Source organism: Aythya ferina, assembly GCF_964211825.1.
Source record: "Aythya ferina genome assembly, chromosome: 1".
Classification (NCBI taxonomy): Eukaryota; Metazoa; Chordata; class Aves; order Anseriformes; family Anatidae; genus Aythya; species Aythya ferina.
This window is the reverse complement of record NC_140296.1, coordinates 182951668-183234936: the sequence shown is the minus strand read 5'-3', so window position 1 is coordinate 183234936 and position 283269 is coordinate 182951668. Positions and strand designations below refer to the sequence as shown.

At 39.0% G+C, this 283269-nt stretch overlaps 4 protein-coding genes and 1 long non-coding RNA gene across 25 annotated transcripts in view; 3 read left to right on the top strand and 2 right to left on the bottom strand.

The window, feature by feature from the left end:
* Positions 1–3605, top strand: part of CADPS2 (calcium dependent secretion activator 2) — a 314451-nt gene extending 310846 nt beyond the window's left edge. For all 10 annotated transcript variants that reach the window (XM_084507238.1, XM_084507237.1, XM_084507234.1 and 7 more), the window contains one exon: positions 2644–3605. In XM_084507238.1, coding sequence (XP_084363364.1) covers positions 2644–2814 — 171 coding nt within the window. In that variant the 3' untranslated portion in view covers positions 2815–3605. The remainder of the gene's footprint in view (positions 1–2643) is intronic.
* Positions 3606–10080: 6475 nt separating this feature from the next.
* On the top strand, positions 10081–12482 carry FEZF1 (FEZ family zinc finger 1; the record flags this gene model as incomplete). The annotated part of the gene is made up of 4 exons (XM_084506446.1): positions 10081–10878; positions 11025–11159; positions 11464–11596; positions 12196–12482. The coding sequence occupies 4 exons, from the start codon at positions 10081–10083 to the stop codon at positions 12480–12482; spliced, it is 1353 nt and encodes a 450-aa protein (XP_084362572.1).
* A 496-nt stretch (positions 12483–12978) lies between these two features.
* On the bottom strand, positions 12979–15204 carry LOC311426709. Its single transcript, XR_014686977.1, has 2 exons — positions 14731–15204; positions 12979–14409 (listed from the first exon to the last, which is right to left on the bottom strand). It is a non-coding gene; the product is annotated as an uncharacterized lncRNA (long non-coding RNA).
* A 28472-nt stretch (positions 15205–43676) lies between these two features.
* Positions 43677–74267, top strand: AASS (aminoadipate-semialdehyde synthase). 5 transcript variants are annotated; one of them, XM_084512057.1, is made up of 25 exons: positions 43677–43739; positions 44453–44579; positions 45700–45920; positions 47062–47238; positions 47853–47937; positions 48590–48657; positions 48771–48917; positions 49896–49974; positions 50064–50191; positions 50364–50512; positions 51684–51806; positions 51958–52069; positions 52578–52637; positions 52731–52798; positions 56428–56549; positions 60339–60468; positions 61427–61537; positions 62830–62938; positions 63364–63504; positions 65367–65534; positions 67119–67214; positions 69394–69509; positions 69675–69763; positions 70087–70263; positions 71783–74267. In XM_084512057.1, the coding sequence occupies exons 3-25, from the start codon at positions 45708–45710 to the stop codon at positions 71899–71901; spliced, it is 2787 nt and encodes a 928-aa protein (XP_084368183.1). In that variant the 5' UTR covers positions 43677–43739; positions 44453–44579; positions 45700–45707; the 3' UTR covers positions 71902–74267. The 5 variants fall into 5 exon arrangements, with proteins under 5 accessions (XP_084368183.1, XP_084368186.1, XP_084368184.1 ...); XM_084512058.1 differs by lacking the exon at positions 43677–43739 and adding an exon at positions 43921–43946; XM_084512060.1 differs by lacking the exon at positions 63364–63504.
* A 4395-nt stretch (positions 74268–78662) lies between these two features.
* PTPRZ1 (protein tyrosine phosphatase receptor type Z1) lies at positions 78663–217495 on the bottom strand. Of its 8 annotated transcripts, none has more exons than XM_084505616.1 (31): positions 217191–217495; positions 179104–179169; positions 141013–141192; positions 136412–136563; positions 134945–135040; positions 134623–134689; positions 131659–131816; positions 130907–131057; positions 127087–127271; positions 126178–126304; positions 119554–119597; positions 113255–116825; positions 109428–109572; positions 102200–102291; positions 98827–98912; positions 96406–96426; positions 96146–96242; positions 94357–94439; positions 93474–93608; positions 92051–92185; positions 89857–90020; positions 89050–89133; positions 87376–87511; positions 86208–86354; positions 85197–85290; positions 84932–85005; positions 83798–83926; positions 82544–82690; positions 82119–82261; positions 81287–81422; positions 78663–79695 (listed from the first exon to the last, which is right to left on the bottom strand). In XM_084505616.1, the coding sequence occupies exons 1-31, from the start codon at positions 217246–217248 to the stop codon at positions 79555–79557; spliced, it is 7044 nt and encodes a 2347-aa protein (XP_084361742.1). In that variant the 5' UTR covers positions 217249–217495; the 3' UTR covers positions 78663–79554. The 8 variants fall into 8 exon arrangements, with proteins under 8 accessions (XP_084361742.1, XP_084361745.1, XP_084361747.1 ...); XM_084505619.1 differs by having other exon boundaries at positions 113345–116825; XM_084505621.1 differs by having other exon boundaries at positions 115862–116825; positions 217191–217464.
* Positions 217496–283269: the final 65774 nt, after the last annotated feature.

The following is a 283269-nucleotide window of genomic DNA, read 5'->3' as shown; positions in this document are numbered from 1 at the left end:
GGCAATGGGAACACACTGGGTACAGTGGTAGCTTTTCTGTGCCTGTACACAGGCTCACTTTGCACGTATATTCCAAGTGTGTTATACTATAATAGCTTCTGTGGATACAGGAGATGGAACAAAGTTATTTCAGTCATAGATGTTCTGGTCAATGTACCGGAGGGTAGAAAGTCTTGACCACTTCTGTTTTGGTGGGTGAGGAAGGCAGGACTGGGAAATCTAGCTCATCATAGCTCCACTGGGAAATGAGAAAAAATGGTTCAAGTAGAGTATTATAAGAAGTTTTCACTCAGAAGAGGCAGTGTTCCTCCAAACCATGGAGTCAATGGAGGCAATTTTCTGTTTGCCTTTGGCAAAACTGTGAATCCATGTTGCCTCCATCTCCTGAAAATATTCAAAAAAAAAAAAAAGTAGGAGATCATTTTTAAGGGTCAAAAAATGAGTAAGGAATAGATGATTGTTCCATGTTTGGGCAAGGTAGAGGTGGTGGCATTACCAAGAATGACCAGAAGAAAATTGCTCGTTCCTATTAGAGGTGGAAGATAAAAGTACAATGGCATAAAGGTATTGTCTCAGACATCTGTCTGAGACACATGCAGAGGAACATGACTAAAGAAGGGTCAAGGACCAAGAGGAAAGTTAGAGAGAAATGAAAAATTAAGCTTGGAAGTGAACATTATTATCCTGCAAAAGTATGTCAAGAGAAGAGCACTGACTGAACCCAGGAGTGCTGGACTGAGAATGGAAGGAATACAATGTAAAACTGAAAGAAATTGCTTTAGGACCTGTTAACAGCATAAAAGGAAATTGAAAGCACAGTGTTATAAAAAGGGAATGCAATGGTGACACTTGAAAAAGACCAGGCAGTTTACTCAGAGGAGTGTGTGAGCTAAACACAAGCTGCATCCATTGACTCTGAAGATGACCTAGGAAAGTCAAATAAATCTCAGTTGCAATGATTCATACAGGGTTTAAATAATCATCATAGACGGTGGCAGAGAAAAATTCTACCCGCTGAATGTTACCCATTTTGAGAGGTGTCTTTTGCAGTTCTTTGAAACATGAGTAAAAGAAGATCAGTTCTTTTCTCTTTTCTTCTTCTAGGGGTTGTGCACAGTCTCCTCCTGTAGAGGAATGGGCCTGATAGCCCTTACTTATTTTCCATTTTCTCTTTTCCTCTAGTCTCTTCCATACACATTGAGAACTCATAGTGTACAAAAAATAAGGAACTAGTTAGATGAACTTGTCCTTAAACTTTTTAGGTGAACTTAGGAAAGGTTATTTCAAATATATTACCACTTAAAAATAAGCATGATTTTCCATATGCTTACTTGAACGTCTAATCAACAAATAAAACAATTTTATTTATAATTCTTACTGAAAAAAAAAAAAAAGAAAAAAGAAAAAAAGTCATGTCTTCTGGTTCATAGGAAGGCTGTTTACCAAGGAAACAAAACTTTGTCAAACAGAAAAAAAAAAAGAGATAGATATGTCTCAAAATGTAGATGACTTAGAATGTGAATTAATCTTGCCTGAAGTAGTCACCTGAGAAATTTTTACTTCATAGAATATAGATCATAATCCAAAATGTAATTTATTTTGTTCATGTTTGGTCAATCAATGTAGAGATAAAGGTAAATAAAATTATAGTTTGGGGAAAGAGTCAAACATTTATTTTTTCTGTGAAACGAGAGAGCTACACATTGCAATATGCAGTTGGAAAAATTATTTGTTGGCTTCTCATTGAATAAATAAGACAAACAGAAATTACTAATAGATCTGCATGCAGCTATAGAGGAGTAGTACAACATACAATCTCAAAGAAATTGCCATCAAAGTGTGGCTTGTGGACTCTCTTCTTGGTATTCTTAGGGTAAAACAAGGTGATCTTGTTTACACTGTTGTTTTGTTTTGTTTTTGCAAAATTACATCTGCAAAATATTATGATCTGACCCCATCAAATAACAGCATTTCCACCATTGCTAGATCAATGTGTAGGAAAAGTCCATGAGGGACTGGCCTATGCAGGGAAAAGTTGACTTCCAAGAAAGATCTCTTTTCTCAAAGAAAGAAAGAAAGAAAGAAAGAAAGAAAGAAAGAAAGAAAGAAAGAAAGAAAGAAAGAAAGAAAGAAAGAAAGAAAAAGAAAGAAAAGATGATGAACAATTGCCAGAAAGGGGGAAAAATAAAAAGAAAAAAAGATTGTTTACATATTCATGATCTTGAGGAGCTTGAGCACTCAAACAAAACTGTTTAGCACCACATCTATCTAAGCTTGACAAATATATTTAATAGAAAGCTATTTTCCTTTCCTATGAAAATTGTCAATGATTAATCATAACTGGAATTGTTTTATGTGGATCCAGAACCACTGTCACTGACTGCTACATTTTCAAGTTAGAGAAGTCACTTTGAGTCTATCGTTTTCACAGAGTTCAAACAATTTTTTAAATGAAGCTTATAGAAACCTCACATGGCCCAGAGTCTAAAAACCACAAAATCTTTAGCAAGTTTTAGATGATAAATCCGTAACTGTAGGAAGAATGAAGCTGCTCAGCTGGCATGCTCGAAATAGCCAGTGTATAGTAGAAGATGGCTTGAGGCTTTTCCAAGTCCAACCCAGGATGTTTTGTTTCTACTGCAGAAAACCTACCGGGACTTCAGATTGCAAGGCGTGATGGAAGGAACGCTGAACAGTAAAACCTACGATACTGTCCACAGCCGTCTAACCATGGAGGAAGCCACGGTCTCAGTCACGGATGCAGGAGGACTTCAGGGCATTACAATGAAAGACAGTGATGAAGAGGAAGGATGATACTAATTCACCAGATATTTGGAGCTCTGGGGTGGTGGTTTGAGGGTGGGGGGTGGTGGGGTAACTTGTCCTTGTAGTTGCTTTTATAGTTTTGCCTTATGATGTAGGTGCAGAAATGTAATTTGCTCCATTTTTAAAAAAACTGAAAGTAGGATTATCAGAGGAAAAGTGCCAAGAACTTTTTGAGAACAATGGTTGTAGCATATTGTAATGTATAGCTTTGCTTAGGGCTGTGAGAGCACTGGCATGGAGTTTGAGTTCCAGTTGTGATTATGTTTCTTCCCCTTCTGTTTGTTACCATTCGTTCTTGTATCTCCATCGAATATTGATGTCCTGTTCATAAAGCAAAATGTATGGCTCACTTAAAACACAACTATACAGGAAATCATTCTCAGAATAAGTCAGTGCCCTAGGTAAAAAAAGAAAAAGAAAAAAAAAGAAGTGTATTTTCCGATTTAGACTTTGTTTACTTTTTTGTGCTTAATTTTACATTATTATGTGCCGTGCATTAAAAATTTTAATCTTGGTTCTTTGTATTTTGAAGTTGGTATTTAAGTGGTAGGACTTCAAGGTCAGTCAAACACATGCAAACTACTTATGAGTGTTGTTGTGTCTATTCATTTTGCAAGTTTAAAGATATCTCATCATGTTGGATGTCAGTAAGCTTGCCATCAATGTTTCTATTTCTGTGAAAAATTTCAGGCAATAAGAACATTTTGTCGTGACCACTTCTGTATCTATCCAAGTTTGTATAGAATTCTACAATTAAAAGATGTTTTCAATATTTCAAACCATTTGAACTGTTGTATGATTCCTCATGAGAACCAGCTTTTTTGAAAGAATGCATTCAGTTTATGTGGTGATTACAGTGAGTATATTGGTTTATAGAGCAGATTTATACAAATAATGTATAAAAAGCCTACAAATATCCAAGGGCATAACGCCTTTGTAAAACAAAAATAAACAAAACAAAAACAAGAACCTTACTGACAGATGAACAGACAGTGCCCACTGCCCATTTTCCTATGCCTTCAATGTGAGTTAGTAAGAACCCAAATTTTCCTAAGTTAAAACTCACAACTTACAAAAAATTGAGTTGTGTTTTGTGTTTTTTTTTTTTTTTTCTTTTTTTCTTTTTTTAGAGCGAGATAGAACATGGCTAGTTCCTGGATGTGTGTAGACAAAATCTGAGGGAACACAGAACAGAAGCATTATACCTGAAGAAGAAAGAAAGGGTGCTGAGCTCCTTATCGAGCCCTGGTGTTACACTTGAAGTGAAGGGCTTTGCTGCTGGACTTCCTGAGGATCTGAGAGGTGCACATGAAGTTTTCCTGCAAGAACAGGCTGTAGGACTTCAGGGTGTTCTCCAGTAGAGGTATTAGGAGACCTTTAAGTCTCACAAGAAGTGGAAGTGGTATCAAAACTGGGTGCTGCTGTCTTTAGCAAGTTGCTAACAGCATCTGGGTCTGGAGTGGAAACTAGAAATGCTGGGATAGAAGTGGCTGTTGTCAGCACAGCCCAGGAGGTTGTGGGTGCAGCTCTTCTCCAGCTGAGGGCTGACCTGGCAGTAACCCAGCTGTCCAGCCCTGACCACAGTGTGGGAAGTGAGATGGGTTTGTCCTCTGTCCCAGGCTGTAGCTCAGCTACAATTCTGTGTCTGCTTGCCCATGGACCCAGATGATCAAGATCCTGCCTCTGTGGATTGCCTTCAGAGATGCCCAACCATAACAAACCTGATGGTGGTCTGAAATCAGGGTTGCCACCAGCAACCCTGCTGCCTGCCTGAGGGCGGTGGGGTCCTGCTCAGACAGCCTGGGGAGTCCCCCAGCTCCCTGTCCCTCAAGTTTCAGCTGCCCCTCTCTGTGCCTTGACACCATCTTCAGGAAAAAAAATAAAATAAAAAAAAATCCATGAATTTTGTGTTTTGCAGTGGGTGGCTCAGATTTCATGGTACATGCTGCATGTATGACCCAGACGTCCAGCACTTTCGTATACAATTTCATCTGCATGCGGTATTTACATGATGTGTCTGTCAGTTAGATAGAGGTGAGTGAAGAAATGGAGGGGGAGAGAAAAAAAGAGAGAAGGAGAGAAGGAGAGAGAAAGAAAGAGAGAAAGAGAGAAAGAGAGAAAGAGAGAAAGAGAGAAAGAGGGGAAGGAAGGAAGGAAGGAAGGAAGGAAGGAAGGAAGGAAGGAAGGAAGGAAGGAAGGAAGGAAGGAAGGAAGGAAGGAAGGAAGGAAGGAAGGAAGGAAGGAAGGAAGGAAGGAAGGAAGGAAGGAAGGAAGGAAGGAAGGAAGGTAAAGAAACCAAAGATGCTGTAACCAGGAGGAAGTTACAAGATGTTTGCAGTTTTGGATTAACTAACTCAGAGGTGAAGTCCAGGGTAAAACACCATTAGCAGGGCAGCGCAGCAGCCATGGCAGTAGGGCAGGTACTGAAATGGCAGCACTCCAGAGGTCGTTCCCCTCCTTATTAATGCACACACCTCACTAACCAGCTGCGTGAGGCCGCGGACCGAGGCCAGGCGTGGGGAGGTCGGTGCGCACCCCCGCGGCAGGGCTTTTCCCACGGTTTTAGGGGGGCGTCGAAATCCCCCGCACCCCCCCCCCCCCCCCGAGGTGTGCGGCCGTCGGAGGGGAGGGGAGGGAAACGGAGGGAGCCCGGGGGGAGGCCAGGGGAACCTCCGCGGGTTTTGGGGCGGCTGACGGCAAACGTGGCCCCATCAGCCGGCGGGACCCGGCGGGTAGCAGCGGGGCCCCAAAGGGAGAGGGGAACTCGTTTCGTGCCAACCACAGGAGCTGCCCGCTGGGACACCCGCTGGCACTGCGCCCCTCGGCCTCCCACCGGCAAAACCAGAGGCTAAAAGCCCCGAAGCGCTCGGCTTCAGGGGCAGCACCGCTCCCCCGAGGGCTGCCCCCGTGGCAGCCGGGCACTGGGGAGCCCCGCCGGGCGCAGGGGCGGCGATGGGGCGTTTTTATTACTATTATTATTTTATTTTTAAAAATTTTTGTATGTGTCCCCATACTTTTGTAATTCTTTCCTCGTTTCTCCCTCCCTGTCGTCTACCGGGCCCGGCATCCCAGCAGAGTTTTGCCTTGCTCCGGGCAGAAAAAATAAATAAATAAAAGAAACAAAACCTAAAGGAATCGCTGCCGCTCCTCTCCAGGAATCTTAAAAACAAATCTCTTCCCCCCTCCAAACCAAAGGGCGCCAGGCGCTCATTTAGCGGGAGCGGGGCTGGCCGTTTGATGAACTGGGAAAGGAACAAGCACCAAGGTGTCACTCATGGTTCCAGCTGCCGCTGGCCCCTCCCAGCCACTTTCGCCAAGGGCCCTTTGGAGCTGCTGACACCGCTGGGTCCCCCCCCCCCGGGCGGGATGATGAGATTAGGGGCAGCGCTGCGCTCCGCAGCCCCAGCGCCCGCACCAGCTCCAGAGGGGCACTTGTCACCTCGAGTCCCGGCTTTTAAAAGCTTTTTTTCCTTTTTTTTTTTTTTTTTTCTTCATTTGCACCAGTTCGCTTGTCGGTTTCGAGGGGGTCCGTGCAAGAAGTAGTGTCAAAGTTTTGGGTTTTACCTCCACCAGCACTCGTGTCTGGCAGCTCGGTGTCAGCCGATTCATTTTGTGATGGAGTTGGTTAAAAAGGAGAAGGCTCTGTCCTCTTCCTTTCGGGGGTCTCGTACGGGGGGAAACCGACACGAGCTCACTGCCTGACAAGGCTGTGCATGCTTCCAGAAAGTATATATATAGCATATATATTATATACTAATATACCAATATGAGTATATAATACCAACTATATACTAATATATAGGAATAGCATATTAAATATATACCATATATATATAATATATATGTGTTTATATATTTATATTACGTATATCTCGTTATTTTCTTCTGGAAGACAATGTCGGGAGCCCCGGCGGCGGCAGGCTGCCAGCGGCGAGGATGTCACCAGCGCAGGGACGGCAGGGACGGAGCTGGCTGGCCCCGCTCTGCTGGCCTCCCCCCGGGTCTGCTCCGCTCCCCCTCCACCCCCCCCACTCCGCCCCAAATCGGCTCACGTTTTGGTTTCCCTTGCAAAGACAACCCTGGGTGAAGTGGAGGGCTGGAGGCGGCTCTCCCCGTCGCGAAGCCGGCTGCTGGAGGACGGGATTTTTTGGGCACAACGAGCCCCGGCTTCTGAAACGGGCCCCGGTGGTAGGAGGGCCGCGGGGCGTTTTTAGGGGAAGGGCACTAACATAGAGTCGGGTCACCCGAAACCGTCCCCAAACTCGGCCGGAGGCCGGAGGGCTGCGCTAAACGCTCCCAGGGAAAAGCTTAATACACGCAGCAGAAGGTTAGCGAAGTTATTATCCTTTTCAATTCATTTTTTACTTAGAAACGCAATGGAATTATTCATTTTATTAAGGGGGAAGAAATTAAAGATTAGGCTTTAGGCGGTGTTTTACCTCCCTCTAATCGCCTCTGGGATCGGATTGGAGTAATCCTGACGAAGAGATGAATTCGCCGGTGCCTCGGATTTTGAGTGCTTGCAGAGATCCGTTATGATCATAATGCAAGTGAGCAATATCAAGAACATAGCTTAGGAGCGAATGAAACGCAAAACCGATTACGGGGAAAAAGAGAACAGCAGCTTTCCCGGGCGGAACGCGAAATCAACTCGAGGCCAAAGTTTTGCCCTTAATTCCTCCGGGGCTCGGGCACTCGGGCCCGCTCCTTCCCCCCTCGGAGCCCGCATCCTGCATCCCGCATCCCTCATCCCGCGTCCTGCATCCCACAACCCGCAGCCCTTTTCTTGCAGAAAGCCAGCGGCCGCGGGTTGCTTTCGGCCCGGCCCCGGGAGCATCTCCCCGCACCAGCAAAGCCGCAGAGAGCCGCGGCTCGGCAGCTTCATCACGGAGCCTAAAATAAAATAACGAGGTCCCAAAGTGCCACGGAGTGCTCGGGACGGGACGGAAAATATGGATTGGCATTGATTTGCTGTGCTGCGGGCAGCTCCAGCACGGGCAAAACGCCTTTTCTGAGAGGGAGACTTCAGAAAAAAAAATAAATAAAAAGGAAAAAAAAATGGTCTTTTAGATCGTTATTTAATAACCAGTTAGGAAGATAAGTTTTCCCGTGTGCTACGGAAAGCAAGCGAAGCGTACCCGTAAGGAAGCAACGAATAACCGCGCTCCCGCTTCTCCAAGAGCGTGTCTCCGTTATTAAGGAGGCCGGTGTAATTGTAATGGCAGGGCTGTAATTGCTGCTGTGGGATATTTACCCTGCTCAAATGACACTACATATTTTACTTTCAAACACATGTCAAAAAGTCAATCCCAAAAAGACCAGTTAAGAGCAAGCTGTTAACGTATTAAGTATATGGGATTTGAAGCCTCTAAAACCCACTCAACAATAATTCCCTTCTTCAGCACCAATCGAGAGGAAATTTGCCTAGATTGAATTAAACGCAAATTGCTCTGAAGGGGAAAACTCTCCTTCGGCAGGCACCACGAAGGAGATGCGGGATGCTCGGACGCGGCTCAGGTGCCCCCCCGGTCCCCCGGCCCGGGGACAGCGGCCTCGCCGGGGGGCAGCAGGTAAGGGGCTGCGGCACCCCGACTCCCCCAAGCCCCCCAGCTCCAAGGCACCCGTTGCGGTCCCGACCCAGCTACCGTGGGATACCGGGGGCTCGGCGGGTGATGCTGGGGACTGGGAGCACTTCTGCCGTGTGCCCCAGCTTCGTTTTGGGGGGTGGGATTGGGGTGAAAGTACAAAGCCCCTCTGCTCTCGGCTGTCCTTGTTCTTTCCCTCGACCGCCCCGCTTCGCTGTCCCCATAAACAGCTGGGGCCCGTCCGGAACAGGGCCGTCAGGGCTGGCCTAAATGCGTGGGGAGTACGCCTGTTTAGGTGTATACACACATAGAGAGTTGTATACATGCGCATATATAAATATATACAGTGTTATATACATATGCAGTGTTATATATATATATATGTATATGAATATAAAAGGATGTGTATTTCTTTTTATACCCATACCCATCCGAAGCTTTCGGTATTTGTGTTGTGCGTTATTTGTGGACTGATAAACTATACCTAGCGTATATGAGGGTTACTTTATAGATACATATATACATACATATTTTTTTCCGAATTTAGAAGCACTCCCTCCTCGTTCCTCCTTTTCCCTCTCTCCCCCATCCCTGGTCCCGTTTCACCCCTTCTCTCCCCCGCTCCGGGTTTGGCCCGGGTGGCTCCTGCACCCCCGCTCGCTGCTTTCGCCGTCTGGCTGCCGCAAGCCCCCGGCTCGTGTTGTGTGCTGTGTGCTGTGTGCTGTGTGCTGTGTGCTGTGTGCTGTGTGCTGTGTGCTGTGTGCTGTGTTTTCCTAAAGCTCGCCGCCACCTGACCTCGTTCTCGAAAGCGGCGAGCAGCCCGGGAGCTGTCCCAGGAGCAGGGCAGCCTTCTCCTCCCTCCCGCTCTCAGACACGCACCCGCACACCCACGCACAAAGAGAGCCCGGGCTGGGAAGTGGCGAGGAAGCAAACGGTTTCCCCTCCAGCCGCCGCCGCTGCTGCACCTTGTTTGACAAACACCCCGGCGCTTGCCCTTGAATCGGGTTTCACATCCCTGCTTAGCGCTTGGACAATGATTTCAGATGATGTCACTTAAAGCCAAACAAGAAAATTGATCTCGGATTTGCTTGGCCTCTAAAGCCTGGTTAAGCAGATTGCAAATAATAATAATAATAATAATAAAAAGAAAAAAAAACTACGAGGGGGGAGCGAGAGAGAGGGAGGCAGAGGGGAGAGGCGAGGAGCGGAGAGCCGCCTCCTTCCCTGGGCGGGGGAGGCGCGGGCGCCAATGAAAAGTAGCCGCTTACTGGGGGGGAAAAAACTTTTCCTGTTGCCTGTTGGAAGCGAATTGAGCAATTATCTAGTTTACCTTCTCCTCTTGGAAGTTAACGATTGGCGAGATCTTGGCTGCGTTATTGACACAACACTTTCTATTGATAGAAATAAGTAGCGATTGTCCCGAGTCATTGGTGCGCCAAAGTAAACTGTGATGGGCTGGCATGAGTCCACTGGACTGAGAAGGCTGGTTCCGCCGGCGGAGGCTGTGGCGATGGTGGCGGCGGCGATGCTGCTCTCCTTCCTTGCAGCTCAGTGACAAGAAAAGGGGGAGAGAGAGAGTGAGAGGCACGGAGAGAGAGAGAGAGAGGGGGGAAAAAAAAGAGGCGTCTACCAAAGCGGCTCAAAGCGGGCGAACAAATGCAATCCAGCCATGGACAATAGTGGCCACCACACGGCGACCAAAATCCTAGCGACTCCTCCGGCCAGAGAAAGCCTGTCTGCGAGGAGCACCATGATCAGCACGCCCAAGCCCCTCGCCTTCTCCATTGAGCGCATCATGGCGCGGACGCCCGAGCCCCGCTCCATCCCCGTCCCGCAGCTCCTCCACGGCTCCGCGGCCAAAGGCGACCCCAAGCACCCGCTGCACCTCAACTCCTCCATCCCCTGCATGATCCCCTTTGTCCCGGTGGCGTACGACCCCCTGCCCAAGGCGGCCGTGGCCGGAGCGGACCCCAGGAAGGCTCACTTAGACTCCTCTTCCTCGCCCTCCTTTAGCTGCGGCGATCTCTTGAACTGTGCCCTGAGCTTGAAAGGAGATTTCCCCCGCGACGCCCTGCCCTTGCAGCAGTACAAACTGGTAAGACCCCGAGTGGTCAATCACTCCTCCTTCCACGCCATGGGAGCCCTGTGCTATTTCAACCGAGGCGACAGCCCTTGTCACCCGTCCTCCGGTGTCAACATCCACCCGGTGGCTTCTTATTTCCTCAGCTCTCCCTTGCACCCGCAGCCCAAGGCGTACCTGGCGGAGCGGAACAAGCTGGTGCTGCCGGCCGCCGACAAGTTCCCGGCGGGGGCAGCTTTCAAGGACCTGTCGCAGGCTCAGCTGCAGCATTACATGAAGGAGAGCGCTCAGATCCTCTCGGAGAAAATCGCCTACAAGACCTCGGACTTCAGCCGCGGCTCGCCGAGCAGCAAGCCCAAAGTTTTCACCTGCGAAGTTTGTGGAAAGGCAAGTAGCGACCCTGTCCCCCCCTCCCCGGCTCCTCCTTTCGGTCCTTTTGCTGGCTCGGTTGGTTTGCAAACGACGGCTCGGGCTCTAACCGCAATTTTGTTTATTTTTGTTTTGTTGTGTTTTTGTCTGCTTTGACTTTCAAGGTATTTAACGCACATTATAACTTAACTCGCCACATGCCGGTGCACACGGGAGCCAGACCCTTTGTTTGCAAAGTTTGCGGGAAGGGCTTCAGGCAGGCGAGCACGCTGTGCCGGCACAAGATCATCCACACCCAGGTGAACATTACCCCCTTCCCGTACACCGAATCGGGCCCCGTCACTTTTTTTGGGGGGGAGCTCGGCGGCGCCCGACCCCTCCGCAACCGCAGAGCCCGGCCGGGGTGGCTTAGCCCCCGCTTTTGGGGTGATTTCGTTTGCTTTCTGCGACGTGGGGCTGAGAGCCGTGAGCCCTCAGGGCGAACTCCCAGCACTCAGATCAGCACCCCAACATCCAGCACCCCAACACCCAGCACCCCTACCCCCACCCAGCACCCCGACCCCCCAAAAACCGCCGCGCCTCGCGTTTCTCTCCCCCCCTTAGGAAAAACCCCACAAGTGTAACCAGTGCGGCAAAGCCTTCAACCGCAGCTCGACCCTGAACACCCACACGCGGATACACGCCGGCTACAAACCTTTTGTCTGTGAATTTTGTGGCAAAGGATTTCACCAGAAAGGTACCGGCCGCCGGCCCCCTCGCCCTTCGCTCCCTCCCGGCCGGCCGGGAGCAAGCGGCGGGACAGTTTTCGGCGGGGAGAGGGTGGGAAGAACTTTTGGTTTTTAATTCCCCTTAGCAGAGACGTGGGCTTATTGGGAAGCATCGCTAGCCTTTTTCTTGTGGCCTCGGAGTAGGGAAGAGAGTAGTTTTTGGGGAGCGGGGGGCAGCAACACGGGGCATTCCCGGGCAGCTTCGCTCCCTGCCCTGCCCGGCAGTGGCAGCCCTCGGGGCTCCTCGCCGAGATACTGGGAAGGCTAAAGCCGTTTTTTAGGCTTTTATTTTTGGTGATTTCTTTATTTCACCTTTGGTGCCATTTTGGCTTATTCGCTAATTCCCTCCGTGTTTGTAAAAAGAGTGGGGAGGAGAGGAAGGGGGCGGCTGTTTGCTCAGAGGCTCGCCAGCATTTTCTGCTGAAGCCGGGCGCAGGGGATGGAGTAGGGCTGCTTTTTTGGTTTTCTTTTTTTCCTTTTTTTTTTTTTTTTTTTTCTTTTTCCTCCATTTCGTAGCACCCAGTTCTCAGCGCCGGCTCCCTTTTGCCCTTCTTGTCTCGCCCTGCAGGCAATTACAAAAACCACAAGCTGACCCACAGCGGCGAGAAGCAGTTCAAGTGCAATATCTGCAACAAGGCTTTCCACCAGGTGTACAACCTCACCTTCCACATGCACACCCACAACGACAAGAAACCCTTCACGTGCCCCACCTGCGGCAAAGGCTTCTGCAGGAACTTTGACCTCAAGAAGCACGTCCGAAAGCTGCACGACAGCGCCCTGGGACTGCCCCGGCCCCCCACCGAGCTGGGGGGCCCCGACCCGCCGCCCCCTCCCGGGCCGCTGCTGCAGCCGTAAGGGCCCCGCGTCCGCCCCTTTGCATGCACCTGTTAAGCGGTTTTTGTGTATTATTGCTCTATATCGCCACTGTTTTACGGGACTGGTTGGTTCCTCTTTTATTTTTTATTTTTTAAAGACTTTTTTTCGTTGTCGTTGTCGCATCTCAGGTGGAGAGATGGTTTAAAAAGAGAAAAAGAAAAGCGCCAAGCCAATTTCTGCGGTATTTATTTGGGATCTGTATTACCCGAGCCGGGAATGCTGCACCACTTTAATTATTTCGATGTATATATATTTCCAGTGTGTTGCTCCTGCCCCGTCTCCGCTGCCTGCCGGTTATCCCCTCACCTTCTTGGTTTTCTCCTCTCCCTCTCCCCTTGAATATCGTATCTATATGGACAGAGCGGGTTCGCTGTGTACGGATTTGAAATTTCGGTTTAACTCTTGCACGTGAGAACAAAAAAAAAAAAAAAAGAAAAAAAAAGAAAAAAAAATCTTCTTGACCTGGTGGCAATAAATCCTTGCACCCGAGTGCGCCCGGCGGTGGGGAGTGTGGTGCGGGGGCCAGGTCCCCGAGTGCTGTTCCCTCCCGCCGCCCTGCCAAAACACTGAAACAACCGCTAAAGGCTTTAATTAAGAGGGGTAATTAGTTCGGATTGATCAAAGCCGGGTTGTTATGTTATTAGCTGCTCAGCGGACTCTGCCAAGCCGAGCCCTGAAAGCAGAGCCCACCCGCCAGAGGCAGGAGGGGGCGGCCGGGTTTGTGGCTCCCTCAGGGTGGGACGCGAGAGGGGCACAGAAAATGGATGCCCCCCAGGATGAGCATCAGCATGGAAGGTTTGGGGGCCCGAGGACAGCGGGGGGTGGTCCCGTCGGGAGTCCCTGGGGTGTCCTCGGAATCCTGCTGTTGCAGCACCCTCAGCCCTGTTCAGGTTTGGGCTGTAGAGTAAGGAGCAGGATGAGGTGGTTGTGAGCACCCTTCAAGCGTTAAATCCATTGAGGGAAGGGTGGAGGGACCCTCTTGCACCCCTCTCTCTAGGCTGCCCCTTGCAGGGGTGTTTGCAGCATGTGGGTCCAGCCCTTGGGTTCAGGCCAGAGGCACCTGTCTGCCCGTGTGGGTTTGAAGGAGGCTGAGATGGGGGGTGAGCCTTCCTCCTTTCACCAAGCTCGGGTTACTGAAGTAACCCTTCCAGTACAGGGCTGTACCCATGAAAAAGCAAGTCAGCCAGATCCCCACAGCATCCCAAACTGGTGAAGCTGGGAAGACCTGAGGGGGTGCACCAGAGCCCCAGCTCTTGGTCTGTTTCCTTCTGAGCTCCTGGGGAGAGGAAGCCAGAGTAGAGCTCATATGACTGGGCTAGGGGTGGCGGTGACTTGGGCAGAGGGATATCGGTGTGGCCGACCACGGCCACCTGGCCTTGTGCTGTGTTAGGGCAAAACCTTTCCTGGGCGAAAAGTGGCCAACCTGCTTCAGGGGTGGCTTTGGGGGTGGCAACAGCCTACCTGTACTGAGGGTGCCCTTGTGGCTGCTCCCTGACATGCCCCCATGGCCCAGCCCAAATCCATGGGGCAGCTCCAGAGGCCTCAGGGCAACGAGACTCAGGTGAACCTGGGTACCCCCAGGGCTCCTCCACTCTGCCCAGATCTGGCTTTTGCTGCTGGAGGAAAGGAAGGGATGGAGGATTGGCAAAGGCAAGGGCGGTCTGTGGACTGCCATGTCCAGCTCTCACCCAGTCATGTCTCTTCATAGCAAGTTCACAAGAAGGATTGTGTGTGTTCTAGCGGGGACAAATTCCTTCCAAAACAGCTCAGTGACTGCGGCACTACTGGATCCTCTTCCTTCCGTGGTTGCCAAGGCAAACTTCTGCAGTGTGCAGTGAGAGGTAAGGTGTCCCGAAGGTCCCACTGAAATTACGTGGGTGTACCATTTCTGTGAGCCTCTGCTTGTCTGAAAGAAATCAAAGTTGCAGTAAGACTTACTTTTCTAATTGCTCAGCAAATGTCATGGTACAAGATACCGCAACTAAATCGATAAGGTGTTAAGTATCTTTATTTACAGCTTTTTTTAAAAAGAGTTCAAAGCTACCCAAGTGCTAAAGGTGTACTGTAACTCTCACAAAAGTATTTCATTTCATGATGAAAGAATATACATGTAAATATAAATATGTGATAAAACCTGACCACCTTCAGAAAAGCATGTAACATCTGTCTCAAATGAAATGTCTACATTAAGTCTCAAAACACCAAGAAGGCTGTGTGCTCTGCTTACCCAAATGCCTGGCAATTCTTCGCTCCACCTTGTTTCTTTAGGCTATTTGCGAAATGCTGGGAGAAACGAGGGCTCAGGCTTCCTCGGGCAGTGCCAGTTTGTTTATCCCTTTTGTATGATTACAACTGCTGGAGAAGGAGAGAGAATTTCTGATGTTGCCTGACCATAGGCATTTTGCAGGTTTATACTCAGCAGTCATTATTTTCCCTTCCCTTATGAAAAAGATCTCCAGCCACCTCATAATCTGAGTTTTTCCGTGTCTTCCTGATGCAAAATGCTATGTCGCCGAGGAACTCACGTGCATTACTGACCCCATTTTGAAATGGAGTGGAAATGAGGTACTCTAGTTTTATTCCAAGGTGAAGTAGAAAAAGTCAGTGATGGGCATGGATAAGTGTTTCTCCTTCCTAGATTTCTTGAGGTAAACACTGCTGATGTGGGACTTCGCAGGCAGATGAGGATAGCTCATTTGTTATTTTGCTATACAGAACCATGCCTGTGTCAAAGGCTGGGATTAAAACATGTCTCAGAAGGCCTGCTCAGCATTACCTTTCATTTCCTGTCTTTCAAGATTAATCTCAGGTTAAGTGAATTTCTAGTTAATGGTCAAAGGCAATTCAACGCTGGTGAAATCATCCTGAGAGACAAAAGCTGTAATTTCATATACATCCAAAGCTCACAGCTGTTAACAGCATACCTTACTGAGGGGACTGATATTTTTGTTTTCTCTCTCTTTTTAAAAAATTGTGAATAATTTTGACAGAAGAAATGGAGTCACCTGTACCTAGATAAAAGGCTATATTTCCTGGTGCCAGCTTGCCAGCCAGCACTATTGCTGTGATGTCTGCACCCTGCGTGATAACTGGTCACCTTCATCCTGCAATTAGTGCTGGGAGGACGAGGGCACTGATAGATCTGGATCTGATAAAAACAGGGCTGTAGAGCTGAGCATTAGCATCCTCTAGACACTGTAGCCCACCCAACCTGTTAATCACAGTAACTTCACTTTCACACTGAATAAAACAGAGACAAAGCTGGTGCCTGTGGATCTCTGTAGCTGAGAACCCTTGTAGAGGAAGAGCCATTGCCCTCTATCCCATGCCCATGATTTCTCAAATGGGACTGAGCAGAGAATTCCTTCTGTGCTTGTCAAATGCTACAGTTAACGTGTCAATACTGAAAGTACCCTGTTTCTGAAAGAGCAACCAGAATTACTGAAGCAGCCAAATGTCCATCATGTTAAAACAAAATACAGCAACAGCAGGGTCTTCTTGCAGAGTCAGGTACAAAGTTCTTTCTGAAGAAGAAATGGTACTGGCTTTGCCTTTCCACTGCTTCATTGGTGATCAACCCCTTCGCTTCCTCTGCAAAGACCTTTGTTTTTTTGTAAAAAAAAAAAATCCATGCATATCAAAAAGTAAACTAAGCACAAAGCTACTCAAAGTCATGTTCCCATTCACAGGCAGATGAATAGAAATCCAGTGTATCCCAAGACTGCCCAAATTGGTATGGGACAATATCTAGCTAAGGGAATATATATATATTTTTTCCTTCTTTATTACCACAGTGATGGTAATAGAGAGACTAAGCAAAGCATGTGAGTCCGCCTGGAGCCAGCTGGCATGGAGGTGTGCTGATCATAGCTTAGTTCCAGAACAGTTCATTCAGTCAGTGCTTGAAAACCAGATATGAGAAAGCTCCTGCCACTAAAAGCAGCAGTGGCTTCAGCTCCTGTAAAAGCAGTGGTGGTTCTAGCTCCATACCAGGGCTGTTCCCCAGGCTGGATCACTTCTGGTCCATTACTCGGGGGTCACACAGCACAGTGCAACCAGTGCTGAGTGGCTGGATGCCTGTTGGAGCTGCTGAGTGCAGAATGCAGCCTGAGCTAGGCTCTGTGTGTGTCAGAAAGCTGTCATTTTGCTCCAGTAATCTGGGGCTCTTTAAACCATACAAAACTTCTAGTTTTAAAATGTGTCGCGGTGTTATAAAGGGCGAGTTGTGTCTATTTTTTGTCTTCCTTTGAAGCTTTTATAGAAGTTATTTAATGTCTCTACTGTTCAGTCCCTGTTGTAATTGAATCCTTGCATATTTGATTAGGCACAGTATTAAATCTGATAACCATGACTGTGGAAATAAAAAAAACCCTCCTAACTTTCTGCCCTTGAGATGGCTCATATTTCACCACCATCATTATGCGATTTCTAAGAAATCATCTTCAGTTACCAATCAATTTAAACATATAGAGAAGCTGTTTCTATGGGCTTAAATCTATGAAAAAATAATACATAATAAGTTTGATTCTGTGTGGAAAGTTGAAGTGATATGTTGAATATGTAAGCATGAGCAGCTTACCCAACTGCATGGGTAGAATAAATGTTTATTTTCAGGCATGGAACTGCTGGATTCAGTTACAGACTGACACGGCATGTGAGAGAAACCTTGATTTATGGTACTTCAACTCAGAGGGATTAAATACAACTGATGACACTAAATAAACCTTTTCAAAAAAAATTCTAAAATATCTCTTAACCTCTCGGTATTACCAGGAAACATCTGAAGAGTTTATAGATCTATATGAAATGTTGCCTAACTCAACTTGGAAAGAAATAATCTTGAACAAGAACTTTCTAAATAACAGTAATGAAAAACTCTTGGATGATAAATACTTTTAGATTTTTTTTTTTTTTTTTCTGAACAAGCAAGAATTTGTATGAGAAATTAATTTCTGAAGTTAAACAAAATCTGAACCACAACATGTCAGAAAAAAAAAAAGGCTTTATAACTAGAGCAGGTTTTGATCCTTTCTTTTTCTATATTCACCAGAAAATACAAAAGATTATTTTGTTTTTAACCTACTAGATTTTAAAGGAATAATACATTGACTCCTTAAATAAGTGATCAAAAATATTTATGAGGAGTGCAAGAATCACTTTTTTTTTTTTTTTCTTTTTCTTTTAAGCTTGCCAGGAAATACATTAGTCTACACACCGTAAATAAGGATACATCTTAAAAAAATATTTCAGGCTGCTGTAATTGAATACTAAAAGCTAGGGGCCAATGCTTTTTTATATCTAGCAATGCTCTTGCATCCAATGAAACTGGAAAAATAAGAAATGAATTTGATGACATTTTTCTGTTTATGAGAACATTTGACTCCAGTTTGAAGAGATACATTAGCAAAGGCTAGAAAAGTTAGGTAAAGACCAAAACAAATTGATAAATACATTTGTGGACAACCTATAAACCTTGCGGTTTCACATAATGAACTCATGGACTTCTTGATTTGCTAGTCCTAAGAAGCAGAGACACCCCCCCTACAAACAGTATTTCTTCTGTACTTGCGGAGTGTGCTGCTTTTCTAGGTATTTTCTTCTCAGATGTCTTTGGAAATACAGTGTACAGCTACAATTAATATGAAAATGTTAACTTATGTAAGCATTATAATTAGAGCAAAGACCAAATTACCTGAAAATGGTAACTCAGTCTCTGCTCTAGTTATACACTTTTCAGTTTTCTTGAAAAAGCAGCCAGAAAAATTGCTCTAAATCCTCCCTGATGCTGAATATTATTGCACATCATGCTGAACTGTAGTGAAAGTTAGAGCGGCCAAAGAGCTACTTTAATTTATGCAAGTGAAGGAGTACATTGCAGCTGAGTTACGTTTACTATATTTAACTTATGTCTGCCTCTGTGCTAATTACAGAGGCTGCTACTTTGTAAGACACTTTGATGATTTTTTTTTTTTTTTTGTAGAAATGATTTTGGCCAATTGATGTTTATAGATCTGCGTAGAAGCTTACAAGTAGACTTTGATAAAACATTAATATGAGAAAAAATTGTTGCTTTGGAAGGAATTTTCCTGAAACCAGAGATAGCCAGCTGAGGTAAGGGAGAGTCTGCAGGGCTGGGTTCTTGTGTGGAAGGTCAGACTCACACGGAGCCATCCCTTCTACTTCATGTCCTTCCAAGCACTTCAGTGCTTCTGTTCCATAGCAGAAACCAGGTGCTGCAGAGGCAGCGTGCCTGTTTGGGTCTTTCTTGCTCTGTCTGCTTCTGTTCATGTAAATGACAGTCATAGCACCAAGGAGTGGATGAGGGGGTTTGCCATGGACCCTAGGTCTCTGTCTAGTTGTCTAGTTGTTCCAATTACAAGTGTTTGGTATCAATATTTTGTAAGAGAAACATCCATTTTAACTTGGATTAAATAAAAATGATCTAAGTATGGTTAAGCAAGTCACAGTCAGAAATTATTTAAACATGGGTATCAGGAATCTCAGGAGTATTCTCCAGTCCACAGGCTGTTTGCTATTTTAGATTCTGGGAATAAATTTTTCATTCTGTGTGATTCAGAAAAGGATTTTTTTTTTTCACAGTACTTTTGAAAGATGTTTCTTTCACCCCAGTGCAAAACGAAAATAAGCTCTGTAATTATGTGATTGTTCGCTATCTGGCATTCCTGTTTTCCCAGCCAGTTTTTCTGGTCATGCTCTTTTTACGGGCAGTCTGCTTTTTTTACAGAGTTCCTAGCTGGGAATTTTTCATTTCCTAAGGAGTGTGAAGCACCAACTTGTAACGTGTCCAAGGACACGGTCTTGCCCAAGGTTTCGATATGGTAATTCTCTCTCTCTCTCTCTCTTTTTTTTTTTTTTTTTTTTTTTAATCAAGTGTTTGCCAAACACCACATGGAGTAATTAGGTTATGAATCATTTATTTTCTCTACTTTTGATTTCTTTTTAGCAAAGTTCCATTCAGAGTAATCTTGTTCAAGGCACTGCAAGTCCAATCAGCCCATCAGCCTTGGGCAATGCCTACACATACCTTGGGACGTCTTAACAGGGAGCAAATGAACGTGAATATCTACCTTTTGTATGCCGTCAAAGGAGAGACATAGGTGTTGTAAACAGCATGAAAAAGGGATTCAGTCTCTCTCATGTCAGGTATTTCCTTCCTTGCAGGTAGTTTGCTGTTCTTGGAGCAACCTTTTGAAGAAATACAGTTTATGAAGTCTTTTTTTCTTCCCTTATTAATGCTGGGAGAACAAGAGTGAATCCCAGAAAATGGTGCTAGTGGCCACTTATGTAAAAATTTGGTGGTGAAGTTGCTTGTTCACACAGCAGGAGAGTGGAGAGCTGTACTCTGCTTGGCTGGATTGATTCACAGCCCCAGTGTCATCATCCTAGGAGAGAATCCTAGTTCCCAGCCCATGGATCACACTGAGTGAAAGCACTCCGCATGCCTACTGCTTTGCATCTGATGTGAAAAAATTGATGGGACCAGCAGGACAGTAAGCCATGATGACTCCTCATCTGCTGTCCTGGATCAGGCTTTCAGAGGGGACCAAACTGCTATTCCAGCTCAGTGTCCTGACACAGATGTGCTGTTTTCAAACAGCCGTGGAGGCAGGCATGGAATCCGTTTCTGCTGCTTCACGGGCGCATGTTGGAGTCACTGGTTGCTCTGTGTTGTTCATACCTGGCTGCAAAGTCTCAGCCTAAAGAAGGGAGATGAAAGATGTTCTCATTTATGGTAGGCTGGCCTGCTTGTTTTTGACTTTCTCCGTGGATTTGGGCACAGTTTATCATGTGATATGTAGGCTAAGGGTTTTATATGCTGGGTGAGATGAATTCTGACAATTGTTAGGTTTTATGAGTAGGCTTAATTCTCGTTTGAACCCAGTAACTTTTAAGACCTCTTAGTGCAAGCTGGAATGACTCTGAAGCCTCTGGTTTCATCTATATACTTGTGGTGGTTTTACTCAGGTGGGCAGCCGAGCTCCACCACAACCGCTCTCTCACTCCCCCTCTCCTCAAAGAGGAAGGGGGAGAAAATACAACACAGAGAACTCGAGGTTTGAGATAAGAAAGGCTTAATTAAAGGGAAAGGGAATGAGAGGAAAAAAACAGAGACACAAGAAGCAATCAGTCCGCGCGGAAGCACAGAGAGAGGAAAAATTATTCTCTACTTCCCATCAGCGAGCGGTGTTCGGCCACGTCCTGGGAAGCAGGGCCTCAAAACGCGTAGTGGTTGTTCAGGAGGAACAGCCCCCTCCCCCACGAGAGCCCCCCCTTTTATTGCTGAGTGTGACATCAGGTGTTATGGAATATCCCTTTGGTTGGTTTAGGTCAGCTGCCCCAGCAATGTCCCCTCCCCATCACTTGCCCACCCCCAGCCTTCTGGCTCTTGGGGGCTTGGAAGGAGTCCTGATGCTGTGCCAGCACTATGCAGCAATAGACACAACACTGGAGTGGTATCAGTGCTGTTCCAGCTACGAGTGCAGAGTACAGCACTGTGTGGGCTGCTGCAGGGAAAAGGTGACTCCAGCTCAGACAGACCCAACACAATACTGATGAGAAGACTTTACACCTTATCAAAGTGCCTGGGCAGATTGTCCAGAAAACTGTAACTGTTACAGGCAATGCCAATGCAGTTCCTGTTTCCAGTAGCTAGCACAGCTGAGGGAACAGAAAAGTTCTGGTTTCCATGGTGAAAAAAAACTAAACTCCTAGGAGACTTCTGCTGTATCTTCCAAAAAAAAAACAACAACAAACAAACAAACAAACAAAAAAAACCAAAAAAACTCAGAATTATTTTGATTTTATTGAATTTTTACAACAGCAATTGCTTGGAATAATCAAGAAACCTGTCCTTCATTTGTTTGTGAAAATAAAAAGCTCTTCCTTTAGGTGGAATTTATGTTCAATAATTGCACCTTTCAGGAAAATACTATTTGAAAATACAGTCCCTGGAAAACAAGTAAATAAGTAAATTTATCTAGTCAAGGCTATTGTAAGCTAATTTGGCTATATAAACCTTCACATATTTTCCACTCACATACAATACTTTGGGTTGTGTGAAGTTGCATAACAGGGAACGCTTCTTGCTTTATCTGTGAAACATCTGCAACAAGTGCAGACAACCTTCTTGACACTTGGATACCTACCAACCTCTTCAAATGTTTGAGAGCCATCGTACCCCTACCTTATCGTTGGGAAGCCAAGAGGAGAGGAAGCATTAGGAGTAGTCTCATTGGTCTCGATGGGGCTGGATCAGGGTTGAAGCTGAGACCTAGAAGAGCTGGTGGCAATGACTGCAGGCACCCTTCTCTGCTTTCTTTGCCTCTTCCCACCACTGGCAAACTGAATTAACCAGCAGCCCATGTACCAGCACAGACTCACTCTAAATCATTTGACATCTTCTCAGTGTGGCAGCTCTACCTGTAAAGGCTGTGATCCACTTGCCATGAAGAACCATAATTTGGCGACCCTTGATCTCGAGCACTGGGGTTTCTGGCAGGTTGAAATATTGAAAAGCTACTGTAAAACTATAGTAATTATAATGTTTTAATAACAATGATGGTCTCTGGAGTGTTTTAGGTAATTTTTTTTTTTTTTTTTTTTTTTTAGAAAGTGCTGTCTTACTGAGAATGGAATTGGCATCTTATTTAAGTGAATGGAAGAAACTCTCTCCTTTGAGTCAGACTGATCAGATAAGACAGTTTCGTAGGTGATTGTCTTGTGTTATCAGAAATCTAAAAAAGTAAAATATGGTTTATGGTCCCTTAGCTTTAACAAATGATTTTGCATTCCAATGGGGTTGTTATAGCCATCAGGAACACCATATCCCAATCGATCTTTGCTCTCCAGTATCATATGATTTTACCTTATTACTGTTTTAAAAAATCCAGTTATACACCACAGTATTCTTCTTTCTTGTAAGAATGACTTATTCATCATAAAGAGCAGAAAATCTTTGCCATTTAGATAAATATTTTAATTGCCTTCTCAGGGTTCATCTAATATTGAAAAGCACTCTGTTATTTTTATTAAAATAGCTTATTTTCATGTAGAGATCAGGCAGGAGTTCCTTAAAACTTAGAATTTGCCACCAACTGAAGGTGGCACCAGCATGAAATATGGGTATTTGAAAGCTCATAGTACAAATATGCTGAAATATTATTTGCATTGCCACTAAATATACATTCATCAACATTCATCACACGATCTTCACAAACCTCACATCAGCCAAAAGAATTCTCCACACCAAAATCAACATAACATCACAATGTCTACAAAGGTGAACAATTTACACACGCTCCACACCTCGTTCCTTCACAACGTGACGATGACCCAAGTTCTCCACAATTATTATCTTCTGCTTTGTGGTAATGTTGTGCTAGAATCCAAGTATAAGAATTCTAAAGATAGAGGAAGATAGAAGATAGAAATGTATCAGACACACACAAAAATAAATATAAATATATATATATTGTAAAAGTGTTTGGATCTCAAAAATACTGGGTATAAAAAGTAATGCACACAATATTTTCCACCCACAAAATGCTACCATGCTATGGTCCACTTCAAAATATGTTGCTGAATAAATATTTGCAGATAAATCTGTATTTTTTGAGTTAGTAGTCTGATCTCTTCAATAGAAGTCTTTGCAGTGTCATTCTGCTCTAGATGTATAGCATGTAATCAGCCTTATATTCACAGTGGGATGCTTCTGCTAATTGCAACAGTTGTAGCACAGAATAAGGTAGCAGCTTCTCAGTGAGATCTAAACAAATTAAGGTTAAATTTAAATTAATCAATTGGGGAAAAAAAACCCTGTCTGTTGCTTCTATAGTTCATTAGCTATTAACACTAATAGCAGTGTAAAGGGATTGCCAAGTTTCTTGTCATGTATTGTATAGGCTATTAACCAGTAAAAGGGAATAAGCTTCAGACGTGACTCGGTGGCCTAAGGATCTAACTCAGGTCTCCTCTGAGCCTTCCAAAGCTAGGTCCCTCAGCATGCAGATTTTGTGATGGGCACAGTCAAGGCTGAGCTCTAATGGGATCTCTGTGTGGGAGTATCATGTCCTGGTCTGCTTTGTTCTTTTGTTTTACCAGGCCAGGAGGTTTTCCTGATCTCAACACAAAAAAAAAAAAAAAAAAAAAAAAAAAAAAAAAAAAACAAACAAACATGCAAGGGTTCAGTATCTACTAGCTGGGAAAATATTCTGGTATTGGCTCTTTCTGTCCTGAACCATTTTCACACCGCTGGAGGAACTTGTTGTCAAGGAAGACAGATGGAATCCCAAATTGTGTGGTTTGTTGTTGTTATTTTCTTAAATCCCAGTCTGACCACTAATGTCATCATCTTATACTTGTCCATATTAAATACAAAAGTGGGTCATAACAAGATATCCTTGACTTTTATACTCAATTAAGAGGAGTATGCTCCTCATAATGATTAGGTGCGTAACTAGAGCACCTGTTCTGGCTGTGAACTCTAATATGCAACAGATCCCACCCTGCACTGATGAAACAGTCTTGAGATAGACTTCTGCATTGGAATTACACTGATTGTGTCTGAGACGGTGGCGAAGCACAAAGAAACTTGGCGTGTAAAACCAGACATAGGGGAAAATCTTCATTGTTAAAGCCACTGACAGATCCTGTCATCTCTGTGAAATCCAATTGAACTAAGTCTTTGCTTGATGATTCAGTTGTGAAGGGCAGAGATTTAAGCAATTGTTTTTTTGTGACTGGTAATTGAAAGCGAACAGCTGAAATTCAGTAGGAGGTTTGGGGAAAACCCAAGATTATTAACTTGTTTTTCCCTGTAATTTTGTTTTGCATAAGTAGTTAATTCTTCCCTCTCCCCTGACACAAAAAACTAAGAGGAAAAACAAAACAAAACACAAAAACATGTATATTTATTCAAACCTGAAACATGATACTCGTTTGTTTCTGGGGCTTTATGAATTCCTGTAAAGGGCAGGGAACTCTATCTTATAACCACCCCAGCCTGAATCCCTGGTTCTGTCAAGGACCACTGCACATCGGCTCTTGGCTTGCAGGAAGTCCTCAGCATCAGAGTGGAAGCTGTTCATAAATAACATCATGATAGAGACACAGACTCAGAATTATCAATGTAAAACTCTGTGCAGATCCTGTCCTAGGCAGGTGAGTGGTTGTACTGGCTACTTCCAAAATTGCTTATTAAATAGAGCCAGGGAACCCTCTTAGGCACTGAAGCTCACTTGGCCACACTACCTAATTCTTAGCCTAGTCACTGGCTTACTCTGCCTGGTTTACTGCGTGCCAACCAAAACAATTCCCAGGCGTGGTTACAGGACTAGTATTGGCCAGAGACCTTTCCCACTAGGCAACTTGGATGCAGCCACCCTATTTTTGGAAAGCAGGATTTAGAAGTTTGTTAAATGTATTTTTCTATATTCTTAATGCTGCCAATTCCCAGTATTTAGTGTCTAATTCTATAAAAACTGATGAGTTTGACTTAACATATTTTCTTGGGTCAAAGTGCTCACAGCCAAAGAAAATGCGAACAAAGCAAGTGGTACAAACAAGACTTTAAAATACATGCATTTTCCTCAGCAAGTCAGTCCAACAGATACTAAGAATAATTGGAAAGCAACATCTCTGGGGGCTTTGTAAAACATTAATCTTCCCTAATAGAAGATGTTCACAGTTCAATTGTCTACCAATTAATTACCAATGTCCAGAATCCCATTACAGTCAGTGGAGAGAAACAAACATTTCTGGAGTATGATTCATCTCTTCTAAAGTTGGTTGCAAGATCTATTCTTCTAAAGTTGGTTGTATGATCTATGCATTAGATGTGCCTTTGTATTTATGTATTTATTTATTTTTCATTGACTGTTGAAGGAATAGTGATTACCAGCTCGGAATACGTGCCCATAGTTGTAAGCACCCAATGGTAAGTAAGTTAGCTGAATAAGAGCTTCCTATGCCTAGCTTGAAGGCACATGGCCACATATACCAGTTACCTAATGCCACCCACATATTACATGTTTCCCAGAAAACTGATGACATTCAAAAATGCCATGACTACTTATTCTTCCTAATAAAAACAACACCCTCTCTTTTCAATAACTTTTTTTTTTTTTTTTTTCCCTCAGCTGTGAGACATCCTTTGATATATTCCTTTGCTGCTAAAAGTTTTAGCAAAAGTATCAGCTTTCATATGGCGTGTTTGTAGGCAAGTCCTTCTGCATGGAAAAACAGCCTGATGCATTTCCTCTGGTGGTGCTGTTAGGATTTTCTTTCTGTGCCAGCTATATGCTGATGTTAATTGTGTTTTCCAAAAGATAATAGTCTCATGGTATGGGATAAACTTTACTTTCTTTCTCAAGAGATGTAGCTTATTTTCATTGTAATATCCATTTTAAAAGTCATAAGATTTTTTTTTTTTTTCTGAATCTGTTTAGATATTTACTTATACTCTACTACAGTGCAGTTCGTGGTAATGTTTTACCACAAAGCAGTTGTACACTTTGTATTGTAGCCAAAAGGGATTTAGTTTCAGTTGTTGCATGACTCTTTTTGATGTTGTTCTTCAGTTACGTGCTCCCTATGATCTGTGTTTTTTCTCTTTGTCAATGTGGGATGCTCATGTAAGATGCTTTGCCTTGTGTCACTTTGTACATAGCGCTGCACATTCCTTTCTTGCATGGTCTTATCCACATCTGTAAAACATGCCCTGTAATGTCTCTATTAAATACTTCTGTTTCTAATCTGGTGAGTCTGGTGACATACTGATGCATTTTGTATGTGCGTAAGTACTTGCTGGTCATACTTTTCTGCTATATTATTATAGCAGAATATAACATAACATAACATAACATAACATAACATAACATAACATAACATAACATAACATAACATAAATTGCTGGTGCTAGTAAGTATTTCTGGCATCTCTTCTGAATAGCTTCTTCAGGTTTTCTAATGTTTTGTTTGTTTGTTTGTTTGTTTTTTGAATGTATAGAGGTCCTGTGTTAGTGATTTCTTCTATATTTCGAGTTTCATCTTCTTGTGGTCTTAGTCACCATCATGTCACATTTACCAGTGGAATCGGTATAACTGGGTTACTCGCTTACTGAGCTGCCTCTGTGGGTTCCTGATTTCTCTTACAGAAAGCCCTTCTTTGCATGAAGGGTCTTTTTCTTGACAAAATGCTGACTCAAGTAGCACAAACAGCCTATCTGGATTTTTCCTCTCTGCTTCAGTGAGCTTGCCACTTGAGACCCTTGCTCCGCTGATATCTCTGTCTTTTTGCCCAATACCATTCGGAAATGAACAGCTTCCTGGATTGCCGTCCACTTAGCTGTTTCAGATCCTGCACAGATTAACACCATTAACTTCTTCCACTTAGTTCAGCTCTCTTCAGCGGCTTCTGTTCTTTAAAGTCCTTGCAGAACACATTTCTGGCATTAGTCTGCACAAAAGCCAGTGCTGGTTAATTTATTTCTGCTTGTACTCTAGCATCTCAGAGAGACTGCTTACGGCAAAGGAGGTCTGTTGGTGGGTACACTGAAATGCCTGTTAACAAACAGTGGTTGGAGGAAGCAGGTCTGTGCCCTGGCCATGCCCAATGTGTTACCCCAGGGCTTCAGTCCTAAGTGGAGCCCAGCTCCCAGATTGTCTGTGTTGCCCTCATGTCAGGCTTCTTCTGCACCAGCTGCGGAGAAGATCATCTGGTTTCCCACATGGGAAAGGTAGGACATTCCAGGGTGCTGGACCAAGCTTGGCTCCTGCCACTATAATTAATACAGATGCAAAAAGGATACAGACATCCCACCTCTGAGAACTTAGTCCAGCTCTCCACCTGGGCTTGAGTGGGGCAACTACAACCAGGGCAGAAATATCCTTACACAGCTAGTGAGCCAAGCAATATATCACAGACAGAATCATCCAGAATCTAGGCACAGAGACAGCAAGTTCCTGACGGCTTCATAACACCAGCCGTAATTTCACATAATGTCCTTGTTTCACACAAAAAAGAAGCAGCAGTATACAGATGGGTTGGATGCCTGCAGAATCATTTAGTATTGACATGTTTTTTTTATCCTTGCTTCATGACTCTATTTCTAATTTAAAATAATTTTCAATAATAAAAATGAGAGGTTGAAGAATTTGTGTGGAACAGAAGTAAATGATTGCTAAAATATGACAGCATCATGGATATGTTGTCAGGATGTGCAATAACTCAGCAAAAGTAGGTGTTGGAACACAGGAGGGGAAAAAGTAATTAAAAGAGAGATTTTTTTTTCTGGGATTAGTAACTTCTGGTTTAATTGTGATTTAAGACTAACATGACTAACCTCTATTGTATGGGGAAAATTAAGGGTTTAAATGAGATTAACTTGCCCATGAAAAATGAGTTTGGCTGTCAGATCTCTATCCTAGAGGAAGTGCAGCTGTTAATTGAGCCCCATGTAGTCCAGCAGGGAGGCACAAGTGGGGCTGTGCTGGGGCTGGAGCACGTTGGAGGAGTTCCGCAGGTGCAGGAGTAGCTTCAGGCTGGACTCTGGATACCCAAAGTGGCTTGGGCAGAAGCTGTGGTGCCAGGTGCTTTTCCTCTGAGGAAAAGACAAACATTGCTTCCAGATGATATTTTTCATCTCTAATAAATCTCTGGCTAGTAATGATTGCTCTTCACATTTTCCAGTCTGTCTACAAGCCAGAAAGGAGGCTCATGCTCTTTTTACAGCCTCTTGGATTTCTTCATCATTTTTTTTTTCAGCTTCTAACAGAAAATGAAACACCACAAATGCCATGTAGTAATTGAATTGAACAGAAATTTGCAGGGAAGAACTGATAGAACAAGAGCATAAAGTCAAATGAAAAGCTTTTTTATTTTTATTTTTATTTTTTTTTATTTTTTTTTTCTTTTTATATAGTTAACCACAATGAATGATATTAAGCAGAAATGATAAAAGGTGAATTGTTTAAAACAATAACCGGATTTCCATGAAAAGTGCTGTCCTTCCATGTTTGCAGGATTAGGCTTTTTTCCATGCTGTTTCTCTAAGGATGAAAGCCAGTCTATGTGGCAAACTAACCTCTGACTGAGTTTGGGTGCTGGTCCGAGAACCATGGCTACATGAAATGTTCACATCCTCAAAGAGAGGGTTCTGACAGCAAGACCAGGTCTCAAGTGGAGTGATTGTGTAAAAGCCTTCCTGGTGAGAAGCAGGGTTAGGGTTAGGGTTAGGGCAAGAGCTAGGTTTAGGGCTAACTTTCTTACGGAGCAGGGAGAAACTTTGTGGAAATTAGGTTTGAAAGATGCTTCTGAAGACAGGAAATCATTCTGATCATAGATTTGTGAGCTGGAGCAAGATGAAGGGGTTGCACTGAAAAATCCTTTAAAGTTCAGGGGCCAGAAGAATCCTTTAGAGGTGGACTCAGGATTGAACTGGGAAGAGTTTGGACCTTGAGGGCTGGAAAAGACAGCAGGTGGCAGAAGGGGAGGGGAACTCCTGGATGAAGCTTTCCCAAAAAGTCCTCTTTCCTGTAAACTCGGTGAGATTTTTGGACATCTGGCTGCCTGGTCATGGCTGTAACAACAGGTCCAACCGTGCTGCATATCTGGACAGCTAAGTGACCATGCATGGGCATGCGCAGGACAGCTCTGTAATAGACACAGTAACCGTGACATAGCTGGGAAATTTCTGCCTAGCTTTGCACACACAGAGCACTTGATTTGGACCAGCACAGTAAGAACAGCACATCCTAAGTGCATTGTCCGCTGCACACATGCACATCTGTACAGAAGGTGCATGGCAGACTCTATTCATAAAAGACCCAGAGAAAAATACAGTCTGTAGCAGAAGACCTTTGGGATTATCTTTTGCCTTTGAAACCCTTAACAGGTAAACTAATTTTGGATGAGGACATGCACAGGACTCTGATCTGTCCCTACCTCCCTATCCTCATCCTGGCCAGGACTCCCCCCTTCATCCTTTCCAATCCCAGTGATGCACTGCATTCTTTCTTTTGCTGGCAGGAACATGACAGATCATGTTAAACGTGGCTAAAATGCTATTTTGCAGTTGCAGAACCTTAGCAGATGGTTCTGTGCATTGTTTGTGTCACTGCTGTATCTGGGATGACAAACCAGGTCGTCCTCCCTCCCCCATGCAGGTACCTCACAGACACAGGACTCAGCTCTGCCTTACATGGCTTATTGCTGAAAGACGAGATGAGAAACAATAAATGGATATTTACTGTAATCTAATATTATCCTGTACATAATCTATTATTATCTGGTGCGTTGTACATGATGCTGACCATTGTCTAAAGCTTGCAAAACCTCCAAGGACTGGACAACTATTTAAACTACAGTTTTGCTTGTTTGCACCTCTACTGCCTAAATATAAAGTACAAGCTAAGTTTATAAAAGTTGTTTTTAATGTAGTTAAACAACTGGAGAATTGCTCATCAGTGATTACTGCTAATAAGATTCAGATTATTCAGGAAGAATCAAAATTTATATTCAGCCCTTCAAAAATGCCTTTTATTTTGCTATAATCTCTGTGAGTGCCTTTCATTTTTAAGATAAGCAGATGATGAGCTTTAGAGATAGGGCTAAAACCAAAATTTATTTTAAAATGTACGATTCATCCACATTCAGGAGCTGACTCTTACAACAATACGATAACACAACCTTCTTTGAATGGAGATATTCTCTAAATGGTGAAAAATAATAGGTAGCTTGAATGATTGCGTGGTCATGGTCAAATAAAAGAGACAAAGCCACTGTAACAAATTCACTCTATTCCTTATAAACAACTCCAGATTTTTAAGAAAAGAAATGTACTCAGAAAGAAAAGCATGTGTTTGTCCTGATTATCTCCTCGCAATTCAGTTTCTCTTTTGTTAGAGAATTGTTTGGAGTTGAGGTTGAAAAAAAATAAAATTTGGTGCCATCAAGTGGAAATACTCTGTATTGCTGACAAGAGCTGGCAAAGGGACAGTGCACTGATTTCTCTAGATTCAGTGGCACTATATATATCTCATTGTACTGGTAATTTTTTTTTCCCAATTACTTATATTATTTTCTATTCTTAAATTGTCAATGTATCCCACCTGTTGACACGTTTTAGGAACTGTCATCCTCCCCTATTACACAAGACAAAAATCCTGTGGCTTTTTGTGAGTTCATGCATGGCTGTTATTATGTAACTACTCTTCCTTTCTGATTCTCTTCCCTACAGTTCGCGTTCCTTTGCATTTCCAAGTTTCTCATGGCAAACCCTTTTTAGGCAGCATCACCTGGCGGAGGGAGCCTCACTCTAGGATGTCCCCTTGCAGCAGCCCAAGGAGAATATCTGCCTTTCTCCTCAGTCCTGGAAGCAACTTACTTTTGTACTGGACTTGGCATACCGTGGAGGTAGGTGGGTGATGTTTCCCGCTGCCTCAGCTGCCTGCTCTCTGGCTGTTGACCCAGTCCCCCAGATTTATGTTAGGGAAGAGTTGCACAAGATAAACTTCACCATGCCAGTAAGAGCAGTCACGGGTTTCAGAGGCAGTCTCTCATGACTGGAACACCTGTGCCCCTTAAAATACACATTTTCTGCCCTCTTGAGGCTTCTTTTTCAATATAAACATGCCTGGGTTAACCTAAATATTATAAAGCTTTGTGTTATTTTAACTGAGTTTTACCACGGATATCCCAAATGTTTCAAAAACAGATGTTTAGATATTTATTATTTTCAAAGCACTTGTTTATAAACTGAATTACGTTTATTTTGAAACGTTGATAATAGTTCAAAATAAAAGAAACTATTTCATTTTTGCTGATCTGAAATTATTCACTTTGAACAGAATGATCCAGATCTTTGAAATAGCCGGTTAAGTGAAATGTTGAAAAAAAACCACATCACTTTGGTCACTACTACTACTACTTATTATTAGTAGTAGTATAAATAATAATAATATATTTTAATTTCCAAATTGCTATTACACCAAATTGTGTTATATTCTGTGTTATATTCTGTGTTATATTCTTGTGTTATATTCCTTATATTCCTTATATTCTTGCAATCAGTTATCCTGAATAACATCAATATCAACTACAGCACTTTTTTTTTTTTTTTTTTCCTAGGAAAGCAGAATTGATGTATTTGTATTATTTTAATTTGTTTCAGAAGTTGAACTCGCTGTATGCATGCACATATACATATGTATGCATGTGTGTTTATAAAAACTTTCTCTCCATGCTTTGGCATTTCTTACAAAATACTCTCCTGAAGTATTATAACATGGTCAGATACAGACTGAAATACCCTGCTTTGGAAAACAAAACAAAACAAAAAAAAGCAGCTTCCCCCGCCCAAATTTATGAAAATTCCTAGTGAACAGTTGACATGTTTTCATCCCCTCAGGAATACAGCAAAAGGTTCAAACTTCAGAATAAAGCACCACGGATGCTTTTTTAACTGTAAGGTATGCCTTCTGCCTTTTTTTTTTTTAATTTAAATTTATTTTTTTTTATTTCTTAATGAACTTTAAGGATGCTGTAAATTTAAAAAACGGTCTGCACGGGGACTGGAAACTAAATAATATTTCTTGATCATTTCACTCTGGATGGATTACTGGCTGAGACCTGTGCCTCCTGACACATGCCTGTCTCTCACGATGAGCTGTGGGAAGAGGGATGCTCTGGGCCTTGTCCTGGTCCTTCTCCAGGAAAAGAAACTCCTTTGACAAAGGTCATTCTTGGAAGGAGGTGGGGATTGGTGCTGTTCATACACAATTGAATGGTTTTAGAAGCCCATTGCATTGCGAAGGGGTTAAACTAAATATATAACTATAACTGAGAGTCAGACCCCTTGGATCTCAAGGGAGCAGTGTGACTGTACTTGAAATGCTAATTTACTTCAGCATTTTCAAGTGTTGTAGACAGATGGGAGACTAAGTATAATACCTATGTCGGTATTTTCGGAAAAAGAGCAGATAAGAGATGACCAAATGCTGCGAGGTTCTCACATGAGATGTATTTAACTATGTATTTATTGCAAATCTTTGCTTTCAATGTCCTAACTCTCAAATCTCTGGGGACGTTGCTGTGAGGAAAGCAGGTAGTTGTTTTTTATGCTTATGGGAACTAATATGTAACTGTAAGAACTTGCATCAGAAAAACAGTGTACTCTTGTTAAAAGGCACAGTTTGTTATTTAATTCTTTAGAAATGTGGATTTGTTTCTAGTATTTGAGAAAGACAAAGTGTTTCTAAAATCACTTTGAGTTAAAAGGAGAATTTTTCTTTGTTTCCTACTGGCCACTATAAACTGAGCTGCATCACATGCCTTGATTTTGATAGCTTATTAGAATCTCTTTTAGTAGCAAAAACCCTTTCTTTTCAGTCAGTTAACACATGCTGCTGCTCTCCATCTTGATCTCCCTCACGGCTGAACCCTTCCTTGTATTTTGCTGGATAGTGTTAGAGACATTAGTAATTCGTACTCTACATCAATGTTAAAGAAATACCCTGATCACTAAAAATTGTTGAGGTGGCTCAAAGACTTTATAATTGCTTAAATGGTATTTAAATTGTGAGCCTCAGGACAGCATTACTTGATTCATTATAATGTCCTTCTTTTCAATGATAAAATGATAAACATTTTAATTTTCTGATTAAAAAAGTACTCTGTACCAGCCTATTTAAATCATTGCTATTATCTGAAGTTTAGAACTGGTATTCTGTTTTGTGTGTTCTTTCTGCCCAAGAATTGAAATCAAGGTAATGGTTTAGTGGTAGACTTTTGTTGCTATGGAACTATTCATTATCTTATGATCTGGGATGCGCAGAGCAGAGACAAAAAGATTGGATTTCATAAACACAATATGAAGCTTTTAATCCTTTCACTCCTACTGAACATTTCATGTGACACACTAGTTTTCTGTACATTTTTTTTATTCTCCAGATGCGTGCAGTGGATGTATTTGAAATGCTTTCATGAAGATGAAGACATAGAGCATGAGTGTGCATGTGTTTGCACGTGTGTATGTGCATATAAGATGTGTTCACATACACTGATATGGTGGGTCTATAATTTCTCCTATCATGCTTTTTGACATACCAGATTTTAAAACTATTATAAATACATAAATATTGCAAGTCACATAGAAATATAATATGCCTTGCTTAATTATATGATGTTTTATGAGTTATTTATGGGGTACACAATTATTTTTAAAAAGGTAGCACAGAAAAGAGTTTCACGTGCCAGGCAACTAGCCAAATTCCTGGGTAGGTGGCATTGGCTGCAAGAAGAAGGAGCCAGGTCCTAGAATTCACATAATGAAAGAAGAGCATGAAGAAGCTGGTAAAATCTTTATGGCATTAGATTTTCTACTCCAAGTCCTGTTCGTGGTCCTCATATCCCCTCTGTGAAGAGCTGCTTTTCATCTGCACTGCACGCTTCTAGATGGTGGAGTGAAAGGAATCTCCATAGCTACATGGATGGGAAGGCAGAGCAGGCATTGTCCCATTTACAAGACTATTCAGGCTCTTACCCTAATGTACCACAGCTTACAGTTAACAATCCTATAAGAACACTTCATATTTTGGAGAAGAACAAGGCAAAAAAAATTCATTGCAGACTTCATCAGCTAACAAATTTGGAGGTGGAAAGTTCATGCTATGAAGAAAGACGATGAGATTAGTAAGATTTCTTTCTTTATTTATGTCAGTATCAACCTTAGCTTGAAAATACCGCTCTGGGAAATAAAAGCAGACTGTGAGGCATTGCATGGAAGAAGCAGAACAATGACAGGGATAAGATCTCTCTAGGGGAAATACTAAGAGCCTTTAGGGGATAATGGAGGAGTTATTAATTGGAAAGCCAAGCCTGCTCCTGGAGAGGGAGTGTGTGCGCATGTTTGCGTGTGGACTAAAGTGTGATCTAAAGTGAAACTTGCTATTCAAGTGCAAGTGGGTGGGGACACCAAGCTTGAGACAAAAGAGTTTTAGTAAAAGGAAACTACTGCTCCAAACTGGCAAGGACAGCTGGGGAGCTCTCTGCATAGAGAAAGAGAACAGTCAAAAAAGACAATTTATGAAAGCAGTCCATATAGATGTGAGAAGAAACAGGGGATAGACTCAAAAAATCTAAAAAATACTCAAAAGATCACTGTGCTGTATTGAGGTGAGTGAACATTAGACAAGGACAAAGACCAAAGCTTGTTGATGAGAAAGTATAGATGGGACATGCTAGACATTGGTAACAGAGGAAGAACTTGTGAAAGCAACGGTAGTAGTATCCTCCTGGGACATTGTAGCTGGGCTTACCTCTGAGAGTTTTCCCTAAATTAGACCCCAATCTGGAAAAACAAAACTAAGCAAACAAACAAAAAACATACCCACAACTCTTTTGCTTGAGTCAGAAAATCTGTTATTGCGGTGGCTGAATATGAAAGAGAAGCAGCTTGACATCTGGGACAAACCACAAGAAATTAAAACTGAAAGACCAAGGGCCAAAAGGTAGATAGATGAAAGCACTAAACTGCATAAGTACTTTCCAAATTGTGTATTGTAGGAAGGATAGAGGGAGACAGTACCCTACTTAATCTGATAGCATAGATACTAGGCAAACACTTCAATGGCCCTTTGATAGCTAATCTGAAAATGTAATTCTTGAACAAGCAGAGAAATACCATGGTGGTCTCCCACTGACAGACAGCTGAGCTTCACCATGCTGCTCTCTTGCTCTCCTCAAATGGATAGGGGAAGAAAAGATAATGAAAAGGGTCTCATGGCTGGTGATAAAGAGCAGTCTAATTAAAGGGAAAAAAATAAAAGGCAAAGTCTGTGTCGAATTAAAAAGGGAAAACGACTATTCTCTTCTTCTCATCAGCAAGCTATACGCAGCCATGTCTTGGGAAGTAGGGCCTCAGCACATGTAGCAGTTGCTCAGGATGTTTTCACAACTAGAGCTACCCTACTTCTTCCCCCTCCTTGCTTTCTTGGCAGGGTGTGTTGTCACAAGGTAAGGAATGTCCCCTTGGCCAGGGCAGTTTGGCTGTCCTGGCCCTGTCCCCTCCCTACCTCCTGACCACCCCTCCTGGCATTTTGGGGTGAGGGGTTGGAGACAGCCTTGGTGTTGTGCCGGCACTGCACAGCCACAGCCAAAACATCACTGTGGTGTCGCTGCTGTTCTAGCCACACGTGCACGGAGCTGTACGGGATGCTGTGGGGAAAGTTACCTCCATCCCAGCCAGACACAGTACAATATTCAGCTTCCTGAAGATCATCTTCTAGTGGGGCTGCAGTGTTCTGTCTCTCTATGGAAAACTGCAGATCTTCCAGATTTGCCACTGGAATAACAGACAAGGGGTGCTGACAGAGTTACAGATGGGCAAAACGCATGCACCTTTCCACACCTGATATTACAGAGGTACGAAGAGGGACAAGCAGGCAGGCTTCAAGCAGTATTCCACTCTTCTGAAGGACTTTCTGAATTCTCTATTTACTTCTGTGGATCCCACTGTGTATGTTGAGGATTTGCACAGGAAAACTGTGAAGCAAGAAAAACAATGCTGTTACCAGAAATATTTTTCCAAACGGTTAACATCATAAATGTTGAAAGCATTTAAATTAGAGCAAAAATTATTGTGCATCTTATCTATCACTGTTTCCAGCAAATAAGAGGGTGCAATATAAAGCTGCTGAAGTGGAGTTTTGTCTTCCATAATTCTAGCATGAAGATGATTCCAGTATACCCATCATGATCATGATCTGCCCATGTTTCCCACATGTCCCACATGAAGGGACTAAACTCTCTGCACTTTCTTTACTCTTTTGGTTCTTTTCATAAACAGGAGAGTGTGGTACTTCATTACTTTTAGGACTGTCAGATCTTCTTCCTCTTAGTAGGTTGATTCTACTTGACTGTACAGAGTTACGAGCTGTTATGGATCTTAGAGGAAACAAAGGCAATGAAAGTAAGTAATCCCCAAGACAAATCTGTCACTCCTTAAAGAAGCACTAATAATAGAACTATGCACTGTGAAATGGCAATTAACGTACCTGCATCCCACATAGCAAGTCTGTTTTCTCACTACTCCTCTGCAATGCCAGAACTGAGGATCAAAATGACATAAACTTGGTATTTACCTCCTCTGCAGACAGTGTCAGGTAGCAGATGCTGGAGGTGACATCGTGACCAGAAGAACAGAATCATCATCAGGCGTTTGGCCTTCCTGCTAAAGGTGTAAGTAGCTGCCTGCGTGGAGGTTAGCAAAACCTGGGAAAAAAGTTTAATTAGATATGAGTATTTGTAACCAATCTATGCTTGATATGCACCTTTGCTTGAAAAACCACATTACATTTAGAGAATCAATTCTCACTTTAAACAACCATGGACAACCATAAACAAATTTTGTTGTATAGGCCAAAATGTGCTCCTCATGTTACAGGGAAGCTGCCCTTCTGAAACCAAGGGGAAATGTGAAAAGAGTAGCTTCTTCCCTTGAAGAGCTGAAGGTACTCTGTTATGTGTAGCTGATAATCTCTGTTGGTTCAGTGTGGAGTGCTTTTGATCTCAAAGAATTTTGATCCGAGTACAGGAAAATCTGGTGCCAACTGAACCATGAACATGAACATGAACTCCATATTCAGATAACACACCATCTAGCTAAAATAAACCTTGTTGTTTATATACAACACACTCTTATGTTTTGGTGGGCTGTCATGACAAACCATAATCAGCGAAATCCATTTATTATACATGGTCATATTGTATAAAGTGATCTGCACATTTAATTTATATAGCTGAGGTCACTATTAGCTTCACTACACACAGGCCGACAACTGGAATGGTTTTATTTACATGTGTAATCAAAAAGGAAACATCTTTCGGTATTTTTCTTACTACACTGGAAAAAAATGGAAACACGATAATTCTCTATATGCCTCTTCATCTATTTATGTCCGTGTTAGCTCTTTTTTAGTGCACCATAGAAATTAGGAATGCAAAATACTCGTTAAATCATGTCCTGTTTTTTACCCACAGCTTCTGGTGATTTGGGAATTTCCCTTCCAATTTAACCACAGTTACGTTACAGCTAAACCACTGAACAAAACAGAAAACTAGATTAAAGAGTAATTTCTGTGTTTTGCAATGCACACAAATTGGGTCAAAATACATGTTCCTTCTAAGAAATGAATCAACTATTCTTTTCCAAAGACATTCCAGCATTGCCATGTTATGACATCTAGGAATCACCCTGATCAATGTGCAGGGGCACATTGGAGACCTAGTCTGGGGACAGCTGGTTGTTATTCTTGGATAAAATTTTGGTTACAGCTCATGCTTCAGGACCTGCTTCAACATGTACTCCTCAATGGTGAAGCTGAACCCTGGGATATTAAGGCAACAGTCCAACGTGCATTCTTGTTCTTTTCATTAGCAGTAGTGGCTTAAGCAGACTTCTTCTTTCCCTCCTCCCATCCCTGCCCCACTCAGTACCCATGCCTGCACACACCTTCAGTTGTGTAGGATGCTGCCTGCTGAGTTGTACTGCAATATGAAAAGTTGATCCCATTAATTTTTATTTTTTTTTTCTCCTCTAGTCTGTTCAGTTCTATATTACTACATGGCTACACAGAAGGTTGTGCCAGCATAGAACCTGTCAGCATTCATTATACATGCTTCTTACTATTTTCAAGGTTTTGCTGAAATCATATTTAAGTCATCAGTGATTTAAAGGATGATAAACAATCAAGAAGGTTTGCAAAAAAATATGACTCAGGAATCCCTGAACTTCTGTTTCAACACTGATCTGAATGCAAATCAGGAGCCAAAACATAATTTTTGTATCAGTTTTCCCAGCTTTGAAAAGGACGCAATTCACTTTCTCATGCTGCTGAATTGATAAAGACATTAGTGGTACAAAAGTGGAAAGTGCTAAATAAATGCAAAAGGCTGTTGTTTTTCTGTCACCTTTTTTTGCCTTTTTTGTTTTGTTTTGTTTTGTTTTGTTTTGTTTTTGTTTTGTTTTGTTTCTATGTAAGGTCAGCACTTTCCGACAGAGACCAACTGCTCCTGGAGGAGATAAGGCAGGGACAACCATTATTTGCTAAAGGAGCTTCAGAAGCAAGGTTGCGCTTTTAATGCAGCTATGGCATAATTGCCTTAATGGCCTCTTTAAGCACTAAACCCTGATTCTTTCAAAAGAAGGCCCAGGTTTTGGTTTTATTCACACTACGGATCCATACTTAGTGGAGGATTGCTATTGACTTGAAAGCCCTGCTAATGTGAGCAACGGTAAGTCTAATTAATAGACTCAATGAAGATTCTTATGGATGTATATTTCTGATGGATTATTTTAGCTAAGCGGCTGCAGGTTCCTGCAATGAACCTAGTACTTGTCTTCGAGTGAGCCACTTCTCTGATCTGATAGTGCAGGCTGGCGTTTTCTGTGTTTGGGTGTATTAGCATGGCAATTTAAAAATACTTATGTAAGGTATGAGGAATTAAGAGAATGACTGAAAAGGGCATCTCAGTTTGAATCAGCAGTCCTAGTATGCACTGGAAATGCAAAAGTAGTAATTTGTCTGGTGGATATAGCCACTATTGTGAATTCCAGTGGGTACAAATGTGACCAGATATAACCTTAAGAGTTACTAAAAGCAGAAGGTCTTTATGCAGGGGTGCTGTAAGCCCTGAGAGATGGCAATTTCCCCTCGTGGGCAATAGGAATTTAAATATATTCTCTATGTGGTTGTAAAGAATACAACACTGTGCTGTTCAGTGATGTCTAGTACTCTGCTGCGAGGTCAGCATTCACAGTGGCAGTCAACAGCCACTGCAGGTAGTGGCTTTTGAATAAAAGGTCATGTTTTTCAATAGCCTCATTCTGACTGAAAGCCTGAAAGCTTCTTGGAACTTCTTGATCTCTGCAGTATAAAACCAGAATTAAATGGGAAACAGAGTTTGACAGGTAGAGACACAGTCTGCAAAAATCTCTTCAGGATGCCAATTCCCCTGTTCATTTGAGACCTAGGGAGAAATCCTAGCCCAGCAGAAGTTAGTGCGAGTTCTTCATTGACTTCAATGGATTCAAGGTTTATCCTTGATACTCTAAGAATAAAATTTCTGAAGCCCACCTCTCTCTAGGTGCTCTGGGAGTTTATTGTTACCGTAATGGAAGTCAGCACTCCCCCCACAGTGCTGAGTAAAAAGCGTTCCAGCTGGGTAAGAGTCAGACCTTATAATTAGGGATCGTCAGACAGATGGAATCACAGTCAAAACGAAACAGGAGGCATTTATTATAGAAAGCAGCCCCAATTACACACTAGCATGTTTTGTAAAACCTCAGTTCCAATTTTGCTTTATTCATTTTAAGCAATTCTGCCTTCCCTTTCCGGAACACAGTACACAGGTGGAGTCCATCTCACCTGGCTTTACACTGGCACAGTGTCAGAGCCCTCTGGTCACCTAGGTTGCCTTTTTCTCTATGGAGCACAATGGGAACTTTTGGAGTGCAGTTCACCTGGCCTATCTGAGATGAAGGAAAAGACTTAAACGACTGCTTTAAAGTTGGGTGCCATTAAAATTCTCAATCTCCATTCAGAGTGAGAGGAAATCTGTAGTGGAATTTGAGTCTCCCAGAGGCATTTTGGTAGAGAACCTTGTTCAAGTTCTTACTTGCTCTACTCCTTCTGCTTGCACTTCCATTTCTGCTGGATATAGCCACAGTCACCCACGTATAACTCTGAGAACAGAAATGGATGGATCATTGGTTTATATATTGGTATATATATAGTGGAAAAGAGTCATATTTTTGGAATACAGTCATATTTTGGCCCAGCCTTAGCACAAGATATGAAAAGGATCAGTAAACCAAAATGTAGAAAACCCAATGTTTTCCATTTTTATTTGTTGTAAAGAATACAACAGAAGTGTTTTGAAAGGGAAATACTCTAGTGTTAAAAAATGGTTTTAACCTCTGCTTTTTTAAAATCCACTACTGTGTCTAGATGTTGCTCCTGCTGAGCTCACTGGAGCTTCAGCGCTGCTTATATCCAAGCAATATCCTCAAATTAGGAATCAGCCTACCTTTCTTACCTACAGGAGCCAATCCAGTAGGTAGGTGTCTTGTCTCTAAATCATATCATGATCCCTCAAAGGACAGTGGGGACTTGTAAACAAATTTTTCATTACCATCACACGCAAAGGTGACTCAGATATATAAAACCCTTCAGTTATAAGCAGCAATTTATAAAAACAATCTTCCAGTGCAAAAACCTAAAAGAGGCTCACTGTACAAACCCCAGTGTTCTAGTGCTTGTGCTACAGTTGTATGCTTTTAAGATGATGTTTTCAATGACACTGCAGGTTTCAGAAATGCCCCTGGCCTCTCAGTGGAGTGCTCTAAGCATTTGGCTAGCGGCCAGACCAGAGAACGGGGCATAAGGGAGAACATGTGCATGTCGTTTCCATTAGAAAGGCTAACCTGGCCTGGCAAGGATGCTGAACTCCTGTAGAGAGCTCACAACTGACAGCTCCTGGAAAAAGCAGACAGATCCTTTCTGGGCAGCGTTAGGTTCAGGAGCCTTCTCCTGGCATGCTCTGCCCAGGTCTGTACATAGCTTTCTCCATGGATTTCCTTGTAGCACAAGGCTGGGCTCCCAGCTGAAGCCTGGGGAGCTCCAGTGTGAGGCAGAAAACTTTGTGGGCTTAATCCTTTATTTCTCTGGGTTTGGATTCCTATCTGCGAGACTTGGAAGAGTACTGAGAAATAATGAGGTGCTAAACCCAGTAAAGAAATACTGCAGAAAGTCTCTGAATAACATCTTACTCAAAGAAAGAACCTCCAATTTTTTTTGAAGCTTACAAAGTAATAATAAAAAACCTCTTCAGTATATTCATTGAGGCCTACCTATTGCAATAAATGCAGTACTCCCTCCCCCCCCCCCCCCCCCCCCTGCAATTCATTCAACAGCCAAAGCAGCTTCCAAAATGCTCTCAATAATTTAATCAAAGCCAGACTATGCAGGAATATAATGGTGTATTCATCTGTGCCCTTTCTACTAGTTTTCAGTATGAAGTGATCAGTATGATGAATTGACACAAAATGATAAGGGATCATGAGTATTGCAAACAGTGTCCTGGTTGAATTAAATTCTGCATCCACCAAATAACTGCATGTTTTTGCAGATAGAACAGTCATATTTCATTGAATTTTGTGAATGAAAAAGGACAAGGAAATTTGCACATGGCAACATTGCCTTCCTTAGCAAACTCCGTATTTTTCTTTCATCCTAAACTGAAGAAAAAAATAAGAAAATCATTTCTTATGAGTAGTTTGGAATCATTGAGTAGGAAGACCAAAGAATGACATAATTCTTATAATTCACTATATAATTTACACTTTCTGCAGTTCAACTGAATTTTCCTCCAAATAAGCAATTTTTACCAATAAAACAGGAAAAAAAAAACACAGATGCGTTTTCTAAAAGGCATTATATTTTAGACATATAACTTACAGACCTATATGTGTTTTATTAAGTCCTCAAAGTGGAAATTAGACATTGGGAACACATAGACAACACCCTTGTGCAACAACAATATTTCCTAGAGTAAAATCTTTGGGATCAAGTGAAAACTCATCCTGTCTCACTGTTTCTTGGGCTCCAAGGAAACATAGGACTGTTCATTTCTCTTACTGCTTGACTGCCAAACCTATCCTTGTAGGTTTGTATCCTTACTGCCTGTATCAGGAATAGTGTAGCCAGCAGGACCAGGGAGGTGATCGTCCCCCTGTACTCTGCTGTGGTGAGGCCGCACCTTGAGTCCTGTGGGGCTTTGGGCCCCTTTTGGTGGTTTTACTCAGGTGGGCAGCCGAGTTCCACCACAACTGCTCTCTCACTCCCCTTCCTCAAAGGGGAAGGGGGAGAAAATGTGATGCTAAGGGCTAAAGGGTTGAGATAAGGACAGGGAGATCACTCAACAATTACTGTGATGGGCAAAACAGACTCAGAGTAGGGAAAGTCCATATTCTATGATTGCTTCATGGAGAAAGGGTTATATGATCAGGAGTCTGGAAGCTCCACAACATGTCATAGGCTTGTGGATTATTTAATGCATGCACAGTGCTCAGTGGCACATCCCAAAACAACTATGCAGTTTAAAGACTGATGGAAACTTGTGCAACTTGAAGACTGACAGAAACTTGACCCACTTCAGTAAAGCTGTTCTGAGTAATGACATGGATAGCATGTACTCCTTCAGGGCTTACTGGCTTAGGGCTTGCTTTCGTCATGGGTACACTGACCACCCTTCCAGTAGGGAAACTGGAAAGGAAGTGCAGGGAAAGTGTAGTTTGTAGGGAAGCCAGCTACATGCACACCTTGGTATAGTTTTAATTAATTCTCGACAGAATAAAACATGCCAGGCCCAGGATTTCTGAATCACTGTCAGTGCTAGGGTTTTAGTTAGCATAACAACTACCTGAAAGGAAGTTGTGGGGAGCTGGGGGTCTGCCTCTTCTCTCAGGTAGCTAGTGGCAGGATTGGAGGGAATGGCCTCAAGCTGCACCAGGGGAGGATAAGCTTATAAATTAGGAGCCATTTCTTCTCAGAAAGAGCAGTCGGGCATTGGAGCGGGTTGCCCGGGGAGGTGGTGGCATCACTGTCCCTGGGGGTGTTCAAGGAAAGGTTGGACCTGGCGCTTAGGGACGTGGGTTAGTGAGTGACATTGGTGGTAGACGGATGGTTGGACCAGACGATCTGGAGGTCTCTTCCAGCCTTAATGCTTCTGTGATTACATGACTTACACAAAACAGGGAAAAACAGCCCATGTGCCAGTTTAAATACGAGAAGCTGCGGCTGAAAAAAGGCACGCTTTACAGAAGAGCGAGCAAACTGCGCAGAAAGCCGCCTCCGAAGGGCCACCTGCCCTCGGGCCGGGCAGCGGGCAGCGAGGCGGGGGTGCTCCAACCCCCCCCCCCCCCCTTCCAGGAACCGAGGGGGCGTTGGGGAGGCGTTGCCGGCGCCCGCCATGACGCCACGCCGCGGGCGCTCCCCATTGGCGGCCGGCGGAGGGTGTAGCCGGAGGGCGGTCGGTGGTTGGCTGGCGCCCCGGGGCGGCGGCGGGGCCGGGGCAGCGGCAGCGGCGGCGGCGGCGGGCGGAGGGAAGGGAGGGGAGGGGGGGGGCAGCGCCGCCGTGCCCCCGCCCGGCCGGTCCGAGGTAGGTTCAGCGCTGCCCGGGGCCGCCGCCGCCTCCGCCCTCCGCGGCCCTCCAGGGGCCGGGGCAGGGCAGGGCACGGCGGCAGCGCCCGGGGCACGCTTCGGGGTGGCGGCGGTGGGTGAACGGGGCTCCAGCGGGAAAATCCGCCCGGGGAAGGGCGGCCGGCCCGCTCCGCAGCCGTGTGCTGCCGCCCCGTGCGTCCCTGCTGTGTGTTTACTCATAATTTTATATCGTCTTTAATATGCATTACTATTTTTAACATACACTATTATTATTTTTAATGTATGCCTGTATATTTTAACATATTATATTTATTTTTAACGTCTATCTATATTTTTAACGTATCATTTTTAATGTATATATCTATATTTTTAACCTACTATTGTTATTTTAAGTGTAAACTTCTCTATTTTTAACATATTGGTATTATTTTTAATATATATCCGTGTTTTCCCCCTGCCCCGTTGCCCGGTGCTGCTGCAGTGTCGGCGCCAGCCCCGGCCCTGTGGCCCCACTGGGTCAGCCTGGGCACGCACCGGGAGGCCCCGCTGCGAGCTTTGGGCCTGCCAGAGGTCACGGCGAGTGTTTGCCTGCCGGCCCCGTTCCCCTGTCCAGCTCCCTCTTGGGAGCCGTGTTTTTCTCCCCGTAGGTCTGCAGGGTTGGGTGCGGGCAGCCAGCTCTCCATGCTGACCGCTCTCGCCATCATATTACAGGGTAGCAGTGAGCAACCAGCTTTCCTCGAGCTCCACGAGGCACCGACAGGCTCCCCGAGGACCCTCTGAGCGTGCTGATCTGCAGCAGGATCATACAGCCCCAGCCTCTGGACATCAACTTGTGCAGGTGGACGAGCGTGGTGACAGTAGGAGTGCCCCCGCAGAGCTTGCATGGAGGACTGTGTGCTCCTGCTTATACTTTCTTTAGCACACTGGTTTTTCTCCTTAAGCAAGCCTGGAGTTAGATAGGACCTTTAAAGGCTTAGATACAGATTTTTTTACAAGATTGAGGCGTGAGGACAAACAGGATTTTCCAAGTGACTGGAATATTAGAGGTTTAATTAGTTATTTCCATCAGTTAAAATTGCTGTGAATAGGAAATTCACGTCTTAAAAGGCCCTGTGTTTGAGATCCCCATCTTTTAATCACATGAACACCTGAAGTCCTTAGACTCCCAGGTATGTGGTGCTGACACCTTGCCATTCACAGCAGAGCTGAGCAGTGGTATGTAGGAGTGAAGAAGAGGAGAGAAGAAATAAAAGGAATAATCCTCTGCTATGGAATCTCTCCTAAGGAAGCTTTTTCACTTTGCATAATGTTTTAATTAGGAAGAAAACATTCCATTCCTGACCACATATACAATCTCTGCTAAGCAAATGGCTGTGGTCTCTTCCTTATCTTCCACGGTTTTCGACTTGTGTAAGACTTAGTTATGTACACATACTTAGCATTGGTTTCACATGTTGGACTTTCTCTTCTTTCTCTTCTGCTTGCATTACAGCCTGTGCTCTACTTTTTTTTTTTTTTTTTCTTCAATGTATTTATTGCTTGGTTGTTGCTTCTTTTGATGCAAGCTTTGAGAAGCGGTTGGTCTTTGCATGTTTATGCTGGCAAATGTATTGGTATCTTTAGGTTTCCACTTAAAAAAAAAAAAAAAAAGTAGCACAATTAAAAAAAAAAGTTGTTATGATGAACACATTGAAAGCCTTTGTTTACAGTAGAACAAACAGCTTGTTTCTGTAAGGCCACCCCCCCAATCTGAGATGCACCAAAGTACCCGCTGGCTTAGTGCCATTTAGGAATGAGAGCAAATTCCTGTCTCACAGAAGTAGGGTGTAACTAGAGTATAAAATACCTGGTTTGTGTTATACAGCAGATGTTAAAGGAGACCAGAACTTTTGCACAAATTATGTTTGAAGTATCTGTGTGGCAGGGTTATTTTACTCCTTTGTCTTTGCTGCCATCAGGCTTTACCATGCTCCGAGCCTTCAGTCACACAAACGGTAAGTGTGCGTTCCGTCATGCCAAGTGTCGGCACCATCACAAGTCTGTGCTGGCAATCAGGAGAGAAGACGTTAATGCATGGGAAAGGAGAGCACCCCTAGCACCAAAGCATGTTAAGGAACTGACACAGATGGGGTACAAAGTCCTGGTGCAGCCGTCAAACCGGAGAGCCATCCACGAGAAGGTAAGGTCCCATTCTGAGTTAGATGAGCAAACCAATAGCTTGACTGTTAAGCATAGTGCAGGAAAAGTAGTACTCGAAGGATGCACGTGAGAAAACCTATCACTCATTTTATTAAATGAGAAGTTGTTGTGTCCTGGTGTAAGGAAAAAGGACTAGTTTGTTTAGCCTTTTAATGTAATTAATATTGACACATCAGTGGGTTTTTGGAGCTGTTCTTAATGATTACTCTCCCTTTCACCTGTCTCTGAAGAAGTGCAAGGTGCTTTTGAAGTAGAGACATGGGGATTAATTTAAAAGTGATGGGTTTTTCTCTTCTGTTTTTATAGAGGCAATACTAAAAAATAAGCATTTTTTTTTTTAAATAATGAATTATGCATCTTCCAATTGTGAATCCCACTCCTGCTTGAATCCCATTCCGTGTGTAAAATCAGAAGAAAAGTTTCTTTAATGCTGTGGGCTTCAGGACTGAGAGCTTTTACAATTCTTGTAGCAGCGGTAACACTGCTCTAAGGTATCTGAGCCAACAGATGAAAACTGAAACATAAGTAGGGAATTAGTGATCACTTGGGCTATCACCCTTCAGTTAAGACACAATGCTGGTTTTCACCAAAGCATGTATCACATTAGATACACAAGTACAATGTTGAAGGCTGGAATTTTAATAATGTTTTTGAGTTAAGGGGGATCAAAAATATATTTTCATATGGATAAACATTCTTTTAGAAGTTGGTCTTCAGCGTGGACTTACACAGTTTTATAAAATCGTACATCATCAGACTCATTTGTCAGATTTCTCTAAACTTATTTCCAAGTGTTTCAACACATTACAAAGGGCTGTTCATTACTGTAATACTATAATTAACTGTAATAAAATGTTCTCTTTGTAGTCTGTGAATTTAAGATGAATGATTTTGCTAATATGTAACTATGTTTTAGCCTCATATAATAGTATATTAGCATAGAAATTCAGTTTGATGTTTGATACCCCTTTTGAAAATGAGACTTAGGAATTTATCACATGCAGTAACTGGTTTCTACTTTGTAGAATTTTCTGTTTGTTCTCTGCTTGAGTTGCTTTTGTGCTTAGAGCTATGAATATGGAAAGAAACAGAAACATATACTTGATTTTTGTCTTTTATAGGACTATGTCAAAGCAGGTGGCATTATTCAGGAAGACATTTCTGAAGCTTCTCTGATAGTGGGTGTGAAGAGACCTCCAGAGGACAAATTAATTCCTAAAAAGAACTATGCCTTCTTTTCTCATACTATTAAAGCCCAGGAGGCAAACATGCCCCTTTTGGATGAGATTCTAAGACAGGTAAATGCTGTCAGAACAAGGAGCAGCGTGGAGCTCAAACTGAACTTGGTCCTGGTAGAAAGCTTGCTGCCTTGTATGGTTGCTTCCAATATGTATATGCGTAGATAGCTGATGAGGACCATTTTCAGTATCCCTGCCTGGAGCTGAGTATTTTTTGCCCAGCAGATCTCTTGCTTGCAGTGCTACTGTGTGTATGTGCGTAAGGCAGATGAGCTGTGAGCATGGTGTGTGCTCAGGAGATGTTTATGCTGCGTGAACACAGGCTTGTGGGGAGTATTGGCCCTGACTGAAGGATGCAGCCAATTTGCACAAAACAAGCAAACCAAGCAAAAGCAACCTCTTGGCCAGAGATGTGGCCTGCAGAGGTTGGAGTGGCCTATGGGGGTGCTCTGTGCCAAGGGTGAACAGGCAAGGCAGAGACTAATGTAGTTTTTATGTTTTAATTTTTATACATAAATCTTGTTCTGAATTATTTGCCTTCCTCATATCTTCCTATCAGTCTCTATCGGGAAGGATGACAAAGGCATATGAAAAGGCGGTTCCTAGGAAAGCAGTGTGCCACTGACTGTGCATTCACGGGAAATTTTAATATTCAATTTGCTATGTATTTTCAGGAAATTCGACTGTTTGACTATGAAAAAATGGTTGATCATAAAGGAATGCGAGTTGTGGCCTTTGGAAAGTGGGCTGGTGTAGCAGGTATAGTGCATAAAGTAAAGGCAGGCTTGCACCAAGTAACTTCCTGTAATACTTCTGGTTCTGTATGTCTCCTGAACGCTGGGGCTTTGCAATGCATTTTTAATTGTTGTGTTGCTTTTAAGAGCTTTTTTGCTTTCTGTTTTGTGCTGCCCGCTTTTGATCAGACTATGTGTCAAACAGTCCCATGGATTCCTGGCAAATCTAGTATTTTATGTTGTTTTGAAGTCCCATTCATCTGTTCAGCTAACCTGAGGTAGACTTCATGTCAAGGTCAACTGAAGAGAGTTTTGAAGGATATTGTTGCTGACTGTCCTGTGGTTTGAAACAGCTTCTGTTGTTTCTTCAGGAAGCTCTATGTATTATCTCCTTCTTTGGAATCTGGTGATGTGTTTGCATCTGATAAAAGGATATCCAAGTATTAAATAGTGTTGGAATGAATAATGTAGGTCAACAGCAGGCTTAAGGTTATGGCCTGCTATTGAATTTCTCCTTCCCTGGTGTTGTATAGACTTTCTTTATAAGTAACAATATTATATCACAAGCAAAAATATCCAGGATGATGTTAGACTTCAGTAAGTCTCTGCAGTTTCTAACTGTGTATATTCGTAATTAACACTGATGGTGTGATTTTTCTTTTTTTTTTAACCTGTAGGAATGATCAACATTTTGCATGGATTGGGATTACGGTTTTTAGCCCTGGGACATCACACTCCCTTCATGGTAAGAGTATATGTATATTGTTCTTCAGCAAAATGATGTACAGGTTTTGAATAATCGTCAGTATTTGGATGTGGCAAATATCCCATCTAATGACTCTGTGCCTTTGATTTCAGCACATTGGGATGGCACATAACTACAGAAATAGCAGTCAGGCCGTGCAGGCAGTACGTGATGCCGGGTATGAAATTTCTCTGGGACTGATGCCAAAGTCAGTTGGGCCCTTGACATTCGTGTTTACAGGCACTGGTAATGTTTCTAAGGTAAGAATTCTGTCTTCAGGGTGAAATACTATATTACTTTTAATAGAACTTCTTGGCATTTTATGCGTCAGGTTAAATGGGTTAAGATAGGTTCATTTTGTTTGCTTGCACTTCAGGTTTTTCAATGCCATAAGAATTTTTAAGTACCCTAAGCAAATGCCTTTAATGTGAGATCATGCCTGACAAGGCTGACTATGCTAACTTCTAACCATGACAAATGGGTTAAGACTTACTCCTCCTGTCTCTTTTCCCACCTGTGTGATTTTTGTCTCCCTCTCTCCCCTCTGGGCTCACAAGGTGTGTTGAATCAGTCTGGTAAATTACGGGGAAAGAATTACCTTTCTAATACTTGAGGATTTTTCTCTTTTTCAGTAACATTGATGTGGCTTACAAATGCCAGACTTTGGAGCTGTTGTCTAGGAGGTAGGGAAAAGACACGTGCTTCTGGCAACAAAGACCAGTTAACAAGCCTCCAGCTCTAAAGAGAAAGCATTGTCATGTAAATGAGTGCCTTCTGGAAAAATGGATGGCTTGTCTGAAAGGCCCATGTTTTACAGTCACGGCTCTTTGGGAAAGTCATTTTGAAGTTCTTTGCCTTTAGAACATCCTGGTTGGTGAGGAGTGGTTTCAGGGGTCTTCCCTAAAGAGAAACTGCTCCTCAGAAGGCAGCAAAGCTGTCTATTGTGGCTGAGTTGAGGCCTTTCAGCTCTGCTGTTGGAAATACAAAACAGATGTTAGATCGTGGGCCAGGCATTCTGCAGTAGTGGGGAGTGATGTAAATTCCTTGTGTGTAGAGTCCAGGCAGCTTTATTTTGGAGAGCAGGGGTGTGTGTGAAACAGGATCTACGTCTGTGAAGATGTTCTTGGGCAGGACTGTCGAGCTGTATGTGGCATTTTTGTACCTGTTTTCACAGACCAAATGAGCAATGTTACACTCTTTGTTCTCTGCTCATTCGGAATCCTACTTTCGCTTTACAGGGTGCCCAAGAAATGTTCAATGCTCTGCCATGTGAATTTGTGGAACCACATGAGTTAAAGGAAGTTTCCCAATCTGGAGGTATGCTGTGATTATAAATGTGATTAAAAACATTGGAACCCTTTTTCTCCAAGTATAACAGCTAATTATTATTATTATTTTTTCTTCAGACCTCAGAAAAGTTTATGGGACGGTGTTAAGTCGGCACCATCATCTTGTGAGGAAGCACGATGGAATGTATGATCCTGTAGACTATGATAAACATCCAGAACTTTACACTTCTCGCTTCAACACTGATGTGAGCATCTCTTTTGTTCTTTTATGAAAGGTTTTCCACGGAGCATTGGTAGTTAGTATTCCTTTGCGTATCTGTTGATTGAGAGAGCATTCATGTAAAATATTAGACCCGGAGCTTTCAACTTTGTAAAGTGCTAGATGGGAACATTGGGCATCTGTACTTTTCTTTGCAGATTGCACCCTACACGACTTGTTTAATTAATGGCATATACTGGGAACAACATACTCCTCGCTTGTTAAGTCGACAGGATGCTCAGAAGCTGCTCATGCCAGTTAGATCTGCTGCAGGTGCACCGGAGGGCTGTCCTGAGCTACCGCACAAGTAAGGCACCTCGTTTCACTAGTAGCAATTCTGCAGCATCGAGTCATAATGCTAAGCAGTTTCATGATAGTGTCTGGCAATTGATTTTGTTTCTTAATGTTGTTCTTACATGCTGTGAAACGTCTTGTTGCTCCCGCTTTTGTTCTGTGATTGGCAGTGTTGTTTTCACAGTTCAGAGTTTCTGAAAACATCACAGTAGAAACAATTAAGAGGTATCTGTCTTTCTGCAAAGGTAGTTCTGCATTTGACCCTTGTGCAGAATGCAATGCAAACATTTTCTGACATCTGGGATGTGTGCCTACTGCACCATTACTGCTAGAAATTTCTATGCATGAACAGAGTTTCAGAGTGGACAAGTTCTTTTTTTCCTCTTGACTTGTACAAGTCAGTAACTGTTTCTTACCAGCTCTGATGTCTGCAGCGGGTAGCTGGAATACTTCTCAACCCTAAATAGCTTTCAATATGGAATGCAGGGTGAAAATCCAGGGTTAGGCTCCTTTCAGTGTGGGTAGGAGCCCACCCTTTCTTTAATAGCCTGGCCAATACTGTAATAGGTCTCTGGTAGACTGTCCTGAAGATACATCTTGGGAGGATATGGATATGTATCCTGGTAAGGAAGCAGGCCGTTGTCTCTTTGCCCACTTGTGACACATTTATTTATGGTACCTAACAAATAGAGACTTTAAGAGTTAACGTTGAGTAGAGCCAGAGATTGTGAGTTAGGCTCATGAACACTCCACCAGTGCCAGCTGTCTGGGAGGCAGCCATCTCGTTCAATGGTGAAGTCATTCTGGCACAGGACTGCTCACTGGTAGGTTGGGGGAATTGGAGGTGTTGACAGCACAGGAAGTACAGAGAAAAGATGGTGAATGAGTGGATTCTTCTGGTCTTTGAGAAGTTATGGATGAAATTTGGATCCTGTTGATGTGAACGGAAGTTTTATGACTAAAACAGGTCTAGATTTCCTTTGCATTTATGTAGGTCATTGTGGTGTGTTGACTTCTACGTTGGTTAAGTAGGATGAAACTACAAGGTTCGAAATTCTTCTCATGTTTCTCTCTTTTTTTTCTTTTTTTTTTTTTCCCCTGGTGTTGACTTGTGATCTGTTATATGTTTGTTTGTAATTTGGATAATGCTGTGTTCTGTTCTTTTTTTTATTTGATTGCTTTAGACTTCTGGCAATATGTGACATTTCGGCAGACACTGGAGGATCTATAGAATTTATGACGGAGTGTACAACAATTGACAGCCCATTTTGTATGTATGATGCTGACCAGCATATTATTCATGACAGGTGGGATAGCCTTTAGTTTGTATTGCTTTCCCCTGTAATTTGTACAGTGAAATATTATATTGAAAATCATGAGCTGAAAACACTTGTGAAACGTGGTGCCTTTCAAATACCATGGAGAAATTGTTCAGAAGAGCTGTGTTCTCTCTTCCAGTGTTGAAGGCTCTGGGATTCTGATGTGTTCCATCGACAATCTGCCAGCACAGCTTCCTATAGAAGCAACAGAGTACTTTGGTGATATGCTTTTCCCATATATTGAGGAGATGGTAAGATCTTACGTATGCAACAAGGAGGTGAAAGCTTGGGCAGTCTGCTTGTTTGTTGCTTTTCTGGTCTCCTATATATTTTTAAAACGAATCTGCTGTAGAACATAACAGACTTTGTATTTTTAAAAACAAGCTTTCTATGTCTTGAGGCAATACTTTCAAAAAGCAACATGTGAACAAGATGTTAGGGACTTGGATATCTTAGGGAAGAACCAAAAACTTTCTGTAGGCAGGAAGGAGTCTCTGGAAGGTAGCCTACTGCTGATGAAGCTTGCAAAAGGTATTAAAATCCAAGTTTTTTTTGGGTACTCAACAATCACAGTAAGACTGCTGTTTGAATTCCTATTTTTTCAAAAAAGTCAAAGGACACTGATCAGGGGCAGGATAATTTTACATCTAAAAGATGCCGTTGTTGCATGCATTTAAATGCTATTAAAAAACTTGGTATTTTACTCTGAAAGAAATACGTGAAATAAAATGATTGATTTTCAATAACTTATCTCCCTAGCTGTTATCTGAAGGCTCAGAACCTCTTGAAAACCAGAATTACTCATCTGTTGTTCGAGATGTAAGTTTTGCAGTTTGCCTGTCTGCTTGTTTCCCTCTGCTTTAAAACATACAGGTGCAAAAACCCCTCAGACTTTGTTTCATGTATTTCTAGGCAGTGATTGCATCCAATGGCTCACTGACAGCTAAGTATGAATATATCCAGAAATTGAGGGAGAGCAGGTAATGCATACTTTCTTAAAGTCCAGTTCAGGACTGTAAATAAACTTCTCTGCATTCTGTTTCCCCTTTTGCATTTATTTTATCTTCTGTTTTGGTGGGCTGCTGCTATTTTGCACTGTATCTAACTTACTCCTAGCTTGCTGATTATCTTCTTCCTTCATGCACACTGTTTAAATCATTAGCATGTATTGTTACTAACTTATACTGAAGTTAGAAAGTAGCCATTTTTCTCTTCCTTATGTTAGCAAGACTAACCAGAGACAGCAAATAACCACATGCCAATATTATGTTCTTCCTGGCTCATTTAAAATGGATGTAACATACAGTCCTTTGAAAGGAATGGCTGAAAAGGCTGTCTAATGTAGCTTGAGTCTAGTTTCTTCAAGTATTGCTCAAGTGCATTGTTCAGTAGGTGGATGTATCCAGGAGCCTCTGTGAGACTCTGACTTTTCATTATACTCCTTTAGCTACAGCTTTAGCTGCTGCTTCATCCTGACCCTGTCTCAGTAGTTATCTGCCAGTGGTAACATGAAAGAAGTAGCACTGAGTGGTTTAAACTAACAGAAGTATAAATAACCTGGATATCCCTTCCCTTCCCTCTCCTCCCTGTTATTAACAAACACTATAGTTTAGCTATGAAAGATGTTAATTTGACAGTAAGTGGATACTTCTGGCTTCACGTTCATGATCGGTGCCAGCTGTAGTATGCATCGCGTAAAAATTGAAATTGGTCTGACCACAAGTGCTGCATGCACTAGTGGATGCTAAAAGCATGGTATGTTGACTTCTCAGATTTCCTTCGGGAACTTTAAGAAGTCTGGTTATGAATTTGTGCATGATGAATTATATATGGGTGCTTTTTCCACTCAAAGTAACATGCTGTTTGCTTCTCAAAGATGACAGCTTACAGTTGTTTTTATCTTGTGCTATTTAGTAGACCACCTCAAGAGGCTGTCTCAGTAACAAATTTTCTTGTTCCTCACACAGCACAGTAATCTGTTTTTTTTGGCTTTCTCCATAATCATTTGCATGGTCTTGTGTGAACTACCCTGAGAATCTGGAGACTTCCTTCCCAAGGGTTTTTTTGTGGGTAGATTTTTGATATTTCTGCAGACCTGTGTATTGCATGTGATGTTCAGTTGTTCATTGGTGTTGCTCACTTAGCTATGAGAAAAACAAGACCTGCTAACACTACCCTCCCTTTACTTGTGAAGTTGGGAAATAATGCATATGAAAGTGGGGAGATAACTGCGTAAAGTGTAATGGTTTAGTTAAAGATAGGCTCTTGTTTAGAGCCTGCAAGAATTATGTGGCTTCTGGTATTACTCTAACAAAGTAGTGCTGTGTCTAGTTCAGTACCTGAGGGCTCTATTTAGACTAATTGTGTATTCTCTTTGAATGTCTGTGAACATTTCAAACTTATGCTAGCCCGGTTACATCAGCTGAACTGTCCTGGTTGCCATCAGAATGCAGGAGTGGGTTGATTTACTGAACTTTTTTCCATCCTTTCACTTTCACTTGCCTCAAACCTGCTACCAGTTCCTCATCCACAGCTGCATGTCCCATGAACACTGTGGATGTCTCAGAGGCTGATGTAACTGGATTATTTAAATTTGTAGGTAGAGAGTTGGCAATAATCTGAGATGTTCTTTTTTGGAATTCTGTTCCCACTCTTGGAGGATCATTTGGCAGCTCATGTTTGTGCCTGTCCCAGATAGGCGTGCTGCATTTCATCCAAGTGGTATCTAATTATGGACAGTGGAAAAGTTTAAAATAAGTGTGATAAGATGTTTGACTGCAAAATCCAGCTTTCTTTTATTTGGGAAGTCTCCCCTTTGTCAACACTGTTGCTTCAAGCTCCTGCATACCACTGCTGCTTCCTATAAATGAAGGGTGGAGTGGAGCTCACTCTTTTCCTTTGCTCAAGAAGGTGTCCTATTAGAATAGGTAGTAGGTGAAGGAAGGTCCTAGGGTTTGTCATATGAAAGGAGATGATGGGCTTAGGAGGCCTTCTGTGAATGGATTAAATCATGGCTCAACTTTTTTTTAAAAAAATAAGATCTATAAAACTTGTGTGAAGGTCAAAATGTACAGTAACCTATAATAATAATTTAGATAGATTAGACAGGTGATATGCTGGTATGTCCCTTTCAGATGTAATGTTGAAAAAAGTTACTTAAAAACAAAACCAAAAAATCCCTCTGAAAGTACAGGAATGGAGAATGGGACATTGGAATTTCGGAGATTAATTCAACCTTCCCAAATTCTCAGACAGAGGAGACGGGAATGTGCTTCAGAGAGATGGATTTGGTATTGATTTAACTCTGTCTACTCAGGATAGTCTTTCAATACTATTGTTCGAGGCTTTGCACCCCCAGATACCCATTTGTACTTCATGCCATGCCTTGGGTCATGTAGTACCCCTGTTCTTATGCACTTTAGGCGTTGCTCTGGCCAGCTGCAACACTGTCCTTCATTATTTTGGTAGTTTTTGAACTGAAAAAACAACAAAAAATTGAGTTTACAGGTGCCATGTAGAGCTCCCCAAAAGTCTGAGACAACCATTATTTAGTGGAAATGTGGTTAATCCTCTTCCGAGGGCAGGAGCTTTACACAAAGTTTGTCAGCTAGAGGTCAGAGTTCTCCCTATGCCTATCCACAATGCAGGGTATGCCTGTGTAAACTCTTGGTAGATAAAAGGGAGATTGAGGAACTTGTGTATACACTTCGGAAGTTTCTCTTAAATCTTATCTTTGAAGGCCCTAACTATTAGTTGAAATTTGTTCTCAGGATATGGGGTAGGAAAAACAAAACCTCAAATAACACTGTTAATTTTGTTAAACAATAGGGCAATAAAGAACTTCCTTTTCTTCAACAATAAAAAAGTGCTATAAAAACATTTTATTTACAGCAGTTTTATTTATTGCAGTTTTTAACTGCATGGTGATGAAAATATTTTAAATGAACATTTTTACAATATTAGTTTTAACAACATAAATTTTAAGGTAAAAGGAAAGCTATAATGAGATAAAATGCATTTTCTTGCTATAGTTTATGCATTTCCGAGAGCATATTAAGTAATTGCTGATCTATGTTGTTCTGACTGACAAAATGAAATGCAGAATCTGATGTGAACACTTTATATTATAAGTCAACAGAAGAGCTTTTTTTTTTGATTTTATTTTATGTAATTCAGCAGTTCCATGATGTAAAGTAAGCAAGACAGGGACTGGAATCCCTTGACAAGTCATGGCAGCCCAACATGACATAGGCAGCTTGGTGGTCCTCAAGTGATCTGGTTACAGTCATTTGGCCATTGAGGAAAACATAATGACAACTGAGGAAAAAAAATGTTCGAAATCCAGTAGCAATTGGAGAAGCAGTGGAGACATTGATGGATTTGATCTTGGTTATATTAGAGGAAGGAAACTAGAAGTTATGCAGCAGGACAGTAGCAGTACTTGACAGCTATTGACCAGTTTTGGGCTAGCTAGCCACAAATTTGACTGTTGGTCTGAATAGAGCTCTTGGTTTGTAGACTTACTAAAACATACTTATTCTGTTAGCTTTATCAGCATGCAATTTATTTCTTCTGTGTGGCTTTTAATTTTCCCTGTAACACCTCCTAGGGAGTACGCCCAGATGTTGAACATGGATAACAAGAAGAGGGTTTTAGTACTTGGCTCTGGCTACGTTTCTGGCCCTGTACTTGAATATCTCACTAGGGATTCCAACGTTGACATCACAATTGGTATGTAAGACTTCTCTCATTTATCACGTAAAAAAACGTCTTCTATGTATAGTATGGACTTATTCCAACCAACTTGTGTGGCAGAGCCTTTCTCATAAGTACTAAACGGATCTTGTTCTGAGAGCTGATAAAGAAAACCTTTACTGTTATGCACTGCAGAAAAGGATTTCATAGCTTTCTGAGAATTTTGAGTTTATATAACTGATTTGAAAATGACATAGCCTCATGGAAAGTTTATTGTTTGCATATGTAACCTATAGGGAGATTAGAAAGAAGTATTTTTCCTTCTAACCTGCTTTGGACTTGAGATTGATGTTGTTGATAGTCAGTCTCTTTTATTGTTTCTCAGTTATGTTTTCCTCCTCACACAAGATGAAATTAGTTTTATAGACGTCTGTATGAGTAAAGTCTCCTCTGTTGTTAAAACCAGTACTGTGGTGGTAAACATTCTTCATGCTGTAACCCAGGTTTGTTTATTGCTCTGTTTAGGTTTTATCTGTAGCATATTTCAGGCTGGATATCTCCAAAACACTTCTCTGTATGCTCATAGATGATTTTACCCTAATTCTGCAATTTCAGAATTAAAACCCAGGCTGTATTGCCTGAAAGATACTTTGCTAGGAAGAGATTTATTTTGAAACAACATATTTCTGTATTGTTTTAATTGTTGCTAGTTTTATTTTTATAAGTATATATTATATAAATTTTCTATTATTATTATTTTTTCTTTCATACTACTTTCACGCTGTGCTGCTTTTGTTACCTTTTGCAGTGGTAACAATAATACTTTTAACTCCTGGGAAAAGACTTACTAGGAAGAAGAGAGGCACTCTAAGGAAGCTGTACACTTTTATTAGACCTGCCTGATGTGGAGGACAGGGAAGGATTACAGCAATGTGCAGCATCCATTGCCTCACCAGTAGGGAGGCTGCATCAAGTCCCTTCAATCCAGTAGTGGTAAGGGAAACCAGGTGAACTGGAAGATCTGATTTGCCAGGCTCTGTGCAAACATAGCAGGTGCCTCTTATCTGGGTAGCTTAAAAACATGCAGTTTCTATAGCACACACACACACCACCAGAGCGGAAAAAAAAAAAAAAAAAAAAAAAAGCTTGGAAGGAAAGAGACACAAAGATGTTACTTAGGCTAATATTTAACAGCAGGCAGGTAGATACGGAAAGCATAAAATGCACCTCACAGTGCCACATTTGGCTCCCTACTGCTAGGCTAGACCGCTTTAAATCCAAATGATTGAAGACTTTGAATAAAATCTTTAATTAGGAAACCTTCATGTAATCATCTTTTTTTGTTTTGAATTGTAGACTGCTTTGCCCAGTGCTGTTTCCTCAGCACAAGTTGATTAGTAGGATAGGGAGAATCACCCTCTAGCAATATTTATTTCCCTTTGACTTTGGAAAGGCCATAAGGAAATAAGGCCTTAACTTAGAGGCACAGATGCTTTTAATTCTCTATAAGCCTCTGCCCCACCTGCTGCCTTCATTGCCCGCTCCTTTCTCCTGGCTGCGTTCCCATTGCCTTCCTTGCACAGGCTGCGTGGTGAGCAAGGATGGGGGACCAATTCATTTTAAGTCAGATGTAGCAAATACTGGCTGCTTTTAACCTGGATTGCTTTTTCAGTTCCACTTTCCTTATAATGGTAAGTGCTGATGGCAGTGCAAGCAAAATAATAGGAAAAGAACAAGTGGAGGCAGGAGGGAGGTGGAGATTGTTTTTTTTTTTTTTCCCTTTTAGTGATAATATCAGCACACGCAGGGCTGGTAGGACTAAGCCCTAGGTAAATATTGAAACCAGTCAGATTGGATGTGGGCCTTTTAGTTATATTTTGCCTAAGCAAAAGCTGAACATTTTTAGCTTATTATGTTAGAAGCAGCGAATGGTGAAGTGGTGAATTGTTTTTATTTATGCTATTAAGCTGGTGTTGGCTACAAATATGAATTCTGTTAAAAATATACTGAAACAGTGTTTTGAAATACTTTTTTTTTTTTTTTTTTTAAGGAGATTTATCCATAAGTATAGTGGCTATGTGAAATGAAGGATAGGGTGGGCTTTTCTGGACATACGTTTTTTTTTTTTGCCTCCTAAATCTCTTAGTGAACTGTGTTGAACCTACATGTTTGGCAAGGCCTTAAAACTAGCAAAGGTTTTCCTTTCTCGTTTAAACTGAACATAGCCTGAAAATGACAAGCAAGTTGTTTTCTCTGGAGTTGTTCTCCTCCAGGACTGTTCTCTCCAGGACTTCCTTGCTTTTCAGTGAAATAGTCTATGCATTTGTGGAAATGGCTGTTTAAAAATGTTTAAATGTTTAAAAATGGCTGTTCAAAAGCTGTTTAAATACTTAAATCTGTTTGTCTGGGTTAGAAATGTGACCATATTTTAAACCAGAAAAAAAGACGCGGTACTGTGTAGTGGCTTAAAATGCTTTAGGCCTCAAGATAAGTTGTTGCTCTAATTGAAAATAGTTGTTTATTAACAAGATGCTGCTAGTCTAAAGCCAGTTGTGGCACACAATTTTTTTTCCATGACAATCTTCTGTCAGGAGTCAGCACAATGCAATATTTCGTTAAATTGGAAAGCACCAGGCCTGGTTTTTCCGTGTTTCTGTGTGAAAGTCAAAACAAGAACAAAAACTGCACCTGTTTCAAGGAATTTGATTAGTGTGTTTCACTTGAGGGTGTAAACCTTCAAGAAAAGGTGTTTTTGGGGAGGAGGTATTTGCTCTCTGTCCCTGCACTGCCCTTCCTAGTTGTACATTGCTTCTCCAGCAAATTGGTGAGCTCATGTATGCCTATAGAAATTTAATATGGCTAGGGCCCCGAAGTGAGTTTCTGGCATTCTGGTTTACAATCCTACACCTTTCTATGTCAAGCAGACCAGTAGATGACTCGTTTAGGTAAAAGGGTCTGTCCCTAAGTAAAGGTTAGGGGCTGACATCCCTCCCAGATCAAAGCATGAAGATCAAGTCTGTTGTGTGATTGTCCACCGAATAAATAGGGAGAAGAAGAATTACTGCTTAGTTTTGTAGTGCTGAATGTGGGATGTCATTAAGTTCCTGCTTGTTACTACTCCTACTTTGGTTTTATCTCCGTTTTTTTCAAGTTCTTTTTTTGTATGTTCCTTTTGACTCCCGCTCCCAACTATTTTTCCATTAATATTCTGGACATCTCCAGAGAAGTAGACACACCTATTGAGAAGGCAGCAGCTAATCTGGACTAAAATAATAATTACCATGTGAGGTCTTGGAAAATAAAATAAAGATGATCAGCAGAAAAACATAGCAGGTCTACTATGCTCAACCAGAAGTACCACCAGCCCCTTCAGGCATACTTGTGCTTTTTTGGAGAACCTACTTCTTCATCAGCATCAAAGCAGGATGATGACTTCTAGTTTTGCATAAATAATTTGTGTTGACCTAGTCTACTGACAGGAGGAAGATTGCAGCTTAAACTTTGTTTTAAGTAAACCCATAATGGTGCTAATTGTGGGTGTTTGTTAGTAAAGAGCAGCCTGGGGCTCTTCTGAGAGTAAACGTTCTTAGGTTATTGTTCTTGAGTTATAGCAGCCATGGCTTGACACTGGAAATCGATTATAATATTGACTACTTCAGATGAAGTAAAGTGCTTTATGCTTAATTTTTCTTCAACTGCTAGTAAAAAAGTATCTGTGCAACTGATTCTCTTTGGAAAGAAGCAGGCATATGTACAGCAGTTATACCTGGGCACGCTTTGGACTTGTTCATACTTAGGTAACGGTGTGTTTTATTTTTAAAACAGCATCTGTCATGGAGGAACAACTTGAACAACTGACAAAAAAATTCAGCAATGTCACTTCAGTTCATATGGATGTCCTTAAGCATGAGGAAAAGCTGTCCTCTTTGGTGAAGAAACACGATCTTGTGATCAGGTCAGAACTCCGAGTAAAACATGATAGGCTCAACTCAAAGTCATGCTGCTTCTTTCTCCTAGTTCACGGCCTAAATCAGCATTGTAACTGTGTAAAGGACCTTATGTGACTGCCCTCAGTTTGCTAGACCTTTTGATGGAGCCTAGATGGCCACTTTTATTCTTTCTTAATGCCCAAGAACTGGGGTCATATTTGTATATGTAAATAGTTGTAACTGGCCACTGCCCTCTTGTGTAGAGAGGTGTCAGGGATAGATTTTGAAAGGAACTTTGAATGCAGCTTCTCTTTTTAAGTGTTCACCAATTACTTGGATAACTTTAGTAAGAGGGGCCAGTTGTGTCTACCAGCTTATGTGTGCCTAGGACCAAGTTTGCATGTTTTCAGGAGGAGTAAAAATTCTGACATATTGGTGATTTCACTTGAATATCCAGTTAAGAAAGATCTCTTTCCAGTTATTGAAATGGGAGGAAATGACCTTACCATTTTGTCTGTTTTGCAATGGAAGTCATGAGTGTTGTTTCTTTTCTAGCTAGAACATGCTTTTTGTGAAGTATATCAGCTGGATTGTTGTAATGAAAGGATTCTCAAGGATGGTTTTACAGTTCTGTATCTTCTAAACCTTCAGCATGCCTGTTTAGAAGATGGTATTGAAAAGAGGTCTATGTTTTTTTTGTTCTGTATTTTTCCCTCCAAGGAAAAATATGACAGAAACGTTGTCTAAAGAATGACTCTCATATTGTTTTGCACCCTGTTCTGAGTGCATCTGACAGTGACCTCTGATAGGGTGGGTGACATTTCACTTGTGTAGGTATGAAGCAACCTGGAGCAAGGCAGATGTGATGGGTGCATTTAGTTGAGCTTTTCTGTAGGCACACAAAACCATCAGTGAGAGTCTTTTCAGTGATGGCATAAGTAATGGATTGGATTTTGATGTTGTGTAATTCTCTTTCATTTGCAGTTTGCTGCCTTACTCAGCACATCCTTTGGTTGCTAAGAAATGTATTAACAACAAAGTGAACTTGGTAACAGCAAGCTACTTAACACCCGCTATGAAAGAACTCCAGAAGAGGTAGGTGTGAGAGTCTCTTTCTGGTATTGCTTCCTTCTTTGGTGTATATTTGGTGTGAACGTTTTGTAGTGTTTTACATCTGCAACCTTTAATTAGTGTTTTCTGCATTCTGTCCCTTTCCCTTCCTTTAAACGAGGACCAGATACGTTTCCCCAAAGTTGCGCACAGAGACTGTAACAGAACAGAGTGAAGGATGCATGCTGCAACCTGCTCAGGCTACTGCTCTGGAAACTGAAGTATACTGTTCTGCGTGCCCCAGCTTATTTCATGTTAATGTGCCTTGTCTTCCCCCTTCAAACTTGTTTAGATGTTTGAAGGAGAAGCTGGGCTGTCCTGTTCTACCAGTGGCAGAAAGCTTAATTGTCTTCGTCTTCCCCTTATGAAAACTCATTCTTGGCTTATTCTACATTAGTCTCAAACTGGTTACAATTCTAATTACTCTAATGTTTCTGTTGTCTACTTATTTTATATGATTTAAAATGGTTTTTGGCCTGTGGCTTCATTTAGGTGATTCTCTGAGTCGCAGTACTAGAATCTCTGGAGTCAATTCAAGTGAGTGAGATAGGAATCTGACATTCAGTGTCTCTGAAAATGATAAAATGGAGAAAGCTAGACAGGTAAAGAACCAGGGCAGCAGGAATGAGAGAGGTTTATGAACTTCTCCTCATATTGCTGTGATGTCAAGAGGTCATACTGCTTTTGCCAAAATAAAAACTCCAAAAAAAACAAAACCCTAAGCCAGAAGAAATCCCCTTCTCATTTGTCAATATAAAAAGTGTTTTTTTATTAATAAACTTTTATTTTAAAATAAATCACCCTCATTTGTGGTGATGTGAGCTGCTTTGGAAGCTAGGCAATTGTTTTTATTAAAAAAATAAATAAATAAATTGCTTACAGCTTGGGAAAAAAGACCTTTCGATCTCTCTCCTTCTGTAGGATCTGTTACGGGCTATTACAACCAACCTTGTTTTGTCTTCTACATTGATGCAGGAAGGCAGTAAAGCACTGTCCAGGAGAACATAGGATACAGTGTACCTTGTAGAAATTTATTTTTTCACCAGCCCATAGATGTTGCATCAAAGTAAGAGAAATCAAGGCTACAGTGACTTTTAGCACAATTGTACGCTTGGGGTTTTAACATCTGTTTGTATTGTTGTTTTTTTTTTTTCTCCCACAAGCTGCAGACAGAATGCAGAATTTACTGTGTTGGGGAAAGTTTGTTGGGCCTCCTTTGGACAGATTTCATGAACAAAAGTGAAATTCTGACGCTTCTCCATTTCTGCTATTTTTAGTGTAGAAGCTGCTGGTATTACAGTTATCAGTGAAGTGGGCTTGGATCCTGGTCTTGACCATATGTTGGCAATGGAATGTATTGACAAGGCAAAAGAAGTTGGTGCCACGGTAAGGTTGTCAGGCTGCATGTGATTCTGCCAGGATTTTATTAGTAAAGCCATTCCTTTAACACTAGCCAGCTTTTGGGCATGTCACTGATATGTGATGGGTTCTGGACACCTTATTTTTTTCTGATGCTGGGAATTTGGTGCCAGCTAAACCGATTGGTGAGAGTCTGTTACCTAAGATGGGCTTGCTCCAGTGTATGTTTTGGTTTCCTCTCCTTTACAGACAGTGCCTGCATTGTGGCAGATTGATGCAGTTGTTCAGTGAAGTTCTTCTGTTTCCCTCACTGCAGGTGATTTGGCCTGTTTGGGGGTAATGTCATCAGGAAGTTTAACAACTAGCAGGGATTCCGCAGGGTAGCTCTGTACTGTTTCCATCTTGTGTCTGTCATCCATTCATTGTTTCTTCGCTGTGGACAAATCTGACAGGTTGTATCCTACACTTCTTTCTGTGGTGGCCTACCAGCTCCAGAGCACTCTGACAATCCTCTGAGATACAAGTTCAGTTGGAGCCCACAAGGAGTCTTGCTGAATACAGTTCAGTCTGCTACATATTTAAAAAATGGAGAGGTGAAGTAATCCTAGTATTTCCATTTAAATACCAAGAAGGTGATGTTGGGAACTGGGCTTTGTGCTGTTTGCTTTTAAGCCTAAGCACCATGGTACCTTCTAGTATCATGGTGCCTGGCTGCTGGTGGCTTTTTATTCTTACTGTATGGAATCTGATAGCAAAGGAGAAACGTGCTAATGACTAAGGCGCTAACTTGAGGTTAATGTTCTGGGTTCAGCTTCCATCAGCTTGCATGTATTGCTTTTGCTGCTTAATTGCCCTGTGTCTGTCTCTTTGAAACAAAAATGAATGTGTATCCTACTAGCTTTTCTTTCTAGTCACGTTTGCAACCCAAACAGCTTCATTTTGTACTTGCTTGGTGCTTAGCAGAATTCTCGAATTGTTTTCCTTTGGTGCAGTGTGTAATGCTAACTGGCCTTTGTGGAAGCGAACAGGGCTTTCTAACAAGGTTTATATATAAGCTCTGGTCTGCTGTTTGTGCAGAAGACGGTGGAGTAGATCTAACCCAGCAAATGTCATTACCTCTGTTTTATGGAAGGATTGCAACTGATTTCTGCAAAGCTATTGCAAGCTATTGTCACATTTCTGCTTTCCGCTCCTGTTTGTTTGATCAGTCCCACTTGCTCAGAGTAGTTACTGAGCAGGGACTCTTCAAATGTCAAGGAGACTGTCGTGTATAACCACCCTAAAGTTTGGCTAATTACCTAAACCTTTCGATCTGCAAAACTGAGAAATCGTTTGAGATGCTTTGTCATGACATTTTGGTTCTCTAGTGTTCTTACTGCAGTAAGAAAAAATAGAAATTCAGGACTTGTGCATTGGATCTTTTTAAGTAAAGCAGCAACACTTAGTTGTAAGTTTCAGATGAAAGAGTCTCTTGGAGAATGTGAAAATGTTTCTTCTTTAATTCTGACCTGGTTCACCTGTTGCTAGGAAAAATTAGATCATGCATGTGAGTGATTCATTATGAGAGCACTTATTGGTAAATTGTGCAATTTTTCCTCCTTGCCACTAAATCTGTAGCAATCTCTGACTTGCGTAGGTTTCTTCCACACAAGTGTCTTGCTTCACAAACACAGTAAGATCTTAGGGCATTGGTGTGAGTTGGTTGCTTTAGTCTTTGTGCTAGAAGGAAGCCTTGCCCCTTTGGTCAGAAACCACAAAATTAATTTGTATTGGTGCTGTACAGCAGATCTGTGCATCTGCTGCTTGCAGGAAGCAGAGTTCAAGGCTTTATTTGGTAGTGATAATGGAATTAGTCAACCTTATTTTTGTTTTCCTTCAACATTGCATTCTCTCTGTGCTTTGTAACCCCAAGTGAAGATGCACATGGGAAGCAATTTTTATCAGTATATAATCTATCTTTTTTTTTGTATCTTAAAAAAAACATGATAATAGTAAATAACAAAACAAACAAAATCCACTACCATCCTCCTCTTTACATTTACATTTTCCTTTTTCTAAAAAAGGGAAAGAAAAAAATTGATCAAAAAGCAAGGAGCCGATGGGAAGAATCTCCCTGCATAATGGTGTAGTTTGGGGGTTGCTCCAAAGTTACAGTAGTGTAAGTGAAATGGGAATCTGCAACCTCAATATAGATGCTAAAGGAATTAAAATTACTAGGGTGTGTTAGAAGGGTGTGGATTATCTGAGTCCTTTGATTAGTAATGGCTGATATAGCGCATGCTCCTTGTTCATATGCTTAATGGCTTGTGCAACTGCTTTACTTAGATTGAGCCTTTGTTTGCAGCAGAAACACTAAACGTAATGTTCCTACTTTGAGCACACTTCATCTTTTCTGTTGCAAAGTAAATCAAATTACTCCACCAAAATAATCTTGCTGTTCTTTTGCGGAATTCAGGTTATCAATATTCCTGCTGGAGGAGCGTTGCTTGATTCTGTTACTTCGATGGATTTTTTCCCAGGATTAAATTTGGAAGGTTTCCCCAACAGAGACAGTACCAAATACGCTGAGCCGTATGGTATTCAAACAGCTCACACTTTGTTAAGAGGCACCTTAAGATACAAAGTAAGATTTTATTGTTCTGTTGTTGTTCTTATTTGCCTCAAGAGATTGAATGCTGTCATTTCAACAAAGCTCTGTATTTTGTGGATGTCTGTCTTCTGAGTTAAGGTTTTTGTCAAGGCTTAAATTGTTTTGTTTTGTACATGGCATGAGAAATGGCTTATCTTTTTCCCTCTTAATACCTCTGTTTCAATAGAACAGGATTTTTTCTTTATTTCTGGGAGGGAGGGAGGCTTGCTTCGTAAAAGAAGACTGAAGGCCAATGTAGAGATATAAGGGCTACAAATTGCAATAGCTCTCTCTTTGTCAGTCTAGATCTTGTTCTGATCTCTTGATCAGAAGCTAGAAATATGCAGAAGGCATCTTATCTCCTCATGAAGTCTTAATATGACAGTATCTGCTCTTCCCTTTGGTGCCTGGTAAAACTCTCTTCTTCTGTATAATTGTTAGCACAAAGGAAAAAAGATGTCAGTGTGTCATAAAAGAGGTGTTATTGGCTGTGCTGCAAGAAGTATGTTTCTATGGTTAGTGTTGTCTTCTTAATCACCGAAGGAGGTCAGTTGCCTTGGGTTGGGGTGATGTTGGTAGGGATGTGTGGAAGAGCACAGCATAGCCCTAGCCATGTGGTATCCCTGCTGGGATGTGATGCTGAGCATGGCAGAAGTTAACGCTGGCCCTTCATGCACTGCTCTGTCATGGAGCAAAAAGCGATCCACTGAATGCAGAGGCTGATATCTCGTTGCAGTGCCTTTTAGAGATCAAGTTGAGATGGCTAATGGAGTCAATTTAAAAAGAGGTGTCACAGAGGGATCTGACTGCAAGGCCATCTGAGCTAATAACCTTGTGCTGGTGGAGGTGGCTCCTAATTATAATTAGCCCTCTCCAAGGGTGCTTTATTTCCACCGTTCTGTTTTGTTTTTTTTTTTTAACAGTGTTTCTAGTCACTGGTATTTGAGTGTTTTTTTTAGGTATCCAGCAGCTGTGTGGGAGTTGTCCTTGTTACTGTTAATGGGAAAAAAACAAAAATGAGCAGAAGCCAGTTGAGACTTACTTTATCATGCAGCCTATTGTCCTTTGCAGTTCCTTTTAAATGCCATTCCACTCCACTCATTGTCTCTATTATTCCTGAAGAAAGATGTAAACACACAGGGTTTTTAGCTTAAAAATTAGTTTATTTGATGTCAGTACAATTAAACAATGTACAGCTGTGCTGAGCTGAATTCAGTCATGGGCTCTCTGTGGCCAGCTGGCTGATACTACCCTGTCTGTAATGATGTGCTGGCCAGCTTGGCCTTTCACTCTTATGAACCAATTCTACTTACCACAGAAAGATTGATGGCAGAACAATAATAAATCACTAAAGATGATACTGGACAATTAGGGGGAGAGGTGGAGAGGTACTGAAGGTTCTGAGGTACCAATCTGTTGTTGTAACCCCATTGGCATCATGTTATTGTAGCTGCTTTCCCATGGGCATAATGCTTAACACAAGCATTGTTGCTTCCATAACTACATTTGAATCAAAGTAAATACTCACCTCAGTTTCAAGTGGTTACTATTTTTAACTATGTCATTCTTTTATTGCAGGGATACTCTAAAACTATGGGAGGCTTTGTGAAATTGGGATTAATTAACCCAGATCCTTATCCTTTGTTAAACTCAGATGCACCACGTCTAACCTGGGTGAGTTAGTTCAATTCTTCTGCCTTCTTTTCTCTATTTTATTAACCTTTTTCTTTCTAGGATTGGGTGCCCATAGCAATGGGAATCTTGTATTGCATCCTGCTCTTCTCTGCTTTTTATTCTTAGTCACTAGGAAGATTTTCTTCAGCAGGAACACAGCACAATGCTGGAACGGGTTACCCAGGAAGGCTCTGGAGTCCCTGGCCGTGGCAGCTTTCTGGGCTCAGCTAGACATGGCATGCTATGGCTGATATGAGTGCTAGCAGAAGTCCTGCTTCAAGCAGGGCGTTGGGCTAGGTGACTGTCAGAAGTAGTCCCCTCCAGTGTTTCTCTGAATTGTCTTAAATTTTCTGCTAGTAAGACCCCAGCCCTCAGTGCTAAGTTTGCAGTGTCTATATTGGTATTGGCCTGTGGTCTTCAGTGTAAAAATTTTTTTTAGAGCATTAAGAAGTAAGAATTTAAGCCTAAAGGAGTATATGAAAATCTTTTTGTCTGTTAAAACTCTATACAGAGTTTTGTGGTTTTGTGCTTCTATACAGAGGCTTGTGTTTTTTTTGTTGTCTTCTGTTAACTTGCTTTTCTGTCTATCTTACTCATGTCTCCATGCACTTTAACTCATCAATTTTGCAAAATCTTTGCTGTTTCTTTCTCAGACATATTTTTCACTGATTTTACAAAGGCACATCTGGGGATATATATAAGTCAAGGAAAAATTTGACACTATAATGAAATATCAGATGTACCAGCTAAGGAACTTTTCCAAGGTGTGCTTTCTGGTCCATTTAGGGTTACCTGCAAGGGACGCTTTGATGGAGATGCTCTTAGTGATGCATTAAGTGCAGTTAGAGGATAAAACTGACTTAAGCTTTTTCAATAGTACTGGCATTGGTTGCTTCCTTTGCCATCAGAAGGCATTTATATGTGGGAAGTAGTTTTACTCATTTTCCATGGCAGTGGAAAGTACAGTAACTTTGAAATCTGATTTGCTTTTGTTTCGTGAGAGCTGAATACATCTAGAGTTTTGTAACATATGGATTTCTAAAAGAATTTAATTTGACCAGAGAGTATAGTTAGTAGAAAAGAATGATAAAAGGAGGCAGCCAAGGTATGACTCTTATGATATGCTGCTGTTGCACTTGACAGTCCATGTGTTGGTTCTCTGTGGGCAAAGCAGGGAATTTCCTATCTCAGTATGGTGTAGAGTGAGCTATATTTACAGAGAGCTTATTACTTGTCAGGTCTGCATGTATGTCATGTGAAATTTTTCTTGTTTTGCAAACCCCTGAGACAATAACTTTATTACCCAGATGAACAAAATTCAGATTTGTCTCCTGTGTCCTTTGTGCTTTTATCCGCGTTAATCTGGAAAAATGCACCAGGCTTACACTGTGTGAAAGGAGAGCACAGTATTTTTCTGATGATGCTGTTATTTCAAGTAATGAATGTCTTGAATATTCTCAAAACCAAAGAACTAACAAGGTGAAAAGGCTGAGTCTGACTATAATAGAGCACTGCTCATCTTCCCAAACTCCAGAGAGTTTTTTAGGCTGCAATTTCAGCAGTGTGTTCATTTCAGTGATTGGAAAACAGCCCATCAGCAATGGGCTAGATGTGACTTATTTTTTGAGATGATTTTTGTCCACTTTCAGTTGTAGGGTCGGTATCTTCAAGCTTTCTTTGCAAGGATGGCTAGAATTTCTAATCCTCCTATCCTTCAGTCTCATTGCAAGCTCTGTCTCAGCAATGTAGTTACATCTTAGTACTTTTATCTTGAAATGGATGTTCACTGTTTATAGACCAGCTGAGAGAGATCCTTAAGTTCCTGACTTACTAGCTGTCTCAAGGTAGCTTCCCTTTCACCTAAATATCTTCACAGTGTTTATGCAGATTTCTACATTCCTTCTTCACTGCTGAAGAAAGGGATAAGACAAGAGATAGGCAAGGTAGCAGGAAACAGCTGAGTGGTGGGATACAAACTGTTTTAGGAAAAAAAACAACCCCTATTTTCATTTGCTGTGATTAAAAAAATCTCAAACTATCTCACTTTCCCTATTTGTACAATCTGTCTTTTCAGATGTCCTGGGTATTAGCTGAGCTTAGGTTCTGGAAACCTTGACTGGAAAGCAGTGGGAACAGATATCAGGCCTTCAGGAACTTTTTCTTTTTTATTTTAATACAGAAACAACTCATGTGCAAACTCGTTGGAATTCAGCCTCCTGTTGAATACTCTGTTCTCAGAGAAGCTGTGTTTAACAAACTGGAAAGAGACAAAAGTCAGCTTGAGGCTGTGGAATGGTATGTTTCAGTGCTTTCATTATTTTTATTTTTTAAGTAAAAAGTTCTACCAATTTTGGTCCATGTTGGGACTGTTAAATTGATGTGCTGAGCAACCTGGAAATTACAAAACAGACTGTTAAATTGATATGCAATGGCATCACTCTATTTTACTACTTCTGGCAGGCTAGGATTACTGGGAGATGAACCCGTTCCAACAGCAGATTCCATTGTGGGGGCTCTTGCAAAGCACATGGAGATGAATCTGCCTTTTGGTATGTGAGAAATCTTCTTTGTGGTTATGACTGGAACAAGTCAGTATCTCTTACCAGCATTAATTATTAATTCTTATTAAGGTTTCTTAATGTCTTGAAATGAAAAATGTAACAGGGAGTGAAGAGAGTAACTGGGGGAGTAGGGAACATTACGTCTTAATAAAAACATTACATCTTTCTGTCCTCCTTTATAGCCCATATCCTAAGTGTATTTCACTTCCCTAATGTAAATGATATGTATGCACAGTGCCTTGCTTGTCAGGAAACTCATCATGTTATGACTGGGAGACAGTTAATGAATAGTTCGTGTGCTTTTCTTTTAGGCACCGGAGAGAGAGATATGATTGTTATGAGAAATGAAATAGGTCTCAGGCATCCTTCTGGTCATTTGGAAGACAAATTTATTGATCTGGTTGTCTATGGTGATAACAAAGGATATTCTGCCATGGCTAAAACTGTAGGATACCCCACAGCTATTGCTGCTAAAATGGTTCTAGATGGTAAGTGACAGATCAGCCTTCAGTGAATGTATTTCAACCTCTGTATCTCTCTTCCTATAGAAAGCAGTATGTGTAGTGTTCCTCAAGTATATATGTGTATTATTATTATTTTTAACTTACCAAACTTCTCGTCTACTTTACAGGAGTGTTTAATCTGCATGTTTGGATCTTCCGATGGCACTTCTTAATTTACTTCTAAATCTGTAGAGATGTTTATTCGTTTATTCTTCAGTGTTTCACTGGTGTAAAGAAGACCTTTGTGATAAAAATTATTTGTTTCCTTGGGAGACTGTGCCACAGTGAAACAGGCTAAAATATACTTGTGTTGAGCAAACTAGCAACTTCCACTGCTACTTTACAGATTGACTAAATTTGAGGTTTGGGGCATATTACCTGATCATGGCATGTGCTTTTATATAAACAGCCACACTCTGCCTAGTCATCACCATGTAAACATGAAATGGTGTCATTTTTCCCCCTTGCTTGTTCTTAATCTTTGGATCTCTGCTCCCCTCCTGGCTAGCTGAAATGAACAAAAACTTTTTTTTTCCTCAGGACTTTAAAAGTTCATCTGAACTTTTCACCTAGCCAATTTCACAGCTGTAAGAATCAAGTTCAATCTGTGTGTGATACTGTTTTCAAATGTTTTTTCTTTATTTTTGATTCAGTACTGATGCTATTAGAGAACCTGACACCAGTCATTAAAATTGCAGATATACGTAAAATTTATGTAATTGCAATTTGATATTTGAACTTGTGAGTTGACTTTGGCTGGCTGGCAGACACCCACCCAGCCACTCTGTTAATCCCTCTTCTCAATAGGGTTGGGAGAGAAAATGCAGTGAAAAAGCTTGTAGGTAGAGATGAACACAGGGAGGTCACCTACCAGTTACCATCACAGGTAAAACACATTGGATTTGGAGAAAATTAGTTTATTTCCAGATAAAATAGTTTTGGACAATGAAATACAAAGACAAAATGACATCTTCCCCCCTTCCTTTTTTTTCTAGGCTGAACTTCATGTCTCTGTGCCCAATTCCTCAACTCTTTTCCCTGGTCCTGAGTGGTGCAGGGGAATGGGTTGCGGTTGGTCCATAACAGTTTGTCCCTGTTGCTTCTACCTCCTCAGATTTTTCCACTGCTCCAGTGTGGGCTCTCCCCAGGCTGTACTGGGAGGCTCTGCTGCAGCACCTGGAACACCTGCTCCTCTCCCTCCCTCTTTCTCTGATGTTGTTGCTCACAGAGTTTTTTTTTCTCATACTTTGTTCCTCACTCTCCACTGCCATGCAGCATTTTGAACCTTTCTCAAATATGTTCCCCCGAGGTGCTCCATTTTGGGTGCTGGGCCCAGCCGTGCCCCATGTTGGGCCTGTTGGAGCTGGCTGGAACTGGCTGTGTCCAGCATGGGGCAACCCTGGCCTCGCCTCACAGAGGAGCCAGCCAGTCCCACTGCCAGCACCTGGGCATGGACACACAACTTTAACACATAACACTATTTTTTTTTCCTCTTTTATTTCAGGTGAAATAGATGTCAAAGGCATGGTTATACCATTGACGAAGAACATTTATGGACCAATACTTGAACGTGTTAGGGCAGAAGGTATTGTGTACAGTACTCATAGTGTTATCAGACAGTAACTGGAAGCAATGGATTGAATCTGGTTTTGGCTTTGTTTGCTTTCCCACCACAACGTGAAGAATCTAAATTTGGACCAGTTAAAGACAGTATCTGGTATTTCAGACCCAAATGGTGCCTTCCATAAAATCAGTTGCCTGACTTTGATGTAGAAACTTTAGATGCCCAGATGCATGTGTTAGTGTTTTCCTTTCAAAGCTGTAACACTTTCATGCACGTTTCAGCATCAATGAAATCTTTCCTTATATCTTTCCTAAATATCTTTTTTTTAAATAGAATTTATCTCCTAAATGTGTAGGGTTATTATTGAGTCAAAACTCAGCTGAAAGGAAAATCCACAAGTGGCTTTTGTGAAGGAAAAGTCTGCTTAATGAGTTCCCTTTATTAGTTTGAGTTTATTTTATTTTTTTTATGTGCTGTAAACAATTCAGTAGAGATAGAAGTTATACTCAAATTTTAAGTCTTCTCCTGTTCCCTTTGACAGTATTTTTGAACTTTTTCACAATAACAATACGCAAGAAATAGTTTAGAAGTTCTGCACTACTAGCAAATAAAATCCTGTTAAATCTTGAAGATATCCAGCTGTTTGAACCTAGATCTTAATATTTGTGAAATCCATCTGTTACAAATGTAAACTTAACTCCTGCTGTCCACCAAATTAATTTTAAAACAACTTACCCTCCATTCCCTTTCCTGTTACAGAGCGGAAGCTCTTTGTGATACATCAAAATAACTGTTACGTGCTGTTTTTGCTGTTAGGAGAGCACATTAGCATTTAGCTCTGCAGCTAGGAAGGGTATTCTTAAATACACCACAGTTAATGTGTTCACAAGCTGCTCTAAATGACATGTTTACTCTTTCCACTTATCCCACGTGCCTCGTCCAGGTTAAGTACTGTTACAAAGGGAATGGTCTGTCTAATATAAGCAGCTTTGAAATGCAGTAGGCTTAGAGGCTTAAATCATTACTTTTTTGAGTTAGCTTCTGTCCTTTTGCTATCATGCTTTTGAATTGTTGCTTTGGGAGCCTATCCATACTACTCAATTCATTGCCACTTCACACTGATGAGGGTTTACCAGTGCACCAGCTTATTTGATGCTGAGTGCTGTGCTGCACAGCTGTGCCAGCTCAGCTCTAGCAGCAGTGTCACTGCACCAGCCCAGAACTGAACTTCAGTCTGAGTTCAGCTTCTCTCTGACTAAACAGCAGCTGCTTCCTTCCCGTTCAGGGCTGTTTCTGTACTTTAGCTCAGGGATTTCTACACCACCTTGCAATGCAAGTATGGATTAGACTTCTACCAGTTAGGTCTGTGCAAAGCTGTGTGCAGATGCCAGCTGCAGCTGTATCTGTGCAGCTGTCTGGAACTCCCCTTCTCTAAAGCTGAATACTGATTCTGGAGCTGTCACCTTTGACTTTGCTCACAAATGCACTTTGCTGATGAACGCACAGTCTTTTATCTCCTGAGCATCATAGTTCTATTACCACGGTCCTGAGGGGCTAGAGTTCCCAGTGTTGCTCTGTCTGGTAGGAAAAACATAGTATAACAAAGTATAGCTGAAGTTTTAATCTCCAAGACTTGCTACTCAAGATTTGGAATTTCTTTTTGCATATTTGGTGAAATAGCACCAGCAACAAAGAGGAAGGTGAAAGGAGCCAAAGAGAGAAAGAATAATGAAGGACATAATTATAGTAATGTTGTCAAAGAGGAGGGCTTTTTACATTGAATCAGTGAATGCCTTTGTGCTGTTGAATTTGGAGTCTGTTACATTGCCATGCATTTTCTGAGTATTGGATAAAATCGTGGCTCCACTGAGTTGCTGGACTTAATGTTCTGATCACTGTTGCTGCCTCTGTCCCCCAGGCAGGTTAGAGGCCTAAATCTAAGGTTTAAAATTAAATTTGTATTTGTTGGTCTCTTCCATTCTGATGCTGGGTGAGACCATGATTTCACTTGAGAATTCTCTTTCTCTTTTACGCCACAAATACACAACCATGGAGTTATGACTCTCTCTACATATACCTTGGTTTCTCTCTATATATACCTTGTTTTTTTTTTTTATTTTTTTGACCCAAAAATACAATATTTAAAGAAAATTGGATTTATTTTTTAATGTCTGAAATGACTTTGGAACATAAAAGGAATGAGCACTACAATGTGTTTTCTTCAAGAAACACTGTTACTATGGTTGAAAAATTTTGTATCAGAATGTTATTTCCCAGTGCAATGCTTTTTGTTTTCTGAGTTAGGCTTAAATGTATTGTTCAGCTTTTGTATGAAGATTAGACTTCTTGGTCCTCTTTGCATCCTGTTGGAAAGATAATTGTATCTTATACATAAGATTGCCTGAAAAATAAATCCAGAAACCTACGTGTCATTGCCATGTCATCTTTACTGTCTGATGAGATGTAAATGAATGGGATTTGTTTATTACATAGGTGGTGTGTCAACACATGTACTTCCCGATGTACGTCAAATACCTTTTCATACTTCTTACCAGATTCACAAGAGAAGACTCTTCAATGATTGTTTAAGTATCCATATTTAACTCTACAGCTATTACTGTATCATGACATCTTCATCTATAGTCTTAAGATACACAAATGGTTTTAGCACGTCTTGTAGCTGTCCTTGTGCCTAAGCACTTTAGTGGAAAGCTACAGAACAATAGATGTATAATGTCTTCCTGTGCCCCAGAAAGCAATGAAAGCTTGGTCTCTCACTACCCATCTCAGCTTGAGGGCATTTCTTTCCAAATAAGCAGCTGAATACGTGGTTTGGTTTCTGTTATCGCTGCCTGGGCTCTTAAGCTGCTTGTTCACATCAGGCTGCAAAGAACAGATTGTTTGTCACCATGCCTCTCAGTTTTTCATTTTGGAATTTGTTTTAGTGCCAGCTCTCTGTGACAGATAAGATCCCACTTTCTGAGACAGGTACACAAGACAGGTCATGCACAGCCTCTCTCTCCTTTGCCTTGGTGTTTGACTCTCAGCCTCAGATATTCCTATAGACCACTGGGGCACAAATGTATGCCTGCCAGACAAATGACATAAACCTATAGTGGAACATCTGTTGAAGGAGGGAAAAATCTGGGGTAAACTGGTTGTGACAAGGCTGGAGAAATAATAAGAGGAGGGGAGAAAAAAAAATTAGCTTTGAGTTTCCAGAAGAATTTATGAAAGCAGATCAGACCATCTCAAATGCACTGTGACCAGTTACAGGGTTATGGGATCTGACTTCCCTGATACAGAGGAATGAACTGAATAAGGCAAAGAGGCTTTTTTGTTGTTGTTGTTGGTCTCAGAAAATATTGTGGCAAAATGTCCCAAGAGAGGGCATTCTATTCCTCCTTGTGCATTTGAAAGTGTTTAACACACCAAAGCATAAACATGTGAAACAGAAATGGATGGTCAGACCTTAGCCTTGCTCCAGGGAAGTAGACAAACTAAGCCTGCAAGCTTTTCCTTGTGCCATCTGTTCCATTTTTCCTCCCCTCTCACATTTTTAATGTTAAGTATACTTTTCTAGCCTGGACATCAGTTGGCCTTCCCTTTCCTTTGTTTGAAAAACTGAAAGAAACTGGCTGTGTCCTACCCCAGCCTCTAGCGGGCTGAGTGTTTGGGTGGCAGCAGCCAAGTGGAAGTGGAGGTGCTCCAACCAAGGCTGGAGGGAGGGAGATGTGCTGGGCTGGATTGCACCCACAGTTGGAGCAACACTGCTAGAAAATATGTTCCAGATGCTTCATCCCCTTCCCCGCTACAGCATGTAAAATTCATGTGGTACTACCTGGCACGTCACCAATGAACTATTGTCTCATACACTAGAGAAAAGGAAACTCAAATAGCTGCTGTGCAGCATTAAGTGCTCAGGCTGCAGCACTCTGATCTCCAAAATGCCTGCTTGCAACTTGATGGCTGGAGGGACAGCTCTAGGAAAGTCTTCTCATGGCCTGAGGATCCAGCATGGACCATGGCCACTGGTGGTGGAACCTTCAACTCACTGGGTTTTGCCTTGATGGATCTCTTGAGCAGAGTGGGGTGCTCCATTTGGAAGATCACCAAGGCTGAGCGTCCTGTGTTGACACATCTGCACAGCATCAAACCTCAAGTTCTGGTACCAGCGCCAGGGGACTGGGACATCTCAGGCTTCCTGTATTATCTGGGTATCTGTTTCTGTTTTAACCTCAAAGTGGCAACAAAACTCCTCCACACCCCTGCTTCACTTATACTTCAGATGCACTAGAAAGAGAAATGAGTTTAAACTTGTTAAACTCATCTTGGTGTAAGCATTTACCAAAGAAAATTTCAGCCCATCTGATATTTTATACGTTATCCTAGGGTGTCATAATGAACAGACAAAGCATTGTTATAAAACTGGTAGCTAGCTTAGTCAACTGGTTTTCAAAGTCCTTACCAAGGTCTTTAACTAATGCGCTATTGTGCTGGTAGCCATGAATTCTACTCATCATTCGTTGATGACTTTTATAAAGCTTTTCTGTAGGTGTTAAATCACAACACTATGATCTGGAAAAGTTGGTGATGATAGCAAATTAGTGTTTTTTTAACTCTCAAAGTTTCCTAAGCATACATGATGGTTGTAACTTTGTTAACAAAAATCTTAAGTGGACATGTTTATTAATATCCTGCTTCTTGCAGGAGATACATAACATCTTTTCCACACTTGACCCAGTTTGTAAAGGCAGGCTATACGTCTTCTGAGTCTGCAGCTTGGATTACAAGAAAAAAATAATTAGAATATGGCCTTTGTCTGAGATAGGAACTGACACGCATTTATTAAAATCTGTAATCCATCACAGTTGAAGATTATAGAAGATTTTTTTTTATGATTCTTATTTTTTTTTCTAGATCAGAACCAATATGTATGAGTAAAGAGATTATCCTAAGCACTTATGTTTTAAATAACTTGTCAGCATGCTAAGATGATGAATGTGATTACAAACATCTCTGGAAGAAACCTCAAACAACAGCTGATTCCTTGGATTATCATTTTAAAATGTCTGCAAAACAGTTTAGGTTGAAAGGAACAGTTATATCAAGATGGGATTTTAGAAAGGAGGATTCCTTTTTTCCTTTTGTTCCGTACAGGCTTGAAAACTGTAGTAGAATTTATTGGCCTAAAAACTACTTTGTATTTACAACTATATGCAATTGCAAACACGTTAATAGAAGATATCAAAAGTAAAAGCACAAAGTTATGTAAGGCTGCAAGCCAGATTTCCTTAAGAAAAGGCTGGAGGAGTAGCAGACAAGCATTACAGGCTCTTACGTTGTGTGCTAATATGGCGAAGAGGAGAAGTATAAGGTAAGAAGATTATGGAATAAGGTTTGGAAATGACCATAAGATCACAATTAACCTCTTTCATACATGTACGCTTGGTGATTAAGAGAGGAAAAATTGTGTCTGAGTGCATCCTATGTTTCTGGGATGAGAGGGGGGAATTACATAATAGAGCTGTCCTCATTAACCTAGATGTGTATGTTCAGGGTTTCAGTCAACCTAAGTACTTTAGAGGAAGTAGTAAGCAACCCTCAGGCCACCTGGAAAAAGAGTATATTGCCTTTCTTTAGGTGAAAATGTTACACACCTTTATGTCTACTACACACATACACACACACACATATATATATACATGTATACTTTGTGCCTGAATGCTGTGAAGAATGCGATAGAGATGTTTATATTTTGGGACAAGGAGCAGATTCTGTATGTTTGTAACTCTTATCACCCGCAAAACAACACAAATATAATAATAATAATAACAAAAACCTAAGATCCTATTTTTCAAAGTGTTTAACTTGTCTAGGGATACATTGTAAATTATCTTGCACATAGAAACCAAACCTCCCTCCCATTCTTCCTGGATTTCAACATTAGCAATGATGGAAGCATGACCAGGGCCACAGGAAAAACAAACAAACAAAAAAAAAACTGTAAAACTTGAAGGCAAATATCTTGGCTCAGCAAAACACATCCACTCATTTCTGAATGAATCAATCAATTTGTTATGGTTTTGAACGACAGAGGTGGGTATGGATATCTGCAGGCACAAGACCTGAAGTTGAGCTACCTGCACAGATCCTGAGCAACTACTGGGCATTACAAGGGGAACAGCTGAACACTGCCAGTGAGAGACAAATGTTATGAGTCTTGCCATTAATTCAGGCTGGATTTCACAGGTGGTTAATGGGGAGTTATCTCATATAATTTATTTTTTTTTAAAAAAGATCTATTTTTCTTCGGGCTCTTCTACCCTCATAAATGCCACAACCTTTTGTACAATCAGCATCTTCTCCTGCCAGTTCAGAAGACTGCAGAAAACAGATGAGTGGCCAAACTGAAACATTTTGCTTTTGTTCTTGCAGAGGTAACTCATTTAATTGCTTGCTGGAGTTTGGCTTTTGCTTTGCAAAAGGAGGCAGCAAATTGCTCAGCACCTGAATGAAGGATCTGAGCCAAAGACAGGAAGGAGAAATCTTGTGAAGGGGCAATGAAGGTGATTAGGAAACCTGGGACAAGCCATTAATTAACCTGTGGGTGACCAGGCTAAGAGACCTGCAAGGAGAGGCTAAAAGAGTTGACTTGGAAACCATAAAAGTGTTCCAAAACTGGCTTCTGAGCTTGCGGATTCTGCAGCAGCTGCAGCAGCTGTTTCCAGGTCAGTCTCGAGTCATTCTTGTAAGCAAAATCTGTCCCATGTTACAATGCAGACTGTTTACTGTGTGTGGAAGACTGATAGGCACAGACTGGAATATTTATATTTATTTTTGCAATGCCATAGGTAAAAACAATTTAACAATGCCAAGTACAGGTGTTATTCTCATAAAAACTTTTCCTTTCAAAACAAATGATTTCTATTCCCCACAAAAAGTTAAAATCACATGCAGCTATATGAGGTTAATTCCTTAAGATGCACAATTATATATCAGAAGACTTTGTTAAAATAAGAACATACTGGACTACGTCATTTTAACAAGGCAATTACACAGAACTAGAAAACTGACTCTGTAGTAAAATATAAAAATCTACAATTATAAATATAAATTTGGTCCATGGAGTCACTATAGAAGTAGCAGTATTTACAGTAAGTATCAGATTACTATTCTAAATGTCTAATTGAAATCTTAAAATGTTGAATGTTATGGAGAACAGTATTTTATTTACATTCTACTATATTAAAAGTTATATTTCTAGCAAATGTAAATTGTTATAAATACAGCAAATAAATCAAATCCTAAAACCATAACATGTTTGTTTGTAATTGAGAATCCCCTAACATCTATAAATATGATATTTTTAAGTTAAAAGTAAAGCCAGATAAATCAAAACTAATACTGAAAAAACATACCACAATTCAATTCTTAGAAACACTGTAAAAGTCAATCAAGTTAGTCTGGACATAACAATGTATTACAAGAAATCTTTCAAGAAAAGGCACACATTGTTAATGATAAAAGTTCCACAGTAAAGTTGTGTCACAGGAATGACTCTGTTGGAACGAAGGTTGGGAACTGATTATACATACAGTAGCTGGACAGATTTCCCCCTCACAAAGTATAAAACTGAAAATAATAATGGTAAACTCCAGGTGTGACCGATGTGGTTCAAGTGTGTGTGTGTGTTTAATTTGCTTTGTTATTTAAACTAAGGATTCTAAACTTTCAGCTGCGTTTCCGTCAGGTAAAGCTGAGCCATTACTGTCCATAGATGCTGAAGGGTTTTCTTCTTGCCTTGTGCTGACAAGGCTTAGAATAGCTTTGTACAGAAACTGGTACTGTTCCTGAAGGAGAAAAGAGGAAAAGTTCAGTACTTTGTCATAAATAATAGCACTAGAATACCCGGTAATGCTGTCACTCAGAAGTAATTAACACTTTATGTGTCAGTCTGTTAATGTATTGTGCTCCACAATTTGTTGTGTTACTTAGCAGCTTTATTAATTTTCAGACAAATGACTCCCCCTGCACACAATGCAGACAACGACATTAAAGAGCACAAGTTCCCACTGACTGAATGGAGTCAGGATTAGGGCTTCAATTTAGCTGTTAGCTTTTTTTTTTTTTTTTTTCCTTAAACATGGTTTATTCTTTTTCTTTCTCTCTCTCTCTCTCTTTTTCTTTTTTTATTTATTTTTTATTTTTTTATTTATTTTCCTTCTGGTGGTACTTTTGGTTCCTGCTTCTGTTTTTGAAGACCTTGTGAAGTGTAGGAGGAGAGATTGCAATTTTTTTGAGAAGATTTGCTGAGGAGACCACTGCCTAGAGGGAAAGGGATCCCAGGCAGGTGCAGTGTGAAATGGGGAGTGCCAGAAATCACACGGACTACAGAAAAACAGCTGGGTGCTCTGTGTAGGGCAGCATCTTGGGACAGCAGGCACCAGGTAACAGTGGATGCTGTGAAAGGGTACAGTTGTGTTGGGTACTAGGATGGATATATGAGGATAAAGAGCTCCTGTGGTGGAAGGTGAACAGTAGGATAGACTAAATAGGTTGGGAGTATTAGGGTGGACAGAGCAGTGAGTAGGAAATGGTGGCAGGAGCATGGGAAATCTGAATTCTGAGATTAAGGGCCTAGGTCTTTGCGGGAGGCTTATAGGGCCAGGATAGTGAAGGACTTGATGGTGCCGCTAGGTGAGACGGGTCCCCATGTTCACTGTGCCATCTGCCAGGCACCTCAGTCTGTGCTATCTGGACAAGGGAAGGGGCAGCTGCACCTTACAACCATCTGTCAGTCCTGCGTCATGTCCTGTTTATGCTGCCAGGAATGTTGTAGCCCTAACCCTAACACTGCACTCTGAAGTGTTCTCCTTACTATGTCCAGTGTAACTACAGTGTTTGGATTTGTAGCTCTATGAACAAGGGCAGGGTTCATAGCTTTTTATTTCTGTAATGATTTTTCATCTGTCTGATGCTGACTTAGTAGGTAATTGTAGTTTGTTACAGTTTTCAAGTCTTTTCTTCCTGTAAGCACAGTGACAATTGTGTCAAGTGACCCTTCAACAGATCACGAAAGATGAGAGCCCATCCTGGAATGGGAAAATAGGGTAACTACTTCAGGGTCTATTTAGAGTAGAAATGTATTCCTTGATGGATTAAAGCCATTATTTACATGAAACAGTGCAGATTTTATTAGGACTGTGGCAGCTCTGCACATTTAGAATAAGCTCACTTGATAATTGCATAACAGTTTCATGGGAAATTCCAGATTTTGGAATAAACACCAGGTCCACTACAGCATCCCTAGAGGATAGTTTTGATTAACTCATGCAGAAACTAACACACTGATGGTGCAATAATGTTGCCCTAACATGTAAGCATGCTAATAATACCACACATATTAGAAAAAAAAATGCACACATTTTGGTTTTTACTTACAATGTCTGTAAAGACTCCAGGCCTCATCAAATTTATCATCTTTGCTACCTGGTAAACATCCACTGAGTTCTCATTTTCCAGCTGGTGCATGAGTGTTGTTAGTGCACAGAAAGTGCCTGCTGTCACCCCTCCATGCCTTTGTAAAGTGAAAACAAAACAAAACAACAGTAACAACAAAACAAAAGAATGAAGCAAAAAACACAACACAAAGAAAAGTCTCTAGAAACTGGGTCAAGTTTCAACATGGAGAAAATACAGAAGCCAGGATAAATCGATAAAATGAATTTCTGTGATGTGATGTCTACATCTTCCTAAAACAGGACTGCACAGCAGCGCCTTAACACAATCTTCACAGCTTTTGGCTACAACTTCTGGAAAGTCTTTAACAGCCTGTCTCAGACATAGTTTCCATATGTCTCAGACATATGACATATGTCTCAGACATAGTCCTCTACTAACCAAATCCCAGAGGCCTCAGGGCCCTTTTACATTTCAGTATTTATGACCACTGCTAAACAGCTGGCAGAGGGTAGGATGCCTCATCTCAATAGTCTTACTTCCCTCAGTAACACGCAATGAAGCCCTGATAGATTTCTTCTCCAGTGCCCAACTCGGCAATTACCTGGACTATAAAAATGATAGAGCTGAATTGAGAACATTCAGAGCGGGATAAATACAAAATGTTTCTCTTGTTGATGCAACTGAAACAGAAGCAGCAGCACTGTTGTTAGGTGCAGACTTTGTGGCTTGTTTCAGTGGCTTTCACTGTAAATGAGATAATAAATGGCTCTACACAAAAGCATGAAAAACAACTGTAGGCTGCAATGCTTACTCATCATGTACAATCATGGGTCCATCGCGGTTGGAAGCTTCCTCTTTGATGATGCTGATCAGTTCAAAGGTTTTGCTAATAGGACTGTCAGGATTTGGCCATTTTGGACACTGAAAATGCCTCACTTCAAGTACATAGTCATCCTAAAAGAGTGAAAAAAGCATAAATCTATTTGGTGAAAGATTCACTGAATTCTTATCCTTGCCTCTGCTACAGTCTGGCTCCAGTCTCCAGATACAAAACCATACCCCTGTGGAAGTTGGACTGTCTTATTCCCCGTGTCCCCACATTGCCTACAGAGATTACTCCCTATTTGGGTGTTTCAAGGGTGTGGGATTTTACCACTCATTTACCATAGAAAATGTGGCAAAAGCATAGGCATTACCTTTAACAAACCAAATCCTGAGAGTTTATGACAGCGTTACCTGTGTAGCTTCTAAAATAAAATCTTGGATTATAAGCTTTTCCTCATTAGACAGACACTTGTGTTCTTCAGCAATCATAGTGACTTTGAAACTCTCACAGTTTATAGGCTCATCTTTGTTTGGCCAATAGACAAATTCATCTTCAGCCTCCAGGAAAAAACAAAAGCCATAAAAATAAGTACTGTTCAGCTCTTAAAATAAAAATTAATTGAACATAAAAATGTACCATGTACGCAATCAATGCAGATGCCTAGATTTAGATTGGTTACTCAAAATCTGAATGGGATGACAACTGTGATGGTTTTCAGACACCTTTGTAGTGACCCTGACCAGAACATGGTATGCCTTGGAGTTAGCCAGCCACAGAACAGCCAACATGTGCTGTGCTGCTCTGTGCCACACAGACAGACTGGATATGTGCTATCCTCTCCTGTAAAGCTTTACTTCTAAGAAAGACCATTTAACAGAGTCTGACTTTATACTTTACTTATACTTAATACTTTACAGAGTCTGAGAGCCTTTCTTACAGGGCTTATAATGAACCAGCACCTCTTGGTGCAAAACATCCTCCCTTATTACAAAGGCAAACTTAGAAATTCACCTGTTTTGTAGGACGTGTAACATTCATAAAATATTTGATGAGGAAAAAAACACCAAAAACATATATTGCCTTCGTGTGACATGGTTTTCCACTCATGCAAGACTCTCCAAAGCATATGCATGGCTTTCATCCAAACTCATTACCAAACATGATGCCCTTTCATGCTCAAAGTACTAAGCTAAAAGCTCTCAGATATTCCTAAAATACATTTCTAGTAACAGAAATCCATATTCATTTGTTATTAAATTACACATAAAAGATGAACACCTGAGCTTCTTTCACTGTTTATAGAGTCAAATAGATGAACTAGAGAAACGATCTCCTATTTCTCCCATACTTAATAATGGCTTAGGGAGCCATATTACACCTCAATTAAAAGTCCTGGAGCAAAGCTAAACTTGCAAAAAGGTGGCTTCTGCTGTTTGTCTCTTTTTTTTATAAATTATGCAGGAATGATAAAATACCTTATCATCTCAACTGTAATTTGCCAGGGTAGGGATCTGCAGGTTAAGCTAGATGATTTGGGGGGAGTTTTACACTCAGTATAGTATTATTACCTTTTAATTGATTTTTGGGAAAATCCTGCATATTATAATATGGTAATACTACTACAATTCATACATAAAACCACAACAATCAGCCATTAATCTTACCATATTCTGGCTATCAGGAAGCATGACTATTAGCTGGGCATTATGATCCCATATCATTCTCCAGAAATCCTTGATAGTGTGTAGTAAGGGATGCTGGGTAATAATGAATTCATTACTTTGATAATAACCCTGCAAAATAAAACCATCACAGTAGGAATTGATACCCATCTCTTAACATTTACAGGAGTCTTCTTCTGGACAGAAACAGAAACCTGAAAAGTTAATTCCAGAGTTTGTGCCTTTTTGGCTTCCTGCAAATATTAGAAGAATAAAAAACTTTAACCACTGTATTTTCCAGGTGAAAAGCATAAAATCAATTACTCTGAAACAATTTGTAAAACTTTGAAAAATTTGAATAAGAAAATACAAAAGAAATCAGGAGGTACTTGAACAGCCATCTCAGAATGAAAATGCATTAGCTCAGACACACATGCTGATTGTTCTACATTAGCCTGACTTCTAAAGTTGTTGGACACCTGAAAACAAATGACAGAATGTTTGGAAGATCTGCAAAAATCCCAAATAGTGTATTAAACTGCATAGATGTCTCAGACTATCTGCTTACCACAAAAGCCAGCTATGTTGAACTAATGCATAAACACCGTAGGGAGCTTGCCCTTCTCTTTACTGAATGTCCAGGAAGCATTTATTTCTCACTCTCAGTTAATGAAGGGGAAAAGGGTTGAAGGAAATTCAGGGAACAGAAAGCTAATGAAAAGCTGTTGAGTTATGCTGCTTTGGGCTATGCCAACTGCAAAAGCTGGCATAACATGCCAGTAAGATGAGCAGGCAGGAAAGCAAAACACAGTACAACCATTAAAAGCCAACTTATTAGTTAATACTTTAGAAAACCTCAAAAGAATCTTCCATATTCAGATTTACTATTTTTTAAAACTATGATGGGATTTCTGGTCCTACTGATAGTCAAAATGCAATGCATTTAACTGAATTTAAAATAGTAACAATGGTAATAGTACACCCTGGTGGAGGTAACTTTTTCACTGAAAGACTTAATAATGGAAGAAAGGAGCTTTCAAAATCAGGATTGCACCACTAAAATGTGGACACCTGGCAGCTTCACAAACAGCTATACAATGGGGCACTATTTTTAAGCAGTGCAGTTAGCTGACTTACCATAATATAGGAAGCATTTATGTAGTCTGTCCCTTCACCAGACAGTGATGAGATACCCACTCTAGATCTTTCCACTGTAAGAAAAAAAAAAGCCCTGGACATCTTGAATTGATTCATATATTACTGTAATTATCCCATATATTTAACAGTATGATAACAACACTAAAACCCACCAGTCAGGATAAAGTGTTATCCAGATGTCTATTTTGTTTTCCTACGTGTAGTACATTTTGCCACCCAGAGAAGCCAATCTGAACAAGCTTACCAGGAATGATGGATGAAGTTCGGTTCTTTTCTCTGTTACACTGCTTGAGTGCAGTTGAATAATCACACTGCTGTGTGTTAGACTGGCTCAACAACTGAAAAAATGAAGTTAAAAAAAATCAGGTCCCTGTGCAAGAGTCATTATTTCATTAGCTGCATTAAACAGAGAGGTGCACATATGGCAGGTTAGCTGTATCTCTTAAGACATTTAGTTATCTGGCTAAACTAGTTGGCAAGTTATCAGAGACTTATCTCTTCACTATTTTCAATGGTTCAAATGTTTCTTGAGCCCTAAACATATCTTTGAAGGAAATTCCCCTCTAAGTTTTTCCTGCATCCAGCACCCCACTGCTTGTTGTCACCCCAGTGTCACTTCCAATCTGCCTGCACAGTTGTTCACACAACTTTAAATAGTTTGGCAAACAGTAAAAGTCTGTACAGAAAAATCTGCACTGTTACACAGATGGTGTAACTCCTGATGTGAGGTAGCCCCAGTCAGGAGCTTCCTGATGTTCTCTCGAAACCTGTGAGAGGCATATAGGACTGATATGGGGGCCTCACTGTCTCGCTTGTTTCAACTAATACAATTCAAACAGAAAAAACATCGAAGTGTTCATTTATAGCCTGCTGAATTCATATCTGTTTTATAGCCATGGCCTTAAACTGAGGGGAATATGTTATTTGACCAATACAGTTCATAATTTTCATCGGAAAGTCTTTCTAGATAGTTGTGTTTATCTTTGGAGATCTTCATGCAAAGGCATATAGTTAGATTTTCCAAAATTTGCTTACTTGCCTGTTTCTTATGCTCTTGCTTTTGGAAAAAAAAAAATATCTTATTTGAGAATACATAAATAGTTGTTGGGTCCCAATTAGCTGCATACATTTGTCAACATGCTCTATTAAATTACAGATAGGGCAAGGTAAAGAAAGTTGTGTTGGGATACCCATGTTCAGGTCATTCGAGCTTACAACCCTAAAACTTTTCATGCTGCTATCTCAGGGAGCTCACCTTGAATTGTTTCTCCAGTCTGGTCTTTCCTGTTGGTCCGGGTATCAAGAGAGCATTAACGTAGGCATGAATGTGAGTCTCAAGGACTTCTGTCTCTTTACTAAGTATCGCTTCAACCAATGCATCATGAATGAAGATGTATTGCTCCTAGGAAAATAAAACCAAGCATCTAAGCTGTAGTTATATTCATTTTCCCCTGGACATCTCTGGCTAAGCTGTCACTTCTGACATGGGCAGCATTTCTTCACAGCTTGCTACTGCAGAGGAGTTTTCTCAAAAGGGGTCCTCTACAGTGAGTGCCGTTCCTCTCCAGTGACAGTACGCATTTACCAGTGCAATTGAACTACACATGCAATGTATATATGATATAATATCAAATCCCCACCACCTGTGGTATGTTACATTCATATATACATTCATGTTTAACTCAATACCGTTAAAAATGCAAGCATAGGCTGAAGTCAAATTTTCAAGTCAGCTTGTTATGCGGCTCTCCCTGCATTTCTTTCTTGCAATAAAGTGATCACTCTCAGTTCCTACTGCTATCTTCTATTTTCTCTCTCACTTCCTTTGGAACAAGTGCCCATGCTGCTGTTGATTACCTTTTCTTCTATTGAAAGGCACCGGGGAAGCTAAACACCTGTTCTTGGAACCTGAAATAGACTTTCAAATGCCCTGCTGTTGCCCTTATTGTTTTCTTCTGGTCTTTCGCTATTCTGTATATAACCTTCAGTTTAAATCAGCTATAGATAATCTTCTGTTGAAACAGCTTCTTTCCAACTTATTATTGCCTGATATCAATTGTTTGATCACATTCAGTGAAGATCTGAACACCTGAAAATGGTGTTTCCTTAAAAAAATCCATGACAAAAATGCATGCCCTGCCAAGGAAGTGCTACTGTGGGAAGCATGATAAAGGTTTTCTCTCTTCTGAGACCTCCATAATAAACAGACAAGAGCTTACAGGTAGGTCATTTTTTTTAGTGCATTACTCTACAGGAGCCTACAGGATGCCACTAGAAATATAAGGGAACAAAAAGGTAAAGTCTAGTCTGGCGACTGGCTGCCTGTTTTTTCTGATGTTGCCAACATGAAGACTGTATCACCTCTCCTCCTGCAAACAAAAATGTGAAAAGTAAGTCTCTCTTTAGGTATATATTTGTCTTACCTCAGTCTGCACCAAATAGTTCCTTTGGGTACGTATGTGTTTTAAGAATCCAAATATGTTGACTGTCCCCTCGTGCTGAATTTGCTGCAGCATGCTGTCTAACACTATGTATGTGCCTGTCCTTCCAACTCCAGCACTATAAAACAAAAAAATATCCTTGAGCCTGAAGTAAAATAGTCATGAAAAAGATTGTTTTTCTGTATATGTATATTTCAACAAATTGGTGCATAGGGAAGGCTTTGCTTTACAAATTTTGTTATTGTATGATCACATCACTTTGCTGAAACTTCAAGACTCCTAATAAAGAAAAATCTTTCCTTTTTTTTTTTTTTTTTTTTTTTTTGTGTGTGTGTGTGTGCAAGAATAGCTCTAATGATTGTTTTCTTAAACGATTTTTAAAATATCAATTGAAATAGAACTAAGTGCAGATCTGCATTGTCATGTTTTTGATACTCCTTAGGATACTTTGTCAAGTATACCTAGAATGTACGGTGTATGTCAGTACTGGGGCACAGTCAATGTGCCCAAATTCCTCTATGTTGAAATACACAGCACTTCAAAGGAAAAGTTGCATTATAGCACCCATTACAGATACTGCCTGCAGAGCTTTCAAAGACACCAGACTGAGGAAAACCCCAGGAAGTGGCAGAGGTGCTGAAGGTACGTCTGTAAAAGGAAAAGCTTAGTACTCTTCAGACATGGCTAAGAGTGCAAGCAATGATTGAGACCCTTCTGAAAGAGGGGAGATGCAGAAGAAAGGGTTAAGCAACTCCTGTTATGAACTCTGATTCATTTGGCATAACAATGACTGTACTGTAAAATGAAAAAAAAATTTTTTTTTTCTTCCATTAAACATCTGGATCAGGAGTACAAAGTTGAGAGGTCCCCTCTTGGTTATCTGAAGCTGTTATGTGTATTGGTACATGTATCGGGGCAGCAACACTGCGCTGAGTCTGCACGGACCATTGCAGACAGATCAAGACCCAGCCCACACATGCTAATTCATGCACCCTATTTCTTCCTCAGAAGTGACACAAAGCATGGGTAGCATGAGCTTTGGTTGCTGTAATATGTTGTCTAAATAAACATGGTATAAAAATGAAAGGTCCAGGTTATCAACATACCAGGAGACACAGAAAAAAAAGTACAGATTACCAGACAGCATCAGTACTTGTTTTGAAAGACAAAACATGTAAAGTACCAAAACACAAAAATAGCTAAATAAGGTTTCATGAAGTTCCTCAGATATGTACTCCACAGAGCCTGTAAAGATAAGCAAAAGTTAATTTTCTAAATTTCCCTTGAGTTTAGAGTGCATGGTGATAGGTGAACTAAAACTGCTGCAGACAGAGGTGAAATATTTTTGTGACCCAATGGAGAGGTCTGACTGAAGCCACACAACTTACCACTGTTTACTTTTTAAAAACTCAATTTAATTGGTTTATAATGTACTGCTGATCTCTCAGCCCAGTGGCATAGATCTCAGACTTGGTGTTTTGGGAAAACTCTTATTTTGAACTCCTCAAGAAGAGACAGATGCAGATAGCAGCAGAACAACCAAAATGTAGAATTTTCATTTTCCAAGCTAAAAACAGATTTCAGTCATATTAGATCATCCCAGAAATAATAATAATAAAAAAATCTTCATTTGCAGTATTTGTGAGGCGACTTTACCTGTTGGCTTCCTCAGAGTCAGCTCCAGAAGGACAGAATTCATGAGGAGGTTCTCTTTCCAAATGTTCCATCAAAGGTGAGGTACTACAGTGGAAAACCAGAACCTGCTTATATATTTTACAATAACCTGGTCCTCCACGGGCATTGTGAAGTCATTCCAGGCCCTACAAAGCCCTTTTTAACCAATTTTCCCTGGGCTGCCCAGTTTCAGTGAGGACTGACATTACACCTGCCTGCACACATGCAGACCTCACACCGCTCCCCAGTGCTACTCCATTGCAAAGGGCTGCTAGAGCGCAGAGTAATGTTAAAAACAGCAGAGGTGTAGTTCAGCCAGGAACAGAGTGAGTCTTCTTTTGTGCACAGAGCTTCTCTTAGGGTTACAGAGTATCCCTGAACCAAAGAAAGCACCAGCCAAAACCATCCTATTGATATATTTGCAGAAAGGAAAAAATTACATCTATACACATATCTGATAAGCTCATAGCAATCAAAACAGCAGTAGAGAAGTGTGCAAAAAAGTAAAATGGAAAGCATTTTTGCAAAAAAAAAAAAAAAAAAGAGAACATAGTGCAGAGCAGCAGCATCTTGTTTATAGCCATTATGGAGGCTTATAGAAATTGCATAGAGAGTTGATTAGTTGGCCTTACCAAGGACAGAAATACCAGCTAAGAAATTATTCTTCTTCCAACAGGAATTGTTAAACAGGAGAGTGAAGTTTTGCTTAACCCACCACTGATTTTTTTTTTCTTTTTTTTTTTCTGCAAAACAAAAGTGGAGTGAACCTTATGGTGGTAAAAAGCACACCTGCAATGAACCACAACAGGCCCAACAGCATGGCGCTTGGCATGCGATGCCTTCCGCACGAAGGTGAGCACGGGCAGTGTGTACTCGGGAACACCCATATCAGGCCACTGGGTATAATGGTACTGAGTTACTGCACGTCCACTAGACCTCCCTTTCTGGGAACCCTGCAACAGAAAAATAATTCCATATAGAAGCAGCCCACATTTAAAAGGCAACTCTTCACAGTTTTACTTATGTACCTGATACTTCAAGAATTAATACTCTCCCTATATAATTAACGAGTGTACCAGAGTACTATCTAGCCCTGCATATTCCAGCATTCAAATAGAACAGGAAGGACCAGTGTTTCTGTCCCATCAACCTGTCCACTGAATGGAAAAATGACCTGGCATTCACTGTCCCTTAGAAAGACAAAGTGAAAGGCTGAGAGCATTGGAGGTATAATAATTTACAGCTGTTCTCAAAATTCAACAGATATCTCTGCCACTTTGCTCCTCTGCTGGCTCGACAGAAATGGTAGGATTCATGTCACCCAGCTTTAGTAATGTACAAGAGATGTAGCCTCTTCTAGGCTTCTTTTCTAAGCCCCTTACCTCAGTGGCAACTGAGAGACAGACATACTTTCAGAGAGCTGTCACCTTATTCAAAGAGAAGTTCTTAAAATAGATGAGATAAACTTGATAGTAGGTGCTGTACTTTATTCATTAATAGTACAGGGAAGCTGAGAGACTAGATATCTAAGATTTAGGTGGCTGTAAATAAAACAGTCTTTAAGAATCCCCCTCAAAGTAGCCAGCCTCTTTTGTAACCACTCACTTTTCCCCAAATTATGCTTTCAGAATGCCATTGCAGAACATGCTGGTACTGACTTCCTTAAGAAAAGGTTTGGATTCACCTGTTTTGTAGAGGAGTAAAAATTCCTTCCTTAAAAAGGAAAATTGGTAGCTGAGGTGGAGGATTCAATTCTTCCCACATATTCTACTAGCTGGTCTTGTTCTGAAAATCTGTCCTCCTTCTCACCGGTCAGGGAAGGTCCACATCAGCCCTCCCATGTAATCACATCCTCTTCCCCGAAGGTTCTACACCACACCAGTGGTGAGATACTGTAGGCCAGTATCTCACAGAATCATAGAATGGTTATGGTTGGAAGAGACCTCTGGAGGCCATCAGGTCAAACATCCCTGCTCAAGTGCGTATTGAGCAGGGCACCAGCATAGCAAATGAGTGTTTCCTGATATTCACATGGAACCCTGATATTTACATGTCCATTGCCTCTTGCACTGTCCTTGGGCACCACTGAAAAAAGCCTGGCTCTGTCTTCTTTGCACCCTCCTTCAGGTATCTATACACATTGATGAGATTCCACCCTAAACTTTCTTTTCTCCAGACTGAACAGCCTCAGCCTCTCCTCATAGGAAGGGTGCTCCAGTCCCTTGATCTTCTTGGTGGCCCTCTATAGGACTCTTTCCAGTATGTCCATGTCTCTCTTCTACTGAGTGGCTCAGAGCTGGATATGGTACTCCAGGTGCAATGCTTCACCAATGCTGAATAGAGGAGAAGGATCACTTCCCTGGACTTGCTGACAGCACTTTGTGTAACACAGCCCTGGATATCACTGGCCTTCTTAGCAGCAAGGGCGCATTGCTCACTCATGTTCAACTTCTTATTTATCAGAACTCCCAGGTCCTTTACTTTCGAGCTGCTTTCCAGCTGGTTGGCCCCCAGCATGTACTGGAGCCTGGAGTTTTCCTTCCCCAGGTGCAGGACTTCGTACGAGATTTTTGTTGCTCCACCTCTCCAGTCTGTTGAGATCACTCTGGATGGCTGCACAGCCATCTGTTGAGTCAGGCACTCCCCCCAGTTTTATGTAATCTGTGACTTTACTGAAGGTGCACTCTATCCCATCTTCCAGACAGTTAATGAAAATGTTAAACAGGACTGCACCCAGTATTGACCCCTGGGGTACTCTACTTGTTACTGGCCTCCGGCTATGCTTTGCATCACTACCTCCTCAGCTCCTCAGCTCTCAGATCTCATCAACTCTGAAGCATTTTGATGAGCACCTTGTCTGGTTGAAACCTATGCCATTCAGCATTACCTATACAGTAGAAAACTGTCAACAACTACCTTAAAAATACTCCAAGAAAATGTTACCACTTCTTTTTGCCCAATCTGTTTTCAGGATATCACAAACCTTTTTGATCTTGGTGTTTCTAACAGTAAAATTCCTCACAGTGTAGTAGGCAAGTACATGAACACTCTTCTGAGTAACCAAGAAGTTCCCATATTCTTCACTACCTTCGGCAGGCCAGTACTGGTCACATTTTCTCTGTTAGAAAGCAAAGCAGAAAGAGAGAAATAAAGAAAGGAAAAATGTCAAATTATCAAGGTGTATCATTTGATTTTATGAGCACAGTCAAGCACAAAACATGCAGAGACTCTTGATATGGCTTGTTTATAATAGACATGATGCTCACAAGAAAATAAATAATGTATATTTTGTTTGTTCTATAGAGAGATGACTGTGCAAAGATGTACTTTATTTGGAATACTCCAAAATAAAAACCAGAGAGGCTTAAATCATACTATGAGAGCTTAAAGTTCTCTAATAATGTGGAACCTGCCATTCTGTAGGCATTCTAAAATCGAAAGACAGTAGCAGATAATCTACACAAGTTACAGGAATACATTCAAGTCAGTAGAGTCATATGTGGCTTTTGGCTGGTTCATAGCATGGATATAGTATATTCACCTGACAGATAGAGTATATTCACCTGATCAGTGAAGATAACAGTGAGTTTGTCTGCAGCCAGAATGATACAGAGCTGTGATGTCCAGCCCTTTTGTAGGGCAGTCATACTACATTTTCCAGGAGTATTAGAAGATACATGTTTGTACCATGCTGTTTACAAAGTGGTGAAACACCCAGTGTGGCCCTTGTCTACATCTGCTGTTTGTATTATTTAATAACGCTTGTTCATATGACAAAGCTTGCATGCATTTTAGGCATTGCTGCCAGTATGTGGCAGGGGTGATGCAATGTCTCCTCATTTCACCCAGGTGTACCTGCATGGTCTCATCATATAACCAGGGGAACAGACATCCTCTGGTAGGAGTTGACCTTATGTTGTCTCACTGGACAAATGAATATCTGGGCCTGTGATAAGACAGAAACTGTGGGTCCCATGAGACAGTGACAGGAAGTAGCCACTCAGTGTTCAGAAAAATTCACCTGAACTATAGCTTTTTCATTTCCAGGGACACCCCTGGGAAAGAGAATGACAGTTAACAGAGTATGTTCCAAGGCCAACATTCAGTCCACTCCTGAATACAGACAAGAAGTCTTTTTCAGTAGAAGACAATTTTTTGTAGTTATAGAATTTTTCTATTTTCATGACATCAGTTGTTGGCAATTGAATTTAAATGTTTTCTTTAGTTTCGTAATACAAATCCTTATCTTTATACTTCTATAGCCAAACTTAATATAAACATCTACTACAAACTATTGCTTTTTGCTCAGAAAAAAATCTAAAACATTTTTGAAAGAGAGAAAGGAGCCTGTTACAGGTAGATCTATCAACATCAGAGAGAGAAATAGGAAACAAAGGTACTCATACCCTTCCTTTCTCAACGAGATTAGTTATCATCACAATAACTTCTACGTTATGTTCCCATATCATTCTCCAGAAATCTTCTGCTGTTGATTTTAGTGGCCCTTGAGCTGCAATGTAGGCTTTTGGCTTGTTGTAGCCCTAAATTGAAATATAACAAATGACACTTATCAAATCAGAGACCACAAGAAAAAGGAGGTTGGGAGGGGTATATGACATTTTACGTATCTATTTTTAAAGAATCTCAAAAACATTTAAGTACTTTTGAATTTATAACTATCCAAATCACAGAAAGCCTGTGGTACCAGATGACATGAATGGAACTGTTATGTCAATGTTTATCATTCCAACAAATGGGATATATATTGAAATGCCCATGTTCTGGCAGAATGTTGACATGATAGTGATTATGAGACATCTGTTATGATAGTGGTTTAAGAAATGAATCAAGATCATTTGCATGTAAATTACTTGGTAACGAAAACTGAATAAATGGTACCTCGGCAAGGCTCACAGCCAACTGGCATCTTCCTCTCATGAGATTATCTCAGACAGAAGATTTAGCCACTTACCAAAAATGTATAAAAGAATAAACATTCAGATGTGAAATGCTTCTGAAATGACTCAGATGTGACAGAACATTTTTTTAGTTTCATAAAGCTCTTCACTAAGCTGCAGCTGCTACAGTATCAAGATGGATCTGAGAAACGATTGGAGTTTTACCTGCATTTTAAGTTTCTATGTTTAACATTAAAGGCTTTTTTTTTTTTTAAAGTGATATTATGATTTTATTTTTTAATTGTCTATTCACCTCCACACATCACTATTTACAGAAAAGACTGACAGATGAATGGGCTGGCAGACAGAAAAAGTAGAAAAAGGCACTTACATCAACATAGTTGGCATTAATATAATCAGTCAGTTTTCCATCCTTTTCTGAAAGCTGTGCTAGTTTAACCCTAGTATGATCATCTGTAGTAAGACAAGGGAGAAAATAAGCATAGTTTCCTCCAAGAATCATAATCTTTCTATAAGAATTCTTTAGATTTCTATAAGAAATTGAAAAACTGATTTTTTCAATGCATACAAGTAATACAGGGATGGTCACATGTGCAAACACCCCGTGCTTAGATATGAATCAGATACAAAATTCTAGTTCACAGAAAAATAAATTAATGAATCCAAGGATTCAGATATTCAGAAATCTATTCCAGAAGTAAATTACAATATCATTTAAAAGCAAGCATGATCAACTTTCCCTAGAAAAATTTATGGTCTTTTTGAAGTCCTTGGAAGCTGAACATTGTGCAACTGATTAAAACCTGAGGCTCTTGTAAAAAACAGTCCTCTTAAAAATGAATGAAAAGGATGACAGTGTAAAGTGGCCTTGTCATAACTTTTCAGTATAATATAGTGGGGAAAAAAAATCAGGTATCCAGTAATGTCTACCGTATCCACTGTACAGGGATACTGAGGGGCATGTCTGCACAGCATCCTGGCTGCACTGAGATGTCCCAAACAATTCAGGAACTGATGTTTAGGCGCATTCATTCCAAATTAAAGACAGCAGAGTCTGGAGCCTAGAGAGTAATGGGAGCTTGGAGCTTCATCTGAAGAGCCTCAGCTCTGGTAATCCAGACAGCAAGTGGCTATCTCAGGGTGAGCTGAAGCTTTCTTTAGCCTTCATTGGCTATCATATCATATTGGCTATCATATGGACTTGATTCAGTTCCACATGACAATCCTAGTTACTTGAGCTGAGTTACTTGTTAGTAAGCTGCTTGAGCACTGCCCTGTGATAACAAAGTCCCTGGTGCTGGGTTGGCACTCTTTGTATGATCAGATATCAACACACATAGTGGCAGAGGAAAACCTGTGACTTTCCTCTAGAGGTATCTTCAGCCAGGTGGAATGGGATTTCTTGCAACTGACGTAGAGTCCACATTGCCTCTTGTAAAATGGGTTGATTCTGTCTCTTTTTCTATAAATCTCTAGCACCACTGAATGTTTAATTTATATTTAATTTAGAGCTTGTTATCAGAACAAAGATGAAATATTATAGAGAATTAATAAAAATATATTAAACCACCAAAATGATCAAGAGCCTAAAGACAATGGTTTCAAAGAGAGATTAACCAAACTGAATAGATGCATTTCAGAGAAGAAAAGTCTGTCATAGTGAGGCTAAGCAAGGGGAAGATATTTCTTGGCTAATGAAACTGTGACATTACTTTGTGGCTGGGCACAAAACAACATAAAACCAGTACATTTATATTTATGTATGTCGGCAAATACATCCATGGATTGTGAAGCTCCAAGAGAGGATATATCATCATTATTCCAGATCAAAGGTGTATTAATTTTGACATCAAAACATTACTCCTTTGGCTTTGAAATGATATTACAGTGAAATCTCCCAACTCCCTTTGGGTCATAACAGAAGAAATAAATATGCCTTGCTAACAAGTGCTGAGCACAGCAGCAGGATGCCAGAGGACTAACTTGAAGAGAAGTGAAATATCAGACTATTCCTCTCCAGGCATTTTGCTGAACAGTATCCAGAGTTTTCAGTATAGAGGGCTTGTTTGTTTGTTTTGTCTTCCTCTAGTAATTGATGTAAGTCTATACTTGTCTATAATTGTTTCTTAAACAAATCATCAAGTGATGCATTTACTTACAAGCAACAATGTTTATATATCGATTCTTATTCTTGTTGTCAGGGTGATTAGAGCTGTCTGATGTAATACCTAGATCTACAGTACAGCTCTGGATTTCCTGAAAAAAATGTGCATCATACTTTAATAAGTATCAAGGTATATAAATTTTCTTAAAATACAGTAAGTCAGCAAGAAAAGAACCACAACCTTATACCCAGTTATCTATGATATTTTACAACTACTTCATTGCTAGAAAAAAATGCAGTGAAATAATTCCTTACCTGATAAAACTCTTTCAGTGTCTAATGAGGGAATGGATGCAAAAAAAAGTAAAAAAAATCAAATTCCACAGCACAGAACAAATGGTAAAAGAGTTTATATAAATTACAGTTACTATATGGAAGACAATTATGGTCATGCAATATATATCTCCATGCTAACAACAAAGCTGAATATTTTGATGTAACTCTTACAAGACACAAGAAGCAATTTTCCTGTTAAAATATTGACATCTCTTTTCCTGTCTTTAGATTTAACATTAGACCTTATGCCTGTGAAAGCTACATACATGAGCAACATCTCTGACATATTTAACTGTTAATAGGATTTCTTAATGGTCCTTGTAACTGCATTAGTTTCTCTGCTAAACCCTTTCGCTCTCTTTGCATTCAGCTGTGAAGCCTCTACTGGAACATGGCAGCATGCCACTCAGAAAACTTCATGGGATGGCAGTACAACCCTCTGACAGCCGTTTCTCAATGAATCCAATCTTTTTATGAAGATTGCCTGCAGGAGACAGGCTTGAGAAGACAGGCACAAAGTTTATACATTATTATTTTTTATTATTTTTTGATTATGTTAACTGACAGGAAACTCAAGCATTTATAAGGCCAACATTAGAAATGAGCTGTCATGACTAAAAGTACTACAATATTACCCAACACTTTCTAGCATTTATTTCAATATTAATCATCTTTATCTTCAGCTATTTAAATATATAATATAATATATGATAATTATAATTATAACATTATTATATAATAATATAATATAATATATTTATAATATAATATAATATAATATAATATAATATAATATAATATAATATAATATAATATTAATAAATTATATATATATAATATATATATAAATATATAAAGAGTGGTTACCAGTCTGAAAATTATATTTTAAATATGAGTTGTTTTATAGTAACATACCCAAAAAACTCAACCACCCTTGTGCACTCATCTCCAAATATATGCTGACCGCGATGTTTAGATTTAAATTCTTCTGTATTTTCTATATTCTTTGTCAGTAAAGAAAAGGCCAAGAGACTAATTCTGGGGTAGCTAGTAATCTAAAAAGGATCTCCAAGAAATGATGATACTGAATTTTTTGTTCTAATTAAAACAAAAATGAAAAAATTTAGATGGCGTATGCTCAATGAGGAACTTGGTATTTGGTATGACCCATATGGTATTTGGATCACTGTAGTAATTTAGGAAAAGAAGATCATGAACAAAGTGATTTCTTCATTGGTTTTCTCACTAAAGGGTACTGTTACCATTGCATTTACACACAGTCTTTCAATATTTGCTTTTATTAACAGCTGGTCTATGTGGAGCCCATTTCAGTCAGTGCGTATGCACATGCTTAATATAACATATAAACATGCACTGGACATTCAGAAGTATTTACAAATTCAGTCCAAAAATTGGATGGATATTCTGAATGTCTAATGAATTAGAGAAGAAAAACTTATGAATAAAGGTAGGTGAACCACATCAAATTTTTGGTCTATTGGGTAACAACACATCAGATGGGGAAACAGAAGCAATACCCAAAGATGCAAAACTATGAATTTCTTTACTTTCAATATCATTTTTGCAGCAGGAATATTAAAACAATTTTAAGTTAATAGAGATCGATTAAAAAAATGCTTCCGTCACAACTCTTTGATTTATTAGAGAACGCTTTTCAAGAGCTTTAATAGCACAGCTTTAATTACAGTTTATAATGGTTTATAATGTTTCTTTGATAAGTGACTTAAATTAGAACTTATGTATCTTTAATTGCTTGTAATGCATATGAATGTGAAAAACAATGAAGTTTTGCATGAATTAATTACATATGGTGATAGTAACATTATACGATGACAATATGTTTCAAAGTTTTGAAATACATTACACGAATCATATATTGTATGAGAGTAATTGTAAAGCTTTCACTACCACATATGAAGACTCTATATTAGCTCCCCTGTTAATCAGGAGTCTTGTCACATGTATTCATTATTACTTCCATATTTTTTTTCTTTGTAAATGGAACAAGTAAATGTATGTAGCTTCTACAAAATTAAGTTGGCATTAGTGTTGGAAAAGCTTTAAATCTACATCTATATCTGTTAAACCATATAGAATGCATTATTTTTGCACAGATTATTCACAGAACTATTTAGCATTATATCACAGCAATGAACATCCCTGTCTGCATACCAGTCCTGCTAGCTTTTGTAAATCTCCCTAGCCTCTAGGTATGAACAGTCATTCCCGGGCTTACAAAACTCATATTTAAATGCGCTTATGAAATTGGTCCCCAAGTCAGAAAAAAAGCCCCCCCCCCCTTTTTTTTTTTTTTTCCCCAGGCACTTAAAATTAACATTATCTGTATGTGCTAAGAAAGATGACGTCATAGAGCCATACCTCAAATTCTTCAGAAAAACCATTACTTGCATGTAAATCTGCAACATGTTTTGGAAAATGCTTTATTGGAATTGCTCCAACATCATCTTAGGGGTGGGAAAAGACAAAAAATATATTTATGAAGAATAAAAAGCCAGAGTAACATATAAAGAAGTTCATATGTAGGCAATCCACACAACATCCTGAAATAAAATTTTTGGCATGAACTTCGGATATACAGCTTCCCATAAAAATAAAAACACTGTTAACATTTCTAAAACCATTCTCAAACACTTAGGCATTCTCAAACACTTATGGCTATTCTGAGGGAAGATAGGGAAAATGCTCAACTAGGTCTTGCTCTGGCCTTAAGCTCCCAAAATAAAGGTGCTGATTCTGCAAATGCTGAGCTTGCCTGAAGAGCTCTTGGTTGACTGAACTTGACTGAAAAGTCAAGGGGAACTGGAAGGTTTAGCGGTTTGTTAAAAGATGTTCAAATGGAGAGGGTAGGATCAGAATTCTGGATAATTCTCGTAAAGAATGATCAGGCAGAGGAGTCTGGATGCTTCAGTGTTGCACTGGGACTCTGATACAGTACATGGACTAGCCACGTTTTCCCTAACCTACTAAATTAATGCAGCATTATGTGAGTAGTATAATTTTAACTGATGTGTTGCATATTTGCATTAGCATCCAAAGGAAACAACAACCAATTTACATTTTTTACTGAATAAATGAGTTTATCCTGCAAGAATTTTCTCCCATTCTACCCATGATTACCTATTGATATAATTTTATGTCTGATCCTGGAGTATTGACTGCAAATTCTTACGTCAGGCTTCATACTTCAAGTTATAAGTGGAAGATTTAAGATTTTCTGAATACCCACAAATGAAACATCTACATTTTCAACCAACAAATGTGACTCATGTAACTCATGGGTCCAAATATTGAGTCTGAATTTTTCATCAGATGTTTATATTCCAGTACATCTCCTTCCTACTTTATACAAATACAGAAAAACACTCATGTAGAACGTTCATTAGGGATCATGTCAAAAACCTTTGGGACCTTTAATCTATTCTTTCTAGCAAATACGCTAGGTAAACAAAGTCATCTGTTCTGTTAATTACCTGTTAAAGGACAACATTATTTTAGCTGGTTTTGGCTCTGAAGAATACCAATTTTGTTTATTTATTTATTTATTGGAATGCCTTTCATGGATTAAAAATATGTTTATTTCACAATATATAAGTTCAGCACTATTTCATATGAGAAAGAAACGTCAAAAACATTGATCAAAGACTTCATATTTACATCAACAGATGTTCAGCAGTTGGGCCACCTAATAATTTTAGCTTTCAGTTACCAATAATTTGTTGATTCGTATTGAGATCCATCTGGTCTTCTACTTACGTGAATGGATCTGCATACAAAAAGTGAATTTATCCAGTCAAGCCTAAGGGAAGCTGAACAAATGTGTTACACTATCTTCACACTTCAGAGATGAAACCTGGCATAAAGTGTTTATTCTAATCATATGCAAACACAAAACCAGAAGGGAAGGTGGATAACCCTAAGAGTGAGGACAGAAAGGGAGAAAGAGATCTCAGGCTTGGTGTAAATACTATTTTATTTCCTAGCCAGTGTTAATCTCCTAATTCAATAAATTCTGACTTCAGGAGAATATTTTGTTTCTGGATAGTAGGTATCCCTTGAAGCTAACTGAATGTTGATATCAGTTCCTAATATTACTCTTTCACTCATTTGTGCTTAATAGATCCTTGGATTATACTGTGAAGTGCCAAGGCATTTTTTTCTGAATAACTGCAGATCTCCAATTTTTGCCAATGAAACTCCACAAAAGGAAAACTCAATATAAAACAAGATCTGTGGAGTGTGCTTCTGGACAAAGTTATAATAATTAAAAAAAGTCTATAAATAAGCAGTTACAAAATGCTCTTCCTTCTTTATGTTCTTTGCCAATATTATATGACAGTTAGTCTGAATTGTAAAATTACACCACTGAAACACGTGTGATAGAAAACACAAAACCTGCTCACTTGACATCTCTTGTACACAAAATAAAGTAAAAGCATTATTTTTTTTTTTTTTCAGTGCTGGACTTTAGAATATTTTATAGAATATTTTATGTATCTGTTAGTCACTTAAAAAAACACTTTTCTCTTTAATATTTATCGGTATTTCAGAAGTAAAATGTCCAGCATCAAAACACATATTTTAAACACTCAAATAACTGTAAGTGCAATTCTGTCTTATGACAATGGAAAACACTATCTCCCTGAGGTGAGCTGGTCAGGAAAAATTGCAAGAAAATTATACAGTTGTACTGCAATACAGTTAATGATAGAGAATAAGAGCTGAAATTTCCTGTAATGATTGGCACTTGACATTCATATATAATGACATGTTTTCTGAAATCAAGCTACATGCCTGCCTATTAACCATTTAGAAAAAGGTTATCTGTCTCCTAACAACAGCAATCAATGTAAGAAGCATTTAAAGATGCCTACAATTCAGTGACAACAGAGCCTAATGTCTGGGGTTTATTTAATTAAATGTGTTTACTAGTTATCTATACAAGGGCTGATTCTCCTTCCCCTACTCATTCTGAGGGTAACCAATGCCCAACCAATGCCCTGTGTAACTGCAAAATTTACAAAAGCATTCTTTGTGGAATGAGGTATCTTTTTCTCATTTGTGAAAATGTGACTTGGGGTCTGTTGCAGAATTAACCTATTTAACTTACTTTTTATTCTACCCAGTTTGAAAGAGCAAGGAGGGCTGCACATACTCCTCTGATACCTTTGAGGAAGAGAGAAAAAAACAGCTTCTCCAAAAAACTATAGTGGATATGGAAAGATAAAATGCTGATTATATTCTGTACTTGTGTATCATTTTTGAGAGGTTCACAGAGAATTTTACTGGTAGAAAACATGCCAATAAAATATATCAGAGTTAATGAAAACATTGTAATTGTTAATGAAATGCAGATACATGAGGCATACCTGGGTCACACAGGTAAAAAAGTAAAGGTGGTGTTATATACATAGGTGATCAATTAAAGGAAAACATGCAGCAGAGTGTGTTGCTGGTGTAATCCTCTGCTTTGTGACAGTAAACTAGAGCTGCTCAGTGTAGCTCAAACGGGGGTGACACTGGCTAAAAGACACAGCATCTCCCTGTGACTGCTCTGTAAGGTGAGGATACTTCTCATCTGTGCTATAGGAGAGAATATTAGTAACAGTAACCTCTGCCTCCACCAAGTGCACCTGTGTAGAAGTGGGTACAAGTGAAGAATTCATAGAGACACACACAAGGCAACACCTTTCAACAGCTAACACCAATCCACAGGGCAGCTGACAAAAAATACCTGAGACTGGGAAGACTGGAGCTGGGGGAGCAGAAATCACTCGAGGTGACGTATTATCTTCTAAATAAAAGTGAGCAGTCTGGAAACATTTCCTAGAGGAGAAGAAACATAAATAAGTATTGCAAACACAAAGCATTGCCTAAAACCTTTCAGAATTCTGGCATCATTTAGTCAAGATACAAAATCATGGTTTTGAAAAACAGTTCTCATGGAGCATCACATGTAACTGCTATAATATAAATATTCCTCCAATATACCCCAAATTATGTACACAACTTGAAGATACTTCATTAACTCAGCATAATATGTAGTTCATGCATCTTTACCTATACAAGAGGCAGAAGATAGAGCAGACATCAGACATAGTGAAAGCTGAAAGAGGAACTCCGCATCAGGAGCTACTGTAGATGCTGTACAACAACCAACAACTTCAAGTATAAAAAATGCCATTGTCTTCCTTGCTTATCCAAATTTGCACACATAATTACCATTCACTTTCATGTGATTATGCTAGCCTGAAGATGGAGCAGTGTATGAGATCAGCTCTGGTAATTCATCGATAGAGCCTACTGCAGACATGGAAACGCAGTCAGACGCAACATGATTTGTAGCAGACAAAAAAGAAGCTCTGGGCTACTGTGACTGTGTTAAACAATTTTTTTCATAATGTTGTTTTCAAAACACTGAGGGACACCTTAACCAAGAAGGACTTCCTGAAGTTGACAGACAAATGCAGGGGAATTTATGACTCCAGGAGATGCTAGATTTGTTGAAAAACACTGAAGGATGAATACAAATGGAATCAACCTTTGCTATGACCCACAATGTTATTTGTATCTGTGCTGTAATCCAGATGTGAGGATAATAAGAATAGCGTCTGTTAAGAGTCCGAGCTATTCAAGGGACTGAATAACCAACTGCTGCTGTAAGCATTTCAAAGCCTCCTTAATTAAAAAATCTCCATATGATTAGACATGCTAATAACAATCTTTACTCTGGGTCACTTAATCTATTTGAAATATTAGTCAATAATCATTAAATTTAAAAAGAAATATATGCATCAGGGAAATATTAATCTCATTTTGTATTACAAGATTCTACTTTTTGAAAGCTGTTGCCTGGAGTTATTGTACGATCTTTTTCTATTTTCTGTACTCAGTGTTATTTTAAATTCTAATTTGGCATTGTCCCTGTAAATGAGTATCACTGCACTAATAAACCTCCTCATATAACTGTTATAACCACATGGAAGTTCTGAGCCTTCTTTGAGTAATAAATATGTGGATGCTGTCATTCTTTCTAGAACCATTCATGTAGATCATAAAGGCTTTGGTAAGCTTATTTCAACTAAACCTCTGGGAAACACGCACATACTCATGGAATGTACTGGGAATTTTCTGTCTTTGTGTACAATACAGATTTTATTAAAACACAAGAAAAAAGTAGAGAGCTACATCAAAAAGAAAATCATGGCATGCTAAATAGTTCACACGACAATTAAATTTGGAGTCCAACTAGAATCCCCTAAAAGTAGTTTGTGATGGTCACAGAAGGGCTTGTGATTTTCTGTGTACTTAGCTTTACTTAGAAATGTCAGTTTTGGCTGTAAATCAAGAATATATTCAGGATATGCTTGGGAACACCTTTCTAATTATTAAACAGGATCTTATATTTGCAACCCATGGAGCTAGTGGCTGCTGAGGTGAGAGAGACTCTCAATGCTAGCATAGTACTTAAGAGTTAGTCTCAGACCTGTGTGTAAAATGACTGTGGGAGGCAGGAATACCAAAGTACTTCAAGTCACTAAACACTTTTGGAAATCTGGTACTGTCTGCTGGGCACTGAGAGTCTTGGTGTTCTATGTTTATTAAAAATAGCATCAACCAAACAAACATTCCAACCAGCTAAAGTACTAAAACCAAAAAAATGTTCTCTCCCCTATGCTTACAGCTTATGAACAATGATCATACATGAACTTTATGGAACAATGCTGAAGAGATTTGGCATCTCTTTGCCTGAGAAATGATTGAACTAAACAGAATTTAATTAGTGTAATGGTTTTCACATCTAAAGTAGTGATTTAAATGTCCTCATAATATGCTATCCATTCACTATCCTTCACTGAGCCACTGTATCTTTAATCTTTAACAAGTTAATTGTGGCTGAAAATAAATTACACCCTTAGCACATTTGGGAGACAAATTCATAGCAGTTGACTTAACCTGCAATAAGACTCATAAATAGGCGCTCCATCTGCTTCTGCATCAGCAGTGAAAGCCTTCATGACTAAACCTAATGTTAATAACCATGTCTCGTTAATTATTACTTGTTGTTAATGAAAAAAGTGATGACTATTTCAAACTTCCAGACAAAGGTCCCATCACTCAATGCTAACCTGATTATTTAATTTACACCTTTCATCACAGCATTTAGATCTTCAACCTAAAACTGTAATTTGTAATTTAGACACTGCACTTCTTAGAACACACACTTTATATCTGAGATAGTGCTAAAACATTGAATTAATTAGAGTGTCTGTATCTGTACAGGAAGCCATGAAGCAGCAGCTCTTTGGTTTAACATGAGAGATGCTAGATCTGAGTGAACGTTTCAGTGTGAACTGCTTGGGAGAAGACTGCACCTCAGACTGCAGAGGACTTAATTTTTTCTGGCACGTGGGCTTCTGGACTTCACCCCTGGACAGAGAGGGTGTGTAAGGTGCTCACTGCTTGTTTAGGCTGAGGAAGGAGCTGAACTTCCAAAGAAAGTGGCATCTGGGACTGGATGGGTATACCCACTGTTCACCCAAAACGGTCTTACAGGCATGGTTACTTCTTTCTCTGAGAATGTCAGGGCTTTTTGTTCTCACAGGGCATCTGGCAATGGGTATTCTCAAATACTTATTAGAATTTATTTTTAAATGGTTCTAATTGTTTGAATCCAAAAGTGGATCCAAAGGATATTTAAATGGATTCTTAGCGAATTCAATGATTCCAGTGATCCCATTTTTAAATGGGTCCAATTCATTTTAAAGTCTTGTCAGCTGAAATTTTATTTTTCAGATTATATTAACTCTTTTATTTATGGTTTGATGTTACATAGTTGATCATCCATTCTCTTTCATGGATGGGTGAAGGTGACCTTTGTAAGTTTAAATCTGTTTTTAATGTGTTTCCACATATGCAAGTTTAATTATCCCTACAGAGGATACTACTATCCCTATAGAGGATATTACTATCCCTACTCTTTTTCCATAGCTGAACACAGGATTCAAGGCATCAGTTCAAATCATAGAGAAGAAAATGGACATTCTTTGGTAGCTGTGTTTCAGAGATACAGGATAGAAGAGGAAAGTTAAAATTTAAATGATTGCTCAGGAAGTTGCCTGTCATTGGGCTGGCAATTTCTGAAGCACTGCTGTCATGCAGCTTCTAGGAGGCTTCATGACAGCCAGCTGATATTCAGTATTTCTAAAGATAAAAATGTAGCTGGAACTGCATTAGCAGTTCGCTGTTCACATTATTAGAGCTAGTCTCTTACTGAGATTCATATATGTTTGTTGAAAAAGAATATTGAATGGTACAATTCCCACTGACAACTATTACCATTTTACTGTTTTCTAAGCTCTTCTTATGTTAACCATTATAAAAACTGATTTGCACAAATAGACTGACATTTTTTCCTATAAATCATTTAATCAGGTTCATTTTCATCGATCAATACTATGAACTGTTCCAAAAGAGTACATATACACATAAATTTCCAGTATATGTCAGCACAGAGAAACTTTCAGTTTGAGTCACCTTAATAGATAAGGTTAATTCAACAAAATGGGAATGATAAAGCTATCCAGAAATGAGGAAAACAGAGTGTGGAGATTCAAATATCGCTGCTGCATAGTGTGCAAGGACTCAATCAAGTAGATAGATACCAAGAGGGATATATAGACTTTAGGTTTGGGTGGAAAATTCTCTCCAGTTATAAAAAAAAAGTGACCTGGAAGAGAAGGCCATTAAATAGGTAAAAGATTCTCCTTATTTATTCTACTGTAATCTTAATCATTCTGGAGAAATTAAAGGAAAATGACATTGCTTGGAAATTGCATGAATTATAAAAGGTTTGATGCAGAATGCTATAGTAATTCAAAACTATGCATTTTCCTACTGGCAATTATTTATTTAAAATTCTTTAGACAATGCTATCATTAAAGTTTTTATCCCTGCCAGAGAGATGAGTATTTTATCACAGAAAGATTGAAATTCTGCCTAATGAGATAGTGAAGAGATTGGGGAATTTCCTCAAGTGCTGATTAACAATTTCATGTAAAAACCAAAAACAACAAATAAAACAAAACCCAAACAACAGATGGTACAGAATTATTTTACTGATACATGTCATTTGAGTGAAGAACAAAATAATTTTGCCTTTTTTTTTTTTTTTTTGTTTAACCTTGAAAAGCTGGAATTTGATGCTCTTGGTAGGCTCTATTTGCTTTTTATTTTTATTTTTTTTAAAGATTATACCGTCTGTACATGCAAATCAGGAGCTAATGATGACACTATTCAATCAAATATCCATCCAGGTTATAACATTTTTTTTTTTTATTTTTTTTTTTTCTTCAGAACACTTTTGCCAAAGGAATATAGAATATATTCTTGCAAACCTAAACTTTTTTATTAACTTTATTGGCCCATATAAAAGAGAAATAAGTAAAAAATACACTATCGAAAGAAATACTGACCGCTTACATAAATTATTTCAAAATCAGCTAAGCCTAACCATAAAAATGTTTATAGCTACATAGCAATAAAGTTAAAGTTATAATTTGATTTTTCACAGACTTTAAAAAGAGTTGAGGGTCTTGTCACCTTTGAAAGAGGGCCACAAAATCCTACCCACAATACGTACTGTTTGTGTTCCATTCCTCTGAAACAAGAAACATGTTACTAGTGTTATCATAAAGCCCAAGAAAATTTTCTCAAGGATTAACAAAAAAAGAGCTCCATATTTTATTTTGTAGTACACAAGAAATACAGGAAAGATTAAATTCAGCTTCAAGAAGATATTACTGCTAACGGGATTTTTGCTTTATTTTGAAAGACCTATGTTACAGAATTGTTCATTCCCAGAGAAAGAATACAAAATGAACACAATGTTATTTGACAAAAACAAGCCTGTAACACATGTAGGATTACTAAAACTGCACTGTACAATCTGGGTCTTAAAATGGATGGTGTTCCCTGGCAAATTGAACAGATTTGAAATAATATTTAGGTTCAAGGTTGAATCCATTTGGAAGATGAGTATAAATGTTCATGTTGTGTAACATGAAAGATAGGAAAAGGTTCTCAATATGAAAGTAGTTAGCTGGAAATCCTGTGATGGAGAATGTAATTATCCAACTAGACATAAACCAAGAAATGAGTTGTGCAATTCTTCCTGTAATTAACTGTTTCTTTGAAAAGAAGAATAAATCTTTCTGACATTCACTCTTTAAAAGTGTCTTTAAGGCTGGCTGTCTTGTTACCATGTTTTCCTGGAATGAAGGAAGTTCCAACTCAATTTTTTAAGCCTAGTTCATTGAGGGTGGATGTATTCTGTCCACATGTGGGATATGGGCTGCTGGACATATAGAAAACCAGAGTCAGGATGAGAAGCAAAGTCAGCGAGCACAATCCTGACACCATAGCTTAATGGTTACAGTAGTAAGGAGCTGAGAGAGGGCAGTCCTGATTCTTGTTCCTGGTTCTTCACCACTTTTATATGTTTTAGATTAAGCAGGACTGGGTAGCAGAAAGAAAAAGAAGAAACAAACTCTGGAATCTTTTATGAGATGTTTGATCCTACCTCCCCCCTTGTTTGTACAGCTCCTGGAAGATCAAGGTCCTGTTCCTTGCTGCTAGATTATGTGTTAGTACTACGCAAGCAGTGAAGGGATCTGGTCCCTAGCAATCACAAAACAGTAAGAGTCTCCAAGACAGGAAGTTTTTGTAACTTATGTATATCCCTTCTTGTCCATGACATTTCCTTCTTGGCAAGCCACACTCTCAGGAAAGGGTTAGGGTTGTACATGGATTTTGAAAGCCCGTGAAAGCTTAAACAGCCCTCCCTGTCCCTAGGAAGAATCTCTGGCTTTATCTGCAGCCAACGAAGAAGAGTCAAAAGTTTGAGCATTGCCACATACTGTCACATTGCTAACAAGATTCCTCGTATGCTTGTAGCTTAGGCCACCTTGCACTATTGCACACAATGCTTGACTCAGAGACAGGTTAGGCCCAGGGACCATCCCTGGTACGTGATCTGAATGCATCCACCTCATTTTTCCCCCAGTGAAAGAAGAGACTTTGGCTGTACCGAAGTGACCTGTGCCATGCCAGTTGGCCACAGGACTGGAGAAAAATTCTGGTCCACCTTGTTTCACAGAATAGACACAGTCTTTTGCCCTCAGTGGTTATCTATTCTGGATTTCTTGTATATCTATCACTTTTCTTTAGCCTATCTGTTTTTTTCTTATTATCAATTTATCAAGTCACAGAGAAACATATCAATGAGGGAACCTGAGCAAATGTGCACATAGGAAACATCTTTAATTACTGAACATGATATAAGCTACTCAGGAAATGATTTTAAAATATTTACAAGCTATCCCATTTCTATCTTGCATACAATGCCAGCTACAGTATGCTCCTACATTCCTTCAGTCCTTTATCAATTACTTATTCATATGGTCCTGTTGAGGACCATAAATTCTTGTCTTAAATTGATAACTACCAATTGATAACTACCTCTTTTTTTTTTTTTTTTTTTTTTTTTTAACAGTTATACAATTGGGAACATAGGAAACAAACCCATATCATGCTCTTTATTTTTCTTCTTCCTCCTGTTCTTCTCAGTGCTCTGTTAACTCAGTTGGTTTCCAGGCATTAATAATCAAAGTAATTGTTAACTAAAATCTCTCAAAATGAAAATAAAGTATTTGCAATGGTTTAACACTCTGAAACCAGAAAGAATTGTAACTGAGCATTTTGGAAAGAAATCACCTTGTTACTTTATGTCACTGCAGCTCTATTCATTGCTCACTTTGGGAGTAATACAAAGACGCAGAGAGACAAGATCCAGTCTCCCTCCAGTAAAGCAGCTCAGTAACATCAATTGCAGTTTTCAAATCAGAGCTCTTTAGAACTGGAAAAAAAGTAAAACAACAAAACAACAACAACCAACAACTTACCTCCAGTATATGAGAATACCCACAAGAATCACTAGACAGATAAAAGTCAGGGCTGATACGACCACAAGTGGTATAACTGTCTTCTTCTCTGATTCCAGACTCTCAGCTAGACCGATACGAGACTCATGGCTACTATTACTTGCCTCTGCAGTCAGAGAAAATTGAAACAGTTCATGTTTAAATTATGAAAAACGCACAGCATGAGTGAATGTGTCTTATAATGAGCCTACTTATTATCACTTACCTTTTTTAATTTTTTTATTTTTATTTATTTATTTTTACTATGCACCGCTGATAATGTATACATTTGCAAACCAGCTTACAGAAAATAAGCAGACAGAGGGCAAAGCAAAGTGTTCAAGCTTTTGTGACTCAGCCTTCCAGCAGTGGAGACTTCTCTTTGTAAAAATAGCAGATGGTTGTTAAAATATAGGAGAAGAAAGTTTTTTATTTTCATCTGTTTATTAGCTGAAAGTCAAATGAGTTAAGGGATCTGAATATATAAAGAACACTTTGGTATTAATCTGTTACTCATGTATTGCAAATCATTTCTCTTTGACTAATAATGAAATGTGATTTTTTATTTTTATTTTTTACAATAGAAAATCTCTACATGATTTCTTTATTGCACTTAAGACTCCTGTATTTTAATACGATGTCCATTTAGTAACCTGCCTTATAGACACATTAAAAAAATCCTACTTCCTTTGAATTCAATTGCAGTATTCTTCTACTGCAACAAGAATTAAATTTCCTACCTCCATCTTTACAGGGAATCCAATTATTGTTTAGATATTGTCTAGATTTCATGTATCTGTCAGTCTTGTAAAGTTGGAAGACCAAAATATTTGGACAATGAATCTGCATTGAGGTTAAAATTATGTATTTTATAAGCTAATTAAAATAAGAGACCATAAAGGTGGATGAGACCAATCCTGTAGGCTTTACTATGGTCATCCCTTTTTAAGTAAGCACTTAATTTAGACAGAAAATAACTGATTCTTTTAAATCTGTGCAGCTTACTGTGATCTGTGATGATTATGTGAGTTAAAACACAGAAATAATGGCTTTCATGCTTTTTAGAATTAAACTAATTTTCTAGATTTTCTAAGACAATTACAAGTTTTCTGCTTTAGTGAGCAGTCCTAATACAGCAAATGTTCTGTATGGGAGTAGAATTTTGCTGTCTACAAATCAGCTGCCCTCTACTGGGATTTCAAGACCAATTCTATGTGAATGCAAAACTTTCAAGCAAAGGGGAGAAGAGAATGGAGTTAGATATGAAAAAAATACCGACAAAAAAGCCTATGTCCTAAAGAGGATGTCAAAAAACAGCTTCACACAGTCCAAATTTCCAGGCAGCACTTGGCTTGTGTTTTCTTGAGTTTTATAGCTTTCTATACAAAGATGTCTAGGCTTCAATCTTGCAGGTATCTCCTTGGTTTTAGTTCAAAGTGCTCAAACGTTTAAATTATTCACTACTTTTTAAATCCTCAATGTGTAAAGTGATTGCAGGCAAAAGTTGCTTCTGAAAGTTTGTCCTCCAGTTTCTGGTGAGTAGACTAAAATCAGTATTTTCTATTGATTTCAGTGGAAACTAAATATATGTATGAGAGATCAGGATACAACCCCTCTGAAGCATTCACACTTGCTTATCCCATTCTGGAGTAATTCATAGGGTGAGACCCAGCCTCATCTGTGTGAGGGCAGGGTTCCTTCAAACTGCATGACAAAATCTGTCCTCCTATGTGGAATTCCTATTCTCCTATGTGGAATGAAGAGTGGCAATTTCCTGCAACAAGGAGCTTCTTGCCCATTTGGCCATCACTCCAATGATGGTGGCTGAAAAGGCAGTCTCGTCTGTAGCAGATTTCTTGCTCCCTAATATGCTCCCCAACATGCTTGGATTATACACATTATTCTTCAAATTAATTAATCTTATGTTTTTTCAATTGATGTTGAAAAGTTTAGAAAGCCACAGTGGTCTCATGGAGAAAGTCCTAGTTCTGAAGAAGTGTGAATAAAAGTCAACTACAGAGTGGGAAAAATTTAAATGACAGTTTTGCTGTAATAATCAAAACAAGATAATTCATTATTTTTTGCTGAATTCACTGTAATGTGTACAAAACCTCTCAGGTATATTTGATTTACTAGAGACCATGTTAGACATGCACACATTTATTTTTCAGGTTTGAAAAGACTATACTGGCATAATTTGTTAGAAAAAAATATGTACATGAAAAAATACTGTATGGTATCTTTCAATAATATCTAGAAAACAAAATTTAAGGCTATTGTGCTACTATTCTATTCTTATGTAGTCTTTTTTTCATTACTCTTAGTAATAGTTCAAGCTCATTGTTAATTAGCAATGACACCCATTACGTAAACTATAAATCTCCTATGGTAACATTCATTTGTATTTGCAATAGAGCTTTTGAAATATTAATGTTCTTTTGCTGATATAATAAAAAAAAAAGTATTTGATCCGTGTGGTAACCACTTACCTACTGAATGACACCTTCCACTTATTGATTCAGTTTTATGATGCCTACCTTGTTAGGACTAATAATAATTTCAGCATATTTTTAATGTTATTTCATTTTTTTTTTCTTACTTTCTCTTTTTCATATTATATTAGCCCCAACTATACAGAGTGTCAATTTACCACCTTTTTGTATTAGTATTCTCGTGTTCATGAGTAGTATCATCTCATGATTTTGCTGCGTATTTGTAGGACTGGGCCTAAAATTTCATATGCTTTGCAGAGCCCGTTTCTTGGTGGATTTAGCTGGATGATACTGCCCTCTACAGATGCTATGAATGCTTATGCTACGAATGCTTAAGCTCAATTTATTTAATTTATTTTCTAAAATAAAAGTTCTTTTTTTTTTTTTTTTTTCCTCCTCCTTCCCCCCCTCAAATCATAGACATTTTTTTTTCTGATTTTACTCTCACATTTTCAGCACTCTAACAAGGGGCAATACAAATTATGTGTCTGAATAGATCAAGTTTTCAACAACACATTTTTAAGAATACAGGAAATGCTTTGTATTCATGCAGTTCTTATCTATGTGAGGTGTAGTTTTGCCTTCTGATCTTATCAGACACAGTTCACAAAAACTCGCACTGACTTCAGTTAGGAACTCCTAATTAGGAAAATAACACTAAATGTATAAAAAAAAAGTACAGAAGAACCTGTCTCTATTGTTTTGAAATTGCACAAAACTGACACAAAAAGTCTGAATCTTACTGAAATTTGAAGTTGGCATATGCAGAATAAAAATGAATGTTTTTGAGTTAAGATCTATCAGAATCATACTGAAACATATTCTTCCTTGTTCAATACACCTTTGAAAATAAAAAATAAAACACAAGGACAAAAATGTGCTGTCATAATTTAAAAACAGAACCTCAGAGATAAGTTTCTTCTGGGAAAGGTATTGTTTCCTCTTTTTTTATGGGCAGCACTTGTCTTTGTATAAGAAACTTACATCCCTTTACTACCTTAAAACTAAAATTAAATCATTAACATTGAAACAAATTTGTTTTTTAAGTGCATCACCCAACTGCTGCTGATGGTACACGTCTATTCAAAAGCAGAACAGGAATCTCCCTTCTGAAGAGTAGTTCAGTTGCTGTTTTAAGTAGCCAGAAATAGCACTTGCTAGCTAGCCAGCTCAGCATGCACCCCCTGTTCCCCAGTTCTTCCTTAATCACACCCATGGGCCCTGTTCTCCTTTTATTATATGTATTTCTCATTCTCTACAGCACAAAAGTATCCCCTTGCAGCTTTCCATGGTATGCATTACTTATCCATAACTAACCTGCCTCAGAGATGTTGAATACTGATGAGTGATCACTAGTTACAGATGAGGCTGATGACTGTGATGATCCAGGAGTTAATTCTGAGTTACCTGCTTCAACTGCCCCTTCCGTTTCTCTCTCGTTAAGGTCAGGAAAACTGAAATCTGTTGATGTTTCATTATCATTAAGGCTATCTGAGGTACCTTGGCCAGAACCACTTTCTTCATCACTTGTAAAAACAGCCCAAGACTTAGACTCTGATGTGTTTTGCAATGGGATACTAGCAGTTTGAATACTCTTCTCCAAAACTGTAGGGTTGTTGTGCTTCTTGGATATCACACTTGCTGGCAAAGTTGGTACAGATGTGTAATTATGTCTGTCCGTGGCATGGTTTATATGACTGTCTGATGCAGCAGTTGAAATTTTCTCTTCTTCTTCAGGTTTCTCAGAATGCGAGCTTATAATTTGGTTGCTCTGGTCCTTGTTATTGTTTACCTCTCCATTTTGTTCCTCTACTACCATATCCTGAGCTTCTCTATGGGAAGTGCATGATATACAGTTACTTATGGGAAAGCCATCATCATATTCATCGTAGTCATCCTCAACTACAGAAGGCCACATATCGGTACTGGACGTGATACTGGGAGACAACCCAGATGATTCTCTAGAAGGAACCAGCAACTTATTCAAAGTTACAGGGTTCTCACTTTTGGGAGGAACAGCCATAACAGAAATATGTACATTTGGTAAAGGAAAGGTGTGATGAACAGACACATCAGAATCAGAAACCACTGCAGGCATTTGAACAGGATCAAAACCAAGTGAAGAACTTGAAGAGACACTGGCAGCCTCACTTTGTTCAAAAATACTTGAAGAGACATGACTGTCTGGAGGAGTAGCTACATTTGGTAATGTATCAGCAGTTAGGAAGGGAGTTGTTACTGCATTTGCTGCTTGGGGGGGAAAGGCATTTTCTAAACTGGTCAGCTGGAACGAAACATCACTACTGTACAATGAAGGCATAACCTGCTGAACATCTTCACTGTTAAACAAGCTGGATGGAACATATTCCTCACTTGCATAAGATAAACTTTGAAGTGATGCTGTGGGCTTACTAATAGTGTTGGACAACATATCAGCAACAGAAGGTGCAGATGTAGAAGGCAACATAGTTTCATTTGTAGCAGAACCTGGTGCCATTTGATGCAATATTTGGTCAAATGTAGAACTATCTTTATAAACCCTGGAGCTTTCAGCCAATATCGGATCACTAGGCACAACTGCAGCTGTGTTAAACAGAGTGCCATTGCCAGAAGTTTGGAAGGAGGATTTCAGTAAAGCTTCATTATTTAATGCAGCTGAGGCCTCATAAAAGTACGGCTGAGTTGAGGATAACATTTTGCTATAAGCATGGGCAGAGATAGCTTGTTCTGAGATTGCACTAAGCACAGGTTTAAGCAAAGTGTCATCAGCGGCTGAAGATGTAACATGCAAAGGCTGAACAGAAAGGTGATTTTCTGTAAGTTTACTAATATCGTGATCAAATACCTTAGTAGTGGGAATAGCAAAAGAGACTGGAAGGATTCCCTTTGTGCTAGAAACAGGAAGTGGACTTTCTTGCAGAGACGTATTCTGCTTAATTATATCATTATTAAAAACAGATGTAGAAGGTTCAGGTATCACTTTACTTTCAGCATTGGAAGCCATTTCTCTTAAAGAAGAAGAAATTTGCAGTTCTTTCTCATCTCCATACACAACATCACCTTTTTGAAGCATCTTATTAACATCACTAAACCCAGATGATTCATATGTAATTTCATCTACAGAATCAGAAGAAGAAACGTTAAGTATGGTCAAAGTGTCTGTATCAGGCAAAAGGGACTCACTACCAGAGTATGCTTCAGACCAATCCAGATCACTAGACAGAGAGCGCGTAGGCTGCAGCAAAGTATCAGCTTGTGATATTACAGAGGAAGGTTTATGCACCAGTACATTGTTATAGCTGCTAAATAAATGATCCTGACGAAATATGTCAACAGAATCATGCACAAATTCTGCAGAGTCATAAGAAACAGTAAAGCTTTGGAGGGAGCCCACATTACTAGACAAAGCATAAGGAAGTTCAGACATTGTAGATAGTACATGCACATTTAAATCACTGCTGGATGGTTCGACTTCAGAAAATATGTGAGTTCTATTATGACCAAATATCAGTGTCTCTGAAGCAGCATGAGTAGTCTGATGTGACACCACATCAGAATATTGAGCAAGGCTTGGCCGCATTAATGTATCACCCTCTGCCAATGTCAAAGAAGCATGCAGGGACACCTTATCACTTGCAACGGCTGGAGTAGCACTTTGTGGAAACATTCGAGAAACTGTGTACAGACGGTGAAACATTTTACTACTGGAGGAAGCAGAGGAAAATGTAAGCAAAGGTACATCATCATAGGAAGACAGGGTGGGTTCAAATGACACATCGACACTGGGAAATACAGGTGTAGCATGCAAGGTCACATCACTATCTGATGTAGCAGGGGTAGTGTCGAGCATCTGAGAGTCAAACAATAAAGGGGTGACTAGAGGAAACACTTCACTACTGTAGGAAGGTTGAAGAGGTATCTCACCATTATAGACTGGCTGAGTTGTCTGAGAGAGTACCTCACTGGCAGCAGAAGCAGAACCATATTCTCCAGAGCTTGAAGAGACAGAGTGAGGTGATAATTCAGCAGAGGAGAAAGCAAAGGTAGGATAATGTGGCAATTCTAAATCCGCATCTGAAGTGTCTTGTGAAATCACTGGGCTGCTTGAATAGGGCACTGTAGCTGGCTTTAATTCCTCTACATAAGCCTCAGTGTAACTGGTCTGAGACAATTGCCTGCTATTCGATGTACCAACAGACTGAGTTGTTAGATCTGTAGTGTTATGAAACCACATATTTCCATCAGCAGCAGATGTATGCTTTGGAGGTTCATCAGAGCTTGAGGATGCTACACTTTCTGAAATGTATTTAATGGAGCCCTGGGAAAGAACATCCTGCATGCTTATATCTGGGCTTCCTGAAGGAAGGATGTCTTCTTGGGAAGTCTCCTCTCTAACCGGCTGTGCTGAAGAAGTGGTAAGAATGGAATTCCAAAAGTCATCAGATTCCTGATCATGTTTAAAAGGAGGCAATAAGAAATCTTCATTGCTATGGCCAGTAGTTGTTATTCTGGTTGGTTCAGTGCCTGAAGAAAGGTATATGTATTCTTCTTCTATGCCTTTGGTGGAGTCAATGAGTTGAGGAGGAACTCCAGTAATTGTTCGGGATTCCAAAAAAGGATCTTCCTCTTCTTCAGAAATTTCACTAACAGGTGGAGAAGTAGGATAATAAACTGCTTTGAAAACATCATCCTTACCATTCAATTCTTCTTCTTTTGTTAAGTATCTATTTCTTTTAGCATCATTAGGTTTAGTTCCCATGTTTTCTTGACTGTAGCTGGATGTAGTCACCTGGAAATCTTTCCTCCTTATTTGGTTTATTGCACTGTCAGTGCTAGGAATCATTGCAATTTCTTCATCCACCTCTGTTTCCTTTTCATCAACTTCATCCTTTGAAAAAATATCATAGCCGAAGACAATTAAGTGTTTATAGACACTGTACACAAACAAAAGCCAAAACTTCAATAATATATTTCTCTGGCTCCATAAAAACAAGAGGTGCAAGACAACTGACAACCTTTCAGAAGATTGCTGATCTTAAAACAAAACATATAGTTGTAAGATTAGGTATCCTCTTCACTTGAGAATATTATTTATTTGAAAGACAAATAAAAAAATCCTGCGCACATCTTCTGACATGATGTGTTACTTTTATTCTGAGAGATAAAAAACACTTATTTATTTATATTTATTACTCAGAAAGTTCTACACCTTTCTAATAAAATGCAATTGTACATGCAGTACACATTAATGAAAAAGGATTTTGCTATCAGAATATCCTGTAGATTTGCATTAATATTCTATTTATTGATTAAACTGTCCTAATAACAGAATATCATCATAGTTTCCTAGACCAGGATGTAAAACTTTATTGTGTAAAAGTTTCACAAGTCTTGTGAGTGACTCTATCTAGTCCTTGTTATGATCCTTTGTTTGCTGAACACAAATAATGATATCTTGTAAAAAGTCTACATCAGGGTTTTGACTTTTAAGACCAGATCCAATAAATAAATAAATAATGTAATCAGGATCTAGGTGGTCCTTGAGGACCAAAGTTCAAATCCTGTCCTTGTCCCCAGCTTCCCCTGACCCATATCCAAAACTGTAGAGTACATTCATCTAAATTGCTCAGGAAGGAATTTTGATCAAGCACAGCTTGATCAAGCACAGCTTGATCAAACACACAACACTGCAAAATGTGCAGCACAGCTCTGTACAAGGACCACAACTCTTTCCATTGACTTGATAGGCACACTTATGGCTAATAGACACCATCAGGACATAAAATCTTGCAGAACAGAATAATAGAATCAGAGAATGGCTTGGGTTGAAAGGGACCTGAAAGATCATATAGTTTCAACCCCCCTGCCAAGGGCAGGGATGTCACCCACTAGACCAGGCTGCCCAAAGCCCCATCCAACCTGGCCTTGAGCACCTCCAGGAATGGGGCATCCACAACTTCTCTGGGCAACCTGTTCCAGTGTCTCAGCACCTTCATAGTAAAGAATTTCCTCCTAATATCTAATTCAAATCTCCCCTCTTTCAGTTTAAAAGCATGCCTTCTTGTCCAGTCACTATCTGCCCATTCAAAAAGTTGCTCTCCAAATACAATCAAAACTGTTTTTCTTTTGAAGATACAGCTTGATGATGTGGTGGTAATTCCCAACTGTTTTTATTCAAGACCATAATGTTGAGAACACTCTGAAAATAGGAGACTGGGATGCAATTCTCAGTCTGAGAAACCCTCTGTTTCCACTACAGTTTAGTCTGAGTTGATGTCCCATTCCTGCACTGAAGTGAGAAAGGCACTGCAGGGAGATGAATGCAAAGTGAAGGGTCTGGGAAGTAAGGTGCCCCAAATGAAACATGAATGAGCAAACTATTAACTGGGACACACAACTGATAGGACAGTTAACTTTTATTCAGTTTTACTAGAGACTGAATAAAATAGACTGAACATATAAGTTTATTCAGTCTTTAACCACTAGACAAGACAAGAGCTGTGTTTCACACAGCAGTCCCTTTTTTTGTTTTAGGAATATATACTGCACTCACACCACACAGGGGACCTCAGACATGACTCTCAGGTTTGAATTTCATTCCAATGTACGAACTATCTCTCCAATTAACTAACAAGGACTTGTCACACAGTGAGAATATTGTGGTCAGAAATTGAAACAGTAAAATAAAATTCCTGAGGGATTGCTTGACACCTATGTAGATCTTACTGAAGGCCCAACTTGTAAAATCTGCATTGATCTATTTTAATAATTTAATTGTGATATTTACATCTCTTTCCTTGCTAGAATGCAAGAAACCTAGTTACCAAATATGTAGATCATAGAATCATAGAAGTATTTAGATTGGAAAAGACCTCTAGAGTCATCAAATCCAACCATTAACCTAGAACTGCCAAGTCTACCACTAAACCACGTCCTTAAGCACTATTTTATAAAGTCTGAAGAGGGTATCATAAAAACATCTAAAATTATGTGAAATAGTTATACTATAAACTTTAATCTCTAACTTGAGTTCAAGAAGTAAGGGCAACTGACCCTCCAAAAATTTTGAAATTTCATTATTTGGAATGATAGCTGTTAAACTCAACACAGAGTGCGCACACACAAATCTTATTCTTGAGCACAAGTGCCTTCCTCCCTTACTTTAGTTTACCACCTTACAAGACTTTCCTGTTATAAGTAAGACCAAGTCAGATTTCTCTTTAAACAACTCTAAAAAGCTTAATACTGAATTACAACTTCGATTCTTCTAAATGAACAATTTTGTCATCGACTTCACTCAGAGGTAAGAGTAACCTGGTGTCTCATTTTCAAAAATATTTAGGCGTGCAACTATATCCTGTAATTTCCCTTACTTCTCCATATATCTCCAGCTCCACAGAAGTGTTTAGATAACGAGATATCTCTAAAGTCATCTATGGAAAAATACAGCTGAAAGAGAAGGTGCTATATGCATACATATGTATGTATGCATAAATGCAGAAAATATATTCAGTTGGTGACATATGTCTGTAAATTTTCACAAAACATCTATTTCATTTTATTGAAATGTGTGGATTACTTTGAAATACTCTTTCAAAAGGAAATGAATGTTATACCTCATATTCTTCAGTTTCATTCAGTTCAGGAATGAGGTCAGCCTCTATAAAAGAAAAATATAAACCATATCACCCAACATTTTAAATTCACAAAATTATTGACTCCACAAGGACCCAGTTGATTAGTTAATGAATTTATTGAGATTCAGTCTGAATTTATTGAGATTGTGTTTGAAGAATGGACCTAGCTTCCTAGCTCTAAGGGTAACAGAACTCATCCAGGCCAGAGGCTTTCAGTTACAATAGTCCTGACTGGCCCTAATTTGATACTGCATTATATGTTGAATATGCACTGTGGAAACACGTCTAAGTTTATGAGAATGTTGTCCATGAGAAACCACAGTTGAATGCTGAAATACAGTAAAGAGAAAAGTCAGTCTGGGAATAAAGCATTTCTCTACGTTTACTCTGCAAGTTCCAAATATATTCTTGTAAAATGATCTGTTCTATAATTTTTGTACAGAAAATTCCTCATTTGTGCACTCACGCTTGGAGTTATGTACTATTGCAAGCCATGACATCATATTCACCACTGGCCTCCACCTCTGTCAGGGCAGACTAAACAGACCCATCCGTTATTACAGTCATGGCTCCAGTGGTTAAGGTCTTCAAACTTGTCTCCACTACAATGTAAGAAACAGAACACAGTTGTACCACATTCCATGAAAGATATGGATGATATCATCCAGGTACTGGGCACTGTTCAAAGAGATACTCTAAAGCTTCTGGGGTCAAGCAAGAATCCATGTGAAAATCCTTCCTTCTAAAGAATAGAGGTAGTCTTTCACCTTCTTTCTCACTGTCTTTTTGACCAAAACCAGTATTATGTTTGTGATAGTGGTCAGAAAGAGAGGCTTCAAAGCAGGTAGAAGAAACTTTCAAATCAAACTGGCATGGCCTTGAGTGATGAAATCTCACTCCCTTTCCACAGTGTGAACTCATTCTACTGCTCCCTTTATCTTCAGAAAGCCCAATTCCCTTTCTTAGTCTTTCTTTCTCTTTTAGTTCTTCTTTCTCTTAAGCAATGTTGTAGTGCCCTGTCCATTCATCAGTGCTAACATGGATTCTGAATTTGATTTACACTGAGTGAAAATGCCAGTCTCTCAGCCTGGGAAGTGATTCTAACAACAACATCCCACAGAATTGTCTACATCTCCTCTGTCATTCCCAAATGGAGTTGTCTCAGTACTCTAGTATAAAGATACCATAGTTATACTTCTTATCTCTGCAAAGTCAGACAGACATAATTTGTATTGTCTGCAGTCTGTCCATATCTACATTTCCAAACACACTGAGGCACATATTATATGCAACATAAAATTAGATAAAGTTTATTACACAAACAAGGTCTATTTTATTAGTAGATTCTAGAACTTAAAAACACGTTGACTGAACCTGCACAAAAGTTTCATAAATTGTTTTTCAATAACTAACTTTTTATATATTACCAAGTGCTTGGTAATTGGTAATGAATTAACCTTTTATTAATGATATAGAGAAAAATTATCTTACCTCTGACTCCTGGAAGCCTAGGAGGCTCCGGGGTAGGGTGGGGAGGGGAGCGGAGGGGAGGAAGGGATGGAGGAGGAGATAATGATATTCCCTGGCTTCTCAATGATAGAAATCAAACATCATAAGACATTAATTTGAAAAGTCTTTCTACAGTAGACCCATATCATATATTATGAACTCAAGAGACTTCTCTGAAAAATAAAAGTACAGAGAAATACTACCTATTCATTCTGTGGTCACTAGTCTTGAGCTGATCTCTAATCAGACAATCAGAAAAATAAAACGTATTAATTGTGCCAGATTATACAATATGATATGTGCCCTCTAATTCCAGAAGCAGGACTCTATAGTTTCTTGCTGTTGCTTCTATGGAGAGACATTAACATAAACATATATATTTTATATATATATGTATATACTATATATATTAAAAACACTCAATTTTCTACCATTTTACCAAGGCATTTTAATTTTACTTGGTCATAAAAATGCCAAAAGCCTTAGAGACACAAACTTACTGAAACTCTGTTAACCCTGATGCTGAGTTTTTGTTTTGGCAGCATATTATAGAAATGTACTAACATCCTCCAACTAATCAGAAGAATCGCCCCCCGAAAAAACAACCCATTAATATAGGTTGATAAACAAATTTGTTTATTTATTCTGGAACCACATATTGCTTTTTCTAGAGCTTACATTTTAAATAGTTAAATCTTTAGTTAGAAAGTTTTGAAGATGTATTTTTATATAATAATGCATTTTAATGACAGATGAAGAAATGATAAAAAAAGACAGAAATAGGAAACATTCCCTACATTTAAACTCAATGAAAAAACTTCTGATTTGTAAGTGTAGAATAACACACACACCATAAACTTCTGTACTGTCTTATGTAATAAATTTCACAGTAAGAAAAATGTGAAGCCTGTGTCTTTTGTTTAAATTAACTTTCAGATATCTACAGTTATCAGTACAACATTAGAAAAAAGTACCCTCAAGTGAAACACTGAGTATATGCTTAGTGTTTTTAGGACATAAATCACTCACAAAGACAAGTTACAAAGAAATATCATAGTTAGACCCTCACAAAGAAAGCATCATTTGACCTTATGAGCTGCCATCGGTTTAAAAGCAATATCCCAGCATGTTGTTTTTTTTTTTTTGATAAATCCCAACCAATGTCTCCTCCACACAAGAAGATGAGAGGAGAGATATATTATTTTTGTGTCCTGTGTCAGTTAAAGCAATTAAATACCACTGGTATTAATGACACAACAAACTACTGCAGAACTTTCAGAGCTATACAGATGTTATCTAGAGAGTCAAAGCACACATTCAGATATTCAAAATCCAGTTCTAATAACAAACGAAAAATTGGTAAGTAAAAATTGGACTTTCATCAAAGCTGATTAAGCACTATGTATATGATTTACTTTACTTTTAATGGAGGCTGGGCAGGTACATCAGGTAGGGCAGCTACTGGCTTTCACTAATTGGAAACAGATTGGAAAAAAATCACCTGTGCATGCACACTTTATCACAAGCTGAAATGCTGCCGCCTGAACAGTTTAGGAATAAAACAACGTGCAGAAGTCTCAAATATGATCATCTGTGGGATGTCATATCAGAGATCCTGAGGCCTGATTCCACAAATTAAAATGATTTTAGAAATCAACAGGGGGGACAGAGGATGACAGAGAGTCAAAAGAGGTCATTCCTATTAGAAAGCACTGGCAAGGAGAACCTTAGTTTACACACAGGGTGCAGAGAAGGCATGAGAAACACTCTCCCCTTGCAAGCATCTCAGAAGGAGAAGGCTAAAACAATGTGAGTTTTCTGAACACCAGGTTCGTGTACTGAAACTTCCCTCTTTAAGAGTGGCCACTCCAAGGGCTGAATTCTTTCCGGAAAAGGGCCCGCCTAATACTTCCACATGTCTCATGCCTTTTTAACTTTTAATGTGAAGATTAATTGATCTGGAGGTGACTGCAGTGGTTTTCACCTTAATTAAACTGGCTTACTCAGTAATTCTTGAATATGAAACTTTTAGTTTATGCTTTATGTGAGTCAATTTTATTTCATGTCTTCATGGTGAAGATAACTTTTCTTTCATAAATTCACAAGCAGGAGCTCCAAGAAATCCCCTTTTGCCTCAAGATCTATAAAGCAGATCACAAAACCAATTTGATGTTATAGTTGTAATCATCAAGTAGCTCTGAACAAATCTTTCTCATAAGATATTACATTTTCATATCTGTTGTTTCATATTTGTGATATTAAATATGAAAATATTTGCTATATTTACAGCAGTTAATTCAGATGTAAATAATTAGTAAAAATAAGTATGTAAATACACATTAATATTAGAAATGAATGGAAGTTTTCATTTATTTATTTATTTGCATTTTAAAATTATATCCAGAGCTAAGATAGTATTTATAAATATCTGTAGAGCAATGCACACCCCTATCAATCATACTAATTATATGGGAAGGATTTTTACCTGAACATTCCTCATTTAACACTTTCAGATATACCACTGTTGAAGTGTCAACTTTGTGTCAGTGTCAGCTAGGAAGCATCACAAAGTAATAGCTTTTATGAATCAGGTAGAATATTCATTTTAGTATTTTGTTTTAAATTATAAACTCCCCCCTTTCCCTCTCTCTCTCTCTCTCTTTTTTTTTTTTTTTAACTTACAATATCCTTGAAAGACTTAATTTAATCTGAAATAATCTCCCTCAATTTTGAAGCTCTTGCAAATTAAACACCTTAAGCAGACCTGAAACTGTTACAGATTTTCAGAGCTGTCTGAAATTTGAAAAAAAAAAAAAAACAACCAACAACCAGGTGTTTATATAGATCTGATTTGTGTAATGTTTAATTATCCTCTTTACAATTATTTATTCTGAAAAAAAAAAAAAGAAAATTTGGGATAAGAAAGCTTGCATACATTCATTTTCTTCAATGCACGTTAAGGAGACATATTTAAATGTTTAAATGGAAGAAAACACAAAAATAACATTTTCCAGTTACGCTAACCTGTTTATACTTTCATACTGCAGATAGATACATCTTTACATTATTTTTCCACTTTGGAATCCTTGCGCCATACTTGCTCTTTCTTTAATAAAAATAAATTAGTGTAAAAATTTATTTTTATAGGCAGGAGAATATCAGATCTTCACTCAGAACTGCTAAATATAACATTTATTGCACCAAAATCTCTTATCAGACAAATGTCAGAGAAATTCTGAAGAGATGCTGGAGGGTGAAGTGTATCTCCAAAGCAAGGCACTTTTCCTTCTACTGCCATGAACACAAACCCATTGCTGCCCTCAGCAGAAGCACAGCAATGATGCAGGGCTCAAATCTGCACTGCTGTGCAGCTGCAGAATGCCAGACACCCCACCAGCCTCTTGCTGGGCTTGGTCTCCAGCAACATTTGCCTGCACCCCAGGTGTGCTGTGCAGTGCTGGAATCCCAGTCCCAGATCTTGTCTCCCTGCCTGCCTGTGCATCTGCATTTCCTTCCAAAGGGAGTCATGGCACATTACAGGGTAGTATGCAGCCAGGTCTGATTGATAGATCTACAGCAGGGATACAATGATAGTAGTAGGGTGAATTATCCTGTGGATATTACCTACACTGGATTTTTGTTTTTCTTAGCTTTTGAAGCTGTGTTGGCAGCACTGTGCCAACTGTAGTTGTTGACTTTGCTATTGTTTAATAATGACAACACTGAACTATTTATTTATCGCTCCATGCAGAAATGGATGTGGGATTGTGTAAATGAAATCTCTTCTGTGTAAATGAAATCTCATCTGAAAAAAAATTTCAAACATAGGATAAGCAAATTTTGGAGAGGAATTGGGGAGATATAGGGACTAAAAGGCAGATAAGAAATAAACAGAAAAGTGAAATGTCAGAACCTTCTTGTGGACCAAAGAGAAATATGAAAATTCTTATAGATATTAGCATAAGAGTCCAAAAATTTTTCTTAATACATTGTGTTTGAAAGACAAGGTAGATGTTTATAGAAACATTATACGTACTATATCTGAATCTACCTCTACCTCCTTCTGGCAATGTCATTATTGCCTATTACAATTATTAATTCACTATTCATGCAGAAAATGTTATCAAGACTCATTTTCCTTCTCGGTGCAAAGGAACGGTGTTCCCCCAAAATGAAAAGCTAACCTGGTTTCCCAAGTACATCACAACATTGCTAAAGACTGCGCTGTAGCTAAACAGACTTAACTAAGTGTAAAACTGAACTTACACAGTCTACAAATAAACAACCAGAATCTGGGTCCTTAGATTGAAAAAAAAAAAAAAAAAGTGGTTTGTTACATGGTCAGAAAGGTTTTGTTTGTTCCTATGATCAGTTATAGGTTTCTTAATTCACAGGGTGAATTCTGATGCTGAAACTTCCACAGAATGTAAAGAATTATTAAGGACAAGATCAAGCTCCATGCTATAGTTTCACATTATTTCATATTTACCAGCAGGCATAGAAGAGGTAAATCTGGTTGTGCAATCAGTAAGATTTGTTTGTTAGGCCTTTTGATTTTTTGCGAGGCAACATTAAGAAGCAAGGGAATTCCATCACCGCAAGTGCTTTGAAATCAAACTCCAAGTAATCATAAGTAATCAAATTTCAAAATCAATTGATATGGATTTATGTCATACTTTGGGTGTCTATTACTTGTTTCCTTAACACTTTGGCAATGTGGTTGGATTTTGGGAGTCAGGAGGACGATTGATCCATAGAGAAATAATACCAAACATGGCTTTATTTCTCTACGTCATATTCCTAAAAAAAATACACTTGTGAGATTTGAAATAAGGTAGGTGTTTTTCAGAATATTTTTAGAGTTAAAAACATTAACATGCAATCTTTCATAGGTAACGTTTACAAGGAATGGGGAATTATATCATGATAAAATATCAGTAGCAAAGAACAAGCTGAAGGTTAACAGCAGTGATTTTGAAATTTCATTTTAGCATATTTTGACAGTTGCACATTTTAACTGGTTTGCAAACAAACTACTTCACCAAGTGCAGATTTTCAGCTCGAAGTGATCACTAAGCTCAAAAGAACACTTACCTTGGTCCTCTAAAGGCATATCAACAATGACTTGGTCACTGTGTTTCCCATACAGCCCATTAGAACAAACAGCAACTATCTGAAGAACATAACTTGTATTGGGCAGCAGGTTATTTAGAATAGCCCCCTAAAAGAAAAACCACATGTAATCATTTACTTGCAAAGATGTATCAAATATCTGGAAATGTTAATATTTTTTTCATAACACACTTTTCATACAAAGCATAAAGGTCCTTTCTTTTAGGACTCTAATATAAGCTTTTTACATTTTATTGTCACAAAAACTTTTCAGGCAACTTTGAAAAGAAATTCTTGTGAATTTTTAAATGGAGGATGCCAAACTGCATACTTATGTAATGAAGAATACTACTTTAGGTAATCAGTTTAGGCAACATTACCTGTGATAAGCTTATGAGTCTTTGAAGAGACTGACAGGAACAGATCACACACATGAAATACCACAAAGCTGTAAATCACTAACTTAATACTTATAGCAGTATGATAGTACTGATTCTCATTAGCTGCTTGTGTAGGTCATTCTTTTCAGATCACTAAGCAATGAAGTACAGATCACTATTAATTGACTGTCTAAGGAGCTCTAGGTTTTATGGCTAAGAAGCTCTGAGTTTGACACGGTCATAACATTTTGGTGATACTACAGGTAAATCAGAACATCAATCTGCAAACGCTTTCTCTGTTTATGGTCTAAAGAGTTTTGTTTGTTTGTTTAATCAGCTCTGTGGCATCACAGCCAAAGAATGAAGTACAGCTTCTCTAAGATGTAGCCAAAGATATATATGTATATATTTTTTACTGAATCAGTTCCCAGCTACCATTTAATCCTTTAAGATAATTAACAAGAGCTTTGCCATCACCATTTTGTATGAAACTTGAAGAGTTTACAGTTACCAAGTCCTGATACCCATCTGTCAGAAATTCATGCTTAGTCTGGTCTTCTCCATCCAGTTGTTGATAAAAGACAGCAAATTTCTCAATCATGGTATCATACACAACCCGAGGTCTTTCCCACGTAACCAGAAGACTAGTATAATTCTTTGGATCAGACTGGACATTTTCAGGTTCTGAGCTGCAAACTGAAAGAAAGAAAAGAAGGAGTGTGTTATTAAACAGTATAAATTACTCTAATAAAATCTTGATGTACCTCCTGTCAAAATTAGTGCAAGTCTTTGAAGTGTCTCATTTTTAGCTTTCTACTAAAATATGTGAGGTGTCATGCACTATTAAAAGAAACAGAGTTGGAAAACTAGTTTTTCAAAAGCTTGTTAATTTGGGGACTGAGACCTCTTTTCCCCCACTTTTTAATACTCTATTTTGAGAAAGATTTGTATCCAGTTCCTATTATCATTAGACGAGCTCTCCCACCAGCTGTTTTTTTTTTGTTTGTTTGTTTGTTTTTTTTTAATGTTGTTTTAAAGATTATATGTAAATGTATCATACTTGAATTTCCTCTCAAGGGTGTTTTAATCTTTTTATAGAAGAGTCAAAAGGCATATTGGGAGGGAAAAGAACCTATTGGATTAGCTGGCAATGATTTCATATTTCATCACTTAAACATCAACTGTAGAAGTGCAGTAAGAGGCACCAACAGGTTGTTTGTTTGTTTTTTTGGATGCAACATAACCAAAAGGCCTGAATCTGGTCTATATCCCTTGTCCTTTCACACCATCATCCAATGAGAACATCCTTTGCCTTACTTTAGCTTGAAAACCATGTATAAGTAGCAAAGGATGTTGAAAGAAGTGGGGAGGAGGAGTTATGAGGCAGCTTGGGTTTGGCAAAGTGGGAATGCTCTCCAGACTTTTTCAGCCTGCTCCCATTACTATGTCCTGGGCGTTGCTCTGGATATCCCAGCTTGGTGAAGTCCTGGGCCTGTCCCATGAACACCTTCTTGGTGAGCCTGGACCTTGCTCTCCAGGCAAAATCTGACTAGGCAGCTACTATTGCACATCTTCCAGTCTTTCTCTTCTTTTCTCTTCCAATACATTTTTCATCTTATTCAAGTAAGCTGAATCTTCCAATACATTTCTAGATGTACACATGTACTGATTACCAGCTTGCTAGAAATTACTGAGATTCTGTCATTTGTTATTTAAATCACCCAAATACCTGTGTGTAGATTAAAAATATTATGCAAGGTCAAGATACATTAACCTGTGTGACTAAATTAGCAGAAAATGTAAATTATTTAGCACAAGATCACTGAAGAATGAGTAATAGACTGTGATACATGAAAAATTAAAGCAAAACAGTATACAGCTGCATTGTTCATGGCTGCTTGTTTTTGGGCTGAAAACTGTTTGCCTTCCTCGGTCTCATCATCCCATATGCTGGTGTTAGACACAGAACTGATGAATGGAAGTGGCTATAAAAAGTGTTCACTAATTTTTGGCTCCCAACTTGACACCATAGCAAGTAGGTATCTTGGAATGAGAGCCAAGATTGAAACTGCATGTTTTAAGCATTTTGGTTGCTGAGCCTGAATTTGTGCCTCTCCCCTAGCTTTTGGAATTTCTTTTTGACTGTACTGAATTTCCTTTTCTATGTGCTTTAATGTGTGTTGAGAAAGAATATTATTCACTCTATTGCTTCTTTTATTACCCCATTTATATTGCTCTATTTCATCTATTAAACTAGTCAAAATCACTGATCAAAGTACACGAAGTTTACAATTTAATTAAATTTTGCATATTAAAATTTGAGGGTGGATATATTTTTATTAGAAAATTTTAACGACTTTTGTATGAGTAATTTCATAGTAATTCCCTATTTGGAATAAATGAGGAAATATTTTTCAAATCTAAGAATATGTTTAAAAACAACTGTGAGCATCTAGCAAAAAGAAAGTAAAAGAAACACTCTAACTAATTAAGAAAGCAAGAGATGTAGGTTTTTTGGAGCTCTCTTAAAGGAAGCAAACACCATGATACTGCATTTTGGAAGGAAGAAAATTCTTTCAACTAACTTTGCAATTCACCACTTGAACACAGGAGGGCACTCAAAACACAATGTTTTGAAAACCAAATTTCTTCCACTTTGTATGCAGGTGGGACGTTCTGAGAACTCTAGTCGGAGTTACTTAATGGAAGATATGCAGCATTTTGTGTGCGTGCGTGTGTGAGCTAACAGTAGAAGCAGTATTAGTCTGTAATTTAGTTTGAATTGTATAGCTGCTTACCGGGCTTTGAAACCACCATGCAGTGTATTGGACATACCATTTTATTCATTATACTGAATTATTTTAATTGAAGTAATTAAATAGCAAATTTAAAAATATAAATAATTTTTCAAGTTGCATACATTTCTTTCCACTACTGAAACTAGTCATGCCAGCTCATTTCCACCAGATGGCATAAGTAAATCATTAGACCAGAAAAGATGATTCCCTTCTCAATTCTGAGCAATAAGGCAGAAAAAAACAAACTTTTTTTTTTTTTTTTTTAATGACTGAATCAAAATATTCGTGTCTTGGTAAGTGTTTAAATTAACTCTCCAAGCATTTTTTTTTTGTAATATAAGTACCAAGTTTCCCCCTGATACAAATTCAAATTACAAACTTTGCTCTGCTCTTTTTTCCTCCCTTCCTCATTTGTCTATGAGTGAATCTGATTCTGAAATCTTAGACTATTGTAAGGTTAATTAGATATTATAAAACTTTTAAAGCTGAAAGTTTGGAGTCTTCAATATTTTGTTTATTTTATTTTGTGTTGTTCTTCCAACTATGTTCTTCGAAGACAGGCTTTTCTCCCTTTTGTTTTCATTCTTTTGATGTTTGTCTTGTTCCTTTCAGCAGTGACCAACAGTATTCCTGGATGACAGTCATCTGCACATTATTTGCACATTATCTGCACACTGATTCCTTCCCAAGCTGGTGTCTCTTGCTTTTCTTCAAATGCCTTTTCATCTGTTATCTTGTCTGTGCTGCTCCCTTCCTTTTCTAGACACTCATAGTAACACTTAGGTACTTTGGTCCTAACTACTCCCATTTCCCTCTTGAGAGCCTGGGAAAAGCCAGGAGGTCATGTATCAGTTTAATGAAAGACTTCTGCTCTGATATTAAGGTTTTGAAAACCTGAGCAACGAGACTACAAGAAAGAAAGTTTTTGAGTCTCATCTAGTCTGAAGTCAGAGATATTCAACTAGATTTTTTATGTTTTATTTTTTTTTCTTTTCAAGTCTCAAAGCAGCAAAATACAATTCATGGATTCATGGGAAGCGGGAGATCTATTCCCCTGCTGGAATTTTAGGTAAAAAAGAGACCAGAATCTGGCTTTGGGGATTCTCTCCATTTATCACTTTCTCAGTAGCCTGCATGAAATGAATTTGGTGACTTCAATCCAACTTCTGTTGAAAAAGCATCCACATTACACAACTAAGAATCAAATGGGTTTGTAAAACAAAATCCTCTTGAAATCCCTGAAAAGGCAGCTTTGTTTAGGTCTGAAATGCGTTAAAAGGGCAGTGCAAGGAAGCTTGAACTGATGTGATCTTCACTGAATGTTTGGTTGAGACAAGCATTTAATTTTACACTCCATTTAATCTGACATGTTTTATGATTGATAGTTTTTTTTCTCTGAAGTGATACATTTCTGAATAATAATAGTGTACTACTTTCTACACAATTTAAAATGAGTATTTTCATACTCAGTGAATCTTTTACTGAAAATTGTCTTTCAACCTGTGAAGAGAGGAATGACTATTCAGTAAATACCTGCTTCATGAATTTCTTCTTGTCCAGTGTACGAGGAAAACACTTGCCCAAAGAACTTATATTGCTGCTCTCGAAAGTTGTTTTGCAGGTAGTCCATCAGCATAACATAGCCAGACTGCTGCATTGTAAGAACTTCACAGAATACAGCTAACTAGAAGAGGTGACAAAAATAAAGTTATAACAAATTAAACACATTCTTCTAACAGGCAAAAGCCCTGAGAAAAAGGCACTGGGCAAACTCTCCCTGATGAGCTCTCTCAGATGACAATGAAATTTTGCTGGTCTGTACCAGCAGTATATCTACCCATTTACTCTACTTGAACTTCTCAATCATTCTGCTTTTGGACATGCTCTGCCTACTAGTTGGCCAGGGAAATACTGAAGGAGCATTTTGTTTTCTCTGGACCAGAAGTCCAGACAGTCTGCAGGGATAGGAAGTGTGTTTTTACTCCCTTATAAGGTGAATAATGACACAGAATTAAGTCCTGGACTTAAAAAAAAAAAAAAAAAAAAAAAAAAAAAAAAAAAAAAAAAAAAGAGAGAGAGAAAGAGAGAGAGAGAAAAGGAAAAGATAACACACTTAAATAATTTTTTAACTTGACTGCTGTATGAAAAAGAATTACAATTAGAGAAAAGAAATGCCAGGTTGTTGGGCTGGTAATGAATGACATGAGCTTTTACCACATACATGCCAACTGCTTTTCTCTGTTATCATGTAAAATTGTTTAATTTTAATACGTTACATAAATTACCTGGTTCTCAGAAATACTAATTGTATCTTTGAACACAATCCATTCAACTGTTTCTGAGCAGGGAGGAGTTGATAGAGACCCATTATAAGTGTAATATTTGTCTGTTGTATTTGGCAAAAGGTTCAGCAAAATAAATGGTTCTAAGGCAGCCTGTTTTCCTGAAAGAAAAAAAAAAAAAAAAAAAGAAGCCAAAACATTTTTAAAAGTCAGATAATTAAAATACTGCAGAAGCAATGAACAAATAGAAATCACACTCTTGAAAAGAGTTATCATTATGGAAACAAGCTAATTTTGAGATTATTCAAAATCTGATCTCCAGAGACTAGCAAACAAACTAATTGCTGGACCTTTCCTATTTAGCTTGGATAAATATTGTTGCATAACAACATTGTTTATTTGGTGAAGTTCTAATGGGTTATTCCAGTAATAAATAAAGTAACTGTTATATTTGTTCATAAAAAATTGTTCATCTAACATTCCTAGTAAATGTCTGAGATTCCAAATTTTTGTCTCACCCATAAATTTCAAAGAGAAAATATGTTAATTTTTTTATTTGGTGTATCAACTTTGGTCAAGTTGTTGAGTTTCTCAAAGGATCTTAACTTCCACAGAAAATCTCTGCCAGTGGAACTGTTGCTGTGACAGATCTGTGAGTTGTATTGCTTATGTCTGCAGAGGCAGAAATTTGTTGTATTGGGAGATTTTAAAATGGTGGCAATAAAAGCTTTACATAATGAAGAAAAGGATGCACAGATATCTCGCAGGAGAGTATGACCCTTCTTTTTATTGTTCTGTGAAAATAATATCACCTCTTTCAGGTCACCACTTTATCTGCTACCTTGTCAGCTGGGAGCATGAGTGATGAATTGGTGACAGCTCATCCAGGGAAAGGTAAGTTCATGCTGTTATGATAGTAGGGTCCAGCAACAGAAATTGGCAGAAATGGTACTGCCTTCCTCAAGGCAGAATTTTTCAGTTTGTGATAATTATCAATGATCTGCTTTACTGATCGGTGTATCCAAAATAGTACTTGTTTTTCACACCTTGGAGTACTGCAGATCCTTATATATTTTATTTCAATCTAAAGCAACTGATTTTAAATGTCTTCGTCTTTGATAAACATGAATATTTAATGAATATCCAGATTGTGCATTATCTTGTAGTTTTACAGATATACTACTTCTAGAGCCTGGGTGGATTTCTGACCTTTCCTTGTCTTCATAATTCCTTACAAATTTGGTAAGAACAGTAAGTTATATCAACAGTTTATTACAAATCATTGATGCTTTTTATTTTGTACAGGGACTATTTCACAGAGTTAAGGTTTAAAAGGTAGCTCTTCCCCTCTCTCTAATCCACATATAACGAAAGGGAAACATTTAGCACTGCCAAGCAAAGCACATCCTTCTATTCCTCTTGTCAACATATTAGCTACCTTCAGACAGTGGCTATCATTGTTATCTGATAAATGTTTAGTTGATGCATTTTTCCTTCAGTAAAAATGAATGGCCAGTCCATGTTAGATAAAGTCTTGGGGACATGAAACTTCTCATTTATAGTAAGAATCCTTCTATAGATTTTTCAACTTTGGATTTTAAAATGCCAAAGTGATTGAGAATCTAGGTTTTAAAATCAAACACCCACAAAGGATTATAAGAAACAGAGTGTGTCCAGAAGGAATAGGAGTCCTCTGTACAACCTGAGAGCTCAGCAGCTGGGATCCAAATGCATACAATACAGATGTGACTGACAAGGACAGTTCATATATATTGCAGACAAGGACAGATTGTATGCTATTCATTTTTCTTCATGATGAACAACTTGATTTACTTGTGACCTGAGTTTTCAGAGCTCATTTGCACTCTATTCAAGAAAACCATGTTCTGCTCATTGTTGAAATGCCATGTAGTGTCTGTATCTTGAATCTTGCTGCCGATAATTTACAGCTCCCATCCAAGGCTGTAGGACAGTATCTGCCTTGATGTATTACTCATTCTCCTTTGTGTTTCACAGAAGATGGCACACAAAGATAGTGAATCCTAACAGCTTTCGATGTCCCCCTACTCTGTCTTTGTAATTTACAGGAGTTACTCCCTTTTATATTCATTGAACAGTGTTTGTTTTCTGGAGAAAAACGATCTCAATTTTACTGTCAGGCTTTTGAAAGCTTTCAAAATAGTGACATTAAGAGTCTTTAACAACTTCCAAACCATCAATATTAAAGGTCTTTGCAATGCTCAAGTATCGTTACATGTAGGAAAACTGAGGCAATGTTAACTATTTTGTTAGGGTCGTGGCCATTCATGGAGCAAGAAAATAAACCTATTCAGGACAGTAGTCATTTGTGTTTATTCTTCTGTGAAGCCACTATGTAACCGAATTAGAAACAGAGTACATATCTCTTCATGCACCGCCCTGAAGTCCATGTGGTTTAGTGTAAAACCGTAAGAAATTCTAAAACACTGAAGAGCAAACAGCTGGTATAAATAATACTAGTACAAATGTAATATAATCAAATTATTTCAAATTTGCATAGCAGCTACTGAAAAAAAAAGCATTTGACCCCCCTGAGTCTACTGAATACTAATGTTCATACAATATTTGATGTTTGTAAAACACATCTTGGATGGATACAACTGCACTATTTGGCTTCCAACCACATATAATACTCCAGTAATCTATGCCTAAGAAAGTTTGTGGAACAAATCAGACCTTTCTTTTCACCTAGCATTTTAAAAGTTGCAATTTTTTTGTGATAATTATATTTATTCATTTACAGTAACTGATGGTCTTACAAATAATGTCTTGTACTAAACTAAATGTATGATTTATGTCATTTCTTAAAAAAAATAAATGTGTCTGAGCTCTTGAGAACCGCGTTCCTGAATGACTTTAAAGTTTCATAATTATGCTGAAATGGAACTTAGTCTAACGGTATTCAATAAAACATGGCAGCAGACTTACCAAAACGACTAACACTATCTACTCCATTAATGATTGGAATATAATCCGGATTATCTTCTAGTCCAATCTGTTAAAAAGAAATTGCATTTTTACAGCACAGACTTCATGAAAAAAAAATTGAAGGTTGCAGTTTACCAACAAAATTATACACAACCTAAAGGAGTGCAAACATATTTGCCCATTTGCTTTTTTTGTGAAAATAAATTAGAAAAACATATGTAAATTTTTAACTCAGTGATCACACATTGGAACCCGTTAAATTCAGATTGAACATCTGCTGTTTCAAAGCTTGCTTAATGACACAAAGATGTATTTTGTTTACCTCAAACAAAATTGATAAAGCTCTTAGCTTTCCATTTCCTTTAATTGCCTCTTCGAAATTTGTAAATTGATCTGCATCATAGCAGTAGATTTGCATCTGCAAACAAAATGTATTAAAATATGTTATATACAAAATAAAATTAATTATTTATATGCCTAGTTTGTGAAAAAAAAAAAATGTTCAAGAGAATTAATTAATAGAATTAATCAGCTGTTACTTATCTAAAAAAGATCTATACCAGAAAACCACTAAGTCTGTAGGAGTAGAGCATATCAAGGAGCATATTCTCCATGGAAAATAGAGTAAGCCTAGATAACTAGCTGATAATGGATGTCTAACCTAGAGTACTCAGGTGAGATGAATCTTGAAATCAGTCCTATAACACAAACTAAAAGTCAAGGTGTCTTGTCTGCATCTGCCTTGCAGTAAGTGTAGAGAAATGTGGTAAAAAAAAATAAAAAAAATCCAGGTATTCTGTGACCGCATTTGCTGTCATGGGCATTGGATTTACATCTCTTCCTCCTCTCTTCAGGTGCAGTTGGGAAATCTCTTCCATTGCCATGTCACTGACAGCAGGAGCTCATGGTGGCTTTTCTTGTGGTGGATCCTCTCTTGGATCTGGAGAGTGATCCTCTCTTAGGTGATGATGGAGGTGATCCTCTCTTAGATCTCTTGGTGGGACAGATGGGATGTGAATGGGAACTTTTAAATAGCTATGAGGTAAAGAAAACATTTCCCAAGGAAAGCTCCTGGCTCACAGCTCTTCATGGAAAATAGGACAACCTTGGCCCTACTGCTTTGCTCTGACACAGAAATCCAGTGTCTGAAGTGTGGAGCAGCTCGGTTGCCTGCCACAACTGTGCCTTTTTAGCTGGAAAGCGATCATATCACAACAATGGGGGTTGAAAGATGGTCTGCAGAATGTTTTCAGCAAATGAAGAGCTGCTCCTTGCTTCCTCCCCATCCTCACACCAGTACAAGATCTGTCAAAACAGCCCGGGGCCACACAGGACCAGCTCTCATGTACTGGCTCCTGGCATACTGCCTCAACTCCCCTTCCAACGTGGCAGGATAGCCACACTTCTCCATGAGACAAGCAGCTTCTGGCTCTCATGGGCTCTCAACAAATCCCCAGCTTTGAAAAATCCATTTCCACCTTAAATAAACCACAACTTGGAGTAAGGTAAGCCAAACCTGTAGGTTTTAAACTTTGTCAGATTAGTAGGAGCAGCTCCCAATATCATCTTAAAGGATGTGTCAAAATGCACAGCTTAGACACCCTCAATGGACTAATGCCTCACCATGCTGTTCTCATCATTTAAATATTACTAAAATATTACTAATTTGGATTGAAGTGATGATTAAATTCACAACTAGACTTTAAATAAGTGATGAACAAAGGTGTTTAGTAAACAATGTTACTTTTTTGCAGAATCAAAAATCCTCAAAATGTATTCTGTACTTTACCTCAAGGGGAAATTTTTGTCCTTCCAAACTATGTTCTGATCCATCCGATGACGCGTTGCATTTTCCCCAGTGAAAAGTGATCTTGCTTGCTTTGAATACAGTGTCTAAGCCACCTCCACTTACATAATGATCATTTGTCAGGTTAATTTCCACTGAACAAAGAGATAGAGGAAAAAAAAAAGCACACACAGAAGTGTCAATATAAAGGCCAGACAAGGCATCTGTGACTCTCATATTTCAGTGTAGGTGCTAAAAGTTAAATATTATATGATTCTTTTCCTATATTTCATATGCAGCTTGTCAGGAATCTGGTTATTCAAATTCAAAGTAAGAAGTGTGTTAATTCATTATTAACTTGGAGAAATATGTTTCATTTCATGCTGTAATTCATAAAACAGTCTATTGAAGTGCACTGTTTGTCTGTGTCAGAAAACTTGCCACACAATCAGGCTAAGCAGCGCAGAAACACTGGCTTAGCTACCAGCCTGACCTTCCAAGAAAAGAAAATCCTAAAATATGTAGCTTCCTGAAAGCATCAATATTTTTAAGAAAAAGGAAAAAAATGAAACAACTCATTATGATCATAATTCTAGATACCAATCATAAGGCAACAGATGAAAAAAAGAAAAAAAGGTATAGCCAGTTACCAGGAGGTCTGTCCTGTCTGGGAGACCCCTTACCTGTGGGGCAGCCTTCACCATGAGGAAGTGATGACAGGTCCTCAGCTGGACAGGGCTGCATACAAACTGCAGATGGGACTAAACATTTGTCTGCTGGAGGGAATTAACAGGATGGAATAGACCAAAGCCACACATTTGGCGTTTCCACCTGCAGAGACTGTGAATTTTTTGACCTCTTGCTAAAACAGAACTAATGTCATTGCATTTTATTACATCCTTCTCCTCAAGACCTTGAAGACAATTTTAACTGCAGAGTTTAGCAGTTCTTTTTATAATATCTGAATCGCCACAGAGGAGGAAGAACTCACATCAACTGAATTGGACTTTAAAAAATCTATTTCACTATCACTATTTATATCAGGTACTAGGGCAAAGGGTAGTAAGTGATTTGTTGAGCAGTACGTAGGTATAATATTATGCAGCCAAGAATAGAAATTATAATTCATAAGTAAACAGAAACAATAACACCAAAAACATCCAAATAGACCTCCTGAGGGCCAGGAGAGCTGCCCAGACCCTCAGTTGCAGGGATCTCCAGAATCTGGAAGCCCCCTGGGGCCTGAAGACAGAGGTGGGTGTTGTGAGCACAAGGGTGCCCAGCTGGATGAACTTTTAGAGCACATTGCTGTGTTGTGAGAGGAGCTCACTGGGCAGTATAGTATCCAGGAATCTGAGCGAAAGATTGATGCATGGTATTGTGCACTGACATGGTCTGAGCGACAGCCAGACCTCAAGTCCTGGCAAGGTTTAGGTAAGCTGGCTTCCAACCCTGAACTGACAGACATGACTAACTCACAAGATCAGGAAGACTGACCCTCATCTGTGCTTGGAGTAGGAGGAACAGTCCTCCTCCTTGTCACTGAGGTGCCCCTATGCAACAGATATGATGCTCTGGGGCTGGAAAAAGGAGAGTGTGTGAACAATGGTCAAGACCCAGGAAAGGACAACTGCACAAAGTTGGACCAACCAACTACCTGTATTAGAATGAGTGCCACCAAAAAGGAGTGAAGGGTGTTAGTAATTGGTGATTCCTTGCTGAGAGTCACTGAAGCACCCATTTGCCATCTGGACAATCTCTCTAGTGAGGTTTGCTGCCTCTCATGGGCCCACATTTACAGTATCAGAAAAAGGCTACCAAGACTGGTAATGCCAGAAGACTACCACCCATTTCTCCTCTTTCATGTAGGGTCAAACGAGTCTGCAACAAGGAATGTTAAGAAATGTTCATGTTAAGAAATGTTAGATTTACCTCAGTGTTAAGAAATGGATAGATTGTGGAGAGCTGCCTCTGAGAAACAGCCATGAGCAGGTTGAGAGCTTGGGGTAAAAATTAAGGACTGAATCAATAAAGAACGCCTTGTGGTCAGTCTACTACAGGCTGCCTGATCAAAGGGAACCTGTTGAGGCCTTCTTGCTTCAGTTGTAAGAAGCTTCTTCCTTGCAGGCTCTCATCCTGATGGGGGATTTCAACCATCTGCATTTCTGCTGGAAAGCTACACAGCAGGCTGTAAGCAATCCAGAAGACTCCTTGAGTGCACTGAGGATAACTGCCTGGTCCAGGTATTAGACAAACCAACCAGAGGATAATCTTTATTGGACCTGTTGCTCACCAGTGTGGATGAACTCATTAAAGAGGTCAAGACTGGAGACAGTCTGGGCTGCAGTGACCATACCCTGGTCGAGTTTGTAATCTCAAGGAATATGGGTCTGACAAAGAGCAAAGTCAGAGCCTGGAAGTTTAGCTGTTTAAAGGATTAGTGGATGAGATTCTCCATGAAACTGTCCTTAGAGACATAGGAACTGATCAGAGCTGGAAACTCATTAAGGACACTTAGAGAGCAAGAACTCTCCATCCCAATGTCAATCAGGGAAGGCAGGAAATCAGTGTGGCTGAGCAAGGACCTGTGGACTTGTTGGACCTATTGAGTTGTAAGAAGGAAATGTGCAGGTTTTAGAAGAAGGGACATGTTGCCTGGGAAGAGTAAAGGGTTGTCATCCAGATCTATAAATTGGAAAGATATGTATTTGAAGCGTGGACTATTTGGTGCATATGAAAATGTCTGGATGGCTATAACCAGACAGTGGTGGTCAATGGCTCTGTGTCCAGGTGGAGGCCAGTGATGAGTGGTGTCCCTCGGGGGTCTGTCTTGGGACTGGTGATGTTTAATGTGTTGTTTAATGTCTATCAGTGACATGAACAGTGGGATTGAGTGCACCCTCAGCAAGTTTTCAGATGACACCAAGCTGAGTGGTGCAGTTGGACCAGATGGTCTTGGGGGTCTTTTACAACCTTAATGATTATATGATTCTATGAGTTGATACAACAGAAGGAAAGGACACCATCCATAGAAACCTAGACAAACTAAAGAAGTGGGCCCATGGGAACCTAATCAGATTCTAACAAGTCTAAATACAATGTGCTGCACTTGGGTTAGGGCAATCCCAGACATGAGCACAGACTGGGAGAAGAACTCATTGAAAGCAGCCCTGCTGAGAAGGACTTGGGGGTTCTGGTGGACAAAAAGCTCGACATGAACGAGCAGTGTGTGCTTGCAGACCAGAAGGCCAACTGCGTCCTGGGCTGCATCAACAGAGGAGTGGCCAGGAGGTTGAAGGAGATGAGTGTCCCCCTCTGCTCTGTCCTTGCGAGGCATCCAGGTCTATGGCTCACAGCAAAGGAGGGCCACAAAGATGATCAGAGGGCTGGAGCACCTCTCCTACGAAGAAAGGTTTAGAGAGTTGAGGTTGTTCAGCCTAGAGAAAAGAAGGCTCAAGGGACACGTCATTGGGGCCTTTCAATAGTTATAGGAGGCTTATAAGAAAGATGGAGACTGACTTTTTACATGGGCAGATAGTGACAGGACAAGGGGTTTAGGTTTTAAACTAAAAGATGGTAGATTTAGATTAGGTGTTAGGAGAAAATTCTTCACTCAGAGGGTGGTGAGGGACTGGAACAGGTTGCCCAGAGAAGCTGTGGATGCCCCATACCTGGAGGTGTTCAAGAGCAGGTTGGATAAGGCCCTGAGCAAGCAGATCTACTGGGTGGCAGTGGGAAGGCAGGGGAGTTGGAAGTAGATGATCTTTAAAGTCCCTTCCAACCTAAGCCTTTCTATGCTTCTATGAACAAAACAAAACAAAACAAAACAAAACAAAACAAAACAAAATGTTTGGCCAAGGCATCTCACAGGATCTAGTTAAGGCTCAGAGACAATTGTTAAGAAACACCTTCCTTTATGCCTATGCCTGCAACAAGAAACAGTGCTTCCAAGAAGCAGCTTTGGGTACTGCTATTCTGGACTTATAGAGCAAAGTGGTTGCAAGAATATTATTTGACAATGTAAATGCCACCATAAGCTTATTTTACAGCTATCTACTATGCAGATAGTTATTACTGCATGTCTAGAATCTTAAGTGAATATACATATATATTATTAAAAGTATACATATATATGTCTAAGTGTGATTAATCCCACCCAGAGTTTTTTGAAACTACAACTGGTCCATGAAGTACTTTCAGATGAGTAGGTGATTTATTCATACTTAAAAAAATAATAATTCTGTATACTCACTGAAGATTCTAGACATGTAGTAATAACTATCATTATTTTGTAGAAAACTCTAAATTACTGTTTAGCTTCAGTGGAGTGCTCATGATGGGATGATAGTGATGCTGTGATTGCATTGGCTCTATCTGTCTGTGCACATAATTTCCATTTGTGTTTTAGTGATTTCTCTGTTATGCTTGGTTATAGTTATCACCTCTCTTTTGTTATTAATAATATTTGATGGATAAATTCAGAATGCAGAGGCTAAGGAAAAGTAAAACAAAAAAAAGTTTCATTAAAAGTCCTTGGCTGGCCTCCTTTGCTGACCTCTTTAAACTCCAAAAATGATTTTTTTTTTTTAATTTTTATTTTTTACCTGTTTTGCCCGTGTTGCGAATGAAAGTATCTTCTGAAGTTTCCTTTTCCCATCCATGGAATTTAAGTTTCTTCAGATTCACATTTACTTGTGTGAGATCTTCATCTATATTGATAGGAGATTGTTTGGCACCATTGCAGGCTGAATATTTCTTTCCCCAGTTCTTTTGGTTCAAAGTTCCTAGAAATCAAAACATTGTGGTAAAAACATTTAAAACTTAAATTGGCATCCATATATTGTAATGTAGGAAATTTAAAACACAGTTTGCAATCTGTGGTCAGAATACCTTCCCTTCATCTGTAGCAATACTCAACACAACTACATTTGCGTTGTATCTTCAAGAATTAGGTCACATTTTAATGATTTTAGATATTATACTCAAATGAATATGAATCTCCAGGGAAAGCAGGAAACAAGAAAAACACCTCAAGCATGACATATAGAAATAATAAATAAAACAGGAAAGAAATAAGCTTTCAGATGAAAGAAACTGGCATTTGAAAAGAATTTGGGAGTTACTGTGAAACCCTCCTTTCCAAAAAACTTTCATCATACGAATGTCACCAGCATTCCTCCTGCCCAAAGAATTCGAAACCTTTTAAAATAAATGAAATCATAATATCTTTAAAGTAATCTTTACACAGAAGGAAAAATGAAAAATGATTTTACTTGGCAAAAGGTAAAAGGTTTGTGATGCTCTGCCTAGACAGCCTGGCAGTAAGGCCTGGCTTTGTCTGTGGTGGACCATGCAGAGGGACTCCAGCTACCACTCTGTGTAGCTGCCAGGAGGTCCTGTGCTTCAGCAGGGTGCCTCCTTTAGGGCTCAGGGGCTGGCATGGCATTTGAGACATGGTACAACATGGTACAGTTTAGACACAGACAACATGGACACAGACAGCATGTCCTTGAATTTCACCAAAGACTTGATTATGTTCCTTAACAAATGATGAAGTACTGTACAGCCCAGTGTGAGGGGTTAGCAGCTGCTCCAATAATCTTTTGATTATATAATATAGTAATATAAGTTATACAATATTTTAGCTATATATGCATTTAAATATATACAAATTTATTTTTTTTTTCCTGACAGGAAATTCTGATAACACTTGAAAGGGCTAATTAAAATCAAGGGTTGACTGTGCAGACCTAAGAAAAAATAACTGCTTCAGTTAGCTTCCCACTTACTAGTAGTTAAGAGCTAATATTATTGCATCCAATGCACACATTTAAATTCTATTAGACATGCTGAAATGAGCCAGTGCTCATTTACAGGCTGCTGTGGTACATCCAAGTATGTCAGTGGAAGATTTGCTGTATTGTACCCCAGGCAAGGACAGAGAAAACTCAGTGAGGGGGGAAGAGATGCAGCCAGTAACCATGACAATAGGCAGTAATACAAGATGCTCGTCTGGATAACTAGCTACCTAGAAACAAACCTGAGCTAAATTATTCAACAAGTATTGAGTCAGGTGAGTTACCAATATCGCCTTGCCACATCAGAAATACTGGGGGTCAGATGGCACATAAACCCATCTGCTTCTTTTAAACAGGAACAGAAGAAACTGCTAGGCACAATGGCCAAGCAAACCAAAAAGAATTTTAGTTATAGTGTTATGAAGCTGAATTTCCTGCAGGTGGGGATTACAGCCCTGTACAGAGTGAGCAATGGTCCTTTGAGAAGGGCACACTGCTCAGCTGCTGGCTCCTCCTCAAGTAATGCCTCCTTTGAGTATCAGCTGTGAGCTGTAGTTTATCACCTGGACAAAAAATGTAATATCTTGATTTTTAATGTGCGTTTAATATGAAAAGAATGAGTAATATTTTGTTTTCTCTCTCAAAAGCTTCCTTTAAAAAATCTGAGTCCAAGTAAAGCTGAAGTTGGAGATGAGCATATTCAGGTCATTTATAATTTTCTAAAAAAATATTAAATGCCTTTAAACTCAAAAAAGACAATTTAATATTAGCATAAACTAAAATAATTAACTTTTTAAACAGAAAAGCCTCCAAACAAGGTCAGACATAACCTTGAGAAATAACCATTCTCAGCTTGCCCTGTGCATCCCTGTAGACAGGCCTTTGTTTCTAGGTCTGCTTTCATCCAACTCCATGATCTTCCAAGCTGTTGCAAACCCACTGGAGTCTTCCTGGCTCTCTGAATGGCTCTGCCATTTTAGGCCTGGCTGGCTGCCCACGGCTATCCCTTGGAGTTAGGCCACACTGCCAGCTCTGCTCTCTGCCTCTTTTACTTGCCCGTGACTTCGTGAGGCTGTTTCCCCAATGAAACAGGTAGAGACCTTTTCACTCTTTCCACTGACATACACGGTCTCCTGGCTAATGTGCAATCTCTCCTTCAGCACATCATCTTATGTCTGTATTCAGCATGCATTTTCCTTATTCTGCTCCTTCCTTCACTGACACTAGAATTGACGGAAAATCATCCTATGTCCCACCACTTGGATATTTTCTCTCACATTTCTTCTGATGAATGTAAGTATCCCAGATTTGAATTTTCCCTTTAAATTTCCTTCTATCCACTATCAAGTTCAATTCAAACACATACATTAAAATTAGAGAAACTGTAATTTCCTTCTAAGTTTCCTAGTTTCATATTTCATGTTTCTGCTTTGCTATGTAGAACGTAAATTCTTTGCCTTGGTAGTTGTTATTTGAGCATCAGTGTATAATATAACAAATCCCTAGCATGAAGCTAATGATAACATTAGTAATCTTAGCTCATCCCAGAAGACAGTGTTGTGCCAACACTGTAATGCATCACAGTATCCTGAGCCAGGGCACTTGGAGTTAGGTAGGATGCCAGCTATAGGCACTACAGTGATGCTCAGCTGAGGAAGTTTCTTCTTTCATTCTGGAAGTGAAGCTTTTCATTAGTATTGCCAGAAAGAAATGAGAGAAGTTGAAAGGCTTGGTGAGATGAAGAACATTAGTTCCTGTTTCCTAGCAAGGCCTGAAAGCTGTGAGATGAGCTTCCTAAAAATATTTGAAAATGTTATGCTTCTTTTTATATGTAGGCACAATGACAATTCAGTCAAGAGATTATAATACAAAGATTCTCTTTTCAGAAAGAAGTTATTGTTACTGAAATCTTAGGGCACCTCTGAATCCTTTGCCCCCTCTCCCCCCCCCCCCCCGAAAAAACAAAACAAAACAAAACAAAACAAAGCAAAACAACAACAAAAAAACACTTTAGAACAGTGATTTTCATGTAATTACTTGTATGTGTTGCCATACACTCACTAATACACATGGTAAGAAGCTGATCTATGTACCCTATGTATGAAAAAACAAAAAGGAAATGCTGATTCTGCTACCCTCTGGTTGACAAAAAATAAAAATACATCTATTCTGTTTGTTTGAATGATAGTTGAAATCATGTAAGGATAAATGAAAAGTATCTCCTGGTTGTACAGGCCAAGTGATAAATCTTCTAGCTAAGACAAATAAAATGTATGCCCCAAATTAATGCTCCTGCTGGAAAATCTGAATAGGTGTGTGACAACTTTTAATCAGTTTTCTTCTTTCTGGTCCAGCAGATATTATTATTATTATTGCTCAGAGCTGCAGAAATACATGTGACCTACACGCTCAGAAACACAGGCAATATGGGAGCTTTTTCACAGGAAAAAATGATACTGAGACTAGTAATGAGGAATGAGATCTGTGTACATTTTATTTGTCAAGTGCAAAACCACACTTACTCAGTAGTTGTTGAGAAGTTGTAGCATTGATCAAAAGCTATGGAATTAAATGTAAAAGATGAGGAACTAAATGTAAAGGTAATCAATGACAGGATCCATTCTGAAGTAGGAATATGAGGAATTTCAGAAGGAACTGGGGCTCAGTTGTGATGGTTCAAATTATATTTGAACAGTAAAATATATGTCTAATGTTGGAGCAGATAATGCTTGTCTACATTAGCAAGTGAGTGGATTTATAGAGTCAAACAGTTGGGGTTGAGGGCTGGATGTCCACACCATGTCTTGCAGAAGGTTTTTACCTCAGCCTATCTCTGTCTAGCCTCATGGACTGAATGTCCATTGGCGAATGAAGTACATTAGATGTACTGTTGCAGCACATCTCATGTTTAATACCAGTAGCGATGATCCATGACCCATGTCATGCACTCTGAGACAATTCTGCCTTGGGAATCAAAGCCTGGCAAGTGGGGAACCACCAGGAGGTTTGCTTCAGAAGTCCAGTCCTGATCTAATCTAAAATGCTGATGTAAATACACCCAGTGCAGGCAGCAGGTGGTGGAACTGCTGTGGTTTACATGCCTTCTAGAAAAGCAAAGTAAAAGCAAAAGAACCAAATGTTTTTAAACAAGAGCAGATTGTTTTACTGTAGGTGTTATGATGGAAACCATAAATCAAAGCAGTGCCAGCCATTTTGAAAAATATTGTTGAAACTGAGCTTGGAAAATGAATTTCTCCAAACTGTTCCTTGCTTAGGAGGAAATCTGAGGAGAATAAAAATGTGCATGATGTAATGTGAAGAGTGCACAGAGGAAGTAATGTTTGTCAAAGCTGTCAGCTCTGAAGAAGTAACTGACAATTCACTGCGAATGAAAATGAGCCTGAACTCAGCAGATGACAAGTTAATAGAAGGCTGCCTATACCATAACCTTTACCATTTTTCCCAAGGCAAAATGTCCAATGAAAATTTGTCTGCTCTCTCTTTCTAGGAAATGTTCATACTCATCTCTGCTCCTCATCCTTATCCTCCTGAATCAATCCCTGCAATGAACATGCTATTCTCATTTTGTGCTCCACTTCTATCTCCTGCAGCTTTTGGAAGATCTGGACCAGAAGGCGTTACTGTAGCTCAGTCTTCTGTAACAATACTTGAAAGAAAAAACATCTGTCAAACATTTCTCTGTGTGTCTGCATCCTATGTAAACAGAACAACTGAGCAGGGCTGAAGATAGCTGTGAAATTGAGTGGGCTGTGGTCCTCCCAGCAGCTTGCCAGGAAAGGGGTTTCTCAGCATACTGACATGCTACTATGTGCCTGTCTGGTGAGCTGTAAGCCTTCATGATGAGTTCTGCTGTTCACTACTGTGTAGCAATGCTGCCTGCATGTAATATAGAATAATATTTATGCAAAATAGTCCTTTTAAATCAATTGAAAATATCCCTATACAGAGAGAACTTAAACCTTGAACCAAATGAAAGGAATTCTAAACACATTAAACAAATACTCTGCTTTTCCTCTTCATACTGAATATGGCTATAGCTTCTGAAGAAATGGTATGTTAAAAATAAACCTTGGGCCTTATAGAATTAATATCTTAATATTAAATATCATAAAATTTTATTAGTGAGGAGATATGTTTTGCTTGGAAAATTTTATTTGCCAGCATTTCTTTTTAGTAACTTGTTTTGACATCACAGCGTTTGCATTCTTAGCTCTTATTAGGATTGTGTTTCTTGTGAATGGACATACTCCTAAGCACGTATGTCCTCAGGGACTGTAAGAAGCCTTAGCTTCAATGACAGTTACAGAAAAAGAAATGCTTTAAACATTTGCTAAGGTGAAGAAGCCATACTTACTTCATAAACCTAAACTCTGAAACACAAAATGGTTAACATCATTGTTGTTAGATATCTACTGATAGAAAGAGGAATACAATATAATACCTTAGTTTTAGATCACAACACAATTCTTATCAGACACATAGCATAAATGTTGCCTCTGGAACTGACAATACAGCCTGAGTAAAATAACAGGTAGGGCAGAAAAAGTCATAGGTGTGGTTAAGGTTTTCCTTTGTTTCTACCTCATTTATTATTACAACATTTAAACTGATGTGAACCCTAGCATTTATGTTATAGATGAAAGGCAGCAGAAAAGAGAGATTTTTTTTTTTACCTCTACTTATTTTCTTTCTCTCCATTTTTCATCAGATTTTGCAATGATACCATTACTTTTTAAAATATGTATTGTTGGACATTTATGGAAGATGAATGATTTACCTAAAAGAACTATTCTTTTTCCTCTTTGCTTCTGCTTCAATGTTTAGATAGAGCATCCAAACTGGATCAATAGAAGAGATGGAAATTATTGTGGTTTTGTCAGGGACAGAGTTCATTTTCTTGACAGAGGCTCACACAGGTTTCGGATTTTTGATGAAAATAGTGGTGATGACACATTGATGTTTTAGTTGTTGGAGAGCAGTGCTTACACAGAACCAAGGACTTTTCGACTTCTTGTGCTGCCTTGACAGAGAGGAAGATGGAGGTACACAAGAAGCTGGGAAAGGACACAGCCAGGACAGCTGCACAGGCTGGCCAAAGCCTTATGGTGTCATACTCAGCAGTAAAAGCAGGGCTAAAGGAGGAGGAGGGGGGACATGTTCAGAGTGATGGCATTTGTCTTTCCAAGAAACCGTTACGCGCGATGAGCCCTGCTTTCTTGGAAGTGACTGAATGCCTGCCTGCTTATGGGATGTAGTGAATGATTTTTTTTATTTTTTTTTTGTTTTGCTTGTGTGCACGTCTTTTGCTGTACCTACTGAACTGTATTTATCTCAGCCTATGAGTTCTTGCACTTTTACCTCTCTGATTCTCTCTCCCATCCTACCTAGGGAGACTGAGCCATTGACTACATGGCACTGAGCTGCCTGCTAGGGCTCAGCCACAACAGGGATCAACAAACCACAGTACGCCTCATATCACTAAAGGTAATGCACTTAGCTTGTTACCAGAAGTTGCACAATGCCGTTTCTAATCCTCCAAAAGTAGGTAAGTGATTTCAATGCACATTCTGGATGAGTGTGTGAAGAGCCGCACCACTGGCCAAGAGAAAGAAGTACTGCCAATCTGCCAATGCTAATCTTTAGATGTAATCATAGCTCTCTGGAGAAACATCTTGGACAACAAAACATAGAAGGTTTAAGTTTTAAGTAGAAACTTAAAACTTAAAGTTTTTTAAAACTTTAAGTTTTTTAAGTAGAAAACAACGGTTCTGTGTCACCTTGATCTTTATTTTAAGGATTTTTGTGTTTTGTAGTTTTTTTTTGTTTTTGTTTGTTTGTTTGTTTGTTTTTGTCCCTCCAAAAAAGCGCTAATTACTCCCCCAGCGCTGTTCATGATGAGTCTCATAAAGTCTGCATAAATTCGTCAGACTGAAAAAATTTATATTTTAAAGGGTGAAATTACTTCTCATGTCAGAGAAGAAGTTTTGGTTTCCAGTTTTAGGCTTCGACAATTTTCATGCCTGTCTCAGCATTTAATTGCAAGTAGATTTTACAAGATGGGATTGCTTGCCAATGTCTAGGTCAAGTGTTCAAAAATGAAGGTAATTACACTGGTTACGTTAAAGACAACTCACAGATTAACTGGCTGGTCACTATAAAAGCTTTAATCATATTTAAATGATCAAAGTTCAACACTAAGAAAATAACTTGCTTTCAAATGAGAAGCCAAGTATATCTATCCTTTAGATTTATTTATTTCTTTTTTTTTGGTGCACCTAGATTGACAGAGAAATGAATGCAATACATTTCCCTACATGCATTTCCCAATTGTAGGATTTAACATTTCAGATGAAGAAAACATAATCCACAACAAATTCTATTTGTTTTGCAACTAGATGAAAAACATTTCATCAGGAAAAACAAAATGTCTAATCTATTATTTTGTTTAGTGTCTTATTTGTCATATTTGTATCTAAGTGTCAGCTTAGTATTACCTACATTGTATTCCAATACACTGTGTGCATTGCATGCATATGCACACAAGAAGATAAATATGAGCTGCGTAAACAGAAAAACATGGACTTTTCTTGAGGAGATAACCCTAAAGGATGGCCCAGCACTAACCTGACTTTTTTTTTTTTTTTTTTTTTTTTTTTTTTTTGTGTTCCTCATATTAAGCATATTTGACCACTTACTCATTATTAAAATCTAATCTAGCAGGTGGGTCAGGAAAATTCTGATGTAACGTTTTGTTATCTTCAGATCATCATGTATTTCTTTTATCTTTTGTCTTATTTAAATATAAACTTCATGCTTCCTCCACATCTTTGGTCACTGAGACTCTTCTCAATAAAATAACCAAAAAACAGCTGAGTTTTTTTTTTTTTAATCCTTTTCATTCCCACGTTAAAAAAAAAAAAAGGGGGAAAAAAAAAAAAAAAAGAAATCAGATAGAATAAACTACAGTTCTTGAGATACAACAAAAAACTGTAATCAGTATTATGAATACAGTGGCTGCCTGGTGATTTTTCTTCCTGGGAGTCAATCTGATAATGATTCATAGTCAGCCTAAGTGAATTACTGAGCAAAATGTGTAGGAGGATGAATGCCAATGGACAGCTTTCTTTCAGTATAGCAACTGTTTGCTGTTCATCTTCTCCTTTCATTCCCTGATGTATCTGGCCATTGCTGGCTAATTAGAAAATATATATTCAAACACTTCTATGCCAGAGAAATACAGATTATCACTGATGCTCCATTTGCAGTACACTCAATGGGATTGCTGTTTAGACTAGAAGAAAGATTATGTGAGAAACTCAATCAACATTTTAAGATACCTCTTTTCTATTATTCTCATCCCATTTCTCCTGAATTTTCTTACAAGTACTGCCAGAGAATCATGTAGCAATATAAAATGAAAACTTGCCAAGTAATTTTGATAAATAATAGTGTTAAGATCTAAGCTATATCTTTCATATCTTTCAAATAAGTGTAAAGGAAGAAAATTTGGTACAGTGCTAAATGGGAAAACGCCAAGTAAAAAAGAAACACGTTCTTCCTCCTTTTTTTTTTTTTTTTTTTTTTTTTTTTTTTTTGACAATATGTGAAGCCATATCTGGAAAACCTGGATACTTCTAAACCTTTCCCTAAGGAATTCAGGTAGTAGGAATGATTTTCTTTATCTTTAGTGATATGTAAGATCATGAAACTGTATACAGCAGTGCTGAGTGACAGAGATCATTCCAAGATCTCAAAAAAACAGAGCTGAAAACAGATCTGGAATATGTGGAGCTGACTCACTATTACACTAAGAAATAGGAAAAAGTCTTTTTGGACAGCACTGAGGAAAACTGCCTCTGACTGAATTTCATATACCATAGAGCTGCATTTCTTTTTGTGTTGTACATTATAGAATTAGCCACCAATTTTGTGTCATGTCAGTGTTCAAGGCCTGTTTGGTTCCCACTAGGGAAAGGACTCCTCACCTGTTCCTGAACAGCTGGGCACACTGCTGGCAAGAAAGAACGTATAGAATGGGACAGACACTTAGTCCTCCACCACCTCCCTGATTTGCAAGGTAAAGGCAACAGTCATTCCAACACCATACAGCCCCATCAGAGTTCAGCTGTGCTTCCTGGAAGTGGATCTGAAGTTTACTCCCAAATTTACATAAGTTGAACAGAGAACATGTGGATTCTATTGTCTTCAAATTGCTGAAGAGGGGCATAACTGGAACTTATGGAGGTTTCTCCCTCTGCCCCATATCCTACAAGCACCACTCTATTTGAAATGGGATGGTGGAGTATGACAGAAATTGCACAGAGTCAAAGCCTGCACTGACTTTAAACAGACAATAAAAATGCACTTTAAAGGACAATCAGCTAAAGCAAAATAAGAGGAAGCAATAATCTACTTCAAGTGCAGCATTCAGCATCTGTCTGATAAGTGATAGTTGATGTCGTCCCAGGAGATGAGCACAATGAAACCCATCTTCAGCAAGAAACCTCATTTTTACCAGAGTGTAGATCACCATCTAAGTCTAATGAATTGCTCTATGAAAGTCTTTGCTTTTCTCTGCTCATTACTACAAGGTAGATTCTGCTGCATTTTAGGAATGATCTTGGGTGTCAGAACCAGGCACTCAGTACAGAAACAAAATTCAGCAATGAATTTTAAAAGATATCATGCCACTTCCTTCTTCTCAGCTTTTCAACACATTAGCAGTTCTAACAATGTTGGATTTCACTGAGAATATCAATACTGTCTCATTTTTTCTTTGGTTATGGCATGGCCTCTCTCCTTCCCCCCATCCACTTCCTTCCTTTCCTCTTTCCTTCTTCCCTTCTTTTGTTTCTCTCCTCCCTTCCCCCCCCCCCCCCTCCCCCCTTAATTAATATTAAATGTTAATACGGAGTTTGTTTACTTTCAGGAAAAGTACTGTGGTGGTGTGTCACAGAGGCACTTTTTGCGGTTACCAACTGTGTGCATTACTATGTTGCTATCACTGAGGAAACAACTTCTGTCATTACTAGTCAGTCTACAAGAATAATACATCTAAGAAAGGCCACAGTCATAGGTTCTGATCCAAAACCTACTGAAGTATAAAAAAAAAATAAAAATCACAAGTAGGTTCTCTGGGCTTTTGATCAGATCAGCAGTGCATACATAAATAATAATAATAAAAAAATAATAATAATAAAAAAAAGACTGCTAAATAAGACTTGTGGAACATTGGATGCAAATTTCCATGAAATGCCACGAAGAAGGTTGGCATTTACCCTGGGATTACCCTTGAATAGCAAAAAGGCATCTATCTCAACTTTAAAGAATAACTTAAATGATCTCCAAAAGCAAGGACTAGACAGAAATAAACCAAAGCAAGACAAATATAAAAGAATACTGGATTACATCACTGCTCAGTCAGTCCCAGCAGCTGCCAGTAGATAAATTACCCTAATGTCCAAAACCACATAGATGAAATTCTTTTTTTTTTTTCTTTTTCCTTTCCTTTTTCTTTTTTTTTTTTTCTCCCTAGGTTCTTATTTGTATAGAGCTTCAATTTTTATAACAAATAAATTCCACATATCTCTAACATAACAAATAATTCCACATATTTCTAGAAGAACATAATACCATAGCAAAGTGTGATTTCTTTTTACAATCTTTTAGCGGGATTTGGTATCATACTTCTATGGGAACTTCAGTATATATTATGCTTGCATAATGGTGAGGATAAGAGGAGGTGATGGGCAGGCATTTGTTTAATACTATTATATTCAGCCATATGGATTTCTCACACAGAGCTACAGCAGTATGTGTGTTTACCTTCAGAGATTTTTCATGTATCATTTTTGACTTTAGAAAGCCAATTCCAGTTCATAAACAATGAGTTTGACTGCAATCACAAACACTGCCTTCCCCCTCCACATACCTCACCCCCAATAAAAGAAAATCTTTCTGAAAAACTTAAGGAGCACCAAGTTTTTAAAGCAACCACTATGTACTCTCTGGAAGGTACTGTAACAAGCTGATGTAGCTAGGCAACCAGCATGATTAAAAAAAAAAATTAGTCACTTTTGTCAATAATAATAGCAATGTATTATTTTGAGAGAGATAAAAAAATACACACGAAACATAGATCTTTATGCTAGAGGATATGAGCCTCATACACACAAAAGTACCATTCTGTATGTGTCCATTGTAAGCCATGTTATGCTTTTTTTCTTATTCTAAATCACTGAGATGGAGACAGATCACTTAACTTGATGAATCACTGATGAAGACTGCCTGTAACACTGGGGTTGGTAAAGCTTCCCTGAGTTTTGTTTTGATATAGGTTTTCAAAATCACTTTTTTTGACTAGGGATGCAACCTGAATATTTTTAAAGTACAGAAAACATGTACATATAAGTGGCAAGAAGATAAAAAACAGTCCACCCTTGACATTCCACAAAACTTCCTGTACTAATGGTGTTACTTTATTTGGACTTAGTATAATTTCAGAATTATCATTATGTTTCCTTTTTTTTTTTTTTTTTTTTTTTTTTTTTCCACAGACACTACAGCAGATTCTTTCAGAACTACCATAGCAAAGTAAGTTTATGACTCTTCCTCTGATAATATTCCATGATAAATTTTAATAACACTTTTACGTGATTATTCCCTTTTTGAGACTATCACATCCTCAGAAACACTTCTTACCAACCGTTCCAGTAAGTGTCATCACCCAGACCTGATGTGATAATAGCATTGCGTAAATTACATTGCATAAATTAAACTTCCAAGAACTTTTTCCACAAATGTGATGTGCAAATCTGTTTTTACCTCTGCAGATATATAAAAAAAAGGTCTAACCAGGTTTAAAAAATTTTTCAGTATTAAGAACTTTCAGAGCTACTTTCAATGCTGAGTAATTATTCTTAATAGTGTAATGTTAAAAACTATTGAGAAGTACACGTAACTCACCTCAGATGGGGAACTCACTGTCCAATAATAGTATTTAATCTCAGATTTTCCATTCTACCCTACACTGGAAACTATGTTTGTAATGGGGATAAAAGCAGTATTAACTGCTTCAGATGCCTGCAATTAATTCACACATCTCTGGTCAATCACAGTCTCACATTTCAGTCAGCCAGTTCTTGTCCCTTCATGAATCCTGGGGTGATAGAACTTCTGAAACTAAGAGTTAATTCATTGCACAGCTTGTACTGAGAAACAAATAGAAACTGTTACCATAACCTACTCCCTCCGAGACAAAAGTTCACAGTCAGGATTTCAGTTTTTGTATCATTATTCTTTTAAATTCACTAAGCTATTTATTGGCTTAGTACTTCCTTTATTCATTTATTTATTTATTTCTATCTATGGCTAACACACAAAATAATAAATTTCCACGAAGATTTCTGCCATTATTTTTCTCTCTCTCTCTCTCTCTCTCTCTCTTTTTTTTTTTTTATTATTAATTATTATTATTTTCATATATAAATATTTTTTTTATTCATTTATTCATTTATAAATATTTTCATTTTATTTCTATACATAAAAGGTAGAAAGGGATCAGAAGTACCAGTTACTTTCTTTCTTCACATTGTTACCCAGGGATCAAATGTAGGGTACTTTTTATCACTTGCCAGCTTAGTCTTTTACACTTTCCACTAAGTAAGCCATTCAAGTAAGAAGATACCTTTCATATTACAGCACAACAGGACAAATTAAAGGTATGCTTCTTGGTTCATTTATCTATTTTAGATGGGAAGCAATTATGGCAGAAGCAAGAGGAACACATGGTATTCCTGACACATCAATGTCATCTAACCATCGGACTCTTCTCCATGCAGAGGAACAATGACTTTCTGCCACAAAGAAAACATGCTACCATTCATGTAAAGATAATCATCCAGTTCCAAGAGAGGAATGGATGCACACGAGTGTCTTTAATAGCAAGTATTCCCAAGCACTCAAGAATCCCAACAGTTCTAGATTTGTGGATGGCTTCTATACAAGCAGAAGAAGATTAGTTTCATTCTGTGAAACTCTATCTACTACTTCCTCTTTCCTTTTCCTTCTTGGTGGAAAGTATCAATTCAATGCTCAAGAGAAATGTATGCTACCCTAAACATGTCATCTGGAATGTAAATGTTATCTTGTTACCTTAAACAGTACACTTTTAATTACTGAATTACTCTAGAGTAAAATTTTTCTGAAAAGAATCTTCCCTGTTCAGACTACTAGGAATTGGACAGATATAACCAAATTAATGACATGTAATTTCTTGCACTAAGTTATCAGCTACCAAAGTAGGTCTGAAAGCAGTTGTGACAAAATCTCCCCAGTACATATCTATGGTGAAGCTAATCAAAACACAGTTAATCAAGCTCAAGAGACCAATCTATGTTAGAGTTCATAGGTTCCCAAATTTTCATCAGAAATTCTCTAAGTTACATAATTTCTATCAGTGCCTGTGCCCTGAGGCACTGTCAGTTTGACTAAGCTGAGCAACCATCATCAAAAGCCATTTTGGATTCACAAACACATCCCTTGCCACTATATCCCAAGGCACTGACCTAGCTGGAGTGACCTTCGGACTATGCAGCCAACAGCACTGAGATGAAAGAAAAGCCATGAAGTCATACCTGTCTCGACTCAAGAACATGGATGGCCAATTTTAATACAATATCCAAACAGTTCAATCCAGGTAGCAAACTTAGAACACGTGTTAGATACCCTCCTCCCTCTGATGCCTCAGTAGTTAGCACTTTCACAATGGGACATGCTAAACCTTTTTATGCTTAAGAAGGCTACACAGCCAAGTTACTGCAAAATACCTACCACATTTCAAATTTGCACCCTAGGTTATTCCACATACACCTTCCACAGGGGCACACAAGACTGAAATCATTGCCTAATTCTTCTATAATATTTCTCTGGTCTTTTAATTTTCATTTGAATTTGGTTCCAGTCCCCAAACCAGGTCTGTGATGGCAGCCAGGTATTCAGGACACTGAAAGTACATGTAACAATGAAACTGTTTATATATCATTGAGACCTATTTACACAAAGAGATCATATTTCTATGGCAAAATAAAGTCTACTATTATTAAAGCAACAAGACCAACTAATTGTTACAAATAATTATATACAGTACATTTCTAGTGGTTTTGTGTTTGCTACACTCGCACAATGACTAGTGTTTGCTATATGGCACTGAATGCATTAAGAGATTTCTGGTACAGTTCTGTAGCTATCAGCCAGTCTGTGTCAAAAGATGATATCTATTTCTATATTCTCAGGTATGAAATGCAGATTGCATGTAAAAAGTTATAATCAGGAAAAGGAGAGAAGAAAATATCACCTAGATTATATGAAATATAAACCAACAATTTACTGTTTTAAAACTTTTTTAAATTTTAATTTTATTTATTTATTTATTTATTTTATTCCTGGAAGAATATTTTTTGTGCCTTTGAGCTCTTCATGCACACTTTACACCACAGCTCATGTGTCATAGTCTCCCAGTGCTCCTAGTCTTTGAGGATCTGGGTATGACTTCACTCTAATTACAGTAGTTGTGGATGACTACTGTAGGCATTAATTGCTTCTGGGCTGGAAAGTCAGGCAAAAGGTTATGATGATTAAAGAGGCCAGAGATTCTAGCATATCTGCACAGATGAGCATAGGTATCCTAAAGCTTACTCTGCTACTGAAGTCCAGAATGTATATCCCTGAGTACAATTTTGAAGATATGAAAGGATTAGTCTCATTCTTGAATGACTTGCATGACATTTACACAGAGATTTCAGTCTGAAGGGGCTGATCAAAAAACCCTGTAGGTGAATTATATGATTCTTCTCCATCTGTTTTAAGATAGGGAATAACATATTAGGCTAGGAAAAGGTGGGAGCTCAAGGGTAGGAAGGCAAGGCAAAAGCACTATATAAAAGAAAGTTTTTGAGAAAATGCAGAGAGCTTCTTGCATATGTAATTGTGAACATTTTTTTTTTTTTTTATTGCCTATTGGATGTAGGCAGCAACAATCTTCCCTTCATCAGAATCAGCTTTATCTTTGAATAGTATCCTGAATCTCATGTTTTCAGTACAGCCTGCTTCCCTGTGGGGAAACATCACATCTAGAAGCTTCAGTTAGTGGAGTTTCCATGGAATTGTTCCTGCAAAGAAAAGATGTTTTTGACTTAATAGAAAATACTGCCAGTTTGTGACTGTGAGTCACAGGAGAGCTGCTGAAAATGATGTTTCTTTCTAGATTAGCTCTTTATTTTTGCTAATATCCAGTCACACTGTAGTTCTGATAAACAATTATTTCACTGGTGGTTGTCCTTGAAGCTCTTATTTTGTGGAGACTGACCATAAAGTCTTACAGTGAGACTCGCCTCACTCTTGTCACCTCTCAGCTTGCCATGCTTTTGCCATCCTTCCTTCTCTAGTTTAGTGATGCTCTTTTGTCTTTTGTCTAAGACACTTGCTCCGAACTGCATTATCACAGAGTGGCTGCTGTTGGAAGGCACCTCTGGAGGCCACCAGGGCCACCAAACAGCCAGTTGCTCAGGTCTATGTCCAGGTGGCATTTGAGTATCTCCAAGGAGGGGTCTCCACAGCCTCTCTGGGCAACCTGGGCCAGTGCTCAGCAAAGACATGTTTCCTGATGTTTAGATGGAAAACTCTCATATTCCATCTGTGCCCATTGCCTCTCGTCCTGTCCTTGGTCACCACCGAAAAGAGCCTGACTCTGTCCTATTTGCACCCTCACTTCAGGTCTTTGTACACACTGAAGAGATCCCACCCTAAGCCTCCTCTTCTCCAGGCTGAACAGTCCAAACTCTCTCAGTCTTTCCTCATAGGAGAGATGCTCTAGTCCCTTTATCATTTTTGTGGTCCTTTGCTGGACTCTTTCCAGTATGCCCATATCTCTCTTGTACTGGGGATCCCAGAACTGGACCCAGCACGTCAGGTGTGGTCTCATCAATGCTGAGTAGAGGGGAAGGATCACCTTGCTGGACCTGCTGACAGTACTCTGCCTATCGTAGCCCAGAATACCATTAACTAATCAGCAGCAAGCACACTTGCTCACTCATGTTCAACTTGGTGTCCACAACAAGACCCAGGTCCTTTTCTGACAAGTTTCTTTCCAGATGGTCACCTTCTAGCATATTCTGGTGCCTGGGGTTGTTCCTTCCCAGGTGCATGACTTCGCAGTTGTTGGACTGCATGAGATTCCCATCGGTTGATTTCTCCAGCCCGTCAAAGTCCCTCAGCACTCAGAGTTTTATATCAACATCAAACTTCCTGAAGATACACTCTGCCCCATCATCATCTTCACTGATGAAGATGAAAAGCAATACTCTAATGTACTGTAACGAAGATGTTACAGTAATAGGGATGAGCACTGAAAAAAAAGCAAAAGCAACATCATTTTTTCCCTTTATGCTGGTCCTTACAAAGAAAAAACAACATGAACTGGTGAAGCCAAGTCAGAGAAGAAATCTCTTGACCAGAGCTTCATAAACAATGCCAGAACTTTACATCATAAGTCTTCTGCATGGCTATCTTCCCCCCACACTCCTACACATTTATGGTGTCCATAAGAACTGGGAAGGAGATATGCACAGTACTGCACAGGCTGGGAAGCTATATTCCATGACCACATTGGCAATGCTAGGAAGCAGATCCTGAAGAGCACTGCCGTTGCCAGCCTCTGCACTGTCACCTTTTAGTATTACTGTCCTCCTGCCAAAGCAAAATACTGAGGGACACTGTGAGGGACTCATGATACTAGCATTTAGTCTCCCACCAGGGAGGAATCTTGTTGACAATTGTCTCCTTGTCTCCCTTCTTAGCTGAGCAGAATTTAATTAAAGCACATTTCCTCAGAACATTTGATCACTGTTCAGATAATGCTCAGCTTACAGGCACAGAGCTTCTGTGGCTGAAGGAAGAACTAAGGGAGCTTTAGTCCCTGCCCTTGCACACTCTGCACTTCCAGGTCCTTTGACTTGACTACAGCTGTGTATCTGTACCAATTCACCCCTTCAGATCAGGTATGATAAGTCCCTGTTCTACAATAACTAGAACCCATTGAAAGACTGTAAAGCATGATTTTGCCTTTAATTTAGTATGTAATTTAATTTAGTATTAGGACAAAACATTAGCTGCATAAAATAAATATTGCCACTACACATACCACAATGGTTCCCTTGTTAATGCTGCTGCTGCTGATTGCTAAATATTTGGCAGTTGCATTTCACCAGATGTGCTACTTAAATGGCCATTTAGGACAGAGAATTTCCATCCCCTGACTTGCACAGTTTCATAGTTCTCATCGTTTTACAAACTGGGTATTTGATGAAGCATAAATATGTAAGATCTTACTCAATTTTAATAGACTTTGAAAACTAAAATTTTCTTTAAAAAAATTGAAGGAAACAAAAGTGATGCCGGTAGTATAGTGTCGTCTCTTTTGTGTCAGGACAGGACTGAAATGCTGTAGCTGATACTGAAAACAAATTTAAATTTTTTTCAACTGCACTGGTCTAATGAGTGCTTAAGGGATACCTTGTGAGGGAGCTAAAGAAAAGAAGAACTTACAGTCAAGAAACATGATTAGTGCTGTGGGTTCTTGTGAAGCATTAACTTGACAGCCACGCACAAGTCAACAGTATTTTTGTTCTCTCCTCTCTACTGGGGGTATTGTTTCAAAGAGGGTCATTGGTTTGCAAGTCTGGCTTCTACTTACATTGTTAAAATCTTGCAAGACCCCCATTAGAATAATGGGTCCTGACATATATTTCCTAATTTGCTGTATGATATAACTACTGTGGACAACTGTAATCATACTCCAACTGCTGCTATAGAAAGAGGTTTTAAAGAAATTGCTCCATTAATCTGAGATGTAATCTGCATCTGTGGTGGTATAAACAATATGTCTTGTGGGATGACAGCATTAATATTTTATTAATAACTCCTTAGACTGCCTGCTACATGAACTATGGAATGTAAAAACAACTTTCATTGAAGCAAAGGATGAAAAATAAGAGGCGGATTTATAAATAACCTTAAGAAATATTTGAGCCATTTCTAGATCTTATAAACTGCATTTGTGCTAAATATTTTGGCTTTTAAATTGCAATTTTGCTGCCCTGCATAGACTTTAAAGGATGCTTGCTGCCAACTTAAAATCTGGCCAGTCATTTTCAAGAGAATCAGATAACTTGGTTTGTGGGATCATATTTGCCAGCCTTTGAGGTTTCACAATCACATCGTCTATTTTTAAAGGATATTTTTCTTCTGATCATCCATATATTTCACTCAAACTGAAAGAGAGAGAGGGGAAATACACTGAAGTTTTCAGCTGTCTCTCTGGGACAGAGCACAGGCTTAATCCAATGCATCTAATGTAACTGGTGATATATGCTGCATAGCTGAAGGCCAAAAGACCTGCAGGGAGAGATTCAGTATCCATAAGCTCAGTGCCTTGCTCTCTTCACTGGCCTTACAGAAGGCACACATTTTTTCAGAGGGCAACCCAGTTCAATTGAATCTCTCCTCATGGCAATGGCTGCATACAATGTACAGCTCACTTTCTGCCCTAGTGGTCAGAGCGTTGTCTGACGGAGCAATGACTAGGTTTCATAGTTTTATTCTTCCTGAAGGAACTATGCCAAGATATTAGGAAATGGCCTAACTAGTAAAAGAGAGAAGTGGTCATCATTTCTGAAAAGGCTTGGCTGCTGTGGCCCCTAGGCAGCAAGAGACCTCAGCTCTCAGGGTGACAAGAAGCCTGGCTTTCACCTAGTGGTTATAGCATTCACTGGAGGGGAAGGAGAGCAAGGGAACAGCCTGAAGTCTGGTCTCTGCTTCTAGGTCTGCTTTTTTTTTTTTTTTTTTTTTTTTTTTTTTTTTTACCATTTATTCAGATATAATCTAATTTGAGAGAGGCAGGGAAGCTGCATCTGGAACCTTGACTCCAGTGAGCTGTGCTAATTTGCAGGAAAATTGCAGCATAATGCAAGTTGTAGGAAGAGTAAAGGAGCTGTAGGAGGCTGTAGGAGGCTAGATAGAGTAGTTACTGTTCATGTAGGTGCCTGCAACTTTGGAGCCTGGTGTGTAAGATAGAGACGCACATAAACAAAAAAGGGCATTTAAATGGAAAAGTATTGCTTGACTGTATGTTTTACTTACACTTATCTAATTAATAGCAGTGGATGTTTCCTTTGAAAATCATAAAATTAAGTGATACTCAAGCCTGATGGATATGATGTCTTTATGCAGAGGCAGGGAGCCCTGCTCCTCATACACACCAGCATTCATGCACTCTGCTCCCAGACAAAAGCCAGTGATTTCTGACAACTAGAATAGCCTCTTCTTGGTTTATAGAAAGACGTCAGAGGGAAGAACAAAGATATTTGGGAAATGACAGAGACATTTTTTTCCTGACTGTGTCTCTGTCTTTAAATCACCCAAGTGCATAAGCCTGCAAATTGTATTCAGTTCTCAGAAACCTCAAGGGACAGCTTAGCTAGAATCAGGTCCTAAATGGCTTTATCTTAGGTGAAAAGAGCATCTACTTAAATGTACTTCTATAATGTGTCAGTTTATTATAAAAGCATGCACAAAACTTACAAAATTACGTGATCACTATGGACTGTTCAGCAAACAGAAAATGGTTTGTGCTCTAAAGAGCATATGCAAGAGGGTGATGAGGATATGCAGGTGCAAGCCTGACATTTAAAAAAAGTGATTACAACTGTTTTTTTTTCCAGATCAGCTATTGCTGTGTGGATTTTGTTTGTAACTATTCAATCTTTAGGCATATATTCTGCCTCCATTATGCAGTATCATTATGACACACAAAAGAAACTTAACATTATCCTCCCAGAGAAATTCATAATACACCACGGTGCAGTCACCTCTGGGAATATTATAAAGAAATCATCAGCTAGGTAGAAAGGAAAAAAGGATGACACGAAGGAGCCTGACTCACCAAGGACAAATGCATGAGCACAGGTGATGCACTGTGTGGCTTGGAGGAAGCTGTGAAGGTGTTCTGAGATGGCATGCTGACAAAGCTGACTTCTCATATTATCACATTAATGTAAAATGCGAATGCTAGGACAAATACAGAGCATCTACTCAAAGCCATTAGTTGTCTGAAGAGGTGATTCAGCATGACTGCATTGCCATGCTAGAACAGCAGAAGGTTTGATAAAGTGATGGGCTGTGCTAGTCCATACTGTGCCCCCAAACAAAGAAGAAGCTAAAAACAAAAAGCAGAATAAAAACAAAAGCAGAATATCTGACCCCCAGGCTGTTCTGACAGGAAAGTCAGCAGGTTCCAGATACTGACAATCCAGCTGGTTTGAGCTGCTAAGCAGCCAGCCCTCAGATATCTGCTCTGGAGAGCTTTTCCTTCAGACAGAGGTTATGAACATTCATGACTGAAGTCTTGGAGTAGTCAGAAGGACAGAAAATTAAATCAATTTAATCTCTAATTGTCTACAATAAATGTCCAAAGAAGAGCAAAAACATTTGAATATTAATGCAAAGTAAATGAGTTTAGGCTTCAAAATAAGATCCAGAAGATTTGGAGTAGTAAGTTATTGACAAAACTCACAAAAAAAAAAAAAAGAACATAGAATTACAAGAAATCTTCCTTGCCATATTTCAACTGTATGTGCAAATCAGACAAGTACTGAAAACAAGCCAGAGTGGTTTAAGAAGTTACTGCCCTCACAAACTAGTTTCTGCTGCACCAGATCGCCCTGCATTTCCATTGAAAATAATTCTTAGTAGTCTAAATCAACCATGTAATATCAAACTAATTCAGCACATATTTTATGGTTGGATCTGAGAGAACTTGCCCAAGAAACACTTGCCCTAGACAGAAGGTGAGTTGATAAAATAAACCTAATCTTTCCAGATTCCAGAACCAAAATGAGGACATACTAGACCTTTCAATGAAATGACTGCCTTTTTTTTTTTTTTTTTTTCACTTTTTTTTTTTTTTTTTTCCTCCGAAAAGTGAAGTTATACATTTTTCTGTTTCTCCTTATAAGAAATATTTTTGTTTGGAATACTTCCTGCAATCCACCCTTCTACAGCCTCAAACAGTCCAAAATGAGGAAATAATGTAGCATTGAAAATCTCTGTCTTCACCAAACAGTTGATGATTAGTAAAATAGTAAACAAATGAAATATGAATTGAATTGAATTCTACAATTGAATTGAATAACTTCAGAAACGGCTGTTAGTATTCTCTTTGCCTATAGAACACATACATTTACTAGGCACTACTTGAAAGTTGATTAAATAGGATTTTAAGCTGCCCCAAAACATCAAAGATGTGTAAGACTGAAAGGTCATCTGGATGCTTTCCTTCATCACATGATCAAGTATGATCAGACAAGTAAGATCTTTCCTATCTTTTTTTCAAGGTTTCAATTAAATGTATTCCACATTCTTCCTAAGCAACCCGTGCCTGGGTTTCTCACAGTCATTTTTTCCTCATATTTCACGTACACTTTCTCTTCTGCAAATTAAACTGTTTCATCCTTACCACATCAGTGCAGTGGAGAACAACTGATCACTTTATAATAACTTTTAAATATTTGAAGACTATTATTGTAACTCTTTTCTTAGTTCATTCAGGTTTTTTTTGTTTGTTTGTTTTTTAAGCAGTTCAGGTTTTCTTAGGTCCCTGTCATTCTTGTTGTTTCTTCTCTAGACCCGTTCTCAATTTGTCACCATCTTTTCTACTAGTGTGCAGGTCAAGGATGAATACAGAAGTACAACTGAGACCTCTCTAGTGACAAGTAGAGCAGAATAATTGCCTCCCATGCTTTATGCAACATTCTTGTTAATTCACCTCAGAATGGGATTGTCTCTTTTTTTTTTTTTTTTTTTTTTTTTTTTTTTAATGCAATAGCAGCATATTCGTAATTCAAACTTAATTATAGCCAACTGTCAGATACACACCTAACCAGATGGCCCCCAGTTTTCACCTGTATTTTTTTTCTTTTCCACTTTGTTTTCTGCTTTTTGTCACCATTGTATTCACAGAATCTATTCAATTGATTTCTGACCATTTCTCCAATTCATCATTCTGAATTCTGATTATGTCCCCCACATTCTTGCAAGTTCCTACATGGTGTCCTCCATGAATTTGCTAATCCCCTCTCTTCTGTCATCCAAGATATTAGTAAAATTACTGAACAATGTCATATCTAGGAAGAGGGTATGTTGGTTATATCTTGATAGACTTTATGAAATTACTTTTTATTTTCACATTACCAAAAAAAAAAGTCTCCTTCATTCTTGGTTTTGTAGAAAAAAAAAAAAAGTTATAGCTGCATGCATTAATTTGGAGCTGGTACTACCATAGGCTGAAACAATAGCTCTGGAAAGTGTAAACTGAGTCATTCATCTTAGTGAGATATTAAATATGAAGTTTCAGGACAATTAAATGTCAACATTAATTTTCACTGATGATCAGCTTTGTAGAATCAAGCTCATATGTAAGTAATTTCTTTTATCATGTCAAATAATGAGGGGTCCAGGCAGGGATAGCTAATTGCCATTGGGTATACCGGAGTGATTCTTCACTTAATTGACAAAATATCCTAGTTTTTGCCAAGATAATTTGTCCAATCCTTTCATATTTTTTACACACAAAGCAGAATAAATATTTGCAACGACTTCCTGAGCACTTTTGCTACCTATCCCATAATTGCTAAAATCCCCTCATTTTATTATTGTTTATAAACATGCTGCATTTTTAATGTGATATAAATTGTAAGTATAAGTTAGGACTGATTCAAAGTTCAGTTTTAAGTAAATAGATATATTTTCATTGATTTCAGTTGGCTTTAGGTCCATCTGTTAGGAAAAAAGTTTGAAATTTGAATAAAGGCAATTAGTTGCAGTTGTAAAATTTAGTACTTACACAACAATAATTAAAAAGTTATTTACACTAAAATTTATCAAAATGTGATTTATCTGTGGGTGATAGTATGCTCCTAATAAGGCTGCTAAGTAGGTATTTAATATTCATACAAACATTTATTTTAAGACTATAAATCATTGCAATTTAATAGTGCTTGAAAAGGAAAGAAACTTTTAATATAAGCAACATTTTTCCTAGGATACAAAACACTTTATTAGCTAACTTCCTTATATTGAGTCATTCTCATGAAGTCAATGGAGCTACAGCAAGGCTGAATTTGCCCACAGAATATTAATGAGAGGATGGCCAGTTGTTTAGGTGGTATCCAAATTCTTCTATCTTGGTAGAAAGGAAGAAAAAATAAAAAGAAGTCTTTGAAAAACTGGAAATTATGTGATGGTGCTGAATAGATCAATAATAAACATCCAAAAGTGTTACTACAGTATACGGCAAATCAGTACTTTCTCTAATTTAGTAAATAAAAGAAAATGCTAAGCAGTGGTAAATGGGAACTACTAGGCTATGCATGGGTAGGAAACTCCCAAGTATCTCTGTGCTTCTGATTACACCTACTGATGACACTATATGTGAAAACATGCTATCACAGGGAAGTCCAGGATAACATATGGAAAAAAAAAGCTCACCTTGAGAACTGAAGTAGTAAAAACAGGGAAGAAATTCAACAACGTGGTTGTTGAATTTAGACTGCTAGAGACTACTCTATTACTACATTTAGAGACTACTAGTAGGAGTTCTTGTTACATAGGAGGATGTCATAATTGGAAACTACGAGAGAGGAGGAGAATCGGATTATGTCAGTCAGTCACAGAGGATTGTAAACAGTGTGATGGAAAGGCAAATGACTTCTGAATCTTTAACTAGGCAAGTCCTAGTAAAGACAGAAAGTGTAAACGTCTCTGCACAACCTCATGGGAAGAGCTCCTTTGGGATAAGCACACAACATGCTGGTCACCTATTTTGAAGACAAAGGAAGATTCAAAGGAATCAAAAGTGAGCAAATAAAGCTGATAAAATGATCAAAAGGGGACAATAAAAGACTAAAACCTCTTAGTTTAATTTAAAAACAAACATGAGAGTGATATCAGTGCAGGTAAATCCTGGCAATGGAAAAGATCAGCTTCTGGAGAAACAAGTGAGCAGACTAACTCTATCAGAAGAATGAGATGACATTGACAGTGCATTAGCACGGTTGGCCTGGAAATCCAGGTAAAGTTTAAATGTCAAGCATGAAGTTCTGTGATAGTCTTTTAGTGCAACTAAACAGAAAACAACTGCTTTGTTAAAACAGAGTTTGGTTAACTTCGTGCAGGATATAGAAGGCATGCTTGACTGTAATAGCAGGGTGTTGAAGCTGGGGAGTCATTTCTGGTTCTAATAAGAAAAAACCTGAACAATTTAATGAAAGGAACTTAATCACTGTGGAAAATCCAACTGACTTCATTTATAGGGCTAAAGTTGAGCAACTGGAGAGAAAGACCATGTGTTGAGAGCTCTTCTCTGATGGCTGAATCTGATGCAGTGTTTCCAGTTTATTGAACCATTTATTGAAACAGAACATGACCAATTTACCTTGAAACAAATGGCTGGAACAGAACTTACTGCTAACTTATTCTTTGGAACAAAGGCTTTTATTCACGTTTATTTTGAAATCTGTCTATGAAGTGAATGATACATTTTAGAGAAAACAGCATGACTCAGTTGCATCTATTTCAAAACGAGTTTTAAAATCAATTGGTATTTTCAAAAGGACATAGCTATTTCAGCTACAAACGTATCTCCAGATTGTTAGTTATAAACCTGAGGTTTAAAAAATAATGTTTTCCAATGGCTGGATACAAGATGTACTTTTTATTGTCTTTCACAACAGGAAACCATATCAAAGAAAAGTTTTTTTTTTTTTTTCTTTCTTTTTTTTTTTTTTTCTGATGACATTGTTTCAGATCGATTAATACTTTATGAGGAAACATAATGTTTTCATACCTTCTTAAAGAAGGCAGTTAATGAATATAGCATAACATAAATCTCAGTGTTATTCATCAGCTTTTATATTTATGTATAGAGCTGCTGAGTTGACAAGCTCACCAGCAGGTTTATATATGCAGCATGTAACACATCTGTAGATACAGCAATACAGTCACAAATGGAAGGACTAGGCAGATATTCTTAATTGATTGATGGTTTTCAGATGGTATAAAATTGAGGCCAATCTTACACAAAATATGCACCAAAAAGCACCTTTGGTTATGTTCCATTTAACCATGATATAGCAAGTAAATTGGTTTATCACAGTATGTTCCTATAAAATGTACAGTGGTTTTGCTGGCTGCTGTGAACTCTTGCAGCCATTCCAGCAGAACGCACCATGGTAACCACACTGGAGAGTGTCCCTGACATTTAGGAAAAGGCAGCTGAGAGAGACTGCAAGATAGTCAAGGAAACATGCAGCTGACTCTTTCTCTGTTAGTTACTCAGGAGGAGAAAGAGTTTCTCCTGGAAACACACAAGGCAGTGGCAAATTGACAGATTTTTCATGCAGCTGCTAATAAATGTCAAGAAGAAGCAGGCAACAAAACACTACACAATCTTTTGGTGAGTGGGAAAAAGAAAAACTTTATGATGAAAAAGGGAAACTGAAGTAGTGGCTACACCATTAGAGAAGAAATAAGCCAATTTGACAAAAAGTGTCAAATGGAAAGGGTAGAAAGATGGCTCTAGAAAAAGGGATGGAGTGAGAAGACACAGGAAGTCATGCAGAAAAGCTCTTTTTAGCACATACTCCATAGCTAAAGCAAGCAGTTTCAAGGGGAACCTCAGACGTGTGATCAAGCCACTGCAACAGATTATCATCTGTTCCTTTTATTTGCAGGAGAACAAATGTTCTTATTTTGATTGGATACACACAGTATGGTCACATTAGGACTGGCATGTATACAGATTTCTCTTTGGTGGTTCAGATGTGTTGGTAAAGATTAGTTACGGTACATACTGTATCTGTTTGAAGCAAGTACTCACAGTTGAAGAAAATGAATGGTTGTGTTATTTAAATTATACATTTCCTCCCCAGTAAAACATGTTACATATTGTGTGCCACCTGTTTGTGCTGGTCTTCTTTCATCTGTCCTGCATGCTCTGAAATCAGGTAAAAACATATTAAGGAGGTGAAGAGCTGGTGCTCCTATTTAGCAATAACATCGCTTGGAACTCCTTGGCTCTGTTCACAGAGTAAAGTTAGCTTTCATGAATAGGCATTTGACCAGAAAAACATAAATATCTTTTTCCTTGTAATTTTTCCCTGAATATCATTCAAGCCAGAGCTATTTGCTTCTCTGAACATTGACAGAAATCATACAGCTAAAAAACCCAAGATACCTTACTGTGTATAAGCAAAGTGGTGAGAACATGTAAAAACAGGCAGAAAATCTACTCTCTTCAGAAATGGTTCTACTCTATTCAGAAATTATTTATGAACCATGACCCAATGATCCTAAATACTCCAGAAAATGTTTTTTTTTTTTTTCAGTTTTTCCCTTCTAGTTAATCAAGCAGGGTAATGCAAGATAGGCATTTTGTTGCATGCTTCTTTTTTCATTAACTCATTAAAAATAATTGTTGTCAGTCTGTGACCATACACCCAAGCCCTGAATTTACTCCTTACATAGATAGGAAATATTAGAAGTTTAAGATAGATTTCCAAGTCTGTATATGTAAATTATTATTTTTTCCCAGCATTTGGTACCTCACTTTTCCATTTTCAATATCTTCATTTTCTTAACTGTCTTTTAAACGTTTCTCTGGTTAACACAGTTTTCATCAGATAAAGCTCTCTGACAGAGAAGGCACTGACAGAGAAACACCACATTCAGAGGGAAAACAGCTTAGCTCTGACATGCAGCATCTATAATAATGGATGGAAGAAGACAGTCAATTGTTTCTGTGGCTCCTAAAATAGGATCACTGCCAGGCAATATCAGATCAAGCCACAGTTTAATTTCTCATAAAGAAAGCTCTCACAGGAGAGCAGAAAAAGGCCCCTGCAGGAAGGATGTGGAGTTTGTTGTGAGCACAACTGCTAAAGCATAGCAGGAAATGGCTAAATCTATGTACAGCTAGACGCCTGAACCGGGCCTTTTTAAAAAAAAAAAACACAACACTTTATGCACCTTTCACAGCTGAAAGACATCAGAAGTGAACTTCTGTATTCTGGCAACCAAACAATGGAGGGTACAGCTCAGCTGATAAATCTAGTGGAGGCACAGCCTCTGTCCTGTGGACTCTGCTGCTAAGAAACAGTTTTAGACCTTGACAACTTTCAGCAGGACTTTCTCCACAAGATGAAATGCCTTTGAATGTGCCAAAGTAGTTTCATGCACATCACAAGTGCAGAATAAAGGCAGGGGGAAGAAAAGCTGTGAAATTCAAAGACAAATATGGGGCCACAGAGCTTTAATTTGGAATCACACACATTGGGATGTAAGCAGCTTTTAGGCATGCCATCTGCAAGGTGGTGTGGAAAGCTTGTTACTGTGATAGAGAAACAGGGCACAGACCTCTTTGAAGAAACTTTCTAGAATGAATCTTCCCATTGTAAGTAAATTATATAATTATCCTGTATAATTCAGTTTCTTAGAAGTGTGCTGATGTGCCAATACAAGTCATGATACTGCATATAAATCAAGTGTATACAAATAAACACCACGTCATCCCTCAGAGACTCTTGACATAGTATTCTATGTACAAACAAGAATGATTTCTGCCTCTTGCTAATTTATTCACCTAGACATGAAGTACTACCACTTCCAGCAAGCCTTCAGACTGAACTAGCTGTTGCTGGCACCAGCAGAACTTCATGGCCTTTGCAACAGTGAGCAGGTGGGAAGAAATGCAGCAACCATGCTAATGCTTCACAAGTGAGCCCAGCCACAAATCTACCAACTGGGCTGGCTCTGAACATGCAGTTGAAGTGAAGCAGAGGTACATTTTGTCTCTGAAGGTGACATTATTTACACATAACAGGGGCATCTGTAGAACTGAAAGCACCATTTTTTTCCTACAAGTTAAATTTAGAAAGGGCAGGACTTTTTCAGTGGGTCGTTTTTTTTGTTTTGTTTGTGTCTTGTTGTTGTTTTTCAGAAAATGTTGATTCATCCAAAACAAAACTTCTCATGGGATTCCCCAGTCTTGTATATTGAAAAATTTTGGAAAAAATATTTTTCTGGAAAAAAAAAATAATGTTATAGAATTTAAAAATGAAATTCCAAATATGAAATTCCAAAATAAACAGTTTTAGCATGAAAGATGGATTATAGTAATTTGCATTAACTTAGCATTAAAAATTTTTAAATGGAAATAGGATGTTCTGCTCCTCCCATGCTCTGCTTAACTCAAGTCAGGCACATTTGAAGATACCAAGCTTACTAAGCTTGCAGTGGTTGTGGCTTTAAGGGCACCTGAGCCCACATGAGAGCTTTCTCCTGTCAAAGAAGGAGGCCACACTCCTCCTTCTTAGGATACTTCCTCCTACCTTCATCTTCATACTTCATCTACCTTCTTTCTCTGCTCCTAGCAATGCAGACTTAGCTAGCCATGTATTTTTTAGGACTGCTTTAACCACTATTTGCCCATAGAAAAACTTGTTAGGTCATGAACGGCATCAAATTTGTGAGTATGTTGTAGAGTTAATTATTGCCCTTACTTCAGTAGGTTTGTAAACTGTTCATACTGAATTGAATGGGGTTTGAGTACAATAGGAGAAAAAAATGAACAAAGGTTATTATAAATAGATCAGAATACCCCTTTGAATAAAAATGTTCATAAGTGGGACCTAAGCAAAAGGGCTGTAGCAGGTAAGTAAAACAAGGCCTTCTGTAAGTATAATCAATGGGAGAATTACTTGCAGGGCTCTAAACTTCACATATCTGTAAATCATCTTGATGAAAATCTCAAAATAGTCATCTCTGCAGTCTGGAAGCAAGTAGTCCTCAAGCACATATCCTTCTCACTTTAGCACTGATTGAATGCACTTGTAAATGAGAAATCATTCACTAATATATATATGAGGATACTTTTATGATCCTTTTCAAGGGTAAAGAAGCTTAAACACAAGCTCTAATCTACTGTGAGGTATCTCTTTTTTTTTCTTTTTCTTTTTCTTTTTTTTTTTTTAATTTTTATTTTTTGGTTTTCATCTAAGTTTGGTGTAGTCCCAAAGACAGCACTCCTAAAAAAGCTTTCGATTTCAAATCACATTTACTTAATGGGTAGTTTCTATATCTCTGCGAACCCTGTCCAGACCTTGTTAAAACAGCAGTGCCACACTATCCAAATACCTTATGTGTTGATCTCTACACGTCAGAAAAAGACTCTCCTGCATTTAAGTAATCTAGTTGGTGCTCAGAATGAAGTGATATGCTGTTTCTGAAAATGACCCAAATGGTTCACAGCATTTAAAGAAAGAAATGGGGGAAGGGACAGGCCTTATCAGAGTTCCTTATGAGGAAATTGCATACAAATGACTTACATCTTTATTGACTGAAAAATGACTTTTTTTTTTTTTTTTTTTTTTTACCAATGAGATGCCAAATATGGATACCAACATGCTGTTCTTCATACCTGTCCTACAAACATCCAACTTTGAATGGTCAATGAATATGGGGTTAATTTCCCCTCTCCCAAAACCCTATGCAAGTTGTACTCAGTTTATCCTATAAATATTGACTGAATTGAAGCTTAATAAATTGCACTTTTCTTCTGGCAGCCTTCTACTCCTCAAATATCATCTCATTACAGAAGAGAATGGAGACAGCTGATGTTTGAACCATATTACTTCATATGAATTCAAATGTCTGACCACAAATATCCTGAGTAGATTTCTTGTGTTGAACAACTTCCCTTGTGTTTTTGATTCAGTAAATTAAGATATCTTAAAAGGGGACTTCTCTATGGTCATCGATGCCATAGTGTCACTCCCTGATTTAGGACACCTTGTCTCTTTAATGTGAACAGATGCACAACACTGTAATTTTTGTTGCTGAATCATCAGCCTTCACAAAACCATAATAATATAATAGGCTTGTTAAATAATTAGTCTGTGAGTGTAGTGACAAAATACTGGAACTGTGAGTGGCTGTACAATCTGGAGGATGTAAATACATGCAATGAGCTATTATGCAAGAAAAGGTATGACAGCCTCTGAAGCATAAGGTCTACTAAAAAAATAAGAGATCCTCTGCAGAGCTACTGTTATATGAGTTAATAAAAGAATGCACATTATCTTGATTAATTACGATGCATCCCTCATACAAGGAACACTCAGGGCTCAAGAGTATAGACTTTTCTTTATTTTATTAGTCACAACTGATGCAGCACATCACTCATGATTATACTCTGTGAATGTAAAACAAAATGCAGATTATTTCATAGGCGATGAAAAGACAAATCTCACAAACTTATGTTGATACTGCCATGATAGCTAGATGGCAAGAAAAAATGTGAAGTTAATTTGATATGCATCATCTCCCAAGAGTTTTATCCAGCTAGTGATGACAGGATGTTTCATCAGTTTTTTCCAGGGCTGTCCTAGAGACTTTTCACTTTGGTCTGGTAGAGCTGTCTATTAAATCAGTTGGTTCAGCAGGCAGCTCCTGGATCACAACTCTAGCCAGCTCCTGCTGGTGCCTCCACACACAGCTTGACTCTTAGGTTTGGCTCATGAAATGGTTTTTCTACCTAATGCCTCACTGGACTGTAATGGATGGGATCCAGACCCTGCACCTCCACCCTCCCACTGCCTTTGTCCTGATCCAGGAACTATTTCATATTCTTCTGGAAATAGCCCCTTGCAGCTGGCTGTACTTGAACCTAACTTGCTCTTATATCAGCATGATAACTTCTAACTCATTTCCACATTCCTTTTAACACATAAGCATTGTTTTTAGGAATAGCAGGCATCATATGCAGGGTTAACAGCTTCTTCACATAGAAGGAATAGCAAGACCGAGGAGACACACATACACTCTTCAGTACAGCTTCTCCTCTGTTGCAACTGCAAGGCAAAAGGCCTTGCAGCTACATCCTTGGCCTTGTCTATCCTTCCAACAGATGGCTGTTGAACAGGGAGACAGGTTGATGATGAGGGAAGATCCTGAAACTTTCCAGTTTCCCTGTATCAAATTGATGAGTAATAGAAGCAGAAGGCAACTTATAGAATAAGTACAATCAGCTACCAATGTCAAAATTGTTTTCTTGAGCCACAGTTGAGAAAATGCAGATCCTTACTTACTTTTTAGGCTGAGTGAAAAGCAAAATAGACCTGTAAATATTTATGGACATATGCAACAACTTATTTTCCCATAAACTTTACAAGCAATGAATGTGTGAATTGTCACAGTAGTAGCAGATGATAAAACAAAATTTGAAATTAAAACACTGTGTCTTATTTGGGCTATAAGGAGAATTACATTTTCTCAGTATCACTGAAAATAAGATTATTTTCATTTCATAGCCTTTCTATAGGCATCTACATATGAAGCCACAAGCAAAAAGTTCCAGATGCTGGGGTGGCAAAAATAGCCTTTCAAATGACAGCTAAGGTTTTATCCTTGTAGAAACAGTAATGAGGAACAATAAACTATGGAGATATCTCCAGAGCATATTGAATCAGACATAAAATGATAACAATTTTAACAAATTATTTTAGTGTTCAACATGGGAGTAAAAACAACAAACCATTATATTTAGGTGTTGTTACAGTGGATACTGATGCAAGTGTCAGAAGAGAATCAACATCCTGACAAATTTTACCACTGAGATATACCAGTTATTCAAAATTATCTGAAAAGATGGTAATTAATTATCCTGATGAACACGGTGTTGTGTGTGAGTCAGCAGCGTGCCCTTGCAGTGAGGAAGGCCAAGATACCAGGCAACATTAACAAGACTGGCCAGCAAGACAAGGGAAATGATTATTTTCCTCTATGGTGCACTAGTAAGGTGACATCTAGAATAGTGGGTCCAGTTTTGACTTCCTTCCCAAGCCAGCATGAGACAGACATTGACAAACTAAGGGCCACTGATATTGTCAGGTGATTGGAGGACATCTTGTACAAGGATGTCCTTGTACTGAGGCAACTGAGTTTGTAGAGGCTGGAGATCATAGAATAGAATCATAGAATATGCTGTTAGAAGGGACCCACAAGAATCACTGAGTCCAACTCCTGGCTCTAACAGAGGACCACCCAGAAATCAAAACATGTCTGAGAGTATTGTCCGAACATTCCTTGAATTCCAGCAGGCTCGGTGCTGTAACCACTGCCCCGGGGAGCCTGTTCCAGAGCCCAAGCACCTTTGGGTGCAGAACCTTTCCCTAACACCCAGCCTGACCCTCCCCTGTCCCAGCTCCATGCCGTTCCCTTGGGTCCTGTCGCTGCCCCCAGAGTGCAGAGCTCAGTGCCTGCCCCTCCACTCCCCTTGTGAAGGATCTGCAGGCCGCAATGAGGCCTCCCTCAGCCTGTTCTGCTCTGGGCTGAACAAACCAAGGGACCTCAAACACTCTTCATATGTCTTTCCCTCTAGACCCTTTGCCATCTTTGTAGCCCTCCTTTGGACACTAATAGCTTCATGTCCTTATATTGTGGTGTCCCAAACTGTATAGAGTACTTGAGGTGAGGACACCCCAGCACAGGGTAGAGAGAGGAATGAGTGAGCATGGCTGAAGTCTACTGTAAAGGTGATCTACAAGCAGTGCACAAGTGAAAGGTAAGAGGCAATAATCACAAATTGCTATAAGAGAAATTGCAGTTGTCTAAATGAAAAAAAACACAACAACTTCAGAACGAAGGTAAAACATGTCACTGAGGCTGCATTGTCTCCCTCTTTGGAGATTTTCAAAACTCAGTTGGACAAGGTCTGAACAACCTGCTTGAACTTTGAAGTTATCTCTGCTTTGAGTAGGGGGTTGGACCAGCTGATCTTCAAAGAGCCCTTCAACCCAAAATTATTCTGATTCTGTAGTCCAGAATCCACTCCACCTCCCATCCACCCACATCCCCCTCAAGAAAAAGTAAATACACATTCTTCTCGAAAAAAAAACAACCCAAACAACCAAACCACAAAATTGTCCTTCAAGTACCTGGAGGCTCAGCATTTTAGACTGAAATCACTCTTTGCCCAAGATCAGAGTTGCCTGTGTCTATGGAGCAACTGTGGATCATTGTATCACATAATGAATGGCAGCACAAACTGAACTTAATAGCCTTGCTAAGACAAAGAACACTGAACTGGATGTGCTATTCATTTACATAACAAATTCAATTTTAAAAAGTTTTGTAATTCCTGGAAGGCTGTTCAGAATTTCTTGCTTCTAACAGATTTCAGCTCTGGTTTTCCCCTAAACCACATAACCTGTTTGTTGCAGAACAAACAAGAACCCAAATTCCAGGAGTAATAACCTCAACAGAAAGAAATTTCACTAAAAAACAAACAAACAAACAAACAAAAACAAACAGACAAACAAACCCACAACAAACCCACATTACTTTTGGTGTTGTTTGATAATTTGACAGGAACATTCACATTTGGAGTTTCACAAGCTACTGTCAACCAGACGTTAAAAATAAGAAAACATTATATCATTACTTCTGTCAAAGGCAATGCAGATAAACAAAGCAATAAAAAGTTAATACTTCATTTGTATGTTAGAAAAATAATGGAAGCTCATATTGCCTGCTTAATGGCTTGAAATAATGAGATTACCTAACCTTAGTGATGCAGCTAAATAATGTCTGAATGATCTTTGGTCATTAATCAGTATGTAAATGATTTGAGGAAATATATTTTCTCAGCACACCTGTTTTTTCTACAAGTAAAAATGGTTTGATTTGCTTTTAGTATATGATGTCATCCACAAATTTTCATTATGTCATCAAAAATAATTTCTATCACTTTTTTAATAAAAAAAAAAGAAAGGTTGCTCAACTAAAGCTTACTAATAAATTAGTTTTAAACCACTTATTCATGAAAAAATGGATGCAACTCCAAAGTGTATTTGCACTCTCCACACCTTTAACACTCACTCCATTTGTTTATACAAATATATGTAAAGTCAGCACATACAAACACAAAAACATCATGCTTGAAAGTGCAGGCTTTCCCTATAGATTAAAGTTGCAGTCCTAGAATTACTACAAAATGTTTCCAGTAACATCTACACCTTCATTAGGCATTTACCCAAGAATCAAAATCTGATGATGAGTCACATAACTTACAGTAGGTGAAACTGCTGTATTAGGAAACTTCACCTTCAAAAATTACGTGATTTCAGCAGGTAATTCTAGTTCTAGTTCTAGTTTTGTTTTACTTTTTCCTCATAGCAAAAGGAGTTTATTGACCCACTGTGGCTAATGCATTTGAAATTTCTTATTTGATATAGAGAATGAAGTCTGCTCTAAATCAGATAAATTTACCAGGCCAGTTAGACGATTCTTACTCATAGCTGATCAAACTCTATAGCTGTAGGATGCCAAGGCCTACTCTTAAAACTTCATTGCCACAAAGAGGCTATTTTTTCAGGTTTTTCAGTGAGTGCATTATAAAATATAGGAATATAACTTGTGTCTGAGGAAAGGATGAACTGCCAAAGTATAGGCCATCTATTCAGAAATGTGCATGTTGGTTTATGTCTCAAAGCCATAAATCTGAGTTAGGTGTAGTAGTTATACATGTACATACAAGTACCTGACAACACTTGCACTTGAGCTCTAAACATTCTGAGCAGAGCCTCAGGAATAAAATGAGATTAAAATAAGCAAATAATTTATTAGAAATGAATGAGATCAAAATAAGTATGTCTCAGCCTCCCGACTTCTGTGCCTCCAATGCACAGTGATGTTAAAATTTGTAATTTTTCTTCACATTCAGGAACACTGTGTTTTTTAAGTGCAAGTTGAATTTGCATATTCCATTCACACCATGAACCAACTCCATGGCATTTCAGAAAAATACCATTTATCACAAGGTTCACGATACCTAGACACCAAGTACCTGATTTACATGCAGCCGTGCCAAAAAGCTTTGAAAACCCTTGTCCTTCCATGACTGGAGCTGGCTGCGTTATGTGTGCTGGGGACCCATAGGGCAGCAGGAACATGACTCTTGCACTCAGCCACCCCACTGCCAGCAGTAGAGTCTCTAGGGCAAGGCACATGAAGTGAGATGACTACATGAAGGCATCTCACACATTGAGAGTGAACTAACTGATCTGAATCCTTCAGCTTGTAAAAGTCCATGCTATTTTGCCATCCAGCAATACAAAATACACAGCATACATAACCTGTGACTATTGCAGCAGCTGCACAGCGGGTTTGTGCTCTATGTGGACTGGGAAAGAGCTCTATCGTTCTCTGATGTTCTATGCAAAATCCATTCACTATTCTTTAAAGTAAATTCATAAATTGCCCTCTGGTCACCTGTAATCCTGGAGGCTTATCCTTGCATTTCTCTAACTGCAATATTAAAAAAACGGATGGATTTTGAACATGAAATATTGTATTGATTGATTGTATGCTTGGATTTTGCAGTACAATGTGTGTAAGGGTGAGTTTTCATTATAAATCTCATTTTGAAGGGTTTATGACTAGCCTGTTTCAATTCTCTCTAGGCTCAAAACTTGTTAGATATATTTTGCCCTGGAAGATGAAAACTATCTTGAAAATGAGAAAGACAGTGAAAAGAAAGAAAAAGAATGGTATTATTTTCTTTAACTACAGGAACGTATTTTGAACCAAATATATGAAAAATTGAAATTTGATAATCTTTATTTCTTTTAACATTTTTTTTTCTCTTTTCTGTTTGAAACAGTAACATAAATAATTATAAATGTAAGATACTAAATACATTCACAGGAAGCCACTTTTTTAGTTCTGCATAAAATATATGTATTATTTAGGACAAATTTACCTTTCCAATATTATTGAAAGTTGCTTGACTTATACAGAATAATCTAAGGAGTCAAACTGTGAATTTCCCATAGTCCTTCTGTGATTTTAGGCAAAGTTTATGCAGAATTTAAGGGTATATCTTAAGGGTTTCCTGCTTACATAAATGAGAGAGCTTATTGCCCAAAAGACTGACTTTTTAGGATAAGCAGGATGGTACCTGGAAAAGGTAATCAGGCAATCAGAGGCAAAGTGCAGTAGTTCATACACAGTGTATGCATATGTTTCCACCCACAAAATGTGATTTATCTTGTTTCAGCTGTTCTGTATGCTTTTCAGACTTACGAGAATAGTAACATTCAGACAAAAGAGTACCTAACAATGAAAGCTCAGCCTTCACATGGAAAATAAGGATCTGACTGGTGACAGCCAACATGGCTTCACTGAGGGCAGGTCATGTCTGAAAAATTTGGTGGCCTTCTACAATGGTGTTACAGCACTGGTGGATAGGGGAAGAGCAAATGATATGTCATTCTTGCCCATCTACCTTAACTTGGGCAAAGCATTTGGCACTGCCCCACATGAAATCATTGTCTCTAAATTGGAGAGATATGGATGTGATGGATGGACCACTCAGTGCATAAGGAATTGGTTGTATGGTCACACTCAGAGAGTTGAGGTCAATGGCTCAATGTCCAAGTGGAGATCAGTAATGAGTGGTGTTCCTCATAGGTCAGTAGTGGGGATGGCACTATTTAACACCTTTGCCAGTGACATTGAGCGCACCCTCAGCAAGTTTTCCAATGACACCAAGACATGTGGTGCAGCCGATAAGCTGGAGGGAAGGAATGCCATCCAGAGGGACCTTGAGAGACTTAGAGGTGGGACTGTGAGAACCTCACAAAGTTCAACAAGGCCAAGTGCAAGGTCCTGCATCTGGGTCGGGGCAATCCCAGGTACAAATACAGACTGTGTAGAGCATGGATTTAGAGCAGCCCTGATGAGAAGACTTGGAGGGTGTTGGTTGACGAGAAGCTCGATATGAGCTGGCAATGTACGCTTGCAGCCCAAAAAGTGAACCGTGTCCCAGGCTGCATCAAAAGAAGTGTGGCCAGTACACAGGCTGAGAGAGGTGATTGTCCTCCTCTGCTCTGCTCTCATGAGACCCCACCTGGAGTACTTTATTCATCTCTGGAGCCCACAGTACAAGGACATGGAAGTATTAGAATGAGTCCAGAGGAGGGACACAAAAATGATCAGGGGGCTGGAGCACCTCTCCTACAAAGGCTGAGGAAGTTGGTGTTGTTCAATCTGGAGAAGAGAAGACTCTGGGGAAACCTTCTAGCAGCTTTTCAGTACCTAGAGGGGCCTAGAGGGAGGCTACAGGAAAGCTGGAGAGGGACTCTTTGCCAGGGAGTGTAGTGATAGGACAAGGGGGAATGGATTTAAACTAAAAGAGGGTAGATTAAGAGTAGATATAAGTAGGAAATTATTTACTCAGAGGGTGGTGAGGTGCTGGAACAGGTTGCCCAGAGAAGCTGTGGATGCCCCATCTCTGGATGTGTTCAAGGCCAGGTTGGATGGGGCTTTGGGCAACCTGGTCTGGTGGAAGTATCACCAGACAGTATCAGCCCACTGCAGGGGGTTAGAACTAGATGGTCTATAAAGTCCCTTCCAATGCAAATCATCCTATGGTTCTGTGATTCATCAAATAAAGCAAGTCTCAAGGTTAAGGTTCTAAGGATGAGGGCTTTCTTGTTCCAAAAGTAACAGATATAGGAAACAAAATAACCTATCCCATTGTAAATTTACTGTAATTTTTCAGAATCAATTTCTCATGATTTTAGTTTAATAATTGTTTAGGCATACAGTGAGTGTATTTAGGCATACATCATGTGCTCTTTAAATTAAGAGAATGAACATAAGAATATGAAAGCAAATCAAGTTCTTCAGTAAGACAGTTTTGCTTACCTGTGTATGACCAATCTATCTCTTCAATCAATTTCCGCTGTTGTCTATAGTATCCGTACACCAAATCTGCAAAGTAACAATGAATTTACAACATGAAAACTGGAAGCTTAACAGGAACAAGACAAGTAGATGACCCCCTCACTCCCAATACTATTGTAATTACTGATGTATGGTGTACCTAGTCTTAATTTTGGACTTTGAATGGTACTTGTTAACTGTAATATAAATACTGTTCGTATTGTAGCATATAAAGGTCACAAACAAAGCAAAGACAAATGCTTTTCAGTTTATCTGAATCTCATTTGTTATTCAATTTTTAACTTTTAGCGTAAAATTAGACATACATATGCTGGTATGATTAATGGTTTCTTCCTCCCAAACTTCATTACATACAGGTGTTTGTTTATTTATTTATTTATTGTTCACATTGTATCTAATTTCCTTCCTTCCTTCCTTCCTTCCTTCCTTCCTTCCTTCCTTCCTTCCTTCCTTCCTTCCTTCCTTCCTTCCTTCCTTCCTTCCTTCCTTTATAATTTCAACTGAATTTTCCCCTTTAAAATTAATACAGCTATCACCAGACCTCTCCCTGAAGAAACTGTCTTCTGTGATGTCCTTTATAAAGAACTAGTCTAGTTTACTTGGAAGTCAATGAAACCTAAATTTTTACTTCAGTGTGATTAGGACTTTACAGTTTTCTCTAACTTTGTGTTATTGATGCAATTTAAAGATAGTGAATAAATATTCTAAAATGTCATTTCAGTGTGGACTAGCATCAGCAATATTATAGCTGATGTATGTGAAGTTATTTGTATCTCTATAAACTTTATTGAGAAAGGCTAAATATTACTTTTTAATGACATTATTTGTCTCTAGAGAGACTAACTATATAAACGCTCATTGATTTTTTTTTTTTGACTACAGAATAACCTTCACTGTTATGCTTTTTATGTCCATATAACTCTAGCAATGCTACTGGTGCATGCAAAAGGAAGACTATGCCCTCGATACTTATTAATATATGCAAATTGGAGATACATTTTTTGAGACTATCATTTCTAAAGTAATAATCTTTACTAGCTTCATTAAATACTGTTCTAGAGAAGCACAATATAACCTACTTAAGAAATAATTGCATATGAACACATTGAGCACACATATGGATTGCCTCCTTGAGAAAATGCCATAGAATTAGGCTCACATTCTGCAGTAAATACAATTTCATGAAACATTTGCATAGCATTCATTTCTTTTTCTTTAATGGGAACAAGTCTGCAGTGCTGATTATGGGATGTTAAATCATAATTGCTATTTGCAAGGTTAGCAATGTTCTGTACTTTACAATGATGGTCTACCTATCTAAATTCCACATATTTTAATAACATTAGGCCACCTGCCTCCCCCATGAAACTGTGATTCCCCTTAAATACGTTTTCTCTTCCCTTTCTTCCTCCCCATCAAAAAACACCCTTGCAACACTTAGCAACATTCACTCATGACTAAGATTTCTACAGAAAGATCAAACCTTATATCTTAGTCCTGGAACTGAAAGCAAAAGGCTTTACATGCACTCATTGTCTTTGGACTATATTTTCAAGTTAATATACATTGTGCTTGCTTCTTTAATTAATTATGTAAAAGAAAGCTGTTTAAGTTCTGATTCACAGGTGTTAGTTGCTGTCTCCAGTTTCCTCCTTTATCCATTGTCCTCCTAATTGTTACTTCAAACAATCAGTTGAGCATTCATATGCTAAGTAAGCAGGGTTTGGGCGTGAGAGCGTCCCACCACTTTTTAAATTCCAGATGGAGGTCTGATGGACAAGGAGTGATAGCTTCAATGAACAAGAAAAAAAGGGGCAAGGTTCACTTTTTTTTTGGTGCATTACACACTTATAGACCCAGTAAATCTTATGGAAAGTCTTTATAAATGTCAGGAGACCTTAGGAGTTCATACACCTTTTCTCCTCTGCTATTCACCTATTGTGCTCCCACAGTCCCTTCACAGCACAGTCACAGGCAGTTATTGTCAGTGGTTTTGGTATTGCCTCTTTCTGCTACAAACGTGACAAAATGAAGGAAGAAAAGCAAATTTCACTTGGGGAAGGAAGCAATTGAGGAACTGTGGCTAGCAGGGGTGTCAGATAAAAGTGTGTGCTTCTGTGTGAGTGTATGGGGACAAGTGCATGCAGCAATTTTTCCCTTGAGCTTTGCTAGCTTTCCTGGTGCCCAGTAAACAGCCAGTGACCAGCCAACAGTAGAGACCAGGTGGAAGGTTAGTGTTTTATTTTAGAGTTAACGAATTAACTTCCATTTTGCTTTTGGGATATGACAACAATACAAGAATGTATTTAAGTTAAATACACATGTTAAGTTAAATACACGTATTAAATACAACAGTGTATTTAAGTTCCTTACATGTAATTTAAATGAATGTGGTATTAATGAGAAAGTCTTCACAAAAGCATTGTGATGTTATATGTAAATCTTTGATACTGACACTTGAGCTTTTAGAGTTATCAGCTTGAGAGTCAGCATGGCTCTTGTGACACCGACTGACTCTCTTGAGCTAGTGCCCAAAACAGTTTGAATTCTATTGATACTTTATGAAGCAAAAAAATCCTTAATATTCTCTTCTTCTTTCAGGATTCTGCTGAATATGTTTCCAAAGACTTTTGATTAATTCATAGAGCAAAACAGCTCAGGTGTGAGGTCACATTTCAACCAGTTGTATGGTTATCTTTCTATGTATGTCAGGGAGACATGCAAGATATCATATCATTAATTGCTTTTTGTTCCCTTCTCTACCCTCCTTCAGAGACTGCATGAGTCTGTGAGACTTGCTTGCTTTATATTCTATCTAACTAGTCAACAGCCCTGTTCCAGAGGCCCATAAAGTTAGGAAATGTGGTGGCCAATGCTTCAGTGTTTGTGAGGAGCAGCTGGACTGACTAATTTGTTGTTGACCTTGTCTCATGTTCAGTCATGGGGAAAAAAACAGAGAAGAAGGGCTTCTGGTTAAAGCATAGTACTGGGAGTAGTAAGACCTTGTAGATTTTTTTTTTTTTCCAATTTAGAATGTGTAAATAGCCAGGTTTTCTTCCTCCTGACATGAGTCTGGTATTTCTTTTGCACCTATTGGCCTTTGTTCAGTTGCTTTTTATTTACTGCTCTGAATTAAGCATTCAGATACTCAGTGTGTATTTATTCATACATAAAGGTAAACACTGAATAGTTTTAAAGATTAAAGGAAATATATGTGAGTGAAATCTTGATTTAGCACTCTGTGCTGGGATAAATAAGTGGAAACAGGACCTCATATCTCTGATTTTTGACAGGGAAAATCCTCTGACAGATTCTGACGCAAGTCACAAGTGCCCTCCAGAGACTCTTCTCTTAAGCCTTAGCAAAAAGGGTATTGAGAAGACAGTTATTGATGCACAAAGCATGTTTGGGGATGTTACAATCGATGTGCTGCTTTGCTATGCAGGAGAAAGGTCAGACGTAATCTGGGACTGTAATTTATACCAGTCTGCTGTAATTTTACCAGGTCTTTATGCCTGTCCTTTTTGCCAAGGCGGTGTCAAGAGATACCAGCTGCTAGACTCAAGAGGACAAAAGGACAACCTTCTGTTTTTTAGCCTAAGCTACAGTGTGAACTTCTGAGCTGCACCTCCAGTAAAGCCTGCATTTACAAGACTATGCCAACAGATTCCATTTTTATAGAAGCTTGGACACATTTAGATAAAAGTTTTTCTGCAAAGGCGCTGATGTTCTTTGTGCACAGTAGAGGTAGGCACTCTTAACTCATCATTAAACTTGCAAAAACATCATGTGGTCCTAGGAAGTTACACATCACTCAGTATTTTCCTCCTGTCCCAAAATCTAACCGAGAAGCAAAGAGTAGAAACTCTAAATTAATATGCATTCATCTAGTTCAAGTGGACAATGGCAACACGTTACAGACATGCATTGACATTAAAATCAATAGGAATTTCAATTTACATGGACAGGATTCGATCTGTGGTTCATATGTCAAAGAAGAGCATAGGAACTTTCTGGATTCTAGCAAGCATTTAAGCAATCACTGAAAATGATACAAAATACATTTGAAATTAAATACACAGTGAAGAAGTTTTCATTTTAAACAAAATTGTGTCTCATGAGATCTTTCCTGTGTACACTTGCATTATTGACACTGCATGAGCTGGATGCTATGAATACTAGGAGCTTGTACTGGTTTAGAAAAGATTAGAATAATCTGTAAGTGACAAACACCTCTTAAACACAATGCCATTGCTTTTGGTTTACCATATCTCTGAGCCAGATGCAGATGAAATTGGGAGCATTATACTGGGAAATGATCATTACATATTTACCTTATTTTAATGTATTTGCTTAGGCATTTGGTATTGGTTATTGTGAAGGACAGACAACTGGCTTGACCTAGCAAAACAGTCTGAAAATTTTTATTCAAATATGGTGCTTGCCAATACACTCAGTAAACTGTTTGGCAGGACAAAGGACTGGTCACCCAGGTTCAGATTTTCTACTAGACAGACTGATTTAAATCCACTGAAGGTTATCAAGATGCACCAACTTATGTCTGAATTTGAATGTATTGGATAATGCTCATTCAAATACAGTAGTGTAGTTCTGACCTTATGCCCTACTTGATCTTTCTACTCTTCAACAGCACTTTTATAGAATGTAAAATATTTTGATGGTCATATTTTTTAGACCAAGACATTGGAGAAGAGTTAGGTTTAAACATGAACAACAAATTGAAGTTGTATGATAAGAATACAAAGCTACAAGGTAGCTCAAGGAACAGCTTAGAAACATGTGTACCTGGTGTCTAAGAAGTGTCCAGGACACTGGACAAAATTTCTGCAAATAAGTCAGAGAGAAGGACAAAATGCATGGCTAGAATAATAATAACTTTTTTTTTTAAAAAAAAAAAAAAAAAAAAAAAAAAACTAAATATGATTATCAAAATAGACGTTTCCTGTCACATATTAAAAATAATATAATTAAATAGATCAAAATACCTTTATTATGCAAATTCTACTTCAGGAAATAAACAGAATCTTAAACATAACTAAAACTAACAAAATCAGCCCTACTAATAAATAGTGTATTCTCTCCTTATTTTACCTTCTATTAACAGAAGGTTTCAGGACCCTCTTCAATACCTTTCATCCATCTTGTGATGGTGTAGCTTCATTTTCTCATCTGCATGATTTATACTGATGGAGGAATGGAAAGATTAAAAGCACAGTCTACTAACAGTCACAACGTTCTAATGACAGGAAGTATCTATAAATCCCTTTGAGATAAGATACATTTGTCTGAATAAGGTCTCTTTTATGGATTTGTTCAATTTGGTAATGTCATCTGTAAAATCCTTAAAAATACTAAAGTGATTTTATACCCAACCTCTACCATTTCATATACATTTTCCCCTTGAAAGTCGAAGTGTTTAAATCTTTTTTCAAGATGGGTCTAAGAATTCTGACAGCCTTAGAGAAATTTAAAAATATTTTTTAATCCACAGTTCCTTCTGTGTAGGCTTATTTCAGGCATCAATATATTTTAGGGTATCTATAAAGAGAGTCATTTCCCTTAATTATGCTGGAGTGTAGGCTGCTCATTCTGATATGGATTGAAAAACCAAGACCTTCCCTGCACTAAATATAAAGCCAAAGCAGCTTTTTAAAATTTGTCAGTTTTTGTGTGTATTTACTAAAAGCACTTATTTACTAATATGAATTACACAAATCTAGAAAGAAAGAAAAAAAAAAAAAAAAAAAAGATTGATTGCTTTCATTTAAAAGCAGTTATCATTAAGCACCAGAGTATTAGTAGGCACTCTGCTTACTTAACCTGTCAAAACTTTACAGTGAACAGTGCCATGAATTAAAAGAATAGTGGTTACGGTATGAGCTAATGTTTATAAATCACATTTAATCGTGATTTTCCAGTGTACCTGTATATGAAAAAACAATAAGGACTCCAGTTTGATCAATTTAGGTTCTATTCCATTGTAATTTTACTTGCCTGGTGCTTACAGAATACCCTGATTTTCTAGACAAGTGGAAAGTGGGAGGGAGCTCGGGATACCACAGGATATGATCCAATCTGCTTAAATTTGCTGCTTCCCAATTTAACGGTGACTACTAGCAAAGTAATAGGATTCATCTTTCCATTTGTGGTCTTGTACACCTAAACATCATCTGAAGATTGAGGAAAATGATCTGATAGACTTCAGCTTTCAACACAACCATTAGCAGTTAGTTGAAGCATTGATCAATGCTTTTAAATATTAGCTTTTAAAGCTTCACTAGGAATCTATGTTGCATTCAAGTGCCTGCTCATTGAAACAAGGTTGGCAAGAGAGTTTAGGTGGGAGACTGGTATAGACAGAATGTCCAGAATAGATATTTCTGAACAGGCATGGTGAAATTAAGTTTCTGTGAAGCTCTTGGGCTAAATACAAAGATACCTCAACAATTTAAGAACCTACAGAGTAGGTAACCCAGGAAGTCTGGATGACTGGCCTGCATCTGAAGATGATGAATGGATTCCAGGCATCTAAAGCCAAAACCAGAAGGGAATTAGGAGAACTGTAATCTCCCCCAAGATATGACACTAATGTCCCATATATTAAGTGAGGCAAAATGGATTTTACCATAGAAATGGAAATTTTTATTCAAATGCAGGTATCAAGCAGTGCCTTTTGGGACACACTCATATCTCTGCTACTACAGACTCCTTTCCTCAAACCCAGGCTGTCTTTTAATGCTATATGTGTAAAATAATGGGATCACATAAATAAAAAAACTAGGAGTACATCCAGACCAGACATGAACAAACAAAAATTCAATCAAGTCAGTGAAATTACAGGCAATTGGTTTCAAAATGAATTAATTTCTCTTTTAGCATTACCAAAGGAGTAGGAAAATAGAGAGTTGAGCAGAACTGGACTTTGTTTAAACATAAATACTAATGATAACATAATTTTATTTGCATTATACTTGTCAATGTTATTGCTATTCCACAGATAAACTGAGGAAAACTTTTCTGATTTTGATTTCTAGCAAAATTGAGTGTAAAGAATTATGATAAATATAGTTAAGAATTTGAAAGTGTGGAAGTGAAAGAATGAAGAATATGTGCTTTACCTCTTACATTTAACACCTAAGTGTCAAAATATTTACAATCCTCCTTCCAACAAACAAAAACTTGTTGCAATAGACATTTCAGAACTGCAATGAAAGATAAAAAAAAATTAAGTCCTATACAAAAATCTCAGCATTCTTGTTTAAATGGCTTTTGGAAGAGTTTTTAAAAATTGTTGATACCTTTCTCTAATGTCTCTCCACTTGTTAACATTTATAGATCAGTAAAACTCTACAGTTTTGGTAATACACCTCTAAACTTCTTGTGAGTAGACCTTATGCAAGTCATCTCAAAGAAACATTTACTGAAATGAATGCATTTTAGCACAGTAGAGGTTATAAAGTCAGCTGTTAGAAACTTTATCTTTTGCAAACTTTCAGAAGTTAAAATGATCTTGTAGACTCCAATGAACACCCTCAGATGGAACCATATAATGGGTGGCAGAATGAGAGAAATATATAAAGGAGGAAGAGTTTAATTATTAAGTACTTTCCTCTCCTCCATATTGGATTCTGGACTAGTGAATTCTGCTCAACCATTATCCTTCTAGTCATTTTCCAATAAGTTTCCTGAAAGGTGGCTCTTTAAATAGCAGTATCTTCTTTTGCCTCAGGGAGGTATTTACTTTAAACATCTTGGTTAAATTCTTTTTTTCAATAACCTTTGTTATTGCCCTGGATGTTTTTGCATAAGTATTTGTATAAGTCTACATACTATTCCATAAACCTCTTACAAAACCATACCAAAACCATTCTACTCCCATGAAGAAACTCTTCAGTCAGAATTTTATGACCAAAAAATTCTAAAGCTGAACATGGACATCTGATACCAAATGCATATCTATAAAAACATGTATCTCTACTTGAAAAAGAATATATGAATATAATGAAAACAATATGATGGAAATGTTGTAAATAAATATAATAACTATTTTTTGACAAATCCTTACATTTATATATATGTGCATAGGTATGTGTAAGTATGTATCTAATGATTTGTCAAAATGGAGTATGTATCTCTCTGTATAAACATAGATATTCTGATATCTTATAATTGTATCAAATTAGAAATCTCAATTTTACTCTTTTTTCCTTAGGCATTTCTTTTTATTGTAACTGAATACATACACATATTATTTGGAAAAGGAAAGGAAGCACCTCACAACTGCTACAGACAACAGAGAAAAATGTGAACACTGACACACTAAAAGAACAAAACAAAGGCAAAACAGTCACTTAGTGTGTTCTTATTTTCTGAGAAAAAAAAAAAAAGAGTTTCTACTAGAATATGGAAGAATTATTAATGCAGAGGTATATGTGGGATCTACAGAATAACTGTAATTACATTTGAATTCATTTATGATATTATATCTCAAAATACAGTGAGGTGATGAACCCGAATTTATGCTTCCTCCTTCCCTACAGCTCATTTATTGCAGGACTGGAGACCCTGCTGTTGCTTTCATTTTCTCCCACATCATGCAGGCTCTCTTAACCAGAGAGCACAGAGTACTCATCATACCTGTTTCTGCAGATAGCTTATATCTGCCTTCTGGATGTCTTGGGGAGCATTTGCAATGTAGTTTTGCATCTGTCCAGGCAGAGAAAGGAAGCAAACTTGTGTTTCCTGATGTCCATGGAGTTTTCAAGACAGCAGGATATAGTGAAACATGAAAAGTAATAGGAGCTTAACACTATAAATGTGTGTTTTAACACTAGAAAAGTGTGTTCTGGCAAGGTTTAATTTTGAAAGAGTGCCCAAAAGATGATTAATTCTTTAAGAGTTTTAGATATGAAATAGGCTCCAAGCTGTCCAGTATCCAGTCAGAGAAATTCCCAGCAAATTCTAAAACTTAATTTTAAGCATTTGGGAAACTATCAGGTTAAGAACTGTCTGGAGTTCCACAAGCAGTCATCCAAGCCTTAGAGCTATCAAGAGCACACAGCCTGAAGTTTAATTAATTAGGCCTCTTTTTTTTTTTTTTTTTGGTGGGATAACTCATCAATCTGCTGCAGCAATTTTGAAACTGATTTCAAAAACTTATGAATCATTACAAGCAGATCAAACTACATCTTCCTGTTTTCCCATGAATTCTAAGGAATTCAGTTTTAGTCCTAGGTTTTAGAGGATTTATGGAAGAATGGCAGCTCCAGAGGGAACTGGTGGTGTGGGTTTTCCTCCATGTTTTGCCAACTCCTACACAATGCAAGTAAAACATCGCACCAGAGCTGTATTTTCCTACAATTCAGGCACTTAGTGCTCCCACCAGGCTCTTGCTAGTCAGGATGTCTTACTCTTATTTTGAAAAGTATCTGGTCCTCTGCTTCATCAATCATAAAAAAAAAAAAAAAGTGTGGTGTACTATTCTATGGAACAATATTTTTACTTTCACAAACAGCTGAAAACAAAAGGATGTACTGATTGCTCCTGGAGGTCTATTGTAGATAACTACAACAATATTCTTAACACTTGATTTTTTTTCCCCATCACATTTTGATAAAACATGAGATATCAAATAAAATAAGATGCCATTTTAAAAAGTATTTTCTTCAAATTTCCTTTCTTGATCTCATTTTTTAATTCTCTTCTGTGCCTTGCTATCTACATTGCATCCTTTCTGAGTCTTATTATCTACATTGCATCTACCATTTGATATAATCTTGAGGTCAAATTCTGTCTCATATTTCATATGTGTTCAAAGAGAGTGCCATGATCAAAATAGGAAGCCCATCCTAGTCCTGTCCTACATCACCCAAAAAACTGGAACTTCACAGATGATTTCGGAATTCAGATGTTTATAATATTTTGTATTGGAGACTCAGAAGAGTGGCAGATCATTTTGCATGTTCTATGTAGTCATGTATCTTGGTCATTTGTATTTAATCAAAAAGCTCCTCACCTTGGAGAGGAGAGGTAAATCTCTCAGGGAGGCTATACAGCCCATGTGAATCCAGACAGAACATTACACCACTGTATACACACCTCTTCCCCCCACCCCCCTAACATCTAACAGGTATATGTAACAGTAAAAGGAAACAGAATATAGCTTTGAAGTATACAATACAACAGGGGAGGAAAAAACAAAACCAACCAAAGAAAAGACCTGTTTTGTTAGATCATATTCTTTCTCTTCTAATCCCTGCTGAATTCTGTCAGCAGACATAAGCCTAGTTGAACAAGGTTTGACCCAAATGTGGAAATAATAGCCCCATAAGATGATAGATATATGGTTTAATCAATCATTGTAAACATGAAATTTCACCTTACTGCAATAACTATTTCCCCATACAATCCAACTTTTCACTAAGGCAGTAAAAAGCCTTTTCCCAGGTCTCAGGTGGTCGTGGCACTCCATGAAAAGCCTTAATTTGTGCACTGAACCACAAAATGGAGGTTCTGACCTCTTGTTACTTGCAATCCTACACTGAGTGTATAACATGGTTTGAACTGAAAATCTCATTGCAGCAATCCTCCTTCCAGGTTCAGATTAGTTCAATACAACTGAAAGTTCATATACTGTGGCAGTCAGCTGTCAACACTCAATAACCAACTGCAAATTGACTGTGACTTTCTAGCAGCAAGAAATTAAATCTTTGAAACAAAAATCAGGAAGCCTGGGAATGTCATTATGAATCATAGGCAATTTTTAACCACATAGTAATACTGTAACATGAAGAAATTAAATACAACATATCTAACTAATAAATTTGTTTTCAGTTAATTGCAATGATTCATTTACCAAGATTAAATTATTTTTATTGCCAATTAATAGAGCAATTAACTGCTCTGTCAATTAACTGCATCCCAAATTAGAGGAAAACATTATCTAAAAATGTATGGTGAGTTAATGGTTTGAGCACACTTAAATCTTATAAGTAGGCTTCAATACACCTAAAGTCACTTGTCGACTTACAGTTAGCTGACAAGGTCATTCCCACATTGTGAATTCACCTGCCTAAGCTCTTTTCTGGTTTGGATTGTATCTCCCAACAGAACTAAGGAGCTGGGGTTCTTAAGTGATGAAGAATTAGTTCTCCATAGGGGATTTAACACTGAACTCCCATTGTAGGCTCTCAAAGATCCTCAAAGCCCTTGATAAATGGACACCTGCTCTTGGTCTAGGTGTAGAGCACTAAAACCCTGGATAAAGGCATTAATTATCAGGCTGTGAAGTATGTCTGCCTGTCTCTCCCTCTCATGAATATTCATATAAATGTTTTATGGTATGGAGAAAACTTCAATGGGCTGGATTGAGAGTGTCTTCTCTTAATATTCTTGAGCAAGTAATTAGGATGCCTTGTACAGGGCCATTTAGACACTTCTGCCATTGTACAAGGGAGAAAGCCTGACTTTGTGATCATCTTACACATCTGGCCAACTAATGCAAGGTTATGAATAGGGGGTGGTCTGGATATTTACCTATAGACTTAGTAGAAGTGCTCTCTCTGGCTGTTTTCTTGTAAACATTTCCACTTAGATGCGCAAAACCTAACAGACAAAATGAACAGGGTGCTAAATCTCACTTCCCTGGGTGAGCAAGGATGGTTTAAACTTTTAGACTCTGGACAACACCTTGGGAAAAATAAAACTGTGGAGAGGGGAGGGGAGGAGCATACAGCTAACTATATCAAAGCAACTCCGCGCAATAATAATATAAATATATTAGCATGGCTACAACACTGACTTTAGCAAAGAAAAGCCAAAAGAATTCATAAACAACAGCATGACTAAATAAACAGCACAGTGTAACAGAATAGTAACAAAGAAGTAGGATTTAAGTTACCATGTGTAAAATGGCCAAATGGTGAAAAAAGACAAAGCTTACAGAAACAACACAGGTGTGAACCTGACAAAATATGACAAGATATGACAGGAGTTCATATCTTGAACACAAACAAGCATAACTTTTCTTGAGAAACCCTTAAAACATGCACAAAAGATAGCTCATATAGTGACAGCAGATGAGCCATTAACTGCAATATTATTTAAACTGATGTTCAAGTGACAGCAAGGGTGTCAAATCAATATATTGACACCGACCTTTAGGAAATATGGAACACTTTTTTTTTTTTTTTTTTAAGATCATCTAAATAAAAATATTTCCAATTTTGAAAGGGATTAAACTTTGTAGAAGTCTTCAAAATGTCTATTATTTGACAAGAAATAACACATGGTTAAAATATTCAAGAGGGTATGCTGCAATGCTACAATGCACTCATGTTTCAAGGAAGTTCATAGAGTAATAACTAGGAAGGTAAAAGTGTAACAACACCAAAAGATGTTTAGATTTAATTGATGCAGCAGCAAAAATAATTATTTAGAAAAAAATTGCTTTGAGAAAAACTAATCTACTTTTTCTTTACTGGGTTTTCAATTAATTTTATCAGCTGAAAGAAGAGTCCAGGGCATCCCTGGAGAGCTAAATCAAGTTCTTCATCCATTGTATAGCTGGAGTCCATTTGAAATTTGCAAATATGTTGGAAACGCTGAAGAACTGCCCTTAAATGATCTGTGTAGTTTCATCTGGAAAACTGAGTCCTGTGCTGGTCTTGAATTCTCAAAAATAATCAGGCACAGTAACATGGGACAGAGGAAACACTAATGAAAGTGACCATGGAAAAGTTCCAAATAAGGGGATATGGAAAAGGCTAAGAATGCTTATTTTGGAAAGAAAACAAATATAAAGAATAATGAATGTTGTTGAGATGAAGATTGGGAACTTTTGTTCTCCCTCTCTCTACAAGAACAAGAACACCCGGGGGCATTAATGAGAAGTCTGAAAGTAGAAAAACCAGTGAAAGGATACACTTCTTTTCACATCTAGGCAATTATCACTGCAGGAAGCTGCCAAGGCTAACTGCAGAATCTAACCACTAAGCAAAGATCGAAATAGCTGTGAAGATATCAAGAATATTTGGAGTTATCACACTACATTTAGAAAGGAGCCTGGCATGGATATGATTACAGATGTGTGAGAAAGACTGCTGAGTATCTCACTGCTGCCTACTGGGAGATTTCACGGCCATTCTTGTGAGGCATCAGGCCTCTGTCAAACAATAGTAAATTCAGGTATGACGCAGGATGGCTATTCCTGCCATTTGCATACTATACAGCAGTGACCCATGGCATCTGACACAGTGGCAGTACGTGCCCTAGATGAAATACAGTTACTATTAAAACTTTAAATAGACATCACTTATTGTCCTGTAAGGGACACTCTACTTGCATCCAGGTAAGCAAAGAAGCTAACTTTGAGAAGTTGGCTGGACCACCTGATATGATTGGCTCTTTCCTTGCTTAGATTCAGGGATGTCCCTAAATGCTTTTTAGCCATGTTTCCCTTAACAGTCTAAAATTTTGTCACTGATAGCAAGATATGACTGTGAATTGATATACCAGGTAAACAGAAAAATCTCTGATCCACCAGTTGTAGCCTCCTTCCAGAACTGGAGATTACATGACTCTTGCTGTTTTATTGCAATATCCACCGTGGTCAAAGATCAAATGCTCCTTGTAGACACTACTGCCTTTCACTCCATTCTTTGAGAGAATAGGACTGAACAATTTTTTGCCTAACCAACACTGCAAAATACACTTTCTATAAACTCTTGGGCAATGGTATTTTCAAATGGTGTCCTTCTGCAATTTCTCACTCATCCTCAAAAATTGATTCCTCTGTAAGGGCTTTTTTAAGGTGATTGCTGCTAATAATAATATTGCCTTTTTCTTTGGCCAGTTTCTAGCCATTCTGCTGTATCTAACTGTGTTTGTCATGGAGAACCAGAGAACCAGGAGAATAGCCTGATCTGGCCATTCACAAATACACCTTCCAGAAGAGCAAGAGATATTACTAAACAGTAAACTCCTGTCTGTTCAAACTCTCTCTCTCTCTTTTTTTTTTTCTTTTTTTTTTTTTTTTTCCTAATTTCTCCCTGCTGTTGTGCTGTTGTCTGCTGCTGTGGAACAGCACAATTTATATGCTCAGTAAAAACACATGCAATTATAATACTTATCTAACTGTTCCTTTGTCTTGATGAGATGATACTGTTGTGTACACTAGGATCACCCACTGATGGTCTTTTCCATTATGCCTTGAGCAGTTACCATGTTTCCCATTACAGTTTTAACATCCAAACGTCACCACTAGTGAACAAGCATAGGGCACTAAAGCTCTTATGAAAATAATTCCTGGAATTTACATCTCTTAAATTGGATAATGGGCAAGTACCAGCTGTTCCTGCTGTGTTAATTCAGAGTTCTGACTTTAAAGACTTGCCTCTTCCTACTGGAAAGCTGTTGGGTAATGTCATTCTAAAGGAAGGCCAGGAAATGTAGTTACATTGCTCTCTAAATATAGTTTCGCACAGCTATACAGGAAATTCATTTAGCTAATATTGGTATAAAATGTTCAAGTAGCACTAGACAAATACTGTAAAAAAGCCTGACATGGATTACAGACACCATATCTTTCATTTTATTACATTTATTTTATTGAGTATTTCTATTTCTTCCATGTCATCCTCATCAAAAGAAAAACATCCCCAGTGCAAGTCTATTATTATACTGTGGAAATAGACTGTAGCATATTAGGTAAGATAACCATATCTTTTACTTTCACCATAAGAACTAGATGAAGCTGAGACAAGTATTAGTTAATCTGGCAAATAAAATCTCTGCTGAATACTCAAATACAGGTTGCCTAATGCTACTCTTCCTGGTACTTGTACTGTAATTTAATTTAAATGCAGAAGGACACTCCAAATGTAGCTGCTGGGTAGGGTTTCTTCATGTTAAAAGTAAAGAGGAATACAGTTTGAACTACTTCTTACCTGGGTAACTGTACCAGCAGAGACTTTTGTGCCTGAAGAAAAGCAGGGTAAAGTGGAGAAACTAGGCCTTTTTGTTATGTCCTATAAAGGTCAATGTAAGACAATGTGATAGAGAGACTCTGAATTAATATGTTTTCTCAAGCAACTCTGTGTCTAACTTCCCAGGTGTGCTGACCACCCCAGAGCAGAGCAGGACTCCTACTCTACCCAGGAAGGCAGTGAGGACTGCTGCTGCTGAATTTCCAGCCCCAGAGAAACACTGCATGAATTCACCTATCTCCCAGGCACAAGGCAGGTAATGAGCCAGGACCACTCTGCCATTTTCATGCTTCTAGTTGCCCACATAGAGGTTGTAAATAACTGCCAATTTATTTATTTTTTTCCTGTATTTCAGGGCTGTATCTGTTCTTCAGCTGTTATTTTTTTATGCTCCTTTACAGATAAATGATCTATTTTGACTGTAGCAGGTGACCAGCATTAAGTTCTTTCAAAGAGAAACCCTTAAAAAATGATGTCCAGCTCTGATTAAGTTGACTATCTGAATTCAAAGCATGTCTTGACTGCTTTCCATGAAAACAACTGATCCTTTTCATGGGTTAATGCCATTGTAACTTCCTCTACACATTGAACAGATTACCATGGACACAAATTCAGACTCCTTCCATTCACACAAGGTCCCTAGAAATTTGCATAAGTCGGCAGAGAGAACAGGCAGCCAAGCTTTCACTGGCATGAATATTGTGATGAAACTTTCAAACAATCTGCACTTTTGTCTCCTGAAAAATAGTTTACAGTACAAAACTGCAACGTAGCTAAATAATAAAGGAAAAAATATTTTAGGTGATTATTTTAAATAGTCTTTTAAATAAATAATCACTACCCAATTACCTTAAATTAATTCATGGCAAAATCAAAACTGTTTGTAAAAGTCCTATTAATCCCATATACAATAAAAAATGTTACTTTACTATGCCGTAATACTGGGCTTTTTTATCTCAAAGTGAGTCACAGCAGTGCATCTGCTGCACATAAACCAAAACTAAAATATAATACCTATGCTGGACCAAGAAAGTATTCTCAATACAGTTTGTGACTTTTTAAAAAAGACGGGCATTTTTGCCATAAACAAACTATCCCAAATATAAGGAGGGTACTTCTCCTGACATTTAAACCTATTTCTGTAAGCTTTGTTCAAGAAATTTCACTGAAATCAGCTTTGGAACATAAAACATCATTGCAATTTTGCATTCAAGGGTTTTGTAGGAGGAGAGGTCAGGATAGGGTCATCCAGAGGTTGGAGTTATTAGAACTATCTTTAGGTATCATTGTCATGAATTAATTTTAAAAAGAGCAAGGCAGACTCCAGTCTTCCAAACTCAAATTTTCCTACTGAATATTGTACAACTAAATCACCTGAATCATTCTTGAAATGCTTCCCTGAAAAGAAGCAATACACCTATTGTTACAAAATATCTCCTGAGGAGAAAATCAGATATTTCTCAGGAATCTGAATTGCTTTTATTAGGCTAACCTTTTGGTGAATGTTATGTGAACATGAAGAAAGGTCAGTGCATTCCTTGAACAGCTCTTAATCCAAAGACACTGAGGGATGCACAGCCTGTCCCAAATGCTTCAGTGTATATATCAGACCTTATTGATATCTAATCTTTCCACTTCCACCCCTCTCAGTTTATTTAAGAACACACACTGTGTGTTTGCTTTGATAAAATCCTCCCACTGCTGGCTTCCAAACCTTTCTTGGCATCTTCTGCATCTGCAGAACCCTTCCTGCGACTCTGTTGTGTCCATGTTGAAGCAATTATCAGAAATGAAATATATATCTGTTCTTTTCTAACAGATTCACATTGAGGTTTTAAGTTAACCAACATTTTCATTGTAAAGCCTTTCCATCTAACAAAATTAATTGCTTTTTAATAACAGGAATCCTATTTTATTTTATTATTTTTTTTTTTAATCTGGAATCTATTTTTAAAGCCCATAAAAATAATTACAAAGTGAACATATTTTAGAGTTCAGAGTTAATTGCTAGTTTTTCTGATAAGCTGTGAAGTATTTTTAAGTGAGACTACTATTGTAATGGTTCTAATCACAAAGCTCTTTCTTGTCTTCCTTAAGCAGCCAAGCCCTTCTGTAAGGAACTGTAGTTCCACTGGAAAAACAGCAAGTTTTGCCACTGATTTTGTTAAACCATTAGGCTTAGGTGTGATCTGAGAGCACAAAAACTCATAATGTTATCTCAAATGCCCTCAATTCAAATAGCTTAGAACAGAATTTCCACAAATAAACTGGAACAAACTTTTCCTTCTATTTTACCCTACACCTTTAAAGCAATGTACCCATTGTGCTTTAAACTACATGCTCATACAAACACAAGGTTTAACAATTACTTCCAAAATATACAATACTTTCCCTAGTAAAATAAAAAAGAGAGTTTAGACAGTTCAGACGCATTTTTTTTAAAATTAAATTTTTCATATTTTTTGCTCCGTGCAAAAGAATTAAAAATTCTTAAACTGACATCAACCACCATGCATTTCATGATTGCATGATTACATAATGATCTCCATCTGGGACTTTGAAGCTAATCTTGAGGCTGTATCTTAATTTTTGCTCTTAAAATTATCCTGGGAAGAAATTAAGCATCTTGAAATTCATCTCAAAAAAGTGAATCCCGAGTTTCCAAGTGATCTTGTTCAAGGGCATGAATGGAATAGATAGATTGGAAAAGAAGCTGAAAAATCTGACTTTGGTCCAGAAATACTAACAACAGATATATATCTTATAGCCACACCACTTTCTGTAATTCAGCATTCAACACCTCATGCAATATCATTGACTTGTTACTTCAGCTGTACCATCAGCTCTTCAAGACATTCTCATCAAAAAAAATCTCTCCTTAAAGGGGAAATAGCTTTAATGTGAGCAAGCAATACATTAATGATACACTGTTTCATTTATGGGAAATTCAAATTTCCCAAGCTACAAGCAATGATTAGTTGCAGTTATATGCAACTTACTGCCTCTTTCCAAACCATAAGCTTCTTCACAAATATAGCATATAGTATATACAAATATAATATACTTCAGCAAAATAAGAGGAAAAAAAGATAAAATAAAACCTTTTTTTTTTTTTTTTTTTCAGTTTTAGAGAAAGAAACATGAAATTAAGCAAGAAATAAATGCCATCTTTGATGAAAGAGTAAAGCATACCTCTTGATGGTGTGCTGGCTACAATCCATTTGAACAGTGCCTTTTGAAATTTCTTGAAGAACATCACAGATAATTGAATACAACAAGAAATAGATAACTGTGTCAAAGTCTACATTAACAGAGTTCTAATCTTCATCCCAAAGGGGAAAGATATGTGGTCCTTGAACTGTTTGAATATATGGATCAGCAGTAACCCTACTTTCTCTTGTACTATGAGGCACAATAATGGAAGGGACCCATGGCAACATGAGTCTCCTAGGCATCTTGTAGCTGAAGCTAGAAAGAAAAAAACAATAAAGGTCTAGCCTTCTTCTGCAAATTCTAAGTTTCATTTAAATATATGTTTGTCATTAGGAGAGTGCAGCAACATGAAGTTTCCAGGGGACCTTGGCTTTTCATAAATACCTGAATCCATTCACTTTTTGAGGTCAATATGCAGAAGACCACAGACTGTGTATCTGGCCATTTTTATTTTTCTATCAGTAAAACTTACTCTAGATAGAAATTAAGTCCTCACATCATTCCAAACTAGGACATAAGGGCTTCATATCTCTTTCTTATATATTTTTTAAAGAAGGGGAATTAAAACTTCAGAGTGTACGTGGAGATTAAAGTCCAAAAATCTAGAGCTTTTGGAAAACAGAAATCACCTGGAAGAAGTTCATCCAAAACAGGACCCAAACCTTTACACTCCTGCCTTCTAGTGCCTTTCTTCCTTTTCCCCTTCCTTTCATTCTCTCTCTCTCCTTTTTTTTTTTTTTTTTTTTTGTTCCTTCTGCTTTATTTTTTAACTTGAATGTTTTCATCTGTCTACTTTTTTTCTTTCGTCAACTTTAAGTTGCCCAGTTAGCCTTCCTATCAGATGTCATTCCATAGCACTTCTTTCCAGATTTTTAATGTTTTAATTGTTCTACCTAATCTGCTTTCATACATTTTATAATGCTGAGGCCCACCTGGTGAGAAGGACCCATATCTTCATCTGCTGCCAGGGAAAGCTCATGTGTCACTGAAGAATCAATACAGGCAATAGCTGAAAGATGGTTGTAGTCATCAAAGCAGTCAGATCCTTTTTCCTAGGATCACACTGGGAGCAGACCAAGGGTTTTCTACCAGCCAAATGAATTGTTCTGGCCTGCTCTTAATGGCTATCTCTACCCTAGAATAGGCAGAAACCTATTTGTGTGCATGAATTGTGTCAGGCAAGTGCAATAAGCTCAGTGTGATAGGAGTAAGCTTCTCAGCCCTGGTAAAAATGACAGCTAAGGGCAGACTGTTGCCATCAAATTAACTCCCCAGGGAAAGAAAGCTGCCAGCAATGGGCTGAATGATGGATGAATTGTTCTGTGAGGCTGCAAATAACACACAGACCATGGCTTGAACATTCCCTTTTTCTCGTATCAAATTGAAGCTCCCCTTTTCGCCTACAAGTTTGTGCCTCAGATTTGATTTACCCATCACTAGTCCACAGGGTCTCATTTGCATTTCATAATTTACCTTTATCTTTATGGTTGTCTTTTCTCAGCATACTCCTCTTATACTGCTGATTCATAAGATGAGCTCTGTCATCATCAGCAAAGCAAACTCCTTCATATCTAAACCACTTCTTTATTAATTGTCATGCACTTACTTTCTCAAGGTTTGACATTATTAATTTTTTCATAATTAGATTACGGTTGAATGAAGATCTCATTTCTGCCAAGTGCCAACAAAGTGCAAACACTATAACATGTCTGCTTTTTTTGAGTAAATACAAATTCTATCAGTGTTAATTCTGCTTCCTGTGAAGGTGTGTAATGAAAGAGAGATTAGAGTATTAGTAAAGAGAATTCTATATTGTTGTTCTAATGCACGTTTGCTAGTTTGATGTCAACTAATTGGTAAATCAGGCACTGATGAAAGGGTTGCTTTTTAATTTATCTAACAACACCTGGCTTATTGCCAAATGAATGGGCTCACTGCTCTTGTATTGGCAGAATGCTAGTTTATTTATGTGAGGATCAAGTTTTATTCATTCATTAAAAAAGCATCTAGTCCCTTATGAACTCCATACCACCACTGGGAGGAAAGGAGATGAAATAATATAACTGTAGAAAAAAACAGTTCCTGCTGGTTTTATTGGCATCTTGATTAATGGAATCATAGAGTGGCTCAGGTTGAAAGGGACCTTAAAGACCACCTAGTTCCATACCCTTCCACCATGGGCAGGGATGTCACCCACTAGATCAGGTTGACCAGGGCCTCACCCAGCCTGGCCTTGAACACTTCCAGGGATGGGGCATCCACAGCTCCTTTTTGTTTTGTTTTGTTTCCATTTCCTGCTGACTATGGTCCCTGGGCATGAGTCTTCGGACTTGAAGATATAATGTACTGACTTATACAGTAGATAGCTGGAAACAGGTGTTGCGGAGTCATAAGCTTCTGTAGATGCCTGTATCTCTAAAAGATATTATTTTAAAGTTCCAATACTTCCTATTTTGTCTTTAACTAAATGGAGAAGGACCTCACAAATATAAAACTCTTGAAATACCTTGTTATGGAATGTGTTTTCCACCCATCATAGAATTCTGGCTTGGAGGAAAAAGAATAAAGATTTTCTCTTTAAAGATGCAAGTACAACATCAATTTTATTTTCTAGAATGAATGCAATTCAGTCAAGCACATCCTTCTTCATGACTAGAGCCTTGGATGGATTCTTAAAATAAACTCATTGTAGATATCACATAAAAAAGAACGTAGAGTTGTTTTTCTTCAATTAAAATCACTGTGAAATGTAGCTGAAATATATTCTCCAGTACTGTCTCCCTCAAACAGAACCTTCATTCTGTGCAAGCCTGTCCATTCCCCCTTGCACACTGAAATTCTTCACAACCATGACCCTCACAAGTCCAAATTTTCAACTTCTCTTTAACATAACCAGTTATTAGTGAAGGTGTATACCTTTTGCTGAAAACCAGCAAAGTCCCTCTTTGATCTGCAATGAACAACTGTGTTCTGTCCATAGAAGCATCAGTGTGCTATACTCAGGAGCAGCGAGTTTCAGTCAAATCTTGGTTTTGTATATTGTGCAAAGATGTGGCATTAGGTCTCTATGAATTCTTTATACATGAAACCTTTTCCAACCTAATTACTTTGCGGAATAAGATTTTTTTTGTTTTGTTAGTTTTGTTTTGTTTCTTGGTTGTTATAACCTGAAAATCACTGTCAGCACTCACTTATTAACAATCATTATCATGATTTATTTGCAGCATTGCCAGAACATCCACAGAACTCTAGCTGCATTGGGACTGCATGCTGTATAAACAGAATGTAAATGAAGATCTCAGATATGGATGTTTGCCATAGGTGGCATGTTAAAATTGCCTAGAATCTGCAGTTCAGGACTCCCCACCTTCCTTTCAGACAAGAAATCCTTGCCACTAGAAAAACAGGATTTTCTGAAGGGAAATCTGGGTCACATACACACGTATGGTCCAGGAAGAGGAGGAGAGGACAAGGAGTGTGCAAGGTCCCTTATGAGTAGGACATGAGAGGAGAGCTCATGTGCCAGACACAGAAAGGGAGCTGAGGCAGGGTGGTAGTGCAGGGGGATGCTACTTCCCCAAACCTGGCACTGTTCTTCTCATTGCATCACTTCTCACTGCAAGTGTCAACAAGTGTTTTCTATAATTTGTTTATTGTGTATTTGCTACAAGTATTACATAGTGTTACATACCTATATGTATTTAGACATCACTGTTGTGATCATGCCAAGAAAATTGTACAAACAATTCCCATTAAAAACAAATATATGCAAGGCTGCTCTTCTCTTGCTTGAATGTTTTTTTTCTGTTGTGATGGATGAGCATCTCATAAACTGATCTGCATTAGACTCCACCTGGCTGCATTTTTTAAACAGAAGAAACTAGCAGCATTACTCTCTTCATTTTCCTCACTATAAGGAAGGAAGAAAGGCTTTCAGACAGCTGAGAGAGAAAGCTTGGGATTCAGACACTTCATTTCATCTCTCTCTGGGTTTGGTGATGTGAAGCCTGTAAAAGTCACAGTAGGCGTAGTTCAACTTCCTTCTCCAGCCTCCTTTTGTAGTAGTTACAAAAGGCAAGTAGATGTAGACTGCAGCAGCATCAAAATAAAAAAATAAAGATAATAAAAAAATTGAAATAAACAGAAGCTGCACCAGTGCCAGATATCTCATTTGTGAACTAACTTCCTTCCTTCCTTCCTTCCTTCCTTCCTTCCTTCCTTCCTTCCTTCCTTCCTTCCTTCCTTCCTTCCTTCCTTCCTTCCTTCCTTCCTTCCTTCCTTCCTTCCTTCCTTCCTTCCTTCCTTCCTTCCCCTTTCACTCTTCTTTTCTTCCATTTTCTCTCTTCCTCTCTCTATATTTCTCTACTGGATTTCAATGTATTTTGGAATAAGGATTCTGGAAACTACATTAACAACACCTTTTTCTTGTCAGTAGGACTCACCACTTTTTTATGATTTTCAGGATATTATGCCTGTCTTCCTTCTCCTACACTTCTGGCTATACACAGCATATAAATATTAAATTACAGGAATTAGATAAAACAGAACCATGGGTATCCCCACCCAGTATAGGTGCCTTTCTTCATGCTGACTTCCAAAGGGGGACAGTGAGGTAACAGGCCTTGTGGCAATCCATGGTCTCCGGTATCTTTGAGTCATGAGGTATGAATTTCCCTTTAGGAATATGGTCAGAGAGGATCCACTGCAGGATAAATGCTCAGACCAGTTGTTTTGACCCAAGTTGTCAAATGGGAATGGACATGCAGCCTCAGCTAAGTGAAGCTATACATCATTGGGAGGGCTGTGCTCATGCTGGAAGGGCCATCTGTCACCAGAGGCAGCCCCTTGCATGCCAGTGCTCACATGGTAGTATCTGTGCACCCTAATATTTATGTAGTTCTTTTGTTCCTAAACTGACTTAATGAAGTATGGTGATATTGGTTCACACAAAACACTTCTGAGTTAAATACTGCTATCTCTGTCTTACAGATGAGGAACTGAGACAGGCTTACTCCATACCTCTTCGAAAACCTTGACTCACAGGACTGGCTAAAAAAAAAAAAATGCTTCACCAACTCAACTTCCTTTTATGCTGGACAATATTTATTTATTTATCCATTTGTGTATTTATTTCCTAACAGCTCTTCCCATCTTCTCTGTCCCATCAGCTTCTCTTTCTGTATTTTACTACATTTCTCAGCTCCTGTGTGTAGGTGTCATACTGATGTTCTGTTTTTGCGTGGTAACTTACACAATGAAATCCTGATCATGGACAAGCACATTAGTTGTTATCAATATATAAAGGATAAATGACAGCAATTTGCTGATTATACAGCATCTCCAGATGTTGGTTTCAGCCCAGATCCAGATTTTGTTTCTGAAAATGCTTTTAACAGGCACATATTTGCATATGACAGCACTATACTAGCTTAAAATATCCATGTATCCTTAAACTATTCTATAATGCCTCTTTATTTTCTTAAAAATTTATCATTTTCTTCCTTCTATCCATGAATAACTGGAAGTTATTTGAGGAAGTGTACAAAGTTTCCAAGCAAAGACAACACTATTTTACACTGAAGAACCTATTAAATTTCAGTTATTAGAAAAAAAATCAATAAATTAAGTAAACAGTTTGATGGATGCTATTGCTGAACCCAAAACCATTGCTACTCAAGCAAAGAAAACAGCTTCATTTATTTTGCTTTTGGAAGACACAACAGCAAAATCAACCTCCCAGACTGCAGTTAGTTTTTTTTACAAAATATTCCTATCCTTGAAAACAAAAGATTAAGCTTTTAGACACACTTTTATCATTGTTTTAAAAATCTTGACTTTTTTTTTTTTTATTTTTAATAATTTTATTAAAGCATCTATGTTAGAACATAGGACAGATCAGAATATTTTCATTGAGTTCATGTCTAGCACTGTATCAGAATTTAGCCTTGTAATAGCATAGAAATAAAAATAATAAAATATGTGAAGAGGGCATGAAAGTAAAATTCTCCAGTTACATCTTATCATCAGACCATAAGTACACATAACTGCAGACTTCCTAGAAATTCCATAGTCATTTATGCAATACAGAGATACTGAAATGGCTTCAAATCGAGTTTTGGAAGGAGCAATACCAAATCTTTCTCTGGCCCTGTGCCACGTCAGTATATCTAGCAGTTTGCAGTTCTGTCGCTGTATCTCTCCAGCTTAAGTCACGCATTTATTTCCTGCTCTGGAGTGATCAAAGCTTTTCCATCTAAAATGGAACACCATCATTGCCAATTTCAAAGGTTTTTAGGAAGTTACTTTGTAGATTTAAAATCATTAGCAACAGCCTTAGAAGATATAACTCACTAGATGAGCATTAAGTGTTATACAAACCTTAATTAATTATGGGTTTGACTAAGCCTTTAAGGTTTGGACTGTATAGGGAGTGGTGTAATATGCTCCACCTCAGCTGAAAGCCTTGGTGATATGGAGCTTTTTGAAGTCTCAGTGACTCACTGGAGAAATGAGCCTGTTGTCTCCATGCCATCTAAAGCAGCTGATTTGTTACAGAAAGGAGCACACGCTGTATTTCCTTCCAGGACACTGCAGCTGCTGCTCACTCGGTTGCCATACCTGCCTGAGGCAGAAAATCTCCTGGAATTTCAACAGAGGTGGTGTAAATGCATACAGTTCCTACACAGACTGAGGATACAGCCATGCAGTTTTCTTTTCTGGGAGTGATACAGTGCATTTTTGTGTTTGACTGGCTCAGTTTCCACAACACAGAAAAAATAGGAACTGGTCCAAGATGAAAGATGCACAGACTTCATGGAGCAGGGGTAAGTAGCCAGCTATTCAGAGATGCCCAGAAGACCTAGATAAGCATCAGACCAATACATCCAGGAGATATAACAGCATTCTCAACCAGGTTTCAGAACTCCAGGAGACGACAGAAATCCTGGTGTTTTTTTACATTGGATAGTAGCTAGACAAAAGACAGAAATAATCAAACTGACAGGGACTGGAACCCCATGTCTCACTCATTTCACTGTGAGACATAACCCAGCATGGTCCAACTGCTGACCCAAGGCTTTAATCCAACCTACAAAACACATTTTCTGGCTTGTCTCCTCTCCCCTGTCTCAGAGCAGCTCTTCCAACAGTACAGGCTGTGTCTGCAGCCAAATGCCTCCATCCACATTTGCATCCATCCCAGCACAGAGACATACAGCCACAGACAGACAGCAATGTGGGGGGATGTGGTGGGGGGAAAAGGGAGGGGACAACAACTCTAGCAATATTAGACCTAGGATTTGCTGTTTGCACATGCTGCAGTTGCTGCTTCTGGGGAGGGCAGTGGTGGCACAGTGAAGAAATGAGAGTGAAAATCCAATCCAATGCCTGAAAATGCTGAGCTGGAGCACCTCAACTTCTACATTATATTGGGCAAGTTAATTAGGTTTTCTCTTTCAGACTTTTGTATTGTTCCCATTTTCAGCCTGGGTGGACATCAGCACCATTGCTCATCTTCAACAGCTATGCTCTGTCACCCTGTGGGTAACACAACTTTCCACAGCTGTGGTTCAAAATCCCTTACACAGGAAAGGCTTAGGATTGCAATCTCCTCTTTCTTCAGCAAATCTTTTACTATTTGATGATTATGAAAAGTATCAGCATCTTATAGCTATTTCAAGAGTAGCAAGATAAATCCTGAATTTCAAGATGCTTTTTGTCAAGTCTAGCCATGTAAAGCTTGGACCTGATGACCTTTTGAGGTCCCATCCAACCTGGGCTGTGATTCTATATGATTCTATAAAGATGTTTCAGCATAGTTATTCTCGATATGTAGAGGCACTAAGAGAAACTTCCCAGTTTATTCCTTTCTTAATGCTTTATTATCTATCTACACAGATCATTATTCTATCATCCAGGCTTGCATGTCCCAATACCAGATGTGCTGGCTGCTACAGATCCAGTCCAGGTGCCTAAAACTCTCATGCTCTGTATACATGTATGACAACCAGGACTCCTAACCCAGCATTTTGAGTTCTGTTACACAATGACTAAATTTCTTCTTTGATCTAACCCAAAAGCTACTCTGAGTGGGCCAGATTTCCTAGTGCTTTCAAGAGAACACCAGACTTCAGGGGACCAAGATTTGGTATGTTTAGAAAAACTCTTGCATATCCAGATAATCCTTTAACTAAAGAACAAAAAAGCCCTCAATAAGCATTGCTTTTCCATTAAAAGCCAGATTACAGTTTTATTCAAATGCACTGCTTGCAGCAGGGATAAAATGTGTAGATCATATTAGAAAAAAAGCTGATTAATTCTTATCACCTTATTAACCAACAGCAAGAATATATTTTCTGGTTGTTCCATGTACATTTTCTTCTATTTTACTCAACTGTATGTAACCTGAAACTATCCTTTATGCATCACTGCCTCATCATCTTCACCTGATTTAGCTGAACCTGTCTTCTTCAATTCAGCATGTCAATAAGGGCATTTTTAATCTGTTCTAAATTGCACTTACAATTTGTTTTCATATGATGTATCTCTTTTGCCATTGCAAACATTTAAAGTGTTGCAAAAGCTAATCAGATTAGATCATTTAATATGTGCACATATTCCTAATGAACAACGCATATTGATTCCTGCTGGCATCTTTCCCTCCATGAGTATAGACACTCAGACAAATCTTTAGCAGATTGTATGTCACAGTCTTATCACCTCTCACGGAAAGGCTGGAATTTCCCATACAGTGAAGACTAATGCTACATGGAAACATACTTCTTACTATTATAAATTCCACAGCTGATGGTACAAATCAGGAAAAAATCGAAAATATTGAGGCCTATAGGACAGCTTCCCAAAATCTTTTTTGTGTGGATGTGTTTTTCACCAATGGATTAAACAAACAATTTCTACTCTGGGATGTTTTTTGGTATTCCTGAATGAATATGGGTCCGTACCACGGGGTCCATCCCTCAAGAGAAAACTGCTCCAACCTGGCTCCCCTATGGGCAGCAGCTCCTGCCAGGTCACCTGCTCCTGCGTGGGCTCCTCTCCACGGGCTACAGGTCCGGCCCGGAATCTGCTCCAGCAGGGGTCTTCCACAGGCTGCAGCCTCCGTTGGTGCAGGGCTACCTGCTCCACTGTGGTCTCCTCCACAGGCTGCAGCGTGGAAACCTGCTCCACCGTGGTACTCCATGGGCTGCAGGGGGACATCCTGCTTCACCATGGTCCTCACCACAGGCCGCAGGGGACTTCTGCTCTGGCGCCTGGAGCACCTCTCCCCCTCATTCTGCACTGACCTTGGCGCCTGCAAGGCCGTTCCTCACTCCTCTCACTCTCCCAGCTGCTGTGTGGAGCAGCGTTTTTTTTCCCTGTCTTAAATATGCTCTTACAGAGGTGCAAAACATCACTTATTGGCTCGGCTCTGGTCAACAATGGAGCCCTTACCAAACATGGGGCAGCTTCTAGATCCTTCTCACAGAAACCACCCCTATGGCCCCCTGCTACCAAAACCTTGCCACGTAAACCCTCTACACTTATACAGCATGTAAAATTTACAAAATATCAGAATTTGCCAATGTATCCTTTATTCAACCCTTTTATGCATTTCAATAAAGCTTTTCAGCACATGATTCTCATTCTGAACTTCCCCGTGAAGCCCTTAACCCTCCCAGTCTACAACATCAGTTTCCACTTCCTTGGGGCCTCCCATTAACAGTGTTTACATTATGCTGATTGATTTGGAAAAAGCAGCCTACTTCTAAGGCACATTGCAACTGTCCTGAATTAGAAAAGAATCAGTGAAACATAAAAAAAGGAAATGACTTGCACCAGCACGCTATGGATATTTATGGTAAAATCCCATTTCTACTGCACTGACTCATTTTATTTGTCTCTGTAGGCATCTGAGCCAGCCTGGGCTTCATGGGCTCTACAGAATGAGTGGACACCAGAAACTGAGGAATGTCCTTTCCCCTTCATTTCCTACAGCCTTATCCCTTGAGAAAGTGAGAACACTGCCAGTTCTTAAAGATGTTCCATGAGCTCATATCTTAACTAAACCTCTACCTCCTAAAGTCATACAATGACAAGAGATTTCAAATAGCTTTCTTACTTGGTGGTTATATAAATATTTAAAATGGCAAAGTGTTAACAAACACTTGTTTGTTTGTTTTCTGGATAGATTGACAACATTTAATTCTCTATGTAGTTTGAAATGCTGAGTGGTACTCGAGATGTGAGTAACCACTCAGTCCCCAGTAACTCAGCTTACAAATGTGTCAGTCTGGAGCGAGGAAAGGCCATTTGCTGTTGCTTCAGCCATGGGCAGCTGGCTGGCACAGCCACGTGCACACTGCTCAGCTTTCTCATCTAGCACAGTTGAAACAGTAAGATGGTACTCACTTAAAGTGACTCTGAGGTCACTGATGCAGTTCTGTTCCTACCTATTTTTCTATTGCAGGAGATGCAGGAGCTTGAAGAAATGCATGGAGCTCTATACAGAAAAAATAGTTTTTTTCCCCTCCTATTGTTTGCATTGGAAAGACTATCTAAAAATTTCATTAATTGAATAGGTAGGATCCTTCTTCTGGTTTTCAATTTAAATTTGCACAGGGCCAGTTTGTATCCTTTTTATTTATTTATTTTTTCCTCAGCACTATGCCATAACTTGAATACTTCTTTTGGATCTTTTTATTCCTGATGCTCATCCAGGATTTATTCAAGCACAGTTCTGCTGATAACTCCAGTATGATCTGTGCACCTACAGTGATACAAACCTAAGGTGTATAAAAAAAAGATAACTTGCTTCCTTGGGATTTTTCTGCAACAAGCTACTATTGCAAGATAAATGAAATGCAAAGCCACAGTCTAAAAATCAAAGGAAATTACAAAGAAGGAGGGAGGCACAGGCCATATAGGACTCATCCTGATCTCAAAGCAGATGATGGGTTGTGTGCTGACCGCACCATGTACCGTGAAACATCCCCCACACCTAACAGCATGCTCCAGTGGACTTGGGGAAAGAATTCTGCAGCCTGTCAGGAAATCCAAACCTGCCAAATCCCAGCCACACACATCTACCACCACAAGAGCTACAAAATGAAATTATAGAAACAAATGACATACACTTGGAATATATTTTTTTTCCAAATATCTTGAAACAGATATAACACAGTTGGTCAGTTTGGGGATGGAGCTAGAAGACAAACTGCCTGGGGTAATATCAGATCACTTTTATAAAGCCAGCTGTTAATCTGATCATTAGCTCATTTAGTCCAAGGAAGCAGCTGTCTTTCTTTTTGGGAACTTCATTTAAAATCATGGAGTCTCACATGTAAAGCCAGCACAGAAATAAGTGTCTCTCTCTCAAACACTGATTTTCAAGGCTTCATTTGCCCTCAAAATACTGGCTTTACCTTTCAAACAGCTTTCAGTTCTTCTACATAAGCTGCCCCTGCAGAGCACCAGAAATTTTTATTTTCCAAGGCTTTGACAAATTTTGAAAAATAGCAGCATATTTCAACAAATATTTTTGAAAAATTTCAATACAAAACAGCCTAAATCTCAATGAATTCAAAATTAATTTCCTAATAAAATTAGGAAATTTTAAATGATTTTTTTTTCTTTCAAAATTCTGTTAGGGCATTTACAGAAACATTGATCTTCATTCAAGATACCTTTGATTTCATTTATTTCTTTTTCAAAATCCTTTATTTACAGCTTTGAAGACCAAATTTGCAATGCTATTTCCATACACTAAAAGTACTCTAAATATTTCTTATTTCCCCCTTTCTAATGCTATTATTTAATCAAGTCTTAATTTCTTTTACTGTTATCCTATCTCAGCCAACAGATAAATAAGCAAGTGAAGATGGATACCTCTTCAAATACTACCTGTTTTATATTTCAATCCTCAGGTAATCTAGTATGTAGTAGAAATCTTTTGGATTGAACAATGAGGATCAGAATTCAGAGCCAGAGTGCAAATAGATATACCTCCCCTAAAAACTCTTAATGAAATCTCTCACTAGTCAGGTGAGCAGTCCTAATATCTTCAGAAGGAATACTTAACTCAGCAACCCCTGGATACTCATATACCCATGGGCTTGTCCCAGCCTTTGAAAAGTAGAAGCCCCTGTAGAACATCTAAGATAGTGGTACACTTGTTATGGGGTTTTCCTTCTCAATATAAATATTTTATATATATATATATATATCTAAGATAGTGGTACACTTGTTATGGGGTTTTCCTTCTCAATATAAATATTTTATATATATATATATAAAGTCAGGAATGTACATATAAACTGAATGGTTATGGAACTAAAGCAAATGATCAACACATAAAACAAAACAAAACACCACCCTTTAGAGCACTGTGTTAACCCATCTGATGGAGGAGCGATGGATGGAGTGTATATTGAGTTTAAAGGAGTAAATCTTATTTACATTTAGTGTGCTAAAACAGAATATTAAATTGTTGAATGCTATCTGCAAAGTAGGATCTCTAAAATTTCTACATTACACAGAGAATTTTCTAAATTCTCTCAACTAAAGTCTATAAATTTAGCGAAATATCTTCAGGACTAAAAATAGTGAATTACTTCATCATGTGAGACATAAAGGGCTGTAGGAGAAAAACACATATATATATACACCTTTTGTGTCTCTCTAGATGCTATAGAAATCTAGAGAAGTAAATATTGCTTGTTATATACTAAGTAGACAAGCCATGTCTAGCCCACCTTTTTGCTGCTGAATCTGAAGCTGCAGCATAAGCTGTGTATTCAGGAGACCTGACAAAAGCCCTGATGTGAGACAGCATTTAGCTGAATTACCTAGCTGTTAGGCACTTGATGTAGGCTCCAGAACCTTGAAGTTCAGACTCCTACACTGTCTTTAGGTGAGCTGGACAAAGTGCAGTGCAGTAACAAGCAAGTCAGTGCAATAATGAGCTACTGGCTTGTCCAAAGGGCATTCAGCTGCCCAGAACAGCTAATGTAAATTGTTGAGTAGGTGGAAACATATCTGAGATTTGTTCTTCTTTGGGATGTTGGGTCCTTCATAAGTGCAACCTGGAATGTACTCCCAAGAGCGTCTGTAACTTGCAAAGAAATGAGGAAAAAGAACCCTTTTAAGAACACAACTGGGAAAAAAAGCAGTGATAGTGATTTATACATTGTATCCAGCAAGCAGATAATGAAATACAGAGTGGTATCAGGGATAATGTCTCACATTTCCTCTCTTGCTGTACTATCCTATTGGTGCAGAGACCTGTCTCCAAAAGCCTGAAGAAGATGCTTAAGGAACATTAAGAAAAATGCAAACTTTTGTGATATGCTTGAAAACTTCCTTCCAAACTCTCCCAACCTCTATTTCCAGCTCAAAAAAAAATCTGAAATGGATGTAATTTCCACCTGATTAGCAACCTTCAGTAGATTCCACTTCAAGATCTTGTCCAGTACTTCCTCAAAACATTTTGCTCTCACAGCAACCTGCAGCAGAGATTCACAAATCTATCACCTTTTGAACGAAGAACCATCATTTTACTTTATTTTATTTCATTTAATTTTTAAATTTGGCTCCTACTGCCTTCATTTGTTGTCCCCTTGCACTTATATTAGAAGAGTCAGTGAAGAATCTATTCCCATCTACTCTCTTTATCTCTCATGAGATTAGAATGCACTATAAAACAAACTCTTTAGTTTTCTTTGTTCTCAATAGGGAACTTAGCTTATTTAGTCATTCGTGAAACTAAATACCTGTGATCTTCCCCACTGATCTTCTTTTACTCATTTCCAAGTCAACTGTGCCCTTTAAGAGATGAGTGGAACACAAGCATACACAAGATTTAAGAAGCGGGTTGGCTGTGACTTTATGCAGTGGCATAACTGATACAGTTCTTCTCCCTGTGCTTTCGCTGTAATTCCTAGAATTTTAGAATTTTACTTTTTTTTTTTTTTTTTTTTTTTTTTTAAGGCAAAATTCTTTAGCTTAAACAAAAACATGAAGAGCCTCTCATTTGACAAAACCTGGTGTTTGGAGACAGAAGATATAGGTAAAAACCCCTTTAGCTCTGAACAGGTCTTCCCTCTAGAATGTATTTCCTTGGTAAAATACTTAATCACTGAGCAACAACGTGAGAAGACAGAGTCATCACCTTGTCCTTTTTCTTAAACAGAAATTGCAGCAGATCAAGACACCTGATCTTATCAGGACATAATTCGGGAAGCCTTATTGATTTAGGGATGGGGAAAGTCATCTGAAAGCATATTTGGTTTTGAATCCCAGTTAAAGCTAGGAAAGAACGATGGACTGAGAAGTAAACAAAAGGGTCACTTAAAGGTACATGTATATGCAGAAGAGGAATTCCCCCTGCCAGAAAATTTCCCTGGAAGGCCCTAAAGTTACTAGCTGAGTTGGTGAACTTTTTAATCAAAATTGTGGATTCAGGAATCTAAGTTCCACTGGCATCCTACTTTCAGTGCTGAGCTGTCTTTACCAGATGTAACATAGTGTTTTTGTTATCCATGGGACTTTTACCAGAATAAGGACTTCTGAAACTAGCTAACTTAAACAACAGCTCCTGGAGTCTTTAATTAGTAATGAAACATATTAGTTGCTAGGGTGAAATATAGCTACTTCTGATAGAACAAAGAACACTTAAGTCTAACTATGGTTCAGAAGAGAGAAGCAATAGGAGCTTCTGAGAAGCATGCCTCAGCTATAATACTTCACGATGCTTTAAAGCCTGCACTTTGACCAGAGAGTCTCATAATAACAACCTGTAAAGAAAAAAATAATTATATATATATATATATATATACACATCCCTATTTCATTTCTAAAATCTCTACTGAATCATTCATTTCCACCTGAGCTTCAAGACTGAATTGACCGACATTGGTATTTTGTATTCAACAAGCAACCTGGACCACACCTTTCCTCAAAAGTACTTCACTGCCAGCAGTTCCTCCACAACCTGCTGGAGCCAAGTTTCTTTTACAGCCTCCTTGGAAAAAAAAATAATCTTTAATTTAGTGGATTCTGTTTATTTAATACTTTAATTCCTTTTCTTTCTGTTGATTTATCTTTCTAATGCAGAAGCTTTGACTTGTATTGAAAAAGGTAACTTTTGTCTTTATGGGAAAAGAAGCTTACTGAATAGCCAAAGGATGTCTCATACAGGAAAGCCACATAAATGGTGCATGAAGCTGTAAGAATTGCGCTGTTAAATGGGAGAAGGGGGCTCCGGAACTGCTGCAGACTTCCTGGCCCTAAGGGGAATACTGAGAAGCTCTGCACGTTTGAAGAGGAATTGAAATTGTCAGCGAAAGAACAGAATCTGTTCACTCTTAAATTCCTAATTAGAGAACTCATAGTGGGAAGTGACCACTTACATGATGAGCGAAGAGAATGAAGGAAATTGCCTTCCTTAAAAACAGCAAGTGTCTAAATTCATAAATTATCATCCTGATTTGTAATCCAGATTATAGCTAGAAAAGTTTCAAATTGTCATAGTAATTTTTTATATTTCATTTAATTTCTCTCCAGAAAGGAGTATATTTAGAGGGGAAGTAATGACAAGTATAATTTAGAAATCTTTCTTTATATGCTGTATAGATTAAAAACTGGAAATTACAGCTTTATAGATATGCCCCATAGGCTTGTGTGGGTTACAGTGATGTTATTTTTTAACTGTCATTGATTTCTGCATGACTTTTCATACCTGTCAGTATTTGAACCTAAACCAAATCCATACAGTATATATAGATTTCAATATATATAATTCTCAATGGTACATAAATACAGAATATGTAGATGGTTAAAATGGATATTTAAACAGTCTTCAGATTCCTGTTTAGTTTTAGACTTATGTTTTACATGTACGACTAAATTTCTCCATAAGAACTATGCATCATCATCCAAAGGAATGTTGTCTTAATAGTAAAATACGCTAAAGCATTACAAATAAAGTACAGTAATATTACTGTGCTATAATTAAGTCTGAATTATGCCAAATACCTGGCCTACAAAATTACTGACAAAAAAAAAAAAGAAAAAAAAAGAAAGAAAAAAAAAAGAAAAAGAGAGATTAGAGCTAATAAGAAGGCTCTGATCCCTTATTCATTTAACAGACTAAGGGATTATTGAACCTAAATGTGCGTTCATGAGAATGAACAGAAAGCCTAATCAGATTTAGAAATCTATGCCTTAGTTAGGGCCATCCAATAAAGAGAAGAGAAGTTGCTTTTCTTGTTGGTAGTGAGATATATGCAGTCTGCTAGCGTGGAAATACAGTCCTGATGTCAGCTTTATAATAAAAACTAGAATACTTAGAGAAACTTTTCTTGTGAATACATGGTACTGGAATGCCAGAAACAAGCCAAAAAATGAGAGATTTTCTCTAGAGAGTGAAAAATTAAAGTGAAACACAGCTAATTAAACAATTCATAGAGTTTAATTAGCTGTCTTTTGAAAGGCAAAATGCTGGCTGAGGTCAGACAGTGATAGTAATAAGGTGTAGATGAGCTAATTTGGGTGAGACTTTTTACATTATTTGGGGAAATTACCCTTACATTTTCCTAGTGAGAGAGGGAATATTTTTTAAGTCTTGCCTAAATATTTACATCTCTTTGATTCAAATTTAGCCACAATTATAATGTAATTTGTTAAAACATGTTCCTTTTTCTATTAATATTTTCTTGCCTACACAGATTCATAAATAGCCTACTTATCAAAAAAAAAGACTCCAGATATTTTTCCTAAAGCACAATGAGACAAAAGCTACAAAAAGGACATACCCCATTGACTTTAAGTAGGTTATACAGAACACATAAGCCAGGACGGAATTTCAAAGGTTATTTTCAGCCTGAAATATATGTTGAATAAATGTAATTACAGATTCATATACTTCTCATTTAAAAGGAAAATGTAAAAAACAAGTGGATTGTCCACAGAGTTTTTTTTTTCTTTAATTTAGGAACAGAAAAAACTTCATAGGAAATCTCTTTCTAACTACACAGTACTGTTCACAAATAATCACACAGGACTTCTCATGTGCCCTTACTTGTGCCTGAATAGCATCTTACTCCACAAGTAGTTCCATTGAAGTTCGCTGAATGGCACTCACTGAGAATACTCGGATAATGCCCTGCTCCATAAATAATTACATCAGTACTTGGCTTCAGTAGCACTGTGGAGGAAGGTGCTATTCATATCTCAGCAGGGTTATTAGAACCAAGCCCCTAAGCATTTCTTCAATAACACAGAGAACGAACTGTCGCTGTCTTGTCATTTCCAAAGGAACTTTTTGCCTCAGTCTCCTCTAATAGTTTTTTCATCAGTGAGGTTGATTTAGCTTTCTTGTCTTTTCTAAACTCATATGAGACTGAGATTTTCCTGATGAGCCTCCCAGAGGCAATAGCAAAACTCCCAAACAGATTCACTAGAAAGAACCTCCTGTACAGCTCTCTACATGACCAGCTGAAAACTCAACAACATTTTTTGAAACTACAGGCAAACGAGGCCAGGATCGACATGTTGCTTTGCCTCCAGCTAGTAAGCACAGTCTCCAGAAAGCAAAGGCAGATTGCCATGCTCTTCAGCAAAGCCCCATTCACAGAGCCCTGGTTGTGATGTGACATGGTGTCTTCTGTACCAGAGATGCGTAATGGTAAGAGCCAACCTGTCTGACCCAGTTCTCCTCTCTCACCAAGCCCTAGGAGCCGCCATTTATTTCATTTTATTTTTTTTTAATGAGAAAATAAAAGAAAGTATTGTCAATACTCTAATCAAATGTTTAATCCTATGGACTAATCCTATCAGATGAAAGCACATTTACTTAAGGAGAGATACTCAAGGAGGAACATATTCAAATGAAATCTGACTAAATCTGACTAATAACCTGCACAGGGTGTTCACTTTTGGGAACAATCATGCCATTGAACACACTGAGGAGGCTAGCTTGTGAGTCTTCAGAACGAGCCACCATTGAAACCAAATCACACATCACATCTAGAAAGGGTGTCCCTTCAGGTCAGGTTTGAAACCAATAGCCTGTCAGTCCAGAGGGAAAAAAAAAAAAAAAAAAAAAAAAAAAAAGGTAGTTACAGCTTGTATTATACCTCATACGTGAGTAAGAATATTGTATTTTCCCATAGTGACAGAACCTTTAAATTAATGAGTATAACATACACATGCACACCAAGTTTTGAATGTTACACTGTACAAAAACACCTAATCTCTAAAAAAGAATAAGATGAAATTATCAACAAAATATAAGTTTCATTAGAAAAGTTATGTTTGTGTCCTGTATTGTTTATGGTGTGCTAGGATTATTTCTACATGAAAGTCAGTCTCCAAAAGGGAATCATGGTGTATTATGCTATGATCGTAACATGGTATTCTGATCTGAACGCGAACATTTTCATAATATACCTCCATACACATATACAGACACCTGGTAATTTTGTCTCTTGAACAGTCTGAACAGTACATCTGATCTTAGGAAACAGGCTGGCAGGATAAGAAAGATGATGTGGAACCTCCCCAAAAGTTTTAAGATAAGTCACTCTTTGCCAAACCAGCACGAGAGAAGCATTTCAGTTTAAGTACCCTGTTTTTAGAGATAAGCAAGTTTAAAAGTGACGTTAAAATGTTACCAATGCAAAAATCATATATTTTAGTTTAAGGTCAGTTACATTCGTATTTATAGTCGAAATATCCCACTGAACTTTCAGACAGGGGGTAAAAACGTTTTTCAGAAGTAATTTTTGCCAAGGAGCAGAACTCAGCACGGACTTGCTTTCACTCAGTCACCTAACCCCGATCTTTGTTTATAGAGCATCATGGTTTCAGAAGCAGCACCACCTATTGGGTGGAAAATGTAGGTTAGCGTCTACTTTATCACGAGAGACCTATTGTAAAACTGGTTTTGTATATCATGGGCTGAAGCTTTTAAGTTCCTCATGCTTAAATACAAGCGATCAACTAGTATTTTCTAGTGATCTATTTGACAGAAGCATACAAATTCAAAGCAAACATTCAGTACAATACCAACCCCATCCCTTAAGCTCCTAATATTTGGCAAAGTATTTAAGACAGCACTTCTAGCAGCATCAAGTGACTCACGCTGGTTGTAACAACAGTGAACAACAGAGCACTGCATGATTTTATGAGGCACTCCAGTTGCACAGATCTCAATGAGCTGAAAATTAATTTGGTTATGTAAGTAGCCCTCCTAAAATCTATATATGAATCCATACTCTATATGGAATCTATATGTCCCGTGTGAATGAATGAATTATATTTGGCTTTTTCAAGGCAGCTTTATCTCTTTTGAGGGCAATCGCTGACGTTGCCAGTTCTTGGAGAACAAGTATTTTTATTTATTTTATTTTATTTTATTTTATTTTATTTTATTTTATTTTATTTTATTTTATTTTATTTTATTTTATTTTATTTTATTTTATTTTTTTGGACTGAAATTTTGCACCCATCCCCGGTTCTCTTCCCAGCGGATCGTGCGAGGGGCAAAGTCAGATTTGGTGCCCCACGCGGGGCAGCCCGGTGCCTGCCGGTGGGTCCCCCGGTCCCTCTCGCCACCCGTGGGTGCGGGCTCCTCCGGGGGGGCTCGATGGGAGCGGAGCTTCGGGGGGTAACGGGGACCCTGCATCCCGGGACGGGGGAAGCGGTGCCACGCGTGGGGCGGCGGCGCGTTCCCACGGCCGGGGCTGACGCCGGGAGCGCTCAGCACCAGGGATCGGAGCGGGGAGCAAAGTTGGTCGCAAACCCCCGGGGTTAATTCACAGAAATCGCACTCACCCACTCTGAGGATACAGACGAGCTGGATGCAGGCAACCAAGCGCCCTAGAATGAGCATGTCCAAAACCGTCCTTTTCCCCCCCTCCCTGCCTGTCCCTCCGTCCGTCCGGCTGCCTCAGCCTCCTGCCCCGCTGCCCGCCGGCTCGCCCAGCCGCACCTCTCCCCACCGCGGGGGGGGGAAGCCGGCAAAGCTCCGCTCCGCTCCGCGGCCGCGCCTGGCGGCCGCCCCCAGGACGCGGGCGGGCGGGGACGAGCTGCGGGGGGGGGGGAGACCACGGCTTCAGCGCATCGCGGAGCGGCCGCGGGTGCCTGCGGGGGGGAGCGCGCGGGGCTCGGGTGCGGATGCTCGGGAGGCTGCGGGTGCGTGCGCGGAAAGGGGAGAAGCTCTAGGAGTGAGGGGGGGGTGAAGGGGAAGGGGGGGTAAAGGGGAGGCGGGGACCGCGCTCTGCTGGGCGGGCGCGCACGTGTGCGCGCGGGGGAGTGCGCGTGCCCGTGCGCGGGGGGGGGGTGCGGGTGCGTGGGTGCGGGAGCGGGCGCGGCGGGGGGGCGAGGGAAGGGGCTGCTCCCACCTCAATCCCCCATCCCACTACCTTCCCTCCCCCCCAGCAGAATCTATTACTGGAGGGACACCCAGTCCCCGTCCCGTCCCCCCCCGGACACCCCCACATAGACACAGCCGTTCGAAGGAAAAGTTTATTTTTTTTGGGGGGGGGGGGGGGGTCCTGGGGTTTCAAAGGTCGGCGGGAATAGGAGCGCCGCGACCCCCGGCTCCGCGGAGCCTCGCAGCTGCGGCAGCCCCCGGGGATGCTGCAGGTGGCGGGGCCGGAGGAGCCCCGTTAAAAAGCCATCGCCGCCGAGACGGCTCCCGGCGGTGATTTCAGGGCCCGCTTTTGCTGCCGAGGGCAACGGTGCGAGGCATGGCAGGGAGCTGAGCCGGGCTGGAGGCGCTGCCGGCCTGGATGTAGGGGGCGTTTGTTCGCAGGCTGCTCGCCGAGCCGGGAGGCACGGGTGCGTGTCCCCTGGGAGCTGCAGGGGGAGCGGGGGAAGGGGCTGGAGCAGCAGGATGCCATTATCCGCCTTGGAAGTGGGTCAGGGCGCGGGCACTGGCATCGTTTCTTCGGGAAGACAAAACAAGAGGGGAAAAGAAAAAAAAAAGGAAACAAAACAACAACAACAACAAAACACCAAATCAACCCACAAACGAAGCCCAAAGCACCCAAACAAGAAGCGTAAAATGACCCACTGGGAGCCCCAGTCGAGACACTCCGAGCTGGCAGGGAGCAGCCACATGGCCTCCGGGCCGAGGCTGCTCTGCCCCGGCCTTTCCAGCACCGAGCTCGGGTGTCCTGGTGAAAAAAGTTGATTGTAAAAGGCCTCCTAAAAACTCCTCTGCATATCCCACGCAGGGTGCTAGAGACACCGCTGAATGGTAGGCTAATAACATATATCCTCATAGAGCCTTGAGAATAATAACTTGAGGCTTTGGGACCATGAGATGACACGCATGATCCTCTGCTTCATCCCAGGGCTGCTGAGGTGCAGCCCGGGGGCAGCGTGAATGGTTTCAGTGTTTGAGATACTGTTCCCAGCTGAGTGAAACCCTCTACTCTGCATGGATGTGATGTGACTTTTAATAGTGGGCAACTTAAGTGTGAAAACACTCAGTGCTGTATAGGTATGCTGCTCTGCTGGGCCTCATAGTCCTTGGGCATGGGGGCTGCTTCTGCCAGATTCTCCTTCAAGGAAAACAAAGAAAAAACCCCTGCCAGTTTTTCATTTTGATGCCCACCTGCTCTACCTGGCTGTTTGGTTTGGGGTATTAGAGCTATCTTGCAGTGAAGCAAATTGGGAATTTCTGAGTGAGCAAAAGTTGTAGGAGAAATTGCTGAGATGTTCAAGCAGTCGATTGTATTTGAAAATTTGTATTTGAAGATTGTATTTAAGACTGGACGTGTCTTCTCAAGCAAGGTCAGCATCTTTCAGCATCTTCCATACAATAGAGGCTGATTCATTAGGAGATGCTCTGAGTGACAGTTCTTGTTCAACATGTCTGGTATCATGGCAAGAAATAAGTTCTCTGTGCTGATATCCCCTAGCACAAGATTATTCTAAAGCTGTCCTAAAGGAAAATGTTGTTAGTCAGCTGATTTTAGTGCTTTTGAAAGAACCCAGACATCAGGAAACCACTGTAGTAACTTCAAAACACATAGATGTACAAAGAAGCTCAAACACAGACAGGTGTATGCCAGTTAAAATATTAATACCCCTGGATGGTATATTCAAGATAAACACTAGCTCCAACACCACTTTGGAATTGGCTCAGTTTCTCAGTAGCAATAAGAATCATACTATATTATGGAGTGATATATACTGATATTAAAATGCACAGGATAAAGTTTACAGTACTCAACAATTTCCAGAACATAGCATGGAATAATGAGTTATTTTGTTAAGGGCCACAGATGGTAAAGGAGGAATGTATTTAGTCTCTAGATGATTCTTCACCATCTTACTTTTTACGTAGGTATTTTATTATGGCCAAATGCGAGGTAATATATCTATGAATATACAATGCTGCAAGTGCCTGCAGGACTGCATTAATTCTTGGCTGCCAAGGTATATATCCACTTGACTTTCTCAAGCTGGTGGGTAGACATAACTGGATTATGTTGCTTGTGAGTATGTGCGAGCCTGCAGAACCATCAGACCTCCTCTCCATCCTGCTAGGGACCACTTTTTGAGCAGTTTGGTACCTTTTCATCTGCAGGTTTTCAGCTGTGGTCAAAGCTTTGTGACCATGTGACAAGACAAATGGATCACCTCCATCAGCTGCTAAAGCAGTTATCTGCTCAGGTAAGTATTGGAAAAGCTTTGGATAGGCCAGCGTACTCCCTTTCTTACATGATTTCTTTGAGAATTCACTTTTATTTACTCCACAAATCCAGTTGCCCATCATAGGCACACAAACTGAACAGCAACCACAGTGCTCATAGATGGCACAATTATTTCCTAGTTTTCCACAATGAATTGCTACACAGAGATAATCTGGCCCTGACATAGTCTTTTTGCCAAGTTAACTTTCCTCTTCAATAGGTGGTACACTGAAATATTTTACACGGAGAGTGACAAACACTTAGAAAGAGCACCAGTGAATGTCAGCCTCTCCACCATTTGAAATCTTTACATCAAGAATTTAGTGTCCTTAAAACATGACCACAAATGTCTGCACTAAAACTGCTTGCGCAGTTTCATAGCCTGTACCACAGAGTGCCTATGTTTTTTTCAGAACAATGTCAATTGCTTGTTGCATTTATCTTCTGCTTCTCTTGTGGTAAATATTTTCATTTTTAGTAGTCTTTGATATTTGTCAAATTCTTTTGGGGTTTATTTTCTTTTCCTTTCTTTCCGATATGAAGGTTGCACCACCAGCATGGTATGTACAATACAGTAGGTTAACAAAGAATCTGGTGGTCTTCTATTTTTAGTTTCTAGTTAGCTGGAGAAACCCAAGTGTAAATTCAAAACATTAAAAAGGTAGATGTGAAAGCTGTGTGTTCTCCTGGCAATGGTTATGACTGCCATCATTAGGAGTATCACTGAGACACACAATACAACTGCAAAACCTCAAATCATTAAGTGCCATGTTTAAGTTAAATGTGTTAGAACTTTCTGATCAGACTACTGCTTTTACCAAGAGTATCTAAGATTAAATACCCCTTGACATGGAGGCATACTGGCATAGGATCTCTTTTTTTTTTTTTTTTTTTTTTTTGTAATAACATAAAAAATTGAAAGTGAAAACAGTATTTTTATGTTCCTCAGTTTTGTTTGGCATGTTAGCAGAGATTCAAGAAAATTAAAAACTTATTAACAAAGAGATAAAGACTTTAAATATATATAATTTAAGGGACTTCTATTTTCTTAGAATCCATGTATAGTTGTATTGTTTTCAGTTTCAGGACTGGTCTGAGTCATTACTCTCCTCAAAGAACACAGAAAAAGAAGAAAAATGGTGATACTGAACCACTGATTTGCCCCTTTTCTAAACAGATGTAACCAAACAGCTTCTCAAAGCTAAACCCAAGGACAGTAGATGGTGTATATTTTCCTCTCAGAAAGAGATCAGGGTTTGACAGAAGCCAGGTGCTATCAGAGCTGGGAAGAGCTACAGGAAAAAGTCTATTCAGGCGATTCAGTTTTATTATTTTACTTCTCAGTAAGAAGCAGCTGAAAAGAGCTAGGCTGTTATGTGCACTAAAGACAACACAGCTTAAACCTGACTTTTTTGCAGCTCTCTGCCTGGCCTAGCTTTGGGAAAGGCTTCAACATCATTTCTTCTGGCAAAGTGGGTGATCTGATGAAAGGTTTATGGGCTAGAAATCTTAGTTATCTGTTTTTCCCAGACTTATCAGTTGATCTTGAAAAAAAAATAAATATATCTCTGCAAACTCTGTTGCCTCTTCTGGCAACAACAGCCTGTACCTAGCTGATACTTTCAGTGTGGAACAGCTGCCCCTTGTTAGATCTGTTAAAGAACAGCTTCAAACCTCAATACTTGCTGAGCAGAGTAGTTATAGAGATTAGTAGCACATGAGATGTAAGAAATGCTGGGCTGAAATGCAAACACTGAACAGATTATTTTTATATATATGTATGGTGGGCAGGTGGGCAGCCAAGCTCCACCACAACCGTTTTCTCACTCCCCCCTCCTCAGAGGGGAAGAGGGAGAAAATCTGATGCCAAGGGCTCAAGGGTTGAGATAAGGATAGGGAGATCATTCAACAGTTATCATGACATGCAAAACAGACTCAGCATAGGGAGATTAGTAAAATTAGTAAAATTTATTACCTATTACTAACAAGCTAGAGAAGTGAGAAACAAAGGAAAGAAACTAAAAATATCTTCCCCCATCCACCCTCTTCCACCTCCTCCCCCCAAGCAGTGCAGGGGAACAGGGACTGGGGGCTGTGGTCAGTCCCTGACGCTTCGTCCCCACTGCTTCTTCATGGTCACTCTTTGCCCCTGCTCCCCATGGGGTCCCTCCCACAGGATACCGTCCTTCCCAAGCTGATCCTGCATGGGCTTCCCACAGGCAGCACCTCTTCAAGAACTGCTCCCACGCGGCTCTGTACCACAGGGTCCATCCATCCCCCAGGAGCAAACTACTCCAGCACGGGTCCCCCATGGGTGGGTGGCAGCTCCCCCCAGACCCCCTGCTCCTGCATGGGCTCCTCTCCATGGGCTTCAGCTCTGTCCCGGGGCCTGCTCCTGCGGGGGCTCTCCATGGGCCGCAGCCTTCTTCAGGCCACAGCCACCTGCTCCACCGGGGGCTCCTCCACCCATGGGGGGGCTGCAGCGTGGAGATCTGCTCCATGTGGGACCCATGGGCTGCAGGGGGACAGCCTGCTCCACCAGGGGCCTCTCCACAGGCCACAGGGGAACTGCTGCTGTGTGCCTGGAGCACCTCCTGCCTTCCTGCTGCACTGAGCTTGGTGTCTGCAGGGCTGCTTCTCACTCCTCACTCTTCCAGCTGCTGTTGTGCAGCAGTTTTTTTCCGCTTAAATCTGCTCTCACAGAGGCAAAAACAACATTGCTTATTAGCTCAGCTCATGGGCAGTGGCAGGTCCCTTTTGGAGCTGTCTGGAGCAGTCTCTGATCTAACATAGGGCGGGTTCTGGATTCTTCTTACAGAAGCCACCCCTGCAGCCCCCTGCTATCAAAACCTTGACACATAAACTCACTACAATACATATATGGGCACTGAGTAAAAATTTTCTGTTTCCTTCCATGTTCCCTTGTAGCCACAGTAGCGGTTCAGTCGCAATCAACTTCTCTTTCACAGTCTAGTAGTACACTGTGAGACATGTACTTACTATTCAACAACCTATTGCAAACAAGTGTTTTCAAGATTCTCCATGAAGGTTGGCAATATTCTTCCACAGGAAAAAAAAAAAAAAAAAAAAAAAAAAAAGCTATCTGTGAAAGAAAAATGCACAACTGTCTGACCTCCTGACAGTGCTTTCAGTTCTCTGAGAGTCATGGCCATGTAAAATGCTCTGAGTCCAATTGCAAATCCCTTCCAATGCTCTAGATGAACTTACATGCCTCTAGGGACATTTGGTTATTTTCCCTCCTGTTATGCAGGAACAGAGAAAATGAAACTAATATTTCACACATCTATTTAGCATTCCTATTCATTTCTGCTTGGGTTATTAAATAGAAAATTGGGAACACAAGCACAGCTACTACCACAGTAGCATATCATCTTACTGTATTGTTACCTGCTAGCAACACCATAGTTTCCCACAGAGACAGAAAAGACTAATCCCTGAAATGGTAAATGAAGAGAGGGTATGAGGGAATTATTTAAAATCAGACTCCTCCCCAGGTCCCAAACACACAGAAGCATGACATCCGAAGAGGTTTGTTTTTTGCTTGTATCTCTGTAGAGGGGCAGGTAGGATTAGGTCTGCGTGTATGCTGGACGTGGTTGCAGCCTGATGCAGTGTCTCCCTGCCCTGCTGTGAGGACATGGCCTGTGAGATCACCTTGTCCAGATACTGAATTTGGTTCTCCACTCTGAGCCATGTAAGAAGCCCATCATATTTCCTGTCACCCAAGTAGTGAACTAAGTCTAAAAGTTACAAGTTCACTGGTCTACCTCCCAGCTCTTACTGTCAGTAAAGCCCTGTTTATAGTGTGTAAAGGAACAGTCTCTATCCCAGGGAAAAAGGTTCTTTCAATCAGTAACTGCAGAATAAGACACTGTTTTCGGTGGTGTTGATGGTCAAAAGGCTCTTTTTCTGCTGCCCTCTTTTTAAAGATAGAGTACATCCTGACAGGAAATTCAGACAAGAAAAAACAAAATGTATGCTTATGAAAACAGAACACCAAAAATGGAAAACTCCATCGCATGCTCCAGCTATGTATGAAAGGCATGCATAGAATCAAACATATGATCATGCAGAGTAAAAACAAACAGTTCCTATGTATGTGACATGCTTTAACAACAGCCCACTTAATAATAAATAAATAAATAAATAAAAATACCTCACAACCACCCATTAAACTGAGATCTATTAAATCAACTCCAGCCAAAAGGAAGTTGTTTTGGCTGGATTTCATAAAAGTATTTCATACTTTGACATAATATTTACTATTTTTCTCCTATTTCATTTGTGAATCTGGTGGTCTTCTTATTACAGCAAGTACCATCCTACAAACACAATAGATGTGAAGTCCCTGGAACAATTTGTCATGATCATCATGCTTGGGTAAACACTGTTGATGCTGCTGCACAGAGAAGTTTTCAAATAATGCATATTGAATGCTAGGAACAATTTACTGCTGGTAAATGAAGCAAAAATTGTCTTTTTCTTGGATTATTATTAGTATTATTTTAACTGCACTTACAACAAATTGTACCACCAACAAGTTTTAGAGGGTATGTTTAAATTTTACAGGTGGAACTAAACACAGCTTTGATTGTGGAACTGACCTAGTATTGGGCTGCCATTATTCTCATTGCTTTTAAATGTATTAAATGCATACATGCTTTTTTTTTTTTTTTTTTTCTCTTTTTTTTTCTCTTTTTTTTTTTTTTTTTTTAATGTATATATTTTAAATCTACTATATCTACTATTCACCTGGGGATAAAAGAAAACAGCAACAAAGTAGCAGCAAAGATATGCTGATGTGCAATAACCCAGCTTAAAAATAGCCACTATCTGTCAGCATTCAAGGCATTCTCAGAATAAACTGTTCACAGCTCCTCCTTCTTCTGACAGTAACGCCAATGATGCTGATACATTGATAGGGAAATAAAAAGAGGCAGAGATATTGACTCCTAGCACATAGAAACAAAAAGCACAAGTTTTTCAAGTAGGGAAAAGACGAACTAAGTAAAATAATATTCCTCTTTAATATCTAAAAATATTCAAGACAGTTATTCCATTGTAGTGGGTTTAAAGATCTCAGAACACCTATTGCTAGAAAAAGAAACTTCTAACATTTGAAAAAAATTTAATCAGAAAACTTAGACATATATTAGTTTAGCTATTCAGTCTTCTTCAGAGCTGCCTATCAATTGTGGCAACTGAAATCTATAATATTTAATATACACATATATAATGTCATTCATGTAAGCAAAAGAATCCTAGATTCTAATAGAAAATGATGGGCTCTGAGATTATTATTACCATTCAGGAGAGAGATTTTGGGTTATGATAGATAGCTCAATAAAAATAGCTCAGGAATTGGTAGATGTTAAAAAGAAAGGCAAATACGATGTTAGTAATTATTAGAAAGCAAATAGAAAACAAAGCCAGGAATGTTATTTAGACCATGCTATCCTATTCTCGCCACTTCTAACTCAGACTCTGAATACAAAATGATTCTTCAGAATGTCTTTTTTTTTCTTTTTTTTTTTTTCTTTCATTATATAAATACAAATCCCTAAATTTCATTCTTCTATTTCCTCAAAATTGATGTAGCAAAGTTGTGAAAGAGTGAGAGTGAGAGAACAAAGAGGGCAATCAAAGATATGGTGGTATGGCTTCATTATTTAAGGAACAGCAAAGAATATATTTGTGGGAAAAAAGAGTCTAGGATTTCTTAGTCTGGAAAACACAACATACAAAGTCTGTAGAACCAGACCAGACCATGGAGAAGGTAGATGGGGAATGACTGCTGACAACAAAGTGAGCATGAGCTGAGTTCAGAAAATACTTCAAAACCAAAGTTACTCTTGCAAAGAGTCAGACCTGTAGATATTCCTGGCAATGGTATTTGGGACTCAATGGATTTATAAGTTCAAGGGCAGACCAACAACAGTTTGAAAGGAATATTCATTGAGGGTTACTAAATGGATATGTAACATCAGTCTGAGGAAATCTCCTGAACTCAGAATAGTGAGGGGTTGCAGGTTACTTGGTGAAAGTACCATATATCTGTCTTCTTCTTGTTCATGTCTCTGAACCTGTTAACTATTGGAGAGTGGATGGATGCTCTTTCAGAACCAAACACCACTTCTGGATTACATTCTTATAGATGCCTTCAGAACAGACAACTGACACCTTTAGAGGTCGTGTTAATTACAGATATGATCCTGATTGATGACATAAACCATAGCGGATTTATATATTCCAGACAAAAAATAAAGATAAGAGTGTTTGCTCTCAGAACATCAAAGTACTCTGTCTGCAACTAATAAGTATGCTATCAGGTTATGCTAAAAGACATTAATTGTCTTTTTGATGATTCTAAAATACAATTGGAAAAATGTAAACATTTCCATGGAACTGAATTTCAGGAGAAAAGTAAATCCCTACATATGTTTTATGATTAAGGTGAGGGTTAGAAACGTGTCTTCTCCATTGTGTTCTTTCGCTGTTTTAAAATGCTGTATAATATCATTTGGATGAATACTGAGATGTTAGCCAATCCTTAGTGTCAGGCTACATGAAGTCACACTACCAGAATCAGTAGGATTCCTTGTTTTGTGGATATACCTGAAAAGCCCACAATGAATTCCTGATTCTGTCTTTGACTATCTGAGAAGGTAAAGGTTGCCAATAAAGAAATCTAAAAGTAAAGGCCTCCAAGATGACTATGCTAACATTATAGCTCATGGAGAACTGGTAGTTTTTTTCTGACCATATGTCAGTGCCTATTTCACAGAACACATTGAACAGCTCTCTAAATTCCACTTATGACCTGTTGTGGTTTAACCCGGCAGGCAACTAAGCACCACACAGCTGTTCGCTTACTCAGTGGAATGGGGGAGAGTCAGAAAAAGGTAAAACTCATGGGTTGAGATAAAGACGGTTTAATAGGACAGGCAACAGTAACAGATAACAATAACAATAACAATAATAATAATAATAATAATAATAATAATACGTATATACAAAGCAAGAGATGCCCAGTGCAATTTACTCACCATCCTCTTACTGATGCCTAGCCTATCCCTGAGCAGTGGCTGCACCCCATGGGGCAATTCTCCCCAGTTTTATTGTTCAGTATGACATCATATGGGACTGGACATCTCTTTGGCCAGTTTGGACCAGCTGTCCTGGCTGTGTGCCCTCCAACCTCCTTGTGCACCCCCAGCCTCCTTGCTGGCAGGGCAGCATGAGAAGCTGAAAAGTCCTTGGCTCCATGTAAGTGCTGCTCAGCAACAACTAAAACATCAGTGTGTTATCAGTGGCAATTTTCTCCTAAATCCAAAACACAGCAACATACCAGCCACTATGAAGAAAATTAACTCTATCTTAGCCAAATCTAGGCCAGTATCTCAGTTCAGATATTCACTGACTACACCAAGAACTTGGACACCTCACATACATAGAGATAATTCAGGGCTTGATATGGCTTCCTAAATGTAGACTAGTGATATTTGGGAACCTGAGAACATCCATGACCTCCACACTCTGCTGTCCGATCTGCCTCAGGATTTAGAGGAGACCTACAGCATCAAGGATTTGCATGATACCCGTAAGGCATCTCAAGTGACACCAGATGCCTGCCTATACATAGGTAAATCAACTCAGTCATTGTCTTCAGGATTAATCTTCTCTCTGGTTTGTCACCTTGAGGGAACTGCTAGGAGATAATTTTCCAAGGGATATCAGTGCATGGGTGTTGAGTTTCATTCTATATTGCCTTCAGACACCTGGCTGTTGTACTGTGATTCATGGTCAGTGCTACGTTCGGTGGGGACTGGGGGATGTGCAGATATTCCCTCTTTCTATGTAGGACTGACTCTGGTGTTCACGTGCAATTGGGATCCCAGTCCTTCCATGTACCTGTGATCATGGGTACTTGTATTTGGCCTCCTCCTTCTCCCCTGGTGGGGATGAGGAAATACCTCTCATTGTGATGTGGTGCTTGGCAGAATGGGATTTGGGTACTTGTGGATAGCTGGGAGAAAAAACAGGTAAGCAAAGGCTGGTGTTCGCTCCATGTGGGTTTGTATACTGGTTTTATACAGTGCTATACATGGAGAAGTTGCAATACCCTGCATGAGAGTGGGCAAATACATCAGTGAGATGGCACAACCATTATGCTGGGAAGAAAGAGAAGATGTGATACTTGTATGGAGGGGGAGGAAGAAATGGACTGCCATTGGGCTTGGAGAGGGAAGGAGAAAGTTGACTACTTAGTGGGAAATGAAGGAAATAAAGTACTTACAGAAGAGGTGAATGAAGCTGTACCAGGTCCTAAAAACAGATCTGGCAACCATGGCTGCCAAGGTTTAACTGTCTTGGTCTAGGTCATCTGTCAAGGTATTAAGAGTTTGGCTCACTTTTCAAACATAAATGAGGAAGGAAATGGCCACGTTTTGTTTGTACAGTTGCTGAAGCTCCCATGTAGACAGCAGGACACTCCAGTTCTTTACCGTCCTCATGTACAAAGTTCACTGCTTCTTTTGCTTCCCCAGAGTTTGCTTGAAGGTCCTGGGACCCGTTAAGTTTCTTAAGTCCTTTTGTGGGTTCTGCTCCTTTGTTTTTCTGCTCTACATGTTTCTATTGCTCAGGAAAGATAAGAGTACTTCTCTGATCAAATGGGGATTTTGGAGATAAGAACTCTGCAGACTGCTTAGTAATAGGAGTCTTTCAGACAAAAGTAGCCTGTGCCACACCTACAGCAGTCTGTGGCACTCCAAGCTCTATTTAGATTAAAGACTGTGAAAAAGAAGATTATTATCGAGATCCTATACCTATATCTCACATAATTATATATGAAAGTATGAATAACCTTGTTGAAACATCTCATATTTAGCTAAATAATTATAAATAGGAGACAGGGAGGCTTAGTAAGAAGGATTAACACACATGAGTGGCTACATTAATGAACTGTTAGCATAAATGAAATACTTTGAACTTTCATCATTTGGAACAAATAAGCTTGTTCATCTCTTGAGTGATTTGTGAATGTACCAGAAATGCCCTCCAAACTTTGATATGCAAGATAGCTACTTTAATAGGGGAGGGAGGAGAGAAAGGTGGAGTACTGTGTGTATGAATGTGTGTGTGCAGTACAGCAAGCTCCCACACTATTTCACTTTATTTTCTTTCTTTCTTTCTCTCTCTCTCTTTTTTTTTTTTTTTTTTTTTTTTTTTTTTTTTTTTTCCCACTTTACTTTCAGACTCCAGCAGCAGTGGCTTCTCCACTTCAGTTCAGCCCCAGGGGTACTTAGCTGAATGGTCAGTCTTTCTAAGGACTTCTGCATCTACTGACTGCCCTGAAGATGACAACAGCCTTAAAAGACTTGCCGTGTGTAAAAGTATTGCAGATTCCATAACTAGAAGTAGTAGGACTCTGAAAAATGGGTACTTTTTCCACACTCCTAGAATACATGCTGAAAAGTGACAACTAAACCAACGATTGGAATGTAACTGAAAATATACAATGTGCTCCCATATACCAGAACACAGATTCACACCTCTGATTTTTTCATTAAAATTAAGTTAAAGACCACAAACCATTGTATGATACTGGCAAGTATGCATGTCATGAAATTAATGTTTTTGTAACTCAAATCTTGTTATGGTGCTGGATTATGTCCAATTGTCACAGCCAAAAACTGTGCAGTAACTATAAAACATCACGTCTTTTTCCTGAAAGAATAGTTTCATAGTTTCTTGGTACATATGGTAAGTACAACTTGAAACATTTTGCATTGGGTTTCTTTGCACTCAGCATTGATGGCATTGAGCAGTGAAGGGTTTTCTCCTCCCATTTTCTTTCTCCTCAAATTTCTGGGACATACATAACTGCTATACCTGTGAAATGGCTGCAAAACACTACAGTGACATGAATCATCGTGCTTTAAAATGCCACCTTAATGCCACCAACTGCAACAGCTTTGTAGGTGGGCTACGAGGCCATCTATTGAAAGTGGGACCAAAAGATAGGAGACTAGCAGCTTTCTTAGTTGCCCCAAACTTCACCTTCTGCAGCCATAAACAAAGGTCCTTATAGTAACCTTATGTCTACACAGGCATTGTGGAACATCACCCTACATGAACAGCAGATTTTATGGCATAGACATAATGCACAAATGACAGTGAAAGAAAAAGAGTGAGAGAATAGGGCTTCTGGCCTGTTACTCCCATTTCAAAACTGAGAATACCCATGTGAGTACAGCTTAGTCGTTTTTAAGGCTTTGTTTTTAAGGCTTTAATATCATGTTTTAAGGAAACACGTTCAAGAAAGCTTTAGCATAGCTATCTATTTTGTTTCAATGTGGAAAAAGGAGTACATTTTACTTGGCTATGTTAGGCAGAATTGTAAGTTAGTGAGCCAGGTGTCTGGGAGGAATAAAACAAGATGTAAGAGTTGTATCTCTTAGCAGGCCCATCAGGAAAAGATGAGGAGATTTAAGCTGGAAGAAATCTTTGAAGTACAGCATAGCGTGGCAAATCCCAAATGATAAAACTGTGACTATCACTGTAATAGAAAAAGAAGGAAACCTAAAACAAGAGGGAAGTTTTGATTTTATACATATCTCCCATCCTATTAATGCCATAAATATGGTATTTGACAGTGACATGGTTAAAAAGATAGTCAGTGGTAAAATTTCACTTATTCTCAATGGGCCATGACTTATTTTAACCTCTGGGTTTTTGTAATAGTGTACTATGGATCAGTTCAAAACTTAAAGCATCTTTTCTTTAATATTTGAACTATTGAATAGATAATTGTGTTTCCCTTACCACTGGACTTGCTATGAATGATTCTGGGAGACAGATTACTATTTCTCAGCATGGGTTGATTTTCTGAACTATATTTGTAAAATTAAAAAGACGGTATTCAAATGCCATTGTCTCTCATACACTTCTCCCCAGAGTGCTGGATGACTATTGCTAAAACCAAGCTATCCTTCTGGCAGGGACTGTAACTTTATAATGCTGCCTCTAGGTCAAGCTTGGGATAAGAAAGCCTCTGAAAATGTGGATGACCTTTCTCTTCCCGATATTTCCTTCATTACCCCATATAACCGTTATATGACCACCCTGATATGAGGAATACTCTCACAAGGTTCAGGTAGGACAATGACACAGAGAATCTGTGCAGATAAGACAATGCTTGTGCAGTCCCAGGGTATATATGGAAAAATGCACCTTATGTAGTTTTAGGCATGGGACTGACAGTATGGCAGCACTCAAGCTTGCTACTCCTAATCTGTTGTCATTTTGATTCAGATAAAGATATTGAGACTTTACAGAACAGGGTGCATCTTTCCTGTTTATGAAGAAAATTCATATTCATATTATATTGAGTAAAGAATTCATAAATCTTTTATGGGATGCAATGAAAATGAAATCCTGGCCTCTGGTGAAGTCAGTGGTACAACTCCCCTATTTACAAGGGTTCATGGTTTAATCTAATCCTCTGTGTTTTGTAAAATAAACACTTTACAGCTTCAATGTCTTCAATACTTAATACTTCAATACTCAATGTCTCTGGTTCAGCTTTGAAATTGTTAGTAGAATGGGCACTGTACTTATGCTTTTCAATGACTGTCACTTCCTTCTGGCTTTGGAAGGTCAGGTGGAAAACAAATGTTTTTGAAAGGTAGATTGCAGAGGCAGAGAAATAATCTTTCCAGTACAACAGGGAAGGAAGATTAAAATACATAGTGAGACACATTGTCCTCCAACAGCAACAAGTGAGAAAGTGTGGGGAAAACATCAGTGGAATAATATAAATATTTGAAGTCAAGCATAAAAAATGTTATAAGATGTAAAACACAATGTGTGATATATGATATATAAGATATATGCATAAGATATATATGATATGTGAGGAAAGACATCGGACATGAGATATGAGATATAAGACATAAGACATTATGACAGATGACATAGCCTATCCCCACCCTGGAATTTGCATGGTTCTTTTCTTGAGTATCTCTTAAATACTGTAAACAAGGAATTCTATTCATTTTTCTGATCTAGAACCATGTCTGTGTTATTGTATTTTTAGATACAATCTGATTGTATCTAAAACCAAGTGGAACTCTATATTGAGCTTCCATAAAAAAATTACATAAATCCTCAAAGGACTTGACTTATGCTCATATATTAAACCCCAGAATCACTGAAAGAGATGAGGACCTGAAAGTTTACCCTGAAATGTTTGACTATCCCAGTACACATTCAGACTCTGCTGTGTCATTTGTCTGACATACATAATAGCTTCAAGGATATACAGAAAAGAGCTCTTGAAGCAGCACCTTCCCTTTCACTGCTGCAGGAGCTTTAAAAAAACATCTGTAGCAAGTAATTCTGAAATTCTTGTAAATGTATGAAATAGATAATTCTTACTAATACTGGGTGAAGGAAAGCCCTCTGTAGTTTATTTTTATGTCATAAAACAGATTTTTCTCCTAGCACAAACTTATTGAAGGCAGTTTTTGCCCAAGAATATTCAGTTGTTGGTAAGACTTGTGTTGTTTCACTATACATAAAAAGGAAATATTTCAGAATACCTGTGAAATCTGCACATATTTCTGAAACTGAATCCAAATCATATGGAGTATCAGAAAGATTGGCTTGGCATGCCAGGAAGAAAATACAGCAGACGGTGATTTTTTTTTTTTTTAAATCTCAGACTAGAAGTTATGTTCTTTAATTTGAACAGGATTTCACTCATTTCAATTTACACAAGTGCTGTAGGAAAAGAAGAAGGAAAAAAAAAAAAAAGCAGAACAAAAACCCAACACCCCAAACCACAGGTACTTTATTCAATTTTCTTTTAGCTAGGTAGTCTGAATAGAATTAGTGTTGGCAAGATGCTTCAGCTGAAAGTGGACAAATGTGTATTTTTTAAGCCTACGATCTCACTAAAGGCCAAACTGTGCAACTCTTTCTCATGTTAATGAGAAAGTGAAGTCAACGGGATATGTAAGTGCTTAACAACTTCAGTAAAGATTTCATAATCTGGCCCTAAATGCTTTTGCTTTGATAGATCTTTGCCTCTGTCTCGCTGTCTCACTGCTGCTCTGTCTTTTGAAAACAGGTTATCTATAAAAGTTTTGCTGGTGGTATGTTATGAAAAGAGAGCTCAGTAGGCTTCCTGCCATTTTTTGAAAACCTGTTAACAGTACATATTAATTGCAGTTTGCTCCCAACTTCAATATAAATATAATTTTATGCTGATCTACAAGCTCCATCTGACAGTACCGAGAACCATAATATCAAGATATGTACAGCATCCATCATCATGACTGACACAGATTAGACAACTGTACTTTTTATCAGAGACTCCTATCTCTGAAGACACTCTCAGTGCAGGGCAAAGCCAAATGAAATGCAAATAATACAGTGTAATTTTTAAAAACACCGATATAAAATATTTCTTTAGCAGCTTTTTTTTTTTTTTTTTTTTTTTTTTTTTTTTTTTTTTTTAAGAAAGAGAACTGCTCTTTGATCTCCTTGAGAATGAGAATAAATGTTTCAGTAGCCAAGGAAGGCTCTTGAGAGGAGACAGGATCATTCTAGCCTTGGACCTATATGCTCCTCCTGCAGTGATATCTTATCTATAGGCTGCATGAGATAATACTAACTTGAAACCGAGTATAATTCACACAGTTAAATATCATGACCCATATTCACTGTATCAGACTCTTCCCTTTGGGCAGAGAGAATCGAGCCCTACTCTGCTTTCTGAAAGACAGCTCAGTCTAACCCACAAAACTAAACCAGTGAAAAATGAAAGTGATCTCAGTGAAAGAAGCTGCTGCAAATGCATGTGCATCTTTGCTTACCACACAGCTCTCAGGCTCGTGTTCAGCTTGCAGTACTGCGCCTGTGCACTGGGAGCCTAAAAAGGATGTTCTATAAATCAAATCACCAGTGAAAAGGCATTCTTTAATTTTACAGACTACAAATGGCATGCATCTGCTCCTGCAGCCTCTCCACTGAATACTTAATGCAGGGAGTAAATGCTATTCATGATATTAGGGAGAGATTCTTTCACTACCAACAAATGCAATTCAAACTGCAAATGAACTCCAAATTCTTTTTTTTTTTTTTTTTTTTTTTTTTCCATTTGCTTGTGTCACATGGAAACCAGAAAAAAAAGCTGTGGTTGACCTTAGACTAAGATCACTGTGGCACTATCATTGTCAGTACTCTACCACCCTTTTCATACTATGGTGCAGCAAAGGAGACTCCTGACCATGCAGTGGAGCAGCTCTGGGTTCAGTGTTTGCTTCAATGATGGTGTGTTCTTGTCCTCTCCCTTCACTAAAAAACAAGGCTATAGTTATCATCCATATCTCCAGCAGTGGCAATCTCTTTCTCAGTCCTGCTGAGGAACACAGGTCAAAAAGAGAGGTAAGCAGGGTAGCAGCTGACGCTCAGCAGAGTTTCTGAGCTAAAAGCACTCCCTTGCTATGTATCTGCTGCAGGCTGTAGCTGCTGAGGACTGAGGCATCATGCAGCAATGAGATTTAAGGATTGGTTTAAAGTGAGTGTCCAGTCCCTGTCTCACCAGTGGCTAAGCTGTTCTGCTTCAAAACCAATTTACTGTCTAGCCATATCCTAATAATCCACATGTGGTGTTGCATATATACAGACACTGATACATCAGCTACAAAATATGCATTTAATAGGCTGAGTTGAAGATTTTGGTGAAAAGCCATTTTAGAAAACAGGAAAAGGACTGTTATTTGAGTGAACCATGATGATTTTCTACTTTTAAAACAAAAAATTCCAAATTTTTGCCAGTTGACTCCCAAAAAAACTAAATGATGTTGACTTTTTCTGAATTAAACAAGAAACAGCCTCTATCAACTTTGTACCAGGTCCTTTTTGCATATTTCTTATGACAGTTTTAAAGCTCCGTAACTCCACTGAATAAATGATAGTTTGCAGAAGCATGAGATTAATGTAAAGCAATGGCTCACCAGTCAGGGCAAGGTACCCGCAGTTGAAACTCTGTTCCATCCTCTATCCCAAGAAACCCAACCTTATCCTTTTCCCTAGGAAACCTCTGAAAACTGCCCTGGCAGCAACTGAGCTGCAAGGCAAGTATATCTGTTTTCTATACTTGCATTTCTAATCCAAAGCTGTTTGATTACTTTAATAGCATTACATTACACCAAAGTGAATTCAGATTACTATTCTTGAAATCATTGGATTTACTCCACATAAACACCAGCAGGGCTGACTGCACGATTTCATGTAAAGAGGTTTCAAATGTGGAAAAGACAGTGTAAACTATGATCACTTATAAGAGTCCAATGCCATTCCTGAGAACCATGTAGGCTGTGCGGCAACTGATATGAAAATAAAGAATCTAGGAAAAAAAAATACCTTTTTGTTTTCTTAATCTGGGAATACTATGTAAATCTAAGGGGGTGCAAATCAATAATATTTGAGAAGTTAAAAAGAAATTACCTAGTTCTTATTCATCTTCTCAGGATAGCACTCATTCTCTTTTAAATCATTTTATTGAAGCAGTAGAGGACAGACAGTACTGATGCACATACCTTCATTGTGGGATACCATATCTACACCTCTGTTGAGTCTGGTCTGCGTCTTAGACCCATCTTCCACTTCTGTGAGAAAGACTCATCCACTAGGCTACTCTCCTAGGCCAAAGCTGAGAGAAGATCTCTTAGCAGCAGAGGCAAAAACAAAAGTTACTCTTACAAGGATGAAGTGCTAGACTGCCTCTCCATGGGAAATGGTACAATAAATGGATTTGTTGCTCCTGCAGGGAGGAAAGATTGAGTACAGAAGGTGTCAATTGCTCTCTCTTCTTCCCCTCAAGGTGAAAGCCATTGCCCTGGCCCAATATGACCTGGTTACTCCCTGACTAACAGAAGCAAACTTGATTTCTTACATACAGGAAAAGCCTAGCCTTGGTCATTTGCTGTCCTTCTCCATTGCAGAAAAATGTTTTTGCTTCCTTTGTCTGAGCTCATGCCATAGAGCATCACACCACAGAGGTGTGATGTTCTCTGTATTGACCAGGAACTCCATCTTGAAACTTGGAAATATTTCCGGTGATGAAGATCATAAGCATTGTAAAATTCTTCATGGTTTCTGATCTGTATCTGTAAACAATAGAAATTAGTGATAGACCAATAACCTTTGATAAAAAAAAGAAATGGCAGAAAAATCTCCTAAGCAGTATTGATACTTATCTTTTTAATATCTATGTACAACTGAGAAAGTTTGATTAATGTCTATAAAGAGATTTGAGGATTTGAAATAGGACAAGGTGCATGTCCTGAGCACTGAAGTACACCTATAACTATTAGGATCAATGAGAACTTTGATAGCTCAGTAAAAAACAGCAGAAACAAAGGTAGAGACAAATCATGAGATATTTTGATTAGAAGACAACATAAATAATGTTTGTCCTCATCAGGTCGTCAGCTACAGATCATCAATTATACTTCATTATCTGTATGGTGTTCCTTTTTCTCAACCGCCTCTAACAAAATGTTGCTATGTATCAGTTTGTGTCTGTAGAAATGACAGTAATTGCAAAAACTTTCTTTGTGCCACAATGGAAATAGCAAAGGTCCAAGGAAATTCCCCCAGAATGTGAACTTTGGTGGCATACCATATTCATTTATTAATTTAGCAACTGAACATTTGCATAAAGCTCAGGTAGAACTATTCCTATGAATAATCTTGCACAATAACATCAGACATCTCTACTAATCCTACAGAACATCAAAAGCAATGCTGGCTGCTATTCAACACTGGGTTCAGTGCCATGACAACAGATGGAATTCATGGCTGAGGGGTAAAAAAAAAAAAGACTTCCATCCCCCTGTCACTTTTTGTAAGAATCCCTAAAGAGAAAATTATGCCAACTAGTAGAAACTGAATGTAGAACAGGAATGCCTGTGAACGTGTGCTATCTGCAGTTATACAAAACAGCTTATTTATGAAACAGAATGTAAGTGATAAAAGTAAATGCGGAAATCTTATTTAAATTCTTGCAAAGGGCAAAGAGGAGGAGGAGGGGTAACAGGCTGAATTTCTCTTCTTTCCAGTTCAGGGCGAGCAGACTGAAATTCACATTATTATGGTCACAGACAGATGACATTAAAATGTATTTCTGACATTGTTAAAATTAACATTCTTATGTTTTGTGAAGAGATTATTCTGAGATATTTTAATCTAAATATATATGTTTTGCAATATTTTGATATCTTTAGATAGAACATTTTGGGTATTACTGCCCGGTATTATAGGAAACCTAAAATGAAAATCCATCTGCTAAAGTTACTCATTGATTTACATCTTCCATTAAAAAGAAAACTGTTGAGATGAATGGGAATTACCAGTGTAAAGGAAGAGATACCTTGTACATACCGTTGTTATTTATTTATTTATTTTTCTCTAGTCAACAGTCCATGGAAATAAGCTGATGAGTCAGATGTGTGTCTACTACGCATCTACTACAGACCACTGTTACTTCAAAAGACCATTCAATCTGACTTAGCAAGCTTAGACAATGTTACCAAATGTTATGATGCACAAGTTACAGCTAAAAAGACCAAGTAACAACAGAGTCAGTGTGATGGGTAGAAAAATAATTATGGGAACTGAAAGGAAAGTCATAAAAGAGAAGGGATACTTTTTCAGGCTGGATCCAGTGTTACATTGGTCATAACAGAATTTTTCCATTTGCTAAGATGCTTGCATGATCATATACTGAGCAGAATATAGAACATAAATGGCAATTCTTAAAAGGTATTTTCTAGTTATCTATCCCTGTATGCAATAGAAGCACGATGTTCCATAAATAGATTTTCAGAATTGTCTTCACATTTTCTTAGCAACAGAAATATAGCTTTGCATGAAGCTGTCCATCAGAACCATCTGTAGTACAGAACAGAAGCATGAGTGATTTTTTTATTTTTTTTCTACAAGATGGTAGTCAGAACTTACCATATGGTTCTGCATTCATTTTATTTTTGAATGCTTATTTAGTACCCTGATTTTTGGGTACCGCAGGAAAAAAAAAGAAAAGAAAAGGAAAAAAAAAAAAGTTTTAACATTTCCTGACCTAACTACAAGAGCAGTAAGCAAACTTGCAGTGGTCTGCCATTACGAGAATTTATAAGGTCGAAAAGCTTAACTGAATGCCTTATGTTATTATCCTCGACCCTTGGAGATGTTTGGCTCAGGGTCTTCTTGCTTTGTGGCTTTGACTGCATAACACTGAGAATTTTCTTTTATTGAATTTTCCATATATTGTGAAAAGAAACAGCCAGCCTTAGATACCAGCTGCAGAGTTGTTCCTTATTTTACTTTTCTACTTTAATTTATTGCTGGTTGGTATGATACAAAACACTCCAGTAATGTCTTTCTAAGATACCTAGTATTTGTGTCTGGTTCTTTGACCTGACCAATGGCAAAGTATAAGAACAGATAGGGAAAACTCCTCTGCCCGATTGGTGTGATCAGATGCTCAGCTGTGCATAGTTGCATTCAAGAGTATTTAGCTGCAGATGTAAGATTTCAGGGGCATTTTGAAAATGTGGTTAAAAGTATAAACTGTATATCTGCCTTGTTTTAGATTCCCAGTTTGTATACTATTAAAGCATCTATTTGGTCTTTAGCAAGGGCTACTCCTCCTCCTATTGTTTTATGTAAAATTTAGTGCCTGAGTAAATTATAGGCTTGTTAAAACTGATCATCAGCCGAGGGAAGAAATAAATCAATCATGATAGAGTCATAGAAAAAGTTACATTTTTTCAGGCTAAGGAGGAATTTAATGTGCTCATTAAAAAAAAATATCCACTAACAAAGTTAACATTCTCATACAATGGAAAAATGCCTAATTCCATGATACACAATGGGGCATCCAATTTAGAAAGGGTCAGTGAGTTTCAGAGGTCTCTTTCCTCCTTTCTGGAGGGGATACGTTCTTTGGAAACCTACCTTTTGAGGAAAGGGTGGAAGGCAGCAAGACCTATTGAGATGACAATGAGATCAAAAAAGAAGGAGTGATTATTCAAATCCCTCAGAGAAATAAAAGCCTGAAGCAAGAAGAACTGAACCCAAAAAGGAGCAGGCAGGGTGGGGAACGGGCAAAGGGGAATGAGAAGCAGAAACTGAATGAAGAGGGCAAGGTCTGAATGGGCAGCAGTGAAAGAACTAGGAGTTGAAAAGGGAAGGAGGAGGGGAGAGTAGGGCTGAGGAAGAGAAGAAAGCAGTGAGAGGCACATCATGGTGAATGAAGCAGAGATGGAAAGTTTATTCTTGTCAGCTTGTAACAACTCTTTTGAATACTTCAGATGATAGGTCTATGATGCTAAAACACAGCTTAATTGTATTACTTTTCCTGGGATCAGATTTATCAAAGTTTCTATTTTTACGTCTGTTGTCAGAGTGGGCCACACTGGTGAGTGGCAGGTACTGTAAAGTTTCAGAAGGCCATGAGACAGCACATCCAGTCCTCTGGTTGGTTGCTTAGATACCCTAATGAATTGTATTAGGAATTTCTCACCTCACATTTGTACTCTGCTATGTTTCAAGTATTGCATTTCAGATAATACCATGAGCAGACTTTGGGCATGCAAAAATAAACTCTTTTTTTTTTTTTTTAAGATGAAAACTACTTACAGAATAGCTGCAACTGCAACAAGAATTTTGTCAGATAGATTGATTTCATTGTCATTTTTCTAAATTCTTCTTTCTGCAGCCTGTGCTTTTTCCTCTGAATTCCCTGAAGGTCACAATAGCCCAATTATTGACACACCAAAAGCTGGAATAATCTTCAAAACTAAATTAGAGCAGACTGCAAATCCATTGAAGGATATATCTGATGATGGGTGCCTGAAAAAGGAGTTGGTAATAAGCCCAGCAAAATGAAACAATGCTTTCAATGTTCTGGCTTTTATATCAGGAGAAACCATGTGGCAGGACATGTTGTGACATTTCCCTAAAGTGAGCTGAGATGTTAGCCTAACACTGTGATCTACAAATGGATTTCTCCAGGACAGTGTCACAGAAGTAGCAAAACATGTAAGCTTTTTTTTTTATGAGGGGTAACTGTTAAGTCAGTTAAAAATACAAGCACTCAAGGAATGTGAGTTACACAGAAAACATTGTCTTCAACCCCCCAAAAGAGGATAGAGAATCTAGTGATGTGCACTGATGGGTTAATATTAATCTCTCTCTCATTTTTTTTTTCTTTAACCGTTGCCCCTTAACAGAAATAAATGTATTTATTGGGTAACAAGATAAAGGCAAGTTATGAGCAAAGTGGAGACACATCAGTGTTTTTTTTAATAAGTGGTTCCTAATTAAGGCAAAATACTGTCCATGCACTTATGTCACAATTAATTTAAATTTCAAACTCTTAAAACATTTCATTACACTTATTAACTGAAGAAAAGCTAAATTTATCCCATCTTAATTCCCTTCCACTTTTTGAGCCTAATGGTTCAGCTACAAGTGTAGTTTCCCTTGTGATATTGGAATGCAATGAGATGGGAATCAGTGCCGTTTCCAAGCTTGTGGAAATGCAAACTTGTGGGGGTCTGGCAATCAAGACACAGAGGGCTTTTGGCCCCCAGATTAGTTATCTTCTTTTGCATCATTTTAATGTATTGCACAATTTGGATCAGACTCACTCTCTTTTCTCTACCCTGTATTGGGAAAGAGAAAATGAAGAGGAAGCTGATGCCAGAGAATTGATAGAAGAGGAGGGAGAAGAGAGCAAAAGAATGTGAAAATGAAAGTAAAAAGAAAAAGACAGACACTTGTTCCAATGGAGTTTAGATGAGAAAAGTTATGGGAAAGATAATGGATCATGTGGCAGTGAACTCTTTTACAAATACTCAAAGGTTGTAGAAGTTGGATTACCACCTGAGAATTTAAGAAAATCCAAAAAAGTAAACTTAATATGTTGTGTTATTAGTTATTTGTGAAGAACCATAAGTTCTGTGAAAATATGCACTAACATGTACCTAAATTAACATAGATATGAAGTACATTGAGTAATATAACTGTGGAAATAGTGAGATAAAATGAGGTCTCTGATTAAATACAGGATATGGAAGAATGAGATAATTTGAACATCTTGTTACAATTTCTGATAGGAAGGAAGTTAATAAACAGTGACTGTTAGGAAAGAATAACTGATTTACTGTAGGAAGAGCTGGAGGAATAAAATCTCCCACTAAGGATGTTACTCACAAAGTCAGCTTAGGAAAAGATAATTTTAAATCAGTATAAAATATATTTTGCCATAGGCAAGATATACATTCTCATGTGTTCTGCAAGATTATTATTTTTTTTTCCCCCTCCAAATTAAGTTAAACTACTTAAAGATACTTTGTGCAATCAAATTCTCCAAAGAAACATCAGGAAGCTTGTGCAAGATTTCTGTCTATGTAGATTCCTGAAAAGAGGAATACATCCAAAAAAAAGATGGCTACAGCTGCTATTCTTCTGGGTTTAGTTACAGTAAAGTGCAGATGTAAGTGTCTTGCAAAGTATTCAAAGTATAATTCAAAGTGCATCAAAGAGTAGCATCTGCAGACTTAATCTTCCCATTTAAAAAATGTGACATAGTAAATAACATTTCTGAAGAAATTCATGAGTTTGCATTCCTAATCTCTCCTCATACAAATGCAATGTCCCTCTGTTTCTGCATGTTCATGAACCTAGAACTGGAAAACTCTTAACAGGCACTCTAAATGGAGTGCTAACCATGATTTCTTAATGACTTACTCTGGCATTTGCTTAGATGAAACCACAGTTCTCATTGGAAATAAAAAAGCATATTGTCCAGACTTTTCAAAAAGTCATTTTTCCTCTTTTCCCATCAGGGTTTCTTTTTTGTTGGTTTCCTATTGATAGCAGGCATTAGTAGATGAGTAACTAATAACTTGCCTCCAAAGAATTCTCATAAGTGGAATTCCCCATGGCAAAATCATTGCATAGCAAGGACTCTGCTGAAACTGTGCATATCAGATATAAGACTGACGAACAGTCACTCTGCAGTGGCAGCAGCCACCCTTGAGAGGATGTATTAATTGGATCTCACAAATCCCTGGAGGCCTGATGAGCCCTACACAATGAAGTCCCTTCTGTCTCTTGTGGCTAAAAGACATACACAAAATACTTTAATACACTACTCGGTTGGCTTAACATTTGGGCTCATTCTTGAGCCAAGGAGCAGTTTAAGTGATCCATTTTAGAGCATTTCACTAAAGGTATTATGACTCAGGGCTCCCACACCCCATCATGTTACTATATTTAACAACTGACCAAACACTGGCTGAACTGCAGTAATTGCCTACGTGCACACCCTGGGGTAATAGGAAAAAGCAGCTTGAGTTGGATTAGGCCACAATAAAAGAGATGCAAGCTAAGTAGAAACACCTAATGCTTGCCCCAGGATCAGAGCATGCATTCTGATTAATACAGCTGCTTGAATGACAAGTGAAGACCTGTACAGCTGAGGTAACCTGCATATACATCCAAACCCTCAGAGTAACTATTGTTCTCTGGCTTATTCTTGGCTCTTGGAATGGATGAGTTTACTATAAAACTTCAAAGGATAAAAGGCTGCTCTCCTACTCTGGCCACCAAGAAGTAGGTGTGAGACTCCTGAGATATGGCCCCTGTTCAGCCTGCTCATCCTGCCCTGCTCCCACCACTCACAGATGGAGTCCCAAAGAAGGAAGACATTGTGGTCTACACAAGGTCTGCACTAAAAGCAATATATGCAAAACAGGGATCTCACTCTCGGATCTCACTCTCCAGCTCAGCCAGACATGGACACATCTAACCTTCAGAAACCTAGGACTTCCAATGTTGTGCAACAATTTCTATCATTTGACTGCATGAACATACCTGCCTGTTAACACTTGCTTCTAGAAAGTCTTCAGTGAACCTGGTTTGCCTACTTGAGAGGATGCATGAAAGTGTCAGCACTCAGAAGGATGCTTAAGTTCATATAGGCTTCTGTGCTAAGTTGTTAGGGACTTGACTGAAAACACCTCATTATTTAGTCAACAGAAATTTGCAAACCCTAAAAGAAAGATATCTGAAGACAATAAAGATATGGGAGAGGAGAAAGGTAAAGCATAAATTATAGAAACATGAAGACAGAGTGGTTTGAAGAGAAAGAAGATCTTTTAAGGAATGAAGAGCTATTCCAATCCCTGTTATACAAGATAGATAAGTACATATGACAAAATATGAAGATTATGTTGAAATAGTATACTCCTTGTAGGGTCACCACATGAGTTAGATATGTAGCAAGTTATACAGTCTGTCTTTCCTGTGTGACTTCCATAAAATCCATATTCAGCAAGTCCTGCTTTCTTGCAAACAATGGGACATTCAGTTTATATGGGAGCGGTGAGGGCACTCCAGTGAAAAGAAAGGGCACAGAATGGGACAGAGAAGCAACATTGGCACAAAAGAGGCAAAGAATGTCAATTCAGAAGGCGGGTGTGAAAGTAAAATCTGCTTCCATGCCTGCTACAGTATATATTACACAACTGGCACTTACTTGGCAAATCACCCACCCAAGCACTGACCTTGGCAACATCACAGGGATAACCTCTATGTGAGGAAGGACTGTTCTTTAACAATGTCTCCAAAATGTTTGGCACCAAAGTACTTTTTTTTAAGAAAGCAAGCATTTCTTCCACTTCTTATTTCAGTCAAAAAACAGCATTTTCTTTTGGCTGCAAAGGAGACTTCCTGCCCGTGACTTTTGTGATATTCTTCATATAGTGTTCCAGATTATTTGGTATTGCGTATAAATGCCATTGCACAACCATCCAATTTTTTGGATGTTCCCATGTTACAGAGCAATGGGTGTATTCAAAGACTTGCCCAACTAAAATGATCTCCTTGTTAATTATTTGAAGAATGATGACAGAATGCTTGGGGTTGCAATGCCCTGGTAGAAAATCTTCTGAAGGAAAAATGTAAAGCATTCCAAATACTGGTGAAATCGAGATGTTTCTCTGTCACTGACGTTCTGTCTTGTGCATAGAGGAGAAGGATTAGGGATATTAGCATCTGTTGTTATCTTTTATTGCTTTAACAAAGTAAATCTGCTATTCACTTCACTGTTTTATGGAGGTCATATAATTACATAACATATTCAGATCATGTAGAAGCTCAGCAGCCTTTTCTATAAACATGAGAGTGAGCTCTATTAACTATGTTATTAGTTTGTGTGAGCAAAGTTGGTAATGTGTTCTAGACATCACAGCATATACCTTTTGGACAGGTACTTTAAAAAGGGATGGGATCACATGAATCCTAGAATAAGACTGTGTGTTTCTGAGCACACTCCAAGGATGAAAATCAGTCTTCTCAATAAGGACTTAAGGCTTTCAATGACACTTGGGGTTAATTTTTATAATCATTGGAATTATGATTGCTAGAAGGAAACAGATGTGTTAGTCTTCAAATTAGTAAAGAAATGTGAAAGGGAACAGACAGATGTTTATTACAATTGAGATTAAATAAAATGAATTCCTAGAGAGTTGGTAAATACAGATTTCCATTTGATCTCTAAAGAATAACTAAAACTTTTCAGTGAAGTCAAATACTAGGATATCTGTTATGCACAACAAATTCAGTGTTTGAAACAGGAGTAGGAGTCACATACAAATATGTAGGTATTATAAGCTATTTACACTCTAGTTGATAACTCCCACAGAAAGCCTGTTCAAGTGGAACATGGACATTACTTTTAAAGAATATAGGTATAAATAATATGAGTTTTAAAGGATGCAGTCATTCTGAGAACTAATCTTACTAGGAAAAGTTGCACTAATGTACTAGCAGATCTCTGTAGGTAAACATTATAAGAAGCCTTCTAAATGGTGTTTTGCCCATATGCATTACTACCAGATGGCATAAAAATGGCATCACATGTCAATCTCTCTCTTTTTCTCTTTCACTGTCACTGTCACTTTCTTTGATGAATGGAGGGTCACAGCCAAAACTACAAACTATGACAAAATCCTGGGGCCAAAATTAGGAAAAACGTTGCATTTTGAGCCCCAAATTGACCATTCTAATAATGGCAAGAAGGGGCAGGCCCAAGGCCTGATCAGATGGGATCTGCAGCTGACATTCAACATCTTTCTGACCTGGAACAGACAATTGGTCTGGGTGGGACCTTTAGCTTAGCTTTTGTCACATCTCTGCTCTGAGACTGCAGTGTGCCCTGTGTTGGATGCTGGAACTTCCAGACTGGCTTTGCAGACCTTAAACATCATGAGACTACTAGGTATGGGTTTCCTGGAGGGCTTCACACAACAACATCAGTTTAGTGCCATTGTCTTCAAAAGAAACATTTCCCTTTAGGACACCAGGAATCACAAAGGGAAAAGGATTTCTAAGGGAATGAGCAACAGGTCACAGAAACTGAGCCTAAAAGCCAAAATGTAAGAAATCTTAAGCTCCAGACTTTTGCTAGATAAAGATGTTCTTTGTATCCATTGGATTTTGCATGTCTTCCTCAATTTGTCTGTTTTGGAACAGGGAACACTTCTATAAGATTTTGCAGGATCTTTGCATTTAAGTGATCTGTCCATACACTGCCCAATAATGTCACGAAGTCAACAGCAGGGACTTGCAAATTTCCCTTGCTGGTACAGTGTATAGTAAACTCTGCTTGCATCTCGAGTCTTGTGGTCTCCGTAAGCCTTAATTACCCTGTGTGCTGGACAAAAGACAAAGTGCTCTCTCTCAGAGCTATATTGCTGTGGCTTGTAACTCTTGCACAAAGATCTTAAGGCAGAAGGTTTCTCTCTTCTGCCCAGAATAACTGCACTCAGCTTTTTGGATTACAGCTGAGATGACTGCTTCACAACCTAACAGCAACAGCAAACAAAATATGATGACATGAAATTCAACAAAGATTTTTGATGAACAGACATCAGCAAGTTACTGTAGGTCTGTCAACATGAGTGTTTAATCCTGCTATTTTAAGTTCTTGGACTGTTTTATTTATAGCCATTTCTGTGTCTTGTCACAGTGGCATCTGAGTGGCTCACAAGACTCCCATGAGCAAAGCAAAGAATTATCTCAGTTGGGGGTGGGGGTGGGGGGTGAGAAGAGGAGGCTGAGAGAAGTGGCAGTCAAGCAGAGCATTTGCACAACAGCCAAAATCACAATCCATCCTTCCTCCCCTTTATGAGTTCCCCATCCTTCCTTCCTTTTACTAGACTGTTGGCCAAATAAATATGTGCTTTCCATCCAAAGGTCTTTCTCCTGGTTTTATCATCATGATCGAGCTAATTGGGAGCAGGAGGGTAAATGAGGCATAGCTGATGTACGTGGCATGATGCCCAGCTGACGCTACTATTAAGCTGATGCCGGAAAAGTTAGGAAACCATAGCCTGGCACTGAATAATAGGCCTATTGCAACTGAAGTGTGGGGCAGAGAGAGATTTTCCTGCAGCTGGCACCTTGTCTACAAGTGGTGTACAAGAGAAAGTAATGAATGACTTGACTCTTTATGTTTCCTATGTGCATTTTATCACAGTTCATCAGGCACCCATGAGTCTGACTGATGATTCCATGTAAAAAGCAACAATAATTTCCCGTAAGAGAAATGAGTGACAGCTGAAGAATAAGCTGCAATTATAATCTCCCTTTTCATGGGTTAGGTTGACAATTTAACCAACTGTGTTCATTAACTGATTTAAGTTCCAATTCCCTGCTTTTATGTCTGATGTGAATATCTTTAAGTTAAACATTGCTTGTGATGCAGAATAATGGCTAGCAGCTAATGTCATAAATAAGGAACATGGGAATGAAACTAAACTTTCATTTCCAAATGAATATACTCCATTGAGATAAGGTACCTGGCACATTGGTCAGCACTTTTTCCATTAAGAGCCCATGTTTGCCCAAAGGGGAGCATCTGTTAAGATCACTGCTGCCACATGGAAGCCTTTTCCCATATGTAATACATACAAAATGAAATGAGGACATTTTTTTTCTTTTCTCTTCTTTTCTTTTCTCTTCTTTTCTTTTCTCTTCTTTTCTTTTCTTTTCTTTTCTTTTCTTTTCTTTTCTTTTCTTTTCTTTTCTTTTCTTTTCTTTTCTTTTCTTTTCTTTTCTTTTCTTTTCTTTTCTTTTCTTTTCTTTTCTTTTCTTTTCTTTTCTTTTTGTTTCTTTTCTTTTTTCTTCTCTTCTCTTCTCTTCTCTTCTCTTCTCTTCTCTTCTCTTCTCTTCTCTTCTCTTCTCTTCTCTTCTCTTCTCTTCTCTTCTCTTCTCTTCTCTTCTCTTCTCTTCTCTTTTTTTCTTTTCTTTCTTTCTTTTTTTTTTTTTTTTTTTCCAATCTATTACAAATTAAATGCATGTGTTTAGCAAAAGAGAAAAACAGCTATGTAAAAGCCAAACTCTAACTAATAAACACAAGTGAAAGTTTCCCTTTCCCCGTCTATATTCTGATCTTCTCCAAATATGCTAATATGCTATAAGTATCTGACTTTGGAGGGACAAGGCTGAGCAACTTGGATGAGAGAGCCAAATCACCAAAGATTTTTATGAAGCTTCAGAGCTATTAGTGGGTATGTTACTGCTTGGTTGGAGATGGTGATGATTTACAGGAAACTTGTGGGTAATTAAAGGCTGCGCAGAGTGGTTGTCATTAAAAAGCAATTATTTACCATTGATTAGCATATTATGGTGAGACTAATTAAGCAGAGGAACAACTTATTCAGAGTTTTGATGGATTCACCATTGCTGGGAATTTTGTTCAATGTTGGCTGTTTTTGTAACAGATATGAGCACATTCAAACACGAAATCGTAAACAATACAATATTCCAACCTCCCTTTGTAAGGGTCTGTATTTTAATTAGGATTTTTTCCTTCCATGGTGTTAGAGATGTTATAGGTTTCTGCATACTCATAAGAGAGGCTATTGCTACATTTGTTTGGGTGGAGCAGCCTCTGGTAAAGGTTATTCTTTAACACTTATCTGCATGTGTCTTTTCTTCCTCACCACAAGTCAGTGCAGCCCAGGATTAAAGAGTGGAGGCTGGGAATTGACTCATGGCTCCTTTGCTCTACTGTTGGTTACATGCCATATCTAAATCACCTTCTTATTGAAGAGATGTATGTAGGGAATTTTCAGATTAGGTACAGAACTGGTTCTTCAAGGTTATTTCATCTTCATAAGAACACAGGAATCATTTTGGGAAGGATGGAGGGGCAAGGAACAGCGACATGGCAGAGACAGTGGAGATGTTCTTATGTGTCAGAAGAGTCATACCCAAGAAAACACCCTTAGGACTCTGCACCACTCCACTGCAGTATTTAGCAATAGTAATTAATCCAAGTTCAGAGCTATAGTAAGAATTTTCATTGCATGGACACTGAACACACCAAGGTTTTTCTATTCCTCTTTTTTTTTTTTTTTTTTTTTTTTTTTTTTTTTTTTTAATGAGTTCCCTGTCCCTTAGTCCCTTACAGCAGCTGCTGCTGCTGTGGGTTTACATCTGCTTTTTCTGTGCAGGTTTGCTGCCATATGGCATCATAATTCTCCCTTGCTCACCACAGTTCTGCCTACTCTCCTAGTATCCATGGCATTATTGAATAGTACATCACTTTGTTCTCTGTCATGTGTTTTTGCTATTATTTATGAATCTGATTTTTTTTTTTTCCACAGACCTGAAAGCTTAATGAAAGTAATGACAATCACTTTTGTATAAAATTGTTGTCATCCATTACCTGAAGTATATGGGAAATTTTGTTGTTTATACCCATCCTTACCAGGTCTACAAAGCTCTGTCAGTGACCAAAAAGATGACCCCAAATGTGTCATCTCTGGAAAATACACTTTTCAACAAAGCATATCCTAGAAAAATATCAGAGATGATATGTCCATCTGGGCTCGGAATTTTTCACAATGTCCCCTGAAATCAAACATTTGCTCTGTAGGTCAACCAGGCTCATCATTCACAGTCTATCGGTGCATTTGCCTTGTGATTTCAGGGTGCTGTGGGTAGGCAGATGGGTTTAACTGCCCCTAGGCTTTGGAACTTTTCTCAAGTACTACATCATCCAGAGGGGAAGTAAGTCAGAGATGATAATGAAAGGAAGAGAAATTTAACTAGGTTTTTCTCTCATTCTCCTACCTGTATGTTACAGTCCCTCTGATGTTTGCTGAATATACATGAATAGCATTTCTTCTGAAAGACCCTCAGCTGAAAACACACCTGCATCAGACACAAGGGAATGTTTTTTTTGGCCAACCTGAAGCCTGGTATACCAAAGATGGTGGCAAACAAAACTGTTTTCAACCTGTCACATCCTTATGCCCTTCTCTAGATGAAAGGAGAAGATACATATCAGAAAAATACCCATCAGATAAATGAAGCCTATTATTATATTAGAGAATTTCTTGGGCTCATTTGGTCACCTACTGTGCATTATTCACTAGGAGGTGAAAATCAGCTCAAGCCAGGAGCAAACTGACTGAAGACTATAGGATCGAACAGTTAGAGTTCAGAGTTGCCAGATGTCAACTGATAGCTTCTTTGCTTTCTGCTTTGTTACAGTGTGAAGTGCCTCACACAGAAAACTGGGATGGCATATGAATAATAAATATTGCTGAATAACAGCTGGAGTTTCTCAGGGTGCCTGTGTTCTCTTCAGTGAAATGCCTCCCTGTATAATTTACTAGGTATCTCTCATTAAAGCAGAGGTAGTATATAAAATTACAGTTAACAAAACAATGCGTCTGAACAAAAAGGGTCACTGTGTTGCCTGGCAACTCTTAGTCCATCCAAACCCAAATGTCTGCTATCACAGATCCATGTTAATTTGTGCTGTTTGTGAGCAGAATCAGCTATGGGAACTCAATGCTCTTTGGTTATCAGTAGGAGGATCTCTCCTGTAGCTGGGCTCTGCCCAGCCTCATCCCAGCTTTCAGCCTTGGTGGGCCTCCTTGCTCCCCATGCAGGACCACCTGGACAGGAAAACTGGCATTTTAGTGCACATCCCACTGGTGTGGGGTGGGAGTAAATCCTGAATTCTCTGTACCTGGGAGTCAGGGGACATCATACATACACCTGGTCTCTCAAAATAGTTCTAGAGATAACATAACTGTTATTAATTTGCTTTGAATACTGTTCCCATTATCAGGCAACAGCTTCAGTCTTTGAGCAAGAGGCTTGGGGATAAATTCTGTGCATATATTACTATGCTTGTTTCTTCAGTTCAATGGTAGAGGAGCACTATGGGCCTTTTCTTATGATATAATGTCACAATTAGCTGTGAGAACCACTGAGCCTATTACAAGGGACATTTCATGCAATCATGTTTGCTGAAAAATTTTTCATGCTTGCAAGAACAAGAATATATACCCAATTATTTTAGAGTGGTAATTTTCTCCACGTGGACTTAATAAGAAAATGAATAAAGAGAAAGTAGGTTTTTTGTTTTGTTTTCCTTTCTTAAGCTCAAGTTTCAGAAAACAGATTGTATAAATGTTATTACATTGATAGCCATTAGAATTATAATGATAACAATAAAATCTTGTTCTCAGGAGGCCAGGAAGAAATTTGATGTAAATAGACTCAGCTCCATGGAAGCTTGTCGATTTGTGCCAATTGATACCAATTGAGAATCTGTCCTGACCTTTCATTCAGGGATATAAAAGTGCCCTGGTGAAAACTCCAAATTTTGAAAACAGCAGAATACTGTTAAGACACACTTAACCTTGGAAACAGGAAGATTCAATAATAGAGTCTATGATAACTGTTTTTTAGGGGTCTGTGAGGGGGTAAAAGTAAATCATATTTTGTTACTCTGAGTTATGCTGAATTGAACATCAGTATGGGAGAAGAGTTGATTTTGGTGAAATTGCTCACAGATTAAGGTATTTATTCAGTGACAGTTAAATTGGCAGAATTAGATAGTATGATAAATACAAATGAGTTTTTTTGTTTGTTTGTTTTTTGTTTTGAAAGACAGATGATGAAACAGTGTAGCTTCTTTCAAGTCTATGTGCTTATCTAACCACTTATACACTGATTTACCTGGGCATATCACTGCAGAAACTGAAAAAACTTCCTAACATTCATGTACGCTTGTGCCAAGAAGACGGGATTCTCTTTTCAGGTGTTCCCTTCTGCTTGCTCCTACTTGTGGCAGGCACCCAAAGTGTCTCTCTCTGCTTGAATTATATACCTAGATTGGGTTTATAATCCCTGCATTAAAAAAGGGGTGAGAATGCACTCTGTATTCAAATGCTAAATCATCTCTCATATTGCAGTATTTGAGAGGAGCTTTGAGTAAGAAAGGTTCATGTTGTTCCTCTCTGTGAACTGCTTTCACACAGCATACAACTGTACCTTCAGTCTTTCTTTCACCTGCTCTGTTTTTCTTTCCTGCAGTAAAGAACAAACAAACAAACAGAAGACTTTTTTCTCTTGCTTATTACTTCTGTCTTTGTCTTCACCTGGGAATTTCTGCCCCTATCTTCTCCCCTTCTAAATATAACTCTTCTCATTTGTCCCACTTTGCCAGAGCTACTGAGGACTGCAGCCCCAAGAGCTCTGTCTTTATAGCCTTGAATACCGTGGTATAATATATTATATATAACATATAATGGGGTAACAATTGCCTGATAACAAAGTTCTGTACTTTGCAAGTCAATTTAGTAACAATAGCCAGAGTCGCTGTGAAGTTTCTCCTATGGATATACATTTCCATGTCTATGTGATGCCTCTTCATTTGCCAGTAGATGTGCTGAGTCTATGCATCTGGAAAGGTGTAGTCACCAGTAAGGCTTATTTTGCTAATCATTCCCACATCACACAGAGTAGGAGGCAAGAGCACCCCTGTGACAGGGTTTAGTGATCAACTGTTTTCTGATTCCCTGCATGATATATGAGTTATCAAGGACAATGTCTAACTCAAATAATGTAAAGCACAAAGTAACTTTTTCTTAGCTCTGAAGTTATAAATGCAAAACTTGGAAAGCTGTTAGATGGGAAGAGCAAAAGGAAAACAATGAGATTAATTGCAGAAAAAAAATCTTTTGTAGCAGCTATGACATGAATTGCAGAGTGGGTAATTTCAGAATCATTAGAAGATTCTGTATTTTGAGAGATAAATGACAATAATAACTGTAGGTGTTTTGGATTTATGAGTGAATTGAAAGCTCTAGGGTTTGGTGTAGAGATGTGTTTGCAGTAAAAAATGTGAGATCAACTAAGACTTATGAAGAGGAGGCTGAACACAGTGAAAACAAGTAAAGAAGTTTGTTGAGGGATATTTAAAGAGGAATAAATCTTTTAGTACCTAGGTAGATAAGCTACAACACAAACAACGAGCAACATTAAACAGAGAAACATACATTGGAACATATAGGAGCTGAATCACTCCAACAGTAGATATTACATTACCTTATCTGAATATTTAAGTACAGGAAATAATGTGATACATTACATATCAGAAAAAAAAATGCAGTGAAGCTATGGTTTTGGAATAAAGCAATGAGTATATTGCAAACTAAGGAAGATAAAGAAAAATAAAGAAATATAAGGAACAAAGAATTAGTGTAGTGCAAGTAAGCACTGATTTAACTGACTTCATACTAACTGCTGTGGGAAAGGGAAGGGAAGGGAAGGGAAGGGAAGGGAAGGGAAGGGAAGGGAAGGGAAGGGAAGGGAAGGGAAGGGAAGGGAAGGGAAGGGAAGGGAAGGGAAGGGAAGGGAAGGGAAGGGAAGGGAAGGGAAGGGAAGGGAAGGGAAGGGAAGGGAAGGGAAGGGAAGGGAAGGGAAGGGAAGGGAAGGGAAGGGAAGGGAAGGGAAGGGAAGGGAAGGGAAGGGAAGGGAAGGGAAGGGAAGGGAAGGGAAGGGAAGGGAAGGGAAGGGAAGGGAAGGGAAGGAAAGGGAAGGGAAGGGAAGGGAAGGGAAGAAGCAGATCTTTGCATATGTAGGCATGAATATAATTTAATAAAACAGACTCAATCTTGAATTTAATTACATAGCAAGTGCAAGTAAAGTGGTTGTAATGCTGTTATGGAAATGTGACTGTGATAAACTTATTCACATTACATTCTGTTGCTAATTCAATTTCCATGCACAAGCGCAAAATGTGAGGTCTAGTTCTGTCACTATAGATGAAACAAAAAAAAAATGTATAAAAAAAGATATGTTTTGTAGTTCTTTCAGTAATTCAGTATTAAAAAACTATGTTTCCCTTCCTAATAGAAGTTAAACTTAAAATTAAACAAACAAAATAACAATTTTATAGTCAGTGTTTATGCCCATAAATGATAAATACTGCATTAAAAAAAAAAAGAAACATCTACACTAAAATTATAGGTTAAAACTCATGCTGAGAATGAAAGAGAAATAAACTTGAAGAAAATATTGGTGAAATCTAGGAAATATATGGAAAAAGAAGATTTTCTCCCTGCTTGAGTCCTCTGCTTCTCTTTTTTATCACAGGAGTATTACTACACTTGCTCTTCACAGTTACAACTATATTACTAATTAAAATGTTAATACATTCTTAAAGTGAATTGAAGCATTTGTTCTTTGATTCTGTGCACTATATGAACTGCAATCCATATATATGCCAATCTTGGATTTTTGTTGCAGGGTGGTAAAAGCTCTGGAAAATGTCTATGTTCTAAAGATCTAATTAGCTTTAGAATGGATGGTTTAGGGACCTGTCGTCCAGATGACATAGAATTTGGTAAGAATATTCAATTTTGCCAAAACAATTTTATGCTCATTTCACGTCTATTTTTCTAGGTTTCAGAGTCAAGGGTAGGGGTCAACAGGTGAATATACTTGACCAAGCAAACTCCTGCTGAGCAGTGGAAAGCATTGTATCATTGTTCCCTGGTAAATAAGTCACATGCTCATTTTTGAGCACGTCGCTACATGAACAGTGTTGTTACGTGAGGTAAGTGTGGCAGAAAGCACTGTAGAGTAGGTGTGTACACGTGGGAAGTAACTGACAACAGTATGCCCTTTACCTGAGATAACTTTTGTAATGATATGCTGGTCATACCATTAGATCCATCATAGAAACCCATCTGCAGTCTTAATGTTGGAAAAGTTGTAGAAACAATTTAATACCATCATCAGGTTACTGTTGATGACTTGACTTTCCAGTTTCCTCTATTGACTGAGGATTTTGTGGGTTTTAGGACTTACAGTTGGTTAATAGAAAGCTCTGGTTTCTTAGCAATGATGTGCTTACTGTTCATGGATATGTCTCTGAGGAAAAGATGTAAATGCTTCTGATGCTAACATACAGTTCTGGCATTGTAGCCACAGGAGTACTATGCTAAGTGTAATACATCACCTGGTTTGTGAGAAGAAGAAATGCATTTGGAAAAGTTTCATTAGAACATGAACTTCTCAGCACCATAGCCTAAACCACATAGTAACTTACCAAGTGGGAGAGTCACAAAAGGCCAATTTCTGAACAAAGCAAAACACTGTGAAGCCAGTTCAGACAAAAGAAAATCCTTTTTGATTTCTCACTTGGATCTTTGAATTTATTTTTTTTAAGTTTGTGCTTTGAAAACATTCTAGGCAACTAAGCATCCTAAAAGTGAGAACAAAAGTGTTATATTGGAAGTCATTTTTAGCCTGGTAATAAAAAGTTGCAGTCAAAGGTGGCCCACATGGTCATTGTATGTGGCTCTGGTAGGGTGAGGAGTATGTGGCAGTAGTCTCCAATCTGAGTGGCCTAAGTGGCTTCCAAGGAACAAATATTTGCAGATCTCCATCCTTTGTCAGTGTTGCCTTTAAATCTTTTAGTGTTTCACTTTGTTTACATTCAACATCAAGCACCTGAACCTTCTGTAGAAGATAACAGAAGGGCAGCAACAGAAGAAGAGAATTTGTCCAATGGTTGTGTATAACAGTTGATTACTTTTGTAATTCCTTCATAAGGACAGCACTGGTGTTTTCACATATGTCAACCTATGAAATGAGGAGGGTCATTATTAAAGGCTTCTGACTCTAACCACTAATGTATTTATACATGTCTGATGTAACTCATTCTTAGTTTATGATCCTCCTTCATTCTCATCTCTGTCTTGAAAGATGAGTTGTCCCAAGCCTTACCTTAGTCATGCCCTCAAGTTATGACTGATACAGCAACCCTGATAATGAAAGCTAGTCCTGCTACTTCCTCTAAAACCAAAATCCAAGGAGATCATAGAATCATAGAATGGCTTGGGTTGGAAGGGACCATAAAGGTCATCTAGTTTCACTCCCCCTGCCATGGTATGGGATGCCACATACTAGAGCAGGTTGCCTGGGGCGTTGTCCAACCTGGCCTTGAATACTTCTAGGGGCATCCACAGCTTCTCTAGACAACCTGCTCCAGTGCCTCACCGCCCTCTGAGTGAAGAATTTCCTCCTAATATCTAATCTAAATCCCCCCTCTTTTAGTTTAAAACCATCCCCCCTTGTCCTATCATTATCTGTCTGAGCAAAAAGTTGCTCTCCATCTCTTTTATAAGCCCCCTCTAACTGAATAGCTGCAACGAGGTCTTCCCAGGGCCCTCTCTTCTTCAGGTTTAACATCCCAAGCTCTCTCAGCCTTTTTTCATACAAGAGGTGCTCCAGTCCACTGATCATCTTTGTGGCCCTCTTCTGAACCTACTCTAACGGATCCTTATCTTTCTTGTGATGGTGGTGCCAGACCTGGATGCAGCACTCCAAGTGGGGCCTCACAAGGGCAGAGAAGATGAGCACAATCACCTCCTTTGCCTTTCTGGCCACTTCTGTTGATGCAGTCCAGGATGCAGTTGGCCTTCTGGGCAACAAGTTCATGTTGCTGGCTCATGTCAAGAACTCCCAAGCATTTCTCAGCAGGGCTGCTCTCAGTTCTCACTGAGATCAAGTTCTTCTCCCAGTTCTCACTGAGAGCAAGTTCTTCTCCCAGTCTGTACTCATGTCTGCGATTGCCCCAACTCAGGTGCTGCACCTTATACTTGGAATTGTTGAACCTCATTAGGTTCACATGGGCCCACTCCTCAAGCTTGTCCAGGACCCTTTGGATGGCATCACTTTGTTCATCAACTACACCACTCAGCTTGGTGTCATCTGCAAACTTAATGAGGATGCACTCAATCCCATTTTCTATGCTGTCATTAAAGATATTAAACAGTACCAGTCCCAAGACTGGGACTGTCCCTTAGGGACACCACTCATCACCGGCCTCCACCTGGACATAGAACCATTGACCACCACTCTCTGGGTGCGGCCTCCAAGCCAATTACTTATCCACTGGATGGTCCACCTATCAAATCCATCTTTCTCAAATTTGGAGACCAGGATGTCACGAGGGACAATGTCAAAGGCCTTGCAGAAATCCAGGTAGATGACACTGGTTGGTCTTCCCTTAGATACTTTTGCTTTCTCTCCCAAGAGGCTGTGTTCCAGAACAAAAGGACTGGTGGTGCAAGTAAGTGAATATTCATATTGGTTTTCAAAATGCCTAAAACATCAGACCTAAAGGACAAAAATTGCCAATCACATTTTTGGAAGTTTTCTTTGCATATGTTGCACTACCCCAATAGGATATAAAGAACATGGTGCATAATCATTATTTTTGTATAAAGCAGGTGTTTAGAAGGTTAGATAGAAAATAACTGCTGTTAGTGAGAGCAGAAAAGAACACCAGCAGAGATATTCCCTGTAGAATATGCTGGAGAACACTGCTAGAAAAACAAAAAACAAAAAACAATGCTATGTACGCAAAATAAAATAAGGTAAGGTTTCCTCTGAAGTAGGATGTCTCTTGTTCATCTTTGAGAACATTAGTCATCATACTTTTGAAATTATATTGTCAAAATGTTTCTTTTTGATGACCTATCTTAAATTGCTCTTCTAGCTATAATGTGAAAATGTGCTTTCCCATATTGAGATTCAATTACATCAGAATTTGTGAGCTTTTCCGAGAGTTTTAACTCCTTTAAATAATTTTACAATATAAGAATTATATTTCTGGGTTAAACAGAGAAAATATTTCTGTCCACAAAAAAAAAAAAAGGGGGGGGGGGGGAAGGGGTTATTCCTGTTGTTAAACAGGAAAATATCAGCCAGGGCAGGACACTATATATGTGGATGTGGTCTACCTTGACTTCAGCAAGGCTTTTGACACCGTCTCCCACAGCATTCTCCTCAAGAAACTGGCTGCTCTTGGCTTGGACTGGCATACGCTTCATTGGGTTAGAAACTGGCTGGATAGCCGGGCCCAAAGAGTTGTGGTGAATGAAGTCAAATCCAGTTGGAGGCCGGTCACTAGTGGTGTTCCCCAGGGCTCGGTGCTGGGGCTGGTCCTCTTTAATATCTTCACTGATGATCTGGATGAGGGCATTGAGTGCACCCTCAGTAAGTTCGCAGATGGCACCAAGTTAGGTGCGTGTGTCGATCTGCTCGAGGGTAGGAAGGCTCTGCAGGAGGATCTGGATAGGCTGCACCGATGGGCTGAGGTCAACTGCATGAAGTTCAACAAGGCCAAGTGCCAGGTCCTGCACCTGGGGCACAATAACCCCAAGCAGAGCTACAGGCTGGGAGAGGAATGGTTGGAAAGCTGTCTGGCAGAGAAGGGCCTGGGAGTATTGGTTGATAGTTGGCTGAATATGAGCCAGCAGTGTGCTCAGGTGGCCAAGAAGGCCAACGGCAACCTGGCTTGTATAAGAAGCAGTGTGGGCAGCAAGGCTAGGGAAGTGATCGTCCCCCTGTACTCGGCTCTGGTGAGGCCGCACCTCAAGTACTGTGTTCAGTTTTGGGCCCCTCGCTACAAGAAGGACATCGAGGTGCTCGAGCGAGTCCAGAGAAGGGTGACGAAGCTGGTGAGGGGTCTGGAGAACAAGTCCTGTGAGGAGCGGCTGAGGGAGCTGGGCTTGTTCAGCCTGGAGAAGAGGAGGCTCAGGGGAGACCTTATTGCTCTCTACAGGTACCTTAAAGGAGGCTGTAGTGAGGTGGGGGTTGGTCTGTTCTCCCATGGACGAGAGGTAACGGGCTAAAGTTGCACCAGGGGAGTTTTAGGTTGGATGTTAGGAAGAGCTTCTTTTCCAAAAGGGTTGTTAGACATTGGAACGGGCTGCCCAGGGAAGTGGTGGAGTCACCATCCCTGGAGGTCTTTAAAAGACGTTTAGATGTAGAGCTTAGGGAAATGGTTTAGTGGAGGACTGTTAGTGTTAGGTCAGAGGTTGGACTCGATGATCTTGAGGTCTCTTCCAACCTAGAAATTCTGTGATTCTGTGATTATCACTTAACCCATCAGTAAGAAACAAGATCTGTGGCACATTCTTATGAAAGCTGACATCCAGGTTAGCTTTTGTCTAAGGTAGGAATAAAAGTAGTCCGGTATTGTTATCCCTTGTAAAGAAAAGCAAATGTAAACCGAAGCCTGTGTACCGACTCCATTTCAGGAGTCATTTAATAATAACAATAACAATAACAATAACAATAACAATAACAATAACAATAACAATAACAATAACAATAACAATAACAATAACAATAACAATAACAATAACAATAACAATAATAATAATAATAATAATAGCTGTGGCATGAAAATTTTACTTTTTTTTTTTTTTTTTTTTTCTCTCCTGGTCCTTAAAGCGTAACGATTAAAGAAAGCACCCAAATGCTTCATTGCCCCTCTTTTGTGTGCACACGTTCACTTCAGAAGATGTGTTGTGTACAGGTGCAACGGAATATATGAAATGGCATATAAATATTTATTTTTATTTCTCAGCCATTCAGTTTCTTCTGGGATGAATTGGGCTGCTCTATATCACCTTCAGCATATCCACTGTTCACCCAGTTACATTTCCAATGGAATCTGCATTGTTTGTGTTTTTTTTTTTTTTTTTTTTTTTTGTATTGGTTTGCTTCTTTGTACAGGAGAAACTCAGAAAGAACTTAAACATAACACTAGGAAAAAGTAATTTTTTTATGTACACCTAATATCACAGCTAGTGTAAAGGATGTTAAATAGATAAAAATGAGGAGCATTTTTTTCTTAAAATTAGAGTTTTGAAAACTAAACATTTAAAGTGGAATACATAAGGAATTTGTTAATGAGGCCTAATTTGTATGTATCAAATTCATCAGTTAAATGTGCACTTCATCATTCCACTGTTGTTAAAGGAGAACTGCAACAGGAACAAACATCTCAGAAATAGGTGAACTGATGGACTAATATAACTAAATAAATTAGTTTCAAAACTCTTTATCTAACTTATTTGAGTTTTTAAATAGAATGAATATTAATCATGTCTGTTTCAGGATTCACTTTAATACATATCTGATGAGCTTTGAAAACTCAGAAATTCTCTTTTATTTAGGCTTTTCTAAATACTGAAGTAGAATCAAACTTGGATTTAAAGGAATATTAGCTCTCTCCTCACATATTCTGTCTAGTCTTGTGAGAGCTGCCCATTGTACCCAAATACAACAGTTTCTTTAGCAGTGCTGAATCTTAGACACTAAAGACAGCCTCTCCTCAATGGGGGTTACTACAAGGGGAAAAAGAAATTTTCAGTGCGTCAGAGAGGGGACAATCTAATCCTCTTTGCTGGTACATCTGCTCTGGCAGTTTTGCTCTACAAATCAAAAGGCATTCCATTAATTAAAGTTCCTTTTTCTTTCATTTTTATTCAGCTTAAGAAATGTGACCAGTATTCCAAAAGAAAAAGAAAAAGGAAAAAAAAAAAAAAAAAAGGGGGGTTTCAGCCCACTTCAATCACAAATATCCACCACCAGAAGAGTATGCACTCTGGCTTTCCCTTTCCCTTTCCTTTCCCTTTCCCTTTCCCTTTCCCTTTCCCTTTCCCTTTCCCTTTCCCTTTCCCTTTCCCTTTCCTTTCCCTTTCCCTTTCCCTTTCCCTTTCCTTTCCTTTCCTTTCCTTTCCTTTCCTTTCCTTTCCTTTCCTTTCCTTTCCTTTCCTTTCCTTTCTTTCCTTTCCTTTCCTTTCCTTTCCTTTCCTTTCCTTTCCTTTCCTTTCCTTTCCTTTCCTTTCCTTTCCTTTCCTTTCCGTTTTCCTTTCCTTTCCCCTTTCCTTTCCGTTTTCCTTTCCTTTCCCCTTTCCCTTCCCTTCCCTTCCCTTCCCCTTCCCTTCCCTTCCTGCCACCGCCCCGGGCAGGACCAGGCACCCGGACAAAGGACCGGGCCACGGAAGGCAAGGCACGGCCCGGAACAGGCCCGGCCCCGGCCACTGCCCTGCCACCTTCCACCTCCCTTCCCAACTCTCCCTTCCTTCCCTTCCCTTCCCTTCCCTTCCCTTCCCTTCCCTTCCCTTCCCTTCCCTTCCCTTCCCTTCCCTTCCTTCCCTTCCCTTCCCTTCCCTTCCCTTCCCTTCCCTTCCCTTCCCTTCCCTTCCCTTCCCTTCCCTTCCCTTCCCTTCCCTTCCCTTCCCTTCCCTTCCCTTCCCTTCCCTTCCCTTCCCTTCTCTTCTCTTCTCTTCTCTTCTCTTCTCTTCTCTTCTCTTCTCTTCTCTTCTCTTCTCTTCTCTTCTCTTCTCTTCTCTTCTCTTCTCTTCTCTTCTCTTCTCTTCTCTTCTCTTCTCTTCTCTTCTCTTCTCTTCTCTTCTCTTCTCTTCTCTTCTCTTCTCTTCTCTTCTCCTTTTCCTTCTTTTTCTTTTATTTTTATTTTTATTTTTATTTTTATTTTTATTTTTATTTTTATTTATTTGTAATGTTTATGTTTATTCTTATTTTTATTCCTATTTTTATTTTTTATTTTTATTTTATTTTTATTTTTATTTTTATTTTCTTTCTTCTTCTTCTTCTTCTTCTTCTTCTTCTTTTTTTTTTTTTTCTTTCTTCCTCTCTTTTTTTATGGAGAACCTTCTCCTTTGGCAAAGTGTGATGCATTCAGAGAGCCTTACAAAACAAAGCTTTCAGTTCTTGGTCAGCAACAAACTCATCTTTGTTCATGAAGCTCTATTAAGGAAAGAAGGCCAATTTTATGCAGGTTTCTATGGTCTGCAGCACAAAGGCATCTATCTGCATGCAAGTTATCTGGCAGGCACACAGCAGACTATGAGATCATCTATTTTAGCTATCGCCAGCTGCAATGAGGAACTGTAAAAATTATAAACTGGTTTATATAGTGTTTTTATTTTTTTTCAAAGGGGTGGCACTACAGATTTATGCATTGTTTTGTGGACAGATAACAAGTGCAGCAAATGGAGTGCCTTTGCATCTAGATCTCAGGATTTGGTCTGCATTTCCCCAGTGAGTCTCACTCTGTTTTGATTGGATACTAATGTCATCTGTCTTAAGCAGGAAGTGATGCTCGAGTGCTTTATCCCTGGGGTTTTAACTGTTGTCTAAGGAATCTTGGTCCTTTATTTGATGGACTTTTACTGTTCTTTTGCAACCATCCACTATTATTCCACAGTGGGTGGCCAGCTATTTAACACTTGCCAGTTGCATCATACACTACCCATGTACTGTAATTTCACAGCATGAGGAAAAAGAGAATATTTCAAATTTTCTCCTGATAGAAGAAGAGGAAGAAGTTTTGAGAAGGGAACTTGGATAGAATCAGAGGAGTTTTTGTAAGAAAAAAAAAAAAAGAAAAAATATCAGCACATTATTCAGTAGAGTTCTACAGGGTAACACAGGACAAATCCATCTCTTACCTATTCGACTGTTGGACTATCCTAAGCAGCATGTATAACCATATCTATAGTACAATGGACAGACCCCATTCAATCTGGTTGGGTATGAACTGGATCTGTGGTGCAGATTGACTACACAAGTGAAGGGTTGAGCTGCATTTAGATGCAGTGTCAGTTTAATGGGTTTCCATGTATATTAGCATACTTGGGGAGAAACGAGTGTGAATAGAGAAAGAATCAACCAGAAAATGCTTTCCTGCCAGGCAGTATTCCACTTACACCCAGTGCCCACCTTATGGACAGGTGAGCAAGATACTACATAGTAAAGAATAGTGGGAAATTTCATTATGTCAATTCTTGCACAGAAAACCACCTTAAGCTTGCTTTTACTATGCAGGGACTGCATGGAAGTTGATTCTCATTGAAGAAGTGAGTCTGAGCTGCACTATCCGGTAAAATTATCATTTCCCTAAATGTAAAGGTTAAGTATACCTTCCCCATGTTATAGGCATTCTCTTGAATCTATCAATGGAATTCTAAAATCTCAAACCAAGGGGTTTATAATTTGTTTTCTGAAAGCAAATCTTCCCAGAATATACCTTCTGGGATTTCTCTTACATGAAAATAACATAATTCCTTGTAATTTCTGTATATCATATCTCTCTTAGAACTAAAATAACATAAAAGAAGGTGGAAGAAAAGAGTATGGTAGTCATGCTTCATGGGGTGTGTGAGATATATTTACCTGATGAGTAAAAGCAACACAAGAATCTCCCTGTCAAGTCTATTTGACTGAGAACTTTGTTACAAAGGAATATAAAAGATTCATAAGATTTTGTTATCCAACACCAGCAGTTTGGAAACAATTAAATTCTGTAAATAGAGAATACTGTGTACTTTTCATTAAAGCAGCATATCCAATTGCAGTTAGTGCCACAGGAAACTCACCATGTTCATGAAAACCAAACCCTTACATACAGCATATTCTGGCCTAACCAGTGTGATCCTGCAATCCCAATGACGATTATTCTGTGCATGCCTTGTGGATCATGGCATCTGTTCTTAGGTACAGAGCAACACACTTACAACAAGTGAATACGTACTATTGCAGCAGTAGCTGGAATACTATGAAGGCCCACATCTACTGCTGTAAATAGGTGACTGCATTTTTGCTGCCTCCCTAGATGAAATCCCGGTTTTTCCTTAGGATATATATATGTAGATGCCCTAGGCATTAGAATGTATTATTACTTTGTATTCTTAGTATTATTATTATTTTGTATTAACATTACTGTTTACTAGCCTCTGCCCACGGTAGCAGATGTTGCATAAATGCTTGTGAGAACTCTGTGTGTGTTTGAGAAGATGATTTCTCACTTTGCTTTTAGCATTTCTTATAGGAGCCAAAAAATAAGTCTTGTTTTGTTCCCAAATATGAAAGAAAATTCATGCCTTCAGTAACACCTTTGTGAGTGGGTGAGAAGTGAGCTATATTTCAAATGAATTATTTAACCACCCACACAAGGTTTTATATGGATGATTAACCTGTTAGTGTGTCTTCTCTTAGTGTTTGTGATATGTATTTTTAATACATACACATGCATGTGCATGCACACACATGCACACATACAAAGAAGGCATGTATCTACCCCAAAACTTGATATCTCAGTATAGAAGAAATGAAGGAATAGAAAATATAAACAGGCTTTCAGTAAAACATTCAATTTGGAAGAATACTAACTAACATACATCCCTGTACATAAAGATATTCAAAATAATATTTCCTAATAATGATGATCTGAAGCTATTTCTATTTCTAACAATAAAGAAGCAAGCTTCTGTATGTATTTGGCTAGCAAATGCATTCAGGTATCTATTCATCCAGTCACTAGGGGACTGCTGGAGGAATTTCTCTATGAAATACTGTCTAGGATAAGAGTCAAAAATCTCTCATGAGCTGAATTTATATATTATGAGGTCCCACTGACTTCATCTGCTAATGGTAGAGCTACTACAACTTAATTACCTGCCATGTCTCATGTAGGCCTTCGTAACAGGCCACATGAACACTCCATGGGAAGTAAGAAGAATTTGACTGTACTTAACCTGCACAGGAAGAGCCACATAAGCCTTATTTGCACAGCTTAGCAGTGTAAGCATAACAGTTACTGCTGCCCAGCTGACATGAAGTAACTTATTATGCTGTAGTAATCATGAGGCTGTGGCTTCAATAGGATTTATGTTTCTAAGTGCTTATGTCATTTTTGAAAAAGGGACTTCAACAGCTTAAATCATTTAGGAACTTTTGAAGATTTTACCTTAAGCAATGCTAATAATGCCTTCCAGTTTTATAGGAATTAATCTGTTCTGGGTTTTTACTCTTTGATGATCTCTGCAGTGCTGAAGGATGTATTTTTCTGTTGGAGCTATACATTGCGTTTTGATAATAACCCCTACTCTTTTTTTTTTTTTTTTTTTTTTTTTTTTTTTTTTTTTTTGTAATATAACATATGGGACTGGAGCCAGATTTCTTCAGACAGGAAGAAGGCTTCATTTCGAGGGGACTTCTTGCATGATATGTTCAATTCCATGGGAATATCTAAGCAGGAGAAAAAGGCACAAAAATAGGATATTGGATATTTCTAATCCAGTGTTTTGTCTGGAGCCCAAAAGTCAGTCCAAATTGTTCTTTTCCACCTGATCACAGATTATTTTCTATATGCAACAAAAGGGTGATATATGCAAGGTATCAGAAGAGTATCAAGAGATACTTTGTTCTCTTACTGTGCTAGAGACAAAGATGTGTATGATACTGGTGTATGCATCACAAGTTATGTTTAAATAGATACAAGCTTTGAAATTACTGGGCATAAGCAAATATCCATAAAGTTACTGTAAGAATGCAGAAAACCAAGGCCAGACTTACCAATAAAGGGAGAGGCACATCCAAACTGATTGTGTGGTTAAGCTTCTGCTCAGGTCTGAAACAATCTGCTATTTCCGTTTTTAACATTATGTTATCCCTTTGGTAATATGGATTGATATACATGTATAATGGCGATGCTTGGAGAGCAAAAGGTGATGTTTCCAAACAAAGTCTTAATTTAAAAAAACAATTCTTTGTCAGTAGTTTCAATATGTGAAATGATGAAATGATGCATTCATTTCTGTTGTGTAACACAGTTCAACATAATTTGCTTATTTATTTATTTTATCACTAGGTATTCTGTGCTTTTTGTAAAAGTATGTGAAGTACAGAATTACTTGTTGCCCTACAAAGCACCATGAACTAGCTGACTGGGGTAATTTCATGTTCATTTGGGAAATAACAGTATCTATCTTTTTCCTCACTGGGGATTTGAATAAATCTTACGAATTTAAGGAAGCCAGTATTTCTGAAATCACAAAGAGACCACATCTAAAGATCAAATAGCATGTAGCTAACACTTCCTTCCCAAGTGAAAGAACCAGCAAAAATTCTTACTTTTAGATCTGCACTTGCCTAAAATTCCAGCCTTTCAGGGAATGCAGGTAGGTTCAGAAAGAGGCTTTCACAGGATTTCAGTATCACAGAATCACAGAATTTTCTAGGTTGGAAGAGACCTCAAGGTCATCGAGTCCAACCTCCAACCTAACGCTAACAGCCCTCCACTAAACCATATCCCTAAGCTCTACATCTAAGCGTCTTTTGAAGACTTCCAGGGATGGTGACTCCACCACTTCCCTGGGCAGCCTGTTCCAGTGCCTCACAACCCTTTCAGTGAAGAAGTTCTTCCTAACATCTAACCTAAAACTCCCCTGGCTCAACTTAAACCCATTCCCCCTCGTCCTGTCACCAGGCACGTGGGAGAACAGGCCAACCCCCACCTCGCTACAGCCTCCCTTGAGGTACCTAAAAAGAGCGATAAGGTCACCCCTGAGCCTCCTCTTCTCCAGGCTGAACAAGCCCAGCTCCCTCAGCCGCTCCTCGTAGGACTTGTTCTCCAGGCCCCTCACCAGCTTCGTCGCCTTTCTCTGCACCCGCTCAAGCACCTCGATGTCCTTCTTGTAGCGAGGGGCCCAAAACTGAACACAGTACTCGAGGTGCGGCCTCACCAGAGCTGAGTACAGGGGGACGATCACCTCCCTAGCCCTGCTGGTCACGCTGTTCCTGATACAAGCCAGGATGCCGTTGGCCTTCTTGGCCACCTGAGCACACTACAAGTTCCTTGTCACTTGACAGCACTGACTGTCTTTAACTGTTATGAACAGAAATATGATTCAAATCTGCCTTTAAGTGGCATTGTGGAAGGCTTCTCAGAGCTTCCTTGCTTGTGGGGTGTTTCATGTTCATACTTCGTAAATCAAAAGGTGTCCTCAGATACCTGAATTTTTAAAAACAGCATGGTTATTCTTCAGCTGCCTTTGGCTCGCTTGAGTTCCATCATACCTTCACAGGAAAATTTTATTTTTCTCCTACTCACAGTACCATGCTTTGCAATGCTCATATTACTGTTTGTTATTTTGCCAAAAACTTTGTTTTCTTTACTGTCAGACAACCAACCAGATATATATGTATGTAGCAACTTGACAGCACCATGGAGGGAGCGGGAGCCTTTGATGTAAATTTGGAGAATTAAAACTAAAAAGACCTTTTTGAACTTATGAAGGGCTGTTTTCTAGAGTTTTAATTACTATCAGTAAACCTAGATACACATACAACTTTCATTGCAATGTATAGGGTATGATACACCCATTTTGATTTTCTCCCAGTGAAGACATTACTTTAAAGCTGATTGAGTTTTCTACCACTTATCAAAATGGTAACAGAGTGTATGAAGTGTTCATATGTTAGAGCAAGGGATTTATCTTTAATTTATATAGCTGATCAAAAAGAAAATCAAGGCCCAACATAGATCTTAGTTATTTATATAAATACATGTGTACACACACACATATATATATACACATGTACACAGCAAGGAGAGATCAAATGTGATAACTGTCTTTAATCAGAGGGAAAAGCAGTGTCTGGAAGTTAAAACAGATACTTAGGTATATGCTATATATTTTAACAGTCAGGTTAGCTCTGTTGGAACAAAACTATTACACAAATCATGTCTGACTCAATCTCTAAGCCTTGCTGGTATTTTTGAGAAAAATTCACATTATTGTGGTCACTGTAATGGTGTCAATGATCTGCTGTCTTCCTTGGTTTTAAAAGAACAGATTATATATTATCCATGATATTTTATATATATATGTATATATATATATATGCGCAATATATAACATGGAAAAAATCATAAAATCATAGAATGGTTTGGGTTGAAAGGGATCTTAAAGATCATTTAGCTCCAACCCATCCGCCACGGGCAAGGACACCTCCCACAAGACCAGGTTGCTCAAAGCCCCATCCAGCCTGGCCAGGTTTATATAGTGTTTTTACATTCACCAGTTACCATCATGGGCAAAACAGATTAAGCATAGGGACATTAGTAAAATTTATTGCTCATCACTAGTGGACTAGACCAGTGAGAAACTAAAAGCAAACTAAAAACACCTTCTCCCCATCCACCCTCTTCCACCTCCTCCCCCCAAGCAGAACAGGGGAACAGGAAATGGGGGCTGTGGTCAGTCCCTGAAGCCTCATCTCCACTGCTCCTTCACAGTCCCTCTCTGCCCATGCTCCACGTGGGGTCCCTCCCACGGGATGCTGTCCTTCCCGAACTGAGCCTGCAAGGGCTGCCCACAGGCAGCAGCTCTTCAAGCACTGCTCCCACACGGCTCCGTACCATGGGGTCCATCCCCCAGGAGCAAACTACTCCAACACAGATCCCCCACGGGTGGGTGGCAGCTCCCCCGAGCTCCCCTGCTCCTGTGTGGGCTCCTCTCCACGGGCTGCAGCTCCGGCCTGGGGCCTGCTCCTGCGGGGGCTCTCCATGGGCCGCAGCCTCCTCCAGGCCACAGCCACCTGCTCCACCGGGGGCTCCTCCACCCATGGGGGGGCTGCAGCGTGGAGATCTGCTCCGTGTGGGACCCATGGACTGCAGGGGGACAGCCTGCTCCACCAGGGGCCTCTCCAACGGGCTGCCAGGGAACTGCTGCTGCGTGCCTGGAGCACCTCCTGCTGCACTGACCTGGGGGTCTGCAGGGCTGCTTCTCACTCCTCACTCTTCCAGCAGCTGTTGTGCAGCAGTTTTTTTCCCCCTTAAATCTGCTCTCACAGAGGCACAAACAGCATTGCTTATTAGCTCAGCTCATGGGCAGTGGCAGGCCCCTTTTGGAGCTGTCTGGAGCTGGCTCTGATCTAATACGGGGCAGCTTCTACTAAACCCTTGCCATGTAAACCCAATACAGCCTCCATAGCACGACATGCTGATGGCAACCTGGTGGAATCCAGCTGATGTGCTGGATGGGAAGACTTGGACATTAACGTTGTCTAAAGTCCTGTACCAACAGGTGATTCAAAGATCGAAGCCGAAATTCCTTTAAGTGGTATATTCTTTATTGCAGCGCTGGATGCACAGGGGATCTCTCCACCTATCGTGCATACTCAAAGCAGAAAGCAGTCTTGAATTTATACAATCAATCTATCAATATTCTACAAGCACCTATATATATGCATTACCTATCCCCGCCTTCCCTCGCTTCTCATGCTAATTAGTCTTTTGGCACCTTGCGCCTGTGCAGAGCCTTCCAAGAATTGTGGGCAGGGGTCTTTGGGACGTGGGCAGGGGTCTTTGGGAGGAAGACCCCGAGTCTTCCTCACAGTGTACTTTTCACCTTTGGTCAGGAATCTGCTGAATTGGCATGCTTCTTAATTGCAAGAGCTGGTTGTTGCTAATTCTCCCGTTTGTTGTATCTTTATAATGAATTCCAATGTCCAGTTTTGAGATTTATAGTCCTTACATTCGTTTCTCTGTCCGTCTGCCGCTTCCTTATCATGAGTTCCAGTGTCTTGTTTCGAGATATACAGTCCATGTCTGGGGATTGTCCTTGCCTCCCCAATACCTCCCCAATACCTCCTTAATCACAGGGAGTGTTGATACAATCAATGTGAACCCCAAATTTTAGCAAACTAAAACACATCATTAATGAAGAAATGATGGATGTGTTTTCTCACTGTCCTTTGTTTTCAGGCAGTATCACAGAGATAGCTCAACTTTTTATGGTATTTGTTTCTTCCTCTTGTTTTACTTATCTCTAGCTTTCTCAACAGGTGGAATAAATTATTCTAGTTATTAGGAGAAGTTCTGAATTTGGGGGAAGTATCACTGGATGATGTTCTGCATTCTGTGCTGGGCAGCAGGTCAGTCTGTCTCATGTTTTCTTATTTTTCATGATTAGTGACTTACAAAATTTGGTATTCACCCTGTCTAACTTTATACTCCTATGTTGTTGTGTTTTTGCATGAACTACCTGTTAGTGGCTGCACTTATGTAAATAAAGTGAAGTAGGTATTATCACAATGTAAGTAATTTATCTATTGTACACCCTATTTTAAAATGAGAAAGTAAATAAACAAATTTAAAAAAAAATCAAAACAAAAGGCTTTGAACTTTTCAGAAGCAAATATATTTACTGAGAAATTCTGAAATTTGATTTTTTTTTTCTATAGCGACTCATAGAAAAAGGTGTTAATGAAATATCAGAATTTCTTTAATTTTAGACATTTTTTCATCCAGAAATGTTCAGCTTAAAAAGTCGTTGACATAGGACTTGAAGTTGTTCCACTGAAAATGGAAATTTCTCATTGACTTCAGTGGATTTAGGAATATGTCACACCATTTGATTTTTTGAAACAGTTTACACATGCAGTTGCCATCGACTTAAGTAAAAATTGTCAGTAACATGCACCTCTGAAATATGGTTGCTATGTTAGGATGCAGTTATCTCACTGACACAGAATCTGATATACGAACAAGCAGAATACAATGTTCCTTCTCTCACACCTCACATCACTTAATAAGAAATCCCTGTTACCCATTAAGGTCTTCAATAAAAGAACAAGCAGTTTCTGACTCAAGCTTCCTACCATGGTGAGACTTCAAAAAGGAGTCACGGTCAGTAGCATTTGACATTTGAGGTCTGATGAGGCTTCTGTGTTTGACATTAAATATTAAATTGGATTTGAAAATGTTAAGCAACAGCAAGCCTGTTGTTCCTTGTGTATGTGTGCACATCAACTATCTTTAAAAAGGAGGTGACTCATGAATCCAACACACTTTATAACATCAGCAGAAGTATCAATACAGTTCTAGCAGCACGGTAAGACTCAAAGTAGTCTTGAATAAAATAATACTGAAGTAGTGCTATTTTTCTTTAATAATTCATGGAGTTCAGTATCCAGCAGGTCACAAACCTTGTGGAAATATATTGAGTTTGGACAGATAAAAAGAAGCTGCTTAAGATGAACAATTATTAAATCCCTTAGAGTGTAGGACTTGCCATTCCAGTGGGAGGAAAAAGCCAGATAGAAAGCAGAGCACCTGCGGGCTGGCTTGGAAAGGTATGGTGGGAATACTGGAACTTTGAGAGAGGATGTAGCAGTGGAGTACGGGGAGGAAGAAATTCTCTGAGAGCAATTGAAAACTCCTAAGAATTGATTAGAAAGGGATGGAAGACATGTTCTAGGTCAAAGAGAAGCATGGAAATCTGAAGGCAGGTGTGGTGGTTTTACTCAGGTGGGCAGCCGAGCTCCACCACAACCGCTCTCTCACTCCCCCTCTCCTCAAAGAGGAAGGGGGAGAAAATACAACACGGAGAACTCGAGGTTTGAGATGAGAAAGGTTTCATTAAAGGGAAAGGGAATGGGGAGGAAAAAAAGAAACAAAAGAAACACAAGTCCGTGTGGAAGCACAGAGAGAGGAAAAAAAAAAATTATTCTCTACTTCCCATCAACGAGCGATGTTTGGCCACGTCCTGGGAAGCAGGGCCTCAAAACGCGTAGTGGTTGTTCAGGAGGTACAGCCCTTTCCCCCCACGAGAGCCCCCCCTTTTATTGCTGAGTGTGACATCATGTGGTATGGAATATCCCTTTGGTTGGTTTAGGTCAGCTGCCCTGGCAATGTCCCCTCCCCATCACTTGCCCACCCCCAGCCTTCTGGCTCTTGGGGGCTTGGAAGGAGTCCTGATGCTGTGCCAGCACTACGCAGCAGTAGACACAACACTGGAGTGATATCAGTGCTGTTCCAGCTACGAGTGCAGAGCACAGCACTGTGAGGGTTGCTGCAGGGAAAAGGTGACTCCAGCTCAGACAGACCCAACACAACTTCCACCCCTTATTCCATAATATTTGTGTCACAATCAGGTACAGTTTAATATATAGATGTTCTCATCACCATTGTTTTCTGTCCATTGAAGCATTTATATGTCTGTACTTCTCTTTATTCCATAGGTCTTTTCCCAAAATGTTCATAAAAACTGTTGATGGTTTCAGCTTCATCTGTCAAAGTGGTCACTCAGGGCAGGCGAAGTTGGTCTTCTTGACACCAGCACCAGCTTAGCTCACATCACTGTTGCACTTGCCCGGTTCCTTGCGAAGTTGACCTGTTGTTGGTTCTGCAGTGTCCTCCTACAACACATAACTTTGATGACAGATTAATTTTCTCCCTCCCCAGATGTCCTGATGTTTCATGGGCCCATCGAGCTACAAACAGCTCACCCTTACGTCCCCAGTTCAGGTCCACCTGAGCTACTTCAATTTTCGAAGCTCGATCTTCGTTGTTCTGATGTTCTTCGGTAGCACGATTCTTAGGCATATGGGCATCTACATGACGTACCTTTACAGCCAGATTTTCTACCCGGGCAGCAATATCTTGCCACAGGGTAGCAGCCCAGATAGGTTTACCTCTGCACTGCCAGTTGTTCTGTTTCCATTGTTGCAGCCACCCGCACAGCTTATTTGCCACCATCCATGAGTCAGTGTAGAGATACAGTACCAGCCATTTTTCTCTTTCAGCAATTTCTAGGGCCAGTTGCATAGCTTTCACTTCTGCATACTGACTTGACTCACCTTCCCCTTCCATGGCCTCCACAACTTGTCGTGTGGGACTCCACACAGCAGCTTTCCACTTCCGATGGCTCCCTACCACAAGGCAGGATCCGTCAGTGAACAACACATACTGCTTTCTGTCTTCTGGCAACTCATTGTATGGTGGTGCCTCTTCAGCATGAGTTACTTCTTGTCGGTGCTCCAAAATCCCTGCCCTCTGGCCAGTCCACAATCTCTTCCAGGATTCCCGGGTGGTTGAGGGTCGAGCCCTCTGTGTAATTAACACTACCCATTTACTCCACGTAGCGTCTGTTGCATGATGTGTAGTGGGGATTTTCCCTTTGAACATCCAATGTAACACAGGTAGCCGTGGGACCAAGAGAAGTTGTGCTTCTGTACCAACAACTTGTGAAGCAGCTCGAATCCCCTCATATGCTGTTAATATTTCCTTTTCAGTTGGGGTGTAATTGGCTTCTGATCCTCGATAGCCCCAGCTCCAGAACCCCAGAGGTCAGCCTCAAGTTTCTCCTGGGGTCTTCTGTCAGAGGCTCCACGTGAGCCCATGCTCCCCAGCTGCAGTGTAAAGTATGTTTTGCACAGCTGGTCCAGTATGGACAGGCCCAAGGACTACTGCATGAGCTATATCTTGTTTGAGTTGTTCAAAGGCCTGTTGTTGCTTGGGGTTGTTGTTGCTGTCTGAGTTCTGTGTTCATATAAAGCATGCTTTAAACTATTGGAGAGATAATTCTGCAGGGGACTTGTAGTAGCTGCAGTGCTTAAGCTCTGGATTTGTGGCTTCTGATGTGACCAGAACCTCTTGGTAGGATACAAACCTGTACCTTACAGTGGCTGGTTGTTTATTGTAAATGTAATTAGCCTCAGTGTATATAAATATGTAGTAGTTTTTATTATAATACACCACAGTCAATTCATTGTTCTAATAGTTATGTTACTGCCAGGTGAAGAGTATGGAACTTAAGCTATGAAGATCGGAATAAATAAGTGATAGAAGTATTTATTCAGAAGTAGTTCTATAAAACACATCAGAGCTCAGCATGTGCAGAACAGCTGTAATCTTGATGCCATCTATGAAACTGCATTCAGAGTTTAACAGATTGCTGATGACTAATCTATTGTTTTTCCAAATCAAAGTAAGTGATCAGTATACACGATATCACAGAATTGTCTTCTGAGTCAGAGTTGTCCTCCCAAGAAAGCAAAAAGTTCAAAGCAAACACATACTCATTTGACTGCCAAGTTCAAAGCAAGTAAGATACTGTCCTGCAGAGCACTGCAGTTATTGATCTTGATGCTATGTGTCATTTTGCTCATTGATTGTGTACCCTGAGTTCCAGATTTACCTGGGTTTTTGTTCTGCCATGGAAGTGAGATTATTTTGTTTGTTTGAGGGAAAGAGAGGGGAACTGACTGTCGCATGCATACTCTGAGAACAAGGGCGACAATGCCTGTCAGAAGAAGGAAGAGGCACTAGTGAAAGCTGAGAGGCTGAGTGCCATACTGCCGACAGGAAATGAGGAAGGTTTATTTTAGTGTTTCATAATGACTCTTGCATCATGCAATTATAAACTCTATAAATGTCCATCACATTACCTCCACCTCCCATTTGCTGTAATTGGAAGCCATTGTCCAGGATATCTTATATATCTTATATATCATATATCTTATATATCTTATATATCACAATAGTTTTGTTCTCCCATCTGTCGTAGTTCCACTACACCATCCACAGTGGGTAAAAGTGCCTGAGTTGTGCTCCATCAACAGCTGGCAGAGGAGCAGAGTATAGTTCTCAGTATAGAAGTGCACTCTGCATCTATTCATTCAGTTACAGCTTGGAAATGGAAGATCTTAGGTCTAAAGCACAGAACTCTGAAAGTTTTAAATAAACTAGCTAGAGAGAACATGAAATGTGATTCAATCCACTCTTGGAACAAAAAAATAAATAAATAAAAAAAATGCTGAGGTCAATTTTCCATCTAATAATAAATGCTTCTTCTTTTGGTTTTGTTAAAAGTCTAGTAAGGTGCCATACATTCAGGAAGTAAGGTAATTAACCTTATTTTGCTGCTTTCAGGCATGAAGCAGGTTCCTAAATGTGCAACAACACAGGCTGAGTTTAAGTTGAAAGTCATGTAAGAAAGTGGTGTGCAATTGTTTCAAAGTTGCATAATAAAGCAGGAAAAAATCTTGTAAGGATAATCAGGAACTGATCTTTGCTTCTTCATGGTTTGACAGGTTTTTTGTAGATTACTGCGCAGATGATTCTTTCTGTTATTTTCCTTGGTTCTTAAATCCTGTTAAACCCTTTGCAGATATTTTATAGACTATTCTGAGCATGGTCAGACTTCATGCTGTATTTCTCTGCCTGTTTTTCTGTATCTCTCATGTTGGTTCACAGCTGGAAAAATTTATTTTCCTCAACTCTCCCTAGGTACTGTTGGTTTAATTGTCTAAGTGAAGAGTGACTATGCAGTTGTTAATACAGAAGCAGTTGAAAGCAATTAGATAAGGCTGTTGAGCACAAATCAAACATTTGACAACCAACAGTGTCAGTGTCACTTTGAAGTGAAAGGGAGAGAACCACAGGTGCTGAGCATTGGAACTCAGGTAGTTTCCAAATTTATGGCCATCAGAGATGAGTGGCTTCACCCTACATGAGGTGAAGGCTTTGCCTTGTCTCAACATCCAGACAGAAGCAGGAGAAGAGGGGAGATTTAAATTAGATGCTAGGAGGAAATTCTTCACTGTAAGGTTAGTGAGGCACTGGAACAGGCTGCCCAGAGAAGCTGTGGATGCCCAGTATCTGGAGGTGTTCAAGGCCAGGCTGGACAAGGCCCTGAGCAACCTGGTCTCAGGGGGGTTGGAATGGGTGATCTTTAAGGACCCTTCTGACCCAAACTGTTCTATGATTAGGCAAATATGGTTGCTTTTCCTCATAAAGATATGTTTTCAGCAAAATTGCCTGTCTTCATAAACTGTTTGTGGCTACTTAGTCTCAAAAATGAATGTTTATTGTGTTATACTCAATAAAAATGGCAACGTCTAAATTCCTTTGGAAAAGAAAAAAGTTTTTAATAAATGTGTTTTCATTTGCACACACCTGACTTTTATTGAGAACTACACAATTTAATTATAGTTTATAATCTTTGTGATATTTTTCTCTTCACAGTGAGTACATCTTTACCTGCAGTGTCTTCTCTGTGGCTGTGGAAATGCAGGAGTGAAAACAAAATACATGACTTGTTCACAAGATTTCTGGTTTGATTTGGAAGATGCTCTGTATCTATCTGCCCTTCTTTTCAGCAAGAATGCATGTGTTACTCTGCAGGGAGAGATTTTGAGTGATATTGATACTAGAATAAGACTGAAAATCCATTGGGGAAGTCAAATGGGACTCAGAGGAACTTCAGAGCAGTTATAAGAACAGTTATGAAGGAAATATATTCTCTAAACTTCTTTTAATCTTCCTTTTAATTGCTCCATTTGCACACCAGTGCCTTAACATTTATACTTCTGGGAAATTTTAGACAGAAGGAAGCTGTTTTTCATGAGAAGGGATTTAGGTGCACAACTAGGTTTTAAATGAGCTTAGTAAAAAGATCTCCTGTGATGCTAATGATTGCTGGAAGGTTTTGCTCTTTGGTCTTTATAATTGAAGTCTGAGATAACATCTAAGTACTTTGTTTTAAGTGCTTCCACTTAATTGATTTTTCATTACCATTTTCTAAAATTACTAAAAATACCAATAATGGGTTGTTCTTTCTGGGGCTTAAATATATTATCTTTTCAAATCTTAGAGACTCAGAGATAAGGCCTGAATAAAGTACCATCTCTGTTTTACTTCTGTGTGGAAAATACAGGAGATTCTCTCTTTTCAGTAATAATCACCCAAATATTCTGTTTGGTTTTATATCACATGGGTACTTATTTATATTTTTAATGGAATGTTACAATCAAACAAAATAAAAAATAATCATCCTGTTTTTAGAAAAAAATAATTCTCCTCAATTCATACACATGGTTGCAGCTGAATTTGAGTGAACTGCAGAGTGCACGAAGATTACTTTCACCCTTGAAATTTCTCCAGGCTTCATCTGAATTTCAATTTCACAAGGCACTCTGAGTTGAGGAATGGGATAAGAAGACAAATATTTCAAAATTCTAGCAAAATGAAGACTTTAGATCAGTCTTCTTGGTAAGTTTGATCTTCATATTTACAGAATGGTTTGTTCAGATAAGATTAAGTTGCTTACTTCCAAAGCTTTAGTTTCAATAAAACACAACAATAATTGTTTTTACCTTTATGATAGAATACACATTAACATTTCATATACAAGAATAATTAAATGAATACAACATTTCATATACAAGAATAATTAAATAATTAACCTGTTGAAATAAATATTAGATTATATTGGAATTGTGATAAAACAAAAGTGAAAAAATATCAGTTTTTGCAATGCCATGTTTAGTTTCAGTCAGAGCTACTCTATTTTTTATTATTATTTATTATTATTATTATTATTATTTATTTATTGAGATTGATTGGATGTTTCTTCTCCTTGCAAGACGAGAGTGATGGTTCCAGAATGACATTCACATCTGTGTGAACTATTTTACATAAGTCGAAATCAGCATTTTTGGGGGAAGGAATATTGTTCCCCCTACAGTCAACTTTGTGCCCTCAAAAGCCACATCAAAAACTTTGCTAACTGAAGTGGGGTGATAATTATAATCATTATGTCAATAAAAAAGTACCAGACAAAATTTTAGAATTGCTCTCCAAGCAGGTGTGGTTCAGGTAGACCAAACAGATCTCCAAACTTTAAAACAACAAAGTTAGAACTGGAGAAAATTGTAACCGCAATTAGCCTGTATAATTACATACTGCTTGCATTTGATGAGTCAGGCTGATCACTGAATCTGTCTATGGAAAGGTGTTTCACTTGCAGGTAAAATTACCTCGGAATAACAACCTCAAGCAGAGGCATTTGCATTATAGACATCTGAAGTGAGGTATGAGGAATCCCGTCTGTGGGACATTTTGCATTTCTGACTTTTCTTTCTGTCTCTTGAAGAAGACCTGCCAAAGTCCTGTTGCAATTCTGAGCCATGAAGGTGCTTGCCCTTCCATAATTCATACCCTTATTATGAGAAGGGGAAACTCAAGAAACACTGTAGAAGGTGAGTGAACAGGCAGACACAGGCAATGGTTGAGTCTGAGAAAGCAGCTGAAGCCTGGTGTATCTGACCTTTCCTCTGACATTGGGGGTGCTGGTCAGAGGGTTCGCACTTCCACTTCCATACTCCATCACTCTTCAGCAAAACACTTAGATGGATTTAAACTCAGTTACAAGCTTTTGTCCTCCTAACATCAATGGGACTTTATCACACACTTTAATTTAGGTATGCGTTTAAGCAGCCAGTTGCCTAGCAATGAACCTGGGCCTCTGCTTATGTTTTTGGGTGATCAAAGGACTCTGTGTGACAGTAGAAAGCGCAGCAGCAGCTGTTTCATACACTTAACAACTCTTTCCTACTGTTATGTCACGAAGAGGAATTTGGAGGAGGCAATAACAAGATTTCAGAGCAAGAATCTCTCTTCTTTCCTGCCACATCCAGCACTGACCCATGACTAACAGGAATGCTCCTGTCCTCAAAGTATCTGCTTGCTCATTCGAAAGCTCCTGTTTGTCTTTGAGTCTTATGCAGTTAAGTTGTCTGTCTCTTATAATTCATTACCCAGTTCCTCTCCCAACTACTTTTTTCTCTCCAGTTTGCCTGATATTTTTTCAAAAAAGCGTTTAACTTCAGTTTTTTGCTCTTACCTTGCTCCTTTGGAGCACATAACCTCTGTCTGTTGCAGTGAAGAGGCCTTCTGCCTTGCCAAGGGATTTCTTTGCAGGAGACAGAGACCCTGGTTGGGAGATCAGTTAGCCTGAACCATCACATGTCTGTCAGGCTGTAAACTTGGGGTTCAAGCTCACTGACAGATGCTACCCCTACTTCCAGCATGACTTCAAGATCTGCAGTTACCTCAACCACTGTGGGGGACAGCATGAGGCTAAAGCTGCCCTACAGTACGTTCCCCAAAACCCATATAGCTGTATACATAATCTGTGCTAAAGTCACCGTGTTTCATGTGATGACTTGCATGTTTTCATTTGCTCATTTCATCTTTGTCACTCCTTTCCCGATCACAGTTTTTGTGTGATAATTTCAGTTCTACATTTGTCAGATGTAAGGCCTTTTAAGGATGGAGTGGGAGTTGAATTTACAGATAGCTGAATTTATAGACAGCAAGATAAAACACTTAGTTTATGAAGATTTCACTTCTATAGTGAAAGTCTGTTTTGGAAAAGAATTCTGCAAAATAATTATACTCCTCTCCTGTAACAATATTGGTCTTAGCAGCAAGCCTGGTAAAATCCCTTACATCTTTATCTGTAAAAAATGTGTGCTGTCATATTAAAAAATAAAAGTTAAATCAAGGTACAATGCCTTAGATACACATAGTTGATTTCCAGCCAGTGTTATTATGCATCAGGGATAATTTTCTCACTACAGTTGTAGTCAGAACTGATGGAAAAGATCCAATTTTATCTACCCCTCTGGTGTCTTTTCAACTGTCTTCTGAGAACTCACAGATATTTTTGTCAGAAATAATTTACAATTTTTCTCAGAGTCTCTTGACACTGCTTTTTTAATGCTGTTGCCGTTCATTTATGTATTCATTTTATATGCATCACTTTTCCTGCAAAGGCTACCAAACTGACAATCTAGAATTTGAAGGAATATATTAAAAACCTTAGGAAGATACAATTTGTTGCCTTTTCACAACGTCCAGTGAATGTGGCTCATGGTTCACCTGCAAGGATAAAAAGCATTAGTGACAGTATTTGGCCTCATTTAAAAACTATATGTGAAGGAGCTGAACAGCCCTTTGCAGCGATGGAACCTCCTTGTGTGGCAAGTAGACTAAGATCAGTACGTATTGGCACTGCCAAACAGCCATGAGACAGTAACAGCAGCTGGTTAATGGTGGGACGGTTTTGAATAAGTGGGTTTGATTTAAATACAAGAGGTGAAACTCTGCAAGAAACTTAAGACAAATTCTGGCACCCAGCCTTTTCCTCGGCTTATTGTCAGAAGTGTTGCAGATGGCTCTTTTCATTTCTGCTAAAATACTTTGTTCAGATTTACTATAAATTCAATAAACAATTATGTATTTTGCAGCATCCAGAAATAATGGCTAGAATCTGACAGTCTAGGTTGCCTAAATTAGCTAGATACTTTGATACAGGTACCCTCTTATAAACCTGAACTAGGTGTTGAAGCTCCCAAAGGAATCAGTGGAGATTCATCCAGTCAATGCAACTGACTGAGACAAATATGATTTTAAGCTGACCTATGTTTGGTCAGTTGAGATGTGATCTATTTTCTACTCTTCATATCATCTAGTTCTCCAGTGTGGAATTCAGTTGTCTAAAGGCACTTGGGTGTTTGTTCTGTGTGCTATAGAGTGCTCAGCTGCCACCCTACCATAAGTCCTGGTTCATATCTGCTAGCCCTGTATGGGCACATCAGAGACCCTAAGGTGAGTCAGGTAGCAATAGAAGCCTATCTTTACCTAATTAATGGAGTTCCAAATGCTATAGTAGGAGCTCAGGCATTAGCTCAATGTAGATGTGTACATGTAGACATTTAGCACTTAGAGAAGTCTATATGAAAGAGAATAATCAAGAGGAAACCTGACTGTTTAATCCTATGATTTGGGGATTATTAGGAGTGGGAGAACATGTTCTGTGCTCTTCCTGTGCCACATACTTCTACTGCCTGTACTGCCAGTGCTTAACTTATTGGACAAAATGTATGAGCAATGTTTGGAATAGACACTAATTTCCGGGACTGTCTCCATCCTATATACTGCCCTAACTTTTCCAGAGCCAGGCTCCCTCTACTTTCTATTTACTTTTTGTTTCTATGATTTTCCCACATAATAGTGGGAAAATCACTATATATATAATCACTTATACCGGTAACAGCTGGTATAAGCAGTGGTCAGTCCAGGTTAGTCTGAGACCAGGCAGCTTAAATGGACCAGAAATGTAATAGATGTCAGATGAAACTATATGCAGGACTATGTAGTGTGAGAAGCCAAGTCCACGGTTCTGATTTTGATGTTGTGAAGTTTTTTGTCATGGAGCGTAGACCTAGACGTTTCACAGTCCTAGTCAAGTCATGGGACAGGACTGGTGAAAACCTGTAATTTCACAATATGACTCAGCTCGATTAATCTCTTTTCTGTGACCAAGCCAGTTCCCACAGTATTGCACCACCTTTGGTCTTTGGGAACATCTCAGTATGTATGCATGGGCACTGCAGCATTGTTTGTTCCACTCCCTCACAGTTGCATGTAAATGGGTGTGTGTGCACAGTGAAACCTACACTTGATGGATTGATTCTTTTGCTGGGATTTTAATATCTGTGCATCAGTGGGATCCCCAAACTTTGAATGCCTAGGGGGGAAATTGATTGGAAGGAAGGGGCAAAATCAGTGCTTCAGCAAGGATCAGGAATGAGAAGATGTCACCCATTGAATTGCAACTGGTTCTTGGACCAGGAACATGAGGTCAACCTAAGCACAGTTCAGCAGTGGGAAGGTGTGAGCCTCTTTGCTTCACAGCAGGGACTCCAAGGCCCAAAAACTCAGGCTCAGCCTGAAGAGAAAGAAAGGAGAAATTGGAACCACCAAGGAGCTGACAGAGTAGATGACAAACACTGTCTCATTCCTAATTCAGTAGCAAGGATTTCTTAGTCTAAATCCAGTAAGGAACAGGGAGGAAGAGGAGTCCAATTTGCCAAGAGCAGTGGCACAGCTCTCAGAAAAGAGGCAGCAGCAGGGGTCACGATTCTCCAACAGCAGGTTTTAACAAAAGGCTCTGGATCTGGCTGTGATTGTAACAGCCTGAATTGAGCTTCCTGTAGCACACCCTAAAGAGGAGGAAATGTTTTTGCTCTTGTCATTAGCTACAATTCATGCATAACTGAAATAAGGGAAAGAAAAGTGTAAAGAAACTGAAAGAATATAAAGTTGTTTGGGCAACTTGTTGAAGCAGTATACAATCACTATCCCTCTTAAAAAGCCCTGGGAACTGCTGATGCAAGTGGCAGCCAAGATTGCTAAAGAAATCTCTCTTGCTCTCTTGCTCGCTTTTTTTTTTTTTTTTTTCTCTTGTTCTTCAGTTTATCGATTTTGCTCAAGTGACAAAGTCATTTTTTCTTATTCCCTGATACAATCAATTACTGTCTGATACTGTGTGAATTTTTTTTTTTTTTTTTTTTTTTTTTTTTTTTCCCTAAGGGATTAACTACTGGGGAAACAGCAGGGTGGAAATGGTCCATAATTCCTCAAGAGCTACAGTTTTTTTTTCTGTGAGGAAACTCAGGGAGCCTGATTCACCCAAGTTATAAGGCCTGAGAGCTTGACCAAAGTCTACTCTCATCTAGCCCATATGCCTGGATTTTCTCCACACAATAATCAGTGTAAAGAGAGCTGTACACCACCACAAAAAATAAAGCTAGCATGTGGAGAAAGCATATATCTAGACCTTAAAGGTCAGAAACACCCTAATGTTTCCTTAGTTCATAAATCAGCAGTGTAGGTTAGGAGCTTGTAGACTGCCCTCCTTCATTTCTCCTTCAGTGTGTGTTTTAGAGACCCTCAACAAAACTGAAAAGGTTTGGGAAAATCTGAAAGAACAGTTACTGTACTTATTGCAGACACTGATGGTGATGGGGAGGGACAGCGATGGGAAGGGACACACAAATGCAGGAGAAAGCTGCTGAAATGGTGTTCAGTTAATGTATTTTTTTTAATTGACCCAATTTTCAGTAAAGTAATACACATTCTGCCCTTCTTATGCTCCTTATCATTAAACGCATTCACAAGTGGTTTGCTGATTCAGGACCCTGCAGCTGTGAAAGCTCTATTACTCCATTTATATGAGGGCAGAATTAAGACTAATAATGTGAAATAGGAAGGAAAAGGAGGGTCTTTTCACAGTGGAGTGTGTGCTTGCCTTCAGTTTTGACTGGGGAAAAAACTCATGTGAGCGTAGAGATTTTAGGTGCACCAAAATAATTTGCAAGCTCTGGGATCTAATTCCAAATTTTTTTACTTTTGAAGAAATAAATTCCTTGCAGAAGTAAAATACTACTTCATTTAGAAAAACAAACAAACAAACAAATGAAAAATAGCTGCAAATCATCTTCATAAGCATAAAAAGCACTTGAAAACTGAGTTTGTTTTTTTTATGTCTTGGAAAAAAAAAAAAAAAAAAAAAAAGAAATTAGTTCAGGTCTGACCTGAAACAAATTAGAAAGTATTTTTTAGGTTCAGCCACCAAACTGAAAAATCAATTATTTGCACATCTCTAATTAGGAGTGTAAGTAAAAGCCTTAAAGAAGAAGAGTATGAACTATTTTTCACAGCTCAGTGTTCTCATTTTTTTTGCTGCAGTTGCTCACAGGCAGTGCACAAACATCACTATAACCCTTTCTGTTACAGTTAGTTATGCAGGCTCCACTGCACCTTTTTCAATTATTAGCAATACACAGTATCCAAGCTGTCTCTCCTTTGAGCCCCATTATTGAGCACAGAAGGGATCTAAGTAGCTCCTTTGCACTGCACAGACAGGAGGTAATTTTGCATGCACGGCTGCTTGCTTTCAGTAGGTGTGTGCTTGCTCTGTGTACGATAACCTCTCTGTGAGTGTGTATTTTGTGCATAAAATTTAGGTTCTGATGCTTCTGTAGCAGATGCTTAACTCATAAGTTCATGGCTTAACCTGGACTGCTGTTGAATTAAAAATACCAGTTTATTATTTTATGATTTTTTTTGTCAGGGTACTCATATTACTGGAGCCATTTCCTGATGCTAATATTTCTGGTCAGTCTCTTTTGCTTAATTAAGACCTTTTGACAGACCTGTATGTTGAGCACTATTATTTTAAGCTGTCTTTTCACTCACTATTTATATAATCCATTTTCGTCTGTAATTACTATTGCTTTGCTTCTATATTCTTCACTTTAATCTATTCCACAGAAGATCATAGGTTCCTCTCTGCAGTTACTTTCAGTCTCTTCAAAATAAAGTTTTGTTGTTGTTGTTTCTTTTTTGAACGGTCCTAGTATCTCTTAAAGGCTTTACTTAAATGTACTGCAATATGCTCTGCAAGTTTTCTGCAGCTTGGTTTCCACCTTTGTCCCATCATTTAGAATGGTGCTAGTGCTGCATGATGCACAATTTTTCATATGCCACTGTCTGCCTTACGTGCTTTGCCTAAACTGAGTGTAGAATTGAAAAGAGAACGCATGAGTATGAAAGCAAAATATCAGATAAGCTTTTCAGTGAAAACATCTCACACCACTATATTTAAAAAAAATACAGTATTCATGTTTCTGTTTTA

What these genes read in the sequence shown, in the direction of transcription:
- AASS (XM_084512056.1), top strand. Translation starts at nt 45,609, where the DNA reads ATGTTAAAGGAGACCAGAACTTTTGCACAAATTATGTTTGAAGTATCT. An exon ending in CTTCTCGCTTCAACACTGAT is followed by an intron (nt 50,192 to 50,363) that starts GTGAGCATCTCT and finishes TTTTCTTTGCAG; the next exon opens with ATTGCACCCTACACGACTTG. An exon ending in CAACGTTGACATCACAATTG is followed by an intron (nt 56,550 to 60,338) that starts GTATGTAAGACT and finishes TTTTTAAAACAG; the next exon opens with CATCTGTCATGGAGGAACAA.
- PTPRZ1 (XM_084505616.1), bottom strand. Translation starts at nt 217,248, where the DNA reads ATGCTCATTCTAGGGCGCTTGGTTGCCTGCATCCAGCTCGTCTGTATC. An exon ending in GACTGGAGAAACAATTCAAG is followed by an intron (nt 85,291 to 86,207) that starts GTGAGCTCCCTG and finishes TCATTTTTTCAG; the next exon opens with TTGTTGAGCCAGTCTAACAC. An exon ending in TTATTTTAGAAGCTACACAG is followed by an intron (nt 82,262 to 82,543) that starts GTAACGCTGTCA and finishes TCACTCTTTTAG; the next exon opens with GATGACTATGTACTTGAAGT.